This window comes from Gobius niger, assembly GCF_951799975.1.
Source record: "Gobius niger genome assembly, chromosome: 4".
NCBI classification, from domain to species: domain Eukaryota; kingdom Metazoa; phylum Chordata; class Actinopteri; order Gobiiformes; family Gobiidae; genus Gobius; species Gobius niger.
The window spans coordinates 42,421,755-42,710,112 of record NC_136855.1 but is presented as its reverse complement, the minus strand read 5'-3'; the positions used below and the strand labels follow the sequence as shown (position 1 = coordinate 42,710,112).

Genomic DNA, 288,358 nt, shown 5'->3' with positions numbered 1-288,358 from the left:
CCTGGTTTAGTCCTGGTTTAGCCCTGGTTTAGCCCTGGTTTAGTCCTGGTTTAGTCCTGGTTTAGTCCTGGTTTAGTCCTGGTTTAATCCTGGTTTAGTCCTGGTTTAGTCCTGGTTTAGCCTGGTTTAGTCCTGGTTTAGACCTGGTTTAGTCCTGGTTTAGCCCTGGTTTAGCCCTGGTTTAGTCCTGGTTTAGCCCTGGTTTAGTCCTGGTTTAGCCCTGGTTTAGTCCTGGTTTAGCCCTGGTTTAGTCCTGGTTTAGTCCTGGTTTAGACCTGGTTTAGTCCTGGTTTAGCCCTGGTTTAGCCCTGGTTTAGTCCTGGTTTAGCCCTGGTTTAGCCCTGGTTTAGCCCTGGTTTAGTCCTGGTTTAGCCCTGGTTTAGTCCTGGTTTAGTCCTGGTTTAGTCCTGGTTTAGTCCTGGTTTAGTCCTGGTTTAGCCCTGGTTTAGTCCAGGTTTAGTCCTGGTTTAGTCCTGGTTTAGCCCTGGTTTAGCCCTGGTTTAGCCCTGGTTTAGTCCTGGTTTAGTCCTGGTTTAGCCCTGGTTTAGTCCTGGTTTAGCCCTGGTTTAGTCCTGGTTTAGTCCTGGTTTAGCCCTGGTTTAGTCCTGGTTTAGTCCTGGTTTAGCCCTGGTTTAGTCCTGGTTTAGTCCTGGTTTAGTCCTGGTTTAGTCCTGGTTTAGTCCTGGTTTAGTCCTGGTTTAGCCCTGGTTTAGCCCTGGTTTAGTCCTGGTTTAGTCCTGGTTTAGTCCTGGTTTAGTCCTGGTTTAGTCCTGGTTTAGCCCTGGTTTAGTCCTGGTTTAGCCCTGGTTTAGTCCTGGTTTAGCCCTGGTTTAGTCCTGGTTTAGCCCTGGTTTAGTCCTGGTTTAGCCCTGGTTTAGTCCTGGTTTAGTCCTGGTTTAGCCCTGGTTTAGCCCTGGTTTAGTCCTGGTTTAGTCCTGGTTTAGTCCTGGTTTAGTCCTGGTTTAATCCTGGTTTAGTCCTGGTTTAGTCCTGGTTTAGCCCTGGTTTAGTCCTGGTTTAGACCTGGTTTAGTCCTGGTTTAGCCCTGGTTTAGCCCTGGTTTAGTCCTGGTTTAGCCCTGGTTTAGTCCTGGTTTAGCCCTGGTTTAGTCCTGGTTTAGCCCTGGTTTAGTCCTGGTTTAGTCCTGGTTTAGACCTGGTTTAGTCCTGGTTTAGCCCTGGTTTAGCCCTGGTTTAGTCCTGGTTTAGCCCTGGTTTAGCCCTGGTTTAGCCCTGGTTTAGTCCTGGTTTAGCCCTGGTTTAGTCCTGGTTTAGTCCTGGTTTAGTCCTGGTTTAGTCCTGGTTTAGTCCTGGTTTAGCCCTGGTTTAGTCCAGGTTTAGTCCTGGTTTAGTCCTGGTTTAGCCCTGGTTTAGTCCTGGTTTAGCCCTGGTTTAGTCCTGGTTTAGTCCTGGTTTAGTCCTGGTTTAGCCCTGGTTTAGTCCTGGTTTAGTCCTGGTTTAGTCCTGGTTTAGTCCTGGTTTAGTCCTGGTTTAGCCCTGGTTTAGCCCTGGTTTAGTCCTGGTTTAGTCCTGGTTTAGTCCTGGTTTAGTCCTGGTTTAGCCCTGGTTTAGTCCTGGTTTAGTCCTGGTTTAGACCTGGTTTAGTCCTGGTTTAGTCCTGGTTTAGTCCTGGTTTAGTCCTGGTTTAGCCCTGGTTTAGTCCTGGTTTAGCCCTGGTTTAGTCCTGGTTTAGTCCTGGTTTAGTCCTGGTTTAGTCCTGGTTTAGTCCTGGTTTAGACCTGGTTTAGTCCTGGTTTAGTCCTGGTTTAGTCCTGGTTTAGTCCTGGTTTAGCCCTGGTTTAGTCCTGGTTTAGCCCTGGTTTAGCCCTGGTTTAGTCCTGGTTTAGCCCTGGTTTAGTCCTGGTTTAGTCCTGGTTTAGCCCTGGTTTAGCCCTGGTTTAGCCCTGGTTTAGTCCTGGTTTAGTCCTGGTTTAGTCCTGGTTTAGCCCTGGTTTAGTCCTGGTTTAGCCCTGGTTTAGTCCTGGTTTAGTCCTGGTTTAGTCCTGGTTTAGCCCTGGTTTAGTCCTGGTTTAGCCCTGGTTTAGCCCTGGTTTAGTCCTGGTTTAGCCCTGGTTTAGTCCTGGTTTAGTCCTGGTTTAGCCCTGGTTTAGTCCTGGTTTAGACCTGGTTTAGTCCTGGTTTAGCCCTGGTTTAGCCCTGGTTTAGTCCTGGTTTAGCCCTGGTTTAGCCCTGGTTTAGCCCTGGTTTAGTCCTGGTTTAGCCCTGGTTTAGTCCTGGTTTAGTCCTGGTTTAGTCCTGGTTTAGCCCTGGTTTAGTCCTGGTTTAGCCCTGGTTTAGTCCTGGTTTAGTCCTGGTTTAGCCCTGGTTTAGTCCTGGTTTAGTCCTGGTTTAGCCCTGGTTTAGCCCTGGTTTAGTCCTGGTTTAGTCCTGGTTTAGTCCTGGTTTAGTCCTGGTTTAGTCCTGGTTTAGTCCTGGTTTAGTCCTGGTTTAGTCCTGGTTTAGCCCTGGTTTAGTCCTGGTTTAGTCCTGGTTTAGTCCTGGTTTAGCCCTGGTTTAGTCCTGGTTTAGTCCTGGTTTAGCCCTGGTTTAGCCCTGGTTTAGCCCTGGTTTAGTCCTGGTTTAGCCCTGGTTTAGCCCTGGTTTAGTCCTGGTTTAGCCCTGGTTTAGTCCTGGTTTAGTCCTGGTTTAGCCCTGGTTTAGCCCTGGTTTAGCCCTGGTTTAGTCCTGGTTTAGTCCTGGTTTAGTCCTGGTTTAGCCCTGGTTTAGTCCTGGTTTAGCCCTGGTTTAGTCCTGGTTTAGTCCTGGTTTAGTCCTGGTTTAGCCCTGGTTTAGTCCTGGTTTAGCCCTGGTTTAGCCCTGGTTTAGTCCTGGTTTAGCCCTGGTTTAGTCCTGGTTTAGTCCTGGTTTAGCCCTGGTTTAGTCCTGGTTTAGACCTGGTTTAGTCCTGGTTTAGCCCTGGTTTAGCCCTGGTTTAGTCCTGGTTTAGCCCTGGTTTAGCCCTGGTTTAGCCCTGGTTTAGTCCTGGTTTAGCCCTGGTTTAGTCCTGGTTTAGTCCTGGTTTAGTCCTGGTTTAGCCCTGGTTTAGCCCTGGTTTAGCCCTGGTTTAGTCCTGGTTTAGTCCTGGTTTAGCCCTGGTTTAGCCCTGGTTTAGTCCTGGTTTAGCCCTGGTTTAGCCCTGGTTTAGTCCTGGTTTAGTCCTGGTTTAGTCCTGGTTTAGTCCTGGTTTAGTCCTGGTTTAGTCCTGGTTTAGTCCTGGTTTAGTCCTGGTTTAGCCCTGGTTTAGTCCTGGTTTAGTCCTGGTTTAGTCCTGGTTTAGCCCTGGTTTAGTCCTGGTTTAGTCCTGGTTTAGCCCTGGTTTAGCCCTGGTTTAGCCCTGGTTTAGCCCTGGTTTAGTCCTGGTTTAGTCCTGGTTTAGCCCTGGTTTAGTCCTGGTTTAGCCCTGGTTTAGTCCTGGTTTAGTCCTGGTTTAGTCCTGGTTTAGTCCTGGTTTAGTCCTGGTTTAGCCCTGGTTTAGTCCTGGTTTAGCCCTGGTTTAGTCCTGGTTTAGCCCTGGTTTAGTCCTGGTTTAGCCCTGGTTTAGTCCTGGTTTAGTCCTGGTTTAGACCTGGTTTAGTCCTGGTTTAGCCCTGGTTTAGCCCTGGTTTAGTCCTGGTTTAGCCCTGGTTTAGCCCTGGTTTAGCCCTGGTTTAGTCCTGGTTTAGCCCTGGTTTAGTCCTGGTTTAGTCCTGGTTTAGTCCTGGTTTAGCCCTGGTTTAGTCCTGGTTTAGCCCTGGTTTAGTCCTGGTTTAGTCCTGGTTTAGCCCTGGTTTAGTCCTGGTTTAGTCCTGGTTTAGCCCTGGTTTAGCCCTGGTTTAGTCCTGGTTTAGTCCTGGTTTAGCCCTGGTTTAGTCCTGGTTTAGTCCTGGTTTAGTCCTGGTTTAGCCCTGGTTTAGTCCTGGTTTCGTCTTGGTTTAGTCCTGGTTTAGTCCTGGTTTAGTCCTGGTTTAGTCCTGGTTTAGTCCTGGTTTAGTCCTGGTTTAGTCCTGGTTTAGCCCTGGTTTAGCCCTGGTTTAGTCCTGGTTTAGTCCTGGTTTAGTCCTGGTTTAGTCCTGGTTTAGTCCTGGTTTAGCCCTGGTTTAGTCCTGGTTTAGCCCTGGTTTAGTCCTGGTTTAGTCCTGGTTTAGTCCTGGTTTAGTCCTGGTTTAGTCCTGGTTTAGCCCTGGTTTAGCCCTGGTTTAGCCCTGGTTTAGTCCTGGTTTAGCCCTGGTTTAGTCCTGGTTTAGTCCTGGTTTAGTCCTGGTTTAGCCCTGGTTTAGTCCTGGTTTAGCCCTGGTTTAGTCCTGGTTTAGTCCTGGTTTAGCCCTGGTTTAGTCCTGGTTTAGTCCTGGTTTAGCCCTGGTTTAGTCCTGGTTTAGTCCTGGTTTAGTCCTGGTTTAGTCCTGGTTTAGTCCTGGTTTAGTCCTGGTTTAGTCCTGGTTTAGCCCTGGTTTAGCCCTGGTTTAGTCCTGGTTTAGTCCTGGTTTAGTCCTGGTTTAGTCCTGGTTTAGTCCTGGTTTAGCCCTGGTTTAGTCCTGGTTTAGCCCTGGTTTAGTCCTGGTTTAGTCCTGGTTTAGTCCTGGTTTAGTCCTGGTTTAGTCCTGGTTTAGTCCTGGTTTAGTCCTGGTTTAGTCCTGGTTTAGCCCTGGTTTAGTCCTGGTTTAGCCCTGGTTTAGTCCTGGTTTAGTCCTGGTTTAGTCCTGGTTTAGTCCTGGTTTAGTCCTGGTTTAGCCCTGGTTTAGCCCTGGTTTAGTCCTGGTTTAGTCCTGGTTTAGCCCTGGTTTAGTCCTGGTTTAGTCCTGGTTTAGTCCTGGTTTAGTCCTGGTTTAGTCCTGGTTTAGTCCTGGTTTAGTCCTGGTTTAGTCCTGGTTTAGTCCTGGTTTAGTCCTGGTTTAGTCCTGGTTTAGCCCTGGTTTAGTCCTGGTTTAGTCCTGGTTTAGCCCTGGTTTAGTCCTGGTTTAGTCCTGGTTTAGTCCTGGTTTAGTCCTGGTTTAGTCCTGGTTTAGCCCTGGTTTAGTCCTGGTTTAGTCCTGGTTTAGTCCTGGTTTAGTCCTGGTTTAGTCCTGGTTTAGTCCTGGTTTAGCCCTGGTTTAGCCCTGGTTTAGTCCTGGTTTAGTCCTGGTTTAGCCCTGGTTTAGTCCTGGTTTAGTCCTGGTTTAGTCCTGGTTTAGTCCTGGTTTAGTCCTGGTTTAGTCCTGGTTTAGTCCTGGTTTAGTCCTGGTTTAGTCCTGGTTTAGTCCTGGTTTAGTCCTGGTTTAGCCCTGGTTTAGTCCTGGTTTAGTCCTGGTTTAGCCCTGGTTTAGTCCTGGTTTAGTCCTGGTTTAGTCCTGGTTTAGTCCTGGTTTAGTCCTGGTTTAGCCCTGGTTTAGTCCTGGTTTAGTCCTGGTTTAGTCCTGGTTTAGTCCTGGTTTAGTCCTGGTTTAGTCCTGGTTTAGTTTACATGTTTAACTGCACAACCTTATCAATTAAGGCGAGACACTGCAGGTGAACAGGGGAAAAACATAAATGTAGAGACGTCAATGTGAAACTTTTACTGAACATCACAGATATAAATATGAAAGAAAATGTGTTGCATTTATCCTGTCATTTTATGTTTTCACATAAAAATAAGGCATTTTGAGCATTAAAATGGCCAATATTTTGGGCAACGAAATCAAAATAATGAATTAATCCAGATAAAATGGTTTTATCTTATTGACATATTAGTGACTCAGATTTTTTCAGAGGGATTTTGGATATTTTGTTTAGTTTTTCAATAAACTAATCATCAGTGAAAAAATCTGTAAAAACTCAAATTCCGCCTGTTTTTTTGGTTTCAAAGTTGAATAAATCAGGCTAGGAATTAGATGTTAAAAAATCCCTCAGAAAAACCCTTCAGAATGTTGTTGTGTCTCAGCCTGTAAAGTGTGGAGTCTGTGGGAGCTTCTATAAGGGCTCAGGCTCTGCCCGAGTGCGGCTTCTCTCATTCAGAGAAAACCAGCCCTGAAGTTTTGTAGCGAGTGCGCATGCTCGGCCCGTTCTTCCACTTTTCCGCTCCAGCGTCTCGTAGGAGGAAAAACACCATATTTGGGTGAAAGCGTCATCACGGGGCCCCTTAGCAGGACACGTGGATGTCAAATCTGTCAATATTTATGAATGAAAACCCGCGGGAAAGACGGCCTTTCTACTTCCGGGTCGCCCCCACCTCGCAGACAAAACATCATCAAATAAACATCATCATTTTTATATCTGACATGAAAACTAAGATGTAAAGGGAGGAAAACAGATACAAATCTCCACTTCCACCACTGCGGGAAACATCAATACTTTCACCTGCCGGGTCTCGCCTTCATCTATTCCATCAGTAACCCCTATTTTTTTTTCAGGGATTTGATGAATCGATTTGCTGCAGTTTTTGGGGCTGTGTCTCTGCGGCCCTGTATCTGCAGCGCGCTCCGGTCTGCGGCCTCCTCCTCCTGCAGCCACAACACGGAAGCAGCAAATCCTCCCCGTGACCGCGCACACGGATGACCGCGCACACGCATGACCGCGCACACGCATGACCGCGCACACGGATGACCCACTGACGGTTCACTCACGACGGGACGGTTCACTCGGTGTGAGGAGGGAGGGTTAATCAGGCTTATCGACAGGGAGAGAGGGGGGAGAGAGGGGGGGAAGAGGTGGAGGAGGTGGAGGAGGAGAGAGGGGGGAGGCAGGGTTTGGGACAGGAGAGATGACCGCAGCAGTAAACACAGAGAGATGGAGAGAAGGGAGAGAGAGAGGAGGACGGAGAGGCAGAGGGAGGAGGAGGAAAGAGAAGGGAGACAGGGGAGGTGAGAGACAGAGAGAGAGAAGGGAGGCAGACAGAAGTGAAGGAGTGTGGGGGAAGCACAGTAGTGGAAAAGCGCAGGCAGACTCCACAAAGTTCTCACCAAGAAAAACGTTTCCTTCACACAAAGAAACTCCTCAGTGTCACGTGCGTGGACAAGCCCTAAGTGACCACAGCAGTCAGTCTTTAAACCTCTCCTAATGGAACCTCCCACAGGTGAGCACCATTAGCCTGATGGGTAAGTCCAAACAATACGTTTTAACATTACATAAAACAAGTAGTTTTATCCAAAATAAGGACAAGAGTTCAAATCAAAGGAATAAAGACATAGTACAAACCAAAATCATAAACAAAGAGGAAATCAGTTTAAAGTTTAGTCCAGTTTCCCCCCTGCACATGGTTCAGTCTGAGATTTCAAAATGGCCGACAAAGACCACGCCTTTGTTCCAAACATTCAGGTAAGTTTGTTTACTGACTCAATTCACAACAAATGAATGAATCCGGTGATTATTGTTCGCTGATGGATGTTGCAAATGAAACAAAGTGTCCAAGATAAACACTGGGACAAACTCACTTTGTCACGAGGAGAAATACAGTTTATGAGAGAAACAGGCGAGGAGGAGGAGGAGGAGGAGGAGGAGGAGGAGGAGGAGGAGGAGGAGGAGGAGGAGGAGGTGGAGGAGGTGGAGGAGGAGGAGGTGGAGGAGGAGGAGGAGGAGGAGGAGGAGGAGGAGGAGGAGGAGGAGGAGGAGGAGGAGGTGGAGGAGGAGGAGGAGGAGGAGGAGGAGGAGGAGGAGGAGGAGGAGGAGGAGGAGGAGGAGGAGGAGGAGGAGGAGGAAGAAGAGGAAGAGCAAGGTCCCCTTTTCTCTCCCTGAGCACTGACACTGGAAATGCTCGACTTGTTTGTTGACTGTTTCAGCCATGTTGTTGTTTGTGGAGGGTTTAGGTCAAAGTTTAAACATGTTTCTGTGGGAAATGTAAAAGTAAGTCTTGAAGACAAACCTGAGTGTGAGGGAGCGAGGTCCGTTTGGAAAGATGATCCACTGGCGCCCTCTAGTGGCTCTGTGGTGCATGTGTTCATGACCCCATGATGACTGTGCTTCTAGTGCCTGTGATCACGTGGGCAGCTCAGATTGCACTTGCCAGTATTTTGTTTAAAGTTGTGGAATATATATATTTTTTAACAGACTTGTTACATTTATCGCTGCTACAGACAATCAATTTGAAACTGATTAGTGTATTTTTTCACTGAAATAATTATTGTGTAATTATAAGTTAAAATGCCACTGTTTTTACATAGCCTGTCTGACCCCAGACTAAAATCACACGTGATATTTAGTCTGGGGACACCAGCTCATGTTCTCGTAGGAGAGGTGTGGTTTACGAATGTCTCTCCTGCGTCTGCACGAGGCCACAGCCAATCGTATCATTGTATGAGATGACATATTTCTTACCCGCTGTAAACTTTCGAGCTAAACTATTTAGAACATGGTCTAAAGCTTGATTGAAAAATACCATCGTGTCTGCTGCTGCTGTCATGTTGGATCCGTAAATAAACTTTTTTTTTAAATCCGTAAATAAACTACAAGCTTCCATATATGGAATAGCTCGTCATCGTATTGCCGTTCCTCCTCGTTCTGTGATTGGTTCCCAAATCCATGCAAACATTTCGGCCTATCTATCTATCTATCTATCTATCTATCTATCTATCTATCTATCTATCTACAGTGCCTCTCGAAAGTATTCATACACCTTGAACTTTTGCACATTTTGTCATGTTTACAGCCCTAAACATAAAGATTTAATTTTGATTTTTTTACTGAACGTTCACACACAAGTAACAGACGACTGTGAAGTGAAAGCAAAATGATAAATGATTCTGTTATTTTTCAAAAAAATAGAAAAGTGAAAAGTGGGGCTTGCATAAGTATCATACAGCATGAATGAATACTTTGTGGAACTTTTGCTGCAATAACAGCAAAAAGTCTTTTGGGTTTGAGTCTCCAAGATTTGCACATGTAGAGACTGACATTTTAGCCCATTCCTGTTTACAAAACAACTCAAGCTCTGTCAGATTAGGGTTAGGGTCTCTCTGTCTGTCTGTCTGTCTGTCTGTCTGTCTGTCTGTCTGTCTGTCTGTCTGTCTGTCTGTCTGTCTGTCTCTCTGTCTCTCTGTCTGTCTGTCTGTCTGTCTATCTATCTATCTATCACGATGCTGATAACGTTGGCCTATTGTGTCTGAATAAACTCTGAGATGAATGTGCTGTTTGCCTGCAGGTCAGGTTTCCTCCTGTAGGTGGAGCTGTTTGCCTGCAGGTCAGGTTTCCTCCTGTAGGTGGAGCTGTTTGCCTGCAGGTCAGGTTTCCTCCTGTAGGTGGAGCTCTTTGCCTGCAGGTCAGGTTTCCTCCTGTAGGTGGAGCTCTTTGCCTGCAGGTCAGGTTTCTTCCTGTAGGTGGAGCTCTTTGCCTGCAGGTCAGGTTTTCTCCTGTAGGTGGAGCTGTTTGCCTGCAGGTCAGGTTTCCTCCTGTAGGTGGAGCTGTTTGCCTGCAGGTCAGGGTTCCTCCTGTAGGTGGAGCTGTTTGCCTGCAGGTCAGGTTTCCTCCTGTAGATGGAGCTCTTTGCCTGCAGGTCAGGTTTTCTCCTGTAGGTGGAGCTGTTTGCCTGCAGGTCAGGTTTCCTCCTGTAGGTGGAGCTGTTTGCCTGCAGGTCAGGGTTCCTCCTGTAGGTGGAGCTGTTTGCCTGCAGGTCAGGTTTCCTCCTGTAGGTGGAGCTGTTTGCCTGCAGGTCAGGTTTCCTCCTGTAGATGGAGCTCTTTGCCTGCAGGTCAGGTTTCCTCCTGTAGGTGGAGCTGTTTGCCTGCAGGTCAGGTTTCCTCCTGTAGGTGGAGCTGTTTGCCTGCAGGTCAGGTTTCCTCCATATGGAACAGTTTGATGGGTCTGCTCCTTTGAACAGTAACAAGCAGGAGGTCAGGAAAGGAAACCATACAGGGCAGCAGCTCTCACATAGAATAAAGGAAGCGCGTGCACTGGACTATGGAGAGTTAGTTTGACAGACAAAATAAAAGTTGGTTTAATAATAATAATAATGATAAAAAGGTCTCCAGCTTCGCCCTGTCTCTCTGCTCCCTCTTCCTCCCTCAGTCCAGTGGAACATTTAATTCGCTGCGTCTCAGATTTCCCCCGGAGCTCGGAGCCGAGTTCCAACAGCCACAGACGGCTCCGAAAACCACTTCCTCCGAGGCGACGCTCAGCGGAACGAGAGGCGAGAGGCGGCGTTTTCACCTCCGAAAGGCCAACAAGGAAAGAGGAACCCTTTAAATTTAAATGTTAGATGTGATCCAAGTTCATTCCTAATATGTAGCATCCACATTCTTCTCAGGGACGAGTTTATCAGCACATTTCACTCCTGCAGGGTCACTTTTCAGGGTCAGGAAAAAGTCTGAAGGTTCATGAAATTGATTCAAATGTTATAATTAGATGCAGTGTTTTTCCCACAAATGTTTGAGTTTACAATATACTAAAGGACGACAACACATTTCCTTCCAGTTCCAGAGTCCCCAGGGCTGGACTGGCCAGCGGGAGCACCGGGGGTTTTCCCAGTGGGCCGACGGACAGACGGGCCTGACCTCTTATCAGGCCCGTATGGAACAAGAGATATAATCTATCGATGTGCTCCTCACTATGTGGGTCCAATTTCATATGTTTAAAGGGTTATCTGACGCTTTATACCCCTCAGTTGGTGCTTTCTTTAGTTATGGTTCTCAGATAATCTCTTATAGAATGAGCAGTGGGCCCCTCGGACATAACTACTCCTGCCCCTCACATCATATTTGCCATTATAAGTGAAATGAGTTTATTGTATCACTCTGCAGGACACACAGACCCGGGTCGGTAAATGTTATGTTTGTGCTATAGTTGAGTGATACTGTAAACAACTGGAGTCGGGATGTTTGGCAGTTCTTAGTTCCCTCGGGGTCTTATATTGTCCGCTTATTTCATTTGTTGTTTTTCTTTCTTACTCTCAAAAAGTGTTGATGACGATATGACTGATTTGCTTTGACTGAATCCGGGTAACAGTAGTTCTGACTGACCCCCTTCAGTGCGAGGATATGGAGGATATGGAAGTCTGCTTATGAACACACTTCCTCTAAATTGTGCAGAGTTCTGATGTGTTTCTCTCTGTCCTGCTGTCGTGCCTTTAAAGGCCATATGCCTGATTTTTGAACAGCAAATAATGAAAGAGGAAGACACAGGTTTTAAATGTTAGCTGTGGTTCAACTCATTCCTAACTTCTCTAACATATCTGTGGTTCATTTCATAACGTGCAGCGTCACTTTTCAGGGTCTCTTTCACAGAAATGCTACAAAACGAGCCCACAAGTTCCTGAGATTATTCTAAATCTAAATCATAATTAGAGGCACAGTGTATTTATAGCAAATGTCTGATTCTGTCGTCCCATTACTAGAACAAAATCAGTTGTATCACCTTTAAGCAGAGCCCGTCTGTGCCGGAGCTATGGAAGACTATAGGCACCTTAATTCAATTGTCTATTCATTTGTCAAATGGCTATGCATTATGTTATTTTAGTATACATTTTGTAATTGTATTTGGCAATATTCTATTCCAAAAGTTCTAATGGCAATTCAATATGTAAAGTGTCGATGCAATGTCTTTATATATTGCAAAATACAAGATTTTGAAATGAATAGCATATTGCCATGGGATTTTGGCAACTTTATTCATTGTTCTATTCATTCTTAAAATGGCATTTAGTTGGGAGTTGCATTTGGCAAAGTGGAATGTTATATCCTATTTTGACATGTAATTTTCTATTCCAAAAGTTCTAATGGCAATTCACTATGTAAAGTGCCGATGCCATGTCTTTATATATTGCAAAATACAAGTTTTTGAAATGAATAGCAAATTGCCATGGGATTTTGGTCTCTTTATTCATTTTGCAATGCAATTGAGAATTATGCATTTGACATTCTACAATGTGTAATGCAATTTACATTTGATAATGTATTATGTATTTTTAGTTGACTTTTGAGAATCATGCATTTGACATAAAAGAATACGTGGTGAAACAGCACCATCTTGTGGTTACAGCATTGCGGAATACAAAATGTCTCACGCACAGAAAGTCTCTTTATTCAATTTCCAATGCAATCCGCTCCTGGCCAATCAGAGAAGAGCTCGCCTCAGCAGCGCAGGCAGCGCAGCAGCCGTGAACCACAGCCAGGCACTGGGCACTGCAGGCTCAGGCTACGGTGACTTCTTGCTGGTGGAAATAATTGCAGTCATGGCAGATTTGATGCAACTGATCAGACTTCATGAAGATTCAGAGCTAATCCAACGTTTTGGTAAGCATTTGTCTTGTGGGTGAAAAAAATAAAGCTAGTCAGACTAGACTAGACTGCTAACAGGGTGCTAATGCTAAGCTATCCTGTAGCCTCGATTCGAGTGTTTATGACCATGGTTCCCAGTGTATGCGCGTTGTGCCATCACAAGCACTCTGGTAGCAACAGCGGACATTGTTGTGCACGGCGTCGGCCTCACACCAATGGTCCTTATCACTCCTGGGTCTGTCCTGTTTACACCCAGTTTTTACCTGATTCAGTGTGATAGATATAACTATGTCCTTTGGTTTTGTTTTGCACAACACCCAGGTGCACAAGTTCTCAAAAATAGTCAAGGAGCAACAAGTCTAGAGGTTTTAGAGTTAGCCTATGTTATTAAAAGTAATAAAGCCGTATAGGCATGAGACACTGATTCAATTAATATAGGGAGAACATTGCATGAATATCCATAGACACTTTGCAGCATTCTATCACGTTTTGATGGGTGTTATTATGTCAGGCAGCAAATAAAAGAGTCCTTAAACTTTGTGTAATTGCTGATTATGTGCCAAAAAGTCACTAAAAATTCATGAATATGGTGGAATGAGCTGTTTTGGATTTGACTGTTTATTTTTGCACAGATTGGTCCTTCACCCTATGTGGCAGACGAGTCTCAAAGGTATGATGGATCCACAGCCATCCATCCTTTCACAGCCCAAACTCCAGGACCAGATGCCCTCCTTCCAGCGCGGCGGTTTCTAGTGTTAAAAAAGACAGTGCAACATGGGTCTAAACGCTTTTAGGCAAAAGCATTGTGACTGTTCATTTTGTTGTTCACATGATAGACAGAGGGATCACGCTAAAGCAGAAAGACATTGTGGAAGCAATTTTTACATCTTGGGCCTACTTTATATATTGTGTAACTAATTTTCAGATGCCCATTGCAAAAAAAACATTGTGATTAAACTTGTATTGTCTAATCGTTACTTGTATAGTAAAAAAAGGAGTCTTTTTATTACAATCATTGTAGAAAACTACAGAATCTAGTTACAAATTCCATGTAAGAGTAGGCTACATTTGTTTGAATGTCTATTTTTTTTAAACAAATATTTGCCTTTCTTGGCCATTATTTAGTGTAGTAGATGTTACCTGAAAACTAAAAATATGACTCGCAAATTGTTTGCATGTTTGCAATCAGTTAATTAGTTAAAATAGATTCTTTTTTTTTTAACTATAAAAAATATATATACACTGCTCAAAAAAACTTAGGGCACACTCAAAAAACACATCCTAGATGTCAATCAATTTGATTTTTCGGATGAAAATCTTTATTCATAGTGTAGGGCAATGTGTTGAGAACAAAATAACATAAGAATGATAAATGGAAATCAAATTCTCAGCCCCTGGAGGTCTGGATCCAAAATTATAGTCAAAATCAAAGTGACAAATCAGGTCACTGGTTGATCCAGATTCTGTATAAATTCCTCCAAACGAGTCTGTATCATCCTCAGTCGTGTGTGTGGCCTCCACGTGCCTGAATGCACTCCCTACAACGCCTGGGCATGCTCCTGATGAGACCACGGATGTCCTCCTGAGGGATCTCCTCCCAGACCTGGATTAGAGCATCAGTCAGCTCCTGGACAGTCTGTGGTGCGACGTGGCGTTGATGGATGGACCGAGACATGATGTCCCAGATGTGCTCTATTGGATTTAAGTCTGGGGAACGGGCAGGCCAGTCCATAACATCAATACCTTCATCATGTGGATCCATCATACCTTTGAGACTCGTCTGCCACATAGGGTGAAGGACCAATCTGTGCAAAAATAAACAGTCAAATCCAAAACAGCTCATTCCACCATATTCATGAATTTTTAGTGACTTTTTGGCACATAATCAGCAATTACACAAAGTTTAAGGACTCTTTTATTTGCTGCCTGACATAATAACACCCATCAAAACGTGATAGAATGCTGCAAAGTGTCTATGGATATTCATGCAATGTTCTCCCTATATTAATTGAATCAGTGTCTCATGCCTATACGGCTTTATTACTTTTAATAACATAGGCTAACTCTAAAACCTCTAGACTTGTTGCTCCTTGACTATTTTTGAGAACTTGTGCACCTGGGTGTTGTGCAAAACAAAACCAAAGGACATAGTTATATCTATCACACTGAATCAGGTAAAAACTGGGTGTAAACAGGACAGACCCAGGAGTGATAAGGACCATTGGTGTGAGGCCGACGCCGTGCACAACAATGTCCGCTGTTGCTACCAGAGTGCTTGTGATGGCACAACGCGCATACACTGGGAACCATGGTCATAAACACTCGAATCGAGGCTACAGGATAGCTTAGCATTAGCACCCTGTTAGCAGTCTAGTCTAGTCTGACTAGCTTTATTTTTTTCACCCACAAGACAAATGCTTACCAAAACGTTGGATTAGCTCTGAATCTTCATGAAGTCTGATCAGTTGCATCAAATCTGCCATGACTGCAATTATTTCCACCAGCAAGAAGTCACCGTAGCCTGAGCCTGCAGTGCCCAGTGCCTGGCTGTGGTTCACGGCTGCTGCGCTGCCTGCGCTGCTGAGGCGAGCTCTTCTCTGATTGGCCAGGAGCGGATTGCATTGGAAATTGAATAAAGAGACTTTCTGTGCGTGAGACATTTTGTATTCCGCAATGCTGTAACCACAAGATGGTGCTGTTTCACCACGTATTCTTTTATGTCAAATGCATGATTCTCAAAAGTCAACTAAAAATACATAATACATTATCAAATGTAAATTGCATTACACATTGTAGAATGTCAAATGCATAATTCTCAATTGCATTGCAAAATGAATAAAGAGACCAAAATCCCATGGCAATTTGCTATTCATTTCAAAAACTTGTATTTTGCAATATATAAAGACATGGCATCGGCACTTTACATAGTGAATTGCCATTAGAACTTTTGGAATAGAAAATTACATGTCAAAATAGGATATAACATTCCACTTTGCCAAATGCAACTCCCAACTAAATGCCATTTTAAGAATGAATAGAACAATGAATAAAGTTGCCAAAATCCCATGGCAATATGCTATTCATTTCAAAATCTTGTATTTTGCAATATATAAAGACATTGCATCGACACTTTACATATTGAATTGCCATTAGAACTTTTGGAATAGAATATTGCCAAATACAATTACAAAATGTATACTAAAATAACATAATGCATAGCCATTTGACAAATGAATAGACAATTGAATTAAGGTGCCTATAGTCTTCCATACCGGAGCCACAGGTCTGACCGGTTTAGAAGCAGAAGTCACAGTCGCTCACTGCCTCGTCCACGACAGACTCAGGTCCGTGGGTCAGTCCTGGTCCTGGGCTCGAGGGAGACGGTGAGTACCAACTTATTAGTGACTTTCTCCATTTCATTAACTGAGACTCCTCACCGCTCTGTGAGGCCAGTCTACTGTCGATCCACGTACTGGTCGCCCCCGATGGAGACTTTTCATGTCCAAAACATGGCAATAACAACCATTACTTCATCAAATAATGTATACGTTTATTTCAACAGGACAATGTATTTCTTTACTTGGAGCCTTCGTGCTCAATAATACTTGCCACTTGTCTCGGTGGTTCATCTCCGGGATGTACCGTCTCCGCAACATCTCTGTGAGCTCACGAAGGGCTGCTCGTGGCCCCAGAGAGGAACATATTGTACATGCCCCACGTGTCGCCCTCAGTTGTTTCCTCCCGTGTTTGCTGCGTTAGTTGCAGAGCTGTTTACGCTAAGTTTACGCTGCCTCCAACATGCTATTGGCGTTTTTTACTTGAACAATTGTTTGAAACTCAATAATTACTTTGTCCAATAACCATTCATACTGTAACTCCGTATCCAACACACTTACTTTTTTGAAGTAATGGTCCCAACACTGTCATATCAGACGGTGAGTGGATGTTCACGTGTCCTGTTTGTGTCCTCAGATGGAACCTCTGTTCTCTCTCCTCTTTCTGCTGCTTCTGCCTCGTCCTTCATGGCTCTACTCTCTGCACAACTGCACCATAGACTCCACAGAGCCACGGAAAATATCCTGCAATTATCACAAGTTGTCCAGAATTCCATTAGACATTCCAAAATCTGCCATGTTTCTCGAAATACGATGGAACGACATTTCTTTAATAAGACAGAACGACTTCTCTGGCCTCTCTGAACTCCAGACGTTAAACCTGGGTCGTAATCGCATCTTTCACGTCGAGGATGCGGCGTTTTCATATTTATCGTCATTAACTGAGCTCTGTTTGAACGAGAACAGACTCAGAAACCTCACAGAGCACATGTTCACAGGGCTGTCCAACCTCAGGGCTCTGAATTTACGAGGAAACCGAATCAGATCTATGTCAGAGTCTGCGTTTGTTCCTTTGACGAGGCTGCAGGGCTTGTTTCTGTCGGGTAATGCCCTCGCCAGCATTAAAAGCATTACCAACATAGTTTCATTCCACAGGTCATTAAAGGCCTTGTCCCTGTCGGCAAACCCTCTCACTTCATTTGAATCAGAGCAGTTTTCATTTCCGTGGAACTTAACTAATGTGAACTTGAGAGGAATGACTCTCACCAGGTTTGCACTTCACTCTGACGTGTTTCCACATTTACAGAGACTTCGTTTATCGTATTTCTACACTGATCTTCAGTGGGACGTTTCAGATAAAGCTTTTCTCAGAGCTCTGAGGACTCTGGATTTGAGTTTCACTCATTTTAGTGATGAAACGTATCAGTTAATCTTCCAGAGCGCAGAGTTTCTGGAGAACCTTGATGTCACTGGTGTTGGTCATTTGGACAGAGGTCTGTTGGTCTGGGCCTGTGGGATCCAGACTTTACAAACATTCATTTTATCTTTAAACCATCTTTCAGTTATAAATGATTCCCTTTTCCTCCCGTGTTCTAATCTCACTGAGCTGGATCTTTCAGACAACTCCCTGCAGGGCTTGGCTCCCTCCTCTCTGCAGATGTTGACTCGTCTGTCGAGGCTGGACCTGGGGAATAACCTCCTGACCGAAGTCCCTCTGACCATCAGGAACATGTCGTCTCTCACGTCTCTGTCACTTAAACACAACAGCCTCAGTAAACTCAGCTGTTTGGACTTCTCTGGTCTGCACGTGTTAGTAGAACTAGACCTCGGCCACAACCAGCTGACTGAGCTGAGCAGCTGCGTGTTTCAGGGTCTCCACAGTCTACAGAAGCTTGATATACCACTCAATTCTATTGTCCGCTTTGATAAAAGTTTAGGCCCCAGTTTACCCAACCTGCTGGTCCTGAATGCAAACGCCAACAACATCAAAAAGCTTAAAAAGAGACAATTTAGAAACATGTCACGTCTGACAGAGCTGCTGCTGGAATCAGACAGAGGAACCTTGGTGGAGGAGGGAGGCTTTGATGGACTCATGAACCTGACCACCTTAAATTACTCTTTGCTTGCCTTGACTTCGTCTTCTGCAGATGCAGGACCTGCATCGAGCCTCAGGGGGCGCTCATTCCAGCAGAACTTCAATCTGCCGTCCCTGCAAACATTAAGCCTCCGTGTTTTTTATGATGTTTGTTTCATTTGGCCAAAAGGATTCCTCCGAGGTTTGGACGATTTAAAAGTGTTGTCTTTGCAGCTGAGTTTTTGCATGTTTTGGCCTCCGGATTCAGAAACCTTCAGCCATACGCCACATTTACTAGACCTGAGAATTGTGAAAAATGTGAACTGGATTCCAGCTCCACAAGTGTTTCAGCCGCTCACAGTCTTACAAACGCTGGATCTGTCTGAAAACCAGCTCAGATCTGTGGACTTTCTCTCTGAGGCCAATCTGACGCAGCTGCAGACGCTGATCCTACAGAACAACGATCTGTCGGTTATAAATGAGCGGGCGTTCGAGGCGCTCCCGTCACTGACACACCTGGACCTCTCCGGGAACCCGTTTGTCTGTAACTGCTCTAACGCTGACTTCATCGACTGGGTCATCAGGAACAGACAGGTGTACGTGAACGGGGCGTTTCAGTACAAGTGTGAGTCTCCTGAGGCACACCAGGGGGCGCTCCTGTTGGAGTTCTACATGCGCTCGTGCTGGGAGTCTGTGGGGTTCTTCTGCTTCATCTGCAGCTCCGCTCTGGTCCTGCTCATGCTCCTCCCCACCTTCCTCCATCACTTCCTGCGCTTCCACCTGCTGTACGGGTTCTACCTGCTGCGGGCCTTCCTGTACCACCGGCAGCAGAGGGGGCGGGGCTGTGCCGAGACCTACGACGCTTTTGTGTCCTACAGCGTCCACGACGAGGAGTGGGTTTACAGGGAGCTGCTGCCCGAGCTGGAGGAGCGGCAGGGCTGGAGGCTGTGTCTGCACCACCGAGACTTCGAGCCAGGTGACTACACAGCTCCGTTTATTATATGTCCAACAATACAGAGTCTCCCGAAATTAAGATAAGGGGTCTCTAAGCAGTCTACCATATTAGAGAAAAAGTTTCCCACATAGAATAACTGTGAATAAACACACTGTGGCAGGACCAATCAATGACTAAAGTTCCAGAAATTGCTGACATGGCCGAAAACACTACATAATAGAAGGGCCTAAAATTGGAGAAAGGTGTCCCACTTTAAGGCAAGACACTCAAGCATACGTCATACACAAGTAGTTTCAAAGTGCTTCAAATTACAAGAAAGCTTATCAAATAAATCCATAAACAAATGTTCAACAAACGAGCCAAAAGCTATATTCTTTCTTCTTCCAAATCTTTTAACATATTCATGTAGAACCAGGAAGTGCTCCTGGCTAGCTCGCCATGAATATAAACTGATGCAGTGATTTTAACTCACTGAGAATTCAGAGGGTCGTATATTCTACACGTTTCATAAAAGTCAAAATGGAGCGAGAGCCTGAATTGGGACTGTCTGAGGGCCAGTGGGAACGTGGCAGGCCCTGATTTAAGGCAAGACACGGCAGGTGAAAGTATTGATTTGAAGTGATTGAAGTGGAGATTTTTAGATAGTTTCCTCCCGTAACATCTTAGTTTTCATGTCAGAGTATAAAAATGACAAAACTTTACCCGTATGATGCCTATTTTATGATATTCTCCATTTATTATGTGGCTGACATTCAGAGCCAAAAAGCTGTATTCATTCCTCTTCCAAATCTGGTGTCAAAGAAAGGCCACACTTTCAACATTTTCTCCAAGTAGCAGTTATAGTTTTTCAAAGTGTGCATTTATATCCAGTAATCGCAGCCACATTTCAGATTTTAAAGGAACAGGCCACCGTTTCTACATACTGAGATATGTTCTTACCTCACTTTAGTCGAGTTAATATATCCCCGTCTGGTCTTTGTCCGTGCGCTCACACATACGCAGCCTCTCCCACATGTCACATAGCTCCAAAAAAGCTCACGATAGAAGCTACCAAGCTCTTCCACGTGTTCCCTATTTAAATAAAGTTACGTGAAGTGTTTTCATGCCAAGTATATTTACACAGAAATGTAGCATGTCGATTTTATAAGCAGATAAAAAGGGGGACTATATTGTGAGGCGTAATGATACGAGGAGTAAAACGTCCGCGCAGTAACTCCTATGATGCTTATTTTATCACATTTTTGTTTGTTTGTTTGTTTGTTAACTTTATTGTCCCCGTAGGGAAATGTGTCCTCTGCATTTAACCCATCCTTCGATGCCGCTGGGGCGACCCGTCAGGAGCAGTGGTCGACGGCAGTGCCGTGCCCGGAGACCCATCTCCATGATGTAGAGCCAGGCTGATGGTCAGAATCACCTGGCTGGAGGATTCACCTATTGTACATGTTTTTAGTGGTAGGGGAAACCGGAGTACCCGGAGGAAACCTACGCAGACACGGGGAGAACATGCAAACTCCACACAGAAAGGCCCCGTCCTTGGTGGGAGTCGAACCCGGGACCTTCTAGCTGTGAAGCGGAGGCGCTAACCGCTGCGCTACCGTGCCGCCCATTTTGTCCGCGAGCGAGGCGGAGGTAACCCGGAACTACGTCGCTTCACAAAGGTCTTTCCCTCAGGTATTCATTTACATCCACGTGTCCTGAAGGATCCCCGTAATGCACAAAATACCTTTTTTTTAATATGAAAACAGAAAATGACAGCAAACGCACATTACATTTTCTGTTTCATATTTATATCATTAATATCCTGCAAAGGTTTCAAATTGATATCTGTAAATGTATTATTTTTCCTTATTCACCCTCGGTGTCTTAACCCAGATCTGTGTATTGGTGACCTCTGATATTAAATGCACATGATGTTTACATTCTCAGTTTGCTCTTGGTCGTCTGTGTGTGATGTTCTTCAGGGAAAGCCATCCTGGAGAACATCGTGGAGGCCATCTACAGCAGCAGGAAGACTCTGTGTGTGATCAGCCACCAGTACCTGCTCAGCGAGTGGTGCTCCCGCGAGATCCAGATGGCCAGGTGCTGCTCCTCTTCACTCTCATGGTTCCTTCATGGTTCCTCTGGTTCCTCTTCACACACGGTTCCTCTGGTTATGGGTGAAGTTCATGTAACTCTTAAAAGGATACGGTTTCTCTGACCTGGTCCTCGTCTCTGGTGCAGTTGCCGACTGTTGGACGAGCAGAAGGACGTGTTGATCTTGTTGTTCCTGGAGGAGCTCTCGTCCAATCAGCTGAGCCCGTTCTTGAGGATGAGGAAGCAGCTGAGGAGCCGCACGTACCTGAGCTGGGGCGGGGCCCGGGGCCACAGGGGGCTGTTCTGGGAGCGGGTCCGCCACGCACTGCAGTCTGGGGCCCAGCTGCCCGCCGACGACCCACTGCCCACTGACAACTGACCCACTGCCCACTGACAACTGACCCACTGCCCACTGACAACTGACCCACTGACACCTGACGACTGACCCACTGCAGACGACCCACTGCCCACTGACAACTGACCCACTGACAACTGACCCACTGACGACTGACCCACTGACAACTGACACCTGACCCACTGACAACTGACAACTGACCCACTGCCCACTGACAACTGACCCACTGACAACTGACCCACTGCCCACTGACGACTGACCCACTGACAACTGACCCACTGCAGACGACCCACAGTCCACTCACAACTGACCCACTGACGCCTGACCCTTGGGCAAGACACTTCCCTGTCATTGCCTCCAGTGTCTGCACACTGGTGACTGAATGAGAGTGAATGAGTGCCTGGTTTCTTCATGTAAAGTGCTTTGAGTGCTGTAGGCGATTTTACAGGAAATATTAGCACTCTAATTTACATAAGATCTGACTCCATAAGATCAATTTAAACACATTTAAACAGTTCAGTTTAAAATATTAAAGTATCAAAAAGGTCTCGCCAGCGTGTTCGTTGATCCAAAGGTCCAATGAGAAATCACCAGAATTCAGTAGCTTTAGTCAAAGAAGATTTATTCCCTATAACAATTACAATTTCTTAACACAGGTTATCTGAATGCTAAAGTCCCGAACAATATACACGGTGCTTGAGCGGGACGTCCCAGGAAACGGCACCGTCTAACTGCGCTCTTACAAATATATATCAGAGAAAATGTGACGTTCACGAAGAGACAGGAGATGACTTGAGCTAAGGCCAAGGTCATCAGGCCTTTCTCTCAGTAGTTTTCCACTAGAAGTGTCTTCCTGATGCCTTATTTGGAGTTATTTTTGCCCACACTGGTGTGGGCACCTGGACGTCTCCATAGATATGAGCAAAAGAATGCAAGAGCGAGAAATGGGGTATTGTTGCAGCAATGTGCGTGTGAAAAGATTGGTTTTCAACTGAAACTTTAAAGCACATAGATTAAATTCATCAAAAACATTCAATAGCATTATAACATATAACATTAGCTAAAAAACATCAATTTCCCACAGTGCCTAAAGCAGGTGGAATGTCCTGATATACATGTTTTATTCACTGTGGCTTTTTAAACCTTCTCTCAGAAGACATTCTCCATTGCAGAACAGTTGTAAGATGTTGCCTTGTGAATGAAATGCACGGTATAAATAAAGTTGCCTTACCATTGACTGATTGATGTTTAAAATAAAATGTGTTTTGTCGGCCATTTTGCTTATTTTATTGAGTTGAGGTAACTTATCCGTCTTTGACTCTTCTTCACTCACTGCTTTAGACGAAGTAAAGCCGAGTCTGGCAGCTCCATTCGTCCTGTCAATCCAGCTTAGCATTTCTCCATCACACGTGCAGGTTTTCCCTCATTTGCAGCGTGTCTCTCCTGCCTGTGTGTTTTTGGGACAGACTGAGCCCTGACCTCACTCCCCTGTCAGACTCTCTGACACGAGCGCTGGTAAAACGCCTCTTAAAAGCAGCGGAGACGTCCAGCTCTGAGCTTTATCTTCCTGAAGTTCACTCTGGTGGGTCTCAGGGCTCTTTGTCCTGGTTTATGTCTGTTTTATAGCTTTTAACCTCTTAACCCCCACCTGAACTGAGCACGGTTTCTCCAGTTTGGCTGAGTCTCTGGGAGAGGCTGAGAGGTGAACTGTCCTGGCGACGGCGTGAGCGTGTGTGGCCCGTCGTCGTCTCTGATCCGGGGCTCTCACGCCGCTCACAGCAGCTCCGGCTCGTGCTTTCACAGCTCCCGTGGATCTGAAGACTTTAACCCGGCTTTATCAGAGGAATGTTCTTGAAGCGAGGCCAGGACTAGCGTAACGCCGGGAGTCAAAACACCTCCTGTCTGGGTCAGAAAGTCACTTTGCACGAGCTGCACCTTCTTTACACTTTTACATCAGACTCGTCCTCCTGGTTTAGACGGTGATCACAGCACCAGCCAATAGGGGGCAGTGTGTTTACAAGCCTTTGCTGCTTCTTCAGTTTGAGGGAGATGTTTTGTTGATATGTGTCACATTTAAAAACTTTACCCGCCTAAACTGAGCACATTGTCTCCAGCTCGGCTTTACCCAAGTCTAAAAGCTTCGAAAACGAGGATGAAAAAGCCACAAATAAGCAACAGAAAAGTGACTAAAAAGTGAAGGAAAAACGCGCAACAAGATCCTTCTAGTTCAGTTATGTAGGTCTTAGCTTTCAAATGAGGTGTTACTCTGGCTTATACCATGGTTTGGGTGCATTTGGGTGATATCACTTCGCTGTGGGCGTCGCCATAGCAACACATGACACAGCTGAATCAGATAAAGGCGTAATTAGTGACTGACAGGAACGTATGAGATGGATTTTGTGGTTTAATTTCAACGTTTTTGGCCAAAACAAAGCGTTTGATAAATGTTTGTAGAGGAGAGTGAGCAGCTAGGTTAGCTACTGTTAATAACACATGAGCTTTACATTTCTATTGAAAATGGTTAAGGCTATTCATCATTTTCAGGCGTAAAATGATCCAACACTTAAGCATATTAGGCTGGATTAGTAAAGTCAAACTTAAAAGTTTGAGTTGGGGGGGCCCAGGTGTGAGCGACTCCACCGCAGCTGTTTCCATAAACAGTTGAGCTGGTTGAGCTAGCTAGCTTTAGCTTCAGGTTAAACCTTGTAAAAGGTAAATAACTCCTGCCCACGAGTGCCGCATATCGGTGTTTCCTTCCAGGGAAAAGTGTTTCCGGGTTAGTCCTGTTGTGTTGTGATTCTGTGCTGATGTTGTGTCGTTGAGCCTGACTGAGATCCTCGTAATAGCTGCGGAGAATGACTCGCTCTGAGACCAGCCTTCAGTGACCGGCTAATAACCCACACAAAATAGTCCCGTAGTCTGGCACATTTAGTGACTTTAGTGAATGAAAGAAACATTTGTTATAAATGTAACGTTTGTGGACACATCACTCTGATCAGGGTCACTCTTCTCTGTGATTGGTCCATCCTTTATCCCAGATGATTCTGTCTCTAACCTCATGCTTGTGTTTGCTGTGTGAGCCTGCTCTCTCCTGGTTTCTGGTCTGCTGTGTGAGCCTGCTCTCTCCTGGTTCCTGGTCTGCTGTGTGAGCCTGCTCTCTCCTGGTTCCTGGTCTGCTGTGTGACCCCGCTCTCTCCTGGTTCCTGGTCTGCTGTGTGACCCTGCTCTCTCCTGGTTCCTCTGCTGTGTGACCCTGCTCTCTCCTGGTTCCTGGTCTGCTGTGTGACCCTGCTCTCTCCTGGTTCCTGGTCTGCTGTGTGACCCTGCTCTCTCCTGGTTCCTGGTCTGCTGTGTGACCCTGCTCTCTCCTGGTTCCTCTGCTGTGTGACCCTGCTCTCTCCTGGTTCCTGGTCTGCTGTGTGACCCTGCTCTCTCCTGGTTCCTGGTCTGCTGTGTGACCCTGCTCTCTCCTGGTTCCTCTGCTGTGTGACCCTGCTCTCTCCTGGTTCCTGGTCTGCTGTGTGACCCTGCTCTCTCCTGGTTCCTGGTCTGCTGCGTGACCCTGATCTCTCCTGGTTCCTCTGCTGTGTGACCCTGCTCTCTCCTGGTTCCTGGTCTGCTGTGTGACCCTGCTCTCTCCTGGTTCCTGGTCTGCTGTGTGACCCTGCTCTCTCCTGGTTCCTGGTCTGCTGTGTGACCCTGCTCTCTCCTGGTTCCTGGTCTGCTGTGTGACCCTGCTCTCTCCTGGTTCCTGGTCTGCTGTGTGAGCCTGCTCTCTCCTGGTTCCTGGTCTGTTGTGTGACCCTGCTCTCTCCTGGTTCCTGGTCTGCTGTGTGAGCCTGCTCTCTCCTGGTTCCTGGTCTGCTGTGTGACCCTGCTCTCTCCTGGTTCCTGGTCTGCTGTGTGACCCTGCTCTCTCCTGGTTCCTGGTCTGCTGTGTGACCCTGCTCTCTCCTGGTTCCTGGTCTGCTGTGTGACCCTGCTCTCTCCTGGTTCCTGGTCTGCTGTGTGAGCCCGTCCTCTCCTGGTTCCTGGTCTGCTGCCTTTCACTCCTCAGGACAAACACAGATGGGTCCCAGGTTGACCGACTCTGCATCATCAGCGTTTCCCAGGACATCACTGAGGGGAAAGTTGGGTAAAAACGCTTTAATTTGATGACAAAGAGAAGCTGAGTCTCTGTGATTGCGTTGCGTCTGTGGACGGTCTTTGATTAATCACATTAGAAACATGTGTGAGATCAACCACATGAAACACGGAGCATGAGCAGCAGGACAAACTGTGGACTTTGATTTGTTCATTTTTAACATCCATCATTTTAACGACAGCAGCTGTGCAGTCACTTCCAGACTTCGCAGAGTTTTGGGGCTTTGCATTTAACGTTCCCACCAAGTATTAGAGACTTTAGAAAGTTATCATTGCTGTTTTAATAGAGATGACTTTTAATTCCAATGGGCATCTAAAACACTGGAAACACAACATTTATCTGTTATGACATTTAAGACAACTGTCTTTGGTGGTTTAGGGCAGATGTGTAAGTTTGGCTCCTAATCGCTGAAATGAGGCCATATGTCAAAACTCCTGAAACGTCCCTTTAACCTTAGACTGACTCACTGAATCAAAGGACAAAACACCCGGTTCACTTTGGTGAGTGATTCAATTTAACTCGAGTCAAATGAATCGAACTTCACGTCAACAAAATAAAAACACTTTTAAATAGGTCTATCTGTTAGATTTCGTTCAGCTAAATCAATTTGATATCTCTAATTTTAGTTTTAATCTTACTGGCTGCTCTGTCTCCTCCTGTTCCTTAAAAGGGCAAAAAGGCGGGAATCCCTGCACTCACGGGGTGGGCTGAGCCTCCACAGGGCTCCAGGGCTTGATTGACAGGCTCTGGAGCCAGTCACTGCACTGAAAATGCTTCCAAACCAGCGCGGTTACAAATATTTCACCCCAGCGTGGTCACCTGGGTCAGAGCGATTTTTAGAAAAAGAAAAAGTCTTAAGCTTATTGGAGTCGCCCCTGGCCACCAGGGGGTGGTATTACACAATGCTTGATTTGTAAATTTGTATTTTCAGGAACACTTTTGGTCTGATGTGATGGATTCGGGGAACAGGCCTAAACACTCTAATTAAACACCATTATATCAGATCACATTTTTGCCAGATCCTCCTAGATATTTCCAGGATCCTTTAATCCTGAAAAACGGAAAATTGGGGGAATCAAATGAAGCACTGGTATTACAGCGACGTCAGCTCCCGCCATGAGGACCATAGAGAAGCACGTTCCTCGCCCACTGAGCTTCCACAGCATCAAAACCTGGTGTATTTTTGTCAGAACCTGCTTTAGATACTTCATTTTGTCGATACCAGACTCGTCTACCGTTATCCGGCCCACTGGTGCCTGCATGTAGAGTGTAAATGTGGGACGGGGGGAGCACAGTGGTTTACGGCTGTGACCTCGCATGTCATGTTTACACTGTCTGGACCATGTAAACAAATATAAAAGCTGGGTTTCCCCCCTCCCCTGGTGCTGGAGTGGTGCCTGCTCTTACAGTAAATCTCTGCACTGTAGGGGTCGGTAAAAAAGCCCCCGGTCCTGACTTGGTATTTCCACCTAAACATCCCGCTCTGGACACCAGCTGCTCGGCCCGGGCTCAGCCGCTGAAGCTTCTGACGTTTTTCTTTACGGTGAAGCACTTTTACGGCTGGGGTTTCAGCAGAAGGTTCATTATGGGCTTTTGTGGCGCGTCTGGAAATGTGGGGGGAATGTGGTGTGAACGGGGCCGAGGTATAACCCAGGATCGAGTGTCTGTATCGTAAAATCTAATCCCCGCCTGCTTCGTCTGTCACTGAGGGCGGCACGCTTCAGCTAACGGGACGGTTTATGGGCTTAAGCTAATTCACTGCAAATCATTTTAATTGGTGCGCTGGAATCAGACTGTTGGAGAGTTTGGTGATGCTCAGAAATATTCTTACATTTTCAATTTAGGAATTCTTCAACTTGACAGATAAAGTCTCCAGGTTTGCCTTCTGGACAAACTGTTTGGATCCAGTTCTCCGAGGGTAATGCACGTCTTCCTTTCTCACGCCTAAACCATTTTCTCTGCACTTGGCGTAGCATCCAGAGCCGTGCACACGACTACCGTAAATGCTCTAATAGAGGCCGGGGCCTTTATTTACTCAGGGACATCTGGGACCAGGCTTTTATTGGAACCAGGCCACAATTAGAGACAGGCCTTTATTTCTATTTGAGCAAAACGTACGACCAGGAAAACGAAGAAAAACGAGATTTGTGTCCATTTGCACCTAAAATATTCGGTTCATTTATTAATGAACATTTCAAACCCTCTCCCTTTTATTTTGTCGGGACAACAGGAAGTGTTTCGTTGCTGTTAGCGGAGCTTTGACATCAGTGTCACTGCAGGTTTCTGTTTCGTTTTTACCGGACCGGATTATTTGTTGTTATCTTGTGTAAAAGGCGAGTTTAGACGGAGCGTTTGTGTTTGTGATCGATCATGAGACTGACCCGAGAGAAGACGAGACGCTCGCGCTGATGGGAGGAGTTATTTTGAGGCGTGGGACTGACCTGCACACGGAGCAGCTGGACGTGCTTTGAAGACGCGATGGAGACTTTATTAAAACCCTGGAGGGTCACACAACATTTGCCCTGTTTCCAAATATGGTCACAGGAGGTTTGAAAAGTGGCTAAATCTGAGTCAAAGTTACGCTGGGATCAGCTCCTCCGCAGTGTCCCCCTCGGCCCGGGTTCAGTTTGTTACTTCCTGCACGTGAGTTTTCATTTACACCAGTATGAGACAAATTCCTAACATGGGGAATATTTCTACTGCTATAGTTTCTAATAAAAGCCCCGGCCTGTTTTAGAGACCGGCTTTAATTTGCCTCCGCCAGCCGCGAACCCGGCCTCTGTCGGAGACCCGGCCTCTGTCTGAGACCCGGCCTCTGTCTGAGACCCGGCCTCTGTCTGAGACCCGGCCTCTGTCTGAGACCCGGCCTCTGTTAGACCCGGCCCCTGTCGGAGACCCGGCCTCTGTCTGAGACCCGGCCTCTGTCTGAGACCCGGCCTCTGTCGGAGACCCGGCCTCTGTTAGACCCGGCCTCTGTCGGAGACCCGGCCTCTGTCCGGCCTCTGTTAGACCCGGCCCGTGTCGGAGACCCGGCCCCTGTCGGAGACCCGGCCCCTGTCGGAGACCCGGCCTCTGTTAGACCCGGCCCCTGTCGGAGACCCGGCCCCTGTCGGAGACCCGGCCCCTGTCAGAGACCCGGCCCCTGTCGGACCCGGCCTCTGTTAGACCCGGCCCCTGTCGGAGACCTGGCCGCTAATGGAATACAGGCCAGTATTAGAGAATTTACGGTATATCATTCTGGTTATGAATTCAACCAGAACTTCTTAGCCAACAGGAAACACCATGTCTGTTGGCAGCATTACTCTTAATTCTTGTATTTTATAAACCTAATTTGAAATAAAGAACCAGGGGAGCAACTGGAGGGACACGAGGCAGACCAGGAGAAACCGGGAGGGCCAGGAGAAGAAGCAGAAACTCCGATGATGACCCCAGAACAGGAGGAGCCCACCCTGGATGGAGAATAGTGTCCAGCGGCGGCTCCAGGACAGAAGGGGCCCACCTTGAACCAAGCTCCGTGTCCGGCAGTGGCTCACGCAACAGGAGCAGCGGATTGCCACCCTGGACGGAGGTACGTGTCCAGGCTCTGGAACAGGAGCAGGGTCAGGGGTCGGGTCCTCAGTACTGATGAGCAGTCCGCTGGGTCTTGCAGTGGTCAGTTCATTCTGTCATGGGTTGTGGTGGAAAGAGGAAAATAAAACCCAAAATGCTGCAACAAAACTGGCGAAGTTTAATAAATGACGAAAACCAAAATAACAAAATCCAGTGAAGACAAAACTCAAACAAACCGGGGCTGACGTAGACAATGAACTGACAAAGCACATGGGAAACACAAGGGTGTAAACACATGAGGAAACGGGGCACAGGTGTAACACATCAGGGCGGGGCAAGGACAAAACATGTCAAAATAAAACACAGGACGAGACCAGAGACTAGGAAACAAACTAAAAACAGAACACATGACAAAAAAACAAATTCTCACCATGTCCTCTGGCGGCTCCGTAGTTATGTTTTATCTTTCAGCAGAGAAACTATTGAGCCAGGCCTTAGTTTACCCACCTCTGCTCTAAAGGCTTCCAGAATATTGTTTTTCTTCTCGCGGCTTGTTTTCCTACACGTGCTCAGTGTTGAACTCCCCATGCCACGGAACATGTCTGTTTATTACAAGAATACGCTACAGTTAGCTGGTTAAAAAGAGTTTATTTGAACTGTTATTTTGGCTTGTTGTGCAGTATGTGAGGGAGGCTGCAGCTTTAGCGTGTGCACGGCCCACAAACCCCATTCAGACCCGACGCTGCTCCAACCCAAACAGCTGAAAAATACAAACACGCTTAAAGAAACTAAATCTGTTTTCTGCAGCGCCTGCTCTGCCAAGCCCTGTGTGAAAACAAACAGTTCTATCCTGGAACAGAAGCTGCCGGGGATTAGCACAACGTTAGCGTCACGCAGGACTTTACCACGAGTCGAAACGCCGCGCTTCATCCCGCTGTGAGTCGCAGTTAAGAGACACAGCACTTTTGTATCCTGTAACTGTTTGTCCTCACACTAAAGGGTCATTTATCGATGTAATCCAAGTAATTTCTGGGGATAATTTTTTTGTAATTGAAGCAGTTCTTATATTTGAAGAGTTTTGTGGCGCTAGGCTAGTGCAAGGCTAGCACATGTCTATGGTATCAGCTAGCCTGCATTAAAAACAGTGTGACCCGCTCCACAGAGCACCTGAGGCAAATCACTGATAACACCAGACTAACCATATACATGTCTGTGTCCATAGAATCATTTAAAATACCTTATATTTGAGCAGCATCAGCTTCGTGGTTGTATAAGCTACGCGGCGGCGGAGTGATCTGCCAGAAAATAGTCCCTCAAAATGCGATCATTCATGTGATGCAGGTCAGTTATATTCCAGACATGACTCTATGGACACAGACATGTATATGGTTAGTCTGGTGTTATCAGTGATTTGCCTCAGGTGCTCTGTGGAGCGGGTCACACTGTTTTTAATGCAGGCTAGCTGATACCATAGACATGCACTAGCCTTGCACTAGCCTAGCACCACGAAACTCTTCAAATAAAAGGACTGCATGACTTAAAAAATAATAATAATATCTCCAGAAATCAGCAACACTCTGGATAACGAGGAAATGAGGCCCTATGTCAAACATCCTAAAACATCCCTTTAAGAGCAGCAAGTTCTACGACGGATCCCCAGAAGATGGAGTGCACAGTGACTGAAGTGTTTTTATGCTTATTCTGTGGAGTAAAGTCGGCCCTTCATGTGCGGCTTTTGCATTGACTCGTTTGACATGAAGCGCGTGCGTTTGTTTGTGTGTTTGTGTTGATTGAGTCAGTTTGTGTTCGTGTTACACAGTGACAGGAGCATAGCTTAGTTTGAGGTTGAACTGGAGTGACCGTCTCATACACCGTGAAAAACCTTTGCTCTTCTACAGTCGGCTGTACGGACAGGCCCGACGCTGAGCTGGTCGACTTGCTTTTTGTGGAACCCGATTTGGCAACGAGCCCGGTGAGTCAGGGAGAGCACGGCGGAGCGAGACCTCGAGCCTGTAGGCGAGCGCTGCACCGAATGACCCGCGCCTCCGAGAACCATAGAACCGTAAAGTGCTCGTTCTGGTACACGCGCTGAGGAATGCATCTTATGGGAAAGGCCATATATTTTTATCACTTCACACTCATCTCTGCATATCCATCCACACAGTGAAAACACGTCTGCCAAACCTGACCTGTATCTTCTCAGAACAGTCTTCCAAAGTGACTTCAGTCTGAACAGCCCGGCCGAAGTTATCCGACCTCTCAGATGTGATTGTACGGCTCGGTTTATTATTGTAAGTAATTTCTTAACACTTACAGAGTAATAAAAACAATTTAAAGAGACCCATTTAAATCTCTTCTCATCTTTCTGTAGATTTTCCGCGGGCGCCTGTGGCCTCTGTCCGGCTCCGAGGACCGGCTCAGGAGGTCATTTGTCCCACAGGTCATTTGGCTTCAAAGTGTCTTGTAAGAAGAGACACGTCCCCGGTGACACTTCTGAGGACGGCCTGCAGGTGGCGCTGAAACATGTAACAACCTCTCTAACTCTAGTGTCTGATAACATGAACCCTAAAAGTGAAACCCCAGACCAGCCGCTGACCGAGCTGTCCCACAGCAGGTGTGACGTCAGAGCAGTGAGAGGACAGGTGATGCAGGAAAGGCCCTTTTTTATAGAGCGCCCCCTGTCTTACATGGGCTAAATGCAGGGACACCGACCCCACCTCACAACATCTGAATCAGCCACATGGACACGCTCTGGCTGATTTCATCCATGTTCAGGGACCTGCAGACAGTTCAGTCTAACAGTAACATATAAAGATCTATGAGATGTATACGGTCTCAGAATGAGGTGGGCAGTGGTTCTAAAGAGGGGGGTCAGGACATACTGGGGTCACATTGTTTTGAAATTGCCCAGATACTGTAATGGTTTATTATAGTGGCTTCAAACCAGTGAACTGCTTCAGGCCCTTTTTAAACCCAGTGATTCATAAAGAACAAACCCTCCATCATTGTGGATGAATGAATGAAACATTTGTTGTCGCTCCAGGGGAAGTTTGTTGAGATTAGATAAGAGGGATGAGTCAGGGCGCGACCACAACAAAGATGCGGCTCGATATTAGTGACGCGACGTTCATGACCGAGCGGCTCTTTTGAACGGCTCTTTAATCGTGAAAAGAGCAGGATCTTTTCCATTTTACCCAGAACGAACACAAGAATCAGCCTCAGCCTCTTTTTCTTAGTTTAGCCGCAAAATGTGATTCACAAACATGTTTTTTGAAGTGTAAATATCAGTCCCATTGTGATTGTTGATGATTTTATAAGAAAAAAAAAGAAAAAGAGCCGGTCCTTTGAACGACGGTGCGACTGGTTTGTGAGTGGATGTATTTATGGAGATCTCACGGCGGCTCCCGCTAAGTCCAAACCTCCACTCCGTGTTTCAATACATGGGTTAGTAAAACAAACTAAAATAAGCCCAAGGAGCATCCGTCTCTCAATAGCGTTGCTTAAACTCAAACTAAATCGACCAAAATGGTACAGAAATGGTGAAAGGAAACAAACCTTATTCTCGTGTTTGAAGTGATGGAGTCTGTGTGAGTAAAGCCGCTCACTTCACTACACTATACGTCTTACAGATGTTTGCACTGCTGCTCCTGCATGTTCTGGATGCTTCTGGAATAGAAGAAGAACCGCGTGGGGGGCCAGAGAGTCCCGCGGGGGGGTTTATATGCCGTATGTGCTGCAGTGACATACGTTGGTCTGAATTAGCGCCTGTGATTTCGCCGCGTTCCTGCTCCGTCCATCTTGTGGCTTTATTTTCCACATTAGTCTGGTTCCCATGTTGCTCCTGGCTCGGCTCGGCTGCTCCGGCTGTGCCAGGGCTCTGCCAAAGAGAGAGTGACTAACTTAAATACAACATTTACTGCTTTCACTCGCGCGCTGTGGTCTCGGATATGGGCCTTTTATTTCCTAATGATGATTCACACTTTCCTTATTGTGATGAAAATACTTGCTCTTGAATATTTCTTCCTTTTCGGGCAGTGGTTCTCGTTCCACCGCCGTGTGAGCAGCTTCTGTCAATAAACCACGGTCTGTCCATCGGACCGTGTTTTACCGCTTTGTCTGAGCACAGATGTCCAGCCTGCCCTGTGCCCGGGGTCAGAGGTCACCAACCTCCCAGTGTGAGTCGGAGTCAGGCCGCAAAGACATCAAAGCATTCGAAATGATGTCTTTAAAGTATTTATCTGAATGTGTTCTGGGTTCTGTTGGTGGCTCTGGTCTCCTGCTGCGAGCGCTGGGTTGACCACATTAAAGTGACGTAGATACGGACACCGACCATCAGCTCTTGCGTCCCGACCTGCACATCGGCTTCTCATCGACTGCCAGGGAAGCTGAACTTCCCTTAAAATTGCACTAAAAAAAATAATGTTAAATATTGTTTCTTATTAAAACTCTGCATGAATGTGCTCCATTTCACGAGAAGGTGACTTGTTCATCAGCTGTGCCAGTGTGGTCTTCAACATGAGCTCCCTGTCATTTAAGAGCTCCTTGAAGCTCTATGGGAAATCCCATTGAGGCTCGATTGGGAAATGCAGGCTCTGATTGGCTGAGATGCTCAAAGGAGGCATGTGTTGTTCACTCTAGTTGAATATCCAATCCACTTTATTTGTATGGCACATTTAACCAACAAAAATGTTTCCAAAGTGCTGCACATGAGATCCTAAAATAATGATTGGCTGTACCTGCCACGCCCTCCTTCACACAAAGGTCAGGAATCAAGTATTATCCAGCTTGATATGAATCCTAACACATATCAAGTAGGATGAAAAAAATCCTACTTGCTATGGTAAAGTAAATATAATCTTTATCCTTTAATTTCCTTTTGTTTCAGCGAGGGCAGTGGGACTCGCTGATGATGATGATGATGATGATGATGATGATTGGGGAATCAGATTCAGAACAAGCTCCTGACAGTCTATGAGACTTTTCCTGTTGTTTTTTCCCTGTGATACGAGGCAGAGCGACGGCCAGGGGACAGATATCTACCATGTGCAGGTCTGCAGAATCCCGTGTACCAGAGTAGAGTTTTAGAGGGTCTCCACGAGTGAAAAAAAAAGATCATGGGTTTCTGCAGTGCTATTTCATATAAGGCAAACAGAACAGGTCTTGTTCTGAGAAAGGAGGAGGGGGGGGGTGGAGTCTGCACCATCGAAGGAGCACAGAGGCTCAATAATATCACAAAATACATTGGACATTATCTTTGCCTCTCATGTCTGCGGGTGTTCGACGGTTTGGGTCATCGTGACCCCTTTCACAGATCAGCATCTGAGGCTGTGGTGACATCGTCATATCATAATCGAGTGGTTTTGTGTATAATACAGACACTTTCCCCTCACCTGCTGCTCAGGCTCAGGGATTTATCTTCATAAAAATAAAGTATGGATGTTTATTCACAGCACGTTGTTCAGTAGAACTGAAAAATGGCACTCATTGCCAACGTTAGCATTCGTAGCATGAAGCTAACGTAGCTTCCAGGTTGGCCGTTTAAGTGTTTATGGGCTGTTGCTCCTCTGTATGTCTCTGTATCTCTCTTTAGTAGAGTAATATATTCATAATTCAGCATGTGTGGAGAAAGATCTGTTTGTTCCTCTTTGTTTTCCCTCTGGCTGCTTCAAACATGACCATATCTGGTCTGTGTCTGTTCCTCGATATGGAGGAGGTCGACTTAACTCACCTGATTTAATCCTGGTCCTTGTTTAATCCAGGGTTTCCATAGAAAAGCACACATTTACACAGTTGTTAAAAACACTGGGGAAACCTGCGGTCTTAAACCCAGCACGGCCCCTGAGGCCCAACAAAGAGACAATAACAACGGTAATGCACTCCGTCCAGTCAGCAGATAGACCGTCCTAATGCGCACTAAAAGAACATCTGGAATCTTATCAACCATCTTGCTCATTTGGAGATTTAAAAGATGAAACTAATGGGGCCGGGAGTCGACGGATCGGATTTAGAGCCACTCAGTCTGACAGTGAACAGAGGAGTTCCAGATTCAAAGGGTTGAGAACGTTATTTGGAACGGTGAGTTCGGACAAGCCCTGACAAGGAGACGGAAACTTCCAAAGACATGTCCCGTTTGACTGAAGACTGTGAAGACTGTGAAGACTGTGAAGACTGCACGGGAAGAGGAGTTCAATCAGCCGCCACGGGTTCAGCAGTTTATCAAAAAGTATGTCTGTGTTTTTCGACCCTGATGATGAAGACTTCTGGAGTCTGTAATAAATGTCCCAGCGCCTCAGCTCCTCCAAGTCCCAACAACCACCTCAGTTATGAAGTTATGAAGATGACGTCTTGTACTTTATTGATCCAGTACTTGTACTGTACAGTACCTGTACTTTATTGATACGTTCTTCTTTCAGTCATTGTACTTTGAAAATACAGTACAATATCTAACAAGCCCTTTCTTTTCAAAGATAAACTTATGTAGTGCCTGTATAGATGGATTTCTGATGAGGAAATGGCTTCTGGACTCATCAGGAAAGATTATTTTCCTGCATTATTTTGTCTGTCACATTTGGAGCTAATGCTAATGATCTGTTTACCCCATAAAACTAAACATATGAACATGGACGACTTAAAGAGACATTTTTGGATCAAAATGGTGGAAGGGTAGATCGTTTTAAGTATCGATGCCGCCGCACATCTCTCACAATCAACAATCTTTGTAGCGCGTGACTCCGCCCTCTTTTCCTCCGCCCTCTTTTCCTCCGCCCTCTTTTCCTCCGCCCTGAGCTGAGGCCGCTGTCACACTGAGTAGATGAATGCAGTCCACCGGCCTCAGTGCACTTATGAGGAATAACCTGAAGAGCCTGGTTTATAGGACGTTAGACAAGTGAAACTCGGAAAATTAGAATATCGTTCAAAAGTTCATTCATTTCTGTAATTCAGCTTAGAGGAACAGGCCACTGTTTTTCCAGACTGAGATAAGTTCTGACCTGAGTTGATACAAAGCTGTCTGGTCTTTATGCACATGCGCTCAGTCACACAAAACTGTTTTTACACCTTACTATATTGTAAAGACGTAAAAACACCTTAGAAGCACTTCGACTTCACTGCGCGGAGAAAATCATTACATTTAATGTTGTGTATTTTTGTATTTAAATAAGGGGAAACGTGGAAGAGCTTGATTCGCTTCTAACTTCAAACCCCGTTTGGCCCCATAGAGGAGGAGAGGCTAAACGCAAACAACATGTTTGGTCTTTTTGGGTGAATGAGCGCACAAAGACCAGACAGGTTAAGGTTTACTTTAATAATCATCCATTTTCTTCCACTTTATCCGGGGCCAGGTCGCGGGGGCAGCAGTCTCAGCAGAGATGCCCAAATGTCCCTACGGGGATTAATAAAGTGGATCTTCCTGATCCACTTTATTAATCCCCGTAGGGACTTTTTTTTTCTCTGCATCCTCAATGATCCTGTAGGAGCAGTGAGCTCCAGCCTGGGCCGGCGCTCGGGACCCGTCTCCATGATGAGCCAGGCTAATGGTCAGAAACACCTGGAGAAGAAGATCAACCTCATCAACTCGTCTAAGCTCAGCTAAGAACATATCTCAGTATGGAAAACACTGGCCTGTTCCTTTAAAGTCTTAAATATATGATAAAGACACAGTGACAGATGTCAAGCCTTTATTTGTGATGATTTTGATCATTTTCAAAATGTTCTACTTTAATGAGTTTCACCTGTAAATGATTTAGTGCATCTGTTATTCATGAGTTACACACATGTGCATATGTTCCCATGTTAACAAAAGATCTGGTCTTTGTATCATTCAATACCAAAATGTCTCTTCTGTAAATCTCTTTGATTTAGTCTCTGTACAAATTACGCTCTTACACTAATCTTTTTTGTGCATGAAGTGACCTGTAACTAAGAGAAAGAAACATTCCTGTTAATTCCTTTGTCGTTTCGCTCCCTCACCCTCGTCGCCGACAGAAGCCCAAAGTTTCCGAGCCTGATGATGTAACGCACGCCTCGCAGATTGATGACTCCGCCGCAGAAGTCGGAGAACATTCAGGACTATTGAAAAGTTAATCCATGGGAATATACGGCGGATTAGAGAGGGGCTTTAAAGCACCACTTCTCTGTTTCCCCGAGACGTTTCCAGGCTGCTCCACACATGCTGTCATCGAGCTCCCACCGCAGGCCCACCACAGCATTAAGAGTGGAACAGAAACGCAGGGTTAGCATGTTAGCTCATCCTGCTCCAGACGTGAGGCAGTATTTAACAGCGACTGGATTCACAAACCTGACTTATTATTTTTATGTCTGAAAGTCCTTCCTATTGGTCAACACCACGCTCATGTTTTTGAATATTGTCTCCACTTTCAGAGACGAGAAGACATTACTCCATATGTGCTGACAGAGGAGACAGTGAACTTTGAAACTGTTCTTGTTTCTTGTGGATTCTTCCAGTAGTGACTGAAATATGTAATATATAATATATAATCATTAAAATATAACTATGATAATTATTAACAAATACTACTGAATATGACGTAGCAGACCCTTCAGCCAATCAGAGCGCAGGCTCAGCTGCCCAAACGCCCTCGAGCTGATTCACGTGTTTTCATTGGACAGAGCGCGTGTTCAAAAACTAAAAGCTAAACACAGCTGTGATGTTTTATATGTTTTATCCTTAAATGACGAAACTGAACGAGCTCAGTTTGATCAGGACATTTGGAGCTCGTTCGAACTCTGACAGAGGCCAGGACTTTGTGGAGAACAGCAGGACTGTGTGGAGAACAGCAGGACTGTGTGGAGAACAGCAGGACTTTGTGGAGAACAGCAGGACTGTGTGGAGAACAGCAGGACTGTGTGGAGAACAGCAGGACTTAGTGGAGAACAGCAGGACTTTGTGGAGAACAGCAGGACTTTGTGGAGAACAGCAGGACTTTGTGGAGAACAGCAGGACTTAGTGGAGAACAGCAGGACTGTGTGGAGAACAGCAGGACTGTGTGGAGAACAGCAGGACTTTGTGGAGAACAGCAGGACTTTGTGGAGAACAGCAGGACTTTGTGGAGAACAGCAGGACTTTGTGGAGAACAGCAGGACTTTGTGGAGAACAGCAGGACTTTGTGGAGAACAGCAGGACTTTGTGGAGAACAGCAGGACTTTGTGGAGAACAGCAGGACTTTGTGGAGAACAGCAGGACTGTGTGGAGAACAGCAGGACTTTGTGGAGAACAGCAGGACTTTGTGGAGAACAGCAGCGGAGCCGAGGCCAGACTTTACCGGGATGACGGGAGGTGTTTCCCGCGTCAGAGGCTCTGGAACCCAGCGAGGATCCGAGGCTCGCCGCGGTCACCGGACAACCGGACGTCCGGGAGACACGGAGTCTGAGACACGAGGACGTCTGAGGACAGAGATGGAAGTGACAGGAGAGTTTATGGAGCTGGAGACGCATCTGGAGGAGAAGACACAAACACATCAGTGGTAAGTTGTGCTTTGGTGTCGCTGTTGTTGTGAGTAAAATGGCGATCACCTATAGCCTCACATATAATATAATACATGATGAGAGCGGTGAACTGTAGCCGCTGCTGCGGTTGGGCAGGTGTGATGCGTAATAGTGCAGAGCCGCTTGGAGAGCCTTTGGCACAGCTGGATGTTCAGTTTCTCCACAGGTGTGGCAGGACTGAACATCTGGGGCTGTTTTACTTATTTCACGTGGGGCTGATTTTGCAAGTTTGTGATTTATTTCTTTGTGTTTGAGTTTCGGAATCGTCACCGCAAGTGGTAAAAAACATTACGTAAAGTAAATAAAGTTCTTTCTGAATCGGGTTAAATGTAATGGACATACCCTCAATGGGAGCTTGGGGGCGCTGTTTTAGCAAACGTCTCATATGGTCGTAATTCAGGAATAAGACAAACGACCACTTGTGTCGTATGGATTTGGAGGAGTTGTTGGGTTAGTCTGGTGTTATAAGTGAGGCTCTGTGGAGCCGGTCACACTGTTTTTAATGCAGGCTAGCTGATACCATAGACATGCACTAGCCTAGCACTAGCCTAGCACCACAAAACTCTTCAAATAAAAGAACTGCATGAATTACAAAAAATATCTTCAGAAATCAGCAACACTCTGGATAACGAGGAAATGAGGCCCTATGTCAAACATCCTGAAATATCCCTTTTAAACACTTGGACACCACAGTGAGTTAGACGTATTTACCAGCAGTAACGGAGCTGTTCCACGGCTTTTTTCTCCACTTTTTATACTGGTTTTAGTTTATGTTAGTCAATGGAAATGTGTGCTAACAGCTGCAAAGATGGCGGATCTCCATGGTAACTGTGGAATTTCCGGAACTCTATTGTGCTTAAATCTCACAGCGTATTGACTGGAGAGCTTACAGTCTACATGCCAGTGTGTTTCCTCATTTGAAAGCCAAGACCTTCTAGTTTCTAAAACTATGTGTAAGTGAAACACAACTTATGTGATATTTGCCGTTCCTAACGCTAATCTTAACCTCTTAACTCCCACCGGAACATGTTTTCTCCTGTTCTCCAAATCTGAAAGCTTCTTCAAAACAGAGGCAAAAACGAGAAGAAAATGAGGATGAAAACGCAACAAAAAAGCGCTAAAAAGTGACCCAAAAAAAGCGACAAAAATGACAAAAACTCAACATAAAGGTCACAAAAGAGCAACAAAAAGTGACAAAAATCTAGAAAAAAAGACAAAAATCCAGAAAAAAAGACAAAAAGACAAAAGTCCAGCAAAAAAAGACAAAAATCCAGCAAAAAAAAGACAAAAATCCAGCAAAAAAAAGACAAAAATCCAGAAAAAAAAGACAAAAATCCAGCAAAAAAAGACAAAAATCCAGCAAAAAAAGACAAAAATCCAGCAAAAAAAAGACAAAAATCCAGCAAAAAAAAGACAAAAATCCAGAAAAAAAAGACAAAAATCCAGCAAAAAAAAGACAAAAATCCAGAAAAAAAAGACAAAAATCCAGCAAAAAAAGACAAAAATCCAGCAAAAAAAGACAAAAATCCAGCAAAAAAAGACAAAAATCCAGCAAAAAAAGACAAAAATCCAGCAAAAAAAGACAAAAGTCCAGCAAAAAAGTGACAAAAATCCAGTAAAAAAAGACAAAAAAAGTCAGAAAAAGTGCAATAAAAAAGTGACAAAAACACATAAGGGAAATAAAAAGTGACGACAATGGCAAAGAGGAGAGAATGCATTTGGTTTTGGCGGGTGGTAAGAGGTTTATGGTAAAAGGTTAACTGTTGCCGTGCCGACCATAATATGGGAAACGAGTGAGTCAAATTCTTCTGAAACTTTACCTCTGTCTATGTCACTTCCTGTCAGCGTGTCTGTGTTTGCTCCAGCGCTCTGGTTTGCGGCGCCTTCGCCTTGGTGAGCTCCTCCCCCGGCGCGGCTCCTTGGTGAGCTCCTCCCCCGGCGCGGCTCCTTGGTGAGCTCCTCCCCCGGCGCGGCTCCTGTTCGCTGCTAAACCGCGGCGAGCTCGTCCCTCTCTGCCTGGGCCTCGCTGAGTCTGAGCGGAAAAAGAGACTCTGTCATAAAGAAACACATCAGCACCGGTGTTTGGATAAAGAACCGCACAGAAGCCGCTCACAGACATGTTTGTGCACGGCCCGTTCTCATGTGAAGGAGACGAGAGGGGGTTTCAACACCGCCTCATCACAACCACGAGTGAGAAGCTCTGCAGGAGAGTTCTGTCTGGATCAGGAGACGGTGGGAGTAAGTGATGCCTCTGATTGGCTCAGTTAAATGACTCTCGATAAACTGTCCCCCAGGTGGCCTTCGTAAGGGATGGTGAGGTAAGACAAGACACATAGAATAATTTTAACCATTTTGCATTTAAAATACCTTATCTTTGAGCAGCATCAGCTTCGTGGTTGTATAAGCTACGCGGCGGCGGAGTGATCTGCTAGAAAATAGTCCCTCAAAATGTGATCATTCATGTGATGCAGGTCAGTTATATTCCAAACATGACTCTATGGACACAGACATGTATATGGTTAGTCTGGTGTTATCAGTGATTTGCCTCAGGTGCTCTGTGGAGCGGGTCACACTGTTTTTAATGCAGGCTAGCTGATACCATAGACATGCACTAGCCTTGCACTAGCCTAGCGCCACGAAACTCTTCAAACATAAGAACTGCATGAATTACAAAAAAAATATCTCCAGAAATCAGCAACACTCTGGATAACGAGGACATGAAGCCCTATGTCAAACATCCTGAAACATCCCTTTAAGCTCGTGCATGACGGCACTTTGGACCTGAAGTAACTCCTTTCTGACAGAGCAGGATTTTAGAGGCAGTTGTGGTGAACAGGTCTGAGCTCATTCTACACATTAGGACATGGAGGAACATGTAGGGGGAGGAAAATACTAAGTTTTAACATTTTTAATATATATAGTCCCTTTAACCTGCCCCTAATCCTAACGATCAGAGCGTGCACCATGTTTCAGTTCTGAACGGCGCCCAGGGGCCCGTCAGGTGTCTGTGGAAACCATCAGGGCCGTCAACCCCCATCAGGGCCGTCAGCCCCATCAGGGCCGTCAGCTCCATCAGGGCCCTCAGCCCCCATCAGGGTCCAAATGGGATCCGCAGACTTATTCACAGAGAGTGTTTTAATTACACAGAGGAGACCGAACATGGACCTGCTGTGTTTTACAAACCTCATTCTGGCGGGAAACAGTTTCTCCGTCATCCGTCTGTGTTGTTTCAGATCACGTTGGTTTATGTTTGAAACTGTCTGAGTCAGTGATAAGTGAACTGTTTACAAAGAGTGCGTGGGCGTTGTAGTTTTTAAGAATCAGCTGTAGATGACGTCACTTCCTGGTTGTTCCCTCCGCAGGGTTAAGAAGGTTCAGATTGTGCTGATGCAAACGGAGCAGTTTAAAGGTTCCTCAGGGTCGACCTCGTGACTGGGCCTGGGCGTCGTTACATTTATTCTGATGCGGATACTTTAGTGATACTTGGTTTTCAACACAGATTCCTGAACGACACTTTTTTCGATACCTAAACTAAATTATTTGTCCTATGTAACCATGAAACAGATTAATAACGTTCATTTATTCCTTTTCCTTCCATTTCTTTTACATTTGAATCATTTGTTTGAGGTGAAACAACAAAGAAACTATTTAAAAACAGAAGGGCAGAAGAAATGTTCATGTTTTTTTTCTCAAAAAATGTCCAGATTTTTTTCCCTAAATTTCCCCCATTTCCCCGAATTTGTCCAAGTGTTTTCCCCCACAATTTTCTCAAAATGTTCCCCAATTTTTTTCCAATTTTTTCTTAATTTTTTCAGATTTTTTTCCCTAAATTTCCCCCAATTTTTCCAATTTTACCCCAGTTTGTCTACATGTTTTGTTTTTTTCCCCTTAATTTTCCTCCTTTTTTCTATTTCCTTCTTTTAAATTTTGACCAACAGCATCAAAACTTGAATATAAAGATTTGTATTTCTTTTCAGTTCCTGCTTTTGTACCCGGCCCCACTCGTACTTAACCTGAATAATGTTTGATCTGAGTCCGTCAGACTGCGGAGATCCTCCCATTGTAATGAATGTTTCAGCCCGACCGCGGCCCACATTAGGCCCACATGAAGCCCACATGAGGCCCACATGAGGCCCACATCAGGCCCACATCAGGCCCACATCAGGCCCACATGAGGCCCACATGAGGCCCACATCAGGCCCACATCAGGCCCACATCAGGCCCACATCAGGCCCACATGAGGCCCACATCAGGACCATATGAGGCCCACATCAGGCCCACATCAGGCCCACATCAGGCCCACATCAGGACCATATGAGGCCCACATCAGGACCATATGAGGCCCACATCAGGCCCACATCAGGACCATATGAGGCCCACATCAGGCCCACATCAGGACCATATGAGGCCCACATCAGGACCATATGAGGCCCACATCAGGCCCACATCAGGACCATATGAGGCCCACATCAGGCCCACATCAGGACCATATGAGGCCCACATCAGGACCATATGAGGCCCACATCAGGCCCACATCAGGACCATATGAGGCCCACATCAGGCCCACATCAGGCCCACATCAGGCCCACATCAGGCCCACATCAGGCCCACATCAGGACCATATGAGGCCCACATGAGGCCCACATCAGGACCATATGAGGCCCACATCAGGCCCACATGAGGCCCACATCAGGCCCACATCAGGACCATATGAGGCCCACATCAGGCCCACATCAGGCCCACATCAGGCCCACATCAGGCCCACATCAGGCCCACATCAGGCCCACATCAGGCCCACATGAGGCCCACATGAGGCCCACATCAGGCCCACATCAGGCCCACATCAGGCCCACATCAGGCCCACATGAGGCCCACATGAGGCCCACATCAGGCCCACATCAGGCCCACATCAGGCCCACATCAGGCCCACATGACGCCCACATGACGCCCACATCAGGCCCACATGACGCCCACATGAGGCCCACATCAGGCCCACATCAGGCCCACATGACGCCCACATCAGGACCATATGAGGCCCACATCAGGCCCACATGAGGCCCACATCAGGACCATATGAGGCCCACATCAGGACCATATGAGGCCCACATCAGGCCCACATCAGGCCCACATCAGGCCCACATCAGGCCCACATGAGGCCCACATGAGGCCCACATCAGGCCCACATCAGGCCCACATCAGGCCCACATGAGGCCCACATGAGGCCCACATCAGGCCCACATCAGGCCCACATCAGGCCCACATCAGGCCCACATGACGCCCACATGAGGCCCACATCAGGCCCACATCAGGCCCACATGACGCCCACATGAGGCCCACATCAGGCCCACATCAGGCCCACATGAGGCCCACATGACGCCCACATCAGGACCATATGAGGCCCACATCAGGCCCACATCAGGCCCACATCAGGCCCACATCAGGCCCACATCAGGACCATATGAGGCCCACATCAGGCCCACATCAGGACCATATGAGGCCCACATCAGGACCATATGAGGCCCACATCAGGCCCACATCAGGCCCACATCAGGCCCACATGAGGCCCACATGAGGCCCACATCAGGCCCACATCAGGACCATATGAGGCCCACATGAGGCCCACATCAGGCCCACATCAGGCCCACATCAGGCCCACATCAGGCCCACATGAGGCCCACATCAGGCCCACATCAGGCCCACATCAGGCCCACATGAGGCCCACATCAGACCCACATCAGGCCCACATCAGGCCCACATCAGGCCCACATGAGACCCACATCAGGCCCACATCAGGCCCACATGAGGCCCACATCAGGCCCACATCAGGACCATATGAGGCCCACATGAGGCCCACATCAGGCCCACATCAGGCCCACATCAGGCCCACATCAGGCCCACATCAGGCCCACATCAGGCCCACATGAGGCCCACATCAGGCCCACATCAGGCCCACATCAGGCCCACATCAGGACCATATGAGGCCCACATGAGGCCCACATCAGGCCCACATCAGGCCCACATCAGGCCCACATCAGGCCCACATCAGGCCCACATCAGGCCCACATCAGGCCCACATGAGGCCCACATCAGGCCCACATCAGGCCCACATCAGGCCCACATCAGGACCATATGAGGCCCACATGAGGCCCACATCAGGCCCACATCAGGCCCACATCAGGCCCACATCAGGCCCACATCAGGCCCACATGAGGCCCACATCAGGCCCACATCAGGCCCACATCAGGCCCACATGACGCCCACATGAGGCCCACATCAGGCCCACATCAGGCCCACATGAGGCCCACATGAGGCCCACATCAGGCCCACATCAGGCCCACATCAGGCCCACATCAGGACCACATCAGGCCCACATCAGGCCCACATCAGGCCCACATCAGGCCCACATCAGGCCCACATCAGGCCCACATGAGGACCACATCAGGCCCACATCAGGCCCACATCAGGCCCACATCAGGACCACATCAGGCCCACATCAGGCCCACATCAGGCCCACATGAGGCCCACATCAGGCCCACATCAGGCCCACATCAGGCCCACATCAGGCCCACATCAGGCCCACATGAGGCCCACATGAGGCCCACATCAGGCCCACATCAGGCCCACATCAGGCCCACATCAGGCCCACATCAGGCCCACATCAGGCCCACATCAGGCCCACATGAGGACCACATCAGGCCCACATCAGGCCCACATCAGGCCCACATCAGGACCACATCAGGCCCACATCAGGCCCACATCAGGCCCACATCAGGCCCACATCAGGCCCACATGACGCCCACATCAGGCCCACATCAGGCCCACATCAGGCCCACATCAGGCCCACATCAGGCCCACATCAGGCCCACATGAGGCCCACATCAGGCCCACATCAGGACCATATGAGGCCCACATCAGGCCCACATCAGGCCCACATGAGGCCCACATCAGGCCCACATCAGGCCCACATGAGGCCCACATCAGGCCCACATCAGGCCCACATGAGGCCCACATCAGGCCCACATCAGGCCCACATCAGGCCCACATCAGGCCCACATCAGGCCCACATCAGGCCCACATCAGGCCCACATCAGGCCCACATCAGGCCCACATCAGGCCCACATCAGGCCCACATCAGGCCCACATCAGGACCATATGAGGCCCACATGAGGCCCACATCAGGACCATATGAGGCCCACATCAGGCCCACATCAGGCCCACATCAGGCCCACATCAGGCCCACATCAGGCCCACATCAGGACCATATGAGGCCCACATGAGGACCACATGAGGCCCACATCAGGCCCACATCAGGCCCACATCAGGACCATATGAGGCCCACATCAGGACCACATGAGGCCCACATTAGGCCCACATCAGGCCCACATCAGGCCCACATCAGTCCCACATCAGGCCCACATCAGGCCCACATCAGGCCCACATCAGGCCCACATCAGGCCCACATCAGGCCCACATCAGGCCCACATCAGGCCCACATGAGGCCCACATCAGGCCCACATCAGGCCCACATCAGGCCCACATCAGGCCCACATCAGGTCTCCGTCCCCTGGTCTGTAATCAGGTGTTTTTCCTCCTCACACAGAGCTTCACAGACTGGGCCGTGTTTGCTTTCGTTACCAGAGCTTAAAAGCTTGTGAGGAGTTTGTTTAGCTCCTTCATCAGTGCGCTGCTGTTTTCACTCTTTCATGTCAGGAAATGAAGCCGAGCGCTGGCCCCGCGAACAGGCACAGAGCGTGTGCTGTCGGCGCTCCGGACAGGGGCGGGGCCTCGGGCTGCCGGGGGCGTGGCCAAAACGCTGGTCATAAAGACAGGCCATAGTCAGTGCTTCACAACTTTGTGACAGAGGCTTAAATCTCCTCAATCCCAGAGGTTTTTCCTAAGAACCGACAGTCAGAATCAGAACAACAAGTGAGTCTCGAGTCTCCAAAACCCCTGCAGGAGGAAGAGCCTTTAGCTCCAAGCTCCGGTTTTATGGAATCAACTCCCAGCTCACGTTAAAGAGACAGAGACAGTCTCTACGTTTAAGACCAGGCTCCACAGAAGTCAGCCCAGTGGACACATTGTAGCAAACATTTATGACGCCGCTCTTTGAAGAAAGTCGAGGTCGATCGATACAAAATCGGCCGATCTAACGCCTCGCTTTAATACCAGTCCTCTCTCAACTCCCGAAGCCTCAGGGGAACTGAGAAACATCAAGTTTGTTCAACACAGGTTTCACCAACTAAACCTCAGTCAATGTGAACACGCCTGGATTTAACAGTTATGCTAAAGCCAGTGGCTAATGCTAATGCTAATGCTAACGGCACCTCATCAAGGCTGGGACAGAAACTGTGAGTGGATCACGTATACAAAATACAAATACAAATACAGATAAAATCGTCCAATGCTGGAGTTGTTTCATGTTTTAAAGCACAGTTCAACACGGACACAGTTTACAGTTCGACATTTGAAAAAATCTGCCAAAAATATCGGCAGTGCATATCGGCACGAGCCTCAGAAAAACCCATATTGGTCAAAGATTACTTACACGTGACTTTATAATCACACAGACAAACAGCTACACACAATTGTTGGGAAGAAATTGCCATTAAATTTCATGCAATTATGATATTTTCCAATAGATTGAGATTTAATGCCAGTTTGAATCAAATGTAATATTTTTAAAGACATTGAAGGCCAGAGAGATAAAGGTAGCATAAATATGACTTTACTACAGGTTTAAATTGGAATAAGTTAATCAAATAAGCTGTGCATGAATGTCAAGAAGCATTTTGGATTGTTTATGTTTTTAAAAACTGTGCTCTTTTGGTTTGTTGCCTCAGCACTTTTGTTGAGCTGGAACATTTTCACCGCACTCATGTTTTTGCATTTCTACTCTTAATATTCTGTTCTGTCTACCCAAAAAGTGTGTTGAAATATTTTTCCCCTAAAATTTAACGAGTTCATGCAAATACATTTTTAGGAGTGACCATTGATGGAAAAATTGAATGGAAATCACATATAAGTTTATTAATAATTGGCTAATTGAAAACTGTACTCGATAAAAATCTCTTCTATTACTCTATAACTCCCTCATACTTCCTTACCTAAAGTATGGCCTGGAAATATGTGGAAACAATTATAAATCCAACACTCATCCTATTTTCCTACTCCAAAAAAAGGCAATAAGAAATATCACTAAAGCAGATTTCTGTCTTTGTAGAGCTGAGCCGACTGAAAACCTATGATCTTGTTGATCTAAACACATTAGTAATAGTTTACAAAGCACATAATGATCTTCTCCCTCCTCCAGGAGCTTTTTGAACACAGGAAAAGTCAGTATAACCTCCGAGGAACTGCTGTTTTCAAAAAAGCAAAAGCTAAAAAGAATAAAAAGAGTCAATGTGTTTCTGTGAGAGGAGTTAATCTGTGGAAGATCAGTTAAAACTGTCCCAAACAGTCAAAGCTTCAGAAAGTTGTTTAAAGCTATAAAATTCAAGAATATATAAGCTTAGGATGAATAAAGTAAGAAAAAATAAATAAATAATAATGACATGATTTAGTTTCAACTAAATTAACTTAAAAGAAATATATGTAACATATTTGTTGGAATATTGAAATTTATGTGACTATTTCCAGATACAGGATTATTTCTCTTCTGTTTAACACTTGATATTGTTCATTATTAATGTTTGTGTTTTGTTTTTCTCTGGTGAAGTCTGTAAACTGGGTTAGTTATAAGTTTTCACTTCAGTCTAAAACCTTTCGGTCGTGTTGTTCACAAAGAATTGGAAATGTTTTTACGTTTAAAGGAATGAACTGACCGAATAAACTACTACTACTACTAAAATAAAAAGAGGGTTAATGCTTTTGAATTCCCCGCAGTAAATGAGCCTTAGGAGGGACTCTGCTGTGGGACGTCCGGGACACTGAGCCCTGTCCTCCAGCTCCTCTTAGACTTATGATATAATCTTTCCTTTATCTGTAGTTTGTTCATCTCCTCCTCCACCTCCTCCTCCTCCTCCTCCTCCTCCTCCTCCTCCTCCTCCTCCTTCAGACGGCCGGACGTTCGTACCAGAAATTGGCATCGGCCTTCGAAAAACCCATGTCTATCGACCAAAACAATAACAAAATAAAACCATCGTCCTGGCTCAACCCATTAAATAGATTTGGTGGTGGAAAATAAAGGCCTGGATCCGGACTGTACCAGGACTTTAGCCTGGGGGGGTGCGGGGGGTGTTTGCTTCACTTCTGTCTAAGCTGAATAACAGGACGAGCACAAACACCAAAGTCTTCTCGTATCGAAAGCCAGTGAAGCAAAACATTCATAAACTCAAAGCAATCCAAGAAGCTCCTGAGGTCTGGACGCCGTCACGTCTTCCAGGAACATTAGCGAGCGTTGTTTTAACCAGAGCTCCCAGTCTCCCCTGTCGTCCCGCGAGACGAACGCTACATCCCGACGCAACCTACAATTAGCATTAGCCTCTGTGAATGAGGGCGGCGTGCCAGAGTGTGTGCTCGAGCCCGGGGGGGCGCGGAGAGAGAGCCTTTCTGCTTACAACGCTGACCAAAATTATGCTGGAAACCGAAGAGGAGCGAACGCAATGGGGCACAAAGAGGGTAAAGTGGTTCAGAGAGAAACCCACACAGAGCCCCAGTGTGAGCGAGGAGTGACCGGTCAGCACCGCCTCTGGAGCAGGAAGTGTTTCTTTACTGACGAGAACAAACAATAAGGGTTAGGGTTAGATCGTCTGCTCCGGAGGGACGGTCTGCTGTGAGTTTGTATAGATCTATGAGTTGGTTTGTCTAAAAGTACAAATAATCCTAATCCTTAAGGTTAACCCCTTAACTCCCACCTGAACCGAGCACATTTTCTCCAGTTTGGCTTTACCCCAATCCAAAAGCTTCTGGAAGAAAGGTGTGAAAATAGCAATAAAACAATGATGGAAATGTGACAAAATGATGGAAATGTGAAAAAGTGGCAAAAATGTCACAAAAATGTCACAAAAAATGGACAAAAAATGGATAAAAAATGGACCAAAAAATGTAAAAAATGTGAAAAAAAAATTGATTAAAAATTGACGAAAAATAGACGAAAAATGGACGAAAAAATGACAAAAATGTGACAAAAAATTACAAAAAATCGATTAAAAAAAATGTCAAAAATGTGACAAAAAATGATTAAAAATTGACGAAAAATTGACGAAAAAATGACAAAAATGTGATTAAAAAAAAATTACAAAAAAGTTACAAAAATGAGTTGAACACCCAACAAAAAAATGTTGGAAAAAAAAATGTGATGACGTGAGGAAAAAGATCCTCTGGGTTCAGGCGGGAGTTAAGAGGTTAACCATTTCCCTGGCCCTAACCTTCATTTGTGTCCTGATATCTCACGTTTTCACAGCAGACTGTCCCTCCGGAGCAGAACATCTAACACTCACCAACAATAAGTCACTCACGATCCAGAGCAGGTCAGCAGGACTAAAGCTGCGGACGCACGAGAGGAGCTTTAGCCCGGAAGTCGACCTCGTATCAGCCGAGACGTGTTCAGTAAAGTGAAAATAAGAATAATGGCCATGTTTGTGGGTAAAATGCACCGTGATGTTGGAGGATGCATTTGTTTGCCTCACAGCAAGAAGGTCTCGGGTTCGATTCCCACCAGGATGGGTTTCTTTCCGTTAAGCCGTACAATGAGAAGATTATTATCTTTACTTACCTTTGGATCGACTAACAGTGGTTTAGACGTATTAACCTCTTACCATCCGCTAAAACCAAATGCATTCTCTCCTCTTTGCCATTGTCGTCACTTTTTATTTCCCTTATGTGTTTTTGTCACTTTTTTATTACTTTTTTGCTGGATTTTTATCACTTTTTTGCTGGATTTTTATCACTTTTTTGCTGGATTTTTATCACTTTTTTGCTGGATTTTTATCACTTTTTTGTTGGATTTTGTCACTTTTTTGCTGGATTTTTGTCACTTTTTTGATGGATTTTTATCACTTTTTAGCTGGATTTTTGTCACTTTTTAGCTGGATTTTTGTCACTTTTTAGCTGGATTTTTGTCACTTTTTTGCTGGATTTTTTCACTTTTTTGCTGGATTTTTGTCTTTTTTTGCCGGATTTTTGTCACTTTTTTGCTGGATTTTTATCACTTTTTTGCTGGATTTTTATCACTTTTTTGTTGGATTTTGTCACTTTTTTGCTGGATTTTTGTCACTTTTTTGCTGGATTTTTATCACTTTTTAGCTGGATTTTTGTCACTTTTTAGCTGGATTTTTGTCACTTTTTAGCTGGATTTTTGTCACTTTTTTGCTGGATTTTTTCACTTTTTTGCTGGATTTTTGTCTTTTTTTGCCGGATTTTTGTTACTTTTTTGCTGGATTTTTGTCACTTTTTTGCTGGATTTTTGTCACTTTTCTGCTGGATTTTTGTCACTTTTTTGATGGATTTTTGTCACTTTTCTGCTGGATTTTTGTCTTTTTTTTGCTGGATTTTTGTCACTTTTTTGCTGGATTTTTGTCACTTTTTTGCTGGATTTTTGTCTTTTTTTTGCTGGATTTTTGTCACTTTTCTGCTGGATTTTTGTCACTTTTTAGCTGGATTTTTGTCACTTTTTTGCTGGATTTTTGTCACTTTTTTGCTGGATTTTTGTCTTTTTTTTGCTGGATTTTTGTCACTTTTCTGCTGGATTTTTGTCACTTTTTTGCTGGATTTTTTCACTTTTTTGCTGGATTTTTGTCTTTTTTTGCTGGATTTTTGTTACTTTTTTGCTGGATTTTTGTCACTTTTTTGCTGGATTTTTGTCACTTTTTTGCTGGATTTTTGTCACTTTTCTGCTGGATTTTTGTCACTTTTTTGATGGATTTTTGTCACTTTTCTGCTGGATTTTTGTCACTTTTTTGATGGATTTTTGTCACTTTTCTGCTGGATTTTTGTCTTTTTTTTGCTGGATTTTTGTCACTTTTTTGCTGGATTTTTGTCACTTTTTTGCTGGATTTTTATCACTTTTCTGCTGGATTTTTGTCACTTTTTTGCTGGATTTTTGTCACTTTTCTGCTGGATTTTTGTCACTTTTTTGATGGATTTTTGTCACTTTTCTGCTGGATTTTTGTCACTTTTTTGATGGATTTTTGTCACTTTTCTGCTGGATTTTTGTCTTTTTTTTGCTGGATTTTTGTCACTTTTTTGCTGGATTTTTGTCACTTTTTTGCTGGATTTTTGTCACTTTTTTGCTGGATTTTTGTCACTTTTTTGCTGGATTTTTGTCACTTTTTTGCTGGATTTTTGTCACTTTTTTGCTGGATTTTTGTCTTTTTTTGCTGGATTTTTATCACTTTTTTGCTGGATTTTTGTCACTTTTTTGATGGATTTTTGTCACTTTTTTGCTGGATTTTTATCACTTTTTTGCTGGATTTTTGTCACCTTTTTGTTGAGTTTTTGTCATTTTTGTCGCTTTTTTTGGTCACTTTTTAGCACTTCTTTGTCGTGTTTACATCCTCATTTTCTTTTTTTCTCTTTTATCGCTGTTCTGAAGAAGCTTTTAGATTTGGAGAACTTGGAGAACAGGAGTAAACATGTTCAGGTGGGAGTTAAGAGGTTAAAGCTGAAGAACCCATATCAGTCGACACAGGGTCCCAGTGTGAGGGAAGCCTGTATCAATAGTGCCTTTGGACGGCCCTCAGAAACACCAAAACACAACTGCAAGCAATTACCCCCCATCCCCACTCCCCCCTCCCCTGAGCGGCTGATACCTGCCGCACTCACGGCTCTGCAGGGGACAACAGAGCTCTGTGCACACGCCTCACACATGCCTCACACACGCCAAACACACGGGTTATTGTCGGGCCCGGTGCCTCACACTGATCTGTAAACGCCTCCCAGGTCAAGAGAGACCACAAATGTATTTTCATTAACAGGTATGATCGGTGTGTTCAGTATGAAACAGACACAGATACTTTCACACGTCACGAATGGAACAGAAATCATGAGGCTCCTGCACTGGCTTCAGTTTTACACGTTTGTTGTGGCTTTGTTCTGCTGATGTCCAAACTCTGAGATGTAGGGGGAGGATCGTCTGCAGGGGTTGAAAGTTGCCCGAGAAGGGATTTTATTTGGTCCGAGTGGGAGTGCTCAGGCTCAGCAATTGAGAATAACATTCAAAAACATCATAAAAGGTTGTTCCCATCATCAGTAGACTTACAAAGAGAGAGATTTATATCCTGGCAAGTTGCTTTATCTTAAAATTTGAGCTGTGTTTTCGGTCAAAGGAATTAATTATTACTATTATCAAGAAACTGTAAATCAAATTAGATACTGCAACTCCTACAATAATGGAGCACTCCTGGATGGAAGAGAACTTAAAGCACGGTGGAGCAGCAGTTAGTGCTCGTGCCTCAGAGCAAGAAGCTGGACGGGGCCTTTCTGTGTGGAGTTTGTTCTCTCCGTGTCTGTGTAGGTTTCCTCCGGGCGCTCCAGTTTCCATCCATCCATTTTCTTCCACTCTTACCGGGGCCGGGTCACGGAGGCCTGCCCAGACGTCCCGATCCACACACACCTCCTCCAGCTGACGGCGAGGCGACACCAGGACACAGAGGAACAGGGCCAGATCTTGTGGCGGCGCACGGAGGGGCGCAGGCTCTTGGTGAAGTATGTTCCGAGTGGCGGATGCACTATTCGCCTTCGCCACTTGTGAGGGGGCGTCACGAGAGGAGCTGACTGCACTGATGGGGCAAGGCAAGGCAAGTTTATTTGTAGAGCACAATTCATACACAAGGCAATTCAAAGTGCTTCACAGTTGCATAAATATAAGAAAACAAATAGAATCAATAAAAACATCAACATAAAATTAATCAATCACAGTAAAAGGCGAGAGTGCAGATAAAATACTTTCAGTCATATGCATCGGCAAAAAGAACTGTTTTCAGCCTGGATTTGAACATTGTCAGAGTTGAGGCCTGTCTCACATCCTCATGAAGACTGTTCCAGATTTTAGCTGCATGAAACTGAAACGCAGCCTCACTGTGTTTAGTCCTGACTCTGGGAACCACCAGGAGGCCCCTCCCTGAAGTTCTCAGGGCCCGAGATGGTTCATACGGCTCTAACATGTCAGAGATGTACTTTGTAAAGACTTGTAACAAGCAGAGCTGTTTTAAAGTCTATTCTCTGAGTGACAGGAAGCCAGTGCAGAGACCGGAGCACTGGACTAATATGGTCGTATTTCCTGGTTCTTGTCAGGACTCGAGCAGCAGCGTTCTGGATGTTCTGCAGCTCTGACAGCTCGTTTAGAGAGGCCAGTGAGCAGCCGTTACAGTCGTCTAACCTGCTGGAGACAAACACATGGATAAGTCTCTCCAAGTCTGGTTTTGACACTATTCCTCTGATCTTAATGTTTTTCAGATGGTAAAAAGCTGATGATGTTTTTGCTTTGATGTGGCTGTTTAAGTTCAGGTCTGAGTCCATGATCACTCCTAGATTTCTAACCTGATTTTTTGGTTTTAGAGAGAGAGACCTCTCTAAAACCAAAGAGAGGTGTCCCTCTCTTTTAGAGGGACACCTCTGACATTCATTTCCTCATGCCATCGTCTGCGTTTTGAGACACGAGATCAGGCTCAATGTCCCTCCAGCGTCCGAGGGAGGTGTTTCCTTCGCCGCCCTGCGAAGGAAACTCATTTCGGCCGCTTGTATTCGCGATCTCGTCCTTTTGGTCATGACCCAGATCTCATGACCATAGGTGAGGGTCACATGACCACAGGTGAGGATCACATGACCATAGGTGAGGGCGGGAGCGTAGACGGACTCAGCTCCCTCTTCACCACGACAGTCCGATACAGCGCCCACATCACTGCTGACGTCACTCCCTCCGTCCCTCACTCGAGAACTCCACCTCGAGACACTTGAACTCCTCCACTTGAGGCGAGGACCCCCCACTGACCTGGAGAGGGGAAGAACCATGACCTCGGATTTGGAGGTGATGCTTCACACGTGGCTGTAAACCGCCCCAGAGCAGCTGGAGGTCTTGGTTTGATGAAGCCAACAGAACAACATGATCAAAAACCAACACGCACTGGGAACAGGTCGGACTTACTGCCGGCAATGCCAACCGAGCTGGTGGTCATACAGGGAGCGGACAGTGCTGAGCAGAGGGCCCTGGTCTACAAGGCACTGAACAAATACAGTCCTTTCCTTCCTTTCCTTAAACAAACACATCTAAACTTCACTTCTGTCCACTCCTACAAACCTCCTGACATCCTTTAGATTCACCCTTTTCCTCTTGAAAGTCAGATGGTAATGTCATAAAGAGGAGGAGGGACCATGTTACATCAGAAACACACCTGGATTTGTCTTTCATTCATGTCAGAGTCATCTTTACACCTCCACCCTGAATCTGCATCAGTGTTACGTCTTCAAAAAACAAAAGCAAGACAAAGATCAAAATCTGTCTCTCTGCTTCACTCATGTCAAAGTGAGTGTCTGTTTTGTGACCGGAAACACTTTAAAGCCTCTGGGACCAAAGACTGCCCACACAAAGCAACAGCCAAAGGGAGTGTCCGCCCTGAGCTGAAGGACGGGTCGGGGGGAAGCACGTTTCGGACGGTTCCCACCAAAGCCCTCTCCTGTTTCCTGCCGCCGCTGACGGACTCAGAGGTACAGAGTCTCTCGCCTGCAGAGATGTAACTTTCCACACATCTCAGCCTGAAACCCAGCGAGATGAAACAGCCAGTCCAGAGTCAGAGTCCTCCAGGAGTTTTACATAACAAACCGCAGAATGTTGGAAGGGTTTGAGCATTGACGGCCAACAGCGCAGATCCAAGAGAGAGAGAGGAGCGTCTACGAGAGGAGCTGACTGTGCCGGCGACGATGAGGATGACTCAGGATGTGACTCTTCTGAGGGTTTTAACCTCCTGAACCGAGCACATTTTCAAAAACGAGGATGAAAGCACAACCAAAAAAGTGCCAAGGAGCAACAGAAATACAATTAGCAGGTTACTAAGGAACTGAAGCAAGATGGCGCCGCTGTGTTTGGCCTGTCACTTGCTACTCTGTCTTCTGTTGTTTGTTTTAGCTGTCGTTTCGCCGGCAATAGTTTATGATCGGACTACGCTGCTGGAATTGCGTTTTGCATCAAAAAGCCTCCTCAATGTCCAGTCTTTCAAACCACCACCGCCACTGTTCACATCAATTCCTCCGTTTCTGAGACGCCCTGCCTGTCTGCTACCAGGCAGTAAGCGCCGCAGAAGACGCGGTCGGAGGGGCGGGTTGCATGTCAGGCTGAGGACTCACCTGGATTCTCCGTCGTCGAGAAGTGGAGATCGATCGGACCTTGGCAGCGCTAGAAGAACGCGGGATTGTTACGGGTGGCTTAGGCTGGTTAGCCCCGACACCGGCCCTCCGTGTCCGTGCCCCCGCCGCGCAAAAACATCCACTCGGAGCTGCGTCCAAGGAAACCTCCGTCCAATTCCTCGCGTGACATCGCCGCCTGTCAGCACGACCACGTTCCGCATGGCTCTTTGTAACACCAGATCGCTCAATAACAAAACTTTTATCCTCAATAATGTCATCTCCTCTCACAATCTGGATTTGTTTTTCCTCACGGAAACCTGGCTCCCTCCAGGTGACGTCAGTGCCTTTTCGGAACTCCTCCCCTCTGGCTATAGTTACCTCAACGCCCCACGGCAAACGGGTAGGGGCGGGGGGATAGCCACCACATACAGACAGTCACTGAAGTGCCGCCAGCTGTCCACCAAAGTGTATTCCAGCTTTGAGTTACAAGCATTTGTGCTCTCACTCCCATGTCCTATTTTATGTGCAATCATTTACCGACCGCCTAAATTAAATAAGGACTTCTTAAATGATTTTTCAGAGTTTCTGTCAGAGTTTCTGCCAAAGTTTGACAACATCCTAATCTGTGGTGACTTTAACATCCATGTTTGTTGCCCCTCTGATAAATCTGCAAATGATTTCAAGGCACTTTTAGACTCACTAGATCTGACCCAGTCCATATCCTGCCCAACTCATAGGTTAGGTCACACTCTTGATCTCATCATCTCACGTGGGGTGACAGTGTCAACTTGTGAGGTCCTGGATTTTCCCGTATCTGACCACTCTCTCATACGGTTTGACATCCGTGCTGTTCCACCTGCACCCACATCCACTGCCCCCCAACGTCGGCGCATCATTACCTCATCAACAGTTAATGACTTTACTGCTGCCTTTACTGTCTCTGATCTTTGCTCTACTGCTGATTTGGCATCGCCTCCATGTCCTGACCTTTTCCTCTCCTCCTTTCACACCATTTGCTCCCAGATTATGGACTCTGTTGCGCCCTACAAGGCAATGGGTACCAAAGGCCCATCAGACCCCTGGCTCAATGATACAACTCGGGCTCTTAGGTGTCAGTGTAGACAGGCAGAGCGCAAATGGAAGAAGGATAGGCTGCAGGTGTCACTGGAGATGTTTAGAGACAGTCTTGCCACCTATCAGACAGCAGTGAAGGAAGCTAAAGGACAATACCTTTCCAATCTCATCAATAGCAATAGCCATCGCCCTGGAATCCTGTTCAGCACTATTAACTCTGTGATAAATCCGGTGTCTGTTGGTTTGACTGATGTATCTGAACAAACATGTAACGCATTCAAACAGTACTTTTTGGACAAGGTTTCGTCTGTTAGGCAATCCATCACACAAGCCCCCTCTGTTATCATGCCCTCCCAAGCGGTGCAATGTGTGCTGGTGAACTTTGAGGCAGTTACCCTTGTAGACCTCAAAAAAGCGGTCCATGAGTTGAAGGCCACCACCTGCCCTCTAGACACTGTTCCTACCAAAATTATGAAGGAGGCTATTGACATCGTGGGTCCCTGCCTTGTCTCCTTTATAAACAGTTGTCTCAGTTTGGGCACTGTTCCCACTGCTCTCAAACATGCCATTGTCAGACCGCTGCTCAAGAAGCCCAACCTTGATCCCTCCACACTGTCCAATTTCCGCCCAATATCTCATCTGCCGTTCCTGTCTAAGCTGATGGAGAAGCTTGTTGTCTCCCAGCTTCAGTCTCACCTCCAACTGCATGCAATAGCTGATAAGTTCCAGTCCGGCTTCAGGTCTAGGCATAGCACCGAATCAGCGTTACTGAGGGTCCACAATGACATCCTGGGAGCCCTGGACAGTAAAAGCTCTGTGGTTTTGGTGCTACTGGACCTGACACCGTGGATCATAACATCCTCATCTCCCGACTTCAACACACTGTCGGTCTGCAGGGCATGGCTCTCAGATGGTTTTCATCATATCTCACAAACAGAACTTTTTCCGTAATGCTCAATGACTGTTCCTCCTCAGCTGCTCCTCTGTCATCCGGTGTGCCCCAAGGATCCATTCTTGGCCCTATTCTGTTTTCCCTGTATATGCTGCCACTTGGTCAACTTATCTCTAAACACAACGTCCACTTTCATTTCTATGCAGACGACCTCCAGATCTACCTCCCTGTGACTTTGAGCAACAGTGCTGCATTGGACCCTCTCTACAACTGCCTTCACACCATCAAACAATGACTCTCCCAGAATCTCCTTCACCTGAATGAAGGAAAGACTGAGTACATCCTGTTCACCCCGGACTCACCTCACAGTTCCCCCAGTTTTGGTCCTCCTACACCTCAGTTTGCCCCCGCCATCCGCAACCTGGGTGTTATTTTTGACAGTGGCATGATCTTTGATAAACAGATAGGTGCAGTTGTGAAGGCGAGCTTTTACCAGCTAAGGCTAATTTGTAAGATCAAGTCTTTCTTGTTCCGAGCTGACCTGGAAAAGGCCATCCATGCCTTCATCAGCTCGAGGATAGACGACTGTAACGCCCTCTACACTGGACTGAACCAATCACTCCTCAATCGGCTTCAACTGGTACAAAACGCAGCAGCTCGTCTCCTCTCCAACACCTCCAGACGCTCACACATCACCCCAGTCCTCCGCTCTCTCCACTGGCTCCCGGTGGCGTTTAGGGTGGAGTTTAAGGTCCTGATGTTTGTTTTCAAGGCCATCAATGGTCTGGCCCCGGACGACCTCGCTGAATTAGTAACGGTCTACGAACCAGCCAGAACTCCTCCTCCTCTGATCACACCTCCCTGGTCACTCCCAAGTTCAAATACACAAAGTTTGGAGGCCGGTCATTTGCAGTGCAAGGCCCAAAGCTGTGGAACGCACTTCCGGTCCAGCTTCGAAACATCACAGAGCTGAGTGTTTTTAAATCACAGTTGAAGACACATTTTTTCAGGAAAGCCTTCGGATAGCCACCGTCTCGACTGCTGTTTTTATGTGTTTTTGTATTTATTGTTGTCTACGATGATTCTTGTTTTTATCCTGGAAAGCGCTCTGGGCACCTTCTGGTTGTTGTTGGGCGCTATACAAATAAAATTTGATTGATTGATTGATTGAATTAAAAAATGATGGAAAAGCAGAAAAACATAACAAAAATGTGACATAAATGTGGCTTTGTAGGTCTTAGTTTTCAAATGAGGACTATAGGCTGTAAACCTTTAGATTTGGGCAAAGCTGGAGAAAATGTGCTCGGCTCGAGAACTTTTTGACTCTGATCTGAGCCAGAGTAAAGACAGTGCGGAGTCATTTTCCAAGGATCCCCTTATATTTCTAATACAATCCCAACAGTTTCAGAGATTTTACATTAATGTTATGCTTTTAAGGCGAGACGCTGCAGGTGAACAGGGAAGTTCTCAGTAATTTTACGTTTTCATATAAAAATAACATTCCGTGCATCTCTACTGTTTGCAGACGAATCAGGACCTTCAGCTGCTCTGGGGCGGGGTGAGGATCAGCACCTCCGAGGCCATGGTTCTCCTTCCCCTCTCCAGGTCGGTGGGGAGTCCTTACCTCAAGTGGAGGAGTTCAAGTCTCTCAGGTCTTGTTCTCAGTGAGGGACGGATGGAGCGTGAGATGGACAGACGGATCGGTGCGGCGTCAGCAGTGATGCGGTCGCTGTATCGGTCTGTCGTGGTGAAGAGGGAGCTGAGTCTACCCCGCCCTCACCTATGGTCATGTGATCCTCACCTATGGTCATGTGATCCTCACCTATGGTCATGTGATCCTCACCTATGGTCATGTGATCCTCACCTATGGTCATGTGATCCTCACCTATGGTCATGTGATTTGGGTCATGACCGAAAGGACGAGATCGCGAATACAAGCGGCCGAAATGAGTTTCCTTCGCAGGGTGACTGGGGGTGAGGAGCTCAGTTGCCCGAGAGGAGCTCGGAGTAGAATCTGTTTCGGATACCTCCTGGTCGCCTCCCGCGGGAGGTGTTCCAGGCATGTCCTAGCGGGACAAGGCCTTGTGGAAGGCCCAGGACACGCTGGTGGGACTATATCTCCAAAGCTGGCCTGGTGTGGCCTCAGGTCCCCCCCAGAACATCTAGAGGAGGTGTGTGAGGATCGGGATGTTTGGGCCTCCGCGACCCGGCCCCGGATAAAGTGGAAGAAAATGGATGGATGGATTTTGTGCATAAAAATTGTCAAAATAGTCAATATTTTCAGCGACAAAATCTAACTAATGAGTTGACCCAGGTTTAAATTGTATTTTTTTTTTCAGATTTTGTATCTTGTTTAGTTTTTGAATCAGCAAATTAGAGAAACATAAGTGAAAAAATCTGTAAAAAAAATAAAATAAAATTTCTCCTTCAAAATCTTGTTAAGTCGAGACTGTAAAGTTTGGAGTCTGAGCGACTAAAGTGTCGATGTCGTTGCATGAGTGGAACAAAAACCTTATTTTGAGAAAAGCAGCCCTAAAGTTTTGTGACATGAAAACGTTTCTCTGCGGTGTTTCGTACGAGTGGCTCCTGGACCGGAAATGACTTCATCATGTTTGGATTATAGCGCCACCTTCAGGACACATGGATGTAAAACCTGTCAGTATGAATGAACGCGTGAGGGAAAAACGGCTTTGCTAAGTGATGTCGTTACTTCCGGGTCAGCAGCAAACCTGACCACGGCCTGAAGAATCACCTGTTTCCAAGTGTGGTCTCCCTTTTCCGCGCCTGTAAAGTTGTAGAATTCCACTCATGTCGCCGTCCAATGCCATAACCCGTTTATTAGCGTGAGCTCAGTGGTTTTGCCCGCTCACTTCTCGGGCCGCGCTCCAGGACACGTCACAACGAGGCCAAGTTCCACCGACGTTTCCAAGTTGGCGCCGCCGGCCGATAGTTAACCTTTGAAAAATGTAAATCCTCATAAATATGCAGGACTCCCTGACGGTCCATCAGGCAGGATCCGAGCCCGGAGGAAGTGAGGTCTAGTTTTCCAGTGTCAAAGCCGAGGCCGACGCTCACAGTCCAATCAGGACCGGCAATCAGCGAGGCTGCAGTTATTACTGTCTCTGCAGAGGGAACATCCTGAAGGAGTCGCCAGCCTTCTTTTACACTTACACTTTAATAAGGCTTCAGTGGAGTTCAGAGGAGCAACACAACTCAAGAAAATAACTATTAACTAAACTTAGAAATGTGGAACGCCTTAGTAGAACTACAGGGCCCTGCTCTTTAAAGTCTCATTATAATATGAAGAGTTCATTACAAAAACTGATAAGTGCCACTGAAAAAAACGTTTTCCCTCCTGGAGCCGCCACCTTCACGTGGTGGAGGGTTTGAGCCCGAATGATCCTGGAGCTCTGTTGTCGGGGGGTTCGTGCCCCTGTAGGGTCTCCCAGGGCAACCAGGTCCTCGGTGACGGGTCAGACAAAGAGCGGGTCAGAAGCTCCTTATGAGAGGTTTAATCGTGAGGCCGTCCTCCCGTGGACCCCCCACCTGCAGGAGGAGCCATAGGGGCTGGTGCCATGTGATTTGGGCAACAGCTCCAACATTAACGACCCGGCAACAGACAAGTGGAAGAAAATGGATGGATGGATGAAAAAAACATATTTCCCTTGACATAGCAGTCAAACCTAGCCTGGCCTCAGCCATCAGTAAACTCTGGTCAATGATCATTTCCCTACATGTTCGTCTGATCTCAGTGGCCGCGTTACATTGGTTGAATTTCCACCGACCGTTCAGCGAGTGGGGGAGGCGGGCGTGTCGGAATGATGGGGCGTAACCAGTTGCCTGACATTTCGAGAATCCTCCAATTCTCTTCTTTAAAGGGCCAAAGATGTAAAGTCCAGTCAGATGTTTGGGTGGTGACTCCAAGCACACAGGTGTAGTAGATCGCACAGTCACCAGGCAAAAGTGACCAAACTCTGATCAAATTCCAACAAACATTGACATCATCCAGGGATAAACAACATTTATACAACAGTTTCATTCATGTTCACAAGAGTCTCCTGTATGCAGACTCATCACCGTCCAAGATGAGCCCGATGAGGTCTGAGGATTAAACATCTGCAGCTTCAAAAAGTCACCACCTGTACGGCAACATGGCGGTAACAAACCTCCTTCTTGTCCACGCCAACTACTCTTCTGGAATTCAAGAAGAGGAAGGGAGAAGCGCTTCCTGGACATCCACAGAGTGTGATGAAAAACCACAGGTTCTTTGGAGCTGGGAAAGTAGTTCAAAAAACAGAAAAACAAGGCTCTCTCTGGTGAAAATGCCTTTATCTTTATGGCAGGTTTAAATGGACAAACAAAGCCCCAACACGTGTCAGCCCCAAAGGTCTTATTCACCTGTGACCTGTGCTTGCAGAACCTCAGAACTAACACCAGGTGGTAGTGAGAACACCCAGCCAGAGTACAACACAAATAACAACACTCTGTAGAAACTATTGTAGATAGATATACATCTGAAATCTTTAAAAACTCTACAATGACACAAATACAGTGTAATCAATGTCTTCATTAAGAGAGCAGAGTATAAATCCAATAGGTTTTATAGTGTCCGGTATATGATCTCTTCTATGTGCTTGAAGACTTGTTACTCTTCTGGAATTATTGGGCTTTTAAAGCAGCACTAAGTCACTTGTTTAGCTTAATAAATCCTCTCCGTCGTCCCTGTGGGGGTGATACAAGTGTTAAAGGGTCTTTCATCTCCCCCTGGTGTCTCTGGACAGAAAACCACAATTGCAGCCGACCCGGAGGCCCCAATACACACTAATAGAATCACGAAGAAGAAGCTAACAGGCTAACGGGCAAAGCTAACTGTGGGCTAGCACCATTTAAACAGTATTTACAGCCAAGTCTGAGTGAAAACAATGATCTCCATTGTGTAATTGGATGAACAATCTCCCTCTGTCCCTTTGTCTTTCCTGTCAGCGTAGGATTTACTCTCACGGACAATTAATGAGTAAAAAACACAACATGTACGACACCTGCAGTGCCGCTTACGGCCTCTAGGGGGAAGAGTTACTTAGTACTGCTTTAATGGGACAAAAATAAACTGCAATGCCATACTCTTTTGTTTAGAGTGTTTTTTCTTACTAGACAGAGGTGCAGATGTTAGAGCGGGACGTCTCATGATGGAAAAGTCTGTGGTTCGAGTCCCGCCTCCTGAAGGTGCACGCTGGTGTTGTGTCCTTGGGCAAGACACTTCACCCTCCTGGCCTCCAGTGTCTGTGTACACTGGTGTGTGAATGAGAGAGTGAATGGTTCCTTGGTGCTTTGAGTGCCTGATGTAGGTGGAAAAATGTGATATTAATCTTTCAAAAGTTGCAGAGTAAAAGTAGTAGCAGTAGCACTGCCTTTGATTCCTAAACCCTGGGCAGGAGCCAGCGAGGGTGAAGTGTGTGAGAGTTTTTCGGGGCCCTCCTCCTGCTCCCAGTCCCTCCTCCTGCGCTCACATAAGGCCATGCTTTCACTGCGCTCCGTCAGAGAGGGAACTTTAACTCTCCCTCCAGTGCCTGTCCCGTCAGAGAGAGGGAACTTTAACTCTGCCTGTCCCGTCAGAGAGGGAACTTTAACTCTCCTCTGTGCTCTGACTCCGGTGCCTGTCCCGTCAGAGAGGGAACTTTAACTCTCTGTCCCGTCAGAGAGGGAACTTTAACTCTCTGTCCCGTCTGAGAGAGGGAGCTTTAACTCTCTGTCCCGTCAGAGAGAGGGAACTTTAACTCTCTGTCCCGTCTGAGAGAGGGAGCTTTAAGTCTCTGCCCCGTCAGAGAGAGGGAGCTTCAACTCTCCTCTGCCTCCGGTGCCTGTCCCGTCAGAGAGAGGGAACTTTAACTCTCTGTCCCGTCAGAGAGAGGGAACTTTAACTCTCTGTCCCGTCAGAGAGAGGGAACTTTAACTCTCTGTCCCGTCAGAGAGAGGGAGCTTTACCTCTCTGTCCCGTCAGAGCTTTTGGACATACACACGGACGACACATGGAGTATCTGTACGTCTCGCTGCTGTGGATCTGCAGCCAGAGCCTCGGTGAGTCCAGGAACTTTCTTTATCACTTCTGGAACCTTTAAACCTCTGAGCACCATGACTTTGATGTAACCTGACTTTTCCATCGTATTGATTTATCCTCCATGGTAATGTGTAACTCTGCGTGGTCTGACATTAATATATGAACTTATCTAAGACATGCGCCTTTACAATAACATATATCACAATATGATGGATGACTGTGCGACTGCTCTTCCCGCCTCGGACGCCATCATCAGGATCCACTTATTGTTCCATAAATCACAGATAAATATCAGTGTAATTTAACACATTTTTCTAATGTAATACTTTATTTTTGTGATGTAAGATGGTGTTAGGGATAAGGTCTTCAAATACATTTATTGCAATATTTTCTTGGCTCAATATATCGAACTTCAAAGTCTGTAATCGGCTTATTCCCCCTGAACTGGAATTTTTACTTCACTCAACCTTTGACCTGTACTTTACTTTCACTTCTCTATATCTCTATATATCACAAAGATTTGAAAATGTTTGAAATGTTTGAAAAGATTTGTTATTATACAACAGCTACAGTGGAATTTATCCCCATCCTTTCGATGCTGCTGTGCCCGTCTCCAGATGTGGAGAGGCTGATGGTCAGAACACCTGGTGGATTCCGACCTTTTGTTGTCTCGTGACTGAGTCCTTCATTTCTGCACAAACAGCCAAAGTATTTAGAAAACTATCTATGAAGTCAGATTTATTATTATCTAGTTGTGTTAAAGAGACTAGATGAATGTTGGTCATGTTTATGTTCACTACTGCCACCTCAGGTCATACGTGTAACTGCAGCGTCTATATTCAGAGACTGACCAGGTCTGAACTTATTCTACACATTAGGACATTGTTGGAACATGTGGGGGATGAAAATACTTATTTTAACATGTTTAAACTCCGTATAGTCCCTTTAAAGATGAAGCATAAACACTGATATTGAAACCTTTCACTGTGAGTCAGTGCTTTATAGAGTTCAGCTGTTAGTCCTGAGCCGCATGTTGCCTCAGTCTCCTCTGAAACGGGGCAGCGCCTCCTGGGTTCGTCCCTGTTTCAGAGCGTGGTGTCCTGCACTGCCCTCAGTCTCCTCTGAAACGGGGCAGCGCCTCCTGGGTTCGTCCCTGTTTCAGAGCGTGGTGTCCTGCACTGCCCTCAGTCTCCTCTGAAACGGGGCAGCGCCTCCTGGGTTCGTCCCTGTTTCAGAGCGTGGTGTCCTGCACTGCCCTCAGTCTCCTCTGAAACGGAGCCTCCTGGGTTCGTCCCTGTTTCAGAGCGTGGTGTCCTGCACTGCCCTCAGTCTCCTCTGAAACGGGGCAGCGTCTCCTGGGTCTGTCCCTGTTTCAGAGCGTGGTGTCCTGCACTGCCTCAGTCTCCTCTGAAACGGCGCCTCCTGGGTTCGTCCTGTTTCAGAGCGTGGTGTCCTGCACTGCCCTCAGTCTCCTCTGAAACGGGGCAGCGCCTCCTGGGTTTGTCCCTGTTTCAGAGCGTGGTGTCCTGCACTGCCTCAGTCTCCTCTGAAACGGCGCCTCCTGGGTTCGTCCCTGTTTCAGAGCGTGGTGTCCTGCACTGCCCTCAGTCTCCTCTGAAACGGGGCAGCGTCTCCTGGGTCTGTCCCTGTTTCAGAGCGTGGTGTCCTGCACTGCCTCAGTCTCCTCTGAAACGGCGCCTCCTGGGTTCGTCCCTGTTTCAGAGCGTGGTGTCCTGCACTGCCTCAGTCTCCTCTGAAACGGGGCCTCCTGGGTTCGTCCCTGTTTCAGAGCGTGGTGTCCTGCACTGCCCTCAGTCTCCTCTGAAACGGCGCCTCCTGGGTTCGTCCCTGTTTCAGAGCGTGGTGTCCTGCACTGCCCTCAGTCTCCTCTGAAACGGCGCCTCCTGGGTTCGTCCCTGTTTCAGAGCGTGGTGTCCTGCACTGCCCTCAGTCTCCTCTGAAACGGAGCCTCCTGGGTTCGTCCCTGTTTCAGAGCGTGGTGTCCTGCACTGCCCTCAGTCTCCTCTGAAACGGAGCCTCCTGGGTTCGTCCTGTTTCAGAGCGTGGTGTCCTGCACTGCCCTCAGTCTCCTCTGAAACGGGGCAGCGTCTCCTGGGTTTGTCCCTGTGTCAGAGCGTGGTGTCCTGCACTGCCCTCAGTCTCCTCTGAAACGGCGCCTCCTGGGTTCGTCCCTGTTTCAGAGCGTGGTGTCCTGCACTGCCCTCAGTCTCCTCTGAAACGGAGCCTCCTGGGTTCGTCCCTGTTTCAGAGCGTGGTGTCCTGCACTGCCCTCAGTCTCCTCTGAAACGGAGCCTCCTGGGTTCGTCCTGTTTCAGAGCGTGGTGTCCTGCACTGCCCTCAGTCTCCTCTGAAACGGAGCCTCCTGGGTTTGTCCCTGTTTCAGAGCGTGGTGTCCTGCACTGCCTCAGTCTCCTCTGAAACGGGGCCTCCTGGGTTTGTCCCTGTTTCAGAGCGTGGTGTCCTGCACTGCCCTCAGTCTCCTCTGAAACGGGGCAGCGCCTCCTGGGTTTGTCCCTGTTTCAGAGCGTGGTGTCCTGCACTGCCCTCAGTCTCCTCTGAAACGGCGCCTCCTGGGTTCGTCCCTGTTTCAGAGCGTGGTGTCCTGCACTGCCTTCAGTCTCCTCTGAAACGGGGCCTCCTGGGTTTGTCCCTGTTTCAGAGCGTGGTGTCCTGCACTGATCAGCTCCACCTCCTTCGTCTTCCTCCTGCGCAGCTCCCTCCGCTCCACAACAGTTTCCACCATGTTCTGAAGAGCTCAGCAGTTCATCTGTTTGATTCTCCAGTAAACGGACATTAGTCAGAACACTATTGAATGAAGGCTTGTGTGGCTTAGCTGTGAGTCTTGCCCGAATACCTCCTCGTTTGTCCCTTCCTTGTTTCCTGTAGCTCCTCTTGTGACGCCTCCTGTGTCCTGCAGGGGAGGCTCTTGGTGCCTCTTCAGTGTCTCAGAAGAAGAAATGTCTTTAGCTCATAGACACAGACGCATCTCGTCATAGAAGGGGGCGTGGCCTCGCAGAGGGGGAACAGAATCTTTCACTTTTTAACCATTTTCTGGCAAAATCTAAACTTATTTATCACAAACAAATAAAGTCAAGTCAAAATCGGGCTCATATATATATTTTCTCACAGCAGATTGTTCTGTAGAAGCGAAAAAACAGCAGTCGTAGCTAGTGCTAGCTAGCAGTTAGCACTAGCACGATGCTAACTTGAAGCAACATGTTAGCATTCTTCATTATTTATGCAATTATGGGCTGTTGAACCACTTTGCTCCTCCCCACGTCTTTCTGTCTTTCTTTAGTAGAAACTTTATTCATAATTCAGCGTTTGTTAAAGTAGTTTTTCAATAATTAGAGAAAATTTAGATTTTTTCAAAATTGTTTTCCCCCTTAACTGTTTTCAAAAATGACCATATATGGGCGAGTCCAGAGATAGATACAGACGGCATCTCTGGAATCGCCCATATATGGTCATTTTTGAAAGACATGGGGAGGAGCAAAGTGGTTCAACAGCCCATAAATACATCAAAAAAAATGGAGAATGCTAACAGAACGCTTCATGTTAGCATCGGGCTAATGCTAAAGGTTAGCTAGCGCTAGCTAAAACTGCCGTTTTTTCACTTTTACTGAACAATCTGCTGTGAGAAAATATCCATATGGGCCCGATTTACACCTGACTTTATTTACATGTGATAAATAAGTTTATTTTCCACCAGAAAATGGCTAAAAAGAGGGAACAATTGTGTTTCCCAAAAGATTATATTTTCCCCCTCGGCGAAGCCACGCCCCCTTCTATGACGAGATGCGTCTGTATCTATATTCATATTTCAGCGTTTGTTAAAGTAGTTTTTGAATAACTAGACTTGTTTTCCCCCTTAACTGTTTTCAAACATGACCATATATGGGCGAGTCCAGAGGTGCCGTCTGTTTCTAAGAGCTGCTGTTTGTTTACTTTTAAAAAGCTGCTTCTTCAGAAGCATTATGGACTCTCTGCATTAAAAAATTGTGGAGCAGAAACAGAAATGCAGCTCACAGAAAAAGGAAAACACAGCTGTACCAAGAGAGGGGGGGGTTGCTGCTTGTTTACTTGTCACCATAAAGTGAATTATAATCAAAAACAGGTTATTTTTTTTTTTTACGATAATACTGAAATACTGTTGAGTTTCTTTTCGCTGGATGGACCTATTGTGCATGTTTTTGCTTGATGGGGGAGCCCGAAGCTTTCGGAGGAAACCCATCCAGACACGGGGAGGGAAACTCTGGCACAGGAATCGAACCCGGGACCTTTAACATATGGTTTACAGTTTCAGATATCGAGTTTTCTTTGGAAATGACAGATTTTGCCCATTTTTGTCTTAGTTTCGCTGATGAATTTGCTCGAAGCCAAAGCTTAAATCAGTTTTCACTCCGTGCAGCCGCTGCAGTCGTATTTCCTTCAGATATTTGCTCATTTGTCTGGAGTTTTGGAGTAAAGTGCAGTTTCTCGGGTTGTATTTTGCGAGCCCAGTCTGTGCGCGGTGTAAAGTTTCTGCTCCATCTTATTGCATACTCTGTAGTTAATAATAGCATTTTAATAGGTACTTTTAACTGGAAACTTCTTGTAAGGCTGCTGCAGTTAAAACGGCCGAGTCTGGAGATTTCATTACGGGATTCCAACTGAATATTGTGTCGTCTAATGGTCCGGAGACGGATTATTCTCAGCGTCTCCGTGAGGACATTTGTTTTCTGCATTTGACCCGGACTTCACAAAGAGGCGGAGGGTCAGACCAGTGTACATGTTTTAGGCACAGGGAGAACATGTAAAGAAAGCCCTGTGTGTGCTGGGATCTGAACCTGGGACCGTCCTGCTGCCGCTCTGCCACTGTCAGGAAACAGTTCATTTACTCAAGTGTGTTTTAGGATTTAGATGGCGGCTCAGTGGTTCGAATATTTCATCAAGCTTTTAGTCAATGTGTTGTTGTTTTTCTACCTAAAACTGGACTAAAACTGAAGTAAAAGTTGTTTATGAGACTAAAATGTCCAGATATTGCCGTCGACTAAAATATGACAAAATAAAAAGGAAAAAAAGAGAATAAAATCATCCAAAACTTCCACTGACGGTTAGAAAGAGCCTCAGATCATTTAAAGGATCTGTATCTGCTATTTTAGCCATTCCAAAGTAAAGTATAGGCATTTTTATGATATATAGTTCCTCTACCACTATGGAGCACTCATTTTTGTGATAAATATAAGTATTTTTTTATTTTATTTTATTTTAGAGGCAGTTGTGGCGAACTGGAGCGTGTAGGGGGAGGAAAATACATGATTTTAACATTTTTAAACCCTGTATAGTGCCATTAAAGCTCAGTGGCTGACCTCTGTAGGTTTTTTCAAACGAGGAATGGCCTGTTCACACAAACTTGTGCTTGTGTTCGTGTGCAGCTTTGAGGAGAACAAGTAGTGTTGTTTTAAAACATGAAGTGCCTCCTACTGACTGTTACTTAAAGTTTACTCCCTTATAATACTCAGCGTTTCATCGTAAAAATCTGCAGATGAATCCGTTACCAAAGTAACTGCTAGTGGCAGCCCTGTAAATGAATGATTGCTTTATGCAACATAAACGTAAACCATTTTAATAGACATTCTTTTTCATTCACGTTTGTGACCAGCTTTATTGAATCTTCTTTTATCTTGTTGAGCTAAAAGTAATAACCGTATCATGTATGAGAAGAGCTCTGGAAAAATGGAAAGACTAAACCAACAGTAACCAGGACGACACCAGAACTAAAGGAGGTCAAAACTAAACCGAGGCGGCTCCTGTCTCTCATGAATGAGCTTCTGACCCGGTGACATCATCCCCTCGACCTTCTGACCCGGTGACATCATCCCCTCGACCTTCTGACCCGGTGACATCATCCCCTGGACCTTCTGACCCGGTGACATCATCCCCTGGACCTTCTGACCCGGTGACATCATCCCCTCGACCTTCTGACCTGGTGACATCATCCCCTCGACCTTCTGACCCGGTGACATCATCCCCTCGACCTTCTGACCCGGTGACATCATCCCCTCGACCTTCTGACCCGGTGACATCATCCCCTCGACCTTCTGACCCGGTGACATCATCCCCTCGACCTTCTGACCCGGTGACATCATCCCCTGGACCTTCTGACCCGGTGACATCATCCCCTGGACCTTCTGACCTGGTGACATCATCCCCTCGACCTTCTGACCCGGTGACATCATCCCCTCGACCTTCTGACCTGGTGACATCATCCCCTCGACCTTCTGACCTGGTGACATCATCCCCTCGACCTTCTGACCCGGTGACATCATCCCCTCGACCTTCTTTCCCGGTGACATCATCCCCTCGACCTTCTGACCCGGTGACATCATCCCCTCGACCTTCTGACCCGGTGACATCATCCCCTCGACCTTCTGACCCGGTGACATCATCCCCTCGACCTTCTGACCCGGTGACATCATCCCCTCGACCTTCTGACCTGGTGACATCATCCCCTCGACCTTCTGACCCGGTGACATCATCCCCTCGACCTTCTGACCCGGGACTCGGTCGGCGACGGTGAAAACCCTGATTTCAGTGGCTCTGTTGAGAGACGCGTCGTCCCTGCGCTCTCATTGGTCCCCGGCTCTCGCTCTGTGAAACGAAAGCCGATCCGATCTGTTCCTACTGAAGCTCAGAAGTGCTGGAGCCGGTCCAAGCCTGCGGTCGGCGCCGGTGAGATGGTTTTAGCAGCTCCTCACACGGACGCGATGAGGGACAGAGCGAGAGAGCGAACGATACAAACCCAGAGAGGAGCATAAAGCCCGGAGAGAATACGGATCCAAACCCAGAGAGGAGCATAAAGCCCGGAGAGTGTATGATACAAACCCAGAGAGGACCGTAAAGCCCGGAGAGCGTACGATACAAACCCGGAGAGGAGCATAAAGCCCGGAGAGCGTACGATACAAACCCGGAGAGGACCATACAGCCCGGAGAGTGTACGATACAAACCCGGAGAGGACCGTAAAGCCCGGAGAGCGTACGATACAAACCCGGAGAGGACAGTAAAGCCCGGAGAGCGTACGATACAAACCTGGAGAGGACCGTAAAGCCCGGAGAGCGTACGATACAAACCTGGAGAGGACCGTAAAGCCCGGAGAGCGTACGATACAAACCTGGAGAGGACCGTAAAGCCCGGAGAGCGTACGATACAAACCCGGAGAGGACAGTAAAGCCCGGAGAGTGTACGATACAAACCCGGAGAGGACAGTAAAGCCCGGAGAGAGTACGATACAAACCCGGAGAGGACCGTAAAGCCCAGAGAGCGTACATATACAAACCTGGAGAGGAGCGTAAAGCCCGGAGAGCGTACGATACAAACCCAGAGAGGACCATAAAGCCCGGAGAGTGCACGATACAAACCCGGAGAGGAGAGTAAAGCCCGGAGAGCGTACGATCCAAACCCGGAGAGGACTGTAAAGCCCGGAGAGCGTACGATACAAACCCGGAGAGGAGCGTAAAGCCCGGAGAGCGTACGATACAAACCCGGAGAGGACAGTAAAGCCCGGAGAGTGTACGATACAAACCCGGAGAGGACCGTAAAGCCCGGAGAGCGTACGATACAAACCCGGAGAGGACAGTAAAGCCCGGAGAGCGTACGATACAAACCCGGAGAGGAGCGTAAAGCCCGGAGAGTGTACGATACAAACCCGGAGAGGACAGTAAAGCCCGGAGAGTGTACGATACAAACCCGGAGAGGACCGTACGATCCACACCCGGAGAGGACCGTAAAGCCCGGAGAGCGTATGATTCAAACCCGGAGAGGACCGTAAAGCCCGGAGAGTGTACGATACAAACCCGGAGAGGAGCGTAAAGCCCGGAGAGTGTACGATACAAACCCGGAGAGGACAGTAAAGCCCGGAGAGTGTACGATACAAACCCGGAGAGGACCGTACGATCCACACCCGGAGAGGACCGTAAAGCCCGGAGAGCGTACGATACAAACCCGGAGAGGAGCGTAAAGCCCGGAGAGCGTACGATACAAACCCGGAGAGGACAGTAAAGCCCGGAGAGCGTACGATACAAACCCGGAGAGGACCGTAAAGCCCGGAGAGCGTACGATACAAACCCAGAGAGGAGAGTAAAGCCCGGAGAGCGTATGATACAAACCCGGAGAGGACAGTAAAGCCCGGAGAGCGTACGATAAAAACCCGGAGAGGACAGTAAAGCGCGGAGAGGAGCGTAAAGCCCGGAGTAACGAGAGAAGCATTTGTTTTTCTTTTTTGTTTCTGGCTTCGGCCGCGTGGAGGAAGTTTGCACGAGTGAATCCGTCTTCGGTTTGTTCGTCGGTCGGCCTCGCATTCTGGAGAAGGGAGGAGAGGACGTGTCTTCTGTAAATATTTGGGCAGACTGTGGAATCTGAGTGAGCCGCGGCGATGATGCACACGTCGGCCTTGTCGATGCAAATGGAAGCAGATCCGAGAAAGCAGCTGGAAGAATGTGATTGGGATGTGAGTTTTGTAACGCCTCGGGTCAGAGGTCGTCTGCATGAGAGGAAGACTGAAACACGATTCTTCTTGCTTTACGTGTTATTTCCTTGTTTGTGTCCCAGGGAACGTGTGCGTTGTTGTCACGAAAATTTCAAACCCTCAACACTCAATACCAATTTCGATAGCACTGTGAAACAATACTATATTTGTTGTCTGCAATATTCAGAGCCAAATGCCTGGACTGTATGAGGCTCTAACCTACAATATAAACTACTCAAGGATTAGAAATGGACCATGATAAACACTGTCTGTGTCGCCTTCATGAACAAAGTGCCGGCAGAATTCAAAGCATCAATGTTTAAAATGCCTCCAAGTATATTCATGTGTCCAGTACAAACAGTAAACATCTAACTATTCATTTGGCTTTGATGGTAGAGCAGGTCGTCTCGTGATCGGAAGGTCGGGGTTCAAATCCCACCTCCTGAAAGTGCACACTGTCGTTGTGTCCTTGGGCAAGACACTTCACCCACATTGCCCCCAGTGTCTGCGTACACTGGTGTATGAATGAGAGCATGAATGGGTGAGTGGATCCTTGCTGTAAAGCGCTTTGAGTGACTAATGTAGGTGGAAAAGTGCTTAATAAGTTTAGACCATTTACCATCATTTCATTTTGTTGAGAATTTTAAGTGACAAACGTCTTAATACCCAATGCTAACTGATACATGTAAACAAATGGCAGCGACGAGGCTAGGAATGAAAACTAAACTAACAATAGCGACGCTCACCAGTTCTACAGTTTCTATCAAAACATCTGCTTCTTTCAACACGGTCCAGCAGCAGCAGCTGGATTCTACATGTCGGCCATGGATGGATTCAGCTTGAGAATTTTACCCAGAGTTTTAGCATCACTTGGCTCCTGCCAAACTCAAACGAAAATCTGTGCAATCACATTTTATTTGCGGTCATGTGTTGTTCGTGAGCAGCATGACTCGGATGGCGCACAGTCGAGCAAGAGCTTTTTCTAAAAACATCGACAGTGATTCATAAATGTAGAAAATAACAATGCGACAATAACACACACCCGACCTTCGCTGATTGGTTCACTCCACTTCCTGTTTACGTATGTTTGTTCTGCTCTGGAAATGTAACTGACAGGGCTGGGACAAAATATCGGATCGGACTTGGATCGCAATACTTTGTGCTGCAATACCAAGTATTGATACTTTATCAAGTATCGCAATACTTTCAATACTTGTGTTTGGAGGCATTTTTTTCACACACAGTTTTGTTTTCCAGTAACGGTGACACTGCATTGGATACTTTTGTGTTACTGCACTTTTCAATCTTAACACTTCAGTAAATGTCAAATGGCTTTTGGTTTATAACTTTAGACACATGACTTTTTACACAATTTACGGTAAACAGATCACTTTTAGCACTTTCTTATTTTGCGATATGTATCAGATCGGCCCCTGAGTATCGGGATCGTGGATCGTTCCAGCCCCAGTAACTGATGCCGACTCTGACTCTGACTCTGAGTCTGGATTATTCCAGGTCAGACCTCCCTGGAGTCGTCCTCTGCTAATCCATGTGTTTGTAGGTATGTGGTCGTCCACACTGACAAACCACAAGAGAACAGAGCAAACAGGTTATTATGTTCATGACTCTGATAAAGAGTTGTCTTGTTATTGTTCTTCAGTCTGATGGCAGAGGAATGGGTCTGTATGGACCGTAGCCTCCTGCCTGAGGGGAGAGGGGTGAACAGTCCGTGTCCAGGGTGAGAAGGGTCAGCAGTGATCCGACCCACACGCCCCGTGTCCTGGAGGTGAACAGGTCCTGGAGAGATAGAGCTCAGAGCCAATCAGCTTCTCAGCAGCTCAATGCGGAACCGCACGGTGACGGAGGAGGAGAGGATGGACCACACAGGGATGGAGGAGGAGAGGATGAACCACACGGGGATGGAGGAGGAGAGGATGGACCACACAGTGATGGAGGAGGAGAGGATGGAGGAGGAGAGGATGAACCACACGGTGATGGAGGAGAGGATGGACCACATGGGGATGGAGGAAGTGAGGATGGACTCGATGATGGCCGTGTAGAACTGCACCAGCATCTTCGTAGGCAGCTTAAGTTTCCTCAGCTGCCGCAGGAAGAACATCCTCTGCTGGGCCTTCTTGATGAGGGAGCTGATGGTCGGCTCCCATTTGAGCTTGTCCTGGGTGATGGTGAAGTCCACGATGGAGATGGGCATCGCCGTCCGAGATGAGCCCGATGTGGGTGATCATGGTGACTGGAGGCGCAGCAGTTTGTGCACAGACAGAAGACCCAGGGGGAAAGATCACTGTCAGATGTGTTGGTTCTCAGGACTAACTATCACTCGCCTCTTTTTCTTTTCCAAATGAAGTCCCGACTGTATGAGAAAACTGAAATCATAATTACACATTATTCAAAATCCCTCAGCCCTGACTCCGGGTTTGTTTTTGATGTGGAAACGGCGGATTCAGCTAAAAGAGTCCAAAAGTGCCTGAAGAGTCCACTGATCCTGTGCGTTTCCATGACTGTTGTGTTCTCTGGACGCCGCTCCACACTGGACGATACAGTTTGAGACATTCTGGCGTTTTGGCTCGGCCTCTCCAACGGCCAGCGTAAATACACGGCGAGGCTGAAACCACATGTTCCCAGGCGCAGGAGCCAGAAAGACTTTAACCTCCTGGAGGAAGAAAATATCCTACACTTCAGCGCGCCTGGCCGTTAATCTCTACGACACGGCTGCAGGAACTCCAGAGGTGACTCTCGCAGACGGGTTTATAGGCCGCGCTTTTACTGCGATCAGTGGGAGAGCGATGGGAGCGGAGCTTTACAGGCTCCTGAGAGCTGTGGACTGTTGACAGAGGCCGCTGTAAAGACCTGCACCCCATTTTCCCCTTTTCAAATACAGAGCAGGAGCTGGGATGGGCTCCAGAATCTAACGCTGACTTTCTTAACACGTTCCTCACATTTCTGGGAGTCTTCATTTCTGGGAGCCGTTCAAAAGACTGGCTCTTTTTAATATAACATTTTAATAAGATGACAAACGATATTTAACCTCTTAAAGGGATATTTCAGGATTTTTGACATTTCCTCGTTATCCAGAGTGTTGCTGATTTCTGGAGATATTTTTTTTGTAATTCACAATTCCACACCTGAGGCAAATCACTTATAACACCAGACTAACCATATACATGTGTGTGTCCATAGAGTCATTTTAACCATTTTACATTTAAAAGACTTTATATTTGAGCAGCAGCAGCTTCACATTCCTCAAAATGCGATCATTCACGTGATGCAGGTCAGTTATATTCCAAACATGATTCTATGGACACAGACATGTATATGGTTAGTCTGGGTCACACTGTTTTTAATGCAGGCTAGCTGATACCATAGAAATGCACTAGCCTTGCATTAGCCTAGCGCCACGAAACTCTTCAAATATAAGAACTACGTGAATTACAAAAAATATATTTCTCCAGAAATCAGCAACACTCTGGATAACGAGGAAATGAGGCCCTATGTCAAACATCCTGAAACATCCCTTTAAGTCACAACCTGAGCTGAGCACATTTTCTCCAGTTCCGCTTTAATCAAATCTAAAAGCTTCTTGACAAAAGGGTGAAGATATCGACAACAACGAGGGCGTCCACCCCTTGTTCCCACAACCGTCCACTGTGACGACACCTTTGGTAGGGTAGCTCCAGCTTTGGCCGAGTGAAATTTAAAGGTACTATATCGGGGGTAGGCAACATCAGGCCCGCGGGCCAAATCCGGCCCTCCAGCACAGAACCTCTGGCCCTCAAGATGATTTTGAGAAACATTATTAAGCAAATAAGAGCTCAAATTCCTTTTACAGTACTCTAAAAATGCAAGAAATAGTTCACCCCTCCTTTCACTGTATGTGGGAGTGGTCAATTATTTTGCTTTTTGTATTGTTTGGTCATATGGTCTAGTTTAGTTGATTGTTCTGATTGGTTTAGTGCTGTCAGCTCAGCGGGGGATCAGTGGTGACACCTGGGGGAGTTGGGCTGCAGCACTGGGATTGATTTAAAGGGGGGATCTTATGTTTCATTTGTTGTGTATTGTTTTTTAGGTTCCAGTAATCAAGTATATTGCTTTAATATGATTTGATTATTGTTTGTATAGTTTGTGATTGTTTATTGCTTATCTTTGTTTTGTTTTGGTTATGTTAAAGACCACTTGGCCCACCTCCCTTCCCTGTGAAGTGGTTGCTTCCAGGTGGGTGAGGTGGGGCACTCCTACTAATCCTGGAGGGGTAGATGGTCTGAGAGAGCAGTTTGCAGTGAGGCTGCACCAGGTTTTTTTTTTGTTCGTCTCCTTTGTTTCCTTTAGGTTAAGTCCTAGGCTTTTTGTTTTGCTTTATCGTTCATGTTTTTTTTGTAAATAAATCACTTTTTTGAGCACTATTTTGATGCCTCCTGGCCTGCCTTCACGGGACATCCGGTTACATCATTACAGTCCTACAGTATAACAGTGAATCTCAGCTGGTGGGTCAGAACCTAAAAATTGGGTCAGTGGGTCGCGAGTCTATGGGAAACTTTTTTTCAATATGTTCCATCTGAAACTGTATGGAATTTCAGATTTAAAGGCAAATCTACTGCTTGTTTAATTGTGGGAAAACACAATACTTTGTACGAGATATGACAATTTAAGGTTTTATTTGGGTCATTTGGGCCTGTCATCCGAGGGTAAGGTTGGGGCCCGACTTGGGAACCGCTGATGAAAAAAGTTCTTTACTTTAGGCCACAATGTTGAGGTTCGGCCCTTGGTGTTTTGGCGATGAAGAAAATCGACCTCCTCAATGCAAACTTGCCCTGTCCTATATCAGACAAAATCGACTTATTGGAGCTTTTAACCATGTTGTTTTGCTATTTCCTTATTAAAACACCCCCCCAGAGTGGTTTGTGTTCTCAGTAAACCTCCTGAAACGTCTGAAGAATAAACTCTCCTCCTCGTCTCTTCTGTAGATCCTAAATCCTTGAATCAGTTTCATTTTCACTCTTTACATTCCACTAAAGTTTACTGCACATGCGCCTCTACATCTTGTTCTATCGTCTGTGTTTCCGATGTGCCGATCGTGTCGAGGCTTCGAAGCGTGTGCTGAGTTCATCTAGAAGCACTTTTGTCCTAAAGTGCTATATAAATAAACTTTTATCGATTTGATTGATACATTTCTTGTCGACACGATGGCGTAGTGGAGCAAATAAAGCACCTCGATGCTTCGAACCATGTGTGATGCAATTGGCTGTGATGCTTCCTTACTTAAATTATGGCCTGGAAATAGGCAAGGCAAGTTTATTTGTAGAGCACAATTCATACACAAGGCAATTCAAAGTGCTTCACAGTTGCACAAATATAAGAAAAGAAAATATGGGGAAACAATTATGAATCCAATACTCATCCTATTTTCCTACTCCAAAAAAAGGCAATAAGAATTATCACTAAAGCAGATTTCTGTCTTTGTAGAGCTGAGCCGACTGAAAATCCATGATCTTGTTGATCTAAACACATTAGTAATAGTGCACAAAGCATATAATGATCTTCTCCCTCCTCCAGGAGCTTTTTGAACACAGGAAAAGTCAGTCTAACCTCCGAGGAACTGCTATTTTCAAAAAAGCAAAAACTAAAAAGAGGAGTTAATCTGTGGAACGACCTGGAAGATCAGTTAAAACTGTCCCAAACAGTCAAAACTTTCAAAAAGTTGTTTAAAGCTACTAAAATTCAAGAATATATAAGCTTAGGATGAATAAAGCAAGAAAAAAAAAGAAAAAATAATGATTACATGATTTAGTTTCAACTAAATGAACATAAAACAAATGTATATATACATATTTGTTGGAATATTGAAATTTATGTGACTAACTCCAGATACAGGATTATTTCTCTTCTGTTTGACTCTTGATATTGTTCATTATTAATGTTTTGTTTTTCTCTGGTGAAGTCTGTAAACTGGGTTAGGTTAATAAGTTTTCACTTCAGCCTAAACCCTTTCGGTCACGTTGTTCACAAAGAATTGGAAATGTATTTACGTTTAAAGGAATGAACTGACCGAATAAAACTACTACTACTACTACTTCAATGCTTCATGGGGCATCATCTTTCCATCACTAGTGTTAGCATCACAGCGCCTCACACAGGCTTGGAAAATGAATTGCGCCGTTTTCACGGACCTGAGTCGACCCATGTTTTCAGGAACTTTCTTTGTAAGCATGAAGCCAGCTTAGTAAATGTGTGCGTCCAACATTTACGGAGCTGCTTCATGCTTACAAAGAAAGTTCCTGAAAACATAAGTATTTTGTCTTCGTGTGGATATCGCCTAAAACAAAATATACTTACCTACTTACCAGTGTCCTTAATCTCTGTTACTGTAAATATAAGGTAGAGCTCGGATCACGATTTAGCATTCAGCATTGACTTCAGTGCAGAAAGCGTTCGTTTGGTTGTGGGGCTGATCCTTGTGTTGGTTCAGCGTAAGTTCTGGGTAAAGTTGACTGAAAGAGCTGCTCGACATAATAATAATAATAATACATTTTATTTGTAGAGCGCTTTTCAAGACACTCAAAGAAGCTTTACAGAAAACAAGAATAAAATCACACATACAATTAGCACATTAAAATAGAGGACAGTTATTCAATATTAAAAGCCTTTTTAAAGAGGTGAGTTTTGAGTTCTTTCTTGAAGGTAAGGAGGTCAGAACAGGCACGGACCAGTGAGTTCCAGAGTGCGGGGGCGGCGATGGAGAAGGCTCTGTCTCCCCAGGTTCGGCGCTTGGTCTTACAGGGGAGGGACAGGAGGTTGGAGGAGCGGAGGGAGCGAGATGGAGTGTGATGGTGGAGCAGGTCGGTGAGGTCTGGAGGGGCCACATTATGGAGGGCTTTGAAAGTGATGAGGAGGACCTGGAACTGTTGAGGGACGGGGAGCCAGTGGAGGTTCTGAAGGACAGGGGTGATGTGTTCACGGGAGCGAGTGTGCGTGAGGAGGCGGGCGGCGGAGTTCTGGATGTACTGGAGTTTATTGAGGGTTTTGGATGGTGAGCCGTAGAGGGCGCTGTTGCAGTAGTCGATTCTAGATGTAATGAAGGCATGAATCAGTGTTTCAGCGGCAGAGAAAGGGAGGGATGGGCGGAGTCGTGATGTGTTTTTAAGATGGAAGAAAGCAGTCAGGGTTATTTGCTTGACGTGGGGTTCGAAGGAAAGAGTGGGGTTGAGGAGAACACCGAGGTGAACATCACATCACTAGTTTATTAGCAGATTTGACAGTTTCAGGACAAGGACAACACAGTCAGTCTTTTGTTTTTGTTGTTCTATGCCCTTCGCCCTAAAATAAACCCGTAGTTCCTCAGGGCTCTTTCTCTCGGCCTCTCCTTGTTTTGGTCCTGGCTCTCGATTAATCGCTCGGTTGCGGAAGTCGCTCACAATTGTGTTTTACTTTTTCCTGCCTTTGAGGACACTCTGATGGAGCAAAGTGAGTGTCTGTCGGAGGCTCTTGGTGCTTTAAACAAGTCTCTGCAGCTGAACCTGGTTTACACAAAGCTGCACATGAACACATTTGAAAGCCAAGAACCTCCACAGTTCAGCCACTGAGCTTTAAACGACTGACTGGGGCTTTATCAGACACAGGAGCTGGGATTGAGGACGTTTCTCAAGCAAGCAGCTAAAGCCCGGAATGTGCCCGAAGTCCCAGAAGGCCGAGCAGTTTTGACGACACAATCACAGAGCTGCACATTCTGGTCTTGGCTTCGTAGACGTGTTTCCAAACTAAAGAAACACGAGGAAACAAGATGGAGTGTCTCAGGAACATCTCCTCAGACACGACTTTCAAACCGCAGCGTGAGATAACCCTGTACTTTGCAGAGGGAGTCGGTGGGGTCGGCTCCTGCAGATGTCCGGCCCAGTCTGGGTTTATTTGTGCGGGCGCTGGAGCCAGGCATCAGCGCGGCACGAGCAGCTGCCGATGAAGCTGCCGGGAAGACTTTGCAGCTCCGTGTGGAAAGTTGCAAAGCTCGCTCTGGTTTGGTGAACCTTCTCACTTTTCCCTCTGTGTGTCTTGGCCGAGGCCCATTTAAAATCTGCAGAGAAAGCAGAGGGCGACCAGAGGAGTGTGAGCGTTTGAAACATTGAAGGGAGTGTATGTACAGCAGGATGGGCTGGTTTAAAAGACTCACGAGGACACCGGCCTCAGTCTCACTGCTTTACTTTGAGCGAATACAGACCGGCCATAGCTCATGTGGAAGCTTTAATTAATGGAGGCCTGCCCGAGCTCTCATTAGGACTTGATTGAGGACAAGGGAAGGGATTTTCTTTGGGTTTGCTGCCATAGAATCTGATGAATGTAAATGTGAAACTGAACATTGTGGCTGTGTCTGCTTCACACTGTCTGTGGTGCCGCACTGTATATTAGTGCAGTGGTTCCCAACCCTATTGCAAGCCCGTTAAAAACCCTTCAGTGGCTCTCTGGTTCCCCCACCTCAAGAGGTGTAACAGTTTATTCAGAAAGCAATCACTTAAAGGGACTATAAGGAGTTTAAAAATGTTAAAATTAAGTATTTTCCTCCCCCTACATGTTCCTCCATGTCTTAATGTGTAGAATGAGCTCAGACCTGTTCACCAAACGGCTGCAGTGGCTCAGAAATACATGAAGACTCATTTTCAGACAGTCTTGTTCACTGATGAGGCCGTGTGACCCTGGATGGTCAGATGGATGGAGGAGTGGATGGTTGATGAACGGCCACCATGTCCCAACAAGGCTGTGACGTCAGTAAGGAGGGGGCGGAGTCAGAATCATGGGGAGAGAGCTGGTCGGCCCCTTTAGGATCCCTGAAGGTCTGAAAAATCATCTTTCATCGGCCGTAGGTTTGACTCCTCTGCTCTGGCGCTTGTTCTTTTATAAACATGACTCCAATCGCTTTGTTTAAACCTTTTGTGTTTGAATCACTCACCTGGATGACTGAGAAAAAACGACCAAATCCAAGTAAAAAAAAAGGAAACTGACTCGATTATTACGTTTGTTTATCTGAGAGGGGAGGTGTTCTATAACTATAAGACATGATCAGAACACACTCCGCCTCATTCATGGCAACCATCGCTGCTCAGTCCTTTTCAAGATGCATTGTGGGTAATTTTGAGTGCACTGCTTTCTTTCTCTCGTAATTGTGAATAAGCACGATCTCCGGGGTTGATTCACGACAAACCCTTCCTTTAAAGATCGATGAGATGATGAACTTAGTTGTGGTTTGGCGAATTCACTAAACTACAGACATTTGAGTCCAAGTGAAACGTCATTAAAGATAAAATCATTGTTGTTTCTCAGAGCTGGCTTGTTCCTCAGTCCCACATCTGCTCAATGACTTCGGAGGCTCTTTTTAAACTCCTGTCTGTTTCCAGTGGCTGTTGGTGTCCGCAGTCCCACAGGAGGATGTTTGGAGCCGGGATCAAAGCGGCGCTAAATATGTAAAGTATTCATAAAGCAGGAAGTGAGTGGTCCCAGAATGTGTCGATGTTCAGAAAGAGTCATGTTTATTTTAAAGGAAACGTCGGTAAGATGGATGTTATTGAGCTTTTAACCTCGTCATAATGTGGCCCACAGGGGGCAGCGAAGAGTCAGTCTGTCTGCGCTCAAACACAAAGACTGCACAGGGTTTATTAAGTGACTTGTAGCGATTGAAGAGGCAGCCACAGGTCTGACAGCCTGTCTCAGGGCAGCTACAAACATGCCTGGAGTTCAGCTTTGTATCTTTTGAGTAAATGGTCTAAACTTATAAAGCGCTTCTCTACCTCGGGAGGAACCTGGGTGAACGGAGGAACCTACATTCTGGATACTGAGGACTGGACGGTCTGTGATCTTGGCCCGTCTGCTGAGGGATCCTTCGGCCCTGGGTCTCTATAGCCTGTCCGTCCATGGGAGTGGATCTCTCCTTCTGTGGTTTCTCTTTTCTCCTGCCGGGTTTGTGAGTTTTTCCTCGCCGCGCTGGAGAGTCTAAGGACGGGGGACGCCCACGCCGCTCATCGCTGCCTCCTATTGGACATTATATTTGCCTGGATTCACCAGAACTTTTAATTGTCATATTTATTGCTCTGTTTTATTGCCTTAATGTTTGGTGCAGCTGTGAGGAGACTTCTGTTGTGATATTGGGCTAAACAAAACCATTACACTTAAACTTACCTTCACCAGGCCCAGAGCGCTTTACTCCGAGACACCAGTCACCCATTCACTCTCACATTCATACACCAGACACTGGAGGGTGAAGTGTCTTGCCCAAGGACACAACAACAGTGTGCACCTTCAGGATTCAAACCCCTGACCCACTCTTCCAACGCCGCCACTGTCGCCCATGAAATTCATGTGCAACAAAAAAGACAACATTAAAAACCGGAACAAAACCTAAAACATAATATTTATAAAGACACTTCAGAGTAAGTATGAGGAAGAGCAGAGTGCAGCTCATGCCCCTCCCTGTTCCTCCTCCTCTGAAGGTCGGAAGGACCTCCTCAGGCGCTCTGAGCTGCACCAAACCAAGGGCATATCTTTACCTTCCATGGTGGCACAGCAGTTAGTGCTCGTGCTTCACAGCTTTGACGGTCCTGGGTTCAATTCCCACCTGGACGGGGCCTTCTGTGGAGTTTGCATGTTCTCACCGTGTCTGCGTAGGTTTCCTCCCGTTCCCCCACCACTAAAAACATGTACAATACGTGAATCCTCCAGCCAGGTGATTCTGACCATCAGCCTGGCTCCTCTGGAGATCAGAGGCGTAGCAGGTGCCTGGGGGCCCCGAGCCAGCAGGGCTGTTGCCAGATCGTCGGCTCGGGAGGGACGATCTGCTGTGATTTTGTTTAGATCTATGAGCAGCAGTGACAAGGTGCAACGACAATGGGCTGTTGCAAACCCCCTGAGAGGGCCCCATGAGCCCAGCCCCGCCCTCACCTGCTTCTCAGAGAAGCTCCAACAGAATGTGAAGTTCTGCTTGAGGATAAAGAGGAGGAAGGAGAAGTAGTTGTGTCTGAAATGCTGTCTTGTCGCAGCCGTCATTGTTTGGCATCATCATCAACACTGACAGGAACTGACATAGACAGAGGCAAATATTTGTTTTGTAAGTGTTGCTGTGTCGACCATGTTATGTCAATGGGAGATTTTAGAACAACAAAATATAAAATCCAAGGCTCTCAGAGCTGCTTTCTCAGTCAGAGACGGAGACGGAGCACATGACTCTGGAAAATAGTAAAAACATTGAAAATTCCAGTCTCGCTGAATGTTTGCGGATTTTGGGCGGGTTTTCAGATATTTTTGGCCGGGTTTGGCTGAGACCGGGAACCCTGGGTTAGGGTTAGAAACTGTGATGCAAGTTTGTTTCACTCACACAGATCTTACGCTCATAAACTAGAAGGTCTTAGCTTTCAAATGTCAGTACACTCTGTGGTTTGGATGCAGATCAGGTTAACGTGTTTGTAAGTTTCATGACGACTCAGACTTGGGCACATCTGGACACATCTGGACACAGGCCTCGCTCTAAGTCATTCAGGAAATACCTTTGTGTCCGGAGTAACTGAAACGCCCAGAGGAAGATGTCCCGCTCACATGTGACAGGCGTGTTGATAGACTCGTTGATGCGGCTGTGGGTCCGTGTGAGTCCGTGTGAGTCCGTGTTCTGTGGCGTGTTTGGCTCTGACCACACAGAGCTGTGATTTACAGCTGCTGTTTACTGCTTTGTTTAGACTCTGATTAACGGCTAAATACTGACGGAGGAATGCAGACGTCCGGCATGTCTCAGCTTCACCAGAGCTGAGGGCAGATTCCACTGCTCTCTCATTAGGTCTAAATAATCATGTCTGATTTAAACGAGGCTCAGTAAGTAACACAAAGGTTATGGAACGATTCATCTGTAAAGCAACATCACAACATCTTAGTTTTCATGTCAGAGTGTTAAAGGGACTATACAGAGTTTAAAAATGTTAAAATTAAGTATTTTCCTCCCCCTACATGTTCCTCCATGTCCTAATGTGTAGAATGAGCTCAGACCTGTCAGAAAGGTGTTACTTCGGGTCTGAAGCGCCGTCATGCACGAGCTTAAAGGGATGTTTCAGGATGTTTGACATAGGGCCTCATGTCCTCGTTATCCAGAGTGTTGCTGATTTCTGAAGATATATTTTTTAGTAATTCATGCAGTTCTTATATTTGAAGAGTTTCGTGGCGCTAGGCTAATGCAAGGCTAGTGCATGTCTATGGTATCAGCTAGCCTGCGTTAAACACAGTGTGACCCGCTCCACAGAGCACCTGAGGCAAATCACTGATAACACCAGACTAACCATATACATGTCTGTGTCCATAGAGTCATGTTTGGAATATAACTGACCTGCATCACATGAATGATCGCATTCTGAGGGACTATTTTCTAGCAGATCACTCCGCCGCCGCGTAGCTTATACAACCACGAAGCTGATCGACACAGACATTTATATGGTTAGTCTGGTGTCTCCAGAAATCAGCAACACTCTGGATAACCAGGAAATGAGGCCCTATGTCAAACATCCTGAAACATCCCTTTAATATAGAAGCTGCAGTTACACGTATGACCTGAGGTGGCAGTAGTGAGTATAAAATTACTAACTTGCATCTAGTCCCTTTGAAGAAATACGTTTTGTCACAAGGAGCCAGAGATATCAGGAAGTGACTCGGACGTTTCGCTGCAAAAGCCGAGTTCCCACGATTATTCACGTGTCCCGCAAAGAAAATCAAAGGATATTTTCAGCTGGTATCAGACGATGTAAAGAAGAACATTATCGTGTGTGACTCGCATGTCTTTGTTTTTACTCGGGTGATGGTGTTACAAGGTCAGGTCAAAGGTCGAGCCGCACCATGAACGGCTTTGGCTGATTGATTTTCAGCTCCTTCAGAGTTTCCTCCCATGTTTCACAGCCGTCACTCAGACTTTTACTACTGTACTCACGCCACGACTTTTTTATGGATTGTTTTTTTCTTTTGTTCCAAGTTTTGAGCAATTTCTCTCATTAAACCAAAACATCCACAATAGGCTGGTGTGTTTGTCCCGCTGAAGGTGTCAGTTCTTCGGCGCGTTGTTATGGACAGGCTGGAGGGAGGGAAGTGGTCAGGTGAGGCCTCCTGACCGCCCTGGACCTGCTGGGTTTATTATCGTCTCCATGGCAACCTGTCATGCCCCTTTTCCCATTTTAACTTTCACCACCTCGACTCCGAGTTCACCCGAGGACGTCCCCGCAGTGTTTGGTTTGAGACGCCACAGTTTCCAGCCCTAACAATATCATGAAGGGTTTGTTGATACGGAACTCAACGGGATCTCAGGGAGTTTCTGTCCGTGTTGGAGTTTGGAAAGTAATGAAGTCTAAACAGGAGCAACATGGATTTAAGTTTACTTACTCCACATTTAGGATCTACTCTGTCCATAATATTATGCATCAAACATCAACATGGCGGCTCTGAGGGAACGTTTGGCTGCTTTTGGGTCAAAGTTTAGACTGAGGAGCTGCATCAGAGCGAACAGACAGAAGGAGAAAGGAAAAAGAACTGAATCCCAGACGATGAGATGAGGTCGTTGTAATGAAAGAAGAAACGTCTTCTCGTACAAAACCAACCTGATCCCAGCGCTCGCATCACGAAACAATAAAAAAAAGGCCTGTTGTCGTCATTCAGTCGTCCTCCAACTGTCATTTCTGCAAAAAGTCTGTATAAAAAACAAACGGTGCTTTTGAGACGGGTGTTGCGTAACACTAGTCCCCTATGCTTCTCTCCTGCTTGGCCCACCTGGTTCTCTGCAGGTCTGAGCTCCTCCTCAGCCCTGAGCTCCTCCTCAGCCCTGAGCTCCTCCTCAGCCCTGAGCTCCTCCTCAGCCCTGAGCTCCTCCTCAGCCCTGAGCTCCTCCTCAGGTCTGAGCTCCTCCTCAGGTGGTTCCAGAGGCGAGGGCCGTAATATTTAGGAATAACTAGGAGAGCCCTGAGGAGGAGCGAAGGGGCTGTGAAGGTTCATGAGGTAAAAGCAGTTCTGAAAGATAAGAAGGACCAAAAATCGATCCTGAAACACACGGGGCCAATGCAGCGATTCTCAAACCGGTGTAATGTGGTCCCGCCTCCTGGTCTTCGTCAGGTGTGATGTGGCCCCGCCTCCTGGTCTTTGTCAGGTGTGATGTGGCCCCGCCTCCTGGTCTTCGTCAGGTGTGATGTGGTCCCGCCTCCTGGTCTTCGTCAGGTGTAATGTGGTCCCGCCTCCTGGTCTTCGTCAGGTGTAATGTGGCCCCGCCTCCTGGTCTTCGTCAGGTGTAATGTGGTCCCGCCTCCTGGTCTTCGTCAGGTGTAATGTGGTCCCGCCTCCTGGTGTTCGTCAGGTGTAATGTAGTCCCGCCCCCTGGTCTTCGTCAGGTGTAATGTAGTCTCGCCTCCTGGTCTTCGTCAGGTGTAATGTGGTCCCGCCTCCTGGTGTTCGTCAGGTGTAATGTAGTCCCGCCCCCTGGTCTTCGTCAGGTGTAATGTAGTCTCGCCTCCTGGTCTTTGTCAGGTGTGATGTGGCCCCGCCTCCTGGTCTTTGTCAGGTGTAACGTGGTCCCGCCTCCTGGTCTTCATCAGGTGTAATGTAGTCCCGCCTCCTGGTCTTCATCAGGTGTAACGTGGTCCCGCCTCCTGGTCTTCATCAGGTGTAATGTGGCCCCGCCTCCTGGTCTTCGTCAGGGCATTACAGTAGTGGATACAAGTGGTGATAAAAGCCTGCATGAGCGTCTCCGTGTTAGAGAGAGAATGGGGCGACTCTGGCTATGTTCTTTAGATGTAAAAAACTATCTTTGTGATATTCTTAATGTGTGGAATAAACGCCAGCTCAGAGTCAAAGATCACACCAGGTTCTTCACCTGTGAGGGAGGATTCAGAGACAGTGACTGTAGTTTGGATAAAAGTCTCTCTCTTGATGATTAACATTTCAGTTTTGTCCTGGTTCAGCTGGAGAACGTTTTCTGCCGTCCAGGATTTGATCTAAAATGCAGTTAAAAAGTGCATCTATTGTCCTGGTGGGGAGTATTTTGGAAGTAGCCCACATGTTGTTTTAAGTTCTGCTGTCGGGCCGGCCTCTCCTCTCATGACATTTGGACGGTGAAAACCACAAGCATTCGTGCAGTCGTCGGTCCTGCAGACGAAGTGGACGAGTGAGCAGGACACTGTTGTTTGTAACATGGGGGAAGGGACTACATTGTTTTCTTGTTTCGGGGACTTTTCATGTAGCTCGGGGAGACCTGCATAAAATGGACATCTGGAAGCCTATGTGAAACCTGACTGTGAAACTTTTACTGAGAGAGAAAAACAAGACACTAAAGTATGTAATACATTTGGTAAAGAACTGTGTATTGGTCTGACCTCCCAGCCTTAGAATCTGTGTGGGGAAAATGTAACTTGGTTCCTTTGACTGTAAGTCAAGTGTGGCGTTGTCAATGAAGTTAAAACCAGCTAAACTCCCTTAGCTAACCCCATCTCGCTACATTTGCAATATGGCCACAGCTGCTTGAGACCTGTTTGTTTTCACCGAGACTTTCTGGAGACTCGCATTATCACCAGCGGCGACTCCAGTCTCCACCAACGAGCCTCCAAACTAGTCTCCAACTAGGTGAGAAAGGCCCTCAATGTTAAAGTGCATTTGACAGGTTTAAACGCTTTTGAAAACATGACTTATTTAGAAGGAGGTGTTGCATAATTATCATTTTACTGAAGCCGTACTTTTAATGAAGAAATGTTGGGCATAAAAGTCATTTTTATTTAAATGTTTTAGCTGCGGACAGGAAGTGACATAGACAGAGGTAAAGTTCCAGAGCAGTTGGACTCATTCATTTCCCATTGATATAAAATGGTCACTTCCTGTCAGTGCTGTGGTTTACCCTAAAGCCAGACTGGAATTTCTCAAGGACATTATGTGCAGTAATAAAATCATTAAGTTGGATAAAGACAAGTTTTTCTAAGATTGTGCTTATAAATGGTAAGTTGGATACTGGTCTGAAATTGTTAAAATCATGACAATCCAAATTGCTCTTCTTCAACAGGGGCCTCACCAACGCCCCTTTAAAGGCAGCAGGGACGACCCCCGTCTGAAGAGAGCAATGCATCATGTTTAAAAGCTCGTCTCTGTTTAAGCTACTGACAGGAAGTGACGTAAATATAGAGGTAAAGTTCATAGCAGTTTGACTCATTCATTTCCCATTGACATAACATGGTTGGCACGGCAACAGTTTAAAATTGTTTGCCTTCATCTATGTCACTTCCTGTCAGTGTCCAATAAGGAAGTGAAACGATAAACATCACAAAAATGGCCAAAGTAAAGAAAGCTGGGGACAATCTTCAGCAAAATCTTAAATATTATCGTGTTCACTATGTTTTTATCGGGAAAATTATTATCCTGTGTGTGTATAATATGTATATAGGTAGACATACATGTTCAGTTTGAGCTGATAGGATTACCACAGACTTAACATTAACATTAGTAACAGTAGTGCTAAATGACACATAAAGAAAGACCGAGGGGGGGGGGGTTGATGGGGGTTTAGTGGTTAAAAAAAAGTCCTTCATGCGTTTCCCTCTGATCGACTCAAACTGTGAGAAAACATGTGACCCTCAAAGAGAAATGTGCCGCTTCAGATCCCGCTGCTTTAATCACTTCGGTCTGCGCCGCATTAGAGACACATTCATCTTGTTTAGAGGGTCATTTACCAGAGCCGGGCGTGTTCTCCTGCACCTGTCGGGGAGCGTGGTGGCAGAGTGGTTAGCAGCAGGGCACCACCTGATGGAAGTCATCAGTGAAGGCTCTGGAGTGCTTTGGTTTGGAGTGCAGGGCTTTGCAAATGTGATGAAGAGAAAACTGTGTGTCTGAAACATAGACTGTAGAAAATAATGGACGTCTTCTGCTCACTCCTCCCCGTTTACCATAATGACCACGGCCGTGGGGCAATTCATGGCAGATTTACAGGCTCCCCCTCCCCAGCTCTGACGAAGCATGTTCCTAAAAAGGACATACGGGCGGGATTTTCACCGTAGACTCGGCCCTTTGTGTGACGTGTAGCTCGCGCTGCTCCAATGCTAACAGTCCGAGCCTCATTAAATACGAGATTTCAAAAAATCATATTACGAAAACCAGCCTGGTTTCATATATTGTTATTAACCCAGCGTGATCTCAGGAGGAAGATCAGCCGAGTCTAGCGTTGAAACAATTGAAACCAGGCTTTAAAGTAGTTTTTAACGTGTCTAAAGTCCAATGCTTTTCAATGGGGGCCTAGCGGCGATATGGAGGTACTGCAGCAACGGCGGAGCAATGGCGGCCCCCACGTTTGTGGTCAAAAAGCAGGGCAGCCAGCGGCCATTGGTCTGAAAGGGTTTCTCTGGTGAATAAAGTGCTGGGTCTACAAGAAAGTGCAAACAACAGAGTCCACACGGCACCTGAAGCTCCCAAACAAAGGTTAATCTACACACCTTTAGAGTGACGTTTCATCAGATAATCATCAGATAAATAAAAGTGTCCATCTGGATCTGGAGATTGTCGGGTCTAGGTTCAACATTATGGGACTGATTTATAAGTGTTTGTGTGATCAAAAATGATGCATACGTGAAAAGGCCACTTCAGATTTGAGCCACTGTCACAGCAGACAGTTTATAAAAATAAATCAGCCTTAAAGGGATGTTTCAGGATGTTTGACATAGGGCCTCATTTCCTCGTTATCCAGAGTGTTGCTGATTTCTGGAGATATATTTTTTTGTAATTCATGCAGTTCTTATATTTGAAGAGTTTCGTGGTGCTAGGCTAGTGCATGTCTATGGTATCAGCTAGCCTGCTTTAAAAACAGTGTGACCCGCTCCACAGAGCACCTGAGGCAGATCACTGATAACACCAGACTAACCATATACATGTCTGTGTTGATGGTTCAACTGCGACCAACACTTTCCAGCTTTCTTGTATCGCATCACAAGCCCACGAGTGCACGTCTACGTGGACGAGCACGAAGTTTCACATGCAATAATGTCGCGCTCGCTCGATTGGAAATGAAATGAGGAGCGACATCGCCTCCCGTTCGTCGAGCCCATATAAAATACAGGACTTAGCAAAGCTATCTTAAAGGCGCAGCAACAGTTAGCGGCTAACAGTTTAGCATCATGACAGAAGTTTACAAAAAGATGGTGAACTTAAACATGTGAGCGACCTGCTCTGACGCAGCTGAAATGTTTATGAATCCAGAATCTACAGGAGCCTCAGGTCTTTGTCCTCCTCATGATCACAAAGCAAAGCAGCACCGGAGGAGAGGCTGAGGCGTTCAAGGGTTGTGCGAAAAAAAGTGCTGCACTGTAAACTTAGTTCTAAATGGAATTATTATGTTCTACTAATAAGTCCATGGAGAATTGTTATGTATATATGGAATCCATATATTCCATAATATATTCACAATTATTTTCTAATGCACATAATTTAACAAAGTATATTTTAAATGTTGATTCAGATATTCCTCCCACTACATGATCCAGCCATGTCCTAATGTGTAGAATGAGCTCAGACCACAAAGGTGTTACTTCGGGTCTGAAATGTCGTCATGCACGAGCTTAATATAGAAGCTGCAGTTATACATGAGACCTGAGGTGGCAGTAGTGAGCATAAAATGACCAATTGGAGTAAACATTTTAACTACTAATGAACTGGACTCAAAAATCTTAAATATGATTGTGTAAACTATGTTTTATCAAAAATTGTATCTGTTGTGTCATTTGCACTTTAAGGTGTCCAACAGTGAGTCCTCAGTCTGTGGAGGAGGATCTGGACTTCAGGCTCATGAACATGGCTCGCTGTGTAGTGTAGTTTAGTAAATCTTCAAACACACTTAAATACCTTTGGGTGCAAGAAATGATCTTACAAAATAATTATTATTTTCATAAAATCCTCTCCTGTAGCGTTTCTCCATCTCTGAACATCGAGGACCTTGACCTTCTAATCACTAATCACGTCAAATGAGCCTCACTTGTTTCCGTGACATAATGATGATGATGATGAAGACGCACTAACCGCTCTCCTGCCGCTCCTCTCCCTCTTCCTTTGGGGAAAATCTCACCTCACCTTCTTCTTCTCCTTGGAAAACGCTGCTGTCACCGCTAATAAGCCGTAACGCGTAACTCCTGAACGTGCGGAGGGAAAACGCCGCCGTCGGTATTTTAATTGAAAGCAGGCGCCGGGTCGCGGCGCTCCTGAAGCCGCCGGGGGAGGAGCCAAAGCCAAGAGCTCGATTGGGAAAACACGTGGGCTTTGATCAGGTCTCGAGGCGGCCGTTTTCTGTCCCTAAACAACAGGCGAGGTTCTGCGTCGCTTTAGATTCATGTTCCCCGGAGAGGTGAGGGTGAAGCCCAGAGGTCAGAGGTCAGATGTGGGAACGTCCTCCATCTCCAGGTCTCACAGACTCAGTGAAGCTGAAGATCCAGAACCTAAACAAAGGATTATGAGACAGTTTAAACATAGATTTGTTCTTCTCTTCCAGGCCTCGACTGCTACAACATCGACACGAAGAACCCGCGGATCATCAAAGGCCCTAAACAGGCCCAGTTTGGATACACGGTCCAGCAGCACGTGGCGGCCGGCGGCGAGAAATGGTGAGTCTGAGGAACCGGCATGTGTGGAAGCTCCAGTGTCCCTCACCTTCTCCCCTTGGTCTGTGGACACTGGTGTATGAATGAGGGACCGGTTCTTCAGTAAAACGCTCTGGGCCTGATGAAGGTCCAAAAGCATCAAATAAGTTGAGACCATTTACCATTAGCTGCAAGAAAAGCTACGTTTGATCCAGAATGATCCAAATGATTTTTACATTTTCTATAGGGAAGGATCTTTCTTTCAAATTTCCTTCCCAAACAATCAATACAGTTTGAAAGTTTTGACATTAAATCTGTTTTTCCATAGCTTATGTTCATGTTATAGAATCTTTTTATACTGCTCTTCACGATGTAGAAGCTTCATTGACTTGAATGGGATTTTCCAACGTTCTCCCGGTCATTATTTTCTGATAGAGGACAAAAAATAATGACCGCTGCCAATGGTAACGGAGTTCGTGCTTGTAATAGAGTTCGGGAAATTCCACAGTTACCATGGAGATCCGCCATCTTTGCAGCGGCTAGCATTTCCATTGACTAACAGTGTAAAGAGTGGAAAGCCGTGGAACAGCTCCGTTACTGCTGAGTTACTGCTGGTAAATACATTTAACTCACTGGTGTCCAAGTGTTTTAATGTGAAGAATAACTCCAGTATTTTTCCATTAGTTTATAATTGCTGCTAATCCCATAATGCTCAGCGATATGACGTCACATTCCTCAACTCTATATAAGTCTTTCATATCAGTCCAGTATTATAGGACACTGTCTCTGTCCTCGTGAAGTTAACGAGAGTCCGACTTTCAACTTACCCAGAGACAGATACAGACGCCGTCTCTGGAGTCGCCCATATATGGTCATGTTTGAAAACAGTTAAGGGGGAAAACAATTGAGAAAAATCTAAACTTTCTTTAATTATTCAAAACTGCTTTAACAAACGCTGAATTATGAATATAATGTCACAAAGACATGGAGAGGAGCAAAGTGGTTCAACAGCCCATAAATACATGAATAACAGAGAATGCTAACATGAATGCTAACATCAGGCTACATGTCAGCATCGTGCAAATGCTAACACTAGTTAGCGCTTGCTATAACTGCGTTTTTTTGCTCCTACTGAGAATAAACATCCATATGGGCCGGTTTAGACTTGACTTTATTTGTATGTGATAAATAAGTTCATATTTCACCAGAAAACGGCTCAAAAGAAGGAAAATTGTTTTTCCCAAAAGGTTCTGTTTTCCCCCTCGGCCACGCCCCCTTCTCTGACGAGATGCCGTCTGTATCTATTCACCACCATTCCTCCAACTGCACCTTCAGCTACGTAGCTAGGTTAGCAATAAGTAGCTAGCCTTGCTGCTTCTAGCCTAGCCACACTGCCCGGAACCACAACAAGCACTGCCGAGCAACGCGCAAACTTTTGGGAACTATTTGCCGCAGAAGTCATTAAATAAACCTTTCAGCCTTTATAAAAGTGTACGAAGTTCATGTTGTGTGTGTTCAGTTGGCAAATGGACGTATAATCACCGGGATAATGTACAGAACGCTGGTCATTATCGGGAAAATAAGCACCTTCAGGGCGAAACCCGGGTTGTCGGTGCTTATTTTCCCAATAATGACCAGCGTTAATTATATTTTACCTATTTCAGTTTGAGGGAAAGTGCCAATGCCTTTGCTAAGTGCGACATCACGCACAATAATTAGCTACGTCCAAACAGCTGCGAGGTCCATAGGTAAACACAGCAACAAACGCAACTTCATCTGAATCTCCTGCTGAAAAACAACAGTTTTACACCTCGTTCGCACTCGAAAATCAGCCTTCATTGTGTACGGAAGTAATGAGTTGATTTACGAAGACTTACTTAAGAAAACCGAGAGTAAATGTAATATTTCTTTGTGATCAGATGTTTAGAACAGTCTAGTCGGCTCTACAGGAGGTTCAAATCAGCTAAATCCCATCACAGTGAATGAGGCTAAAGCTCCGTTGGACCCGGAAGTGGAGCGAGAAGCAGTTTTTGAAAGACAAACATGGCCGTATCTACCATTGAGGTCACCTAGGTCCGGACCTCGGTAAAATTTTAGCTTTTTATTTTTATTTTTATTTATTTTTTACACATTGAATCCTTTACTGCGCAAATTAATGTTGTAAACAGGGTTAAGGTTAGAGGGTTAAAGGGTTAGAGGGTTACAGGCGGAAGAGCCAGCGCATTCACCTTTGTAACTACCAGTGGTTTGACAGTGAGGGCGACGCAGAGGGGGCGGGGCCAGAGCGCAGAGTCTGATGTTCAGAATGAGCCAAAGCAAAACACTCAGCTTTACCCATTCACACCCACAGCCTCGTTTTGAAAACAATTAAAAACGGACATTTTCATTTAATATGTTAGTGTTTATTTAGGACAAGACCTTCTTATTGCCTCTCACTCAGGCGAGCAAAACTGTTTGGAAAACCTGCTTCACAGTAATAATGGATGAAATATATATTAAATAGATATTTTGTTTTGTGATATTCATCATGTCAAATTAGGGGGTTCGTGACTCGTGCACGGCTGCACCCACTGCCCTGGGGCAGACTGATGGAAGCGAGGCCAGTCTGCACCATCTGCATGTCCGACACCATCCACTCGCTCGCCACATTCACTCAGGCCTCCTGGTCCCAAACGGTGCAATAAAAAGCAATCTTTGAAAACAGCTTAAGGATGAGACAAAAGTGTTTTGATCACTTAAAATACAGGAAATTACATCGGAATCTTTAAAAAATTCCGGGGGGAGGAGCCCCAGACCCCCCTGTTTAAAGAATTAGAAAGAAAAAACCTCACTGTTTTTTACATCCTGGCTACGGCCCTGAAGACAAAAACAAAGTTTCCAAATGTTTCCACGCGATCGTTGGCTGGAGGTTTAGTCTCTCAGGTTGAATTTACGCCGAGGCTTCGTCTTCAACTCCAGGTTTGGCTGAAACTGACAAACGTTTCGCCTTCGTTCCTGTGTTTGATGGATTGTTTGCAAAGCTGAAGACGTTAAATCTCGTGTGTGTATCGTGAATAACAACTACAGAGGCGTCTTTCACCGGGAGAGTTTCTGACTGTCCACATTTCTGTGTCTGCACCTGCGAGCGTGAGGACACATGGATATGAGCTGCTGACAGGCCCAGCACACACAGTATCATCTGCTGCAGAGACAGTTCTGGCAGGTGTCTCTCTGCAGGAGACGCACCGTCAGGGAGTCTCTGTATCTGCTGCCTCCACATCTGGACCCTGAGGCTTCTGTGTGAGTTTGTTTGCTGATTCCTCCGGTGAAAAATGGTTCATTTATCCGGGTGGACTGTGGGTGGTCTTCAGATTGGAGAGGGCGATGATGTCACGCTTGCAGATGGTTTACTTTTTGATTACATGGTATTTTAACGATATCTAAAAGGAAATACCACAGTGACAGGCTCAAATCAAAACCAAGCAGATCAGAACTCCCAAAAAAGTCAGATATCAACCTTCTTTGTGTCAAATACTTGCTGCGATATGGAGTTTATGGAGCAAGAACAAACACAAACCAAAGAGTGCCCTGAAGCCCATATCCTGCTATAGATACAGACCGCCCATATATGGTCATATCTGAATCAGCCAGAGGGAAAACAAAGAAGGGAAAAACTGAACTTTCTCCTATTTCTCCTCCATAACTTTAACAAATGCTGAATTATGAGTATGCTAACAGGAAAGTACGCTAGCTTCATGGTACATATGCTAATGTTAGCTACGAGTGCCATTTTTCACTTCTACTTTTTACATAGAGACCTGATCAAACGTTTAAGACCAGATGAAAAGAAATACACGGTAAAAGGAACAGGCCGGTGTTCTTCCATACTGAGATATGTTCTTACCTGAGCTTAGACGAGTTGATCCGTACCTCTCTGGTCTTTGTGCATGACTGAGGGCACACACAAAGACCAGACAGGTACACATCAACTCGTCTAAGCTCAGGTAAGAACAGATCTCAGTGTGGAAGAACACCGGCCTGTTCCTTTAACAAGGCTCCAGGTAGAAGTTAGATGTGCAGCAAGAAGGAAAGTGAGTGAGACAAAAAACAAAACTGAGTAAAGCTTTTATTGAAAATAACATCCATCCATTTTCTTCCACTTGTCTGTTTCCGGGTGCAGGTGGTGGGTCCACAGGAGGACGGCCTCATGGTTCTAACCAGGCCTGTTGGTCTCTCATAAGGAGCTTCTGAACCTCTCTTTGTCTGACCCGTCACCTATAGGACCTGTTTGCCCTGGGAGACCCTACAGGGGCACGAAGCCCCGACTACAGAGCTCCAGGATCATTTGGGCTCAGACCCTCCCCCACGATAAGGTGGCGGCTCCAGGAGGGGTGAAAATAACAATGAAGCTGAAGTAGTTTAAGTTTAAGACCTCATGCCTTTAATCTGTGGAAACATGTGGATTCAGGTGTTCACACTGTCATGACTTAGTCCTGATGCAAAGGCTTTGTTTTGATCCTGATTTGGTTGTTGAGCTGCATAAGCCGAGGTGGGACGCAGTAAAACAGTCATTTCAAAACCCCAAAAATGTCACGAGCTCTGAGCCGGAGGATCTGATTGGCCGGAGGATCCTCGACCCAGATGAAGCCGGTTACTGGAGCGACTGCAGCCGTGTGAACGCAGGTGTGAACACTGGAAATGACACTGAATCCACGTGTTTCCACAGATTTGCTCTTTTAAAGGCAGGTGGACCTAAACTTCTCAGTTTATTTGTTATTTTCAATAAAAGCTTCACTCATTTTTTTGTCTCACTCACATTCCTTTTTGTCGCATTGAAGTTCCACTTAGAAACTTGTTAAAGGGGCTAGATGCAAGTTGGTCATTGTTATACTCACTACTGCCACCTCAGGTCATACATGTAACTGCAGCTTCTATATTAAAGGGATGTTTCAGGATGTTTGACACAGGGCCTGATTTCCTCGTTATCCAGAGTGTTGCTGATTTCTGGAGATATTTTTTTTTGTAATTCATGCAGTTCTTATGTTTGAAGAGTTTCGTGGCGCTAGGCTAGTGCAAGGCTAGTGCATGTCTATGGTATCAGCTAGCCTGCATTAAAAACAGTGTGACCCGCTCCACAGAGCACCTGAGGCAAATCACTGATAACACCAGACTGACCATATACATGTCTGTGTCCATAGAGTCATGTCTGGAATATAACTGACCTGCATCACATGAATGATCGCATTTTGAGGGACTATTTTCTAGCAGATCACTCCGCCGCTGCGTAGCTTATACAACCACGAAGCTGATCCACACAGACATTTATATGGTTAGTCTGGTGTCTCCAGAAATCAGCAACACTCTGGATAACCAGGAAATGAGGCCCTATGTCAAACATCCTGAAACATCCCTTTAAGCTCGTGCATGACGGCACTTCAGACCTGAAGTAACTCCTTTCTGACAGAGCAGGATTTTAGAGGCAGTTGTGGTGAACAGGTCTGAGCTCATTCTACACATTAGGACATGTAGGGGAGGAAAATACAACATTTTAACATTTTTAAGCTCCGTATAGTCCCTTTAAGTTCCATTTTTCATCTGGTCTTAACCCTTTGATCGGGACTGCATCTGTTTCTACTGTAAATGTGAATTGAGTAAATGTGACTGCGTGCGACACCTCCACACACGAGGCTGTTTCCACCTCCCCCCCCCTGGCCCCGCCCACCTCACTGTGCAGCTCCTGGTCATTATCGGAGCTGCTCTTGGTGGTTTCCCTCCACACAAAGGCCCACTGTGCTCGGGCTGATCCCACTGTGGTAGCGCTCTCTCCTTCTCCGTGTTTCTTCTGGCATGTTTTTCAGCCTGAAACCACAGGCCTAACACGGGCTCACTGATCCATACATCACAGAGACAACATGAAGTCCATGATCCATACATCACAGAGACAACATGAAGTCCATGATCCATACATCACAGAGACAACATGAAGTCCACGATCCATACATCACAGAGACAACATGAAGTCCATGATCCATACATCACAGAGACAACATGAAGTCCATGAACGCGGCCGAGTCTCCGGGCGGCCGGCTGAGAAGACGCTAAATCGCGCTGAAGAATTCCCTCCACTGAGACGGGTGTTTGTTGTTCGTGGGAATGAGGACGAGTGTTTTCGCTCACGGGAGGATCCGCAGTTTAATAGTTTTTCTATTGATAAGGCGCTGATGTCCACTGACCGCACGGAGCCGCAGTAAAGGAGGAAGTGTCCAGTGTTTGAGGGATCTGTCAGAAACATCTGCTCCATCCAAGATTATATTATTCTTTACTGTACAAACTAACCCGCTGATAGATACTTATTTGAAGTTTAGTCAAGGAAAACATGAACATACGATTTGTGTTTTTCTTCCCATAAAGATCGACCTCAATCAATCAAAGTCTTTCACAGAACGACGGCTTCCCTGGAGCTCGAGTTCGGCAGCAAATGTGAAGAACTTCCATAAACAGGAACAGCTGGGAGTTCAGCTTCCCCATGGCCTTGTGTATGAAACTGTTCTGCAGTCGACTGGACCTGGCCCGTAGACTCCGCAGTCTCCTCCCTGAAGGCGTTACCTTGAAGAGACGGTGTGATGGGTGTGTAGGGTCCCCTTTGCGGGTGAGACGGGTGGAGAACATGTCCTTAATAGAGGGGAGAGGGGCTCAGCAGATCTTCTCCACTGCTCTCACGATACGCTGGAGGCTCCTTCAGCAGGAGGCAGTGCTGGCCCCGTGCCTCACAGTGATGGTCAGGGTGCTCTCTATAGTCCCTCTGTAGAAGAACCACACAGTGATGGTCAGGATGCTCTCTATAGTCCCTCTGTAGAAGAACCACACAGTGATGGTCAGGTGCTCTCTATTGTCCCTCTGTAGAAGAACCACACAGTGATGGTCAGGTGCTCTCTATTGTCCCTCTGTAGAAGAACCGCACAGTGATGGAGCTGGGACTCTGGCTCTTCTTAACTTGTGGGGAAAGTAGAGCCGCTGATGACTTTTCTTGACCAGTGATGTGGTGTTCATGGTCCAGGAGAGCTTCTCTGTGATGTGCACCCCCAGGAGTGCTGGTCACCCTCTCCACTGCAGCAGCGTTGTTGATTCTCAGTCGTGGAAATATAGAAATGACCTTTATGAAAGCTCCTGGAACAGAAACCTCTCTCCTACACTGTGATGATGGTGAGAGTGCTGTAGATGAAGTCCTTCAGTTCTGTTGAGGTCAGAGCGGGGGTGAAGGGGCAGCAGGGGGAGGGCGTGTGGGAGAGGACAGTGTTTGTATATTTAAGTGTCTACAGTTTGCTTATGTCTGTGCATCTGTGTTTAGGTCGTGAAGAAGGAAGAATTCACTCAATCTATGTAAAATCTATTCTCGCGTTGTTTGGTCAAAGGTTTTATGTTTTATGTCGAACAGGAAACAAACAAACTCCTGACGATCAGCTCTACAGATAAACAGCTGCTTTTTAAGTTTGTATATTGTTTAATCTCTGCCTTTAGCTTTATACTGCAGTTTTAATTCACTATGAATATATGTTTTATAGGATCAGAGCACTTTAACTTTTGTGTGACCCAGTGGTTTCACTAGAGATCATTTCTTCGTGTCATTTTCACAGACAGGATCCACCATCATTATTTAATCTTTCATTTGATGCAATTTATATACACCTATTATTTATGTTGGGAAACCTGAGATCGCAGGATAAACTGAGCTAAACTAAACATGCAAACAGGTCCTCGGTGACGGGTCAGACAAAGAGAGACCAACAGAATCCTGAGGCCGTCCTTCTGTGGACCCATCGCCTGTACATGACTGTGCTTTATCAGGAGCGGGTCTCCAGTTAGTCTCCATGAAGATCCATCCATCCATTTTCTTCCACTGGTCCGTTTCCGGGTCGTGGGGGCTGTTGGAGCTGCACCAGCCCCTATGGCGCCTCCTGCAGGTGGTGGGTCCACAGAAGCCTGTTGATCTCTCATGAGGAGCTTCTGAACCGCTCTGTGTCTGACCCGTCACCTAGACCTGTTTGAACGAAGCCCCGACAACAGAGCCCCCAGGATCATTCGGGCTCAAACCCTCCACCACGTTAAGGTGGCGGCTCCAGGAGGGGTCTCCATGAAGAAGAATAGGACATGATAAGATAAGATAATCCTTTATTGATCTCACAAAGGAGAAATTCACTTGTTACAGTCGGCATTCAAGAAGATCCCTCAGAGTTACTAAAGTGCAGCTGATACAGAGATTATTGCACATGTTGCTTCACAGTCTTATTGCACAGTCTGACAGCAGAGGGGATGAAGGCTTTGCGGTAGCGCTCCGTCCTTGTCCTTGTTCACCATTCTTTGATTGACCCATGATTAACAGGACTTTCTGTGTTGAGCTGGGCACTGATGGCACCAGTATAGCCTGGTCCACGATGTTACACAGTGTGCCTTTAACGAGCGCTCAGCTCCGATGAGAGCCTGCATCATGTGTGTGTGTCCTCCAGGTTTCATCATCCAGTTCTTGTTTCCTTCTGCTGGTGTTTTATGTTGAACACACTGCAGCGTGAGACGTTTTGTTTGGTGAAATGTTCTGTGGCGTCTTGTGTAACGGCTTTACCCGGCGAGTCTCAGGGGAAACGGACGGAATTTACCACAAACCCAAACTTTCATGAATGATCAGAAACAGCAGCACTGGAGCAATGGGAGAGCTGTGCAGTGGCTCTATCGCCTCCGAGGCCGAGTCCTAGTGTCAAAAGATGGAGAATTATGGCACTGCTCAACTATTTTTACTGCACACACAACAAACATAATGCTTTAGAATTGACATTTCCTCACATTCCTCTGTTTGTTTGAAGGATTGTGAATCTTAAGAAATTAAATATAGATGTTTGTGGCATGAGAAATATAGAATCGGCCATTAAAATGACATTGCCTTACGTTTGATTTGGTTGTGATTTTATCGAAACCTTTGTGACTCCCGTCTGTGTGCGTGTGTGTGTGTGTGTGTGTGTGTGTGTGTGTGTGTGTGTGTGTGTGTGTGTGTGTGTGTGTGTGTGTGTGTGTGTGTGTGTGTCTGTGTGTGTGTCTGTGTGTGTGTCTGTGTGTCTGTGTGTCCCCGGGGGAGTGAGTCTGACGCTGTTCAGCTGGACACTGGAATGTGAAACACTTAGACGCTGATAAAGTCAGTCAGTGGGTCGAAAGAGTCGAGCCCAGTTCCCTCCGTTATCACCGTGTCCTTGGGAAAGACACCGATCTTTATCTCTTAATCCAAATCTGTTAAAGGTGTGATTCATCCTCCAGGCCTGTGTGAGGCGCTGTGACGCTCACACAGATAACAGGACGTAGAAGCGCATGTGCAGAATGTAAACAGTGAAATGAAACAGACTGAAGGATTTAGGATCTACAGAAGAGACGAGGAGGAGAGTTTATTCTTCTGTCAGTGACTTTTCCTGTCAGTCCAAACACACTGACTGACTCGTGTTTTTCTCCTCGTCGCCTGTGGCTTGTGGAGCAAAGAGGGGCGGAGTCAAACCATCACAGATCCATGAGGAAAACTCAGTATCAGGTCAGTAGATTCTGGATCACAGACTCTGGAGCTGTTCTGGGGGGGCGGGGGAGCTCAGTATAAATATTTGATCAGTCCCACGTATCATCATCCACATGAACCCGGAGAGTTCCAAACGAGTTCCCAGAGTGGAAACATCTGAAAACATCGTTGGCTGCGTCGTTACGGCGTCTCTGACATCACGTCTGTTTTCTGAAATCCACTGAGCTGAAGATGCCTTTACTGCACAACCTCTGCTTCACGGTGAGCCACAGGTGGGTCTGAAGAATAAAGTCTCCTCCTTGTCTCTTCTGTTGATCATATCCAAGAGATTTATCTCAAGGGACTTTCAGGTTAAATAAAGGTTAAATAAATAATAATAATAGTTTACTTTTTTTTAAATACAAAAAGGTCAGCGCTGCAGTGGGATCCAGTGTGTTATAAAGATCTGTAAAGCCGGGGCTCTACATGTACCGTGCGTGTCTTATTCTGATATTTTATAAAAAATAATACAAATCATAAAGGTTAATTTTCACAGTGTGTTGCTCTTGACTTTCCTGAGGTTTACAGTGCAGGCGCTCAGGCTGATAGACGTGTTGCAGAGTTTTCACAGACGTGAGTTCATCCATGTTTGGGCCGGGACTCTCCTGAAAAAGAGATTCTGAATCTCAGTGGGACTTTCCTGGTTAAATAAAGGTCAGAAAAATAAATAAATAATGAGCTGGCTCTGTGTTTACAGAGAAAGCTTCTAATGATGAGAAGATAAGATAAACCTTTATTGATCTCACAATGGAGAAATTCACTTGTTACAGTCGGCGTTCAAGAAGGTCACTCAGAGTTGTGCAAAACAGACAGGAAAAGTGCAACCAGTTAAATAGAATAAACACGAGGTTTCCCATCTACAACAAGCAGCAGAAATACAACAAAAGGTGAACAGCAACAATAAAAATAGGATAAAAAAAACAAAAAAAAAAACAGAACAGGTCATAAAAGTAAAATGTCGGGGTGTAAAGTTACAGTCCTAGTGCAGGATGTCAGTAAGTGACGGTGGTACAGGGAATAAAGTGCAGCTGATACAGAGATTATTGCACATGTTACTTCACAGTCTTATTGCACAGTCTGACAGCAGTGGGGATGAAGGGATGAGCGTTTTGTCTTCATTTGGATATAGCCACAGTCCCTCCAGCGTGTCCAGGTCTTCCCCGAGGCCTCCTCCCAACAGGACAGGCCTGGAACACGTCCCAAGGGAGAGCAGGAGGCATCGAGCCTCCTCAGCTGCTCCTCTCCATGTGAAGGAGCAGCAGCTCTTCTCCGAGCTCCTCCCGGGTGACTCCTCACCCCCAGACACTTCAGCTGCCTGTATCCGCCATCTTGTCCTTTCAGTCAGTTCCCAGATCTCATGACCAAAGGTGAGGGTAGGAACGAAGATCGACCGTTAAATCGAGAATGTTTTATCTGTCTGGAGTTGTATCGGTCCCTGCACCAGCTGAGATTATGACATCACTGACAGCCATGTTTCCGTCAGTCCGCCCCAGGGCAGAGATGCCTCGTCACCAGCACTGATCCGTCCTGAACAGTTTCTCCTGCAGAGCACAGCTGTCCCACCAGCCCTCAGCCCAACAAACACGTCACACAGACTCACAACATCTGGAGGGGTCAGAGCGAGGGGACGGCCACAGTCAGCGGCTCCCCCGGCCGGGACAGGAAAGACACCAACGGTCAGAGCGAGGGGACGGCCACAGTCTGCTGCTCCCCCGGCCGGGACAGGGAAAGATACGAAGTGTCAGAGCGAGGGGACGGCCACAGTCAGCGGCTCCCCCGGCCGGGACAGGGAAAGGTACGAAGTGTCAGAGCGAGGGGACGGCCACAGTCTGCTGCTCCCCCGGCCGGGACAGGGAAAGAAACTAAGTGTCAGAGCGAGGGGACGGCCACAGTCAGCTGCTCCCCCAGTCGGGACAGGGAAAGATCCGAAGTGTCAGAGCGAGGGGACGGACACAGTCTGCTGCTCCCCCGGCCGGGACAGGGAAAGATACGAAGTGTCAGAGCGAGGGGACGGCCACAGTCAGCTGCTCCCCCGGCCGGGACAGGGAAAGAAACGAAGTGTCAGAGCGAGGGGACGGCCACAGTCAGCTGCTCCCCCAGCCGGGACAGGGAAAGATACGAACGGTCAGAGCGAGGGGACGGCCACAGTCAGCTGCTCCCCCGGCCGGGACAGGAAAGACACCAACGGTCAGAGCGAGGGGACGGCCACAGTCAGCGGCTCCCCCAGTCAGGACAGGGGAAGATACGAAGTGTCAGAGCGAGGGGACGGCCACAGTCTGCTGCTCCCCCGGCCGGGACAGGGGAAGATCCGAAGTGTCAGAGCGAGGGGACGGCCACAGTCAGCTGCTCCCCCGGCCGGGACAGGGAAAGATACGAAGTGTCAGAGCGAGGGGACGGCCACAGTCTGCTGCTCCCCCGGCCGGGACAGGGAAAGATACGAAGTGTCAGAGCGAGGGGACGGCCACAGTCAGTGGCTCCCCCGGCCGGGACAGGGAAAGATACGAAGTGTCAGAGCGAGGGGACGGCCACAGTCTGCTGCTCCCCCAGCCGGGACAGGGGAAGATACGAACTGTCCCGGGATAAAGGCAGTCATTAGGAAATCAAATAGAAAACAGGTCATCGACACACCCTTTTCTACAAAGCTTGAGACCGGACACTTTGCTGATTGTTGGTGATGCTTTAAACGGCGACTAAACCGAATGTTTGAGAAGATTCTGATGGATTTGGAAGCTCGATAAGAATCTGTCGAGACCAAAAGTGGGAAAAATGTTCAGTGGGTTCAACATTTATCTCATAGAAACATCTGATTAACATAACAACTTATATATTTATTTAATATGATGAAACGAGAGCCTTCCTTCTGCGCCGCGGGTCTGAACTCTCTCAGCTCCGACTGAGCCACTTCCCAGCTGGGACCTGCTCCTGCACAATCACAATCAAGAGTCTGGTCCGGTCAGTCTGGGCCAGCGCTGACGGAGCCAGAACCGTCAGTGTTAGTCAGAGTTAGAAGTGAGACGACTTCGTGCACTCGAGGAGAGACGTCCAATAAGACAAGCTGCTAAAAGTGCCTCGGTTGGGTGTTCATAGATTCTCATGACAGGAAGGTAAAAGGTAACCTGGCTAACGCCAGACTGCTGTGAGCGCTCGAGTCATCTGGAACTGCACAGCAGCCTGGGGACCAGGGCCCAAATTTTCGCATGGATTTGGGAACCAATCACAGAGCGAGGGGGGACGGAAGACGATGACGAGCTATTCGATATACGGAAGCTTGTAGCTTATTTACGGATTAAAAAAATAATACGTTTATTTATGGATCAAACCTGACAGCAGCAGACGCAACGCTATAGATCGATCAAGTTTTAGGCCGTGTTCTAAACAGTTTACAGCGGGTACGTCATACGTCATCTCATACGATGATATGATTGGCTGTGGCCTCGTGCAGACGCGTGATAGACATTCGTAAAACACACCTCTCCTACGAGAACATGAATTGGTGTCCCCAGACTAAATATCACGTGTGATTTTAGTCTGGGGTTAGCCAGGCTAAAAGCCAGGGCAAAAGGTCTGATCACCAGACATTTTCTTCAAAGGTTTCAGTGACGCGCAGGTCGAGGTCAGGTCTTACGGTTTCAGGCGCGCCGGGTTCCTCAAATACACATCGGACTTCGAGTTAGAAAGTTTACATATTTTTTCTTACATTGTAGTAGCTACCCACCGACCCGTCCGTGTGTAATCACTACCCACCCGCAAACCCGAGGGTAAAATTCCAGGATGTAATATTCGCCCATATCTGCAAACGGATACCCGCGGGTACCCGACCCGGTGCAGGACTCTGCAACAGGCTCCTCGAGGCCCAAACACATTCCCAACGCAGATTCAGCCACTGAAATAAGTTTTCTTTTAATCCTGGTGTTTAGATAAAGAAACACTGATGTGTCTTTGTAAAAGTCCCAGAGCTGCTGTAGCTCCGGTTCATAATGAAGCTAAACCTCCATGACTTGTTTACATCTGAGGGGCCGACAGAACTTCAGCCCCGGTGGCTCAGCTACAACGTCACTGTTGGAGAAAGCTCCTGATTGGTCGACACTCACGGATTTCTCCAGAAAGTTCAATATTTCCCAACTCTAGTGTCGGCCTCGCTGGACGCTCTGGAGGCAAAAGCTCAGCACACACGGCGCACAGGAGGCGCACAGGAGGCGCACAGGAGGCGCACAGGAGGCGCACAGGAGGCGCACAGGAGGCGCACAGGAGGCGCACAGGAGGCGCACAGGAGGCGCACAGGAGGCGCACAGGAGGCGCACAGGAGGCGCACAGGAGGCGCGTGACTCGCTGCGGGACGTCTTGATGCTCCTGGAGGCGCGTCCTCCTTATATTTTAAATGTAAACCTGACGCTTGGCTGCGTTTGGTGTGAACGCACCTTTACGATGGCGATGTGAAAACAGGAGGCGACCTCCCTCTCTCCTGGTCCAGCTGAGTTTTTGCCTTTTTCTGCGAACTGCATTGTGGTTTCTGTGGACCCTTTTGTACGTTTTTGTTTTTTTTGTGGAGGATTTGTTTGTTTTGAGAGTCAAAATGGTCCTGAAGAAGCAGCTCTTTAAAGGTAAACAAAAGCTAACTCAGCTCAATCCATTTGAGACACTGAAGAGGCACCGAGAGCCCCCCCTGCAGATAAGGCGAGTCTCCTGGTAGTTTCGGTGAAAACGAACAGGCTTGATTTCAATGGAGTCTCTGCCTGGTCTCTGAGAGTCTACGCGGTCTCAATGTTGTCCTCAACCTGTGAGACGTTTCTGTGACGTCCCTGCGACGTCTCCGAGACCTGGTGGGATGTCCTTTAACTCTGCTTGTTTGTAAAGATCTGGACACACTTTCCACACCTTTGTCTTGAGCTCACTGTCAGTGCAGGTGGTGACTCAGGCCTCAGTCTGAGCACTCGCTGCTTCGTCCCTGGGGGGTTTGAGATGAAGCTCCAGTCTGTTTTAAACCCGCCGAGCTCTGAGCAGCACCGTCTCCTCCGCCGTTTGTTTTCCCTCAGCCGGAGACGAGGCCTGACCTTTGCCCTGCAGCGCCGTCACGAGGAGCTGTAACTACAAAGTCTGCAGGCGATTCAATTAGTGCGATCTGGATGTGTCTGCAGCAGGACCTCGAGGGCAGAGGGAGGTTTGTCTGTGCGTGGCCTGGTGTGAGATACAGCCGTTTATTTATTCAGTGCTTTTCTAAACTTTTCCTAAAGCAGAGACGCGTTACAGAGAAAGCAGCGATGGAGGTGGATCAGCTCGGTCCCACAGGGCAGGGAGTGTAAGGAATAATGAGAAGGACTTTGTGGACCAGTGGAGGTTTTGAATGTGTTCATGGGAGCAGGTGTGTGCGAGAAGGCGACAGAGTTTTGAAGTATTACAGTTTATTCAGAGTTTTTTTGTTTGTCATTGTTCAACTGTACAATGAAAGGTGCCGGGCCATTAGTCCGACGTCTCATTATTACGAAAATGTCCCATTGAGCGGACGTGCCATTAGTCCAACATCTCTTTAGTCAGAATAAAACAGGCCCATTGGTCCGACCCTTAAACAGCGGAGATTTGCTCCTGTCCCTGAAGAGCTATTCCACAGGACATTTACATTTCTCGGTTGTTCTCTCTCTTGCCACATGTACATACGTGTTTTGATAAATGTATAAAGGCCAACACACACCGGAGTGCGCACACTTCAGAGAACCGTGCAAGTCGAGGTCTTTTTAGCTTGGTGTTTTTTGGCCTCTATGATGGATCATGGATTCATCATCCGTATTTCATCAGTGGCGTCACATTTTCAAGAAAACTGTGAACTACAGGTACATTTACTTTTATACAAGTGTAGTAAGAACTCAACAGCTCTTACAGAGGCTCTTACAGAGGCTCTCACAGCAGGGCCGGGTTTAGAGGCGCTTCCCTCGGTCAGTCTGCGGTGTTCGGAGCGTGGCAGAGCTGCGTCTGTGGTAAATCGCTCGAGACTGACTTTTGATGACTTTGGCACAGTGGATTTGTCCCTGCACAGTATTTCAGCGGTGAGAGACTTAATCAGTCGTGTGTGTCAAAGTGCGGAAGGGCATCCCAGCGCTCGCTGTGCAGGGTCTGGATGAGGACAGTGTCGGGGTCACAGATACTTTCTGTCTGTTTATAGTGACTCTTGCAGCTCTACAACGTTATGTTTGGATTTGAACCGTTGTTTCATGTTTCTCGCGTGTGTTTTGGACCCACTAAAGTAGCGCTCTGTCTGTAAATGTATGTGCATTGTTATTGATAATGAGCCACATTCATGAGCCTATATCTTTTTAATGGCTGGTCATTCTTGTGAATGGCCAACATTTTACGACCCAGCCGGCCTAAGTGTCTATTTGTGTTGTCCACAACACAACACGATGGCATTGTGTTGTTTTGTATGAAAACCAGTGCCAGTACAATATAGTTTTTCAATTGCTTTTCACCAAGCCTGCATTTACATACAGTATAAACAAGTCACATGAAATGGGTCAATAATACAAGCCGTTTTCTTCATTCATGTAAAATCTATGTGAAATAAAAAGTCTCTGACTAATATTTATCCATAAATATTCCACAGTTTCTAGAGTTTGGTGGATCTTTAACAAAGAGATACAATATTCCTGGAGCTTAGTGACTTGTAGTCGCTGTAATCACTCATTCTGCTGAGGAGAGAGTAGTGACTGTGCTCGCAAAGACTTGGCTCGCAGAAAAGAGCCGTAAATCCAATCTCTAGTGAGTAAATCTTTAAGTGGCAAAAGCTTGATGTGACACATGTTTCATATATTTTTGGGGGATATTTTTCCTCCATATCCTTTGGAAAGACTGAATCGTATCAGAATTTGAAGCTCAAACAGTTGCTCACAGTAGCATTTTTCCACAGGTGCTGTTGTACTTTTGTTTGAGCAATTTTGGTCAATACATTTTCTTGGGTAGGATTATTTCAAAATAAAGTTACTCACTTATTGAGTAAATATTTCAGCTGCTCTAACCCCCTCTGTTGATTGAGGACATGTGCTTGGTCTTTGAAAGCAGGAGAGAGTGGATAAAAACCGTTGCCCATAGTGCCGTCCTGCCCTCACCGATGGCACGTCCTCAAACCCCAGACCTCTGCTCCGAGGGAACCATGACTTCAGCTCAGAGTCTTCCTTTTAGGGCCATTATCGTCCGGGTATTTGGACGTTTTACTCCTGAAACATGATGAGTTTAACCGCTCCTGCTTCAGCCCGGGACGTCCCGAGGTGCACTCCGAGTGTCACGTAACAATAAACCCGTTATTAAGGTAACCATATCCTGGCCTGAACCCCGGGAGCATCTCCCACGGCCAGAAAGATGGAAAACGCTGAAGTGCGGGATATTAATAGCTCTGAAAACATGAGCTCAGTCGGAGTCTGGCTTTCACAGACACAGACCTCCATGTGCTCCGTGTTGGCGATGGACTGATCCAGCGATATTTCCTCCTCGCCTCAGACGGGCAGTAAAAGACGTGTTCTCAGTCGGTCTAAAGAGATCAGGCTCAAATCTCACTACCCGATTCTTCACATTTATTTTTAGTCATTACGTTTGTCTTTTGGCTAAACCAGATCCGGACCTTGGACCCAAACCTTCGACTCTTTCCTTTTATTTTGCTCAAAACGGCCCAGGAATGAATGAGGATTTACGGCTCACGAAAGTCTCAAAGCCGTTTCCTGATGCCTTTTCTTAGAAGAGGAACTTACTTACCACGACTCTCATGATGGTTGTGTGAGAGAAGCAGATGACACAGCCAAAGCTTAATCACAAAATCGCAGGGGACGATTAACCACGTTTCTTCTAAAGCACTTTGAGGAGATCTTTGGTGAACAGAGAGATCATGGGCCCAGCCAATGATCATTTTTGTAATTCATCAATCTTCCTTTTAGTTGGGACTACATGGGAGCGCTTTATCAGTAGAAGAAACAACCAAAGGATTACTCAAAACTGTGTTAATGTAAAATTGGGTGAAGTCTCTGTTTCTGACCCATCCTTAATGCCGCTGGGGCGACCTGTGGGAGCAGTGGGCAGCTGTGTGGGCCGGTGCCTGGGGACCCATCTCCAGATGTGGAGCCAGGTTAATGAATTATACAGGGCTCTCCAAGAAGTGCCTCAGGAGGAACAAGCTGCTCTCCAGCCCAAAAAAACCCGGGTTACATTTCAACCTTACATTTCAAGCTGCGATGAGAAAGATTTATTGACATTTTTAGCAATCAGACCCCGGCAGTAGACTTCGATATATATGGATCAACCTCTTAACCCTCAGCTGAACCGACCACATTTTCTCCAGTTTGGCTTTACCCAAATCGAAAAGCTTCTTGAAAAAAGCATCAAAATAGAAGAAGAAGAAGAAGAAGAAGAAGAAGAAGAAGAAGAAGAAGAAGAAGGTGTGGCTTTGCACTGATAGGCCGAGGTGGAGATGTGAACCTCACAGACGTGATCATTGGCTGGAGGAAAGTGATGCTGAGATCAGTCTCCCAGGTGGAACTTCTACACACACTTGATGACTCACATGGACTCTCTGATGGTGTCTCTGATGGTGTCTCTGATGGTGTCTCTGACCCGTGAGCACACAGGAGGTCAGCCGGGGGAACCATCTGCTCCATCATGGTTTCAAATGACCGTCTGAAGGAGAAACAGTCATATCTTTGTTTTTAGAGCTGAAAAGGGCTAAAGATGGGCTGGAGAGAAAGTGCAGCTGCAGAGGACGTTAAATATGGCAAACATTATCACAATTTTCTGAACTTAGACATAACTTTTATACAAGCCTTAGCTCAAACTAAAATGTTTTCCTCTAGTGTCGCTTAACACACAAAAATGTTCAGTTGTCTCATCCAAACTCGATAACTGGAGCTGTTTCTGCCACAGACATGGCTATAAATGTGGATTATAAAGTCCCGTGACGAATTCATTGATTAAATATCGATGAATTGGCCAGCCCTAGGCGGGTAATGTCGCCGGAAGAAACTTTTCCGTTGAGAGATGCATTTTCAAGATCAAGATTCAACACTTTTTATTTGTCCCGAAGGGAATTTGTCTTGGACACAGAGGCTGTCACATAAAAAACAAATACAACGACATCATGACAGGGACATACCATCAACACAGGACATTACAAACAAACATTACAGGAGACCAACTGAAATGGGGAGGAATGAGTTCTTTTAGTTTCTCTTCTTGTTTTTAATATGGACTATTAATATTCTAATGGGATGGCGCAGCTCACATTGGGACTGCAGGACGTGGGAAGGATCTGAGATAATTTTCTTGCCTGTTTGATGATAATCTCAGAGCTGGTGCTGGCCCGTCCGGGGCCCTAAGCAAAAATCCACATGGGGGCCCTACAGTCCCATGGCTATTCGACGAAGAGCGAATCCACAGCTCCACTGTGCACTAGTGCAGGGAAGAAGGGGAACATAATTACCTCAATTCAGGCCCTGCCCCTCTGTGTGAGAACCACTAACCACTAAACCACTGTCAGGCTGGGATTTAGGACGACGACTGGTCTATTTCCCCCACTTTTTAAAATGGTAAATGGTCCCATTCTCTCACCTCTGGTCCCTGACCCACAGTTTGGGAACCGCTGATTTAAAACTAACTGAAACCTGCACCTGACGCTTATTTAATGCATCATTTTTCTATAGCGCTTTTCTGGACACTCAAAGACGCTTTACATTGCATTATTCATTCACTCCATACCCGGTGGTGGTAAGCTACTATTGTAGCCACAGCTGCCCTGGGTTAGACTGACGGAAGCGAGGCAACCAGTCTGCGCCATCGGCCCCTCCGACCACCACCACTCACTCACTCACTACATTCGCCAGGCTTCCTGGTGTTACCAAACGGTCTCCCATCCAAGCCCCGCCCAGGCCCTTCAGCTGAGCTTCAGGTCTGACGGGATCGGGCAGAGCAAAGGCGGTATTTCTGTCAGACCACTGAGAATTAGAATGTGAGTCGCTCAATTCATTTTAGTCAGTGCACATTCAGAGAACCAGAATTACTGTAAGTAACTGCGCCGTGTGGATTCAAATCCTCTTTTAGACAAAAAGGCCACAGACAACGGCTTTACTCTCGTCACCACTAGTCACCAAACCGATGTCCTGATTCTCCGCCAGAGACAATCAGAAGAGAGTTTAAATGAGTGTGAGGCCGATGCCCCGAGTCCGAGCAGAGAAAACATGGGAGACATGCAGGCGCTCAGGAGGTGAAGCGAGACCCGGGACACGGAGACATGCAGGCGCTCAGGAGGTAAGCGAGACCCGGGACAGGGAGACATGCAGGCGCTCAGGAGGTGAAGAGAGACCCGGGACAGAGACATGCAGGCGCTCAGGAGGTGAAGCGAGACCCGGGACACGGTCGAGCGGAGAAGCACTCGAGCCTTAGAAGTGACCGGGGGAGGCGGTCGGTCTCTGCTGCTCATCCACTCCGTTCTGGTGTTTTATGTGGCACAGTAGGAGGAGAGTGAGTGAGCGATGTCAGAGCCTGTCCCCGTAACAACAACCCTCGAATAATCAGTGAAACAACGCTGTAGTTTGACTGAGATGTGGGGCCTTCGCAGCTGCGGGGGCCCTACACACCTTGCGTAGTTTACGTATAGGAAAAAACGCCTCTGGATAATCTCCTCAAATACAGTGGGGCAAAAAAGTATTTAGTCAGCCACCAATTGTGCAAGTTCTCCCACTTAAAATACTGACAGAGGTCTGTAATTTTCATCATAGGTTCACTTCAACTGTGAGAGACAGAATGTGAAAAAACAATCCAGGAATTCACATTGTAGGATTTTTAAAGAATTTATTTGTAAATGATGGTGGAAAATAAGTATTTGGTCACTTCTCTGGCTCTCACAGACCTGTAACTTCTTCTTTAAGAAGCTCTTCTGTCCTCCACTCGTTACCTGTATTAATGGCACCTGTTTGAACTGGTGATCTGTATAAAAGACACCTGTCCACAGCCTCAGTCAGACTCCACTATGGCCAATTGGTGGCTGACTAAATACTGTTTTGCCCCACTGTATGTGCTGTAATGATAATGATGTTTTACTCCCATCACTTTTTATGCCGTGCTCACCAGCCTCGTCAATTATGATTTTATTTTGACTCTCAGATTACCAAACTTCGCAGACATGACACCTCTGATTACACTTTCAATAACAGCAGGATAAAAATACACATCATTTCCTGGCTACACTGCAAAAAGTGAATATCAAGCATTGGCTTAAATGACTTGAATTGAGGAAATGTTTCTTGTTTTGAGCGGTTTTCACTCATTTAGACACTTTTCCTGATCGGACCGAGTTTGCTTTGCTTGTTTGAGGACATTTCAGACCAGTTCTAGGGTAAATCTCGCTTGAAATAAGAAAGTAAAATTGCCAATGAGATGAGACCAATTTTCTTACCCCATTGGCAAAGAAAATGACCTGAAATAAGGACGAAATGTATCGAAACGAGTCAGAAACATCTCAGAACAAGTGAAATAATCCAGGACAAATGCCCAACAACTTCTTAACCAGTCAGAACAACTAAAATCTGGATTATTGTGCTCAAACTGAGATGTTTATACTGCTCTAGTTAGTTACTTTTTGCAGTGTACAGACTGAGTTTACATGGACACCCCCCATTCAAGCTCGTCACTGTTAGCTCAGTTATGCACAGAGTCAATTGTGTGAGTTAATGAATGAGTTCTGACGGAACATATTTCACTTTAATGGAAAGTTGCTTTTTGCCTGAGGAATGTTACAATAAACTGAGAACATGTCCTTGTTCATTGTCCAGGTCCTGTGTGTAGAATCTCTCTCTTGTCTCATCTATAAGTCGATGTTCCTTTGGGCACTTTTAACCATGTGATCGGGAGTAACCTCACGTGAGGGAGAGAAACCACAGGGCCATGTATGCAGCCCTGCGGGACGCCGGGAACGTGGCGATAAATAAACCGGCAACAGTCCCTCTCAGCTCAGGCTCAGATCTCTTATCACCGAGCTGCACTAGATCTACGCCTGCCTTTGAGGCCTCATGTTCTCCTCCAGTCGCTGCATAAAGCTGTCACGAAGCTGCGCCGACATTTACGAGACCGCTCTGACCCCACGCACTAACCCGCGGTGATGTCAGGCGCTGGACTCCGGCCGAGCGCGGCGGCGGCGGCGTCATGGAGGAGGAATCTGCAGCGTAAAACCCAACGCTGAAGTGTGCGATGCAGAGACGGCGTTCTGTAGCTCTGGGAACAGGAGCAGGATTTTAGTTTATTGGTAAAATGTTTGTTATTTAAATGTTCAGTGAGAGAGTTGAACTGTGAAGCTACTGTGTCGTGTCCAGGGCTGGGTACCGTTAAATGATCAAGTTTATACTCCATCTTTAGAGACGAAGGGCCCGATCTTGTGCATCAAAACGGAGACGATAGCGTGACATTTTGCGCTCAGTCGGAGCGCACTTTGTGATCTTGCCGCTCCAGACTTAGCGCATTTAAGTGGGTTGAGACAAACACATTTTCCTCCAACCAGATCGACTCCGCGTCCAGGAGAGTGGTTGTGGGAGTGGGGGGTGAACATGTGCTTTTGTTTTGTTTTGCTTTGCGTTCACGCCGAGCGCGGCCGATCCGCGCCACAGCGGACGCTGTAGCTCTTTTTCTCTGGAGACGTGAACATGGTTTAGCTCACGATGGGGTAAATAAAGTTTTTAGTTTGACCTGTGAGAGCCTAAGGCTTAAGAAAGAACGCAAGACAGCACAATGTAAACGAGGAAGTGAATGTCAGCCGTGTTTCCATCAGTGCAGTCGCCTCCTCTTGTGACGCCTCCTCACAGGTGGCGGAGGCGAATGACACATATAGCGCCGCCACTCGGAAAATAATTCGCCAAGAGCCTGCGCCGCCCCGTGCGCCGCCACAAGATCTGGCCCGAAGTGTTGATGAGACAGCATTAAAGGGTTCGGGTTAATGATCTAAATGTAAAAGAAAGAATAAATTACCATCATTGCTTTGTTTTCTGGTTATAGACGGCAAATATTTTAGTATAGGTCTGGGTATCGTCAACCAAGCATCATTAAAGGTGCAGCTTTATATGTGAAAAAATATAGTTCTGGTACATATTTGACTTTTCATTGTTAGTTAGCTTAAAGGGATGTTTCAGGATTTTTGACATAGGGCCTCATTTCCTAGTTATAGAATGGAATAGAAAAAACTTTATTGTCTACCATGCACAATGATGGCAGAAATGTGCCTTTGGCTTGTTCATACATTCTAATACATTTGCCCGGCAATGTACATGATAAAATCAGTTCATTATAAAATCAGTTCATTATAAAATCAGTTCATTATAAAATCAGTTCACTGCAGACACAGTAGCAGCAGGTTCACTTCATTAAGGAAAGGAAAAAGGAACAGACTTAATCCAGAGTGTTGCTGATTTCTGGAGATATATTTTTTGTAATTCATGCAGTTCTTATGTTTGAAGAGTTTTGTGGCGCTAGGCTAGTTCAAGGCTAGCGCATCTCTATGGTATCAGCTAGCCTGCATTAAAAACAGTGTGACCCGCTCCACAGAGCACCTGAGGCAAATCACTGATAACACCAGACTAACCATATACATGTCTGTGTCCATAGAGTAATTTTAACCATTTTGCATTTAAAATACCTTATATTTGAGCAGCATCAGCTTCGTGGTTGTATAAGCTGCGCGGCGGCGGAGTGATCTGCTAGAAAATAGTCCCTCAAAATCATTCATGTGATGCAGGTCAGTTATATTCCACACATGACTCTATGGACAGTTAGTCTGGTGTTATCAGTGATTTGCCTCAGGTGCTCTGTGGAGCGGGTCACACTGTTTTTAATGCAGGCTAGCTGATACCATAGACATGCACTAGCCTTGCACTAGCCTAGCCTAGCCTAGCAGGCTAGCAACACTCTGGATCACTGGGCCCTATTTCAAAAATCCTGAAATATCCCTTTAAGCGCCTTCTCTTTCCATCCCGGTGGCTCCTGTGATGGTTTTTGGAATGTATGTAACCATGGATACGGTTCAATCAGCAGTGAAAGTGTAATTGAACCTCCTGCAGGCCATCGGAAAGTAAAGTCAATCACCACCCGAGCATCTGCTGGGTCACTGAAAGGTCAAATACTTCATAATGTCAACTTTTTTTTTTTCTTTTTACATATAAAGTTGCATCGTGCAGCTTTAACCCTTTAAGTGAGTATTTTTGGTAATTTCCGCAAACTTTCCATACGGCCTCCCTGCTGCACATCAGTATAAGCTATAGAAGCATGTGGTCCTCACTCAGCCAATCAGAAGAGACCACCCTACATCACAGATCCCGCCTCTGTGGCATTCGACCAATCAGCAGAGACCTGTCACGCTCTCAACTTCCTGTTTCCTCTGAAGTCTGAAAAAGACCCAAGTCTGGCTAAACTCATGGTACTTTTCTGTACACATCTGTAAAACTAACCCTGGTGAGTCGATCAAACTCACTTTATTGGTGAATAATTGTGCTGAACTTTGTGCTTAGACCTACAGTTGATTAGTTTTGTCCATATTTGGACATTTGCCCCAAAACAGTGAAGCACAACTCGAGCTGCTCTGCTCTGAGCAATCTGAGGTTTCTGAAGATGCTTTTGTGTAGCATTGGGCAGTGATGTAGGTGAGACCATACTCTGCTCTGGACAACACACCAAAGCACAGTATTATGCTGAGTAAAGTCATCTTTCTGCAGGATAAACAGTTAGAGAGGACATCCTAAAGACACTGAGCATCCTTTGCGTTCAGAGTTTTGTTTTCTTCTGTCTGGTCGTAGGTTTTTAATGCCAATAAGCCTCACGAACTGTTTTAGGAAAGGCTTTGTTCCACTGGCCTTTCCTTGATGAACAAGTACACTGCAAAAAGTATTTAACTAGATCAGTATAAACATCTCAATTTGAGCATAATAATCCACATTTTAGTTGTTCTGACTGGTTAGGAAGTTGTTGGGCATTTGTCCCAGATTATTTCACTGGTTCTGAGATGTTTCTGACTCGTTTCGATACATTTCGTCCTCATTTCAGGTCATTTTCTTTGCCAATGCGGTAAGAAAATCGGTCTTATCTCATTGGCAATTTTACTTTCTTATTTCAAGCGAGATTTACCCTAGAACTGGTCTGAAATGTCCTCAAACAAGCAAAGCAAACTCGGTCCGATCAGGAAAAGTGTCTAAATGAGTGAAAACCGCTCAAAACAAGAAACATTTCCTCAATTCAACTCATTTAAGACAATGCTTGATATTCACTTTTTGCAGTGTAGTGGTTCAAATAAAGTAACCTGACCGACAGAAGCCAATGAGGAAATATTCAAAAGGCTTTCAGATAAGATAACGATCCTGAAATCTGCCACAGTGTGATATCTGTGTGTAGAAAGATAAATATGTGATATCTGTGTGTAGAAAGATAAATAAAACAGTGATGGTACAGTTTTCAGGGATGAAGTAGCTGATGAATCCGCTCGTGTGGATCACAAACATGTGATTGTGATGGAGAAAGCTCATGCGTGGCTCGGTTCTGTCGTTGCAGGTTGTTAGTGGGAGCTCCGTATGAGATGAACGGACCTTACCAGACTGGAGACGTCTACAAGTGCTCCCTGAACAAGAGGGTCAACGGGAACGGCTGCGCCAAACTCAACCTCGGTAAGATCAAGGCAAAGATGATATTTCAAAACAATTAAAGAAAAATGACTCATGTTTATGCTTTACTATATTGACTACTTTACTGCATAACTATTTGCACTATTTGCATGTGTGGTTCAACATGTTTGGAAAAAAGAAAGCTGAGACTGAGAACGATATCGCAATATTTTACTAAACCTTTTGGACACAGCAGAGGTGGGAGACTTAAGACTTACCCGACCAGTCCTCCAAAAAGACTTGACTGAGACTTGTGACTTGAGATTTAACTTGGACTCGGCCCCCTTGGCCAGTGACTCTCTATGACTTGCTGTAACATTTATTGATATTGATTTGAGCTAGCGCTTGCTACAACTGCTGTTTTTTCACTTCTACTGAACAATCTGCAGTGAGAAAATATCCATATGGACCTGATTTACACCTGAGTTGGATTCGCCCCCTTCTATGTCTGTCCGTCTGTAAATTGCTGGGTTGCAGGTTCTAGAATGTGATGATGTCACAGGACCCAGTCGGGGGGAGGAGCCAGTTTTTCCTATTAACTGCATACAAAAAGAAAATGTATGAACTACAAAAATGATCATTAATATCAGTCACTAGGTCAATGATCTCTCTGTACAAGACCAAAAAGTTCCTCATAAACAAAATCATTTACCTCTATATTATATTATGGGCCTTTAGAATGCAGTGATGTCGCCTGAAACCCAGCTATCAGCCTCATGCTTTTTCAGAGCACAGCCTGGAGCATTCAAAGTATATATTTCTAATGTTCCTGCTCTCTAAAGTCTAATATTGATTAGACTTTAAAGCACCTGCATGTTTTGAACACATTTGAATAATCCAACAGTGAAAATGAATCTTAATGCTGACGTTCCCGACTTGACGTGACTTTCCGGCTAAAGCAAGAGTTGTGGAGACGGTGGCGCAGAGAGTAGAGCGGGTCGTCTTGTGACCAGGGGGTCTGTGGTTTGAAGTCCGCAGGTGCACACTGTCATTGTGTCCTTAGGCAAGACACTTCACCCACCTCACCTCCAGTGTTTTGTACACGGGTGTATGAATGAGAGAGTGAATGGGTGACTGGGTCCTTTATGTAAAGCGCTTTGAGTGCCTGAAGCAGTTAAAAGGCACTAGATATATGTGACCATATAAGACTCCACTTGACCCTGTGACCAATTGACTTGGACTTGTTTTGAACTTGTATTTAGTGACTTGCTCCCACCTCTGCAAAACTGTATAGAATCCATTAACTTAAAACAGGAATCATGAGAAATTGCCTTGTATTAAAACAAAACTTGAAAACAAAGATATTAGGACTAAAACCAGGAGTTGTTTTGTTGCTGGCCCTGGTGGTCACAGATGTGTGCCAGCCGTGTGTGGGCGCCCTCATACCAGCCATTCCTCAGTTTGGGGGCTCCTCTGTGGTTTCTGTACCTTTGCACATGTGTTGTACTGTAAGTGCGTCAGCTCCAGCGCCCGACAGGCCACACGTGTCGCAGCCGGTACATCCATCTGTGCGGCTGCAGAGCCTTTAGCAGATGCTGGACGCTCGGTCTCAGCAGGATCGGACCATGTGTTTATGTATCATGTCAGAAATACTGTTTTTCCATCAAGGAAGGATATCTCTGACCAACGTCTCGGAGCGGAAAGACAAGATGAGGCTGGGGATGACTCTGGTGTCCAACCCCAAAGACAACAGCTTTGTGGTGAGCAGGACTTCAGCGCCTCATCACGGGAGTCCAGCACACGTGATCTGAAGTGTACACATGTGTTTCAGGCGTGTGGGCCCCTGTGGTCCTATGAGTGCGGCAGCTCCTACTACAGCACGGGAATATGCTCCAGAGTCAACGCCAGCTTCAAGTTCTCCAGAACCATCGCCCCGGCCTTTCAGAGTACGTCACACTCGCTTTCCTTTTTCAAATGTTTATTTTGAACCATTAAGACAAACTTAGCAGCACCGAGTGTGGGGTGAATGTAGAACTGTCCCATGTAAAGCTCTTTGTGACCTTTCCCTTCCTTTACATGAACATAATTTATCCATTTTGACACAACGTGAGAAAGTCTTTCCACCTAATATCTGGCCATTTTCCAAGACTCGGTGGATCAGACAGAGTTTCCTCCATAGACATGATTACCAATTGCTGGGTTGCAGGTTCTAGTATGTGATGATGTCATTGGACCCAGCAGGGGGAGGAGCCAGTTTTTCCTATTAACGTCATTACACTTTCACAAGTCATAGCTTAAAAGAAAATGTATGGATTAAAAAAATCCTCAAAGACAACATAATGTTTCCTCTATATAACAGTATAGTACAGAACGCTGTGATATCACCTGCAACCCAGCGATAGATCGTCATTCCTCACTCCTCCCCGTTTACCTCAATGACCACGTTCGAGGGGGAAATCATGGCGGATTTACAGACTCCTCCTCCCCAGCCCTGACGAAGCCTGTTCCTAAAAAGGGCATAAGGGCGGGATCATCTCTGTAGACTCGGTGCAGTTCGGCTCCAATGCGAACAGTCCGGCCCTCATTAGTGCGAGAATGTTCTCACGAAAACCAGCCTGGTTTCTTTAATTGTGACTAACCCAGCGTTTTCACAGGAGGAATATGTAGCTGTAGAAAGAAACCAGGCTTTAAAGTTATTTGTCTAAAGTGCAATGCATTCCAATGGGAGATTAGCGGCTACATGGAGGTGCTACAGCAATGGCGTAGTGTCGTCAGAAAGCAGAGCAGCCGGCGGCCATTGGTCTGGTCACAGCCTTTTTGCCAGAAACTGAAATTCTATAATATTCACTCACTATTGGCCTTACCTCACCTGAAAGCTGAATTCTTTGTGAGTTCACAAACACATGAGAATCCATCTTGAACCACTCCCACCTTCACTGCTTGGAACCAAACCAAAAGTGGTTATTGTTAGAGAATTAATAATGGTGTTGGAGAGGATGGATGAAGAATAGGCAGCAGTCTGGATGTCTTATACAGGAGAAGTTTGTTTACCATCAGTGCAGGACCCGAGGCCTGAACTCGAGTAGGGCTGAAACGAGTAAGCGACGACTAATCGATTATTGAAAGAGTCGACAACTATTTTAGTAATCGATTAATCGGTTTCTGGTTCACACAGACTAAAGTGGAGCAAAAATGACATAAAAAATGTAGTATTTTTGATGAAAACTTACTTCGATTTTATATTTAGGGTCTGTAGTGTTTTGTACATTGTAAATTTCATGAATAGAGCCTTCAAAAAACATTTCCCTTTAGTTTAGTCCATCAGCACATCCTCCAACAGCACCACTTAAGCTAGAATGTGATAAATAATCGTTAGTTGCAGCCCTAAACTCGAGACATTACGCTCGTCCCACCATTCAAGTCTGTCTCTGCTTCCACAGAAAAGGGATCTCAGAGCGTCAGAGTCTGAGCTCCACAGTCAAGGCTCTGACAGAGATAATTCGACTGCACAGCTGACCCAGTGTGATACATAGTGATTTAATGTTTTCCTCTAACAGTTATGGCCAAACAAAAACACGAGGTGCTGCTCCTCAGAACAGAAACAAGCCATTTTTCAAACTGAATATTGAATGGATTTGTGGAGAGCTTGATCCAAAAGTGCGTCTTCTCCTGAACGATTGAAGCTGGAGCGAGACTGATACTGGCCTAATGTTACAGTGTGTGATTGAGATGTTATGGACATGATGTTCACCAAAGCGGATAAGAAAGAACGTCTCCAGTAGACTTTTAATAGGTGTTAAAATGTCATAACATGGTGAGAGAGAACATCCGTGAAGCTGCTCCAGAAAAGCATCAGTGTCACAACAGAACAGGAGCTTCATGTCACATTTACTGCACAACATCTGAAGGAACAATCGCAGGGTTTAGTCTCGTGGAATAAACTTGAAATATAATAAACATTAGGAGCTGAACCGGAAAGGCTTGAGCTCACTCAGGCTCGGGCTGCTGGACTCTTTAGCTCAGAAGACACTGAGGAGATACAGGGTTCAGGGCGAAGAGCAGGGAGAGACATTCAGCAAATGTTCAGAGTTGGGCCTTGAAACCATGAGTATCGATTCTAAATGTTATAGTTTGTAGATTCTCCTCATGTTCTGTGTCAGCTCTTTTTGGCTCACGTTTATAAATCAGTGTATTTGGACGTGGATTAGTAACAAATACTTTCCAATGTAAACAGGAGACGTGCTCTGTTCATTCTGTTAGCGAGAGTTTAGAAAGGAGACGTCACATACAAAATCAACTTTCCTCAAACTTTCAACCATGTGTAGCTTCGTTCCCTCTATTAAAACCTTGTTGTTATTGACTTGAATCCCTGCTCACTGCGTTGGCCTTTTATCAAGTGATAAAAGAGTGATTGTATTGATTTGAGGTTCACGCCAGTTAAAGCTACACTATGCAACTGTTCATGTAATAAAAAGTTGACATCAGTGCGTGTTTGACCTCTCAGTGACCCAGCGGCTGTGTGGGGGATTAGCTTAATCCCGGTGGCTCCTAAGATGCTTCAGGGTCGATTTTATTTCAGGTTTTTTTGGGTTTCGGTTGGTTTTCTGAATGGAATGTATATGTAACCATGGATACGGTTCAATCAGCAGCGAAAACCTGAAAAACAATTGATCCTGTCGCGTCCCACAGGCGCTATGCTAACCCTAACCCAAGCATCGGACGGGTCACTTAAAGGCCAGATAGGTCCAAACTCATTAATATATCTGTTGCATCTCCATTCTTGACAGGGATGAGTTTCTGCTCTCATTTCACAATATGCAGGGTCTTTTTTCAGGGTCATCTTGATATAAAAGGAAAACCAGGCCTGTAGGTTCATGAAACTGATACAAATGCTTTATAATTAGATACACAGTGTTTGCCCACAACTGTCTGAGCTTAGAATAAACTAAAGGAGGACAAAAGTCATTTTATTCCATAACTAGAAACAAATGCAGGTATTGCTCCTTTAAAGGAACAGGCCACTGTTTTTACAGACTGAGATATGTTCTTACCTGAGCTGAGACGAGTTCATTAGGACCTGTCTGGTCTTCACGCGTGTCCTCAGTCACGTAAACACAGCACAGACGGCGTTATTTAGCCTCTATAGCTCCAAACCAGGTGAAGACAGAAGCTACCGAGCTCTTCAAGTTTTCACTATTTAAATATGGTTACATGAAGAGTTACTCGATACTTCGGCGTCCGCGCAGTAAAGTGAAGATTACTGCGCAAATTTCGAACTACTCCTGGTATTATTACGCCTTACAATATAGTTCCCTTTTTATCCGCTTAGAAAATCCATTGTTTGATTTTGTGTATTATACTTTATCGTGTAACTCTTCACGTAACCATATTTAAATAGTGAAAACGTGGAGGAGCTCGGTAGCTTCTATCTTCACCTGGTTTGAAGCTATAGAGGAGAGAGGGAGAGGCTAAATGCTAACGCCGTCTGTGCTGTGTTAATGTGACTGAGGTACACATGAACTCGTCTCAGCTCAGGTAAGAACATATCTCAGTGTGGAAAAACAGTGGCCTATTCCTTTAATGCCCGACTTGTAATACAATATTCAATATGTAAGAGACATTTGGCCCCAAATGGTTTAAAATGACGAATTTGTTTAAGATTTTGTCGGTTTAATTTCTCTGTATTAGAAACCCTTTTAGCGTGTCTTTTTTAAATGGACACCCAGCTCCCTAACATTCGAGACAGTTTGTAATTCTTCGCCTCTTTGCTGCTGACGCTCCGATCTGTGTTTCCTGGATGTTGTTGCGTCATTGATGAAACACGAAACTTGCCTGTTCTTCACGGTGCCATAGATTTGCTTGCCTGAAATTGAAAGCCTGTTTTCTTGGTTTTACTATTGTGTCATTCCCAATACTGCCAGCAGAGGGCAGGATCTCCCAAACCCTGTCCAGCCCTGTCTCACTTCTTACTGTCTTTCCTTCATTTCAGCTGTAAAATAAATCATAAATATAGCTATTACTGCTGCTGCTGCTGCTGCTGCTGCTGCTGCGCTTCGCCCTGTAACCAAAGTGTTTTTTGTTTTTTGTTTTGCCGTGGCAGAATGTAATCGATCTCCTGCAGCATCTGCTTTTCCCGGACACAGAGCAAACCCCGCTGACTTGTGCCTAACCGCTTTGCAGGATGTGAAACCTTCATGGACATCGTGATCGTTCTGGATGGGTCCAACTCCATCTACCCCTGGACTGAGGTGCAAGCTTTTCTCATCAACATTCTGCAGAAGTTCTACATCGGACCCGGGCAGATTCAGGTGAGTGCGAACAACAACAACAACAACCATCAGCGAAACAAAACTAGCTTCAGTTACGCATCTTTTTACTGATACCGGGACTTAAGGCGAGACACTTTAGGTGAAAGTATTGATGTTTCCCGCAGTGGTGGAAGTGGAGATTTGTATCTGTTTTCCTCCCTTTACATCTTAGTTTTCATGTCAGATATAAAAATGATGATGTTTATTTGATGATGTTTTGTCTGCGAGGTGGGGGCGACCCGGAAGTAGAAAGGCCGTCTTTCCCGCGGGTTTTCATTCCTAAATATTGACAGATTTGACATCCACGTGTCCTGCTAAGGGGCCCCGTGATGACGCTTTCACCCAAATATGGTGTTTTTCCTCCTACGAGACGCTGGAGCGGAAAAGTGGAAGAACGGGCCGAGCATGAGCACTCGCTACAAAACTTCAGGGCTGGTTTTCTCTGAATGAGAGAAGCCGCACTCGGGCAGAGCCTGAGCCCTTATAGAAGCTCCCACAGACTCCACACTTTACAGGCTGAGACACAACAACATTCTGAAGGTTTTTTGTCACATTTTTGTCACATTTTTGTCATTTTTTCGTCAAAATTTTGTCATTTTTTTGTCATTTTTTTGTCATTTTTTTGTCAATTTTTTGTCATTTTTTTGTCACATTTTTGTCATTTTTTGTCGTTTTTTTTTGTCATTTTTTTGTCATTTTTTTGTCATTTTTTGCCATTTTTTGCCATTTTTTGTCATTTTTTTTGTCATTTTTTGTCATTTTTTTTGTCATTTTTTTGTCATTTTTTTGTCATTTTTTGTCATTTTTTTTTGTCATTTTTTTGTCATTTTTTTGTCATTTTTTTGTCATTTTTTGTCATTTTTTTGTCATTTTTTTGATTTATTCAGCTTTGAAACCAAAAAAACAGGCGGAATTTGAGTTTTTACAGATTTTTTCACTGATGATTAGTTTATTGAAAAACTAAACAAAATATCCAAAATCCCTCTGAAAAAGTTACTAATATGTCAATAAAATAAAACCATTTAATCTGGATTAATTCATTATTTTGATTTCGCTGCCCAAAATATAGGCAATTTTAATGCTCAAAATGCCTTATTTTTATGTGAAAACTTAAAATGACAGAAAAAATGCAACACATTTTTTTCTCATATTTATTCATGTTCAGCAAAAGCTTCACATTGACATCTCTACATTTATGTTTTTTCCCTTTTCACCTGCAGTGTCTCGCCTTAAGCGATACATGGGCAGATTCTCAAAACCAATATGTGATACCAAGCTTCCAAAACTGTTTCAGCATAAACCATCGTACACTATAAACATGTGAATATCGCTGTAGCACCTGCGTTAAACATGGCTCATGTCATCACCTGCCCTAATACAACACAGGCCACACACTGTCCCATGTATGACATCACACACATGCATCACATGACACCTGAGACTGTGGTTCTCAACCTGGGGGTCGCGAGACAGATTTGGGGGGTGGCCAGATCACGTGGATAAAAACCCTACATTTGTATTATTATTATGTTATTGTAGCATGAAGTGCATGTGCTGTTTTACCAGAGTGCCATCATTTGTTCTACATTTGAATGATATGGGCGAATGTCCCTGTTTGTCCCACAGTGCGACTCGGGCGGGGTCACGATCCCGATCAACTTTTATAATGGGGGTCGCGGCTCCAAAAGGTTGAGAACCACTGACCTAAGAGATGAGCTCCACCTCCTCATCCGAGTCATTCTCTTCTGCAGCGTTTCTGATGTAGATGATGCTCGTAGTTTGACGTCCCTCCATTCTTCACTGATGCTGGATCAGCTCGTTAAGGACTGCAGTGATCAGTGGCTGGATTTGGTTTTATCAGATTTACTTTGGAGAACACACACTCACATGAGGACAGGTCAGACGTCTTTATGTCTCGCTGACCAATCAGATGCCGCGGCTGCAGCCGAGGCAGGAGGATAATGCGATGGTGGAACTGTGAAACTGATCCAGGGTCAGTCTCTCCTTCTGGCAGCCGATGTTACCCCTACATGAATACACAGCAAAAGCAAAGCTCTTCTGAGAGGGGACAGAGCATTTAACCGGACTTTATCTGGCGCTTTGAAATGATCACACATTTAGGACTTCTTTGATTTATTGATCGTACATCGTACAGGGGTCAAAGTCATCATACAAGTACGAGAGTCCCTGAATTCCTGATAAACGGTTTTGGCGACACGATTCCGAGAGCAGATTCATCCATGATGATGTTACCGGGCAGCGCGGTCGATAAGGATCGAGTCACGGCCCGACGAGGCCTTTCTGTGGAGTTTGCACGTTCTCCCCGTGTCTGCGTAGGTTTCCTCCGGGTACTCCAGTTTCCCTTGTCACTAAAAACATGTACAATAGGACAGGATGAACGAGAGTGTGTTTGAGAGTTCTGTTTCCATGCATGGGTCCTATGTACGTTCATTAACATGCACTGACCTGACCAAACAAACTAATCTATCAGTCATTATTAGACCTGTGGCTTTTCTTTTAGTAACTTCAGTAACTTCAGTAACTTTAGTAACTTTAGTAACTATAGTAACTATAGTAACTATAGTAACTTTAGTAACTATAGTAACTATAGTAACTATAGTAACTTTAGTAACTATAGTAACTATAGTAACTTTAGTAACTTTAGTAACTATAGTAACTTTAGTAACTATAGTAACTATAGTAACTATAGTAACTATAGTAACTATAGTAACTTTAGTAACTTTAGTAACTTTAGTAACTTTAGTAACTTTAGTAACTTTAGTAACTTTAGTAACTTTAGTAACTATAGTAACTTTAGTAACTTTAGTAACTTTAGTAACTTTAGTAACTATAGTAACTATAGTAACTATAGTAACTTTAGTAACTATAGTAACTTTAGTAACTTTAGTAACTTTAGTAACTTTAGTAACTTTAGTAACTTTAGTAACTTTAGTAACTTTAGTAACTATAGTAACTATAGTAACTATAGTAACTATAGTAACTTTAGTAACTTTAGTAACTATAGTAACTATAGTAACTATAGTAACTATAGTAACTTTAGTAACTATAGTAACTTTAGTAACTTTAGTAACTTTAGTAACTTTAGTAACTTTAGTAACTATAGTAACTATAGTAACTATAGTAACTATAGTAACTATAGTAACTTTAGTAACTTTAGTAACTATAGTAACTATAGTAACTTTAGTAACTTTAGTAACTATAGTAACTATAGTAACTTTAGTAACTTTAGTAACTTTAGTAACTTTAGTAACTATAGTAACTATAGTAACTTTGGTAACTATAGTAACTTTAGTAACTTTAGTAACTATAGTAACTATAGTAACTATAGTAACTTTAGTAACTTTAGTAACTTTAGTAACTTTAGTAACTTTAGTAACTTTAGTAGCTTTAGTAACTTCAGTAACTATAGTAACTTTAGTAACTTTAGTAACTTTAGTAACTTTAGTAGCTTTAGTAACTTCAGTAACTTCAGTAACTTTAGTAACTTTAGTAACTTTAGTAACTTTAGTAACTTTAGTAACTTTAGTAGCTTTAGTAACTTTAGTAACTTTAGTAACTTTAGTAACTTTAGTAACTTTAGTAACTTTAGTAACTTTAGTAGCTTTAGTAACTTTAGTAGCTTTAGTAACTTCAGTAACTATAGTAACTTTAGTAACTTTAGTAACTTTAGTAACTTTAGTAGCTTTAGTAACTTTAGTAACTTTAGTAACTTTAGTAACTTTAGTAACTTTAGTAACTTTAGTAGCTTTAGTAACTTTAGTAGCTTTAGTAACTTTAGTAACTTTAGTAACTTTAGTAACTTTAGTAACTTTAGTAACTTTAGTAACTTTAGTAGCTTTAGTAACTTTAGTAACTTTAGTAACTTTAGTAGCTTTAGTAACTTTAGTAGCTTTAGTAACTTTAGTAACTTTAGTAACTTTAGTAACTTTAGTAACTTTAGTAACTTTAGTAACTTTAGTAACTTTAGTAGCTTTAGTAACTTTAGTAACTTTAGTAACTTTAGTAACTTTAGTAACTTTAGTAACTTTAGTAACTTTAGTAGCTTTAGTAACTTTAGTAGCTTTAGTAACTTTAGTAACTTTAGTAACTTTAGTAACTTTAGTAACTTTAGTAACTTTAGTAACTTTAGTAGCTTTAGTAACTTTAGTAACTTTAGTAACTTTAGTAACTATCCGCAACTATCCGCTCTGTGTTTGGTCACTGAGGCTTTGGAGGAAATCGAGACTCTGTAGATCTTTGACAAAGCGTTTTCCTTTTCTTCCGTTAAAAAGTGTTAAAAGGTTCTCGTTCCCGGGCAGGTCGGGGTGGTCCAGTACGGAGAGAAGGTGGTCCACGAGTTCCAGCTGAATGACTTCAAATCTGTGGAGGAAGTGGTGAAGCGGGCGCGGAGCATCGACCAGCGCGGCGGCGAGGAGACCAACACCGCCCTGGGCATCAACGTGGCGCGGTCAGACTCCACACACCAAACCCCTCTCTGTTTTCTACTGATCTCCTCAAGCTTTGACGAGGACAGAGCGACTTTCGAAGCTCCTGAAAGAAGACTCGTGTGTGTCTTCTTTAACGCCTGCTGTGGTTCTTACAGTTCAGAAGCCTTCAAACATGGCGGCCGGCGCGGGGCCAAGAAGGTGATGATCGTGATCACGGACGGAGAGTCGCACGACAGCGCCGACCTGCAGCAGGCCATCGAGGACAGCGAGAGGGAGGGCATCACGCGCTACGCCATCGCCGTGAGTCTGACCCCGTCTGCACCTCCACACATCCAGGTGTAGGTTCTCCTGACCGCCCCGTCTGCCCTCAGGTGCTGGGCTACTACAACCGCAGAGGCATTAACCCCGAGGCCTTCCTCAGCGAGATCAAGCACATCGCCAGCGACCCGGACGACAAGCACTTCTTCAACGTGACGGACGAGGCGGCGCTCAAGGACATCGTGGACGCCCTGGGAGAGCGAATCTTCAGCCTGGAAGGTCGGGCGACATCGAGGCCGTGGGAACCCAGGGTGCTGAGGGGGCTGCAGCACCCCCTGTTGGATAGTTTGGGAACAGCAGGCAATATTAACCCCTTAACTCCCACCAGAACCGAGCACATTTTCTCCAGTTTGGCTTTGCCCCAATCCAAAAGCTCCTGGAAAAAAGATGAGAAAGTAGCAACAAAACTGGGACGAAAACAATGATGGAAATGTGACAAAAAAGTGAGAAAAGTTTGACACAAAAGTGATGAAAAATTGATGAAAAAGAGGCAAAAATGTCACAAGAAATTGACAAAAATGTGACAAAAAAATAACAAAAATGTGACAAAAATGTGACAAAAATGTGACAAAAAAATAACAAAAATGTGACAAAAATGTGACAAAAAAATAACAAAAATGTGACAAAAAAATAACAAAAATGTGACAAAAAAATGACAAAAATGTGACAAAAATGTGACAAAAAAATGACAAAAATGTGACAAAAATGTGACAAAAATATGACAAAAATGTGACAAAAATATGACAAAAATGTGACAAAAATGTGACAAAAATGTGACAAAAATGTGACAAAAATGTGACAAAAAAATGACAAAAATGTGACAAAAATGTGACAAAAATGTGACAAAAAAATGACAAAAATGTGACAAAAATGTGACAAAAAAAATGACAAAAATGTGACAAAAATGTGACAAAAATGTGACAAAAATGTGACAAAAAATGACAAATATTTGATAAAAAATTTACGAAAAAATTACAAAAATGTGACAAAAAATGGACGAAAAAATGTGACAAAAAATGACAAAAAAGTTACAAAAATGAGTTGAATACCCAACAACAAAAATATGGAAAAACAATCTAATGACGTGAGGAAAAAGATCCTCTCGGTTCAGGCGGGAGTTAAGAGGTTAATAAATAGGAAATTCGTGCAGAAAAAGCGTTTTGGGAGTAAATTTTGTCCCTCAGCGCCCCCTAGCTAAAATATCTCCCCACGGCTCTGCCTCACATTATTGTTCTTAGGATTTAGTTCAAAAGTTATTTATCGGTTCATCAAAGTTCCTTCGAGCTACAGTTACTGAAATGTGCTTAAATTGTGTCTGTGTATTTTATCATGAGTATTTAAGGTACAGGGCTTCTCAGAGGGGAACTATTGTACATGTTTTAGTGGTAAGGGAAACTGGAGTACCCGGAGGAAACATATGCAGACACAGGGAGAACATGCTAACTCCACAGAAAGGTTAAATCATAAAGTTCACGTCCGCTTTTCGTCACAAAAGCTTCTTCTGTAAGTCTTCTTAAAGGGATGTTTCAGGATGTTTGACATAGGGCCTCATGTCCTCGTTATCCAGAGTGTTGCTGATTTATGGAGATATTTTTTTGTGTCTTATATTTGAAGAGGCTTCGTGGTTGTATAAGCTACGCGGCGGCGGAGTGATCTGCTAGAAAATAGTCCCTCAAAACATGATTCTACGGACACAGACATGTATATGGTTAGTCTGGTGTTATCAGTGATTTGCCTCAGGTGCTCTGTGGAGCGGGTCACACTGTTTTTAATGCAGGCTAGCTGATACCATAGACATGCACTAGCCTTGCACTAGCCTAGCGCCACGAAACTCTTCAAACATAAGAACTGCATGAATTACAAAAGGAAATATCTCCAGAAATCAGCAACACTCTGGACAATTAGGAAATGAGGCCCTAAGTCAAACATCCTGAAACATCCCTTTAAGTCTCTTAAAAAAAATGTGTAATTTAGTTTTAGTCCAAGTTTATTACTTTTACTAAAATTATGAACCAATATTTTCCGCGTCTCAGAGCAATAAGCCTAATGTTATTTGTCTATTATGGGACAATGTCAGCAGGCCCGGGTTGAACTGATGAGTCCGGCCTTACAGAGTCTCAGACAAACCAAGAAGGCCTGTGGTAGATTTACTGCTTTAATCTCACATTGTTCCCTTTCTAACAGTCATTTCAGCTCTCAAATTGCCTTCCAAACAAACAAAGTGAAATCAATGTAAAGGGCCTTTGCTAGTGGCATCTGTGTTTTGTCTTTCCAAATTCTGCAGACGCCCCGAGAGAGAGTCGTTAACCCGAGTGACCCGTGAGGGCATCTGGGTTAACTGCCCTCAGGAGCTTTAATGGGACTGTCTTCACTGACGTCCACTGCTGATGCTCTGATCTCATACATATCGTCTACAAGATACAATATTAAAATGGTTGTTTGGAAAATACAAAACTTTACAATATCGAGTTTATCAAGAAAAGGGAAAAAATAACGGAAAAAGTTTTTTAAAAAAAGTCATTATTTTATTTCTGTCCTTTTTTCGGCCGTTCAGGATATTTATCTTCCTGAGCGACAAAGTGATGTAGATGAAGACGTTTATAGCCCGTGTCTTCATCTACATCTGTTTTGTTCCTGAGGTGGTTCTCCTCGTGCAAACTGTGTCCATTACACATTTGTTCTGATCCTTTCGGCACTAAATTTGCCTCCACTCCAAATAATTCTTAGGTGTTTTTATTTGGCAGCCGTTGTTTCAGCTTCACTTGAACGGCTTCACTTCCTTTTGGTGCTTTTGAGGAATGTGTTCATGAGGTTTGTTTGGCTGTAAATCCAATCCACTTTATTTATACAGCACATTTTATAAACAAGTGTTTCCAAAGCGCTGCACATAAAATCGGCAATATAGGAATAAAAAACAAATAAATATAATAAAATCAAGTGAAACCAAACTATACATTCAGCTAAAACGATAAAATAGTTTAAAACATAAATAACATGCAATAATAAAAGAAAATTAAAACAATAAAAGAAAGTCAAAGACACAGAGACACAACTCACGCGGTGTTAAAAGCCCGAGAATAAAAGTGGGTTTTAAGACGAGATTTAAAACTCTCCAGGGTGGGGGCCGTTCGGACGTGGGGGGGCAGAGCGTTCCACAGCTTAGAACGCTCTGCCCCCTCTGGTTCTATGGTTCGTCTTGGGAACCACGAGCTGGAGCCCTCAGACCTCAGAGCGCTGGGGAGTAAATGTGGATCTGTGAGGTACTGAGGGGCCGGTCCATTCAAAGCTTTAAAAACAAACAATAAAACCTTAAAATCAATTCTAAAATTAACAGGAAGCCAGTGCAAAGAAGCAAGAATTGGTGAAATGTGTTCGTATTTTTTGGTTCCTGTTAAAAGCCGCGGAGTTCTGGACTAACTGCAGGCGGTGAAGAGCGTTTTGGCTGATCCCTGTGTAGAGGCATCTCAGTCGTCCAGGCGAGTGGAGATAAAAGCACGACTTATTCAAAGTGTTTCAAACTTAAAAAAGGTTTCACTTTGGCTAAAAGACGAAGGTGATAAAAACTCGATTTAACAACGGCGCCGATCTGTTTATTTATGTAAATACTGTTTAAGTGGCCCTAGCCCGCAGTTAGCTTTGCCGATCAGCCTGTTAGCTTCTTTTGCGTGATTCCATTAGTGTGTTTTGGTAACTCCGACCCGGTGCAGAAAAGTTACCATTGTGGTTTTCTGGACAGACACCGGGGAAGGTGAAAGACCCAGTTTGTGGGTGATGTAACGAACATCCACTAAAACTAAGCTAGTGCTGGATCAAAATGACACTAGTGACGAAAAAGATTAAAGATCCGCGCACCTGTTAGCTCCCGGCGTTTTAATGTAGCTCGCAACGTTTCAGGCACCGAGCCCTTCAGACAGTGATGACAGGAGATGAAAGACCCCCCAATACTTGTATTACCCCCAGAGGGACAAAGGGAAGGATTTATTAAAGGGGGATATTATGCTAAATGTACTTTTTCCAGCTCTCCATCCTGTTATTCTGTCACTCCCTCATTAAAAACATGGCTGAAGTGTCGCCTTGGCACATTCACGTATTTCTGAGTCATCTGTAAAAACTCTGATGGCGGCCATTTTAGGGACAGGTTTGCCTGAGTCCTCCTAGGAACGCCCCCACCTCCTGGAGACGCCTCCGAGCTTTGGTCACCAGCCGAGTAACCAACCACTGCTCCTCAGCAGAACCCCCTCCCCACTGATGCCACAGACAGCGTGTGGAGGGGGCGTGTCTAAAGGCTCAGAGGTTCTTAAAGAGACAGAGGCCTATTTCAAGACATTCACTACAGCCATTTTGAGAGAGACATTTTATACAAGGCAGTTATTCTAATTTACTGCATTTACAGACCAGCAGAAGGTTTGTCATCATTGTAGTGAGATATAGACTGGTGCTATGGGACTCACAAAAGCAGATTACCCCCTCTTTAAAGCAGAACACGCCCTCTTTAAAGCAGAACACCCCCTCTTTAAAGCAGAACACGCCCTCTTTAAAGCAGAACACGCCCTCTTTAAAGCAGAACACCCCCTCTTTAAAGCAGAACACCCCCTCTTTAAAGCAGAACACCCCCTCTTTAAAGCAGAACACCCCCTCTTTAAAGCAGAACACCCCCTCTTTAAAGCAGAACACCCCCTCTTTAAAGCAGAACACCCCCTCTTTAAAGCAGAACACCCCCTCTTTAAGGTTAACATGTTGCTTAGTAAAGTCCTTGGAGGTATTTATACATAATCTGTCGCTCGTGTTTCTAAGGAAATGGGAAATGGTTAAAAACAAAAGGTTTAATATGCTCCACTACATCCCACAACCCAAACTTAAATACTGTTGTTCGTGGCTGGAAAAGCCTTTGTTCGTTGCCATCATCTTGTGTCAGTAATATTTGTTTCCAGGGGAAGTTGAGCTAAATGACCCTCTGAAGTGAGACTGAGTTTCTCCTGCTCCCTGGTCTCTGTGTGACTGAGACGCCTCTCTGTTGACACAGGCACCAGTAAGAACGGCACGGCGTTTGGACTCCAGATGTCCCAGGCCGGCTTCTCCGCACACAACGTGGAGGTGAGTGCGTCTGACTCCGCCTCCTCCTCTCTGTCAAAGGAACACTTCACATCTTGTCTCCATTTCTGACGCGTCCCGATTCCCCCCCGTCCCGTCCCTCCCCCGTCCCAGGATATCCATCACGGGCCGCCCCCCCGAGGCCCCAGTGTGTGGCCTCCTGTAGCTCACGGTGATTTAGCAGAGGGGACGTTTTCCACACGTGCTGTTATAGGAAACCACACTGTTTACGACGGGGAAGAATCTGAGGAAGAATCACATTTCTTTTAATTCTATTTACTGTATATTGTAGATTGTCACAGAAGGCGCTCATTTATGAATAAAGTCACTATTGGAATTATGCTTTAAAGGGGCTAGATGCAAGTTGGTCATTTCATACTCACTACTGCCACCTCGGGTCTTATGTGTAACTGCAGCTTCTATATTAAGCTCGTGCATGACGGCATTTCAGACCCGAAGTCACACCTTTCTGACAGAGCAGGATTTCAGAGGCAGTCGTGGTGAACAGGTCTGGGCTCATTCTACACATTAGGACATGGAGGAAAATACTTAGCTTTAACATGTTTAAACTCCGTATAGTCCCTTTAAGGCGAGACGCTGCAGGTGGATATTTGAAACTGCCATTTTATGTTTTCATATAAAAAGGCATTTTGTGATAAAAATGCCCAAAATTTCCGATATTTTTGAAATCTTAATAACGGACAGACCCAGATTTCAATGTATGGTTTTATTTTGTAACAACGTTTTTTTCAGAGTTTTTCAGAGTGGATTCTGGATCTTGTTTGTTTTATGAATAAACCAAATAAACCATAAGTGAAAAAATCGGTAAAAATGTTTTTTGGGCTCAAAGCTGAAGAAATCAGGCTGGGAATTAAATAAGTAAAGCTGCCTTAAGTGACGTCTTTTTAAAATGTCATCAGTCAATCAGTCGTGAACTCTGCTCCACCCCTCCCCCCCCTCACCTGGCTCTCCCCCCCTCACCCCCCCCCCCCTCACCTGGCCCTCCCCCCCCCTCACCCCTCACCCCCTCACCAACATAATTCCATTAAGAACTAAGTTTACAGTGCAGTACATTTTTCCCCGCAGCCCTTGAACACCTCAGCCTCTGCTCTGGTGCTGCTTTGCTTTGTGTGGGGAAAAGAGGAAAAAGAGGCTCCTGTAGATATTGGATTAATGAACAAATACGCCGCGCAGTAATAACTGCAGAAGTGTTTTGGTGTGATGACATTACTGCACGGACGTCAAAGTGCTCCTAAGGTCTTATTACAGGGGTTACAACAGGGGGAGGCAAGTGTTCTGGGCGGAGGGGCCGATTTTCTTTATTGTAAACAGACCGAGGGCCGAAGCCTCTGATTATTCGCCCAAAGCAAAGCACAACACTGGAAAAATGACCATCTTAAATTCGATAAATGACTTAAAATTGCTTGAATGAAAGTTCTTCTATGTTGAATTTGAATCCGTTTGAACTAATCTAAGATACAAACGCTACAGCGCCGATGGAACAAGAATAAAACCCACTTGAAATCAGACAAATAATTGTTTTTCACTTGAAATGACACAAAATTATCTGATTTAAGAGAATAACAACTACTAGAGGTTTTATCTCGTCTAAAACCAGACCAAATCTACTCAAACCTTAGATTTAATCTGTTCATTCAAGTAGATTTATGTCATTTCTTCCTTAAAACGATTATTCTTTTTCCAGTGCACTTCCTTCAAATGCCAGTGTTGTACATAATGTATGACCTAACTGGGTGTATTCACAGTATTTCTACCTTATTTTCTCCCATTTAACTCTAATACTGTTAAAAGTACTCCCTGATGTGTGTAATAATGTTTCTCAAAATCCTCTCGAGGGCCAGAGGTGCTGTGCTGGAGGGCCGGATTTGGCCCCCGTGCCTGACGTTGCCCACCCCTGCCTGTTTATCCGCTCAGAAAATCCACATGTTTAATTCTGTGTGACGAGACTTGCTTGGTCGCTTCTAACTTCACTTCCACATAGAGGAGAGGAGGGTAAATGTCGCCAGGCTCAGGTCAGAGCATATATCTCAGTGTCCTGTCCCTTTAAGCTGATTGGGCGAGGGCCCTTTAAGGTGAGGTAAGGCCTGTCCCTTTAAGCTGATTGGGCGAGGGCCCTTAAAGGTGAGGTAAGGCCTGTCCCTTTAAGCTGATTGGGCGAGGGCCCTTTAAGGTGAGGTAAGGCCTGTCCCTTTAAGCTGATTGGGCGAGGGCCCTTAAAGGTGAGGTAAGGCCTGTCCCTTTAAGCTGATTGGGCGAGGGCCCTTTAAGGTGAGGTAAGGCCTGTCCCTTTAAGCTGATTGGGCGAGGGCCCTTTAAGGTGAGGTAAGGCCTGTCCCTTTAAGCTGATTGGGCGCGGGCCCTTTAAGGTGAGGCGAGGTAAGGCCTGTCCCTTTAAGCTGATTGGTCGAGGGCCCTTTAAGGTGAGGCGAGGTAAGGCCTGTCCCTTTAAGCTGATTGGTCGAGGGCCCTTTAAGGTGAGGTAAGGCCTGTCCCTTTAAGCTGATTGGTCGAGGGCCCTTTAAGGTGAGGTAAGGCCTGTCCCTTTAAGCTGATTGGTCGAGGGCCCTTTAAGGTGAGGCGAGGTAAGGCCTGTCCCTTTAAGCTGATTGGTCGAGGGCCCTTTAAGGTGAGGTAAGGCCTGTCCCTTTAAGCTGATTGGGCGAGGGCCCTTTAAGGTGAGGTAAGGCCTGTCCCTTTAAGCTGATTGGGCGAGGGCCCTTTAAGGTGAGGTAAGGCCTGTCCCTTTAAGCTGATTGGTCGAGGGCCCTTTAAGGTGAGGTGAGGTAAGGCCTGTCCCTTTAAGCTGATTGGGCGAGGGCCCTTTAAGGTGAGGTGAGGTAAGGCCTGTCCCTTTAAGCTGATTGGTCGAGGGCCCTTTAAGGTGAGGTAAGGCCTGTCCCTTTAAGCTGATTGGGCGCGGGCCCTTTAAGGTGAGGTGAGGTAAGGCCTGTCCCTTTAAGCTGATTGGTCGAGGGCCCTTAAAGGTGAGGTGAGGTAAGGCCTGTCCTCGGCTCTACCTGAGGCTCATCCCTCCAGGCTCAAACCTGATGATCCATGTCAGTTTCCAGCCGCCCCCTCGCCGTGCGCTCCGTGTGGAACCATAAATAAACAGTCCCATTTATCATAAAGGATAAACGTAGCGGCGGTAAACGCTGTGGAAACGCTGTATTCCTCCAGTGCGTCGAGGAGGAGGAGGGGAGAGAGGAAAGAATGTGGGATCTCTGAGAAGAAAAACAGCCTCCAGAGCCCAGATGGTTTTGGATGTCAGATGTGGTCACGCTGAGGCCTGCTTATGTCATATAGGAACCAGACGTCGCATGAGTCTGCGTTTACGGAGGAGCTTCACACTGCGCTGCTGGCCCGGGCCAAACCAGAACTCGCCCGGGCCAAAAACAAAAAAAAAGTTTAATACATGATCCCGGTTTGTAAGTTCATAACTCAGTGGTGCGGCGATGGCGAGCGGGAGGAGCCTCAGCGCGGAGGTGGAGACGCTGAACGGTCATGGCGAGTTTGAGAACGCGACGGGGGGGAAATTTAAATCCACGTCCGTTTTCTTGAAATGAGTCGTTTATGAGGTCATGTTGAGGGTGTTTTCGGGGTTTGGTTCGTTACCGCGGCGACCGGCTTTGACCAGAGACCGCGGAGGCCGTTCAGCCGCTGTCAGGGAGTCATGTGGTGCTCAGTCTTCTGCTAAAGTCGACCGATGACACTGAGGAACCAGAGGAACCAGGGAGAAGTCAGCTGAGATACAGTAGGGGAGGTGCACCTATACTGGACCCCCTAAGGACATACTCGTACATCCCCTTTCTAATGAAGTGCATCAAAAGCATTTGTGCCTCAGAGTTACAATGAGTCCTCTATGCAAACAAGATCTGAATTCAAAAAGTATTTTTTTGAAAGTGGTCCAATTTGGGGACACGGTGACCTTTGTTGGACCAGGTCGATCCCAGTGTTGGACCACATGTAAAACTGTGGATAATTTTGGCCTAAGCAAATACAAATTGGATTAAATACTTGGTACTAACTCACAGCACACAGTAATCTATGTATTTATACATTCATGTTATTATAGCCCTGAAATGTGTGCAGATGTTTTAATCATGTTAATGTGTGGAGAGAGTCCATTGCATTACAGTGGACCGAACTGTCCAGTATGAGGACACATGGGGGGGTCCAGTATGAGGACACATGGGGGGGTCCAGTATGAGGACACATGGGGGGGTCCAGTATGAGGACACATGGGGGGGTCCAGTATGAGGACACATGGGGGGGTCCAGTATGAGGACACATGGGGGGGTCCAGTATGAGGACACATGGGGGGGTCCAGTATGAGGACACATGGGGGGGTCCAGTATGAGGACACATGGGGGGGTCCAGTATGAGGACACATGGGGGGGTCCAGTATGAGGACACATGGGGGGGTCCAGTATGAGGACACATGGGGGGGTCCCACTTGAGTTCTTGGATGTTTATCAAGGTCAAGTCAAGGTCACGGCTGCCCAAAGTGCTTCACAACACAAACAGATGATAAAAACTATGAATACAAATACAAACAAGGCATAATAAACTTTACGTCAAAATCAATTAAACAAAAATACAATGGAGAAAGTTTAACATATTGAAAGGCCTGTGTAAAGAGGTGGGTCTTAAGGGAGGACTTAAAACTGCTTAGAGTCGGGGCCAAACGGATGCTGAGGGGCAGAGCGTTCCACAGTCGGGGCAGCAGCAGAAAAAGCTCCGTCTCCTCTGGTTTTCATGTGCGTTTTGGGCACATCCAGAAGGAGCAGGTCAGCTGAGCGAAGTGCTCTGGACGGGGCATGGACAGAGAGCAGCTCAGACAGATACAGAGGTGCCATTTAAACATTTGAAAACAATTAAAAGAATCTTAAAATGTATTCTGTGACAGACAGGAAGCCAGTGCAGACGGGCGAGCACAGGTGTGATGTGCTCACGTCGCCTGGTGCCGGTCAGGAAGCGGGCCGCTGCGTTTTGGACCATTTGTAGCCTCGTAATGGACGCTTTGTCCAAACCACAGTATAGAGCATTACAGTAATCTAGACGAGTGGTAATGAGCGCATGTACTGCTTTTTCAAGTTCGTTTAGAGGAATGTAGGATTTAACTTTACTTAAGAGGCGCATCTGAAAAAAGCTAGTTTGGATAACTGAACTAATTTGCTTGTGTAGTTTATGTTTGCAACCGTGTACATATGACTCATCATTCCTCGTTGTATTCGTTACTTATATGTCAAACATCCCGCACAGGCCGTCCGAGCCAGATCTCCTAAAGTTTGCGGTCACTCCTCACTCCCAAAGATGATCTAAAATGACAAAGAAATGTGTGGAAAGAGTTTTTTTGTCACCATTTGCTCATGTTGATAATTCCCGCCGTCATCACCTCAGTAACATCACGTCGCTCGTCATTTTGATCGCACATTGATGTACTAACTGTTTACGGAAGGGAGAACGAGTGGTGGTCCTATTTCGGGACCGGTCCAATATAGGTCCATCTCTCCTACTGCAGAGCTGAGTTAGAGGGTGAGCAAAGCTGGGTGACTCTCGAGCAGGTCTGGATCTGGAGCTGATAACCTGCTCTGGACCAGGTGCTTTGATTTTCAGCTTAACTGAGCTCTTCCGTGACTCCTGTTTCACACCAACCTCTCTCAGAGAAACCCACAGTTTATCCAGAAGCTCCATGTGTGGGTTTGTCGACCCGGGTCAGAGGAGCAGATCCAGGACATGATCAGCTTCATATTAAAGCCCTCGATTTCTGGGCTTTGGCGGCTCCTTCTCCAAACAGACCTTTGCTCATTCCTGTTTGTTTGTCTCCAAAATGCACGAGACAAAGGTCAGTTTTAGGATAATCAGGCACAGAAGCTCATGAAACGCACGTCTGTCCAACTCTTAAAGGAACAGGTTCTTCCACACTGAGATCTGTTCTTACCTGAGCTTAGACGAGTTGATCCGTACCTGTCTGGTCTTTGTGCCTGTGGAAGAGCGTGGTCGCTTCCATCTTCACTCCGTTTGGAGCTAAAGGAATATGTTGGGAGAGGCCAAATGCCAACAACATCTTTGGTCGTTTTGCGTGACTGAGCGCACACACAAAGACCAGACAGGTACACATCAACTCGTCTACGCTCAGGTAAGAACATGTCTCAGTCTGGAGAAACGGTGGCCTGTTCCTTTAACCTCTTACCCCCCGCCTGAACCAAATGCATTCTGTCCTCTGTGGCCATTATACAGGCCTGTGTAGCACCTCATTTGAAAGCTAAGACCCGCAAAACTGATCTTTTTCCTCGTGTGTTGTTGTGTTGTGTCACCTTTTTTTATGTTTTTTATTTTTTTGTCACTTTTTTGTGGAATTTTTGTCATTTTTTGTTGAATTTTTGTCATTTTTTTGTTGATTTTTTGTCACTTTTTTGTTGAATTTTTGTCATTTTTTTGCTGAATTTTTGTCACTTTTTTGTTGAATTTTTGTCATTTTTTGTTGAATTTTTGTCATTTTTTTGTTGATTTTTTGTCTTTTTTTGTTGAATTTTTGTCATTTTTTTGTTGAATTTTTGTCATTTTTTTGCTGAATTTTTGTCATTTTTTTGTCTTTTTTTGTTGAATTTTTGTCATTTTTTGTTGAATTTTTGTCTTTTTGTTGTTGAATTTTTGTCATTTTTTTGCTGAATTTTTGTCACTTTTTTGTTGAATTTTTGTCACTTTTTTGTTGAATTTTTGTCATTTTTTTGTTGATTTTTTGTCTTTTTTTGTTGAATTTTTGTCATTTTTATGCTGAATTTTTGTCATTTTTTTGCTGAATTTTTGTCATTTTTTTGTGGAATTTTTGTCATTTTTTTGTTAATTTTTTGTCTTTTTTTGTTGAATTTTTGTCATTTTTTTGTTGATTTTTTGTCTTTTTTTGTTGAATTTTTGTCATTTTTTGTTGAATTTTTGTCATTTTTTGTTGAATTTTTGTCTTTTTTTTGTTGAATTTTTGTCATTTTTTTGCTGAATTTTTGTCACTTTTTTGTTGAATTTTTGTCTTTTTTTGTTGAATTTTTGTCACTTTTTTGTTGAATTTTTGTCACTTTTTTGTTGAGTTTTTGTCTCTTTTTTGTTGCGTTTACATCCTTGTTTTCTTCTCATTTTTGTGGCTGTTTCGCTGCTTTTTTCCTCAAGAAGCTTTTTGATTCGGGTAAAGCCAAACTGGATGAAATGGGATCCGTTCAGGTGGGAGTTAAGAGGTTAAGCCTGGGCTTCGATCATCATCCATTGGGTTTGTATTGCAGACTGAGGAGAGCAAAGAGAGAAGTCAAATGAATTCCAACTTGGGCCATTCCTCCTTTGCTCCGCCCGATCCCGTCAGGAAGGGAACGTTTGGGAAACACCAGTGGGTGAACGTAGTGAGTGGGTGGTGGTGGTGATGGTGCAGACTGGCTGCTGCTGCTTCAGTCTACCCCAGGGCAGCTGTGGCTCCAATAGTATCTTACCACCACCAAGTCTGGAGTGAATGAATAAAAGTGCCATATAAAACCAATGCATTGTTGTTACACCTTCTGTTAAATGGCTTCTACATAATGATCTTAAACAAAGCTCTAAATCCCACGACCTGAAGAGCTGCAGGTTTACCCGTGTTCTTCACCGTCTCCTGCCCTGAACCCCCCCTGAAGAACCCCCTGTGGCTTCTGTTCTGCAGGACGGGATCGTGGTGGGCGCGGTCGGAGCGTACGACTGGAACGGGGCGGTGCTGAAGGAAACGCGACAGGGGAAGCTCATCCCGCCCAAAGAGTCCTACGCACAGGAGTTCCCCGAGGAGCTGAAGAACCACGGGGCCTACCTGGGTGAGTGAGAGCGGGACACTTTAAAGGCCTTTTACCAGACTCTTCCATCGAGGACTTGTGAAGTTCAGATAGTCGTGGCCCAAACTCATTCTGCACCGTAAACAAATGCACTTTTTAGCATCACAAACCTGCACTGGGGAAAACGGACTCGACCGTGATTAAACCTTAGTTTGAAAATGGGGAAAGATCAGATAAAGGGCCTTTCATCATTGAAAACCCGGCAGCACTCGCTGGTTCTCGGGCCAGGACACAGTTGGAAAGTCTGGATCTCCTCATCAGACTTCAACAACTAAAGTGGTGGAAAATAATTAAGTCAGAAGTAAAGCACATGTGAAAAGTGCAGAGTGAGGTGCTTTTATTCTGCTTAAAGGAACTCTCTCACCGGCCGGGAGACCAGAGTGGATCCTCATGAGGCGAGGCTGGTTCAGAGCTGGTTAGAGAACAGCCCAATGCTTCAATAACACATTTATCTATTTCTTTATTGAAGAAGATTCCAGGACCACCGTACATCACACTGTAAAAGTACCCGACTAAAAACAAGGAAAAAAATCTTAAAACAAGAGATTTTGTCTTGTTTTAAGGAAAAAATTCTGCCAATGGGGTCAGAATTTTTTTCTTGCTAAGAATTTCTAGAATATTTTTCTCATCATAAAACAAGAAAGAAACACTAAATTTAAGCAAATAAAGCTAGAATTAAGCAAAATGTCCTCTGAAAATGGAATAATTTAAGGAAAACTTTCTTATTTAGTGAAAAATTGTTGGTATTTTATTTAAATGTTGATTTAAGTAAAATCTTCTAAATTACTCACATTTTTGAGCAAAATGTTGTTAATAAATACTAATATTTAAGGAAAGTATTGCCCGGAGACCCGTCTCCATGATGTGGAGCCAGGCTGATGGTCAGAATCACCTGCTGGAGGATTCACCTGTTGTACATGTTTTTAGTGGTAGACACGGGGAGAACATGCTCCACACAGAAAGGCCCCGTCCTGGTGGGAATCGAACCCGGGACCTTCGAGCTGTGAAGCTGAGGCTCTAACCGCTGTGCCACCGAGCCCCCACTTTAAAGAATGGAATGTTTTATCTCTCTGTGAGAAGCAGTTCTTACTTTAAGAGCTGTTGATCTGAGTTTTTATTAAAAAAAGAAAAAATATTCTTTGTCTAAAACTGAAGAAGATTCAAAAAGTTTTTCTTTCTTGTTACAAGAAAAATCATCATGTTTTTAGCAAATTTATCTGAACAAGAAATGGCCAGATTTTATTTCCTAAAATCAGATTTTTTTTCTCAAGAAAACTTTGCTCCACAAAACATTATTACTTTTTAGGGAAAAAATAAGAACTTATTATATTATATTATTTAAAGAAAGACATTTTTTACTTGCTTAGAATCCACTTTTTGCAGGGTAATTAACTAGATCAGTATAAACATCTCAGTTTGAGCACAATAATCCACATTGTAGCTGTTCTGACTGGTTAAGAAGTTGTTGTGCATTTGTCCCAGATTATTTCACTTGTTCTGAGATGTTTCTGACTCGTTTCGATACATTTCGTCCTTATTTCAGGTCATTTTCTTTGCCAATGGGGAAAGAAAATTGGTCTTTTCTCATTGGCAATTTTACTTTCTTATTTCAAGCGAGATTTACCCTAGAACTGGTCTGAAATGTCCTCAAACAAGCAAAGTAAACTCGGTCCGATCAGGAAAAGTGTCTGTATGAGTGAAAACCGCTCAAAACAAGAAACATTTCCTCAATTCAACTCATTTAAGCCAATGCTTGATATTCACTTGTTTCATGTCACACATCCTTCAGGTTCTTTCTCTGTCTTCAGGCTACACTGTGACCTCTGTGGTGTCGGCGAAAAACGGCCGCCTGCTCGTGGCCGGAGCTCCGCGGTTCAACCACACGGGCAAAGTCATCGTCTTCACCCTGAAGAACACGGGGAACACGGTGGAGCTCAGCATCCTGCACGCGCTCAAAGGACAGCAGGTACAGCACAGTGAAGGTCCTTCACACGGCGCAGGTCTTCAGTTTTAAACCTGTGTTCCAGATCGGCTCTTACTACGGCAGTGAGATCGCGCCGCTGGACATGGACGGAGACGGAGTGACCGATAACCTGCTGGTGGCGGCGCCCATGTTCTTCAGCGGAGGCCTGGAGAAAGGAAAGGTCTACATCTACAGAGTCACCGAGCAGGTAACGTCAGCCCCGCCTCTTTTATACGGGTCAGGCCAGGGAGGGAGGAGTCTGAGGGGGCGTGGTGTTAGTCTGAGGGGGCGTGGTGTTAGTCTGAGGGGGCGTGGTGTTAGCCTGAGGGGGCGTGGTGTTAGTCTGAGGGGGCGTGGTGTTAGTCTGAGGGGCGTGGTGTTAGTCTGAGGGGCGTGGTGTTAGTCTGAGGGGGCGTGGTGTTAGTCTGAGGGGGCGTGGTGTTAGTCTGAGGGGGCGTGGTGTTAGTGTGAGGGGGCGTGGTGTTAGTCTGAGGGGGCGTGGTGTTAGTCTGAGGGGGCGTGGTGTTAGTCTGAGGGGGCGTGGTGTTAGTGTGAGGGGGCGTGGTGTTAGTCTGAGGGGGCGTGGTGTTAGTCTGAGGGGGCGTGGTGTTAGTCTGAGGGGGCGTGGTGTTAGTCTGAGGGGGCGTGGTGTTAGTCTGAGAGGGCGTGGTGTTAGTCTGAGGGGGCGTGGTGTTAGTCTGAGGGGGCGTGGTGTTAGTCTGAGGGGGCGTGGTGTTAGTCTGAGGGGGCGTGGTGTTAGTCTGAGGGGGCGTGGTGTTAGTCTGAGGGGGCGTGGTGTTAGTCTGAGGGGGCGTGGTGTTAGTCTGAGGGGGCGTGGTGTTAGTCTGAGGGGGCGTGGTGTTAGTCTGAGGGGGCGTGGTGTTAGTCTGAGGGGGCGTGGTGTTAGTCTGAGGGGGCGTGGTGTTAGTCTGAGGGGCGTGGTGTTAGTCTGAGGGGGCGTGGTGTTAGTCTGAGGGGGCGTGGTGTTAGTCTGAGGGGCGTGGTGTTAGTCTGAGGGCGTGGTGTTAGTCTGAGGGGCGTGGTGTTAGTCTGAGGGGCGTGGTGTTAGTCTGAGGGGGCGTGGTGTTAGTCTGAGGGGGCGTGGTGTTAGTCTGAGGGGCGTGGTGTTAGTCTGAGGGGGCGTGGTGTTAGTCTGAGAGGGCGTGGTGTTAGTCTGAGGGGGCGTGGTGTTAGTCTGAGGGGGCGTGGTGTCAGTCTGAGGGGGCGTGGTGTCAGTCTGAGGGGGCGTGGTGTTAGTCTGAAGGGGCGTGGTGTTAGTCTGAGGGGGCGTGGTGTTAGTCTGAGGGGCGTGGTGTTAGTCTGAGGGGGCGTGGTTAGTCTGAGGGGCGTGGTGTTAGTCTGAGGGGGCGTGGTGTTAGTCTGAGGGGGTGTGGTGTTAGTCTGAGGGGGCGTGGTGTTAGTCTGAGGGGCGTGGTGTTAGTCTGAGGGGGCGTGGTGTTAGTCTGAGGGGGCGTGGTGTTAGTCTGAGGGGGCGTGGTGTTAGTCTGAGGGGGCGTGGTGTTAGTCTGAGGGGGCGTGGTGTTAGTCTGAGGGGGCGTGGTGTTAGTGTGAGAGGGCGTGGTGTTAGTCTGAGGGGGCGTGGTGTTAGTCTGAGGGGGCGTGGTGTTAGTCTGAGGGGGCGTGGTGTTAGTCTGAGGGGGCGTGGTGTTAGTCTGAGAGGGCGTGGTGTTAGTCTGAGGGGGCGTGGTGTTAGTCTGAGGGGGCGTGGTGTTAGTCTGAAGGGGCGTGGTGTTAGTCTGAGGGGGCGTGGTGTTAGTCTGAGGGGCGTGGTGTTAGTCTGAGGGGGCGTGGTTAGTCTGAGGGGCGTGGTGTTAGTCTGAGGGGGCGTGGTTAGTCTGAGGGGCGTGGTGTTAGTCTGAGGGGGCGTGGTGTTAGTCTGAGGGGGCGTGGTGTTAGTCTGAGGGGGCGTGGTGTTAGTCTGAGGGGGCGTGGTGTTAGTCTGAGGGGGCGTGGTGTTAGTCTGAGGGGGCGTGGTGTTAGTCTGAGGGGGCGTGGTGTTAGTCTGAGGGGGTGTGGTGTTAGTCTGAGGGGGCGTGGTGTTAGTCTGAGGGGGCGTGGTGTTAGTCTGAGGGGGCGTGGTGTCAGTCTGAGGGGGCGTGGTGTTAGTCTGAGGGGGCGTGGTTAAAATCGGTCCAAGGACGACTGAGAAACATCCTGTTAAAGTCTTAAATCCAGAACCAGGCTGTTTAAATGCACACGCCATAAAAAGAGATCGAGAACATGCGGTTTTTTTTATCGAAAACTGAGATATTTAGGCATTTGCCTCTTCACAGAACGTTAGTGTCCGTCCAGAGAGGAGAGAGGAGTTAATCAGAAAGGAGAGTTTCATAAAACCTCCGTTATCTCCGTTTGAAGAAAAAAAAATCTGTGATTTTGATCAAAATTAGCCTCTGTTTAGCTTAAATTAGAGGCATGTAGAAATAAACAGTTTTCACCTACAGAGAGCTTAGAGTCTCGTCTTTCAAACGAGCCACAGCATGTGTCCAAAGCTATTACATAGAATACACTGTGGTCCTACAAATACCATGAAAAATAGGCTGGATCGTTGGCACTCCACAGCTAATCCCCAAAACAGCGCGGCCTCAGTTGCCCTCCACACCGTATACTCCAATTTGTGTCCCACCATGAAAGAAACGTGGACACTCCAGTATTTAAAGCTAACCCTAAATGTATCTGAAAGTGTTTGAAGCTACAGTGGGACTGACTCCTGACCCAGAGCAGCTACTATTTCCATCTCCACAGTGACAGGTGTGCACAGTGACGGAGCAGTTAAAATGGCGGTTACATGAACTAATCACCGGCACCTGTTTAAACTCCAGTCTCTCCTGGTCATTTCAAACCCTTTCTCCTCACACCTCCACTGGCTCCTCTGGTTCCTCTCTGACACGACTGAGAACCTTCAGGGATGCAGTTCCCACAGCTCGGCGTCTGCCCGGCTCATTGGAATCACAAATGTGTGTTTTCACTGCATTTAAACAGACGTGGAAAGAGATTTTAGAAAGAGGCCAAACCGCGAGGCAGGTGCAGACACCAGGACAAGTGTGAGGCTTTAAGCACCAGTCGGATGATTAGACTCAGGAAAGAGGCACTTTTCAAACACCGGGTTTGATTGGACTTTTGCAGAGATCGGACTTTGGCAGAAACTGTTGCTGACGGTTCTGTTTCCATGTTCCATTAACGCTTTTTCACAAAAATGAAAAAGCGCCTCAAGCGAGTGGATAGACTTTTTGTGTATATTACGGGTTTTAAATGTGAAATTAGGGGCGGAGTCTCGGGGAGATTGACTCCACCCCTAATGTCTGTACTCCAGCTCATTGCTGGGGTACAGAGGGATGGGAGTAAAGTGGGGAAATGTGCATCACGTGGTTACATGTGTGTGGGCGACGGTGGCGCAGGTGGTAGAGCGGGTCGTCTCATGGTCGTGGGATGGTGGGTTCAAATCCCAGCTCCCGCAAAGGCACACTTTTGTTGTGTCCTTGGGCAAGACACTTCACCCTCCTTGCCTACATTGGTGTTTGCATGAGAGAGTGAATGGGTGACCGGTTCCTTAAGATATGGTTTAAAGAGGGTGGATCCTCCAGTGTCCTGCACACACTGACCCGCTTCATTCACTCAGAACTCTTTCCCATTCGGTGCTTTATTCTGCCACCAAAAATAAAAAATATCTGGCTCAAGAACGACCCCCGAGTTAAAGGGATGTTTCAGGATTTGATTTTTGGCCTCATTTCCTCGTTATCCAGAGTGTTGCTAATTTCTGGAGATATTTTTTTTTTGGTAATTCACGCAGTTCTTATATTTGAAGAGTTTCGTGGTGCTAGGCTAGTGCATTTCTATGGTATCAGCTAGCCTGCATTAAAGACAGTGTGACTATCTCCAGAAATCAGCAACACTCTGGATAACGAGGACATGAGGCCCTGTGTCAAACATCCTGAAACATCCCTTTAAAGCCTCTACTGCACTGCCCCGACGACCCGAGGGGGGCGCTGTGTCTGTGCTACACATTTCTACAAAAAAAGTCTGTTTTATTCCTCTACACCAGGGTCTCCAACCTTTAGGAATTACTTTTACACAATGTGAACATCAGAGAGCTACCTATGTTCAGAAACACTTGACAAACTTAAACCTAAACCTTAAACCTAAACTTTACTATATTGAACCAACTGTTCACAGATTGTGTTCAGAACAAACAGAAAATGCATCTGAAATGTGAGTTATCGAACGTGTAGAGCTGTAGAAAGTCTTTGGCGAGAGACCTGCTCTACACCAGCCATTCCGAGGTGTGGGGCATCGCGGCTCTGATCTAACCTGCCCTGTTGTCTTTTAGTTTGTATCACCTTGAGAATTTATTTTATGTTGAAAATTCTTCCAAAAAAATTCTTTATTGGAACATTTTATTGGAATATTGCTAATTCAAAGTAACATGTGCACAGTTAGAGACTCCTGCAGTTTGGTTTCTTTATATTGGAGTCTATACAACATTAATCACCAGGAATGCTATGAATAAAAACTTAAAAATTATGTGACTTCTTCAAAATGCACAATAAAGTCCATTGATGGAAATAAATAAATCATTTCACCCCCTTTAAGTGATGAGATGACTCTAATCCAGCATCTGAAGCTCTGGAACATCATTAGTGTGAATTAAAGCCACATTTGAGCCTCTCCTTCCCCTCGTGACCCGAACGCTTCCCCATCTGCTTCCAGTTAAACAGCAGCCCCGACACCGGCTCTCGTCAGGCTCTCGTCAGGCTCTCGTCAGGTCGCCCGCGTCCTAAATCAACTCCTGCTCATTTGTCCAAGTGGAAAAACATCTGAGCTCGCGTTACGTCCCACCAGCTGAAATGATATCACAGGAACCCGAGACGCCAAGTGGAGCAATGACACGCACGACTGCCGGAGCTCCAGTCAGAGCCCCAGCCGGAGCTCCAGAGCCTCAGACAGAGCCCCAGCCAGAGCCCCAGAGCCTCAGACAGAGCCCCAGAGCCCCAGAGCTCCAGCCAGAGCCCCAGCCAGAGCTCCAGTCAGAGCCCCAGCCAGAGCTCCAGTCAGAGCTCCAGCCAGAGCTCCAGTCAGAGCCCCAGCCAGAGCTCCAGTCAGAGCTCCAGTCAGAGCCCCAGAGCCCCAGCTAGAGCCCCAGCCAGAGCCCCAGCCAGAGCTCCAGCAAGAGCCCCAGTCAGAGCCCCAGCCAGAGCCCCAGAGCCCCAGCTAGAGCCCCAGCCAGAGCCCCAGAGCTCCAGTCAGAGCCCCAGTCAGAGCCCCAGCCAGAGCCCCAGAGCCCCAGCTAGAGCCCCAGCCAGAGCCCCAGAGCCTCAGAGCCTCAGCCGGAGCCCCAGCCAGAGCCTCAGCCAGAGCCCCAGCCAGAGCTCCAGCAAGAGCCCCAGTCAGAGCCCCAGAGCCCCAGCCAGAGCTCCAGCCAGAGCTCCAGCCAGAGCTCCAGCCAGAGCCTCAGCCAGAGCCCCAGCCAGAGCCCCAGCCAGAGCTCCAGCCAGAGCTCCAGCCAGAGCCTCAGCCAGAGCCCCAGCCAGAGCCCCAGAGCTCCAGTCAGAGCCCCAGAGCCCCAGCCAGAGCTCCAGAGCTCCAGCCAGAGCCCCAGCCAGAGCCCCAGCCAGAGCTCCAGAGCTCCAGCCAGAGCCCCAGCCAGAGCCCCAGCCAGAGCTCCAGAGCCCCAGTCAGAGCCCCAGCCAGAGCTCCAGAGCTCCAGCCAGAGCTCCAGCCAGAGCCCCAGCCAGAGCTCCAGCCAGAGCCCCAGTCAGAGCCCCAGAGCCCCAGAGCTCCAGAGCCCCAGTCAGAGCCCCAGCCAGAGCCCCAGTCAGAGCTCGAGCCAGAGCCCCAGCCAGAGCCCCAGCCAGAGCCCCAGAGCCCCAGTCAGAGCCCCAGAGCTCCAGCCAGAGCTCCAGTCAGAGCTCCAGCCAGAGCTCCAGCCAGAGCCCCAGTCAGAGCTCCAGAGCCCCAGCTGGAGATCCAGAGCTCCAGCCGGCTCCGACACTCCAGAGCCCACAGTTTTCCACTTCTCAGCGTGTGGCCGTTTTCTGTCCGAACTCTGAGCTGCTAAGAATAGAAGTGCCTTTACCGGAGTTTAGTGCCCGTTCTCCATTCGGGAGTTCTTCGAGTGCAGAGCGGCAGCATTAGTGGATTATCTACAGAGAAGCCAAGTCATGTCAGTTTTCTGTTTGGACCCGTCAGATTAAAGATGAGAAGTTTCCTGTAAATAACATGGAGGATTTTCAGAAAACCAACAGATTGTGATGTTTTCCATGTGCTCATTAAGACATCGCTCTGCAGGCCGTCCAGAAAACACAAACACACATCTGTAGTTCAGTCACATCAGGAGACCAGAGGTGCCAGTCACGAGTTTCTGTTTCAGTAATGAGTTTCTAACACATCACTTTTCCCAGATCAGTAAAGTGATATTTCAGGATTTTTCAAATAGGGCCTCATTTCCTTGTTATCCAGAGTGTTTATATACAATTTTTTTAATTCATGCAGTCCTTATATTTGAAGAGTTTAGTGGTGCTAAGCTAGTGCTAGGCTAGTGCTAGGCTAGTGCATGTCTATGGTAACTAGTAGCCTGCATTAAAAGCCTCTTCTAAATCAGTAGTAATGCGGCCGCAGGTAAACAAACTACTGTAGATCCGGTGACCGAGCAGATCACTACAGCTACAACCAGGAGCTGATGCAGCTCAAATATAAATACTTTTATATGCAAAATGGTTATATTTCAAACATTATTCAGTCACACAGACATTTATATGGTTAGTCTGGTGTTATAAGGTGCTCTGTGCTCGGGTCACACTGTTTTAATGCAGGCTACTAGTTACCATAGACATGCACTAGCCTAGCACTAGCATAGCACCACTAAGCTCTTCACATGTGTTTGAAATCACCGACAGTGAAACCAAAGTAAACAAAGTCTTTTCCTCCAGAGTCGTTTCATCCTGGAGGGCTCCCTGGAGATCCACAACGGGGGTCAGAACGCTCGCTTCGGCTCCTCCCTGGCCCCCGTGCCCGACCTGAACGGGGACGGCTTCAACGACCTGGTGGTGGGCGCGCCTTTAGAGGACGACCACAAGGGGGCGGTGTACGTGTTCTTCAGCCAACACAACAGGATCCTGCGCAAATACAAGCAGGTGACACTCAGCAGAATAAAAGGGGGCAGGGAGAGACATTCAGCACGTTGATGGAATCAAGACTGAACGTCAGGGGCTGGGGACCATTTAAAGACAAGAGTTTGGTATTTAAAAAAAGTTAAGGTACTACTTATGTCGACACAATGTGATTCCAAAAACTGTTGTCAAAGTCTTTAACTTTAGTGTCGATGCCTGAGGCTCTGGGACAAACAGTGTCTTTGTTCTTCCAGCTCAAATTAATTATAAAATGAAATAAATAGTCAACATTCTTCCTGTTTTATGAGCCATGTGGTGAGTTTAGAGGATGAAGATCCTCTTTAACCACATGGCTCTCTCGTCTCGTCTCAAAAGGAGACTTTGCTGTGGCCGCTGTTAGTGCTGAACCGTTTTTGTCGATTCCACTACTTTAACGACACCTGCATCATCCAGGACGTCCTAAAAGAACTCAGGCCGCAGCAGCGTCACCTGTGACTGCATATTCTGAGCAGAAAAAGAGAGAAAGGACATGATTCCCTCTGAGCTGCAGAGACAAATCCACATCAGGCCCGTTTCTTTCAGTTTTCTGAACAGAAGCTGCGCTTTTTGATGACAAAGCAAAAGTATTTCACACGTCAAAGATCTTTACACAGAGTGAGCGCTCACTTATCCACAAACAATCTTTAAATCCCCTCACGCTGCCTCTGTGGGTCTGTCCCTGAAGGTAAAGACGTCTGTCCCTGAAGGTAAAGACGTCTGTCCCTGAAGGTAAAGACGTCTGTCCCTGAAGGTAAAGACGTCTGTCCCTAAAGGTAAAGACGTCTGTCCCTGAAGGTAAAGACGTCTGTCCCTAAAGGTAAAGACGTCTGTCCCTGAAGGTAAAGACGTCTGTCCCTAAAGGTAAAGACGTCTGTCCCTGAAGGTAAAGACGTCTGTCCCTGAAGGTAAAGACGTCTGTCCCTGAAGGTAAAGACGTCTGTCCCTAAAGGTAAAGACGTCTGTCCCTAAAGGTAAAGACGTCTGTCCCTGAAGGTAAAGACGTCTGTCCCTAAAGGTAAAGACGTCTGTCCCTGAAGGTAAAGACGTCTGTACCTGAAGGTAAAGACGTCTGTCCCTGAAGGTAAAGACGTCTGTCCCTAAAGGTAAAGACGTCTGTCCCTGAGGTAAAGACGTCTGTCCCTGAAGGTAAAGACGTCTGTCCCTGAAGGTAAAGACGTCTGTCCCTAAAGGTAAAGACGTCTGTCCCTGAAGGTAAAGACGTCTGTCCCTAAAGGTAAAGACGTCTGTCCCTGAAGGTAAAGACGTCTGTCCCTGAAGGTAAAGACGTCTGTCCCTAAAGGTAAAGACGTCTGTCCCTGAAGGTACAGACGTCTGTCCCTGAAGGTAAAGACGTCTGTCCCTGAGGTAAAAAAGTCTTTCCCTGAAGGTAAAGACGTCTTTACCTTCAGGGACAGACGTCTGTCCCTGAAGGTAAAGACGTCTGTCCCTAAAGGTAAAGACGTCTGTCCCTGAAGGTAAAGACGTCTGTCCCTGAAGGTAAAGACGTCTGTCCCTAAAGGTAAAGACGTCTGTCCCTGAAGGTAAAGACGTCTGTCCCTAAAGGTAAAGACGTCTGTCCCTGAAGGTAAAGACGTCTGTCCCTGAAGGTAAAGACGTCTGTCCCTGAGGTAAAAAAGTCTTTCCCTGAAGGTACAGACGTCTGTCCCTGAAGGTACAGACGTCTGTCCCTGAAGGTAAAGACGTCTGTCCCTGAGGTAAAAAAGTCTTTCCCTGAAGGTACAGACGTCTGTCCCTGAGGTAAAGACGTCTGTACCTGAAGGTAAAGACGTCTGTCCCTGAAGGTAAAGACGTCTGTCCCTGAGGTAAAAAAGTCTGTCCCTGAAGGTAAAGACGTCTGTCTCTGAAGGTAAAGACGTCTGTCCCTGAAGGTAAAGACGTCTGTCCCTAAAGGTAAAGACGTCTGTCCCTGAAGGTAAAGACGTCTGTCCCTGAAGGTAAAGACGTCTGTCCCTGAGGTAAAAAAGTCTGTCCCTGAAGGTAAAGACGTCTGTCCCTGAAGGTAAAGACGTCCGTCCCTAAAGGTAAAGACGTCTGTCCCTGAAGGTAAAGACGTCTGTCCCTGAGGTAAAAAAGTCTGTCCCTGAAGGTAAAGACGTCTGTCCCTGAAGGTAAAGACGTCTGTCCCTGAAGGTAAAGACTTCTGTCCCTGAAGGTAAAGACGTCTGTCCCTGAAGGTAAAGACGTCCGTCCCTAAAGGTAAAGACGTCCGTCCCTGAAGGTAAAGACGTCTGTCCCTAAAGGTAAAGACGTCTGTCCCTAAAGGTAAAGACGTCTGTCCCTGAAGGTAAAGACGTCTGTCCCTGAAGGTAAAGACGTCTGTCCCTGAAGGTAAAGACGTCTGTCCCTGAAGGTAAAGACGTCTGTCCCTGAGGTAAAAAAGTCTGTCCCTGAAGGTAAAGACGTCTGTACCTGAAGGTAAAGACGTCTGTCCCTAAAGGTAAAGACGTCTGTCCCTGAAGGTAAAGACGTCCGTCCCTGAAGGTAAAGACGTCTGTCCCTGAAGGTAAAGACGTCTGTCCCTGAAGGTAAAGACGTCTGTCCCTGAAGGTAAAGACGTCTGTACCTGAAGGTAAAGACGTCTGTCCCTAAAGGTAAAGACGTCTGTCCCTGAAGGTAAAGACGTCTGTCCCTGAAGGTAAAGACGTCTGTCCCTGAGGTAAAAAAGTCTGTCCCTGAAGGTAAAGACGTCTGTCCCTGAGGTAAAAAAGTCTGTCCCTGAAGGTAAAGACGTCCGTCCCTGAAGGTAAAGACGTCTGTCCCTGAAGGTAAAGACGTCTGTACCTGAAGGTAAAGACGTCTGTCCCTGAAGGTAAAGACGTCTGTCCCTAAAGGTAAAGACGTCTGTCCCTAAAGGTAAAGACGTCTGTCCCTGAAGGTAAAGACGTCTGTCCCTGAAGGTAAAGACGTCTGTCCCTGAAGGTAAAGACGTCTGTCCCTGAAGGTAAAGACGTCTGTCCCTAAAGGTAAAGACGTCTGTCCCTGAAGGTAAAAAAGTCTGTCCCTGAAGGTAAAGACGTCTGTCCCTAAAGGTAAAGACGTCTGTCCCTAAAGGTAAAAAAGTCTGTCCCTGAAGGTAAAGACGTCTGTCCCTGAAGGTAAAGACGTCTGTCCCTGAAGGTAAAGACGTCTGTCCCTGAAGGTAAAGACGTCTGTCCCTGAAGGTAAAGACGTCTGTCCCTGAAGGTAAAGACGTCTGTCCCTAAAGGTAAAGACTTCTGTCCCTGAAGGTAAAGACGTCTGTCCCTGAAGGTAAAGACGTCTGTCCCTGAAGGTAAAGACGTCTGTCCCTGAAGGTAAAGACGTCTGTCCCTGAAGGTAAAGACGTCTGTCCCTGAAGGTAAAGACGTCTGTCCCTAAAGGTAAAGACGTCTGTACCTGAAGGTAAAGACGTCTGTCCCTGAAGGTAAAGACGTCTGTCCCTGAAGGTAAAGACGTCTGTCCCTGAAGGTACAGACGTCTGTCCCTGAAGGTACAGACGTCTGTCCCTGAAGGTAAAGACGTCTGTCCCTGAAGGTAAAGACGTCTGTCCCTGAGGTAAAAAAGTCTGTCCCTGAAGGTACAGACGTCTGTCCCTAAAGGTAAAGACGTCTGTCCCTGAGGTAAAGACGTCCGTCCCTGAAGGTAAAGACGTCTGTCCCTGAAGGTAAAGACGTCTGTCCCTGAAGGTAAAGACGTCTGTCCCTGAAGGTAAAGACGTCTGTACCTGAAGGTAAAGACGTCTGTCCCTGAAGGTAAAGACGTCTGTCCCTGAAGGTAAAGACGTCTGTACCTGAAGGTAAAGACGTCTGTCCCTAAAGGTAAAGACGTCTGTCCCTGAGGTAAAGACGTCCGTCCCTGAAGGTAAAGACGTCTGTCCCTGAAGGTAAAGACGTCTGTCCCTGAAGGTAAAGACGTCTGTCCCTGAAGGTAAAGACGTCTGTCCCTGAAGGTACAGACGTCTGTCCCTGAAGGTAAAGACGTCTGTCCCTGAAGGTAAAGACGTCTGTCCCTGAGGTAAAAAAGTCTGTCCCTGAAGGTAAAGACGTCTGTCCCTAAAGGTAAAGACGTCTGTCCCTGAGGTAAAGACGTCCGTCCCTGAAGGTAAAGACGTCTGTCCCTGAAGGTAAAGACGTCTGTCCCTGAAGGTAAAGACGTCTGTCCCTGAAGGTAAAGACGTCTGTACCTGAAGGTAAAGACGTCTGTCCCTGAAGGTAAAGACGTCTGTCCCTGAAGGTAAAAAAGTCTGTCCCTGAAGGTAAAGACGTCTGTCCCTGAAGGTAAAGACGTCTGTCCCTGAAGGTAAAGACTTCTGTCCCTGAAGGTAAAGACGTCTGTCCCTGAAGGTACAGACGTCTGTCCCTGAAGGTAAAGACGTCTGTCCCTGAAGGTAAAGACGTCTGTCCCTAAAGGTAAAGACGTTTGTCCCTAAAGGTAAAGACGTCTGTCCCTAAAGGTAAAGACGTCTGTCCCTAAAGGTAAAGACTTCTGTCCCTGAAGGTAAAGACGTCTGTCCCTGAAGGTACAGACGTCTGTCCCTGAAGGTAAAGACGTCCGTCCCTGAAGGTAAAGACGTCCGTCCCTGAAGGTAAAGACGTCCGTCCCTGAAGGTAAAGACGTCTGTCCCTGAAGGTAAAGACGTCTGTACCTGAAGGTAAAGACGTCTGTCCCTGAAGGTAAAGACGTCTGTCCCTGAAGGTAAAGACGTCTGTCCCTGAAGGTAAAGACGTCTGTCCCTGAAGGTAAAGACGTCTGTCCCTGAAGGTAAAGACGTCTGTCCCTGAAGGTAAAGACGTCTGTCCCTGAGGTAAAAAAGTCTGTCCCTGAAGGTAAAGACGTCTGTCCCTGAGGTAAAAAAGTCTGTCCCTGAAGGTAAAGACGTCTGTCCCTGAAGGTAAAGACGTCTGTCCCTAAAGGTAAAGACGTCTGTCCCTGAAGGTAAAGACGTCTGTCCCTGAAGGTAAAGACGTCTGTCCCTGAAGGTAAAGACGTCCGTCCCTGAAGGTAAAGACGTCTGTCCCTGAAGGTAAAGACGTCTGTCCCTGAAGGTAAAGACGTCTGTCCCTGAAGGTAAAGACGTCTGTCCCTGAAGGTAAAGACGTCTGTCCCTGAAGGTAAAGACGTCTGTCCCTGAAGGTAAAGACGTCTGTCCCTGAAGGTAAAGACGTCTGTCCCTGAGGTAAAAAAGTCTGTCCCTGAAGGTAAAGACGTCTGTCCCTGAGGTAAAAAAGTCTGTCCCTGAAGGTAAAGACGTCTGTCCCTGAAGGTAAAGACGTCTGTCCCTAAAGGTAAAGACGTCTGTCCCTGAAGGTAAAGACGTCTGTCCCTGAAGGTAAAGACGTCTGTCCCTGAAGGTAAAGACGTCCGTCCCTGAAGGTAAAGACGTCTGTCCCTGAAGGTAAAGACGTCTGTCCCTGAAGGTAAAGACGTCTGTCCCTGAGGTAAAGACGTCTGTCCCTAAAGGTAAAGACTTCTGTCCCTGAAGGTAAAGACGTCTGTCCCTGAGGTAAAAAAGTCTGTCCCTGAAGGTAAAGACGTCTGTCCCTGAAGGTAAAGACGTCTGTCCCTAAAGGTAAAGACGTCTGTCCCTGAAGGTAAAGACGTCTGTCCCTGAAGGTAAAGACGTCTGTCCCTGAAGGTAAAGACGTCCGTCCCTGAAGGTAAAGACGTCTGTCCCTGAAGGTAAAGACGTCTGTCCCTGAGGTAAAGACGTCTGTCCCTGAAGGTAAAGACGTCTGTCCCTGAAGGTAAAGACGTCTGTCCCTGAAGGTAAAGACGTCTGTCCCTGAAGGTACAGACGTCTGTCCCTGAAGGTAAAGACGTCTGTCCCTGAAGGTAAAGACGTCCGTCCCTGAAGGTAAAGACGTCCGTCCCTGAAGGTAAAGACGTCTGTCCCTGAAGGTAAAGACGTCTGTACCTGAAGGTAAAGACGTCTGTCCCTGAAGGTAAAGACGTCTGTCCCTGAAGGTAAAGACGTCTGTCCCTAAAGGTAAAGACGTCTGTCCCTGAAGGTAAAGACGTCTGTCCCTGAAGGTAAAGACGTCTGTCCCTAAAGGTAAAGACGTCTGTCCCTGAAGGTAAAGACGTCCGTCCCTGAAGGTACAGACGTCTGTCCCTGAAGGTAAAGACGTCTGTCCCTAAAGGTAAAGACGTCTGTCCCTGAAGGTAAAGACGTCTGTCCCTGAAGGTAAAGACGTCTGTCCCTAAAGGTACAGACGTCTGTCCCTAAAGGTAAAGACGTCTGTCCCTGAAGGTAAAGACGTCTGTCCCTAAAGGTAAAGACGTCTGTCCCTGAAGGTAAAGACGTCCGTCCCTGAAGGTACAGACGTCTGTCCCTGAAGGTAAAGACGTCTGTCCCTGAAGGTAAAGACGTCTGTCCCTAAAGGTAAAGACGTCTGTCCCTGAAGGTAAAGACGTCTGTCCCTGAAGGTAAAGACTTCTGTCCCTAAAGGTAAAGACGTCTGTCCCTAAAGGTAAAGACGTCTGTCCCTGAAGGTAAAGACGTCTGTCCCTGAAGGTAAAGACGTCTGTCCCTGAAGGTAAAGACGTCTGTCCCTGAAGGTAAAGACGTCTGTCCCTAAAGGTAAAGACGTCTGTCCCTGAAGGTAAAGACGTCTGTCCCTGAAGGTAAAGACGTCTGTCCCTAAAGGTAAAGACGTCTGTCCCTGAAGGTAAAGACGTCCGTCCCTGAAGGTACAGACGTCTGTCCCTGAAGGTAAAGACGTCTGTCCCTAAAGGTAAAGACGTCTGTCCCTGAAGGTAAAGACGTCTGTCCCTGAAGGTAAAGACGTCTGTCCCTAAAGGTACAGACGTCTGTCCCTAAAGGTAAAGACGTCTGTCCCTGAAGGTAAAGACGTCTGTCCCTAAAGGTAAAGACGTCTGTCCCTAAAGGTAAAGACGTCTGTCCCTGAAGGTAAAGACGTCTGTCCCTGAAGGTAAAGACGTCCGTCCCTGAAGGTAAAGACGTCCGTCCCTAAAGGTAAAGACGTCTGTCCCTGAAGGTAAAGACGTCCGTCCCTGAAGGTAAAGACGTCTGTCCCTAAAGGTAAAGACGTCTGTCCCTGAAGGTAAAGACGTCCGTCCCTGAAGGTAAAGACGTCCGTCCCTGAAGGTAAAGACGTCTGTCCCTAAAGGTACAGACGTCTGTCCCTAAAGGTAAAGACGTCTGTCCCTGAAGGTAAAGACGTCTGTCCCTGAAGGTAAAGACGTCTGTCCCTAAAGGTAAAGACGTCTGTCCCTGAAGGTAAAGACGTCTGTCCCTAAAGGTAAAGACGTCTGTCCCTGAAGGTAAAGACGTCCGTCCCTAAAGGTAAAGACGTCCGTCCCTGAAGGTAAAGACGTCTGTCCCTAAAGGTACAGACGTCTGTCCCTGAAGGTAAAGACGTCTGTCCCTGAAGGTAAAGACGTCTGTCCCTGAAGGTAAAGACGTCTGTCCCTAAAGGTACAGACGTCTGTCCCTGAAGGTAAAGACGTCTGTCCCTGAAGGTAAAGACGTCTGTCCCTAAAGGTAAAGACGTCTGTCCCTGAAGGTAAAGACGTCTGTCCCTAAAGGTACAGACGTCTGTCCCTGAAGGTAAAGACGTCTGTCCCTGAAGGTAAAGACGTCTGTCCCTAAAGGTAAAGACGTCTGTCCCTGAAGGTAAAGACGTCCGTCCCTGAAGGTACAGACGTCTGTCCCTGAAGGTAAAGACGTCTGTCCCTGAAGGTAAAGACGTCTGTCCCTAAAGGTAAAGACGTCTGTCCCTGAAGGTAAAGACGTCTGTCCTGTTGTCACTGCTCTGTTATGCTTTGTCTGAAAGCTCAGTCCTGATTTAGTCTAATAACTACATAAGTCTTAGTCAGGTATAGCTTTGTGTCGCTTTAAGAACATCTGCGTTTGTGCTAAAGCAGCTCATCTTCTCTCGCTCATGGTGATTTGTTTAGACTCACTGCGAGTCATATATTGACGTCTGGAGAGAAAAAGAACCGAAACTTGGCATGAAAGAATTGTAGTTTTTGCTACTGCAACCGAGTAGGTTCTGTTTAACGGTCCCCAGCCCTAAACAGTGTCCGGCCCTGAATGTCCCTGTGCTTCCACGCTGGCCTCACTTAAAGGAGGCTGAGGGATAGAGTGGCCGAACACAGGAACCACATTATATATGTTCATCAGAGTAAAGATTCCACTCTAAAAGTGTGAGGAATTCAAGTCACTTTAAAGGCCAGGGGTGGAGATAAAATCCTTCGATCGGGCAAAGAGAATCTGACTGAATCTGAGGCCTGAATGAAGATCTGGACCTCTCTTGCTATTTATGATGTTGTTTTTCATGTTATTTGTCCTGACCGTATCTTTTACATTGACCTGCCTCTTTCCCTGAGCCCCGTCTGTCTGCTGGATCCCAGTGTCCCCCTGTTATAAAGCTGTTTGTAGACACAGCAGTAGGAACAGCAGAGGCACCTCAGCTCAGCCCCGTGTTCTTGTGTCCAGAGGATCCCCCTGTTATAAAGCTGTTTTAGACACAGCAGTAGGAACAGCAGCTCAGCCCCGTGTGTTTGTGTCCAGAGGATCCCCCTGTTATAAAAGCTGTTTGTAGACACAGCAGTAGGAACAGCAGAAGCTCCTCAGCTCAGCCCCGTGTGTTTGTGTCCAGAGGATCCCCCTGTTATAAAAGCTGTTTGTAGACACAGCAGTAGGAACAGCAGAAGCTCCTCAGCTCAGCCCCGTGTTCTTGTGTCCAGAGGATCCCCCTGTTATAAAAGCTGTTTGTAGACACAGCAGTAGGAACAGCAGCTCAGCCCCGTGTGTTTGTGTCCAGAGGATCCCCCTGTTATAAAAGCTGTTTGTAGACACAGCAGTAGGAACAGCAGAAGCTCCTCAGCTCAGCCCCGTGTTCTTGTGTCCAGAGGATCGCCGCCGCTGACCTGGGCTCCGGGCTGCAGTACTTCGGCCGCAGTGTCCACGGCGCCATGGACATGAACGGGGACGGTCTGGTGGACCTGGCAGTGGGGTCTCTGGGGGCGGCCGTCCTACTGTGGTAATGTCATTTTAGATTTAATACAAGGCAGACGTTCACTCTGCCGCCCTCTGCTGGCCACTGCGCTCGTGTATGAAGAGGACCAGTGGAGGGAAAGGTGATCTCAAATGCTAAAGACAGAGCCGTGGGAGGATGTTTTAGTTAGGGGGCGCTGAGGGACAAAATTTACCCCCAAAATACTTTCTCTGTGCATAAATCCTATTTATTAACCTCTTAACTCCCGCCTGAACCGAGAGCATTTTCTCCAGTTCAGCTTTACCCAAATCCTGTAGGCCAGTGTGAAAGACCTACAAAACTAAACTGATCTTTTTCCTCACGGCAGATTTTTTTTCATCACTTTTTTGTTGGGCAGTCGACTCATTTTTGTCACATTTTCGGGACTTTTTTGTCTCTTATTTGTCACTTTTTTTTATTTTTTTTGGTCAAATTTTCTCACTTTTTTGTCAATTTTTTGTCAATTTTTGTCATTTTTTGTAAATGTTTTGTCACTTTTGTCACATTTTCATCCTTGTTTTCGTCTCAGTTTTGTCGCTATTTTCACGCCTTTTTTCCAGAAGCTTTTGGATTGAGGTAAAGCTGGAGAAAATGTGCTCGGTTCAGGTGGGAGTTAAGGGGTTAATATTGCCTGCAGTTCACAAACTATCCCCCAGGGGGGGGCTGCAGCGCCCTCAGCACCCTGGGTTCCCACGGCCTTGGTTAAATATACATGCTGCTGCCAAACCAAACCGCTTTTAATTGATAGTCTCATTTATCTATAAGTTACTAAATTAAACAGCATGTGACAGGTTTGAATCCTTTTGTAATTATGACTTAATTAAATGGATGATATCAGTTATTGAAGCAGCAATTTTAATGAAGAAATGTTAATGACGTAGATAGAGGGAAATAGAATTCTGTCTCACTCATTTCTAATTGATATACTGTACATACATCTTTGTATTTGCCCGGATATGGCCAGGTTTGAAGCAGCCAGAGGGAAAACAAAGAAGAGAAAATAAAACATGACTTTAACAAATGCTGAATTATGAAAGTGTTTTTTTTACTAAATAAAGAGACAGACACGGAGAGGATGGAGACGAGGCCGGGTAAAAGTGCACAAAGGAAAGGTTTATTTACAAAAAGGAAAGATTAAACATAGGTGAACAGAATATAAAGCTAACATAAGAAAGGTTAACAAAGGAACGTGCGAGATGACACGATGAGCCCATGGAGAGCCAGGAGGAGCGACCCCCCCACTCCTGAAGTGGAGCAATGACATCACTTAAAGAGGGGGTGTTCTGCTTTAAAGAGGGGGTGTTCTGCTTTTGTCAGTCCCACAGCACCAGTCTATATCTCACTACAATGATGACAAACCTTCTGTTGGTCTGTAAATGCAGTAAATTAGAATAACTGCCTTGTATAAAATGTCTCTCTCAAAATGGCTGTAGTGAATGTCTTGAAATAGGCCTCTGTCTCTTTAAGAACCTCTGAGCCTTTAGACACGCCCCCTCCACACGCTGTCTGTGGCATCAGTGGGGAGGGGGTTCTGCTGAGGAGCAGTGGTTGGTTACTCGGCTGGTGACCAAAGCTCGGAGGCGTCTCCAGGAGGTGGGGGCGTTCCTAGGAGGACTCAGGCAAACCTATCCCTAAAATGGCCGCCATCAGCCAAAAATTAAACAAAAATGTGACAAAAATTAAACAAAAATGTGACAAAAATTCAACAAAAATGTGACAAAAAATCAACTAAAAAGTGACAAAAATTCAACAAAAAAATGACAAAAATTCAACAAAAAAAATGACAAAAATTCAACAAAAATGTGACAAAAACCTATCCCTAAAATGGCCGCCATCAGAGTTTTTACAGATTACTCAGAAATACGTGAATGTGCCAAGGCAACACTTCAGCCATGTTTTTAATGAGGGAGTGACAGAATAACATGATGGAAAGCTTGAAAACGTCCATTTTGCAGAATACCCCCCCTTTAACAAACTATAACATGGTTGGCACGGCAACAGTTTAAAATAATTTACCTCTATCTATGTCACTTCCTTTCAGTGTCCAATAAGGATCAAACTGTCTGAAACTGGGAAAATCTTGAGTGTAATTGTGTTAACTTTGTCGTGTCTATTGTGTCATTTGCACTTAAACAAAACTAAATCAACGCTCCTCTAAACCTGTGCTTCTTCACATTCCTTTTGTCCTCTTTTTGTGTTGGAAAGAGAAGATTTGTGTAATTATTACTACTTCATTAACGCCAAATCTGACAAAATTATTCAAATAATCCACACATTAAGATCTGTCTATATCAGTAATTATGCCGTGGTCTGGGTGAATACTGGATTCTGATTGGCTGGAGGGTGTCTGTTAAAAAGTGATAATGTTCACCTAGCCCGTTCTGTATCACTCCACTGCAGCTGTTTCCATAGTAACGATAAACAACTGAGCTGGAACTAGGTTAGTGCTAGATCGTATGCTCCGGAGGGACAGTCTGCTGAGAAAACGTGAGATATCATGACACAAATTAAGGTTCGGGCCAGGGAAATGGTTCACCTCTTAACTCCCGCCTGAACCGAGAGGATCTTTTTCCTCACGTCATCAGATTTTTTTTCCAACATTTTTTTGTTGGGCGTTCAACTCATTTTTGTAACTTTTGTAATTTTTTTTATCACATTTTTTGGTTATTTTTTTGTCAATTTCTTGTGACATTTTTGCCACTTTTTCATAAATTTTTCGTCACTTTTTTGTCTATGTTTTCTCACTTTTTAGTCACATTTCCATCATTGTTTTATTGCTATTTTCACAGCTTTTCCCCAGAAGCTTTTGGATTGGGGTAAAGCCAAACTGGAGAAAATGTGCTCGGTTCAGGTGGGAGTTAAGGGGTTAACTTTAAGGATTAGGGTTAGGATTAGGATTATTTGTATTTTTAGACAAACCAACTCATAGATCTATACAAACTCACAGCAGACCGTCCCTCCGGAGCAGACGATCTAGCACTAACCCTGGAACTACTTTCAGGTAAAACTGATTGAAAAGTGAAATAACTCTCCTTCCCCGTGTCCATAATTAGAATAACAGACATGGACATCGGTGAGTGCATTATCCCCATGTGACCTCCGCCCGGACAGTAAACCCGGCGCTGTCCTTCCTGTCCGCTCTCTCTTCCTAAAAATGAGCAGGTTCCACTAACATTGGCGACAGGAAGTAGGAGGAGGTCACGTGGTGAAACTGCATAAGCCCATGAGTTCCTGTTCTCTACAGCGTCCCCTCTTACATAGCCCCGTAGAGCAGTCGTCTGTCCGTGGCTGACTCTGCTGTGGTGTCTGTGCTGCCTTCAGTCCCGTATAGCAGTCGTCTGTCCGTGGGTGACTCTGCTGTGGTGTCTGTGCTGCCTTCAGTCCCGTAGAGCAGTCGTCTGTCCGTGGCTGACTCTGCTGTGGTGTCTGTGCTGCCTTCAGGTCCCAGAGCGTGGTCCGGATCCACGCCGCCGTCAGCTTCGAGCCCAGTAAGGTCAACGTGTTTGTGAAGGACTGCCACAGGGGCGGGAAGGAGGTGACCTGCATGTCCGCCATCGTGTGCCTCAACGTGACCGCTCGCACGCCCGTCCCGCCCGAGCAGGAGATCGGTGAGCGCCCCCTGGAGGTTACACTGTACCAGCTGCTTACACACAGAGGTCTTAGTCTCTAACGCTGTTCCTAACACTTCTAACAAAGACACGGTGTCATGGATGTTGGGAGTAAATGCGTGACTTGCTTGTTTCGCAGTGAAGCGTGTCCTTTCATGATGATTAGTGGTGATTCCTATTTCATCCACCGAGCGGCGCTGTGATAAAAAAATGACTCCATTCGTTGTGTAGTGCACTTCCTGTTTCGAACACGATGGAGACTTTCCTGTTCTGGTTTGTGCCGCCCTGTGAGGCGACTCCTGTTGTGACAAAACCACTGACTTATGGAGACGTCGGGGCGAGTGATTTTGAAGTTGTTCTGAAGCAGGAAGGAGCTCTTGACTGAAAAATAACTGCTGTTTTAGTTCTAACTAGTCCCTCTTTGTTACTGCCATGTCCTCTGGATCTTTAACTATAGCTACACCCACGATCTATACCTGGATCTCCCCAGTATTAAGCACATATCGAGCCCATACAGTATGTCCGAATACAGGACGATTATTTGTGCCAGTGACAATGCTTATTCCACATTAGCCCCGTTAGCCCCGTTAGCCCCGTTAGCTTGTTGCAATCGCCTACAGCTCATTGTTGATGAAAAGTCCACAATAAACCACAGTGTGGCTCAGTGTGAGATCATCTCAAAGGCTGCTTTATGTAGTTACCACTTTATTGACATTATTAGTGCATAACATTTACTAACTGGATCTATATGTGCTATCTGCTAAGTAGCTAGTTAGCTCTGGTTAGCAGCACAGTGAGGACGGTTTCTGCCAGACAAATACATCAGATTAAGAGAACAGCTGCTACAAAAAGCTGCTGGTGCCTCTGGAGTCTCCTGAACATGAAGGTGTCGGCTCCTCCAGAGGCTGCAGTTCTGCTTAAACCTTCTATCCGGGCCTCCCCTAAACTGTTCATTGAAGCTGATGAACAGAAACGGCTCTGTTTTCAGTCTGTAACTCACAGCTCTTCTCTGTAGCTGCTTCCTGTCCACTCCTCTGTGAGCAGCAGTGACTTCTCTGTAACTGCTTCCTGTTCCCTCCTCTGTGAGCAGCAGTGACTTCTCTGTAACTGCTTCCTGTTCCCTCCTCTGTGAGCAGCAGTGACTTCTCTGTAACTGCTTCCTGTCTGGTCCTGCCTCCTCTGTGAGCAGCAGTGACTTCTCTGTAACTGCTTCCTGTTCCCTCCTGCCTCCTCTGTGAGCAGCAGTGACTTCTCTGTAGCTGCTTCCTGTCCACTCCTCTGTGAGCAGCAGTGACTTCTCTGTAGCTGCTTCCTGTTCGCTCCTCTGTGAGCAGCAGTGACTTCTCTGTAACTGCTTCCTGTTCGCTCCTGCCTCCTCTGTGAGCAGCAGTGACTTCTCTGTAACTGCTTCCTGTCTCCTGCCTCCTCTGTGAGCTGCAGTGACTTCTCTGTAACTGCTTCCTGTCTGGTCCTGCCTCCTCTGTGAGCTGCAGTGACTTCTCTGTAACTGCTTCCTGTCTGGTCCTGCCTCCTCTGTGAGCTGCAGTGACTTCTCTGTAACTGCTTCCTGTTCGCTCCTGCCTCCTCTGTGAGCAGCAGTGACTTCTCTGTAACTGCTTCCTGTCTCCTGCCTCCTCTGTGAGCAGCAGTGACTTCTCTGTAGCTGCTTCCTGTCCACTCCTCTGTGAGCAGCAGTGACTTCTCTGTAACTGCTTCCTGTCTCCTGCCTCCTCTGTGAGCAGCAGTGACTTCTCTGTAGCTGCTTCCTGTCCACTCCTCTGTGAGCAGCAGTGACTTCTCTGTAGCTGCTTCCTGTCTCCTGCCTCCTCTGTGAGCAGCAGTGACTTCTCTGTAACTGCTTCCTGTCCACTCCTCTGTGAGCAGCAGTGACTTCTCTGTAACTGCTTCCTGTTCCCTCCTGCCTCCTCTGTGAGCAGCAGTGACTTCTCTGTAACTGCTTCCTGTTCCCTCCTGCCTCCTCTGTGAGCAGCAGTGACTTCTCTGTAACTGCTTCCTGTTCCCTCCTGCCTCCTCTGTGAGCAGCAGTGACTTCTCTGTAACTGCTTCCTGTCCGCTCCTGCCTCCTCTGTGAGCAGCAGTGACTTCTCTGTAACTGCTTCCTGTTCCCTCCTGCCTCCTCTGTGAGCAGCAGTGACTTCTCTGTAGCTGCTTCCTGTCCGCTCCTGCCTCCTCTGTGAGCAGCAGTGACTTCTCTGTAACTGCTTCCTGTTCCCTCCTGCCTCCTCTGTGAGCAGCAGTGACTTCTCTGTAGCTGCTTCCTGTCCGCTCCTGCCTCCTCTGTGAGCAGCAGTGACTTCTCTGTAACTGCTTCCTGTTCCCTCCTGCCTCCTCTGTGAGCAGCAGTGACTTCTCTGTAGCTGCTTCCTGTTCACTCCTGCCTCCTCTGTGAGCAGCAGTGACTTCTCTGTAACTGCTTCCTGTCTCCTGCCTCCTCTGTGAGCAGCAGTGACTTCTCTGTAACTGCTTCCTGTTCCCTCCTGCCTCCTCTGTGAGCAGCAGTGACTTCTCTGTAACTGCTTCCTGTTCCCTCCTGCCTCCTCTGTGAGCAGCAGTGACTTCTCTGTAACTGCTTCCTGTCTCCTGCCTCCTCTGTGAGCAGCAGTGACTTCTCTGTAACTGCTTCCTGTTCCCTCCTGCCTCCTCTGTGAGCAGCAGTGACTTCTCTGTAACTGCTTCCTGTTCCCTCCTGCCTCCTCTGTGAGCAGCAGTGACTTCTCTGTAACTGCTTCCTGTCTCCTGCCTCCTCTGTGAGCAGCAGTGACTTCTCTGTAGCTGCTTCCTGTTCACTCCTGCCTCCTCTGTGAGCAGCAGTGACTTCTCTGTAACTGCTTCCTGTCTCCTGCCTCCTCTGTGAGCAGCAGTGACTTCTCTGTAACTGCTTCCTGTCCCCTCCTCTGTGAGCAGCAGTGACTTCTCTGTAGCTGCTTCCTGTCTCCTGCCTCCTCTGTGAGCAGCAGTGACTTCTCTGTAACTGCTTCCTGTCTCCTGCCTCCTCTGTGAGCAGCAGTGACTTCTCTGTAGCTGCTTCCTGTTCACTCCTCTGTGAGCAGCAGTGACTTCTCTGTAGCTGCTTCCTGTCTGGTCCTGCCTCCTCTGTGAGCAGCAGTGACTTCTCTGTAGCTGCTTCCTGTCTCCTGCCTCCTCTGTGAGCAGCAGTGACTGTGTGTGGGTTCGGTGGCGTCAAAGACAGAACGGCCCGTGAGATTCTGAGCTCATTGTTGTTCCTCTGCCAAAGTGCTGCTGTTTTGGAGCGTTCTCTGCACTGCACAAACACACAGAGGAATTCATCTCCATTCACAAGGCTGGGCTTCATTCTGTTTCCACACCAGTACCTGTACTAAAATATCTACCATATACAACCATTAAACAGAACAATAATGTGAATGTATTTATTTTCCCAATTTTCCCAAAAATGTTCATTTTCATTTTTTTTCCCGAATTTTTTTCCAATTTTTTTCCGCTTTCCCCCCATTTGTTACCAAGTTTTGCCCAATTTTCCCCACTTTTTATTTGTCCCAATATCTTTTAGCCCCACACCCTCCATTTTCATTGAAGTCTGAACATTTTTACAGATGTTTGTACTAAAAAGCGCGTGATCATCTCATCTCAGAGGCTGCTTTATATAGTTACCCCTTTTTTGACGTTATTAGTGCATAATATTTACTCACTGGATCTATATGTGCTAGCTGCTAAGTAGCTAGTTAGCTCCAGATGAGCGGCTGGCAGCACAGTGAGGACGGTTTCTGCCAGACAAACCCATCAGATTAAGAGAACATCCATCCACCATTAAACAGAACAATAATGTGAATTTGTTTATTTTCCCAATTCTCCCCAAAAATGGCCACGTTTTTCTCAATTTTACCCCAATTTTCTTTTTTTTTTTCTTTTTTTTTCCAAATTTTTTCCGCTTTCCCCCCATTTTTTCTTCTTACAATTTTTCCTCCATTTCTTTGTCGACTTTTCCCCCATTTTTTCCCAATTTTCCCCACTTTTTATTTGTCTCAATTTCTTTTCTCACCCCCTCCATTTTCATTGAAGTCGGAAATTTCAATTTTTACAGATGTTTCTACTAAAAAATGGCTTATTTCTCTTTGTAAAAAAAATGCATAAAATGACAATAAATCTTGCCGTACATTTTTCCTCATGTTTATGCCGAAGTTTCAAATATCTCCACATTTCTTCACCTGCAGCGCCTCACGTTTCGCTGAACTCTCCCTCGTCGAGCCGTGACCCGACGACCCCGGCGTCCCGGTCTGGTCTCCTCCGACTCCCTCCGGGTTAGTTTCGTCGGCCTGGTGTCGTGTCTGGACGCTAACGCGGGGCAGATGTGCTGCTGTTTGCAGATGTGCTGCTGTTTGCAGATGTGCTGCTGTTTGCAGAGCTCTGCGGTTTGTGGCTGAGGAGGAAACTGTTTCATGTTTGATTTGGACTCATCTCATTGGAGCTGCATCTGTGTACACGATTCAGAGCGTTTACAGAAGGATGACACCGCTGCAGCTGTGCGAGGCCTGCAGGATGTGAGAGGAGTCGTTTGGACTGGGGACTGTCGACAGGAAACACGGGATGAAAACAGGAAGTGATGCGATTCGGATCAGTTATGTCTCTGACCTTTCACTCACAAAGAAATACTACAATAAATCAACTTCCCTCTGTAGGTTTGGAGAATGAAAACGCAACAAAAAAACGTCCTGGCAAAGCAACAAAAACATGAAGTTCGGATCACTTTTGTAGCTCTTAGCTTTCAAATGAGGCATCACACTGTTGCTCTCCAGTCTCGTGGGTTTTAGATTTGGGTAAGGCCAAACTGGAGAAAATGTGCTGGGTTCAGGTGGGGGGTAAGAGGTTCATATATATTGAGCCCTTAATGCTGATTTTGTGACTTGAAATGCACAGCTTTTGTACATTTGTTAAACATTGTTTAGACATAAGGACGAATGCCACAAATGTGTTTATTTAAAGGAACAGAACACCGTTTTTACACACTGAGAGATGTGTGCTAACCTGTTGATGAGGACCTGTCTGGTCTCCTGTGGAAGAGCTTCTAACTTCATGTTCCTCCATGTCCTAATGTGTAGACTGAGCTCAGACCTGCTCACCACGACTGCCTCTCTTGTTTGGAAAAAATTGGACATTATTTTTGCAGTTATAGATACATTTTGGATTTTTTTTTTGACTGAGATTTGGGCCCTTGCGGCTGTGGGGCCCCTACACAACTTGCATAGTCTCAGCTCTGGAGCGGCAGACTGGAGCTAAAGGAGCGAGAAGGTCCGGGTTCGATTCCCACTGGGGACGGGGCCTTTCTGTGTGATGTTTGCATGTTCTCCTCATGTCCAGGTGCTCCGGTTTCCCCTACCACTAAAAACATGTACAATAGGCCAGGATGAATGAGTGTGGGAGAGTGCGCATGGGGAACAACGGATGGAAATGACCGAAATGAGCTTTACAACCCGGTGTGGCGTGTTCATTAACATGCACCACAATAAACCCGTTTTAGAGCAGGAGGTCTGGCCTGTCTCCAGGAGGTGAAGCATCTCTGAGAGAGGCTGGGATCCACTGCTGACTGCACAGAGGGTTATATGGCTGTAGATGTGGATCATAAACAATGAGGAATCTCTCCCAGGCCCCGGCGAAGCACATGGCTCCACAAAGCTACAAGTAGTGAAAACTATGGTTGCAATGAGAAAACCACAGTGGCCACAATAACCTTCAGACATCAGAATAATGTGTGTAAAGCCTGGTAACCCTGCAGACCTCAACAAACAGGCCCTGGAGTATTCCTTCAGCTGCAGTGTGACTCTCAGACGCTATTGTGGATCGTGTTTACCATCTGAGTCTTTCTCGGTGCTTAGAAAGTTTCCAGAAAAGCCTGATTATGAATACTCGATATCCCCCGAGCACTGGGAGACATTGTGTGGCATGGTGTGTGTTGGTCTGGGGGGGCCCACCTCGCTGTGGCCCCTCTGCTCTCCGGACATGTGTTGGAATGTACAGTGCGGACGGCCGAAGCCTGTTCCCTGAAACACGGGGCTCTGGATGGAAACGTAAACCGCGTGGCCGGGAGTGAGTCACGTTGCGACCGCAGCGTGTGGAATCCTGCAGCCTGGATATCGTTTGCTCGTTCATTACGCGCGTGGAGCGAGGCTGACGCTGCGGTGGACCGGGCTGCTTCCACGCTGAGGTCACTCGCCAGAGCGCTCGCCGCGGCCAGGCTGAGCTGAGGAAACCGGGGAACCGGACTGTCGTGTTTCAGAGTCTGTTGGTTTGGTCAGCGTTAAGAGCAGGGTCGGACAGTTGGTGAAGCGTTTCATTTCGTTTACTTCTTTTTTAAATTTTCCTTGAGAGGAGCGTATTTGCCAATGGAATCTAAGAAGAAGAAGAAGAAGAAGAAGATCTTTATTTATATAGTGCCTTTTACAGACATATAGTCACAAAGCGCTTTACATGAGACAGTTGTACATTCACTCCATACTCAGTGGTGGAAAGCTACGTTTGTATCTTCAGTTTCCCCTGGGGGAGACTGTCAGAGGCGCTTTCGCAACTACACACGTCTGCGCCAACGGACCCTCTGACACCACCATACATTCCCTCACACACTTCATTCATCCAGGCCTATTGTACATGTTTTTAGTGGTAGGGGAAACCGGAGTACCCGGAGGAAACCTACGCAGACACGGGGAGAACATGCAAACTCCACACAGAAAGGCGCCGGGTATCACACAAACGTGACCATATAAGTGGGTTAAGAAGTGCTTGAATTTTAAGTGTTTGGAAAATCTTGACTTAAGCTTAAGATCGACCAGTCTGATGAGGCCACTGACCTTTGAGTTCTTTGTAAGGAGCTCTCCACATGAGGAGAAGAGCCTCAGGGAGCCGTCGATAGAGCTTCATGTGCTCTGGAGAAGACGATGCTGTGGAAATCATGAGTGCATTGTGTTCAAGTGCTGTCAAGTCTTAGCAAAGTGAAATGTTTGTTCATGTATTTGATAGGGACAAGCGTGAAGTACAATGAACAAGTACCACACTACAACATTTATAGCCGAGGCTAATTTGCCAAGTCCGTACCGAGAAGGACTTTTAAAACACAATACAATTGGCAAATACAGTCATGGGCTCGACACACGGGAGGCGACTGGCAAAACCCTCCGATGTCAAAACCAACACACGGGATGTGACAAAACTGCAGCGGCTAACGGAAGCAGCTAACGGAAGCGGCTAACGGAAGCGGCTAACGGAAGCGGCTAACGGAAGTGGCTAACAGAAGCGGCTAACGGAAGCGGCTAACGGAAGCGGCTAACGGAAGCGACTCACATCACGCTGCGTTCATGCACAGATCACAATTATATACTGATTCATTGAGTGATGAAATTGAACAGTATTTTAGCTACATGCTGTGGAGATGAAGGATCATAATAATCATTGATGACTGTTTTAAACCGGAAAGCACTGAATTTCATGACGCCCTGGCTGTTCGTCAGCTCAGAGTGTGTTCGTCGCCATCTTGGAAGTAGCTCTTTCCTGAAAAACACCTGATACAGAGCAGCGTTGATTAAAAGTCTGCAATAAACCACAGATGTGTGAAGCCCGGCTCAGTGTGTGATCGTCATAAAGCTGCTCTGTATAGTTAAGGCTTCATTGACGTTATTAGTGCATAATACTTGTTTTCACAGGAGAAAACCGGAACTCGAGTCGAGCTAACTGAGCTAACAAGCTATGGTTTTCTCCCGGAGCTAATTGTAAATAAAGTGAGCAATAACTACAACATCAGCCCAGCTCAGTGTGTGATCATTGTTAAACAGTTCTTTATGTAGATGTGGTTTCTTGACTTTATTTGTGCATATTTCTCGTTTTCACGTGAGGACCGGAGATTTAGCTCGTAGCATTAGCTTTCTCCTGTGCTAATGCTACAACAGGCTCCTCGAGGCCCAAACACAGATTCAGCCTCTGAAATAAGTTTTCTTTTAATCCTGGTGTTTAGATAAAGAAACACTGATGTGTCTTTGTAAAAGTCCCAGAGCTGCTGTAGCTCCGGTTCATGATGAAGCTAAACCTCTGTGACTTGTTTACATCTGTGGGGCCGACAGAACATCTGCCCCGGTGGCTCAGATACAACGTCACTGTTGGAGAAAGCTCCTGATTGGACGCCCTGGAAGCGCGTCAAAAACTCACCAAAGCTTCAAAACACGCCGCACAGAAGGCACATGAAACGCTGCGGGATATTTTGCCGCTCCCTGGGGCGCGTCCTCCAGGTATTTTCAATGAAAACCTGAGGCTTTGGAGGCGTCGGCCGTGTTTGGTGTGGAAGCAGCCTTACTCTCTCAGATTGTTGACTGGTTGCACTGCCAGGCACGTCTATGTGGACGAGCGTGAAGTTTCAAACGCATGAATGTGGCCTGTCGCGTAGCGGGAAGAGCTAGTTCATGCTAGTTTGATCGGTAATGAATTGAAGAGGAGCAACATCGCCTCCAGTGTGTCGAGCCCATTACGAAGATAATGCTTTTGAACGCAATCTCTTTTTTAAAAAACACTTTAGTTCATTTTCCAAATCCCCCAGATCGACATGTTGTTTCAGCTGACTGTCCAAAGTCATTTTTCTAAGCGGTTCTTTCACATCTCCATCAGTGGCTCCTTGTGGGATGGAGCCTCAGAGAACATCAGGGTTTGGCTGTGCAAACATTTATACATAAAAAAACCAACAATGCACAGCAACGAGTAAATCCACATGAGAAAAGTCGTCACAAACTGCTGACCTATCACTTTCAGATGTTGCTACAAGTGCAGATGATCGGAGGGAGGAGTTAGCAAACAGTTCAACACAATGTTACATAAATATAAAAATGGGAAGACTTCATTTTAACTGTGAGGTGCAGACGTGTATGTCGCGCATTGGACTTTCTTCTGCCCTCTCATCTATTTAACTTCTTCTCTCTTCAGGCATTAAGTACAACGTGTCGATCCTGGAGCGTCGGTTCAACCCTCGGGCCGTACTGGATCACCCTCACCAGGCCCTGCCCCAGAACCTGAGCCTCCTGCCCGGAGTGGACTTCTGCCAGCACGTGTACTTCCACGTCATGGTAAGAGTCACCTCGTATTACATCAGATCAATCAGTCACAGAGAGTTTACGTGAGCTTTTGAGAAGGAAACGAGTGCTGGATCACACTGAAACAAAACTCTCCGTTCTGTCCTCCAGGAGACCACAGACTACGCCAGGCCCATCGTGTTCGCCGTGCAGGTGGGACTGCAGAACCCTGAAGAGGCTCCGGTCCTGGATGACGCCTGGCCCACTGTGACTCGCACTGAGGTAGAAGGAAAATGTATCTTTATCTCATTTTAACTAGGTCCTAGGCTGCATTAGTGCAAACAACAAACAAAAGTAACAAGTTCTATTAAAAAAACTCTCCATAAACTCCAACTGGTCCAAATCATCACACACACACCCTCCATAAACCACATCACACCTGTCCTTCAACAGCTCCACTGGCTCCTCATCACCGCATCCAATATAAAGTCCTGCTCCTCACGTTCAAACTCCTCGTGGTGTTCTTGACTCCGCGTTGTGCATTATAAGCGTTTATTATACAGCTCTTCACAACGTAAGTAGAAGCTCCGTTGATTTGAATGGGATTTCCCAACGTTCTACCGGTCATTATTTCCTGATAAAGTTCCTCTGAGTTGGTGTTTTCATATCACTCCACACGTACGTAGCAGCGACACTATCTGTCCCGTCACTGAGAGAGAAGTCGGGGAATCGTGAGTCTGACTTTCAACTTACCCAGAGATTCACCACCTCCTCCAACTGCGCCTTCAGCTAAGTAGCTAGGCTAGCTGCTAGCCGTGCTGCTTCTAGCCTAGCCAAACGTTGCCGAGCAACGCGCAAACTTTTGGGAACTATTTGTCGCGGAAGTCATTAAATAAACCTTTCGACCTTCATAACAGTGTACGAAGTTTATGTTGTGTGTGTTCAGTTGCAAATGGCCGAATAATAAGCGGATAATGTATAGAACGCTGGTCATTATCGGGAAAATAAGCACCTTCAGGGTGAAACAAGACCGGTTCGCCCTGAAGGTGCTTATTTTCCCGATAATGACCAGCGTTCTATACATTATCCCTTACCTAATGCACGGCTCCTCGTTGTTTAATCCTTACTTATTTTTATTTCTCGACTATGTTGTTTTATGCTTTTTCTGTACATTTTGTAAGAAACTCGTGGGAGCAGGGGTGGAAGTGGGTGGGGCGGGGGGTTCTGATGGGGTTTCCCACCCTTTTCCCGGTGAAGATGCTACTGTTCCCTCATGGTGTGGTCTGTGTGTGTTTGTTACTGTTCCCTCATGGTGTGGTCTGTGCATGTTTCTGCATCAGTGTCTGGTGTGTTTGAGCCACTGCCTGAACATGTTCCTGTTGCTGCAGCTTCCCTTCTGGAACGGCTGTGACGAGGACGACTGTATCCCAGACCTGGCTCTGCAGAGCATGATGGACCTGATGACGCCAAAGTAGGTACAAACGAGTATTACAAGTGACTGAAGGGTTTTTACTATATTTATTTTACAGTATTTTCTCAGTATTTTACAAAGTCCTGCCCAAAATATTTTATTGTGACGAAACTAACTCTGGTTTAATCTGTAATTCCTGGATTTTATTGCGTTATAAACAGAAGCCACAATCTCCACAATTCCAATACATGCCTACTTTTGTTGTTATGGCGGCCATTTTGAATACCGAAATAGAATTATGCAGTACTACAACATGAAACAATATCTCTACTCTATCTCTACTACTATGTTCTCGTAATCATTGCTCAAGAAGAAAACAGTTAAAACACGGCCCCAGAGACGCACGTTTATGTGAAGAAACCAGTGAGTGTTTAAGATGTTAGCATGCTACCGGTTAGCATTTAGCTTCAACAGCTCAGCTCTGAGAAAGACCTGAACCACACTCCAAACGTGGCTACAGCATGTGACGGGGTCGGAGCTGGTGCTGCAGTATTTCCTCAGTGTTCATAGACACATGTGTTGCTATCCGGTAGCATGCTAACGTCTGGAGCAGCTTAAATACTGACTCAGACAAACAGTAAATGTTTGCCGTTCCCCAGGCAGTTCTGCGCTCAGCCCGTCCCGTCCCAGGGCGAGTTCTGCGGGCGCCGCGGCGAGGCCGGGACGGAGCGCAGTCTGCGGGTGGTGGAGGCTCGCAGGGGCCGGACGGTGCTGGACGTCCGGCTGGAGAACCGGGGGGAGAACGCCTACGGGGCCCGAGTCAACATCAGCTACACGGGGAACCTGCGCCTCAGCAGTGTGACCCTCAAGGTACACAACAACACACACTAACACACACAACAACAACAACACAACAACAACACAACAACACACTAACACACAACCGGGGGGAGAACGCCTACGGAGCCCGAGTCAACATCAGCTACACGGGGAACCTGCGCCTCAGCAGTGTGACCCTCAAGGTACACAACACACTAACACACACAACAACACACACAACAACACACACAACAACAACACTAACACAACAACACAACAACACAACCGGGGGGAGAACGCCTACGGGGCCTGAATCAACATCAGCTACACGGGGAACCTGCGCCTCAGCAGTGTGACACTCAAGGTACACAACAACACACACTAACACAACAACACAAACATAACAACAACCTGCACCTCACCAGCCTCATGCTGAAGGTACGCCCCCCTCTGGCTGGTTTGATCATGACCATATAAGGGCAGGTCCAGGTAAAGATGATAATACGAGTGTAACGCTTAATTAATATGTAATAAGGTTAGGACTTGTATTGCAACGGACGGAATATGACTGAACAGAAAAACCAGGTTCGTTATAGGAGCTTGGGGGAAATGATGAACACGATGCACAGAAATAAGATTTGAAGTGACGTATATTCAAGCAAAAGAAAAATAGTAACACACAGTAACAAATAACTATAAATAAGGCCGTGTTTAAAGTGCACAACAACGACAATAAGGGGAAAAAAATATCCAAAAAACCCTTATGACCTTTGGTCAAATAGTCTGGTTTTAGGTCTTGTTTTTAGAGATCAGTTCATACGTTTTTCTTCCAAAACGCAATATTTAGTTTGGTTTACGATCCTTTAATCCAAAACGCAAAATTCAGAGTACCGATCCTTGTCCAAGAAAGTTCAGAGTTCAAAAAGGAAAAAATAATAATCCAACAAAAAGTGTCCAGCGGAGGCAACAGAAGAGGAATGATAAGTTCCTACCAGTGTCGGTTCGTTTCAGCTCGCCACCTCTAGCAGAGGAATTCCTGGGGCAGGCGCTCAGAACAAAAAACCTGACCGTCGACTTTCGAGATGTGTTTCTTACGGTTTACGAAGATTTGGGACGGTTCTTTTGGTGGTTTGTATCATGCAGCAGTGCGTAGTCAGTCACAGCGGGAGCAGTGGGGCTGACTCGGAAGTGATGGCCGTCAGGCACTTTTATGATAAAGTGCCTGACGCAGCCCTCCGCTTGTGGCGGAGGGCTGCGGTTACATCATGGCATTAGGAGACGTGGGTTACACGAGTGTTGTATTTCACAAATGTGAACATTCTCCTTATGACCTGCTTGGATCAGACTCTGCGTTTATGGAGCTGTAGAATAAACCGTATTCGTCATGAGTTTAGTGATTGATTTTGATATTGGGCGACACGGTGGCACAGCGGTTAGCGCTCGTGCTTCACAGCTAGAAGGTCACGGGTTTGATTCCCACCTGAACAGGGCCTTTCTGTGGAGTTTGCATGTTCTCCCCGTGTCTGCGTAGGTTTCCCCCGGGTACTCCGGTTTCCCCTACCACTAAAAACATGCACAATAGGCCACGATGAATGATGTGAGTGAATGTATGGTGGGGTCGAAGGGTTCGAAGGGTTCGTTCTCCCGTTCTTAGAGTAATGTTCCTCTTATTGATCAGATCTTTTGTCTCCTCCACCTCGGACCAGAGGGATAGAGTAAAACAATAAGGACCCTTTAAGTTTTCCCAAACAAAGCTTCAGTAAATAACTTATATTTTTTGTGTAACCAGGACAACTCTGACGTGAAGATCGAGTGTGGCGGTGAGGACAAGCTTCGCCCGGAGAGAATCTGCAACATCAGCGGCCCGTTCATGAGAGCGAAGTCGAAGGTAAGACCACAAGGCTCTGGAAAATACCCGTCAGGAGCAGAGACCGGCCCGCGCTCCGGTGGCTTTCACAGTCCTGCGCTGCTGCGTCACGATGCCTGTAATACTTACTGTCAGGAGGAATTCATCTAAAGCAGATGCGCTCGCCGTTCTTTCCGACTGCAGCGACGCGTTTGAATCAGAGCTTTCCAAATCAGATCGAAAGAGGAGCGCGGTGGTTTCATTTCCCCACAACTGTGGCAGCGCACGGAGGCCGAGGAAACAGGATCCGACTGGAGGTGACCACGAGAGAGAAACATCCACTTCTCCAACGCTTTACCAGGTTTAGTTCAGATTTATTGTCAGTTCTACCACATGTATTGCAGGTGACATCACAGCGTTCTAAAGGCCGATAATTTTAAATAGAGGAAACATTATTTTGTTTTTGAGGACGTGTTTGGTCTTGTACAGAGAGACCATGGACCCAGTGACTGATATTAATGATCATTTTTGTAATTCATACATTTTCTTTTTAGCTACGACGAGTGTAATGCTGTTAATAGGAAAAACTGGCTCACGTTAGAACCTGCAATCCATAAGTTAAGGGGGAAAACAATTTGGAGAAAAGTCTAAACTTTCTCTAATTATTCAAAAACGACTTTAACAAATGCTGAATTATGAATATAATGTTCTACTAAATAAAGATACAAAGACATGGAGAGGAGCAAAGTGGTTCAACAGCCCATAAATACATGAATAACGGAGATGTTAGCATCGTGCTAAAGCTAACGGCTAGCTAGCACTAGCTGCCAATGCCGTTTTTTTGCTTCTACTGAACAATCTGCTGTGAATAAACATCCATATGGCCCCGGTTTACACTTAACTTTATTAGTATGTGATAAATAAGTTCATATTTCGCCATTTTCTGGCGAAATATGAACTTTTGAAAATCTGTGTTTCCCAGAAGATTCTATTTTCCCCCTCGGTGAAGCCACGCCCCCTTCTCTTTTTTTTTAAACTTTTTTGACAAAACAAAAAACACAACAACCTGTCGCCACATAAGTGGATATATACAAAGCATAAAATAAATAAATAAATAAAAGACAAAATAAAATGAAATACTTAAATGAAGTAAAAAAGATAAGAGACAAAAAACAAAAAGAGAGATAACAGTGTTAAAGTCGACTCAATTCCCTTCATAGATCTAGATCATAAACATGCAGGTAAATGAGGATTAAGGCAAACGGGTGATGAGTGTATTTATATGTAAAACACAGACTTTCACAGCAGCAGACTGAGTGGGCAGTACTGAACATCCAGATGGTAGAGCTGCCACTGAACTCGGCTGGAACAAGGTGGTCTTCAAACACAGGTGGAATATTTCTATAGTAAATTTATCATTTAAGATTGCACTTTTACATGAGCATTTCTCTTAGGTAGCATTATTTGGTAAGATATTGTTTTTGTAAATGAGCCATTCTTTAATGCTCGGCATCTCGGTGCTTTTCCAGTTCATTAAGATGAGTCTTAGAATTGATACAATACCTCGTTGGTCTCACAATAAAGTTACCCTGGGTGATCTTGAATAGTTTGGAGACGTAGAGCCACGCCCCCTTCTATTATCATTAGCACAGCATTTGTTAAAGTAGTTTTTGAATCATTAGAGAAAGTTTAGATTTTTCTCCATATTGTTTTCCCCTTCTCTGTTTTCAAACATGACCATATATGGCGATGCCGTGTGTATACAGTACAACATGATTGTTTAAGCGTCTTTCCGAGCTAAAGTTCCCTATTGAAAGTTTCAAAGCAGTTTATCAGGACTTTTCCGCCCCTTTGCCACCGTAGCTGCAGTTCGTTTCTCTCTGTAAAGAAACAGCCTTCAGTTCCATTAATCCCCGTTTATTCCCATGAGAAATGACCGGTGTTGAAAATGCTGAAACCCTAATATGACTTAATTTTAGGGCTGCAACTAACGATTATTTTGTAATCGATTAATCTAACGACTATTTTTACGATTAATCGATTAATCACTTGGCTGTGAATTGTGTTGGAAAATTTTATTTTTTCAATTTTTTTCATCACATAGCGCTAAAGTGGCACAGCTTGAGGACATATTGATGGAGTAAGATTAAAGTGAGTGTTTGTTTTCGGCTAATTCTGCTTCTGATTGGACGAGACACAGACAGATATTCAAGAAATTTACAGTGTACAAAGCACTACAGACCCTAACTATAAAAACAAAGTAGGTTTTCATCAAAAAATACTACATTTTCATGTAATTTTTGCTCTATTTGAGTCTGTGTACCAGAAAACGATTAATTGATTACTAAAATAGTTGTCGACTATTTCAATAATCGATTAGTCGTCGATTAATCGATTAGTTGTTTCAGCCCTACTTAATTTCATTTCTAACCCAGTGCGAGATCACACTCGCCATCGCTCCTGTTTTTGAAGAATCGCTCAAATGCAATGAAGCCCACAAAAAAGAAAATACAAATTACAAATGTTTTCCGTAATGGCGACCCCTTAATCCACGTTAAGCGTTTCCCGCACACTCGTGACCCCGGTAAACTTTCCATCTCGCTTTGTTCCGGTGCCGCGACGCCACAGAAATGTCCGACTTCATCCTCATTATTTACAGCGGTATTCGCTCCACTTTAACATGGCATCGAAAGGTTCTGGGAAAGTCATCCGTCCGTAGTTTTACAATAGTTTTTTCTGCAGACCAACAATGCACAGTTTAATAAATAAAAGTCGGTGGTTTAGGTGGAATAATCCTCTCAGTCTGAGGATTTGTGTGGAGCGTTTTCTTCAAGGCCCTGAATGTGGTTTTAATACAGTGGCTAATGGCGGTGTTTTCATGACCTTTGTGAGCGAGCAAAGCCGAGTGGAACCGTCAGTAAAAGCCCGTCTTTGATGTCAGATGTTGGTTTTGTGACGGCAGATAAAAAGTGTGGGGCGGGTTTAATGCAGGGAGCTTTAAGAGGACAGTGATTCAAACGCTGTGTTATCAGGAGGCATTAGGTCATTCACGTGGTTATTTTTAGGGCAAACAAGAGAGAGGACAGAGAGAGTTCAGCTTCCCCATGGCCTTGTGTATGAATCTGTCAGTATTCACTCACTCCATACTCGGTGGTGGTGAAGCTACGATTGTGGCCGCGACCACCACCACTCACTGCTGCCCTGTGCATGTTGTAGTGCAGGGGGAGGCAGGTTTTCTTGGCGAAGGGACGATTTTCTTTGTTGTAAACAGACCGAGGGCCGAAACCGCTGATTATTCGCCCAAAGTAAAGATAAATGACTTAAAATTGCTTGAATGACAGTTCTTCGATGTTGAATTTCAGTCGGTTTGAACTAATCCAAGATACAAACAGTTCAAAATTCAGCTGCGAGACTTCTGACCAGGACAAACAGGAGAGCCCACATCACACCTGTGTTGAAGTCCTTGCACTGGCTCCTGTTGAACATCGGGTTCAGTTTAAACTCTTGGTGCTGACCTTTCGAGCTCTACACGGTCAGGCTCCCACTTATATTGCGGACCTACTTAAACCCTATAGTACGTCTCGGAACCTGAGGTCCTTTGGGCAGAACCTGAGGTCCTCTGGGCAGAACCTGAGGTCCTCTGGGCAGAACCTGTTGATGGTTCCACGAACACACTTTAAAACCCGGGGAGGCCGCTCCTTCAAAGCCGTAGCGCCCCGACTTTGGAATAAACTTCCTCTTGACTTGCGCTCACTGGAGTCAGCAGCTGCTTTCAAAAAGCACCTAAAAACCATCTGTTTGAGAAAGCATTTGAGTCCGGCTGATGCAATACTGACACCACTTGTTTCATGATTACTGAATTTTGAATTATTGCAATGAACATGCTGTTTTATAATTATGTTTTAACACTGTGAAGCGCTTTGTGACTCTGTGTCTGTGAAAGGTGCTATACAAATAAAGTTTACTTACTTACTTACAAACGCTAGCGCCAACGGAACACGAATAAAACCCACTTAAAATCAGACAAATATAATTGTTTTTCACCGTTGCCCATCGCTCATTATACGAGATTATCTGGATTATATGACTTAATAAAGCGCCATCAGAGGGGTATAAAAGGCGTCACATCCCTCTAGTGGAGGAGTTGTGTAATTGCATCTATGTAAAGATAGATACTCCAATGGCTTTTCCCGCTAATTGTGGGCCGGTGTTAAGGTATAAAGGGCCTTATCTCGGTCTGACTGGCCCAACCGGCCCAAAAGTACGTCGGCCCACCGGGAAAACTCCCGAATCTCCCGATGGCCCGTCCAGCCCTGGGTGCAGTGGTCTCGAGGACCCTCCAGGATTAATTGCTGGGAAGGTTTTCTCTGCTAATGGAGCTTCTCACCAGAAAACCTACAAAACAACTGATCCTGGAGCGTTGTAGAGATCACTGTGATGGAGAGTAAAGGTGCCCTGCTGACCACTCATACAGCTGCTGGGTCACTACAAGGTCAAACACACAGATATCAACTTTTTTCATGCTGATGCCCTCCAGAAAGCTCCAGGGTGAATTGTTTCTTAGGGTTTCTGATAGGTTTCCACTGCTGATGGGCAGAAACTCCGCGGACGTCAGTCATTTAGGTCCCGAGGTCATCCTAATCCCGTGCGAATCGGGCTTTAGACGTTTATACATCTGTAACCGCTCCGTGCTTCTTACACTCCCGATGCTCCTCTGATGTTTGCTTGACCCGGTCGTGGTGCAGAAGCTGGAGAAGTCTGGTCAGCGTTACGTCAAAAGGACAACACGCGGAACATTAAAGCGTCCTCGTAACTGAAGCTTCCACAGAGCGGAGAAGAATGTCCGGGAAACGGGCCATCTCACACGTGTGTCAGAGATGTTCCTTCACTCAAACATGTCATGAACTCAGCGTGTCGTTCTGAAGGACTGCGGGAGCGACGCCAAGGGGAACGAGCTTCATCATAAAAACTGTCAGCGTTGAACAAAGTAACTTCCCACAACAGGCCCACGGCTTCTGAGACGAAACCCTGAGGCTGAGTTAGTCCTGGATCAGCTCCACAGTCCCGCCTCCTCTCCACAGGAGGCGGGACTGTGAGTCATATAATCCAGATGACTGGGGGGACTGTGGAGAGGAGTCCCGCCTCCTCTCCACAGTCCCGCCTCCTCTCCACAGTCCCGCCTCCTCTCCACAGTCCCGCCTCTTCTCCACAGTCCCGCCTCCTCTCCACAGTCCCGCCTCCTCTCCACAGTCCCGCCTCTTCTCCACAGTCCCGCCTCCTCTCCACAGTCCCGCCTCCTCTCCACAGTCCCGCCTCTTCTCCACAGTCCCGCCTCCTCTCCACAGTCCCGCCTCCTCTCCACAGCCCCGCCTCCTCTCCACAGTCCCGCCTCCTCTCCACAGTCCCGCGTCCTCTCCACAGTCCCGCCTCCTCTCCACAGTCCCGCCTCCTCTCCACAGTCCCGCCTCCTCTCCACAGTCCCGCCTCCTCTCCACAGCCCCGCCTCCTCTCCACAGTCCCGCCTCCTCTCCACAGTCCCGCCTCCTCTCCACAGTCCCGCCTCCTCTCCGCAGCCCCGCCTCCTCTCCACAGTCCCGCCTCCTCTCCACAGTCCCGCCTCCTCTCCACAGTCCCTCTCCACAGTCCCGCCTCCTCTCCACAGTCCCGCCTCCTCTCCACAGTCCCGCCTGCTCTCCACAGTCCCGCCTCCTCTCCACAGTCCCGCCTCCTCTCCACAGTCCCGCCTCTTCTCCACAGTCCCGCCTCTTCTCCACAGTCTTCTCCACAGTCCCGCCTCCTCTCCACAGTCTTCTCCACAGTCCCGCCTCCTCTCCACAGTCCCGCCTCCTCTCCACAGTCCCGCCTCCTCTCCACAGTCCCGCCTTCTCTCCACAGTCCCGCCTCCTCTCCACAGTCACGCCTCCCCTCCACAGTCCCGCCTCCTCTCCACAGTCCCGCCTCCTCTCCACAGTCCCGCCTCCTCTCCACAGCCCCGCCTCCTCTCCACAGCCCCGCCTCCTCTCCGCAGCCCCGCCTCCTCTCCGCAGTCCCGCCTCCTCTCCACAATCCCGCCTCCTCTCCACAGTCCCGCCTCCTCTTCACAGTCCCGCCTCCTCTCCACAGTCCCGCCTGCTCTCCACAGTCCCGCCTGCTCTCCACAGTCCCGCCTCCTCTCCACAGTCCCGCCTCCTCTCCACAGCCCCGCCTCCTCTCCACAGTCCCGCCTCCTCTCCACAGTCCCGCCTGCTCTCCACAGTCCCGCCTCCTCTCCACAGTCCCGCCTCCTCTCCACAGTCCCGCCTCCTCTCCACAGTCCCGCCTCCTCTCCACAGTCCCGCCTCCTCTCCACAGTCCCGCCTCCTCTCCACAGTCCCGCCTCTTCTCCACAGTCCCGCCTCCTCTCCACAGTCCCGCCCTCCTCTCCACAGTCCCGCCCTCCTCTCCACAGTCCCGCCTCCTCTCCACAGTCCCGCCTCCTCTCCACAGTCCCGCCTCCTCTCCACAGTCCCGCCTCCTCTCCACAGTCCCGCCTCCTCTCCACAGTCCCGCCTCCTCTCCACAGTCCCGCCTCCTCTCCACAGTCCCGCCCTCCTCTCCACAGTCCCGCCTCCTCTCCACAGTCCCGCCTCCTCTCCACAGTCCCGCCTCCTCTCCACAGTCCCGCCTCCTCTCCACAGTCCCGCCTCCTCTCCACAGTCCCGCCTCTTCTCCACAGTCCCGCCTCCTCTCCACAGTCCCGCCTCCTCTCCACAGTCCCGCCTCTTCTCCACAGTCCCGCCTCCTCTCCACAGTCCCGCCTCCTCTCCACAGTCCCGCCTCTTCTCCACAGTCCCGCCTCCTCTCCACAGTCCCGCCTCCTCTCCACAGCCCCGCCTCCTCTCCACAGTCCCGCCTCCTCTCCACAGTCCCGCGTCCTCTCCACAGTCCCGCCTCCTCTCCACAGTCCCGCCTCCTCTCCACAGTCCCGCCTCCTCTCCACAGTCCCGCCTCCTCTCCACAGCCCCGCCTCCTCTCCACAGTCCCGCCTCCTCTCCACAGTCCCGCCTCCTCTCCACAGTCCCGCCTCCTCTCCGCAGCCCCGCCTCCTCTCCACAGTCCCGCCTCCTCTCCACAGTCCCGCCTCCTCTCCACAGTCCCTCTCCACAGTCCCGCCTCCTCTCCACAGTCCCGCCTCCTCTCCACAGTCCCGTCTGCTCTCCACAGTCCCGCCTCCTCTCCACAGTCCCGCCTCCTCTCCACAGTCCCGCCTCTTCTCCACAGTCCCGCCTCTTCTCCACAGTCTTCTCCACAGTCCCGCCTCCTCTCCACAGTCTTCTCCACAGTCCCGCCTCCTCTCCACAGTCCCGCCTCCTCTCCACAGTCCCGCCTCCTCTCCACAGTCCCGCCTTCTCTCCACAGTCCCGCCTCCTCTCCACAGTCACGCCTCCCCTCCACAGTCCCGCCTCCTCTCCACAGTCCCGCCTCCTCTCCACAGTCCCGCCTCCTCTCCACAGCCCCGCCTCCTCTCCACAGCCCCGCCTCCTCTCCGCAGCCCCGCCTCCTCTCCGCAGTCCCGCCTCCTCTCCACAATCCCGCCTCCTCTCCACAGTCCCGCCTCCTCTTCACAGTCCCGCCTCCTCTCCACAGTCCCGCCTGCTCTCCACAGTCCCGCCTGCTCTCCACAGTCCCGCCTCCTCTCCACAGTCCCGCCTCCTCTCCACAGCCCCGCCTCCTCTCCACAGTCCCGCCTCCTCTCCACAGTCCCGCCTGCTCTCCACAGTCCCGCCTCCTCTCCACAGTCCCGCCTCCTCTCCACAGTCCCGCCTCCTCTCCACAGTCCCGCCTCCTCTCCACAGTCCCGCCTCCTCTCCACAGTCCCGCCTCCTCTCCACAGTCCCGCCTCTTCTCCACAGTCCCGCCTCCTCTCCACAGTCCCGCCCTCCTCTCCACAGTCCCGCCCTCCTCTCCACAGTCCCGCCTCCTCTCCACAGTCCCGCCTCCTCTCCACAGTCCCGCCTCCTCTCCACAGTCCCGCCTCCTCTCCACAGTCCCGCCTCCTCTCCACAGTCCCGCCTCCTCTCCACAGTCCCGCCTCCTCTCCACAGTCCCGCCCTCCTCTCCACAGTCCCGCCTCCTCTCCACAGTCCCGCCTCCTCTCCACAGTCCCGCCTCCTCTCCACAGTCCCGCCTCCTCTCCACAGTCCCGCCTCCTCTCCACAGTCCCGCCCTCCTCTCCACAGTCCCGCCCTCCTCTCCACAGTCCCGCCTCCTCTCCACAGTCCCGCCTCCTCTCCACAGTCCCGCCTCCTCTCCACAGTCCCGCCTCCTCTCCACAGCCCCGCCTCCACTCCACAGTCCCGCCTCCTCTCCACAGTCCCGCCTCCTCTCCACAGTCCCGCCTCCTCTCCACAGCCCCGCCTCCTCTCCACAGTCCCGCCTCCTCTCCACAGTCCCGCCTCCTCTCCACAGTCCCGCCTCCTCTCCACAGTCCCGCCCTCCTCTCCACAGTCCCGCCTCCTCTCCACAGTCCCGCCTCTTCTCCACAGTCCCGCCTCCTCTCCACAGTCCCGCCTCCTCTCCACATTCCCGCCTCCTCTCCACAGTCCCGCCCTCCTCTCCACAGTCCCGCCCTCCTCTCCACAGTCCCGCCTCCTCTCCACAGTCCCGCCTCCTCTCCACAGTCCCGCCTCCTCTCCACAGTCCCGCCTCCTCTCCACAGTCCCGCCTCCTCTCCACAGTCCCGCCTCCATCTAGTTTAACTGCGAGCCTTCGTCCTAGAACTACATTACCCAGGATGCCCGGGAGTCCCATGATCGACTACGAGGCTTTTGATTGGTGGAGCTTCACGTGTTTATTTATTGTAATGTAGAAAACATATTATAAACAATGTGTTCAAACATAATGCAGGCAGAGAGTGGACGTTTTATCCAGATCTAACACTGAGAGGAAGAAAAACGTCACAAAAATGTCCCAACGATCCAATTAAACGAACCACCATCATTTTTATTCCATCAGCAGATTCAGATTGTTTCACAGTGAAATAATCTAGAACTTTTGTCTGCAAAGTAACAGAAACTGGCCGTGTTTGCTGAAAACCTGGTTGCCTTGACCAGCGGGCGCGATGTCGCAAAGGCTTCTGGGATACGGAGTTTCTATAGTCAGGAAGTGAATGATGTCACAGCCTTTACCTTTGCCTTTTCTCCAACATCAAGTCTTCTTTTTGGATTCAAATCAAACATTTTATGGTCATGATTTGCTACATCGCGGATTAGCTTTAGCGCTGACGTTAAACTGTTAATATTTGAATGTTTGGAAAATCGACGGTCGTGGAGACGGGGATTCTTTGCTTCCGGACCGGAGCAGCAGGACTGCAAGGGGCGGGACTGTGGAGCTCTATTAGGGCTGCAAATGTGATATGCAAATGAGTTTAAAACTGCTGCTCTTAATCCCGCCCCCGTGTGATGACGGATCAATGACAGTCCACAATTAATAATTATTACTGTCATTAGAAATAATTTCCAATGACATCACGCTTAATTCCGGCGGCCATTTTGAATACCGAAGTAGAATTATGGTTAGTGCGAGATGTTCTGCTCCGGAGGGACAGTCTGCTGTGAAAACGTGAGATGTCATGACACAAATGAAGGTTAGGGCCAGAGAAATGGTTAACCTCTTAACTCCCGCCTGAACCCAGAGGATCTTTTTCCTCACGTCATCACATTTTTTTCCCAACATTTTTTCTTGGGTGTTCAACTCATTTTTGTCATTTTTTGGTCACATTTTGTCACATTATTGTAATTTTTTCGTCCATTTTTTGTCCCATTTTTGTCACTTTTTTGTCACATTTTTGTCATTTCTTTTAATCAATTTTTTGTCATTTTTTGTCACATTTTTGTCATTTTTTTAATCAATTTTTTGTCATTTTTTTTGTCAATTATTTATCAATTTCTTGTGACATTTTTGCCACTTTTTCATCAATTTTTCGTCACTTTTTTGTCACATTTCCATCATTGTTTTCGTCTCAGTTTTGTTGCTATTTTCCAGAAGCTTTTGGATTGGGGTAAAGCCAAACTGGAGAAACTGTGCTCGGTTCAGGCGGGAGTTAAGGAGTTAACCTTAAGGATTATGGTAAGGATTAGGATTATTTGTATTTTTAGACAAACCAACTCATAGATCTATACAAAATTACAGCAGACCGTCCCTCCGGAGCAGACGATCTAGCACTAACCTAGAATTATGCAGTAGTATTGTGGCCATTCCGCCTTTGCTCTGCCTCATCCCGTCACACAGCTCAGCAGGGAGGGGCCTGGTCAGGACATGGAGACCGTTTGGGAACATAGAGGTGGGTGGTGGCCGGAGGGGCCGATGGCGCAGACTGGTCGCCTCGCTTCTGTCAGTCTACCCGAGGACAGCTGTGGCTTTAATAGTTGCTTGCAATGTAAAGCGTCTTTGAGTGTCCAGAAAAGCGCTTTATAAAACAATATTATTACTACAACATGTAACAATATCTCCGACTGTGGCATTGTTATGTTCTCGTGATCATTGCTCATGAAGAGTAAAAACACGGCCCCAGAGACGCACATGTATGTGATTTAACCAGTAAATGTAGCACAGATGTAGCAGCTCTGTCTGTGGAGCTACAGCAGGATTTACTGCTTCACTCTGAAGACTAAATGAACACATCAAAGAGGAACTGAAAACCTTTCTCTGTGATTTTTTTAGTATAAAATGTTTTTTGTGCTTATTTATCAGGATCTCCATTGGTTAGTGTTAGATGTTCTGCTCCGGAGGGACAGTCTGCTGTGAAAACGTGAGATATCATGACACAAATGAAGGTTAGGGCCAGGGAAATGGTTAACCTCTTAACTCCCGCCTGAACCCAGAGGATCTTTTTCCTCACGTCATCAGATTTTTTTTCCAACATTTTTTTGTTGGGTTTTCAACTCATTTTTGTTACTTTTTTGTCATTTTTTATCACATTTTTGTCATTTTTTTGTCACTTTTTTGTCACTTTTTTGTCACATTTTTGTCATTTTTTCATCATTTTTTTGTCACATTTTTGTCACATTTTGTCACATTTTTGTCATTTTTTTGTCAATTTTTAATCCATTTTTTGTCACATTTTGTCACATTTTTGTCATTTTTTTGTCAATTTTTAATCAAATTTTTGTCACATTTTGTCACATTTTTTCATCAATTTTTAATCAATTTTTTGTCACATTTTTGTCACATTTTTGTCACATTTTTGTCATTTTTTCATCAACTTTTAACCTTAAAGATTAGGGTTAGGATTAGGATTATTTGTATTTTTAGACAAACCAACTCATAGATCTATACAAAATCACAGCAGACCGTCCCTCCGGAGCAGACGATCTAGCACTAACCATCTCCATTAGCCGTAAGCTGCTGTTATTCTTCCTGGGGTTAGTAGAAATCACTCACTGCCTTTTCTTTACATGTCAAAGAACCATTAAGGTTTCAGTCGTGCTTGGATTGGCCCTGGTTTAGTTCTCTAGTTCTTCTCCCTCCTTTAACGAGTTTGAAGTGTAAACATGTGAACACTTTATCTGAATATATATTGTGTGCAGTATATGTTGGAAATGCCTGGTGCTAACCGCTGTGCCACCGCTCTGCCGTGGTCTGTGGTCGTGTATCCCTGACCTCAGCCCCAGAAGAGCTCGGCCTCCCCTGCAGAGGCGACGAAGACGGATGTGTTTGTGAAGAAGCTGGTGTCCGACTGGCTTCTTCATGTAACATTCTGATCACTCTTGTTCCTACGGGGCCTGAGACAGTCGTGAAAGCCTGAATGAAGCTTGATGGGGCCGTGGTGAGGCTCCAAAAGCAGCATCGACACAGAAGCTTTTGTATCCACGTGTCTGGAATGTGGAGATGGTGTTTTCCTCCCGTGCTCTGAGTTCTGCTGAGGGATTTCACTGTAAACATGTCCAGTCTGTTCGTCTGAGCCTCCCTCCCTCATGTGTGTGATTCTCTCGGATGTTTCTCTTCTCCTGTAGGTGTTATTCCGGTTGGAGTTTGAGCTGAGCCGCTCCGTCGTGTTGGACCATCTGCGGATCCTCCTGGAGGCCAGCAGGTGAGCTCCACGTTCAGCCTCGGGATGAAGGAATATTCTGATCCTGAGTTACTTTTATGTAACAGAAATGGCAGAGTTCATTTCTCTTCAGTGGCAAAAGTAAACATGCGCCTGTGGTGGAGTTTTGGATGTTTCTTTGATTCTTCGTGACTGTGTTCACCTACATGTTTGCAGTCTGTGTTCAACATGGCGAGCAACTGGTGGGAGATCCCTGAACTCTGCACTAAAGATACAAAAAAATCATGCACCATATGTTCTATGTGTATAATGCACTAGTGTCATGTGAAGAATAAACTTTAAAGGAGACGAATCACGCAAAGTCAGCTTTTATCATACAGATGTTTCCTCATCAGAAACACACAGTTTGAGTCATGTTGCTCACTGTTGAAGCTCCGACCTGTATCTCCTGGACTTTAATGCATCATAGACGGAAAAACTGCTTATCCTGCACATTTGTAAAGCCCAGAATCACCAGACTGGTCTCTTCAAGTGAGTTAGTCATGGCTCCATGTGGAACTGTGTACGGAGCAGATTCTTAAGGAACGCCCACAAACGGCTAAATCTAACCAGAGTGTCTCAGCACAGCCGATGGAGAGTCATGTGATCAGTGGATCCACATCTCCACAGGACAGGACGTCAGTGGATCCACATCTCCACAGGACAGGACGTCAGTGGATCCACATCTCCCCAGGACAGGACGTCAGTGGATCTACACCTCCACAGGACAGGACGTCAGTGGATCCACATCTCCCCAGGACAGGACGTCAGTGGATCCACACCTCCACAGGACAGGACGTCAGTGGATCCACACCTCCACAGGACAGGACGTCAGTGGATCCACACCTCCACAGGACAGGACGTCAGTGGATCCACACCTCCACAGGACAGGACGTCAGTGGATCCACACCTCCACAGGACAGGACGTCAGTGGATCCACATCTCCACAGGACAGGACGTCAGTGGATCCACCTCTCCACAGGACAGGACGTCAGTGGATCCACATCTCCACAGGACAGGACGTCAGTGGATCCACCTCTCCACAGGACAGGACGTCAGTGGATCCACCTCTCCACAGGACAGGACGTCAGTGGATCCACATCTCCACAGGACAGGACGTCAGTGGATCCACATCTCCACAGGACAGGACGTCAGTGGATCCACATCTCCACAGGACAGGACGTCAGTGGATCCGCACCTCCACAAGACAGGACGTCAGTGGATCCACATCTCCACAGGACAGGACGTCAGTGGATCCACACCTCCACAGGACAGGACGTCAGTGGATCCACATCTCCACAGGACAGGACGTCAGTGGATCCACATCTCCACAGGACAGGACGTCAGTGGATCCACATCTCCACAAGACAGGACGTCAGTGGATCCACATCTCCACAGGACAGGACGTCAGTGGATCCACGTCAGCTCCACAGGACAGGACGTCAGTGGATCCACTTCTCCACAGGACAGGACGTCAGTGGATCCACGTCAGCTCCACAGGACAGGACGTCAGTGGATCCACTTCTCCACAGGACAGGACGTCAGTGGATCCACATCTCCACAGGACAGGACGTCAGTGGATCCACATCTCCACAGGACAGGACGTCAGTGGATCCACATCTCCACAGGACAGGACGTCAGTGGATCCACATCTCCACAGGACAGGACGTCAGTGGATCCACATCTCCACAGGACAGGACGTCAGTGGATCCACATCTCCACAGGACAGGACGTCAGTGGATCCACATCTCCACAGGACAGGACGTCAGCTCCACATCTCCACAGGACAGGACGTCAGTGGATCCACATCTCCACAGGACAGGACGTCAGTGGATCCACACCTCCACAGGACAGGACGTCAGTGGATCCACACCTCCACAGGACAGGACGTCAGCTCCACATCTCCACAGGACAGGACGTCAGTGGATCCACACCTCCACAGGACAGGACGTCAGTGGATCCACACCTCCACAGGACAGGACGTCAGTGGATCCACACCTCCACAGGACAGGACGTCAGCTCCACATCTCCACAGGACAGGACGTCAGTGGATCCACATCTCCACAGGACAGGACGTCAGTGGATCCACACCTCCACAGGACAGGACGTCAGCTCCACATCTCCACAGGACAGGACGTCAGCTCCACACCTCCACAGGACAGGACGTCAGCTCCACATCTCCACAGGACAGGACGTCAGTGGATCCACATCTCCACAGGACAGGACGTCAGTGGATCCACACCTCCACAGGACAGGACGTCAGCTCCACACCTCCACAGGACAGGACGTCAGTGGATCCACACCTCCACAGGACAGGACGTCAGTGGATCCACATCTCCACAGGACAGGACGTCAGTGGATCCACACCTCCACAGGACAGGACGTCAGTGGATCCACATCTCCACAGGACAGGACGTCAGTGGATCCACACCTCCACAGGACAGGACGTCAGTGGATCCACATCTCCACAGGACAGGACGTCAGCTCCACATCTCCACAGGACAGGACGTCAGTGGATCCACATCTCCACAGGACAGGACGTCAGTGGATCCACACCTCCACAGGACAGGACGTCAGTGGATCCACACCTCCACAGGACAGGACGTCAGCTCCACATCTCCACAGGACAGGACGTCAGTGGATCCACACCTCCACAGGACAGGACGTCAGTGGATCCACACCTCCACAGGACAGGACGTCAGTGGATCCACACCTCCACAGGACAGGACGTCAGCTCCACATCTCCACAGGACAGGACGTCAGTGGATCCACATCTCCACAGGACAGGACGTCAGTGGATCCACATCTCCACAGGACAGGACGTCAGTGGATCCACATCTCCACAGGACAGGACGTCAGTGGATCCACACCTCCACAGGACAGGACGTCAGCTCCACATCTCCACAGGACAGGACGTCAGCTCCACACCTCCACAGGACAGGACGTCAGCTCCACATCTCCACAGGACAGGACGTCAGTGGATCCACACCTCCACAGGACAGGACGTCAGTGGATCCACATCTCCACAGGACAGGACGTCAGTGGATCCACACCTCCACAGGACAGGACGTCAGCTCCACATCTCCACAGGACAGGACGTCAGTGGATCCACATCTCCACAGGACAGGACGTCAGTGGATCCACACCTCCACAGGACAGGACGTCAGCTCCACATCTCCACAGGACAGGACGTCAGTGGATCCACACCTCCACAGGACAGGACGTCAGTGGATCCACATCTCCACAGGACAGGACGTCAGTGGATCCACACCTCCACAGGACAGGACGTCAGTGGATCCACATCTCCACAGGACAGGACGTCAGCTCCACATTTTTCCCCACAACAATGATTTTGATGAATCTTTAGTGAACTCCACTATCCTTAACATTAGGTTTAGGGTGAGTTTGGATTAGTTCCAGCTCATGACTTAGCGTCCTGTGGAGGTGTGGAGCTCCACTGAGACGTGCCCCTCCATCGGCTGCATCCAGAACCTTCTCAAATCCAAAGGCAAACATCTCCACAACTACTCTAACAAATGCTGTCGAATGGAAGTGTTTTCTATCCATTTAAGACACAGAGAAACGGAGAGGAATAAACAACCCCAAATCTGTGCATCAATACCAGAAAATGCAAACCATAATGCTAACATTAGCCGAATGCTACATGCTAGCAACTAGGGCTGGGTACCATAAAAAAAAAAAATCAGATACTGGTGCTTTAAAGACATTGATTTTCGCTACCGACACCTGAACCTAAAATATTTGTCATCTAGAACCAGAACAATACAGGACATGTCCACTCTGACACGTCTGTTATCTTTTCCACAGTGACGGAGAGGACGTTTCCACAGCTGATAATTTCAACGACATTTACTACTTTCTACAATACGAGGCTGATCTGCTCTTCACCAGGTTCGGAGGTTTTGCATTTGCTAAAGTTGTGCTCTGTGTCGATATCTTTCCTAATGTTTTGCTTCACTTCAGGCATTCCAGCCCCACTCGCTACGAGATCAAGTCTGAGCTGTCGCTGGAGGAGCCCGGAGTCATCGGCCCCCCCTTCAACCTGACCTTCCAGGTAACACTCTGTCCTGCTGAGCAAAGTCACCTCCTGTGGGGCTGTGACGGCTGTGGAGGCGGCACAATCAAGAGACTGTGTGTGACGGGAACATGAATTATGAGCCCAATAAAGGACGCACAGGAGAAGCAGGAGTGATTTCAGCCTCCAATGACAGAACTCGACCGTATCTCTTCACTTTTCATTTCTCTGTCATCACAGCAGCACAAACAGCCCCACGCTTTATAACACCAACATTTCACATGAATCACCTTTTCCAGTTTCATTTCAGCCACAGAGTTTAGTGGCTCTCACTGTGTTTGGACGATGCAGCTGCTTCTGTCACGAGGCTGATGTTCACCCAAGTTTAAATAAACCTTTACATAATATTATTAAAGCTGCTGGGAAAACATCCTGCTTCTCTGTGTCACTGAAGACACGTATCCGCTGAACTGGGCCGACAGTGATCACATGACACAGTCGACCAATCAGGACACGCACGTGCTCACAAACAGAAGCCTGTCTTTGCTGATCTGGGGTCAGTTTTTCTCCTCAAAGTTCAGTCTTAAAATCACGTAGTTTGTGCTCAGCCTGCAGTCACAGCTTATAAAAAACTACAAGTTATTTTATATATATTATACAGCGTTAATCGTGCGATTTAACAAAATCTGATCAAACTGATCATATTTAATATGCGCTAATAACCCAGTCTTTTTGACAACATTATTGAAACATTATGTTGGATGTAAATACGTGACACGGGAAACGTCTGTTCACTGAGGAGCAGTTTCTGTCTCAGATCTAACGGCTTTTGTGCTGCAGATCCAGAACCTGGGCTTCCTGCCGGTCCGAGACCTCCAGCTCAACATCGACATCCCAGAGATGACGAGGAACGGCAACCAGCTCCTGCAGATCAGTGACTTCAGCATCGACCAGGTGCCTCCTCCTCGTCACCAACATGAGCTTGTTTATTGTCTTGTATTGTCAGGTCCTGCTCCTTCAGCAGGACCTGAATGGCCACGAGTTTCCACTTCCCTGAGACTCACTTAACTTGGGAATTTACAAATCCACTTAGAGAGAGACGTTTGTAAAAGATATATCTATGTTTATGAATCAGCTACAGGTATTTGTTTTTATTACAAAAATCAAGATCGATCTATGAGTAAGAAAGTCGTGATTCACTTTGTCGCCATATTGTCCCAACATGATCCTCATTAACATGGTCTTGATTTATATTCTTAAATGTGACGGCCGTGTATAAATGTGCACGTTCTGAGCTGAATCTGTATCTGAAGCTCCGCCTTGTTGCCCCGCAGAGAGACGGCACGTACTGCCTCCCCCCACAGCACGTGGCCCAGAGCCGCTCCGCCCCCGAGGACCTGTCCCGGCTCACCCGCCTGGTAACCACACCCTGTTCTCCACCGTGACCTCTGTTCTCCTTCCTCCACCGTGACCTCTGTTCTCCTTCCTCCACCGTGACCTCTGTTCTCCTTCCTCCACCGTGACCTCTGTTCTCCTTCCTCCACCGTGACCTCTGTTCTCCTTCCTCCACCGTGACCTCTGTTCTTCCTCCACCGTGACCTCTGTTCTCCTTCCTCCACTGTGACCTCTGTTCTCCTTCCTCCACCGTGACCTCTGTCCTCCTTCCTCCACCGTGACCTCTGTCCTCCTTCCTCCACTGTGACCTCTGTTCTCCTTCCTCCACCGTGACCTCTGTTCTCCTTCCTCCTCCGTGACCTCTGTTCTCCTTCCTCCACCGTGACCTCTGTTCTCCTTCCTCCTCCGTGACCTCTGTTCTCCTTCCTCCACTGTGACCTCTGTTCTCCACCGTGACCTCTGTTCTCCTTCCTCCACCGTGACCTCTGTTCTCCTTCCTCCACCGTGACCTCTGTTCTCCTTCCTCCACCGTGACCTCTGTTCTCCTTCCTCCACCGTGACCTCTGTTCTCCTTCCTCCACCGTGACCTCTGTTCTCCTTCCTCCACCGTGACCTCTGTTCTCCTTCCTCCACCGTGACCTCTGTTCTCCTTCCTCCACCGTGACCTCTGTTCTCCTTCCTCCTCCGTGACCTCTGTTCTCCTTCCTCCACCGTGACCTCTGTTCTCCTTCCTCCACCGTGACCTCTGTTCTCCTTCCTCCACCGTGACCTCTGTTCTCCACCGTGACCTCTGTTCTCCTTCCTCCACCGTGACCTCTGTTCTCCTTCCTCCACCGTGACCTCTGTTCTCCATCGTGACCTCTGTTCTCCACCGTGACCTCTGTTCTCCTTCTTCCACCGTGACCTCTGTTCTCCTTCCTCCACCGTGACCTCTGTTCTCCTTCCTCCACCGTGACCTCTGTTCTCCTTCCTCCACCGTGACCTCTGTTCTCCACCGTGACCTCTGTTCTCCTTCCTCCACCGTGACCTCTGTTCTCCTTCCTCCACCGTGACCTCTGTCCTCCTTCCTCCACCGTGACCTCTGTCCTCCTTCCTCCACCGTGACCTCTGTTCTCCTTCCTCCACCGTGACCTCTGTTCTCCACCGTGACCCCTGTTCTCCTTCCTCCACCGTGACCTCTGTTCTCCTTCCTCCACCGTGACCTCTGTTCTCCACCGTGACCCCTGTTCTCCTTCCTCCACCGTGACCTCTGTTCTCCACCGTGACCTCTGTCCTCCTTCCTCCACCGTGACCCCTGTTCTCCTTCCTCCACCGTGACCCCTGTTCTCCTTCCTCCACCGTGACCTCTGTTCTCCACCGTGACCTCTGTCCTCCTTCCTCCACTGTGACCTCTGTTCTCCTTCCTCCACCGTGACCTCTGTCCTCCTTCCTCCACCGTGACCTCTGTCCTCCTTCCTCCACCGTGACCTCTGTTCTCCTTCCTCCACCGTGACCTCAGTTCTCCTTCCTCCACCGTGACCTCTGTTCTCCTTCCTCCACCGTGACCTCTGTTCTCCTTCCTCCACCGTGACCTCTGTTCTCCTTCCTCCACCGTGACCTCAGTTCTCCTTCCTCCACCGTGACCTCTGTTCTCCTTCCTCCACCATGACCTCAGTTCTCCTTCCTCCACCGTGACCTCTGTTCTCCTTCCTCCACCGTGACCTCTGTTCTCCTTCCTCCACCGTGACCTCAGTTCTCCTTCCTCCACCGTGACCCCTGTTCTCCACCGTGACCCCTGTTCTCCTTCCTCCACCGTGACCTCTGTTCTCCTTCCTCCACCGTGACCTCTGTTCTCCTTCCTCCACCGTGACCTCTGTTCTCCTTCCTCCACCGTGACCTCTGTTCTCCTTCCTCCACCGTGACCTCTGTTCTCCTTCCTCCACCGTGACCTCTGTTCTCCTTCCTCCACCGTGACCTCTGTTCTCCTTCCTCCACCGTGACCTCTGTTCTCCACCGTGACCTCTGTTCTCCTTCCTCCTCCGTGACCTCTGTTCTCCTTCCTCCTCCGTGACCTCTGTTCTCCTTCCTCCACCGTGACCTCTGTTCTCCTTCCTCCACCGTGACCTCTGTTCTCCTTCCTCCACCGTGACCTCTGTTCTTCTTCCTCCACCGTGACCTCTGTTCTCCTTCCTCCACCGTGACCTCTGTTCTCCTTCCTCCACCGTGACCTCTGTTCTCCTTCCTCCACCGTGACCTCTGTTCTCCACCGTGACCTCTGTTCTCCTTCTTCCACCGTGACCTCTGTTCTCCTTCCTCCTCCGTGACCTCTGTTCTCCTTCCTCCTCCGTGACCTCTGTCCTCCTTCCTCCACCGTGACCTCTGTTCTCCTTCCTCCACCGTGACCCCTGTTCTCCTTCCTCCACCGTGACCTCTGTTCTCCTTCCTCCTCCGTGACCTCTGTTCTCCTTCCTCCACCGTGACCTCTGTTCTCCTTCCTCCACCGTGACCTCTGTTCTCCTTCCTCCACCGTGACCTCTGTTCTTCCTCCACCGTGACCTCTGTTCTCCTTCCTCCACCGTGACCTCTGTTCTCCTTCCTCCACCGTGACCTCTGTTCTTCCTCCACCGTGACCTCTGTTCTCCTTCCTCCACCGTGACCTCAGTTCTCCTTCCTCCACCGTGACCCCTGTTCTCCACCGTGACCCCTGTTCTCCACCGTGACCTCTGTTCTCCTTCCTCCACCGTGACCTCTGTTCTCCTTCCTCCACCGTGACCTCTGTTCTCCACCGTGACCTCTGTTCTCCTGGTAGAACCGCTCCAACACTCTGACCGTGCCCATCCAGTGCTCGGTGAACGTGGCGCCGCACGGAGCCGTGTCAGTGCGGATCAGCGGAGCCCTGAGGATCCACACGCTCCACGCGGTGAGTACGGGTCTGCTCCTGCAGGGGGCGGGGTTCTCCTCACAGGTTAGGGTGGGGGGCGGGGTTCTCCTCTCGGGTTAGGGTGGGGGGCGGGGTTCTCCTCACAGGTTAGGGTGGGGGGCGGGGTTCTCCTCTCGGGTTAGGGTGGGGGGCGGGGTTCTCCTCTCGGGTTAGGGTGGGGGGCGGGGTTCTCCTCTCGGGTTAGGGTGGGGGGCGGGGTTCTCCTCTCGGGTTAGGGTGGGGGGCGGGGTTCTCCTCTCGGGTTAGGGTGGGGGGCGGGGTTCTCCTCTCGGGTTAGGGTGGGGGGCGGGGTTCTCCTCTCGGGTTAGGGTGGGGGGCCGGGTTCTCCTCTCGGGTTAGGGTGGGGGGCGGGGTTCTCCTCTCGGGTTAGGGTGGGGGGCGGGGTTCTCCTCTCGGGTTAGGGTGGGGGGCGGGGTTCTCCTCTCGGGTTAGGGTGGGGGGCGGGGTTCTCCTCTCGGGTTAGGGTGGGGGGCGGGGTTCTCCTCTCGGGTTAGGGTGGGGGGCGGGGTTCTCCTCTCGGGTTAGTGTGGGCGGAGTCTGTGTGCGCTGTGACACTTCAGGCTTTCCTGTTCCACGTTTTGGAAAGACTCGGAGCTTCAGAGCAGCTTCATTCTGTTTCAACACTGACCTCTTGTGGACAAACTTTATTATTGCGACTTCTCATGAACGTGAGGGAAGCACCAACTCGATCAGATCAATGTGAGCAACAGTTTCCAACAGGCGTGAGGCGTTTGTGTTCAACCTCTCACCTGAACCAAGGCCACTTTCTCCACTTCAGCTTTACCCAAATCTAAAGTGCTAAACAGTGCAATGCCTCATTTGAAAGCTAAGACCTACAAAAGGGATCATAAGGGTTCAGTGTTAATTACGTCGACTAAAATATTTAGTCTTAATTTTAGTCAAAGTGATATTTTTGTGACTAAAATTGGACTAAAACTAAATTGAAAGTTTCTCATGAGACTAAAACTATGACTTGTCTGAAGAAGGGCTAAGGCCCGAAACGTCGCTAAACTTGGTGAGCATTAAATAAGTTTGGGAGCGACTAAGTTGTGCGAATCTTTTATTGTTTTTGTGACGTTTTTCACTTCTCGATCCTGCACACTTGTTCAGAACTGTGGATGTGCCTTTACCCACAACCACTAAAACTGTGACTCAAATGTCCAGATGTTTTAGTCAAAGTGATATTTTTGTGACTAAAATTGGACTAAAACTAAATGAAAAGTTTCTCATGAGACTAAAACTGTGACTAAAATGTCCAGATATTTGAGTCTAAACTAAAATCAGACTAAATAAAACTGAAAAGGAGAGACTAAAATCATCCAAACTTGTATTGAGCGTCTGAAAGAGCCTCAGATCATGTTTAAAGGATCAGCTCTGAGCTTTGTTCATGTGGAGCAGAAACATGAAGCAGAGGAACAACATTAAACATGATTAGAATCAATATTATCAATGCAAAGTCCACTAGATTAGTCTTAAATTTAGTCGACTAAAACTAGACTAAAATTTAAACGATTTTTTTGACTAAATGGTAAATGGTCTCAACGTATAAAGCGCTTTTCCACCGATATTAGTCACTCAAAGCGCTTTACAGCCAGGCTCCACTCACCCATTCATGCTCTCATTCATACACCAGTGTACGCAGACACTGGGGGCAATGTGGGGGAAGTGTCTTGCCCAAGGACACAACGACAGTGTGCACTTTCAGGAGGTGGGATTCGAACCCCCGACCTTCCGATCATGAGACGACCCGCTCTACCATCTGCGCCACCGTCGCCCCAAAGACTAAAACTAAACTAAAATATATTGTCAAAATGAGCACTGTAAAGGTTGTGTCACATTTTTGTCATGCTTTTGTCAGGTTTTTTTTTTCGTTTCCAGCTTTTTCATTGTGTTTTCGTTTGTTTTTGTTGTTTATTTGGTTGGGACGGTGCATGTTCATAAACAAGCCACACTTTTTGTTGTGTTTCCGTCTTTTCTGTTACATTGACATTGTTATTTTCGTCGCAATTTTGATGCTTTTTATTTGAACCTTTTCCAGGCGCTCGTCGTATAATTAGAATATCATAAAAAAGTGCATTCACTTCTGTTATTCAACTTAAACTGTGAATCTAATGTATGATACTCATTACAAGCAAAGTCACACATGTCGCCTTTATCTATTTTCATTTTGATAATTATGTCTCGCAGCTGGTACAAACTCCAAATTAAAAACCTCATAAAAATAGACTGTGAACCATAATCATCAAAATTATACCAAACAAAGGCTTAACATCTGTCACTTTGAGTCTATATCATGTATTAGCTTCACATTTTAAGCTGAATTACAGAAATAAATGCACTTCTCATGATATTTTAACACCATTTGGGTGAAGCCAAACTGGAGAAAAGGTGCTGGGTTCAGGTGGGGGTTAAGAGGTTAAAGCAGTGCTAAGTAACTCTTCCCTCTAGAGGCCATAAGCGCAACTGCAGGTGTTGTAGCAAGTTACGATTTTTAACTTATTAATTGTCTTGGAGAGAAAATACTTCACTGACAGGAAAGACAAAGGGACAGAGAGTTACTGTTCATCTAATTATACAATGGAAATATTTGTTTTTTTCACTCAAACTTGGCTGTAAATACTGTTTAAAGTGGAGCTAGCTCACAGTTAGCTTTGCCCGTTAGCCTGTTAGCTTCTTCTTCTTGATTACATTAGTGTGTATTGGTGCTCCGGACCGGTGGCAGTCAAGTTGCAAACATGGTTTTCTGGCCAGAGACACCAGGGGGCGATGAAAGACCCTCCACTCATCCCATAAACACTTGTATCACCCCCACAGGGATACGGGGAGGATTATTAAAGTGAACACGTTACTTAGTGCTGCTTTAAACATTAGATTCCTGTTTGAATCATCAGATCAATCACAGGCCAATGATCAGAGTCATTATTTTGTGATGTCGTTCTGTTCCTCGGGCTCCAGGGGGCGGGGCCGACTCAGTCACCTGTCGTTCTGTTCCTCGGGCTCCAGGGGGCGGGGCCGACTCAGTCACCTGTCGCTCTGTTCCTCGGGCTCCAGGGGGCGGGGCCGACTCAGTCACCTGTCGCTCTGCTGCTCCGACATCAACACGGGATCGTTTCAGAGTCAGAGATCATTTAACTGAAGTGTTTTTATTTGTGTTTTCGGGTGAAATGTGACTGAACACTGACTCTCCGTCTGCAGCTGAAGTTTAAGATCGTGGAGGTGGTGAGCAGCGCCTCGGTGGAGCTGCCCTCGTCCAGCCCCATGTTCCTCCAGGAGGAGCGTCCCGTCAGACACGTGAGTCCCACAGCAGCACCTCCTGCAACAGCACCTCCTGCTTCATCCACAACATCACCTCCTGCTTCATCCACAACATCACCTCCTGCTTCATCCACAACATCACCTCCTGCTTCATCCACAACATCACCTCCTGCTTCATCCACAACATCACCTCCTGCTTCATCTACAACATCACCTCCTGCTTCATCCACAACATCACCTCCTACAGCAACACCTCCTGCAACAACACCTCCTGCTTCATCCACAACATCACCTCCTGCTTCATCCACAACATCACCTCCTGCTTCATCCACAACATCACCTCCTGCTTCATCACCTCCTGCTTCATCTACAACATCACCTCCTGCTTCATCTACAACATCACCTCCTGCTTCATCCACAACATCACCTCCTGCTTCATCCACAACATCACCTCCTGCTTCATCCACAACATCACCTCCTGCTTCATCCACAACATCACCTCCTGCTTCATCTACAACATCACCTCCTGCTTCATCCACAACATCACCTCCTGCTTCATCCACAACATCACCTCCTGCTTCATCTATAACATCACCTCCTGCTTCATCTACAACATCACCTCCTGCTTCATCCACAACATCACCTCCTGCTTCATCTACAACATCACCTCCTGCTTCATCCATAACATCACCTCCTGCTTCATCTACAACATCACCTCCTGCTTCATCTACAACATCACCTCCTGCTTCATCCACAACATCACCTCCTGCTTCATCTACAACATCACCTCCTGCTTCATCCATAACATCACCTCCTGCTTCATCTACAACATCACCTCCTGCTTCATCCACAACATCACCTCCTGCTTCATCCACAACATCACCTCCTGCTTCATCTATAACATCACCTCCTGCTTCATCTACAACATCACCTCCTGCTTCATCCACAACATCACCTCCTGCTTCATCTACAACATCACCTCCTGCTTCATCCACAACATCACCTCCTGCTTCATCCATAACATCACCTCCTGCTTCATCCACAACATCACCTCCTGCTTCATCTACAACATCACCTCCTGCTTCATCTACAACATCACCTCCTGCTTCATCCACAACATCACCTCCTGCTTCATCCACAACATCACCTCCTGCTTCATCCACAACATCACCTCCTGCTTCATCTACAACATCACCTCCTGCTTCATCCACAACATCACCTCCTGCTTCATCCACAACATGACCTCCTGCTTCATCTACAACATCACCTCCTGCTTCATCCACAACATCACCTCCTGCTTCATCTACAACATCACCTCCTGCTTCATCTACAACATCACCTCCTGCTTCATCCACAACATCACCTCCTGCTTCATCCACAACATGACCTCCTGCTTCATCTACAACATCACCTCCTGCTTCATCCACAACATGACCTCCTGCTTCATCCACAACATCACCTCCTGCTTCATCCACAACATCACCTCCTGCTTCATCTACAACATCACCTCCTGCTTCATCTACAACATCACCTCCTGCTTCATCAACATCACCTCCTCCTGCTTCATCAACATCACCTCCTCCTGCTTCATCCACAACATCACCTCCTGCTTCATCTACAACATCACCTCCTGCTTCATCTACAACATCACCTCCTGCTTCATCAACATCACCTCCTCCTGCTTCATCTATAACATCACCTCCTGCTTCATCCACAACATCACCTCCTGCTTCATCAACATCACCTCCTCCTGCTTCATCTACAACATCACCTCCTACAACATCACCTCCTGCTTCATCTACAACATCACCTCCTACAACATCACCTCCTGCTTCATCTACAACATCACCTCCTGCTTCATCCATAACATCACCTCCTGCTTCATCCACAACATCACCTCCTGCTTCATCTACAACATCACCTCCTGCTTCATCCATAACATCACCTCCTGCTTCATCCACAACATCACCTCCTGCTTCATCTACAACATCACCTCCTGCTTCATCAACATCACCTCCTCCTGCTTCATCTACAACATCACCTCCTGCTTCATCCATAACATCACCTCCTGCTTCATCTACAACATCACCTCCTGCTTCATCTACAACATCACCTCCTGCTTCATCAACATCACCTCCTCCTGCTTCATCTACAACATCACCTCCTGCTTCATCTACAACATTACCTCCTGCTTCATCAACATCACCTCCTGCTTCATCTACAACATCACCTCCTGCTTCATCCACAACATCACCTCCTGCTTCATCTACAACATCACCTCCTGCTTCATCCACAACATCACCTCCTGCTTCATCTACAACATCACCTCCTGCTTCATCCACAACATCACCTCCTGCTTCATCCACAACATCACCTCCTGCTTCATCTACAACATCACCTCCTGCTTCATCCATAACATCACCTCCTGCTTCATCCACAACATCACCTCCTGCTTCATCCATAACATCACCTCCTGCTTCATCTACAACATCACCTCCTGCTTCATCTACAACATCACCTCCTGCTTCATCTACAACATCACCTCCTGCTTCATCCATAACATCACCTCCTGCTTCATCCACAACATCACCTCCTGCTTCATCTACAACATCACCTCCTGCTTCATCCATAACATCACCTCCTGCTTCATCTACAACATCACCTCCTGCTTCATCCATAACATCACCTCCTGCTTCATCTACAACATCACCTCCTGCTTCATCTATAACATCACCTCCTGCTTCATCTACAACATCACCTCCTGCTTCATCTATAACATCACCTCCTGCTTCATCTACAACATCACCTCCTGCTTCATCTATAACATCACCTCCTGCTTCATCTACAACATCACCTCCTGCTTCATCTACAACATCACCTCCTGCTTCATCTACAACATCACCTCCTGCTTCATCTATAACATCACCTCCTGCTTCATCCACAACATCACCTCCTGCTTCATCTATAACATCACCTCCTGCTTCATCTACAACATCACCTCCTGCAACATCACCTCCTGCTTCATCCACAACATCACCTCCTGCTTCATCTATAACATCACCTCCTGCTTCATCTATAACATCACCTCCTGCTTCATCCATAACATCACCTCCTGCTTCATCCACAACATCACCTCCTGCTTCATCTACAACATCACCTCCTGCTTCATCCATAACATCACCTCCTGCTTCATCCACAACATCACCTCCTGCTTCATCTACAACATCACCTCCTGCTTCATCTACAACATCACCTCCTGCTTCATCTATAACATCACCTCCTGCTTCATCCATAACATCACCTCCTGCTTCATCTACAACATCACCTCCTGCAACATCACCTCCTGCTTCATCTATAACATCACCTCCTGCTTCATCCATAACATCACCTCCTGCTTCATCCACAACATCACCTCCTGCTTCATCTACAACATCACCTCCTGCTTCATCCATAACATCACCTCCTGCTTCATCTATAACATCACCTCCTGCTTCATCCATAACATCACCTCCTGCTTCATCCACAACATCACCTCCTGCTTCATCAACAACATCACCTCCTGCTTCATCCACAACATCACCTCCTGCTTCATCCACAACATCACCTCCTGCTTCATCTATAACATCACCTCCTGCTTCATCCACAACATCACCTCCTGCTTCATCCACAACATCACCTCCTGCTTCATCCACAACATCACCTCCTGCTTCATCCACAACATCACCTCCTGCTTCATCTATAACATCACCTCCTGCTTCATCCACAACATCACCTCCTGCTTCATCCACAACATCACCTCCTGCTTCATCCACAACATCACCTCCTGCTTCATCCACAACATCACCTCCTGCTTCATCCACAACATCACCTCCTGCTTCATCCATAACATCACCTCCTGCTTCATCCATAACATCACCTCCTGCTTCATCCACAACATCACCTCCTGCTTCATCAACAACATCACCTCCTGCTTCATCCACAACATCACCTCCTGCTTCATCCACAACATCACCTCCTGCTTCATCTATAACATCACCTCCTGCTTCATCCACAACATCACCTCCTGCTTCATCTACAACATCACCTCCTGCTTCATCTACAACATCACCTCCTGCTTCATCTACAACATCACCTCCTGCTTCATCCACAACATCACCTCCTGCTTCATCCACAACATCACCTCCTGCTTCATCCACAACATCACCTCCTGCTTCATCTACAACATCACCTCCTGCAACATCACCTCCTGCTTCATCTATAACATCACCTCCTGCTTCATCTACAACATCACCTCCTGCTTCATCTACAACATCACCTCCTGCTTCATCTACAACATCACCTCCTGCTTCATCTACAACATCACCTCCTGCTTCATCTACAACATCACCTCCTGCTTCATCTATAACATCACCTCCTGCTTCATCCACAACATCACCTCCTGCTTCATCCACAACATCACCTCCTGCTTCATCTACAACATCACCTCCTGCTTCATCTACAACATCACCTCCTGCTTCATCCACAACATCACCTCCTGCTTCATCCACAACATCACCTCCTGCAACATCACCTCCTGCTTCATCTATAACATCACCTCCTGCTTCATCTACAACATCACCTCCTGCAACATCACCTCCTGCTTCATCTATAACATCACCTCCTGCAACATCACCTCCTGCTTCATCTACAACATCACCTCCTGCTTCATCTATAACATCACCTCCTGCTTCATCTACAACATCACCTCCTGCAACATCACCTCCTGCTTCATCTATAACATCACCTCCTGCTTCATCCACAACATCACCTCCTGCAACATCACCTCCTGCTTCATCTACAACATCACCTCCTGCTTCATCCACAACATCTCCTCCTGCTTCATCCACAACATCACCTCCTGCTTCATCCACAACATCACCTCCTGCAACATCACCTCCTGCTTCATCCACAACATCACCTCCTGCAACATCACCTCCTGCTTCATCCACAACATCACCTCCTGCTTCATCCACAACATCACCTCCTGCTTCATCCACAACATCACCTCCTGCTTCATCCACAACATCACCTCCTGCTTCATCCACAACATCACCTCCTACAACATCACCTCCTGCAACATCACCTCCTGCAACATCACCTCCTGCTTCATCTACAACATCACCTCCTGCTTCATCCACAACATCACCTCCTGCTTCATCTATAACATCACCTCCTGCTTCATCTACAACATCACCTCCTGCTTCATCCACATCACCTCCTGCTTCATCCACAACATCACCTCCTGCTTCATCCACAACATCACCTCCTGCTTCATCCACAACATCACCTCCTGCTTCATCCACATCACCTCCTGCTTCATCCACAACATCACCTCCTGCTTCATCCATAACATCACCTCCTGCTTCATCACCTCCTGCTTCATCCACAACATCACCTCCTGCTTCATCCACAACATCACCTCCTGCAACATCACCTCCTGCTTCATCACCTCCTGCTTCATCTACAACATCACCTCCTGCTTCATCTATAACATCACCTCCTGCTTCATCTACAACATCACCTCCTGCTTCATCTACAACATCACCTCCTGCTTCATCTATAACATCACCTCCTGCTTCATCTATAACATCACCTCCTGCTTCATCTATAACATCACCTCCTGCTTCATCCATAACATCACCTCCTGCTTCATCTACAACATCACCTCCTGCTTCATCCACAACATCACCTCCTGCTTCATCCACAACATCACCTCCTGCTTCATCCATAACATCACCTCCTGCAACATCACCTCCTGCTTCATCACCTCCTGCTTCATCTACAACATCACCTCCTGCTTCATCTATAACATCACCTCCTGCTTCATCTACAACATCACCTCCTGCTTCATCTACAACATCACCTCCTGCTTCATCCATAACATCACCTCCTGCAACATCACCTCCTGCTTCATCACCTCCTGCTTCATCTACAACATCACCTCCTGCTTCATCTATAACATCACCTCCTGCTTCATCTACAACATCACCTCCTGCTTCATCCACAACATCACCTCCTGCTTCATCCACAACATCACCTCCTGCTTCATCCATAACATCACCTCCTGCAACATCACCTCCTGCTTCATCACCTCCTGCTTCATCTACAACATCACCTCCTGCTTCATCTATAACATCACCTCCTGCTTCATCTACAACATCACCTCCTGCTTCATCTATAACATCACCTCCTGCTTCATCTACAACATCACCTCCTGCTTCATCTATAACATCACCTCCTGCTTCATCTACAACATCACCTCCTGCTTCATCCACAACATCACCTCCTGCTTCATCTACAACATCACCTCCTGCTTCATCCACAACATCACCTCCTGCTTCATCCACAACATCACCTCCTGCTTCATCCACATCACCTCCTGCTTCATCCACAACATCACCTCCTGCTTCATCCATAACATCACCTCCTGCTTCATCACCTCCTGCTTCATCCACAACATCACCTCCTGCTTCATCCACAACATCACCTCCTGCAACATCACCTCCTGCTTCATCACCTCCTGCTTCATCTACAACATCACCTCCTGCTTCATCTATAACATCACCTCCTGCTTCATCTACAACATCACCTCCTGCTTCATCTACAACATCACCTCCTGCTTCATCTATAACATCACCTCCTGCTTCATCTATAACATCACCTCCTGCTTCATCTATAACATCACCTCCTGCTTCATCCATAACATCACCTCCTGCTTCATCTACAACATCACCTCCTGCTTCATCCACAACATCACCTCCTGCTTCATCCACAACATCACCTCCTGCTTCATCCATAACATCACCTCCTGCAACATCACCTCCTGCTTCATCACCTCCTGCTTCATCTACAACATCACCTCCTGCTTCATCTATAACATCACCTCCTGCTTCATCTACAACATCACCTCCTGCTTCATCTACAACATCACCTCCTGCTTCATCTATAACATCACCTCCTGCTTCATCCACAACATCACCTCCTGCTTCATCTACAACATCACCTCCTGCTTCATCCACAACATCACCTCCTGCTTCATCTATAACATCACCTCCTGCTTCATCTATAACATCACCTCCTGCTTCATCCACAACATCACCTCCTGCTTCATCCACAACATCACCTCCTGCTTCATCCACATCACCTCCTGCTTCATCCATAACATCACCTCCTGCTTCATCTACAACATCACCTCCTGCTTCATCCACAACATCACCTCCTGCTTCATCCACAACATCACCTCCTGCTTCATCTACAACATCACCTCCTGCTTCATCTACAACATCACCTCCTGCTTCATCCACAACATCACCTCCTGCTTCATCCACAACATCACCTCCTGCTTCATCCACAACATCACCTCCTGCTTCATCTACAACATCACCTCCTGCTTCATCAACAACATCACCTCCTGCTTCATCTACAACATCACCTCCTGCTACATCTATAACATCACCTCCTGCTTCATCTACAACATCACCTCCTGCTTCATCCATAACATCACCTCCTGCTTCATCTACAACATCACCTCCTGCTTCATCTACAACATCACCTCCTGCTTCATCCACAACATCACCTCCTGCTTCATCTACAACATCACCTCCTGCTTCATCAACAACATCACCTCCTGCTTCATCTACAACATCACCTCCTGCTACATCTATAACATCACCTCCTGCTTCATCTACAACATCACCTCCTGCTTCATCCACAACATCACCTCCTGCTTCATCCACAACATCACCTCCTGCTTCATCTACAACATCACCTCCTGCTACATCTATAACATCACCTCCTGCTTCATCTACAACATCACCTCCTGCTTCATCCATAACATCACCTCCTGCTTCATCTACAACATCACCTCCTGCTTCATCTATAACATCACCTCCTGCTTCATCCACAACATCACCTCCTGCTTCATCTACAACATCACCTCCTGCAACATCACCTCCTGCTTCATCTACAACATCACCTCCTGCTTCATCTACAACATAACCTCCTGCAACATCTCCTCCTGCTTCATCCACAACATCTCCTCCTGCTTCATCCATAACATCTCCTCCTGCTTCATCCACAACATCTCCTCCTGCTTCATCTACAACATCTCCTCCTGCTTCATCTACAACATCACCTCCTGCTTCATCCATAACATCACCTCCTGCTTCATCTACAACATCACCTCCTGCTTCATCTACAACATCACCTCCTGCTTCATCTACAACATCACCTCCTGCTTCATCTACAACATCACCTCCTGCTTCATCCATAACATCACCTCCTGCTTCATCCACAACATCACCTCCTGCTTCATCCACAACATCACCTCCTGCTTCATCTACAACATCACCTCCTGCTTCATCCACAACATCACCTCCTGCTTCATCTATAACATCACCTCCTGCTTCATCTATAACATCACCTCCTGCTTCATCCACAACATCACCTCCTGCTTCATCCATAACATCACCTCCTACAACATCACCTCCTGCTTCATCCACAACATCACCTCCTGCTTCATCTACAACATCACCTCCTGCTTCATCCACAACATCACCTCCTGCTTCATCTATAACATCACCTCCTGCTTCATCCACAACATCACCTCCTGCTTCATCCATAACATCACCTCCTGCTTCATCCACAACATCACCTCCTGCTTCATCCACAACATCACCTCCTGCTTCATCCACAACATCACCTCCTGCTTCATCCACAACATCACCTCCTACAACATCACCTCCTGCTTCATCTATAACATCACCTCCTGCTTCATCCACAACATCACCTCCTGCTTCATCCACAACATCACCTCCTGCTTCATCCACAACATCACCTCCTGCTTCATCTATAACATCACCTCCTGCTTCATCCACAACATCACCTCCTGCTTCATCCATAACATCACCTCCTGCTTCATCTACAACATCACCTCCTGCTTCATCCATAACATCACCTCCTGCTTCATCCACAACATCACCTCCTGCTTCATCCACAACATCACCTCCTGCTTCATCTACAACATCACCTCCTGCTTCATCCATAACATCACCTCCTGCTTCATCCACAACATCACCTCCTGCTTCATCCACAACATCACCTCCTGCTTCATCTACAACATCACCTCCTGCTTCATCCATAACATCACCTCCTGCTTCATCCACAACATCACCTCCTGCTTCATCCACAACATCACCTCCTGCTTCATCTACAACATCACCTCCTGCTTCATCCACAACATCACCTCCTGCTTCATCTACAACATCACCTCCTGCTTCATCCACAACATCACCTCCTGCTTCATCCATAACATCACCTCCTGCTTCATCCACAACATCACCTCCTGCTTCATCTACAACATCACCTCCTGCTTCATCCATAACATCACCTCCTGCTTCATCCACAACATCACCTCCTGCTTCATCCATAACATCACCTCCTGCTTCATCCACAACATCACCTCCTGCTTCATCCATAACATCACCTCCTGCTTCATCTACAACATCACCTCCTGCTTCATCCACAACATCACCTCCTGCTTCATCTACAACATCACCTCCTGCTTCATCCATAACATCACCTCCTGCTTCATCCACAACATCACCTCCTGCTTCATCCATAACATCACCTCCTGCTTCATCTACAACATCACCTCCTGCTTCATCCACAACATCACCTCCTGCTTCATCTACAACATCACCTCCTGCTTCATCCACAACATCACCTCCTGCTTCATCTACAACATCACCTCCTGCTTCATCCACAACATCACCTCCTGCTTCATCTACAACATCACCTCCTGCTTCATCCACAACATGACCTCCTGCTTCATCCACAACATCACCTCCTGCTTCATCTACAACATCACCTCCTGCTTCATCTACAACATCACCTCCTGCTTCATCTACAACATCACCTCCTGCTTCATCTACAACATCACCTCCTGCTTCATCTACAACATCACCTCCTGCTTCATCTACAACATCACCTCCTGCTTCATCCATAACATGACCTCCTGCTTCATCTACAACATCACCTCCTGCTTCATCCACAACATCACCTCCTGCTTCATCTACAACATCACCTCCTGCTTCATCCACAACATGACCTCCTGCTTCATCCACAACATCACCTCCTGCTTCATCCACAACATCACCTCCTGCTTCATCTACAACATCACCTCCTGCTTCATCTACAACATCACCTCCTGCTTCATCCACAACATGACCTCCTGCTTCATCTACAACATCACCTCCTGCTTCATCCACAACATCACCTCCTGCTTCATCTACAACATCACCTCCTGCTTCATCCATAACATCACCTCCTGCTTCATCCACAACATCACCTCCTGCTTCATCCACAACATCACCTCCTGCTTCATCCACAACATCACCTCCTGCTTCATCTACAACATCACCTCCTGCTTCATCTACAACATCACCTCCTGCTTCATCTACAACATCACCTCCTGCTTCATCTACAACATCACCTCCTGCTTCATCCATAACATCACCTCCTGCTTCATCTACAACATCACCTCCTGCTTCATCCACAACATCACCTCCTGCTTCATCTACAACATCACCTCCTGCTTCATCTACAACATCACCTCCTGCTTCATCCATAACATCACCTCCTGCTTCATCTACAACATCACCTCCTGCTTCATCTACAACATCACCTCCTGCTTCATCTACAACATCACCTCCTGCTTCATCTACAACATCACCTCCTGCTTCATCTACAACATCACCTCCTGCTTCATCTACAACATCACCTCCTGCTTCATCCATAACATCACCTCCTGCTTCATCTACAACATCACCTCCTGCTTCATCTACAACATCACCTCCTGCTTCATCTACAACATCACCTCCTGCTTCATCCACAACATCACCTCCTACAACATCACCTCCTGCTTCATCTACAACATCACCTCCTGCTTCATCTACAACATCACCTCCTGCTTCATCTACAACATCACCTCCTGCTTCATCTACAACATCACCTCCTGCTTCATCCACAACATCACCTCCTACAACATCACCTCCTGCTTCATCCACAACATCACCTCCTACAACATCACCTCCTGCTTCATCTACAACATCACCTCCTGCTTCATCTACAACATCACCTCCTGCTTCATCTACAACATCACCTCCTGCTTCATCCATAACATCACCTCCTGCTTCATCTACAACATCACCTCCTGCTTCATCTACAACATCACCTCCTGCTTCATCTACAACATCACCTCCTGCTTCATCTACAACATCACCTCCTGCTTCATCTACAACATCACCTCCTGCTTCATCCACAACATCACCTCCTACAACATCACCTCCTGCTTCATCTACAACATCACCTCCTGCTTCATCTACAACATCACCTCCTGCTTCATCCACAACATCACCTCCTGCTTCATCTACAACATCACCTCCTGCTTCATCTACAACATCACCTCCTGCTTCATCCACAACATCACCTCCTACAACATCACCTCCTGCTTCATCCACAACATCACCTCCTACAACATCACCTCCTGCTTCATCTACAACATCACCTCCTGCTTCATCTACAACATCACCTCCTGCTTCATCCACAACATCACCTCCTGCTTCATCTACAACATCACCTCCTACAACATCACCTCCTGCTTCATCTACAACATCACCTCCTACAACATCACCTCCTGCTTCATCTACAACATCACCTCCTGCAACATCACCTCCTGCTTCATCTACAACATCACCTCCTACAACATCACCTCCTGCTTCATCTACAACATCACCTCCTGCTTCATCTACAACATCACCTCCTGCTTCATCCACAACATCACCTCCTGCTTCATCCACAACATCACCTCCTGCTTCATCCACAACATCACCTCCTGCTTCATCTACAACATCACCTCCTGCTTCATCCACAACATCACCTCCTGCTTCATCCACAACATCACCTCCTGCAACATCACCTCCTGCTTCATCCACAACATCACCTCCTGCTTCATCCACAACATCACCTCCTACAACATCACCTCCTGCTTCATCTACAACATCACCTCCTGCTTCATCCACAACATCACCTCCTACAACATCACCTCCTGCTTCATCTACAACATCACCTCCTGCTTCATCCACAACATCACCTCCTGCTTCATCCACAACATCACCTCCTGCTTCATCCACAACATCACCTCCTACAACATCACCTCCTGCTTCATTAGTACCAGCAGAGATCAGTCACTTACAACATTGTTTGTAGTTAAAGGGACTATACAGAGTTTATACATGATGTTTTTTCCTCCCCTACATGTTCCTCCTCCTACATGTTCCTCCTCCTACATGTTCCTCCATGTCCTAATGTTAGAATGAGCTCAGACCTGTGGAACTGCCTCTGAAATCCTGCTCTGTCACTCAGAAAGTTGTTCATTCGGGTCTGAAGTGCCGTCATGCACAAGCTTAATATAGAAGCTGCAGTTACACATAAGACCTGAGGTGGCAGTAGTGAGTATAAAATGACGAACTTGCATCTAGCCCCTTTAAAAAAAAGACCAAAAAGTGTTTGTAATGTTGATGTGCTCCAGTGGTTCTCAAACTGTGGCCCACATGAGAGCCCTTGGACTGGCTTTGTGTGAAGTCAAACGTATCTGACCGAGATACGGGTCAGATACGTTTGACTTCACGGATTTAGTCTGTGAAATAAATATTTTAAATGCATAAATATTTATGTATTTACCCATAAATATCCCACTGTCTCATGAGTCTTTATAGTGCACTCACCAGGCCCATAATATTATCTATTAACATTTTAAAACACATGGCACAAGAGGGGCCGATGGCACAGACTACGCAAGGGGCAGCTGTGGCTGTAACAGCAGCTTACCACCACAGTATGGAGTATAATAATAATGACGTAATATAATAGTAATGTAGAATATAATAAATAATGATGACAGAGCAGCTGCAGTAACACAGGCTTTTAAGTGTAAGCCGTGATTATTATTACATCGTCCCTTAAACTAAATACTCTCATTCTTAGAAATAGAGCCAGAAACAAACATGTACACTAGCTTAAAAATGTGCAATGTTGCTTTTAGTCACGGTTGTTTTTTCATTTAACCTTTTAAGGCTGATTTTGGAACAATTCGATGGAAAAAAAAAGGAATTGCTTATGATTATGTGTCAATATAACCTTACTCTCTGTGTTGACCCCAGTCCTGACCCCAGTCCTGAGCCCAGTCCTGACCCCAGTCCTGTGTTTGCTGGGATCAAACTGGGCTCTCATGTATTGTCCTTATTTCTGATATACCCAGACTTCACTGTGAGGGAGCGAGTGTGGAGCTCAGGGACCCAAAGGAGCAGCAGCAGCGGCTCTGTGCTCTCTGCTGCCCTCTGCTGGCCTCCACCTGCAGTTACAGGGAGGAACAAGCTCCGTTTCTCACATGTCTGAGGAAAATATAATATAAATAAGCGTTTTCTTTTGCCCCATTTTAACAGTTCGTCCCATGAAAATGTGATTAATGAAAAGACCTTCTAATACGACTGACTTCATTTTTACATGAAGCTGCTTTACGCTTCAGCTCATGATCATATGTTTTGCACTTCCTGGAACAAAGCAGAAATGTCTCATTATTTTATGGGTAAATGAGTTGATCTGCGGAGGCTGTGAGTCAAACAAACTCGGGGCGAAGGAAGAAACACGGGTGATTCAAGGAAGTTCATTTGTCTTCTATTGGGGTATCATTTTATTGGGAAGTGATCGTGAATGTTTACCCTCCTAGACCAGCTGAACTCTCTCCCCTCCCTCTGCTGCAGTAACTGTGGTAACTCGAGCCGCTCAGAGACATTTTTGTTTACACAGTACTAAGGTTTGAGAGGAACATCATGTCATTTCTCTGTGTTTTCCGACCTCAGCTTACCTTGATCTGCCCAAAACACTAGAATAAAATAAAGGCCGGATGTTTTCTCTCTCCCGCAGATCGTCCTGGAGATCCGAAAGGCGGGCGATTACCGGATTCCCACCTGGGTGATCGTGGGCAGCACCCTGGGCGGGCTGCTGCTGTTAGCCCTGCTCAGCCTGGCTCTGTGGAAGGTAATACTTCTGAAAACCTGCTCTTCTTCTTCTCCTTCTTAGGGAGGATTCCGGCGGTTTGCCACCAAATGTTAGGGCACTACCGCCACCTACTGTTCCAAGGATGGGTCAAACGGCAAGCTCACACTCTAACACCCCCCCCCCCCCCCCACAGTCTAACAGGCTGTAGCCCCAACAACGGAGGGGAAAAAAAAAACTAAGAATACCTAGATGTCCCTTTAAATCCTCTCAAATAGCCACTACTGCCCCTCCACACTAAAACAAGTGAATATCAAGCATTGGCTTAAATCAGTGGTTCTCAACCTTTTGGAGCCCCATTATAACTGGGTTAGGGGTTTGTGACCCCCTACCCGGGTCATACTGTGAGAAATAGGATCTTTAGCCTACATATTTCTTCAAAACCAAACTACGAACAAATAATGGCACTCTGGTAAAATAGCAAATACATGCTACAATAACACATTACATGATATGCTAGTGAAAACATGTATATTTTATCTAAATGATCTGGCGACCCCCCATATTTGTCTCACGATCCCCTAACCCCTGGCTTACATGAGTTGTTTTGAGGAAATGTGTCTTGTTTTGAGCGGTTTTCACTCATTTAGACACTTTTCCTGATGGGACCGAGTTTGCTTTGCTTGTTTGAGGACATTTCACACCAGTTCTAGGGTAAATCTCACTTGAAATAAGAAAGTAAAATTCCCAATGAGATAAGACCAATTTTCTTTCCCCATTGGCAAAGAAAATGACCTGAAATAAGGACGAAATGTATCAAAACGAGTCAAACATCTCAGAACAAGTGAAATAATCTGGGACAAATGCCCAACAACTTCTTAACCAGTCAGAACAGCTAAAGTTTGGATTATTGTGCTCAAACTGAGATGTTTATACTGATCTAGTTAGATACTTTTTGCAGTGCATGCCACCCTCATCCAGCTCACTCCTCAAGTGAACCTCCCTGACTCCCAGCTCCTTAAGCCTCTGCTTCATAACTTCCCGACACTCACTGCACCCCCTGCACTGCAACAGAGCTCCACGGACTCCTCCTCCTCCTGACACGCCTCACACACCTGTCGCATGCTTCCCTATTAGGGCTTTTCCACCAAGGTGCTGGTTCTGGGCTGGTTCTGGTGCCGGGTTGGTTCCAGACTGACTTGGTTTCCCACCAAAATGAGAGCTGTGCCTGTTGTCATAGCAACGCTTTGGGAAGTCAACATCAAACATGGATAGTAGCATCTCACTACAGCCACTTCTGGTTATAAAATACAGACAAATAAGTTTATGTTTCAGTCACAGCAGCCGTTAACATTTTGATTTCTTCTTTCTGACTCTTGTTTTAGCTGAAGAGCATAAAGCAAAGCAACAGTTTCCTCCACAGAGACTGTTTCTCCAGGAAGTTCTAAGCACAAACTAACTAATACTGATTGGTTGTTGGAGGACAGAGCCACGCCCCCAGCCGCTGACATCACTGCTGCTCCTTTCTTTTAATTGGTTCCCGACCGGCACCAGATTTTGGAACCAAGAGCCAGCGTTTTTTCAGTGGAAAACGAAAGAACCGGTTCTGAAACTGGAACTGGCCCAGAACCAGCACCGGCCTGGTGGAAAAGGGCTTTATGAGATGCAGCGTCTTGTTCACAGCACTATGTCCAAGTCTGAGTCATAACAATGTCCTCTCGTCTATGTCCCCCCTCCTGCTTTCTACTGCCTCTCACCTCTTCCTTTATCAGATACACTTCCTGTGGTCCCTGTGGTCCCTGTGGTCCCTGCCTCCCACCGTCTTTGCCTGTGTCCACACCACACTCTTCGCCTCGCCCTCGCCCTTCACTCTCATCTCTACACTGTGCTTACTCAGCGCGCCCTTAGCCAGCCTATACCCTCTCATTCTGGAAACCTTTTAACCATGTATATATTGCTGTTTGTCATCAAAAACAAAGTGGCAGAACACTGGAGGGGCTCTCTCCGTACTTTTTATTTCGATTATCCAAACCTGACCATTGTTTCTGCTCTAATAAGCTTTATCAGCCTATTTTAATCAACACAATCCTCTTTGTTTCATCGTGTGTTGTCAATGCCCTCGGTCCTGCAGCGGCTCATGTACTGCAAAAAGTATCTAACTAGATCAGTATAAACATCTCAATTTGAGCACAATAATCCAAACTTTAGCTGTTTTGACTGGCTAAGAAGTTGTTGGGCATTTGTCCTGGATTATTTCACTTGTTCTGAGATGTTTCTGACTCGTTTCGATACATTTCGTCCTTATTTCAGGTCATTTTCTTTGCCAATGGGGAAAGAACATTGGTCTTATCTCAGTGGCAATTTTACTTTCTTATTTCAAGCCAGATTTACCCTAGAACTGGTCTGAAATGTCCTCAAACAAGCAAAGCAAACTTGGTCCGATCAGGAAAAGTGTCTGAATGAGTGAAAACCGCTCAAAACAAGAAACATTTCCTCAATTCAACTCATTTAAGCCAATGCTTGATATTCACTTTTTGTAGTGTGAGAGGAAGTGCAAAACGCTCTTTGTTTCTTGTCACCGCGGCCTCATAATCAGGGACTAATGAGGTGAACAAGACGACAGTTTCTCATGATCTAAAAATAAACCTTTGTCGGACGCGAGCGCTGCTTTACCGCGGCTCACCTCCACATCCCCGAAGTACTTTAGTCACAATGTTTCTCATAAAGCAAAGCGAAACATGCGCTCAGACGTTCTCAGTGGTCCATGTCCTGTTCCTGAGCCCTCGTTTCCATCCACAGCCCAGTGAAGAAGAGAGGGAAGTGAAGGAAAGTCTGAAAGTCTGTGTTTGTGCTTTTTTCATTTTCACTTGTTGTTCGCCTTCATGGTTGTGTCCGATCTGAAAGCAGCATTGTCATAGTCAGGGCGTTTTCAATGCAGCTAAACTCAGGCCCTGTCCACATGAAGTCGAGCTGAGGACCAAACACAGATATTTCATCAGTATCGTCCAGACGAGCCGGCGTTTTGGGCGTCTGTAAACCAGCATTTTCCAAACCAGGTCCCAGAGGAAAGATCTGAAAAGTCCGTTTACGTGGCTCCGTTGTTACGACGTCTCGATGACATCACAGCTCCAGAGTCTGTGATCCAGAATCTGCTGACCTGATAGTAGGTGTGTTTAAGATGAAGTGGCCTCGCCTCGATTCCAGACGAGACCTGGCGGTGGCGTCAGAGGGCGGAGAAAGGCGCCTCTAATCAAGGCAGACACATCTCAGCCCCGAGAACAGGAAGGAGCCTCAGGTCACGCAGCGTCTCAGCCCCGAGAACAGGGAGGAGCCTCAGGTCACACAGCGTCTCAGGCCGAGAACAGGGAGGAGCCTCAGGTCACGCAGCGTCTCAGGCCGAGAACAGGGAGGAGCCTCAGGTCACGCAGCGTCTCAGGCCGAGAACAGGGAGGAGCCTCAGGTCACGCAGCGTCTCAGCCCCGAGAACAGGGAGGAGCCTCAGGTCACGCAGCGTCTCAGCCCCGAGAACAGGGAGGAGCCTCAGATCACGCAGCGTCTCAGCCCCGAGAACAGGGAGGAGCCTCAGATCACGCAGCGTCTCAGGCCGAGAACAGGGAGGAGCCTCAGATCACGCAGCGTCTCAGCCCCGAGAACAGGGAGGAGCCTCAGGTCACGCAGCGTCTCAGCCCCGAGAACAGGGAGGAGCCTCAGATCACGCAGCGTCTCAGGCCGAGAACAGGGAGGAGCCTCAGGTCACGCAGCGTCTCAGGCCGAGAACAGGGAGGAGCCTCAGGTCACGCAGCGTCTCAGGCCGAGAACAGGGAGGAGCCTCAGCCCGAGAACAGGGAGGAGCCTCAGCCCGAGAACAGGGAGGAGCCTCAGGTCACGCAGCGTCTGAGCCTCGAGAACAGGGAGGAGCCTCAGATCACGCAGCGTCTCAGCCCGAGAACAGGGAGGAGCCTCAGATCACGCAGCGTCTCAGGCCGAGAACAGGGAGGAGCCTCAGGTCACGCAGCGTCTCAGCCCGAGAACAGGGAGGAGCCTCAGGTCACGCAGCGTCTCAGGCTGAGAACAGGGAGGAGCCTCAGATCACAGGGAGGAGCCTCAGGTCACGCAGCGTCTGAGCCTCGAGAACAGGGAGGAGCCTCAGATCACAGAGAGGAGCCTCAGGTCACGCAGCGTCTCAGGCCCGAGAACAGGGAGGAGCCTCAGATCACAGAGAGGAGCCTCAGGTCACGCAGCGTCTCAGGCCCGAGAACAGGGAGGAGCCTCAGGTCACGCAGCGTCTCAGACCGAGAACAGGGAGGAGCCTCAGGTCACGCAGCGTCTCAGGCCGAGAACAGGGAGGAGCCTCAGGTCACGCAGCGTCTCAGGCCGAGAACAGGGAGGAGCCTCAGGTCACGCAGCGTCTCAGCCCCGAGAACAGGGAGGAGCCTCAGGTCACGCAGCGTCTGAGGCCGAGAACAGGGAGGAGCCTCAGGTCACGCAGCGTCTCAGGCCGAGAACAGGGAGGAGCCTCAGATCACGCAGCGTCTCAGGCCCGAGAACAGGGAGGAGCCTCAGGTCACGCAGCGTCTCAGGCCCGAGAACAGGGAGGAGCCTCAGGTCACGCAGCGTCTCAGACCGAGAACAGAGAGGAGCCTCAGGTCACGCAGCGTCTCAGACCGAGAACAGGGAGGAGCCTCAGGTCACGCAGAGTCTCAGGCCGAGAACAGAGAGGAGCCTCAGGTCACGCAGAGTCTCAGGCCGAGAACAGGGAGGAGCCTCAGCCCGAGAACAGAGAGGAGCCTCAGGTCACGCAGCGTCTCAGGCCGAGAACAGGGAGGAGCCTCAGCCCGAGAACAGGGAGGAGCCTCAGCCCGAGAACAGGGAGGAGCCTCAGGTCACGCAGCGTCTCAGGCCCGAGAACAGGGAGGAGCCTCAGATCACGCAGCGTCTCAGGCCGAGAACAGGGAGGAGCCTCAGATCACGCAGCGTCTCAGGCCGAGAACAGGGAGGAGCCTCAGATCACGCAGCGTCTCAGCCCGAGAACAGGGAGGAGCCTCAGGTCACGCAGCGTCTGAGCCTCGAGAACAGGGAGGAGCCTCAGGTCACGCAGCGTCTCAGGCCCGAGAACAGGGAGGAGCCTCAGGTCACGCAGCGTCTGAGCCTCGAGAACAGGGAGGAGCCTCAGCCCGAGAACAGGGAGGAGCCTCAGGTCACGCAGCGTCTCAGGCCCGAGAACAGGGAGGAGCCTCAGGTCACGCAGAGTCTCAGGCCCGAGAACAGGGAGGAGCCTCAGGTCACGCAGCGTCTCAGACCGAGAACAGGGAGGAGCCTCAGGTCACGCAGAGTCTCAGGCCGAGAACAGGGAGGAGCCTCAGGTCACGCAGCGTCTCAGGCCGAGAACAGGGAGGAGCCTCAGATCACGCAGCGTCTCAGGCCCGAGAACAGGGAGGAGCCTCAGGTCACGCAGCGTCTCAGGCCCGAGAACAGAGAGGAGCCTCAGATCACGCAGCGTCTCAGGCCCGAGAACAGGGAGGAGCCTCAGGTCACGCAGCGTCTCAGGCCGAGAACAGAGAGGAGCCTCAGGTCACGCAGCGTCTCAGGCCCGAGAACAGGGAGGAGCCTCAGGTCACGCAGCGTCTCAGACCGAGAACAGAGAGGAGCCTCAGGTCACGCAGAGTCTCAGGCCGAGAACAGAGAGGAGCCTCAGGTCACGCAGAGTCTCAGGCCGAGAACAGGGAGGAGCCTCAGCCCGAGAACAGAGAGGAGCCTCAGGTCACGCAGCGTCTCAGGCCGAGAACAGGGAGGAGCCTCAGCCCGAGAACAGGGAGGAGCCTCAGCCCGAGAACAGGGAGGAGCCTCAGGTCACGCAGCGTCTCAGGCCCGAGAACAGGGAGGAGCCTCAGGTCACGCAGCGTCTCAGGCCGAGAACAGGGAGGAGCCTCAGCCCGAGAACAGGGAGGAGCCTCAGGTCACGCAGCGTCTCAGCCCGAGAACAGGGAGGAGCCTCAGGTCACGCAGAGTCTCAGGCCGAGAACAGAGAGGAGCCTCAGGTCACGCAGCGTCTCAGGCCGAGAACAGGGAGGAGCCTCAGGTCACGCAGAGTCTCAGGCCGAGAACAGGGAGGAGCCTCAGGTCACGCAGCGTCTCAGGCCCGAGAACAGGGAGGAGCCTCAGATCACGCAGCGTCTCAGGCCCGAGAACAGGGAGGAGCCTCAGGTCACGCAGCGTCTCAGGCCGAGAACAGGGAGGAGCCTCAGGTCACGCAGCGTCTCAGGCCGAGAACAGGGAGGAGCCTCAGGTCACGCAGCGTCTCAGGCCGAGAACAGGGAGGAGCCTCAGGTCACGCAGCGTCTCAGGCCGAGAACAGGGAGGAGCCTCAGGTCACGCAGCGTCTCAGCCCGAGAACAGGGAGGAGCCTCAGGTCACGCAGCGTCTGAGGCCGAGAACAGGGAGGAGCCTCAGGTCACGCCGCGTCTCAGCCCGAGAACAGGGAGGAGCCTCAGGTCACGCAGCGTCTCAGGCCGAGAACAGGGAGGAGCCTCAGGTCACGCAGCGTCTGAGGCCGAGAACAGGGAGGAGCCTCAGGTCACGCAGCGTCTCAGGCCGAGAACAGGGAGGAGCCTCAGGTCACGCAGCGTCTCAGGCCGAGAACAGGGAGGAGCCTCAGGTCACGCAGCGTCTCAGGCCCGAGAACAGGGAGGAGCCTCAGGTCACGCAGCGTCTCAGGCCGAGAACAGGGAGGAGCCTCAGGTCACGCAGCGTCTCAGCCCCGAGAACAGGGAGGAGCCTCAGGTCACGCAGCGTCTCAGGCCGAGAACAGGGAGGAGCCTCAGGTCACGCAGCGTCTCAGGCCGAGAACAGGGAGGAGCCTCAGGTCACGCAGAGTCTCAGGCCGAGAACAGGGAGGAGCCTCAGGTCACGCAGCGTCTCAGGCCCGAGAACAGGGAGGAGCCTCAGGTCACGCAGCGTCTCAGGCCGAGAACAGGGAGGAGCCTCAGGTCACGCAGCGTCTCAGGCCGAGAACAGAGAGGAGCCTCAGGTCACGCAGCGTCTCAGGCCGAGAACAGGGAGGAGCCTCAGGTCACGCAGAGTCTCAGGCCGAGAACAGGGAGGAGCCTCAGGTCACGCAGCGTCTCAGCCCCGAGAACAGGGAGGAGCCTCAGGTCACGCAGCGTCTCAGGCCGAGAACAGGGAGGAGCCTCAGGTCACGCAGCGTCTCAGCCCGAGAACAGGGAGGAGCCTCAGGTCACGCAGAGTCTCAGCCCCGAGAACAGGGAGGAGCCTCAGGTCACGCAGCGTCTCAGCCCCGAGAACAGGGAGGAGCCTCAGATCACGCAGCGTCTCAGCCCCGAGAACAGGGAGGAGCCTCAGATCACGCAGCGTCTCAGCCCCGAGAACAGGGAGGAGCCTCAGGTCACGCAGCGTCTCAGGCCGAGAACAGGGAGGAGCCTCAGGTCACGCAGCGTCTCAGGCCCGAGAACAGGGAGGAGCCTCAGGTCACGCAGCGTCTCAGGCCGAGAACAGGGAGGAGCCTCAGGTCACGCAGCGTCTCAGCCCCGAGAACAGGGAGGAGCCTCAGGTCACGCAGCGTCTCAGGCCGAGAACAGGGAGGAGCCTCAGGTCACGCAGCGTCTCAGGCCGAGAACAGGGAGGAGCCTCAGGTCACGCAGAGTCTCAGGCCGAGAACAGGGAGGAGCCTCAGGTCACGCAGCGTCTCAGGCCCGAGAACAGGGAGGAGCCTCAGGTCACGCAGCGTCTCAGGCCGAGAACAGGGAGGAGCCTCAGGTCACGCAGCGTCTCAGGCCGAGAACAGAGAGGAGCCTCAGGTCACGCAGCGTCTCAGGCCGAGAACAGGGAGGAGCCTCAGGTCACGCAGAGTCTCAGGCCGAGAACAGGGAGGAGCCTCAGGTCACGCAGCGTCTCAGCCCCGAGAACAGGGAGGAGCCTCAGGTCACGCAGCGTCTCAGGCCGAGAACAGGGAGGAGCCTCAGGTCACGCAGCGTCTCAGCCCGAGAACAGGGAGGAGCCTCAGGTCACGCAGAGTCTCAGCCCCGAGAACAGGGAGGAGCCTCAGGTCACGCAGCGTCTCAGCCCCGAGAACAGGGAGGAGCCTCAGATCACGCAGCGTCTCAGCCCCGAGAACAGGGAGGAGCCTCAGGTCACGCAGCGTCTGAGGCCGAGAACAGGGAGGAGCCTCAGGTCACGCAGAGTCTCAGGCCGAGAACAGGGAGGAGCCTCAGGTCACGCAGCGTCTGAGGCCGAGAACAGGGAGGAGCCTCAGATCACGCAGCGTCTCAGCCCCGAGAACAGGGAGGAGCCTCAGATCACGCAGCGTCTGAGGCCGAGAACAGGGAGGAGCCTCAGGTCACGCAGCGTCTGAGGCCGAGAACAGGGAGGAGCCTCAGGTCACGCAGAGTCTCAGGCCGAGAACAGGGAGGAGCCTCAGGTCACGCAGCGTCTCACGTTTGTTAGAAAGAGTTTGGGAATAAAACTATTGTTAAAGTTTGTGACACATTTGTGCTTCTCCCAAACACCAGACAGACCCATCACTACAGCTACAATGACAGACTCTCCTCTTACAGTTTAGGATTAGAATAATAAACTTATGCTTATTTAAAATGTGGGCCATATGTGGAACACACGGCACTTTCTGTCAAATATGAAGCATTTCTGCAGATTTAAGTAGATCTCTTTAAGTAGGAGCGTCAGGGCAACACGTCTCCGATCTAAACACAACTCATATCCAATCATCTGTCAGTCTCTGTCAGCGTACGTGTTTACAGCACTTCATTTCCCACAATCCCTTTGGCTTTTGTAGTTCAGCCGAGCGAGGCGGAGAAAAGCAACTTCGCTCGCCGCCCCAAGGCGCTCCAGCCGCCTCGGTCTCACGAGAATACGGCACTGTCGCACAGGTGGCGTCAGAGCGAGGGGCGGCCATCTTGGACACGAATCTGACCGGCCCGCACCGCTCGCCTGCAGCGCCTGCAGCGCCTGCACCGCCTCGCTCATCTTAAACACACCTGATGAGTTTTCCTCATGGATCTGTGATGGTTTGACTCCGCCCCTCTTTGCTCCACTGCCTCCACAAGCCACAGGTAGAAAAACACGAGTCAGTCTGTGTGTTTGGACTGACAGTAAAAGTCACGGACAGAAGAATAAACTTTTTTCTTTTTCTTTTCTTTTTTTTTTGTAGGGACAGTGCAAGTTAATGAACAAGCCACACCGGATTGTAGCCTTAGGCTAATTTTCATCCGTCGTCCCCCATGCGCACTCTCAAACACACTCACATTCATCCTGGCCTATTGTACATGTTTTTTTTTAGTGTTAGGGGAAACCGGAGTACCCGGAGGAAACCTACGCAGACACGGGGAGAACATGCAAACTCCACACAGAAAGGCCCCGTCCCTGGTGGGAATCGAACCCTGGACCTTCTAGCTGTGAAGCGAGAGCACTAACCGCTGTGCTACTGTGCCGCCCTCCTCCTTGTCTCTTCTGTAGATCCTAAATCCTTCAGTTTCATTTTCCCTGTCTACATTCTGCACATGCGCCTCTACATCCTGTTATTATCTGTGTCAGCGTCACAGCGCCTCACACAGGCCTGGAGGATGAACTGCTCCGTTTTCACAGACCGGAGTCGACCCATGTGGACGCTCACGTTTACTGAGCTGCTTCATCCTCAGAGAAAGTTTCTGAAAACATAAGCGTTTTGTCTTCGTGATATCGCCTAAACCTGATCCGAACAGAAAGATGGAACATGAACTTTGAACATTGTCCTGAACTTTAGAAAGTCCGGACGGAGGACGACTTATTCAGAGCATCGTCTGAACATAGAGATTGATTACATGGTGTTGGGTCACGTGTCTGAAGTAATGAGCCCACGTCCTGTAATCCATGTAGAGGCTTGTAGAGACACGTTCAAAGTGTCTTCATGCGTTTATGAAGCTGAGATATGCCGCCGCACGGTTTATATTAATAACTGTCATTCTTCAGTGTAAAGCAGTGATTAAGGAGCTCACGTGTCTCTGCAGAGTCTGTCACATCTGCATCTATCACCCACAGGGAAGTGACAAGATCATGGGTTTGTTTAGATGTGGAGGCGGAAAATATATCCTTCATTTATAATATCCAGTTTATCTCCAATGTCAAGAAATGTGGGGATTGTGTGGAGAGAAAAAAAAGGGAGAAAAGGGGAAGAACTCGACAGGAAAATGTCTTAAAGTATCTGCATCCTGCCATTTTAGCCATCCCAAAGTAAAGTACAGGCCTTTATATGATATATTCTATCTCTACCACTATGGAGCACTATTATTTGTGAGGAATGTAAGTATTTTCCAGGGGTATTTTGCAAACCCAGATTCAGTTAGCTCCGCCCCCTCTCTCTAATCCGCCCATGCATTGTCTCTCCACTCTGGTCCATCAGGTGTTTACATTATGAGACTCGCGTTGGTATAAAAGTGAATCCACTTTGGTGAAGCTTCACAAACATCAGAGACACAGAAAAACATTTTGGTGAAAGTCGCCGAATCCCGGAGAGAAATTCCACCCCCTGGCGAGCGGCCTCGTCTTTAGGAAGTGCTTTTCTCCCTGACTTTATCGTTAGAAAACAGCTGTGTTGATACAGTTGTACATCCAGTCCTCTAGAGGGCGTTAGGTTTTGGGTGATTTAGTTCCAGCCCATCGGTGACATCACAGATTCCAGCACACAAAAGTAAACAATATCAATGCTGTTGAGTCGTGCCCATTTTTATCCCTTTGAGCGGCAACATTAGTGTTGTTGATTAATGTGATGTTTAGAACAGGTAGAGTTCATTATTGGTAAAGGTTGTTTCATTTTAAAGACCAGTCTAAGAGATGTGTCCTGTAAGTTCCTAGAGCTACTCAGCAAACTCAAATCTTTGAATACACTTTTTGTGCATTTTATCTTTGTGTTTTAGTCACTGATACAGGTGTGTGTTTGTGTCTTTTTCAGTTTCACACTTTTTTGCAAATTAAATCCTGTCCAAAACGACCCGTGCCTGTTCCTTGGACGAGGTCGTGCAGGATAGACTTTAGCTGGCTGTGAGTCACAGTGGGTGCAACAGCACAACAGGCGTGTCCAGAGTAGGTTAGAAAGAGCTCCTCCTTCACAGCTGTGCAAACATCTGTTCAGACGCTCACGTTTGTTTTCTCTTTCTAACAGAAATAATGAAAAGGCTGTTTTATAAATTAAAATCAGGCTGTGAGACGTCACATTACAGACGTCAGGCACAACTCAGTGGTTCACCAGCAGAGGGCGGAGTCAGAGAGCAGGAGGGCGGAGTCAGAGAGCAGGAGGGCGGAGTCAGAGAGCAGGAGGGCGGAGTCAGAGAGGGCGGAGTCAGAGAGCAGGAGGGCGGAGTCAGAGAGCAGGAGGGCGGAGTCAGAGAGCAGGATTCAGAAAGATCTGTGTGTATGAAGTCACAAACCACTCTGGGAAATAGCAAAACAACATGGATAAAAGCTCCAAAAAGTCGATTATGCATCAGAAGAATAGAAAGGAAGGGGAAAGTACGGGGGGAAATTAGTCAAACTAAATACGGGGGGAAAGTAAGAAAAACTATAAAAGAATGGGGCAAATTGGGAAAAATATGGGGGAAAGATGAAAAAAATTGGAGTAAATCTGGAAAAAAAATTGAAAAATCTGGGGGAAGTTCCGGGAACAGACGAGGGAAATGGGTGAAACAAAATTGGGAAAAAACAAGGGACGAATATTGTTTTACATTTAAAGAATGGGGGAAAGTGGTGGGAAAAGAATGGAGGAAATATGGGGCAAATCTTTAGAAAATGGGGCCTTTTTGTCACATGTTGTAGGTGTGTCCGAATGTCCAGAGAGAAAAAAGTAGTGCACTCGAAATTTCCCACAATGCATCTGGAAAAGTAGTGAGCATCGATGGTAACTAAACGGGTCAATATTTCCCACAATGCACTGGGAGAGTGTGAGAAGAGCCTGACAGAGACAGGTCTGTGAACTAAACACGACTGAAGTAAATCAGCTGTTTCAGTCGAGTGTTTGTGTTTCTCATGAATGAACGACCAAAATATAAACGGTTACGCTGAAAAGATGCTAACGCTAGCTGCTAACCTTTAGCTTGAGCTGTTAAATGACCAATAGCTTCATGCTAACGTTAGCTGCTAACCTTTAGCTTGAGCTGTTAAATGACCGATAGCTTCATGCTAACGTTAGCTGCTAACCTTTAGCTGGAGCTGTTAAATGACCGACAGCTTCATGCTAACGTTAGCTGCTAACCTTTAGCTGGAGCTGTTAAATGACCGACAGCTTCATGCTAACGTTAGCTGCTAACCTTTAGCTTGCGCTGTTAAATGACCGACAGCTTCATGCTAACGTTAGCTGCTAACCTTTAGCTTGCGCTGTTAAATGACCGACAGCTTCATGCTAACGTTAGCTGCTAACCTTTAGCTTGCGCTGTTAAATGACCGACAGCTTCATGCTAACGTTAGCTGCTAACCTTTAGCTTGCGCTGTTAAATGACCGACAGCTTCATGCTAACGTTAGCTGCTAACCTTTAGCTGGAGCTGTTAAATGACCGACAGCTTCATGCTAACGTTAGCTGCTAACCTTTAGCTTGAGCTGTTAAATGACCGACAGCTTCCTCTCGAATAATCCAAGCCATTCACGTAAAATCCATGTGAAGTAAAAGTGTATCTGACTCGTATTTATCATAAATATTCCACTGTCTCATGAGTCTGGTTGGTTTTTATCGCAGAAATACTTTATTCCCGGAGTTTAGAGACTTTTATCAGATGTAGTCGCTCAATCTGCTGGTGTTCGGACACCGGGCTCTGACCGACTCTCGGCGTCTCTGAGCTCACGCTGGGGTGACTCTTTTTTTTTTTGTCTTCCTTTTTTGGTGACGATAGTAACGCCTGTAAAAGTGTCAAAACAGTCGTTCTTTTTCTTGCAGCGCGGAGAAAGTCGTGGCTTGTGTCCGAATCGCCACAGAATCAGTGACTCTACAGTGCGGCCTGTGTAGTGAATGAGGGGTTAGGGACTAGTGTGGACATTCAGACACAGCCTGACATATCATTTTGCCAACACGCCCTGGACAAAAGGTCATGAGTTTGTGCTCCTGCTCGTCCACTCGCTCTGAAAGTGACCCACTCTGTCCCCCTCTGTCCCGCTCTGAAAGTGACCCACTCTGTCCCCCTCTGTCCCGCTCTGAAAGTGACCCACTCTGTCCCCCTCTGTCCCGCTCTGAAAGTGACCCGCTCTGTCCTTCTCTGTCCCGCTCTGTCCTTCTCTGTCCCGCTCTGTCCCGCTCTGTCCCGCTCTGTCCCGCTCTGAAAGTGACCCGCTCTGTCCCGCTCTGTCCCGCTCTGAAAGTGACCCGCTCTGTCCCGCTCTGAAAGTGACCCGCTCTGTCCCGCTCTGAAAGTGACCCGCTCTGTCCCGCTCTGTCCTTCTCTGTCCCGCTCTGTCCCGCTCTGTCCCGCTCTGTCCCGCTCTGAAAGTGACCCGCTCTGTCCCGCTCTGAAAGTGACCCGCTCTGTCCCGCTCTGAAAGTGACCCGCTCTGTCCCGCTCTGAAAGTGACCCGCTCTCTACTGCTCTGTCCCGCAGCTCGGCTTCTTCCGGAGGCAGAAGCGGCGAGAGGAGGACGACCCCGCCCCCAAAGAGGAGCGGTAACAGCAGCTGAGGCCCGTCGCGGAGCTGCGCACAGGGACCACTCTCAGGGACCGCTGCACTCACCCGCGGCGGCAGGACGGCGGGACCACGGCGGGACCACGGCGGGACCTCCGACCCTCCGCCCCCTTCAGCCCGGCCGTGGGACTGCTCCGGGTTTGGACAGACTTTTGTGGGCAGAGACCGGCTCCGTGAAGCTCGTATTTATTAGACTCTGGATGGAAAAGCTCCTGGTGTATAAGGACGTTACTGTTTATCTGATGAATATTAATTTATGAAGAGCGTAAAGCGAGGAGAGAGGGAGATGTTTGACCTGCCGGGGCTCCACACGTTACCTCAGGGATCTCCAACCCGAGAGCCCGAGGAGGAACCGGAAACTGCTCCACTTTCCACTTCAAACTTCAACAAAAACACTGATTCTGGGGGAAATGTGGAAAAGCTTTGGGAGCTTCTGGTTGGAGATCCCTGTGTTTCCTGTTGTGAACCTCAGCATTAAAACCAAGGTCATGTTTAAGGTTTTGGAGGAAAAACAACACGAATCCAAACCCTGGAGATGATGCTCTGAGGAGGATTTGGCCAAAACAATGACTTGGCAAATGGAAATCGTTCTGTTGTGTTTCATGTTGTCTTTTTTTATATCGCGGGCGTTTCAGGCCCAGATTCAGCTCCACGTCTGTACAGCTTTGGACCTGAACAACGGTCTTCTCAGAACTTCTTCCAAATGTTCCGATCTAACTGATGAAGGAAGGTTTGGCACTCCAGAGTTTCTTTCACTTAAAGGGACAGGCCGTCGTTTTTCCATACTGAGATCTGTTCTTACCTGAGCTTAGACGAGTTCATATGTACCTGTCTGGTCTTCACGCGTGTCCCCAGTCACAGCACAGACGGCGTTAGCATTTAGCCTCTATAGCTCCAAACCAGGTGAAGACAGAAGCTACCGAGCTCTTCAAGTTCTCCCTATTTAAACATGGTTACGTGAAGTGCTGCACCCGAAGTGGATAAAAAGGGAACTATATTGTGAGGCGTAATAATACCAGGAGTAGTTCCACATCCGCGCAGTAAAGTGAAGATATTACTGTGCGGATGTGGAAGGAGGAGAGGCTAAATGCTAACGCCGAGGACACGCGTGAAGACCAGACAGGTCCACATGAACTCGTCTAAGCTCAGGTAAGAACAGATCTCAGTATGGAAACACGGTGGCCTGTTCCTTTAAGTGAAACATTCCTCCCTGGTCAGTCAGTGCAGTTACACATGTGTTTCTTTCCTTTGAGTTTATTGGAACAACACAAAAAAACAGCTAATGTCACATAATTTCATATCACATTTTTTCATAAAAAGGGCCCAACAAAATGATTGGCTCCTTGAAGAACCTCTATCACCCTTGGAGACGAGACAAGTCTCCAGGTCGTCTCTGAAAACGACCAGGTTTCTCTCAAAAGACTCGACTCTTTTAGACTCTTCTTCATATCCGATTGCAGGGACGTTGCAGGGACGTCACAGAAACGTCCCACAGGTGGAGGACGACAAACACAACAGCTTCGCAGAGACCTCTCGGAGACCATGAGAGACTCTGCTGGATCAAACCCTGTGGAGACTCGTCTTGGAGACCTCTCTGTTCAGCAGCAACTCGAGTCTTAAACTAGTCTCCAGGCAGGTGGGACTGGCCCTCTCTAGGCGCTGCATCTCTCTGAGGTGAGGACCATCACTTAACATGGGATTTCCATCTGGGTTCATTTCTGCCACTTCAGAACTTGCCATGGCGTCCCAGAAGGTTCTGATAATCTTCAGATTTCATGATTCTATCTTGGTCTCATCTGTCCACCAGGGGGACGATGTGTCTCTGTCTCTTTATGTCTCTGTCAGCGGTGTGGTCCTCCTGGACCTCCTGCCAGAGCCTTTTATCTCATTCAGACGGGCGCACCGTGAGCCTGCGGGACAGCTGGAGTTTAGTTAAAGGAGTTTGGAGGCTGATTATCCATCATTTATCCATCATCCGGCCAATCCTGCGTTTCAACCTTTCATTGTTTCAAAGGAAATGAACAGATTTATACCAAAACATGTGTAATTGCACTCATTTAATGGTGAAACATCTGGGCTGCCAACACTTTGGTCCATGACTGTGGATGATACAAACTCACTAAATGAAAGGTAAAAGTGAAAATGCTTTAATATGTGTCAAATAGACCAGTGTTTTTCAACCTTTGTTGAGCCAAGGCACATTTTCTTCATTGAAATAATCACGAGGCACCACCAGCATAAAATGTTCTCATCAAAGTGTCTTGAATAGGAACACCGTATAGTCTCACAATGCCTCAATACATCACTAAATCTCATGTCTCAAAGAAATTAACTGATATGGAAGAGTATAATATGGTTCCTCTGCCGATCACCAGACAGCACAGACACTCGAAGACGGTACATTATTTGTGGATAATAAGGCATTTGTTTAAAAAAAAAAAAAACAACGAGGTGAGATTGGATAATTTCCCAAGGCACAGCAGACAATATCTCACGGCGCACGAGTGCCACGGCACAGTGGTTGAAAAACACTGAAATAGACAGACAGAGCTCAGGATTGTGTCAAACCCGCTCAGACGTCTGGGATCAGGATCAGGTTCCACCATAATAAACCCATGGAGAGTTCCTGATGTAAAATACTGGAGTCACTGATGTTGGACTGTACCGGGAGACCTTTCTTTTTTACAATGCTGAAAAGTGTCACCGCTCGAGAACCCCTGACCTCTCACGACAGGTTTTCACTTTCAGTCCTGATCTTCTGTTCTTACATCAGAACTAAAGGTATTTTCTGTAAACGGGACAGTCCTGGACGTTCAGTCTGGGGAGGGAGAACGTCCTGCTCCTCCTCTGCACACGGAGAGTTAGAACATGTGATGCACTTGAGTTTCATTCAGCCTTTCTCCCGAGTCCCATTGTGACTGTGAGAAGAGGAACCCCCCCCACACCCCCCCCAGCAGCAGGTGTGTGACGGACAGTTAATCCCACGTCGGGGGACTGAGGGATTATGTGGATTATGTCTGGGACGGTGAGGAGGCTCCATCGCACACCTGTAAGTCACGCTTCGTATTTGTACAAGAGAAACGACCACACGGTTTATAATAAAATCAAACAAATATGAGCTCAGCTGTCGGAGTCATTTTCTCTACATTTTTTCAAAAGCTCATGTCTATGAATTACAAGTGATAATGGTTTTAAGTCCTCAGGCAGGGGTCATGTAGGAGTGGAACCATAGAAATAAAGAGAAGCGTCATTCGATCCTCACGCAGGTCTGGCAGACTTTCCAGATTCCACTCGCCGATGTTCCCTTTAGCCGTTAGCATTAGCCACCAAACAATGCAGATGTTTTCCGCTGTTGTCAACCCATCGACCACATTTAGGCAGAGGTGTAGCCTGCCATAAGGCCCTGCCGTAAGGCCCTGCCTGGGCCCCCGACAGTCAAGGGCCCCATGGAGCAACCCAAAGCCTGCAGTAAACGCTTGATACACACAGTCTCCCTATTGATTTTGGTGATGCAGTTACATCATCTCTCCACCACCGCTTCATGGCGCTGTTCCTCCCTCATGTAAACTTCTAATGAGCAGTGACAGACTTTTACTCACGGCTCCACCAGGTTCTGTTTCTAAAGTGAAACCAGTTTATCGTAACTCCCTTCATGACCTAAAGAACCTCAGCCTCTGTTCTGAGGGAAACGTATGCAGAGAACTGCATTATGGGAGTTGTCAGGTGACCCGCTCCTCCCCCAGTGCGCAGTACACAGAGCGGCCACCAGAGGGCCCCCGACTGCTACGCCACTGCAGTTAGGGGAGGCCAAAGCCAAGTTAGAAATGATGGATGGATAGATAGATAGATAGATAGATAGATAGATAGATAGATAGATAGATAGATAGATAGATAGATAGATAGATAGATAGATAGATAGATAGATAGATAGATAGATAGATAATGAATTTAAAAAATAACATATTGTCTTGAAAATACACTAAGACGCCATAAGAAGCAAAGCAGGTTTGTACATTTATTTATTTATTTTATTTGTTTAAGAAAACACCGAATAAGAACAGAAATGTTTAGTGTCGATTGTGAAACGACTGCAGATGAAGCGTCAGCCTTAGTGCGCCCCCTGGTGGCTGTGGGGCCTCATGTTACCCATGTCGTCAGATTTGGATTAAAAGTCAAACTGAAAAAAGGAAACTTTGGTAAATGGTCTCAACTTATAAAGCGCTTTTCCACCGACATTAGGCTCTCAAAGCGCTTTACAGCCAGGATCCACTCACACATTCACACACCAGTGTACGCAGACACTGGGGGCAATGTGGGGGAAGTGTCTTGCCCAAGGACACAACGACAGTGTGCACTTTCAGGAGGAGGGAATCGAACCCCTGACCTTCCGATCATGAGACGACCCGCTCCACCATCTGCGCCACCGTCGCCCTTTACGACCATTAGGATTCATATATTAGTATTATTTACAATTACTTCTTTTAGAACATCTTTTTTACAGAGAAAGAAGAATGTTTCCCACATACAGAAGTCCGTGTGTTTCACCTGTGGTTCAGTCAGTGACGTCTTTGGAGCTTTTGTTCTAAATAAGACTTCAGATAAAACACTGGCAGTCACTGTAGAAACAGGAGGAAACGCCTCCAAATGTAAAACAGTAAAAGTGTTTTGTACAAACTCATCTCAGATCTCCAGGTCAGAATCACCTGAGAATTCGAATTGGCCTATTGTGCATGTTTTGGGTGAATGAGGAAATGAGAAGCTGAGTCTTTCACTCGTTACTTTCCACAAAGCCTCGCGATGACGTCCGGGAGCTCCGTTCATCTGTGTCTTATTTTAACCAGTTTATTCTCGCGGATCATCTTTATGAAACATCATGACCTGCGGGTCTTCATGTGTGTCCATGTCCCTCACAGCAGCCTGGACATTAAATAAATAAATACATAAATAAAGTCCTCTTTCTCTTTCAACATGTGGAGGAATCAAACATGGGACACAGTTCTGGAACTTGGCGTCAAATGTACCAAAGTGTTTTGTCCATAATGACGCGCAGAGGGAGGAGGCTCTTTATACAGCTCAAAGATCATGACTCCTCTGCACCTCCTCTGAGCCTCCTGCGCCTCCTGTACCTCCTGCACCTCCTGTACCTCCTGCGCCTCCTCTGCGCCTCCTGTACCTCCTGTACCTCCTCTGAGCCTCCGCTCATGCTGGCACTTGATCAGAGCCCGGAGTCCCTCTGCCCACTCAGAGCCCTGGCAGGTGCAGTGAACACACAGACATTCCTCAGAATCCTCAGCGCGCAGAGCGGTCAGTTCCTCGCGGGGATGACGTCAGCTCCTCGCGGGGATGACGTCAGTCCCTCGCGGGGGGAGACAGGGGAGCGCATCGTGCTCTTGGACGCGGACAGTCCTTTTCGGTCAATGATGGACAGAGTGTAGTCCGTGTGGTCCAGCGCGCGCGGCCCCACGCCGTGCGTATCGCCGTGCGTAAAAGAGCGCGTGGCACAGCCTTTGTGGGAGCTGTGCGCGGGGACCTTCCAGAGCGCCCCGCTCAACATCTGGCGGATCTCCGGCCTCATGAGGCAGTACAGCACCGGGTTCAGGCAGCTGTTCGTGTGCGCGAGGCACACGGTCACGGGGAACACGTACGTGTGCACGAGGTAGTAGGACCTGTCCCAGCGGACAGCGTTGAACTTGACCAGGACCCCCCACAGAGTGATGGCGTGGTTGGGCATCCAGCAGCAGAAGAAGGACAGCACCACGACGGCCACAGAGCGGGTGACGCGCGAGCGGCGCCGCGGGTTCGCCGTGCGCATGCTGCGGTGGCGCACGAAGCGCAGCAGCAGCACGTAGTGCGCGGACACGATGAGCATCGGCAGCACGAAGGCCACGAGGATCTTCTGGATGTGATACAGCGCGAGCCAGTCGTAGCCCTCAGGAAAGCGCAGCAGACACAGCTTCTCCCCCGCCACCACCGTCACCGTGGAGAACACGGCTGTGGGAGCCGTGGCGACGCTCGCGGCCGCCCACAGCACCGCGCACACCCAGCGCACGCCGCGCGAGCGCCTGCCGGATCTCTTCTTCAGCGCTGAAGACACGGACTGGTACCGGGTCACGCTCATGGCCGTGAGGAAGAACACACTGGCGTACATGTTCATGACGGTGACGGACAGGATGATCTTACACATGGCGTCTCCAAACGGCCAGCTGAAGTCCAGCGCGGTGTCCACGGCCCAGAACGGCAGCGTCAGCACGAACTGGAAGTCCGTCACGGCTAAGTTCAGGATGAACGTGTTGATGCTGGACTTCTTCCGTCCCTGGCGGAGCTTCATGAGGAAGAAGACCAGGAGGTTTCCCACCAGCCCCACGGCGCACACCAGGCTGTAGACCACGGAGATGAGGATGCGCAGGATGGAGCTGCCGTCTGCGCTCATGTCCATGTCCGTGGAGCTGTTCCAGAGCGCGCTCTGGTTGTGCCACCCCTCCATGTCCTCGCGCTGCTGCACGCGCACTCAACAGCAGGACGCACGAGCCCAGTGGTGCCGTCTGTGCAGAAGAGAGAGAGACGCTCCTCGCGCCTCAGCATCTGCAGAAAGAGCGTCTGACTGACGCCTGACTGACGCCTTTATAACTATGACAGCACTGAGCTGCTCTCGGATTGGTCAGTCCCGCCACGAGCCACAGCAGCGCAGATGGCACGTGCACAGCCTGATCATATACAGTGGGGAAAAAAGTATTTGGCCAAAATCCAATACAATATCTATGTGAAACTGACCAAATACTTCCCCCCACTGTAAGTGAGAACCGTCTGTTGTTTTCATGCCGCGCGCTGTGCGTAAAAGCGCACGGAGGAGAGTGTCAGGTGCTGTAGGCCCTGAGGGTATTGGACAGACTTGGCCATAACATGTTTGACCCTCAGTCTTAACCTCTTAACCCCCGCCTGAACCGAGTGAATTTTCTCCAGTTTGGCTTTACTTGAATCTAAAAGCTTCTTGAAAAAACTAGCAACATAAAAATGAGATGAAAACGCAACAAAAAAGCAATCAAAGAGTAAAGTTACAAATAAAAGCAATGAAAAGAAATGTCAAAAAAGCGTTTATAAAACCCGTTTAAATGTGTTTTGTAGGTCTTAGCTTTCAAATGAGGCGCTACACTGGCCTCTAGGCTGTGACCTTTTAGATTTAGGTTCAGCTGAACTAGGGGCGGGGGTTCAGAGCTGTCAAGTTCATTTTAACCCCTTAACTCCCGCCTGAACCGAGGACATTTTCTCCAGTTTGGCTTTACCCCAATCCAAAAGCTCCTGGAAAAAAGCTGTGAAAATAGCGACAAAACTGAGACGAAAACAAGGATGGAAATGTGGCAAAAATTTCACAAAAATGTCACAAGAAATTGACAAAAAATTGACAAAAAACGACAAAAAAAATGACAAAAAGTTACAAAAATGAGTTGAGACCCAACAAAAGATGATGGTAAAAAAATGTGATGACCTGAGGAAAAAGATCCTTTCGGTTCAGGCGGGAGTTAAGAGGTAAGACTCGTCTCCACCGTTGTTGCTGATCAGTCAGTACCTGTCCGTGTCCAGCAGGGGGGGACAGAAGTCTGGTGAAGCCGCCGCTGGGCTGGAACCATTGAAATGTGTTGTATCGATGGCTGTAAAGTGCGACGCCACGTGGGAGCGCGGTCAGGTGGAGCCGAGAGTGTCTTTTCCCCGCACTGTGGACACCAGAGACTCCCTGTGCTCCGGAGCGACAGAGGTCACTGTGAAACAACACCGACCGGGGCTGGTGGTCACACTTTCAGAGGTCACTGTGAAACAACACCGACCGGGGCTGGTGGTCACACTTTCAGAGGTCACTGTGAAACAACACCGACCGGGGCTGGTGGTCACACTTTCAGAGGTCACTGTGAAACAACACCGACCGGGGCTGGTGGTCACACTTTCAGAGGTCACTGTGAAACAACACCGACCGGGGCTGGTGGTCACACTTTCAGAGGTCACTGTGAAACAACACCGACCGGGGCTGGTGGTCACACTTTCAGAGGTCACTGTGAAACAACCGGGGCTGGTGGTCACACTTTCAGAGGTCACTGTGAAACAACCGGGGCTGGTGGTCACACTTTTAGAGGTCACTGTGAAACAACACTGACCGGGGCTGGTGGTCACGCTTTTAGAGGTCACTGTGAAATAACACCAACCGGGGCTGGTGGTCACGCTTTTAGAGGTCACTGTGAAATAACACCGACCGGGGCTGGTGGTCACACTTTCAGAGGTCACTGTGGAACAACACCGACCGGGGCTGGTGGTCACACTTTCAGAGGTCACTGTGAAACAACACCGACCGGGGCTGGTGGTCACACTTTCAGAGGTCACTGTGAAACAACACCGACCGGGGCTGGTGGTCACGCTTTTAGAGGTCACTTTGAAACAACACCGACCGGGGCTGGTGGTCACACTTTCAGAGGTCACTGTGAAACAACCGGGGCTGGTGGTCACACTTTTAGAGGTCACTGTGAAACAACACCGACCGGGGCTGGTGGTCACACTTTCAGAGGTCACTGTGAAACAACACCGACCGGGGCTGGTGGTCACACTTTCAGAGGTCACTGTGAAACAACACCGACCGGGGCTGGTTTGTCTCTTTTACCATCTGAGAAACTCCCGTCTTAAAGCAGCACTATGTAACTTGTTTACCTTAATACATCCTTAATAAACCCGTAGTACAAGTGTTAATGGGATGATTGGGGGGGGGTCTTCCATCTCTCCCTGGTGTCTCTGGTCAGAAAAACACACTTGCAACTTCCCTGCACCGGGTCGGAGGCACAATACACACTAATGGAATCACGAAGAAGAAGCTAACAGGCTAAGGGGCAAAGCTAACTGTGGGCTAGCGCCACTTTAAACAGTATTTACAGCCAAGTTTGAGTGAAAACAATGATCTGTAAAAAAAAATCTGTAAATGTTACAGTAAAAAACTGGCAGCTGTGGATCCTTGTTATTGAATTCACAGCTAAGCACTAGCTAAGTCTCATTTGTTTTCATTACAGTTTACTGCTGTCCATTTAACACCCAATTCTTGTGTTCACGGTAAAAACATTTAAAATACATAAAAATCTGTATTGTAGAAAAAATAAATCTGTAAATTTTACGGTAAAAAACTGGCGACCACAGCTGCCAGTTTTTTACCGAAAAAAAATACAGGACAATTGTCATTAAAATTACAGTTGAAAATAATTCCAGCTGTTTTTTCACGGTTTATTACTGTCAATTGATCACTAATTTCTTGTGCAATTTACGGTAAAAACTTTTAAAATACATAAAAATCTGTATTTACTATCCCTCTGTCCCTTTGTCTTCTCTGTCAGCGAAGTATATATATATAGTACATGCTACGACACCTGCAGTGGCGCTCATGGCCTCTAGGGGCAGGAGTTACTTAGTGCTGCTTTAACTTTGTGCATTTTCTTCAGTTTCTGCTTCACCCAGGACAGAGTAACACCTCATTTGAAAGCTAAGACCTACAAAACTCATCTAAATAGATCTTCGCTTTTATACATTTTTTCTCATCACTTTTTGTCACTTTGTCGCTATTTTGACGCATTTTTGTGAAGCTTTTTCCAAGACGTTTTTAGATTTGTGTAAAGCTGAACTGGAGAGACTGTGCTCGGTTCCGGGGGTTTGTGTGTGATCTCACAGACGGTCACTTTGATTCTCTCTGCACTGGCCGTAGTTTGGACTTTTCAGGCTCCCCTTTATGTGTCTGACCCGCTGCTCCGGGCGCACCCTTGGGTCCTGGTTTGACCCGCTTTAGAACCAGAGGAGACTTGTCTGTGGAATGACCGACTTTCTGACCAAAAGTTTGAGCCTGAAATCTCGATTATCGGCCAGTTCAAAGCGTTCGGGTAAAAATGACCTGGTTTCAGTGTGAGCGGAGGCGTCGCTGCAGCAGAATCAGGACGGTGACCTTTGAACCCCGGCCTTCACCCCGTTAACAGTTTCTCCAATGTGTTGCTCTCACATTCTAAAGAGCCCATAGTTTAACCTCTTAACCCCCGCCTGAACCGAGAGGATCATTTTCAACTCATTTTGGAACTTTTTTGTCATTTTTTGTCATTTTTTGTCATTTTTTTTGTCATTTTTTAGTCATTTTTTGTCATTTTTTGGTCATTTTTTCAGTAATTTTTTGGGTATTTTTTTAGTAATTTCTTTTTTGTCATTTTTTGTCATTTTTTTAGTAATTTTTTTGTCACTTTTTGTCATTTTTTTGTCACTTTTTTGTCACTTTTTGGTCACATTTCCATCATTGTTTTCGTCTCAGTTTTCTCACCTTTTTTCCAGAGGCTTTTGGATTGGGGTAAAGCCAAACTGGAGACACTGTGCTCGGTTCAGGCGGGAGTTAAGGGGTTAAAATGGAGGGACTGAAAATCCTATGGCGGTAACTATGGTAACTGGCAAATTGCAGATTTGTTTGTCTCAGTTTTTGGTTCATATCTCAGTCGTTATTGGGAGAATCCACATGAAACAGAAACTGTATCTGAGTTCACAGTCTCCTCTGTCCTCACGTGTGAACTAACTGGGACAATATTCAAAAACACAAGCGTGATGTTGCTCAGATGAAAAGCTACAAAAACGGTAACTCTACTATAGATACAGACGGCATCTCTGGAATCACCCATATATGGTCATGTTTGAAAACAGTTAAGGGGGAAACAATTTTGAAAAAATGTATATTTTCTCTAATTTTTCAAAAACGACTGTAACAAATGCTGAATTATGAAAATAGTTTCTACTAAATAAAGATACAAAGACATGGGGAGGAGCAAAGTGGTTCAACAGCCCATAAATACATGAATACATGAATAACGGAGAATGCTAACTTGATGCTACATGTTAGCATCGGGCTAATGCTAGGGGTTAGCTAGTGCTTGCTACAACTGCTGTTTTTTCACTTCTACTGAACAATCTGCTGTGAGAAAATATCCACATGGGCCTGATTTACACTGGACTTTATTTATGTGATAAATAAGTTGATATTCCACCAGAAAACGACTAAAAGAGGGAAAAATGTGTTTCCCAAAAGATTCTATTTTCCCCCTCTGCGAAGCCACGCCCCCTTCTATGACGAGATGCGTCTGTATCTATGGAGTTGTATTGGCCCCGCCCTCCACCTGACATTATGACATCATCACATTCTAAATCGTGAATGCCGCCTGTTCAGCTTTACCCAAATCTAAAGGTTTACAGTCGGGCAGGTATAACGCCTCATTTGGAAGCAACAGATCTTTTTCCTCGTCCAGTTGCCAAGTTTCTTTCTCCTCTTTTTGTGCTGTTCAGAAGAGGTTAAAGGTGCATTATGCAACTTTTTGTGCGGGAAAAATAAAAAGTAAATGTGTGTGTGTTTGTCCTTGTAGTGACTCAGCGGGTGTATGAATGGTCCGACTCCGCACGGCGCCTTTACCTTCCATCGCCCTGGTCTCGAGGACGCTCAGTGTAGCATCCAGTCAATGTACGAAGGCCAGAACTGGTGGTGAAATGACTTTTATTTTCCGTCCTTGTCGTCATCAACCAACGTAAGAGCTGAATAAGACAAATCAATACCATGCGTTAACGTTACAGCTCGTTACATTAGCTCCTTTCCCATTAGCATTTACAAAAATAACCATTAACATTTAAAATATTCCTACAAATGTACAAACCTTGTTCCCGAATGACTGAAGCTAAACCTTGTCATTTGAATCGCCTTTTTTCCGTAGTTTTTTCCGTTTTTAACCGTGAACCTTTTTCCGACTTTTTCTTTCGTCTTTTTCTCCGTGCAATCTAACTTCCGTTATTACGCTTCCGGTTTCTATAGTTACCAAAATAAATAAAACCTCGATACAATAGATACAGTGAAAATAATGCAAAGGTACTTAGTTGGTCTTTACGCTCAGGATCAGCTGTTTGGAAGGTTTTCACGGCGGACCAAAAAACTCTCACCAAAAAACTACAAAACGATTGATCCTGGAGCGTCTCAGAGACCAGGGTGATGGAAAGTAAAGGCGCCATGCGGACCACTCATACACCCGCTGGGTCACAAGGTCAAATACATACATCTTTAACCTCTTAACCTGTTAACCCCCACCTGAACGGAACAAAAAAAGCAGCAAAAAGATCTGTTTTGTAGGTCGTATCTTTCAAATGAGGCGCTACACTGGCCTGTAGGCTGTAAACCTTTAGATTCGGGTAAAGCTTTCGGGTAAAAATGACCTGGTTTCAGTGTGAGCGGAGGCGTCGCTGCAGCAGAATCAGGACGGTGACCTTTGAACCCCCGGCCTTAACCCAGTTAACAGTTTCTCCAATGTGTTGCTCTCACATTCTAAAGAGCCCATAGTTTATCCTCTTAACTCCCGCCTGAACCGAGAGGATCTTTTTCAACTCATTTTGGAACTTTTTTGTCATTTTTTGTCACATTTATGTCATTTTTTAGTCATTTTTTTGTCATTTTTTGGTCCAATTTTTATCACATTTTTCATCACTTTTTTGTCACATTTCCATCATTGTTTTCGTCTCAGTTCTGTCACTATTTTCTCACCTTTTCTCCAGAAGCTTTTGGATTGGGGTAAAGCCAAACTGTAGAAACTGTGCTCGGTTCAGGCGGGAGTTAAGGCGTTAAAATGGAGGGACTGAAAATTCTATGGCGGTAACTATGGAAACTGGCAAATTGCAGATTTGTTTGTCTTAGTTTTTGGTTCATATCTGTAGGCTGTAAACCTTTAGATTTGGGTAAAGCTGAATAGGTGGCGTTCACGATTTAGAATGTGATGACGTCATAATGTCAGGTGGAGCAGGTGGAGGGCGGGGCCAAAACAACTCTATGGTCCTTTATAACTTTTCACTTACAGACTCTGATGTGCTTTGTGGTTTTTACCCTGTGGCTCTGAACGAAAAGAATTGTATGTGATAAATCTTTTGATTATTTTTGCAAAATTTCATTTTCATAAATGTAAATGGTAAAAATCCCCTTTTTAAACTCTACTTGCTCGAAATGATGCAACATAAAGAATCAACACGTTCCTCTTCAAACCCCAAAGCGATTCAGACTCTGATGCTTTAACCTTTTCATTTTTGTCATTTTTGTGTCTTTTTTTTATTTTATTTTTATTTTTTGTTTAACCTCTGGCATAAATGTTTATAAAATTAATATAACTGTTCAATAAAAAAAAAAAAAAATGAAAAATGAAAAAAAAAAATACAACTCTATGGGAGAAATACAGTTTTTTTTGTGAGAAATCTTCAAAATGAAAATGAATAAATGATTTTCCTCAGTATTTGTGAATCTTTTGTTTTTCAGTTTTATTTTATTTCTACTAAAGAAAGACTAAAGTGACTGAACTGATGTTGGAGGAAGAGCGGTTCCAGAACTCCCCCAGGTCTGTCACGGAGCCGCCGCCCCCGCGCACACGGCCCCAAACAGAAGTCCGGCCTCGGGTTACACACACTGGAACCGCGGACCTTACGTAACCCCCGCGCGGGGACGAACCCGAAAGACCTCGCGCTGCTGGATCCGGGACCGAGCACTCGTTTCGGCTGCGTTTCCCCTTTAAGTCGCCCCCTGGAAGATGTCCCATTGTCTTAAGTCCTCCCATCGGAGGGGCTGGGCCGAGCGCGCTTCACACACACAAACCAAAGTCCGGGGCCGCTGATGGAGGACGGAGGAGAAGCTCCGAACCAGGGCGCGATGACCTGTCCCCTGCCCCCCCGGGCGTCGTCTCCAGGACTTTTGTGAGGAAAAGTTTCTCCAGGCTCCGCGCGCGCCGCCGCCTGCATGGAGTTCAGATAAGCGGCACCGCAGGCGCTTTGTTCCGCAGCTGTTCGCGCTTTCGCAGCCTCTGGATTTGGCACAATGGACTGTTTTACGCACGGGACGCTCCGGGCGCGCCTGCTCGTCCGCGCCTTCCTCGTGGTGGTTTTGGGGACGTGCACGGCGCAGGATCCAGGTTAGTGCAGCTCTTTTCTCTTCTCTGAGGGGCAGACTCTGCAGACCAGCTGTGGCTCGTGTTTACAGAGCGAGCCTCCACACAGCAATTACAGGCCCGGCCTCCCCCCCACAGGCACAGCATCCTTCCTGCCCAGTGCCCACAACAACAACAGTGAAGGGGCCGCGCGCTGACGCTGACCCTTGACCCGAGCGCAGGTCAGGGAGACGGTTCTTTATGAAACAGGCTTAAAGGCTCAGTAGCTGACGTGTTCTTTGTGTGGGGTCAGGGTGGCATTCATGTTGCTCCATAGAAGTCTCCAGCCAAGTCAAAGCAGAGTTTACATTTACTTATAGTATGTGAGTATCTGAATGAATGAAGGCGGCTTATATAAACCGCAGCCATTTACAGGCCGACACTGAGGTCTCTGTCACTGCAGAGATGAAAAGTCTCTCAGAGCTCATCCGGGTCTGACACCAGGGTTTGAGGAGGACAGTGTTTCCGGTTGTAGAAGAGCTTTAGGAAATGGACTCGTGTTTGGATCCACATGTGCAGTATTACAATAAGATATGGTTTTATTTATTGTGAAGCGGTTCTTGCCCTCTAACCAATTCGAAACAGCAGACCCTGTCCTTGTAACCAGTCTCCTGGACGACTGTATTTCACTTTATTTGGGCCTGAGCCAGAGCTCAGTCAGCGCCTCCAGATGGTACAAATGCAGCTGCTGGACGGCTCTCAGGAGCATCACATGACCACATCGCTCCTGTGTTTGCATCTCTTCACTGGCTGTTGTTTTTAGAAGAGATTTTAAAATCCTCTGGTTTGTTTTTAAATGGATTCGCTCCACCTTATTTGTCAGAGTTGATATCTTTGCACGGTCCTGTCAGAGCTCTGAGGTTCGCTGAACAACGTCTTCTGGACCATCCCAGGTCTGAGGAGCAGAGGGACAGCTGTGGAATCCTCTCTTTAGACGTTAGAACTGCCACATCTTTGGAGAGTTTCAAGTGTTCGCTGAAGACTCACTTTGTTGCTCTGGCCTTCGGCACGAGCTGAGCTGAACAGTGTCTCGTGTTGATATTATTTTCTATTTAGTTTAAAGGAACAGGCCACCGTTTTTACACACTGAGACATGTTCTTACCTCACTTTAGCCGGGTTAATATATCCCCGTCTGGTCTTTGTCCGTGCGCTCACACATACGCAGCCTCTCCCACATGTCACATAGCTCCAAAAAAGCTCACGATAGAAGCTACCAAGCTCTTCCACGTGTTCCCTATTTAAATAAAGTTACGTGAAGTGTTTTCATGTGAAGTATATTTACACAGAAATGTAACATGTCGATTTTATAAGCAGATAAAAAGGGGAACTATATTGTGAGGCGTAATGATACAGGAGCAGTAACTCCTAAAGACTTCCCCGCTCACTTCCGTCAGTAGAAGCTGCGTGACTTGTAGAGCAGCAGAGAACAGTTGAAGAAGCCTGGATAACTTGTGAACGATGCCTTTTTCGTGCATCGTGCCGGGCTGTGATAACAAGCAGAAAGTATATAGTGTAGTAATGTTTCACAGATTTCCAACTCACCCCGGACGACGACACAGGACTCAGGAGCTCCACCATGAGGTAGGAATGCGAGAGCACTTTCCCAAAATATATTTTCTGCTTGTTGTAAAAGGCTCTGTACAAGTCACGCAGCTTCTACTGACGGAAGTGAGCGGGGAAGTCTTTAGGAGTTACTGCTCCTGTATCATTACGCCTCACAATATAGTTCCCCTTTTTATCTGCTTATAAAATCGACATGTTACATTTCTGTGTAAATATACTTCGCATGAAAACACTTCACGTAACTTTATTTAAATGGGGAACACGTGGAAGAGCTTGGTAGCTTCTATCGTGAGCTTTTTCGGAGCTATGTGACATGTGGGAGAGGCTGCGTATGTGTGAGCGCACGGACAAAGACCAGACGGGGATATATTAACTCCACTAAGGTTAGGTAAGAACATATCTCAGTATGTAAAAACGGTGGCCTGTTCCTTTAAATGTTGATGGTTTTATTGAATGAACCTGTACAGCGCTCTGGGGCAGTGCCTGCTGTTTGTAAATGTGCTTTATAAATACATTTAACCTTGTATAGTCTGCGCCACCTGTCAGTCTGTAGAGATTCTTCTGTAGTTTAGGTTTGTCTCAGACACAGGCCCCGCCCACTCCTCCAACAGCACTGATCAGCATTGACCACATTGTGATGAAACTAAATCATTGTAGAAAACGTTGCTGTTTGAAAGAGCATGAAGCGGAAATTCCGTTTGGGAAAGTTGTGTTGTGTTCGATCCTCGTGTGTCAGCCTCATCTTTATTAATCCTTCGCCCGTGAGGAAAGGTTTGGAGCTTCTGTCCGGCGTGGCCGTGCAGGCTCTCGAGCGGAGGCGGAAACACTGCAGGCGCTGCTCTGGGAGGCTGTTCGTGGATCTGAGAAGATTCATGAAGGTGAAGAACTGTCAGATTGTGATGAAATGTCATGTGATTGCACGATAGCCTATAGGGCTGTCAGGATGATTACTACATCCACATATCGATATAGGAACGATTTTGGGCTCGATATTTATCGTCTGCACATTCATTAGCATTTCCCCCATATTTTTTCTTTGTAAAACTTTGATTTCTGATTGAGTCACATTATATTTCATGTATTCATGGTATTTTAGGATTATGATGATGGACTTTCAGAACAAAAGTTTACTGTTGACCGTGTAGTATCGTTAGAGTCAATAATAATATAATATCGTTTATCTATACTTTCCTGCCTCAATATATCGAAGTTCAAATGTGTTATCGTGACCGGTCGACCGACGTCCGATAGAAACAGAAACTGGACTTAACTGGTTTTGATGAGTGAGTTTCACACATTTACAGAGCCTCTCGTAAGTATTCATACACCTTGAACTTTTGCACATTTTGTCATATTTACAGCCCTAAACATAAAGATTTTATTTTGATTTTTTTACTGAACGTTCACACACAAGTAACCGACAACTGTGAAGTGAAAGCAAAATGATACATGATTCTGTTATTTTTCAAAAAATAGAAAAGCGAGTAGTGAAGTGAAGCTGTAGTTTAGACAAAATGGAACATCCAACCACACAAAAGCTTTTAGGCAGGATCTACTGAGGAAAAACTCAACATTGAGGCACAAACGCTGTTTTAAAGGGGGGATATTCTGCAAAATGGCCTTTTTCAAGCTTCACATCCTGTTATTCTGTCACTCCCTCATTAAAAACATGGCTGAAGTGTTGCCTTGGCACATTCACGTATTTCTGAGTAATCTGTAAAAACTCTGATGGCGGCCATTTTAGGGATAGGTTTGCCTGAGTCCTCCTAGGAACGCCCCCACCTCCTGGAGACGCCTCCGAGCTTTGGTCACCAGCCGAGTAACCAACCACTGCTCCTCAGCAGAACCCCCTCCCCACTGATGCCACAGACAGCGTGTGGAGGGGGCGTGTCTAAAGGCTCAGAGGTTCTTAAAGAGACAGAGGCCTATTTCAAGACATTCACTACAGCCATTTTGAGAGAGACGTTTAACCCCTTAACTCCCACCTGAACCGAGCACATTTTCTCCAGTTTGGCTTTACCCCAATCCAAACAAAACAAAAGTGAGACGAAAACAATGATGGAAATGTGACAAAAAAGTGAAGAAAAATTGATGAAAAAATGACAAAAATGTGATAAAAAATGAAGAAAAAAATGAAAAAAATGTGACAAAAAATTACAAAAAATGTATTAAAAAAATGACGAAAAAATGAAAAAAATGTGAAAAAAATGAGAAAAAATGACACAAAATTTATTTCAAAAAATGACCAAAAAATGTAAAAATAAATAAAAATAAAAAAATGACGAAAAAGTCACAAAAATGAGTTGAATACCCAACAAAAAAAATGATGGAAACAAAATCTGATGACGTGAGGAAAAAGATCCTCTCGGTTCAGGCGGGAGTTAAGAGGTTAAAGAGACAGAGGCCGATTTCAAGACATTCACTACAGCCATTTTGAGAGAGACATTTTATACAAGGCAGTTATTCTAATTTACTTTACTGTTAGACCAACAGAAGGTTTCAACAAAGCCTCGTTTCAATAATAATCACATCGAGCGGCATTTACAGTAAAACGTATAAATACTTTGTTTGTTTGGACAAATCAAACGCTCCGATCCGATTTACTCCCATTGATTTGTCAAAGCTTCGGTGACGAGAAATTCAATCTTTTAATGAATCCGTGTCCACAGAGACGACGACCAAAGGAGCGCCTGGTTTGTTAGCGGATTAGCATCTCCAAACAAACGCCCGTGTTTGGAGATGGAGTCGTTTCTTAATCGCGTGTTTGCGTCTCTTCGAGCGGCGTAAACAGGAATATTCCTCCACACGTCCGGGATTAAACATGAAACAGTCGTCCTGAACCACAGCTGTGTCACACCAGTAAATACTTCTGCTGCGGCGTCTCCGTCTGGGAGCTCTTATCAACACGCCCGTAATAAAGACCAGTCGCACGTTTGGCTCCAGAAACACACGCAGGAATTTCAAAATGTGCAGAAGTTCAGATTTAGTTTCTCGCCTTTGTTTGGTCTTGATTTACCAAAACTATTGAGCTGAATATGAGCCACACCAGCACAATGATCAAGATACAGACGGCGTCTCTGGAGTCGCCCATATATGGTCATGTTTGAAAACAGTGAAGGGGGAAAACAAAGACGAGAAACATCTAAACTTTCTCTAATTATTCAAAAACTACTTTAACCCTTTCTTGTCTAGGGCCCTTTACCCCAAATGCTCTACATGTGTTTATCTGGGTTTAACTCGGCCTCTACAAGGGGCACATGGCTAATCTTGGTACTAAAATAAACTTTATCCTTGGGACTTTTTGTTTCAGGGAAAAAATAATTTAAAAAAAATGACAGTTTGTGAGTAAAAAATAGTTTTAAACAGAAAAATCAAAATTCCGCCTGAATGAAAAACACATGTTTATTAAAGCCAAGATTCTAAAACTTCAAGACATGATCACTTTTAAAACTGCTCAATTCATGTACAAAGCTAAAAATAAGCAACAACCTCTAAAAACTCAGCAGTCGATTTCTGAAAGAGAAGGAGAATATAATTTAAGGGGCTTGGATCACTTTAAACCTGCCCATGCCCGGACATCCAGAACAAGTGTGTCCGTTTGTGGTCCTAAAATATGGAATAAATGACACGTAGACCTTAAACGATGTCCAAATATCAGACAGAAAATATCCATTCTTTGTATTGATATTTAAACTAAGTAAGTACTGGAAGAAAATCTCTGACTTTTCATGTTCAGCTGTTGCAAACCTGATGTTGATGGTATAGTTTTCACACTGTATATGACAACTTGATTCACAGAGCTCAAATTACTGTTTTAAGGAAGCCTAAAAAGTAAATAGGAAAAGAGACTGACAGTGCTTAAAAGGGGCGGGACTAAATAAGTGTTTACTTCCCCCACTCCTTTTCGGACTAATCTCAAAGGTGCAAAAGGTGAAACAAAATTGTTTGTACTAAGATGTAAATGTATTGAGCTGCACGTCTGAAACTGAGCTCACAACGGCCACGATCACGGCAGGTTGTATTTTGAGGTCGTACGAGTTTGTGTTTTTATGTTTTGTTTATGGTCCAAATAAAGATTATTCATTCATTCATTCATTCATGTTTGCGCCTAAAAATGCTCTTTCTCTGTCTGTGCTGAAGCAAATAAGAACAGAAATGGAAATAATCAATATAGTGTGTGCTCCCTGTGGTCAGCAAAACACCAGCAGGTCAAAACACTAAAGCTATACATGCTTTATTAAAAAAAGTCATAGGGACATATCGGGTCACAACATTGTATTCCCAATAACATGACACAACAGCATTTATTTGTCTCTGACCAAAATATGTACAACGAATTATGACAAACTGACCTATTGTGGCTGTTTGAGGATCTGTTGATTTGAAACTGGAGGGGATGAGTTTGTTGCTGAGAGTCTGAACACGAGAGGTGAAAAACATGACTGACAGTATTTGTATGCGAAGGTTATGGTCCTGGAAATGCAGACACAAGGGGGCGGAGCCAAATATGGCTCTTTAGAACTTAAGGGGTTAACAAACGCTGAATTATGAATATAGTTTCTACTAAATAAAGATACAAAGACATGGGGAGGAGCAAAGTGGTTCAACAGCCCATAAACACATGAATAACGGAGAATGCTAACGTGATGCTACATGTTAGCGTCATGCTACATGCTAATGCAAAGCGCTAGCAACGACTGCCATTTTTTCACTTTGGTTCAACAGCCCATAAACACATGAATAACGGAGAATGCTAACGTGATGCTACATGTTAGCGTCATGCTACATGCTAATGCAAAGCGCTAGCAACGACTGCCATTTTTTCACTTCTGCTGAACAATCTGCTGTGAATAAACATCCACATGGGCCGGATGTAGACTTGACTTTGTTTATGTGATGGAAAAAGCAGTGAAAAAAAAATGTGTTTCCCAAAAGATTCTGTTTTCCCCCTGTATGAAGCCACGCCCCCTTCTATGGGTGGAGTGGCTGAAGGACAACGAGATCATGGACCCGGCCGAGGACAGGAACTTCTACATCACCGTGGACACAACCTGATCATCAAGCAGGCGCGTCTGTCCCACACGGCCAACTACACCTGTGTGGCCAAGAACATCAGGGCCAAGCGCAAGAGCTCCACCGCCGTGGTCATCGTCTACGGATTTCCCGTCAACCAGTGCTCCTCCTGTGACCAAAACAGGGAAGATGGCGGCCGCGACACAACCATCTTTCACCAAAGAAAAAAAAGAGTGGTGCCACTGAATGGTGCTGCTGCCGGATGCTCTCTCATCGAATGCAATTTCTCCATCTGTGAGATCAATAAAGTACCATCTTATCTTATCTTATCTTATCTTATCTTATCTTATCTTATCTTATGACACGATGTCATGGGAAGAAGGGGCCGATGGTGCAGACTGGTTGCCTCGCTTCCGTCAGTCTACCCCAGGGCAGCTGTGGCGACAATAGCAGCTCACCACCACCGAGTATGGAGTGCATGAATGATGTAAAGCGTCTTTGAGTGTCCAGAAAAGCGCTTTATAAAACCAATGCATTATCCATCCATCCATCTTCTTCCACTTGTCCCTTTGCACCAGCCTCTATGGCGCCCTCTGCAGGTGGTGGGTCCACAGAAGGACGACCTCATGGTTCAAACCGGGCCTGTTGGTCTCTCATAAGGAGCTTCTGACCCGCTCTTTGTCTGACCCGTCACCTATAGGACCTGTTTGCCCTGGGAGACCCTACAGGGGCACGACGCCCCGACACAGAGCTCCAGGATCACTCAGACTCAGACCCTCCACCACGATAAGGCGGCGGCTCCAGGAGGGATCAATGCATTATTATTATTATTTTAATGTTGGCCTGTTTTTCCTCCTAACATAACGATTCAAACGCCTAATGCCACAGTTCAAACAAACACTGTGTCACATGATGCTGTATCTGCTGCTCCATTGGCCGACAGAGATAAAGAGCTCCTCATTAATCATTAATTCCAACAAGTCTTCATCTTTGTAATAAAACGCCTCATTTATACATAATTATAAAGACAATGTGAAGTTTTCTAAAAGTAACAGAATACATCACAAAAAAGGCAAGTATTCAGTCACTAAATATAGATCTGGTATAATGTAACCGAGCGCTTCCAGAAACACCGGTGGCAGTGTTATCGTATGTGAAAGGTTCTCAGGTCACGGTCAGGACACACAGTTCATCCCAACACTCTTCACACACTCCTCTTTAAACACATGATGATGATGATGATGAGGAGCTAATGAGAAGCATCGCCTGCGCTGTATTTAGAGCCAAAAGCACTTTCTACACACTTTATCTAAGGACGTTTCTCTAGTGTCACTGCTTAAGGTATTGTTTATGATCAAGAGTGGAGCGGGGCCTTAACAACCATCACCACTGGAAATACAGGACTTTTCTTCATGCGCAGGTAAATATTCCAAGAGAACGGTGTCCTGCTACTACAAGCAGGAAAACCGAGCCAGAAAGTGTTTGAATCAGCTGAGCCGACACGTCCCAGCGACACCGCACGTCTGAGGAAACCGTGAGGTACGAAGTAACACACAGGTCTGGACAGAAGAACATGGAAGCACCAATAGCAGAAGACCTAATGAACCTCACTGGACGATTTTACTGTAACCGCGATCGGCTGATTATGCCGATAAAAGGCCGATATCCGAGATCGAGACTTCCCTTTTTGCTTTGGAAAGAGCTCCGTCAGAACCTTAAAAAGACCCACAGATCAGCAGCGGTGCCTTCAGGGCCAGTAGAGCCTTCTCCGCTCTAATGAAGTACATTAAACTTGTCATGGATTTATATTTATGTACAGTTGAGTTATATATATATATCGGTGTAATTTCCTGTACTCATAAAGTGCCTTGAACGCCTCTGGTGAGCTGCTCCGCCTCTGGTGAGCTGCTCCGCCTCTGGTGAGCTGCTCCGCCTCTGGTGAGCTGCTCCGCCTCTGGTGAGCTGCTCCGCCTCAGGTGAGCTGCTCCGCCTCTGGTGAGCTGCTCCGCCTCTGGTGAGCTGCTCCGCCTCAGGTGAGCTGCTCCGCCTCAGGTGAGCTGCTCCGCCTCAGGGCCTGCTCCACAGTTTGAGACGCCCCTGTGTTGTCAGGCCACGCTCAGCCTGACTGACAGAATTATCAGCCAATCAGAGTTCGATGTACATTGAGACTCCTCCCCCAGGGCCGTCAGCAGCTCAGAAGCTTCCCCTGTGTCAGGGGTGGGAAAGTTTGCTCGGTGGAGCCGGTTTTCTTCAAGGGCCGGACCCTCCACCTAAAGCCACTGACGTAAAGCATCACTTTCTACACATGCCAGTGTTGTACATCATACTGGAAAAATGTCCATCGTCCATCATTAAAATCACTTGAATGAAGGGTTTTTTTAATGTTAAATTTGCGTTGAACTAATCTAAGATCAGATGAAAACACTAATGCCAATAGAACAAATAGAAATCCCACTGGAAATCAAACAAATTAACTTTTACTGTAAAAAATATTCATTTTTCACTTGAAATTATACAAAATAATCTGAATCAAGAAAAATCTTGTGCTTGTTCCATCAGCAAGAATAGGTTTGATCTGTTTTAAGGCCAGACCAAATCCACTAATCTCTTAATTCAAGTAGATTTAAGTCATTTCTTAGTGTTCTTCGAGTATTCTTTTAGGATTATGGCCTAAAGGGCGCTCTGCTAAGACATTTTAAGGAATTGACAGTATTTTCCACATTTCTGGAGTACTTTAACAGGCATTCGAGCTCTGATTTGGGTCATGGTATTTCTCAAAATCATCTGGAGGGCCAGAGTTTGATGATGGAGGGCCGATTTTGGCCCCCGGGCCTGATGTTGCCTATCCCTGCCCTATGTTTTGTTCTCCTGGGAAAACCGCTAATGTAGCCGTGCATGAGCAAGACGTCCCAGCCAATCAGAAGAGACCCCGATAAACCGATCTTCCTCTAAGAAATGTCCGAGCGAGGCGAAATGAAGTGGATTTCCTGAGATGGACACGGATATTTGCTGCATCCATATCAGTTGAGTTTATTTGTGTTTGAGTGAGTGAACCCTGACCTGAGCCACAAGTTTGTACAAATCAGATCATATTTTATACATTATACGTTGCAGACTTTTGCTTTTGGAACCATAAGAAACGTCTGTGTTTTTGTTTTGGAATGTGCTGATGTGGCAGAGGCCTTTAAAGGGATACTTCAGGGCCTCATTTCCTCGTTATCCAGAGTGTTGCTGATTTCTGGAGATATTTGTTTTTGTAATTCATGCAGTTCTTATGTTTAAAGAGTTTCGTGGCGCTAGGCTAGTGCAAGGCTAGTGCATGTCTATGGTATCAGCTAGCCTGCATTAAACACAGTGTGACCCGCTCCACAGAGCACCTGAGGCAAATCACTGATAACACCAGACTAACCATATACATGTTTTGAGGGACTGTTTTCTAGCAGATCACTCCGCCGCCGCGTAGCTTATACCAGCGGTTCCCAACGTGTTTTGTCTTTCGTACCCCATGGCCTTTCACTGGTCAACCGTGCACCCCCTACCTCAAGGGTGTTGCAGTTTATTTAGAAAGTAGTTACTTAAAAGTGGTGTTTGTAAGAAAAAGGACAATGTCTCAGTCAAATTAAACCAAAAATTCTCCCAAAGCAGCACATTTTACTGACAAATATAGCTTTTCCTATAAAAATGATGTTACATTTTCCCCTTTTTTCAATCTGAAATAGTTCCGAGCACCCCCTGCTAGGTCCCCGTACCCCTGGTTGGGAAACACTGGCTTATACAACCACGAAGCTGCTGCTGCTCAAGTATAAGGTGTTTTAAATGCAAAATGGATAAATGATTCTATGGACACAGACATAGGGCTGTGCGATTAATCGAAATTTGATTCCGATTTCGATTACAACAGTAAACAATTACAAAATTAGCATAATCGCAAAAAATAGATTATAATTTATTTTTTCAATTTTTCAAAAAAAATTTTTTTCAATTTTTTTTTTTTTTTTCAATTTTTAATTTTGGGATTTTTGTCACTTTTTTGATGGATTTTTGTCTTTTTTAAATGGATTTTTGTCACTTTTTTGATGGATTTTTGTCACTTTTTTGATGGATTTTTGTCATTTTTTTTGCTGGATTTTTGTCTTTTTTAAATGGATTTTTGTCACTTTTTTGATGGATTTTTGTCATTTTTTTGATGGATTTTTGTCACTTTTTTATGGATTTTTGTCACTTTTTTGATGGATTTTTGTCACTTTTTTGATGGATTTTTGTCTTTTTTTAATGGATTTTTGTCACTTTTTTGATGGATTTTTGTCACTTTTTTGATGGATTTTTGTCACTTTTTTAATGGATTTTTGTCTTTTTTTTGATGGATTTTTGTCTTTTTTTTAATGGATTTTTGTCTTTTTTTTGATGGATTTTTGTCTTTTTTTTGATGGATTTTTGTCACTTTTTTGATGGATTTTTTTAAAGGCAACAAATAATCGTTTGAATAATCGTGATTTCAATTATGACAAAATTAATCGTGATTATTATTTTTTCAATAATCGAGCAGCCCTACACAGACATGTATATGGTTAGTCTGGTGTTATCAGTGATTTGCCTCAGGTGCTCTGTGGAGCGGCTCACACTGTTTTTTAATGCAGGCTAGCTGATACCATAGACATGCACTAGCCTTGCATTAGCCTAGCGCCACGAAACTCTTCAAACATAAGAACTGCATGAATTCCAGAATGTCCATAAATCAGCAACACTCTGGATAACGAGGAAATGAGGCCCTATGTCAAACATCCTGAAACATCCCTTTAAGTCAAATGCAGAGAAGGAATATAAACTCCGACACCTTCGAGTTAACGGGTGCTTTGAGTAGAAGTGAAAGCCTGAAGGATACGCGAGACAAAATACCGGTGCTGAATTGAAAGATTTCCTGTGAGAAGCGAGGGCGAGAGGTAATATCTGCAAATGTTCTCAGGTTTCTCCGTTTTCGCCTCAGAACAATCCCAAGGCCGGGGCAGTTTGAAAAGCCTGAATAAAGTGTGATATACAATCGAAGCTTTTCAATTATTGGCTTACACAACTCGGGAAGTACGAGCTCGGCTTAACACGTCCACGATATAAACGGCACATTCATCATGTTGAGAGCGTTCTGAGCCGCTGTCATTGAAACAGCGTGGCCTCAGTCAGAAGTCCTCAGGGTTATCGTACACTTCACTCTGACGGCTCATTCTTCTTTTTAGACGTCATGTGTCTTTATGAATGTGCTTCTTTTCTTCATTCATCGCTGCTTCACGTACAGGGCCTATGGATTAGATAACGGAGCGTGAATGGAAAGAACTTTTACATTGAGAAGCTTCTCCTTGAAACTTCTGCAGTCGATTATTGACCTGAGGGGAATGTGTTGCATAAAACTCGAAAGGGGGATGAAAACTTTAGAAATAAAAGGCCCCTATCAAAATGCCTGATACTGATTCATGAGCAGCTTCAGTGTCCACGAAACAGATGAAGTCCTCCAGGAAGCTGTGACATTTCTTTATATGTTACAATCTATTACACCATGGTCTGGGTGATACTGGACTCTGATTGGCCGGTGCATTATTTTGGTGTAACCGCACACGTAGTCCGGTAGTTAAATCACTGGGATGTCACTCCGCTGTGGCGTCGCCATAGCAACGCCTGACACAGCTGAGTCAGATAAAGGCGTAATCAGTGACTGACAGGAACGTATGAGATGGATTTAGTGTTTGCTAAATGTTTGTAGAGGAGAGTGAGCAGCTCGGTTAGCTACTGTTAATAACATATGAGCTTTACATTTCTATTGGAAACGGTTAAGGCTATTCATCATTTTCAGGCGTACATAAAATGATCCTGCATTGAAGCATCTTTGTCTGGATTAGTAAAGTCAAACATAAAAGTTTGAGTTGGGGGGGCCCAGGTGTGAGCGACTCCACCGCAGCTGTTTCCATAAACAGTTGAGCTGGTTGAGCTAGCTAGCTTTAGCTTCAGGTTAAACCTTGTAAAAGGTAAATAACTGGTGCCCACGAGTGCCGCATATCGGTGTTTCCTTCCAGGGAAAAGTGTTTCCGGGTTAGTCCTGTTGTGTTGTGATTCTGTGCTGATGTTGTGTCGTTGAGCCTGACTGAGATCCTCGTAATAGCTGCGGAGAATGACTCGCTCTGAGACCAGCCTTCAGTGACCGGCTAATAACCCACACAAAATAGTCCCGTAGTCTGGCAGATTTAGTGACTTTAGTCAATGAAAAACACATTTATTATAAATGTTAGGTTTGTGGGACCCTGGTATAATAGAATAGAATAGAATAGATAGAATAGAATAGAAAAACTTTATTGTCCATCATGCACAAAGATGGCAGATTAAACAAGCGGATTAAACAACGAGGAGCCGCGTTAGACGTTATAATGCAGGAGGAACAACACTGTGTCGGGCGTTAGAACCGGCTAACGCGACTCCGAGCTGTCTAATCCTTACATAATATACATTTCAAATTTACAAAACAAATCAGAGATTCAGTTTTTCTATTTTTGACTAAAAAAAGACAAACATCTGAAATTCATTATTTGACCAAGTCTTGACTAAAACTTTACACATTTGGCCTGAGGGGGCAGTATTGAGTATAAAATGGCTAACTTACATCTAGCCTCTTTAAACAAGTCAAAGCTTGTATTTTTTAACCTCTTAACCTCTTCCTAAACCGAGCACATTTTGTCCAGTTTTCTCCAGATGTTCTTGAATGGAGCCGACAGCCCATAGGCCAGGGACACACCTCATTTGAAAGCTAAGACCTATGAATTTGATCAAAGATTTTTCCTTGCATTGTTGCAGCTTTGTCGTCTTTTGTTACACGTTTGGTGTTTGGGTTTTGTTGCGTTTTCATCACACTTTTTTTCAAGAAGCTTTTAGATCTGGGTAAAGCCGAAAAGGGGAAAATGTTCCGGTGGGAGTTAAGAGGTTAAAGTGAAATTTAAGTGCTTGAACAAGGCACACAAGCCAGCACCCCAGAGCCGTGGTGCATTATGGGTGATTTTGGCTACACTGATGTATCCTCGGGATCCTTTATGGGACTGGACATTAGCCTCGAGCTAAATCCGGCATATTTACAGCAGAGTCTGTGGGACAAAGTGGGTTTTTCCCATTGTGTGTGTTTGTGGTTTTGCTTCGTTTGTTTCGTTTGCAATAAACACCAAAAACAATAACCTCAGATTCATGTATAAGTTAATAATTATATCACATTGTCCATTTAACACTTTGTTTATTCATTCACTCGGTATACACATTTCCCTGAACCACCGGGTGGGAAGAAGGGAAGGGGCGTGGTCTGTGTCGGCCATTTTAAAAACTTCAGGCTGAACCATGTGGAAGGGGGGAAACTAGTTCAATCTTTGTTTTCAGTTTGTGTTTGATTTTTGGCGTGTATTGTCTTTATTCATTTGAGTTGTAAAGTGAGTTGTAAAGAGTTATGTAAAATGTTAGTTTACCAGCAGAACTTTTGTTTGGACGTTACCCATAAAGGAATGGTACAAAAGGTATAAAACCTGACTGCTGTGGTCACTGGGGGCCATTTTGTATGTGACATGTGCGTCACTGAGAAGTTCTGTTGGTCTTGCAAAATAAATGTCTGGTGAGAACTCTACCTTTGTTAAGTCTGGCTGCCCATGTGACCTGCCCATGTGACCTGCCCATGTGACCTGCCCATGTGACCTGCCCATGTGACCTGCCCATGTGACCCCTCGTGGCGGCTTCCTCACAGTCTGTTATAATATGCACTGTCCCATTCAAACACACCCTTGGTATATTAGCCACATGCTAAAGCAAAGGGAGGACACAGGCCTCTGAACACTGGAACTGTGAGTGATGATGTAAATGCCTGACCACGCCCACTTTGGACCAAGGCAATGCAAGGTACCTTTGGGAAACAGATTCACTTCCTTCTATAGAGTTCGGAAATGTGATGTCATATCGCTGAGCATGATGGGATTAGCAGCTAAACTAATGGAGATTTTAAAAGATTTTAAAATGTGCAGTTATTGTTAAAACACCTGGACACCGCAGTGAGTTCGATGTGTTCACCAGCTGTAACTCCGCAGCTCACGGGGCTGTTAGTCAATGGAAATGCATGCTAACCGCTGCAAAGATGGCGGATCTCCATGGTAACTGTGGAATTTCCCAAACTCTCTTGACTGGAGTTTATTATGTTTTGAACTGACAGTGAGTTTGCTACAGATCTAATATTATGGCTGAGTGTTTTTCTTCATCAGTCTGTACTTTGTCATCATAACAGCATCGTGATCAAATTGAAATCACCAGTTTGTATTTCTAAAAAATCGTGATATTCTATTTTTACCATGTCCGCCCCCCCAGTGATGGTCTGTAGACTGGTCAGTATAGACCACAATGCACTGGGAGAAGGAGAACAGACAGCAACAGGTCTTTGAACTCGACCCAACACGAGCGAGTGAAAACAGCTGTTTCATTCACAGCCGTGGGAACAGATTTTGGGTCGGGGGGGGGCTGGGGGGGGGGGGGCGTTTCGTGCTTGTTTCCTATTGATCAGTATTGCCTGCAGTGCAAACCCTCCCCCACCTGCTGGGGTTTGGGACGGGCTCAGAGAAAGTCCACGTCCAAACGTCAGCAGAACTAAAGTCTCTACACTCACATGTTACAAACCTCTGACCCCGCCTTCACTGAGCGGGTTTTACCCAAATCTAAAAGCTTCTCCACTGGAGCTCACAGCCATGCTAACCAGAGACAATGTGCTCGGTCCCGCTGGAAGTTAACCTCTTAACTCCCGCCTGAATTGAGGATCTTTTTCCTCACGTCATCACATTTCCATCATTTTTTTCGTCTGATTTTTGTCTATATTTTTGTTTTGTTTTTTTTGTGATTTTTGTGAAATTTTTGCCACTTTTTCATCAATTTTTCGTCCCTTTTTTGTCAAACTTTTCTCACGCCAGTTAAGGGGTTAAGAGAGTAAAAAGTGTAAAAAAGAGAGAGGAGGAGGAAACTTCTGGTTGACACCTGTGGGGTCACCTGCGTCCGTCCTCAGACAGACTCCGCCCACTTTACTAGATATCGACAACAGATAAAACATTTGGCCGTTATTCATTAAAATCATAGGAAATCCCTCGTCATCTGAAAGAAACTCGTTTTAATAAAGTCCATTGTCCTCATTTATTCCGTTGTTATTAGGGCTGGTTCTGGTACATTTTTTCTAAACCAGTTCCTGAATGATACTAAAACATTTCTCGTGTGCCATAAAACAGATGAATAATGTTCATTTATTACATTTCTCTGTTTCATTTCTTTTCTTTAACACCTCAGAGGCTCAGCTGAAGGGCCTGGTCAGGACTTGGATCGGAGACCGTTTAGAAACACCAGGAAGTCTGGGGTGAATGTAGTGAGTGAGTGGTCGTGGTCGGAGGGGCCGATGGCACAGCATCGCTTCCATCAGTCTACCCCAGGGCAGCTGTGGCTACAATAGCAGCTTCCCACCACCGAGTCTGGAGTGAATGAATCACACAATGTAAAGCGTCTTTGAGTGTCCAGAAAATACCTGGTCGCCTCCCGCGGGAGGTGTTCCAGGCATGTCCTAGTGGGACAAGGCCTCGTGGACCCAGGACACGCTGGAGGAGGTGTGGCCTCGGGGTCAGAACAGCTGGAGGAGGTGTGGCCTCGGGGTCAGAACAGCTGGAGGAGGTGTGGCCTCGGGGTCAGAACAGCTGGAGGAGGTGTGGCCTCGGGGTCAGAACAGCTGGAGGAGGTGTGGCCTCGGGGTCAGAACAGCTGGAGGAGGTGTGGCCTCGGGGTCAGAACAGCTGGAGGAGGTGTGGCCTCGGGGTCAGAACAGCTGGAGGAGGTGTGGCCTCGGGGTCAGAACAGCTGGAGGAGGTGTGGCCTCGGGGTCAGAACAGCTGGAGGAGGTGTGGCCTCGGGGTCAGAACAGCTGGAGGAGGTGTGGCCTCGGGGTCAGAACAGCTGGAGGAGGTGTGGCCTCGGGGTCAGAACAGCTGGAGGAGGTGTGTGTGGATCGGGAAGTCTGGGCGTCTCTGCTGAGACGCTGCCCCCGCGACCCGGCCCCGGATAAAGCGGAAGAAAATGGATGGATGGAACTACAAAACAACTCTTACCAAGTTTTTTTTCCTATTTTTTATTCACTTGTTTTTGTAAATTTTTCCATATTTTTTTTTATTTTGTCCCCAAATTGTTTCACATTTTTCAATATGTTTAAAATGTAAGAATGTCCCTGAATATTTGTATTTATTTTTTCCCAATTTTTTCCCTACATTTTCTCAAATGTTTCCTTAAATATTCCCAAAATTACCCACATTTTTTCAATTTTTTCTAAATTTTTCCCGTTTTTTCAGTTTCTTCCAGTTTCAGATGCTTCATTGGCGGCTGTATGAACCTGCTGTCACTTAAAGCTCTCTCTGGTTTGTGCAATTTACTGTTAAATAAAGATAAAGAAAAAATATATATAAAGATTCTATATTGCTTTTCGGTTCCTGCTTTCGATGCTTTTATTTTTTCAATACAAGTCATACCTTAAAGGGACTATACGGAGTTTCAACAATGTCCTAATGAGCCCAGATCTGTTCACCACAACTGCCTCTAAAAACCTGCACTGTCACTCAGAAAGGTGTTATGCACGAGCTTAATACAGAAGCTGCAGTTACACGTATGACCTGAGGTGGCAGTAGTGAGTATAAAATGGCCACCTTGCATCGAGCCCCTTTAAACAGGCTGATATTTCTGATCCGATGTTTGTTCTCGTAGTGCTTTGTCTCTCCTCATCGTACGTCACTGGTGAAACTTATTCCTCTTGTAAATTTCCGCTGCCTCCTCATTCCCACCCTCTGTCTTCCCACAGAACGGCCCCCGCTCGCCCCCCCTCACTACGAAGTGGTCTACCCCAGCCGCGTGGACGCCAGAGGTCACTTCCTGTCCCACTTCCTGTCCCACCGCGCCCCCAGAGTGCAGCGCCGGGCCGCCCCGGACGAGGACCCGCGGGGGGGGGGGGACGGCGTCTTCTATCACGTGAGGCACAGCGGACACAGCCTGCGCTTCCACCTGACCCTGAACCCCCACCTGCTGGCCCCCGGAGCCCTGAGCGAGCGGCGGCACGGGGCCCTCAGGGGGGCCACGCTCCGGCCGCCCGCCGCCGCTCACTGCCACTTCCTGGGAGACGTGTGGGAGGACGAGGCGGTCAGGGGGAGGGCGGCCATCAGCACCTGCACCGGCCTGGTGAGTGGGAACGGAAAACCCCCCCCATAGCAAACACAAAGGGGTGAAGGGGGCGACGCATACACGAGCAGCAACCGCCCTCTCTCTTGGCACAGCAGCGGTTTTGGCGTTTGTAGTTTCTGCTCCGCGTAGTTTCACTGGAGGCGAGTTTGTGTCGGCCATGAAGGAAAACAAACGGCAGCTCATGAGGCTGAAGACACTTGTTATTCTGAAACACTGACCTGCAGGAAACAAAAAAGGGACTATACGAGGAGGTATCTGGGCAAGACTCACAGCTAAGTCACGTAAGCCTCTCTCCCAGACCGGGGCAAACTCACGACTTGTAGGGCATGAATTCAGTGTAGAAAAGTCTCTCGCCCATTCCTTTGCAGAGTTATGGTTTTATTGACAAAATGCTCACTCCAGCCACTAGAGGGCCGCTGAAATATTAACATTAAAGGAGAGTTCCATACGTGTCCAGCAGAGGGCTACAGTCCTATAATAATAATGATGATAATAATATATTTTTTTCTTTTTCTTCTTTTTTTTCTTCTTTTTCTTTTTCTTCTTTTTCTCTTTCTTCTTCTTCTCTTCTTCTTCTTCTTCTCTTTCTTCTTCTTCTCTTTCTTCTTTTTCTCTTTCTTCTTCTTCTCTTTCTTCTTCTTCTCTTTCTTCTTCTCTTCTTCTTCTTCTTCTCTTTCTTCTTCTCCTCTTTCTTCTTCTTCTCTTTCTTCTTCTTCTCTTTCTTCTTCTCTTTCTTCTTCTTCTCTTTCTTCTTCTCTTTCTTCTTCTCTTTCTTCTTTTTCTCTTTCTTCTTCTTCTCTTTCTTCTTTTTCTCTTTCTTCTTCTCTTTCTTCTTCTCTTTCTTCTTCTCTTTCTTCTTCTTCTCTTTCTTTTTCTCTTTCTTCTTCTCTTTCTTCTTTTTCTCTTTCTTCTTCTCTTTCTTCTTCTTCTCTTTCTTCTTCTCTTTCTTCTTCTCTTTCTTCTTCTCTTTCTTCTTCTTCTCTTTCTTCTTCTCTTTCTTCTTCTCTTTCTTCTTTTTCTCTTTCTTCTTCTCTTTCTTCTTCTCTTTCTTCTTCTTTTTCTCTTTCTTCTTCTCTTTCTTCTTCTCTTTCTTCTTCTCTTTCTTCTTCTTCTCTTTCTTCTTCTCTTTCTTCTTCTTCTCTTTCTTCTTCTCTTTCTTCTTCTCTTTCTTCTTCTTCTCTTTCTTCTTCTCTTTCTTCTTCTCTTTCTTCTTCTCTTTCTTCTTCTTCTCTTTCTTCTTCTCTTTCTTCTTCTCTTTCTTCTTTTTCTCTTTCTTCTTCTCTTTCTTCTTCTCTTTCTTCTTCTTCTCTTTCTTCTTCTCTTTCTTCTTTTTCTCTTTCTTCTTCTTCTCTTTCTTCTTCTCTTTCTTCTTCTCTTTCTTCTTCTTCTCTTTCTTCTTCTCTTTCTTCTTCTTCTCTTTCTTCTTCTTCTCTTTCTTCTTCTTCTCTTTCTTCTTCTCTTTCTTCTTCTCTTTCTTCTTCTCTTTCTTCTTCTTCTCTTTCTTCTTCTCTTTCTTCTTCTCTTTCTTCTTCTCTTTCTACTTCTCTTTCTTCTTCTTCTCTTTCTCCTTTTTCTCTTCTTCTCTTTTGTCTTCTCTTTTCTCTTCTTCTCTTTCTTCTTCTCTTTCTTCTTCTCTTTCTTCTTTTTCTCTTTCTTCTTCTCTTTCTTCTTCTCCTCTTTCTTCTTTTTCTCTTTCTTCTTCTTCTCTTTCTTCTTCTTCTCTTTCTTCTTCTCTTCTTCTTCTCTTCTTCTTCTTCTTCTCTTTCTTCTTCTCCTCTTTCTTCTTTTTCTCTTTCTTCTTCTTCTCTTTCTTCTTCTTCTCTTTCTTCTTCTCTTTCTTCTTCTTCTCTTTCTTCTTTTTCTCTTTCTTCTTCTCTTTCTTCTTCTCTTTCTTCTTCTCTTTCTTCTTCTCTTTCTTCTTCTTCTCTTTCTTCTTCTCTTTCTTCTTCTTCTCTTTCTTCTTTTTCTCTTTCTTCTTCTCTTTCTTCTTCTCTTTCTTCTTCTTCTCTTTCTTCTTCTCTTTCTTCTTCTTCTCTTTCTTCTTCTTCTCTTTCTTCTTCTTCTCTTTCTTCTTCTCTTTCTTCTTCTCTTTCTTCTTCTCTTTCTTCTTCTTCTCTTTCTTCTTCTCTTTCTTCTTCTTCTCTTTCTTCTTCTCTTTCTTCTTCTTCTCTTTCGTCTTCTTCTCTTTCTTCTTCTCTTTCTTCTTCTTCTCTTTCTTCTTCTCTTTCTTCTTTTTCTCTTTCTTCTTCTCTTTCTTCTTCTCCTCTTTCTTCTTTTTCTCTTTCTTCTTCTTCTCTTTCTTCTTCTTCTCTTTCTTCTTCTCTTCTTCTTCTCTTCTTCTTCTTCTTCTCTTTCTTCTTCTCCTCTTTCTTCTTTTTCTCTTTCTTCTTCTTCTCTTTCTTCTTCTTCTCTTTCTTCTTTTTCTCTTTCTTCTTCTTCTCTTTCTTCTTCTCTTTCTTCTTTTTCTCTTCTTCTCTTTTGTCTTCTCTTTTGTCTTCTTCTCTTTCTTCTTCTCTTTCTTCTTCTCTTTCTTCTTTTTCTCTTTCTTCTTCTCTTTCTTCTTCTCCTCTTTCTTCTTTTTCTCTTTCTTCTTCTTCTCTTTCTTCTTCTTCTCTTTCTTCTTCTCTTCTTCTTCTCTTCTTCTTCTTCTTCTCTTTCTTCTTCTCCTCTTTCTTCTTTTTCTCTTTCTTCTTCTTCTCTTTCTTCTTCTCTTTCTTCTTCTCTTTCTTCTTCTCTTTCTTCTTTTTCTCTTTCTTCTTCTCTTTCTTCTTCTCTTTCTTCTTCTCTTTCTTCTTCTCTTTCTTCTTCTTCTCTTTCTTCTTCTTCTCTTTCTTCTTCTCTTTCTTCTTCTTCTCTTTCTTCTTCTCTTTCTTCTTCTTCTCTTTCTTCTTCTCTTTCTTCTTCTTCTCTTTCTTCTTCTCTTTCTTCTTCTTCTCTTTCTTCTTCTTCTCTTTCTTCTTCTCTTTCTTCTTCTTCTCTTTCTTCTTCTCTTTCTTCTTTTTCTCTTTCTTCTTCTCTTTCTTCTTCTCCTCTTTCTTCTTCTTCTCTTTCTTCTTCTCTTTCTTCTTCTCTTTCTTCTTCTCTTTCTTCTTCTTCTCTTTCTTCTTCTCTTTCTTCTTCTCTTTCTTCTTCTCTTTCTACTTCTCTTTCTTCTTCTTCTCTTTCTCCTTTTTCTCTTCTTCTCTTTTGTCTTCTCTTTTCTCTTCTTCTCTTTCTTCTTCTCTTTCTTCTTCTCTTTCTTCTTTTTCTCTTTCTTCTTCTCTTTCTTCTTCTCCTCTTTCTTCTTTTTCTCTTTCTTCTTCTTCTCTTTCTTCTTCTTCTCTTTCTTCTTCTCTTCTTCTTCTCTTCTTCTTCTTCTTCTCTTTCTTCTTCTCCTCTTTCTTCTTTTTCTCTTTCTTCTTCTTCTCTTTCTTCTTCTTCTCTTTCTTCTTCTCTTTCTTCTTCTTCTCTTTCTTCTTTTTCTCTTTCTTCTTCTCTTTCTTCTTCTCTTTCTTCTTCTCTTTCTTCTTCTCTTTCTTCTTCTTCTCTTTCTTCTTCTCTTTCTTCTTCTTCTCTTTCTTCTTTTTCTCTTTCTTCTTCTCTTTCTTCTTCTCTTTCTTCTTCTTCTCTTTCTTCTTCTCTTTCTTCTTCTTCTCTTTCTTCTTCTTCTCTTTCTTCTTCTTCTCTTTCTTCTTCTCTTTCTTCTTCTTCTCTTTCTTCTTCTCTTTCTTCTTCTTCTCTTTCTTCTTCTCTTTCTTCTTCTCTTTCTTCTTCTCTTTCTTCTTCTTCTCTTTCTTCTTCTCTTTCTTCTTCTCTTTCTTCTTCTTCTCTTTCTTCTTCTCTTTCTTCTTTTTCTCTTCTTCTCTTTTGTCTTCTCTTTTCTCTTCTTCTCTTTCTTCTTCTCTTTCTTCTTTTTCTCTTTCTTCTTTTTCTCTTTCTTCTTCTTCTCTTTCTTCTTCTTCTCTTTCTTCTTCTCTTCTTCTTCTCTTCTTCTTCTTCTTCTCTTTCTTCTTCTCCTCTTTCTTCTTTTTCTCTTTCTTCTTCTTCTCTTTCTTCTTCTTCTCTTTCTTCTTCTCTTTCTTCTTCTTCTCTTTCTTCTTTTTCTCTTTCTTCTTCTCTTTCTTCTTCTCTTTCTTCTTCTCTTTCTTCTTCTCTTTCTTCTTCTTCTCTTTCTTCTTCTCTTTCTTCTTCTTCTCTTTCTTCTTCTCTTTCTTCTTCTTCTCTTTCTTCTTCTCTTTCTTCTTCTTCTCTTTCTTCTTCTTCTCTTTCTTCTTCTCTTTCTTCTTCTTCTCTTTCTTCTTCTCTTTCTTCTTTTTCTCTTTCTTCTTCTCTTTCTTCTTCTCCTCTTTCTTCTTTTTCTCTTTCTTCTTCTTCTCTTTCTTCTTCTTCTCTTTCTTCTTCTCCTCTTTCTTCTTTTTCTCTTTCTTCTTCTTCTCTTTCTTCTTCTTCTCTTTCTTCTTCTCCTCTTTCTTCTTTTTCTCTTTCTTCTTCTTCTCTTTCTTCTTCTTCTCTTTCTTCTTCTCTTCTTCTTCTCTTCTTCTTCTTCTTCTCTTTCTTCTTCTCCTCTTTCTTCTTTTTCTCTTTCTTCTTCTTCTCTTTCTTCTTCTTCTCTTTCTTCTTCTCTTTCTTCTTCTTCTCTTTCTTCTTTTTCTCTTTCTTCTTCTCTTTCTTCTTCTCTTTCTTCTTCTCTTTCTTCTTCTCTTTCTTCTTCTTCTCTTTCTTCTTCTCTTTCTTCTTCTTCTCTTTCTTCTTCTCTTTCTTCTTCTTCTCTTTCTTCTTCTCTTTCTTCTTCTTCTCTTTCTTCTTCTTCTCTTTCTTCTTCTCTTTCTTCTTCTTCTCTTTCTTCTTCTCTTTCTTCTTCTTCTCTTTCTTCTTCTCTTTCTTCTTTTTCTCTTTCTTCTTCTCTTTCTTCTTCTCCTCTTTCTTCTTTTTCTCTTTCTTCTTCTTCTCTTTCTTCTTCTTCTCTTTCTTCTTCTCTTTCTTCTTCTTCTCTTTCTTCTTTTTCTCTTTCTTCTTCTTCTCTTTCTTCTTCTTCTCTTTCTTCTTCTCTTTCTTCTTCTCTTTCTTCTTCTCTTTCTTCTTCTTCTCTTTCTTCTTCTCTTTCTTCTTCTTCTCTTTCTTCTTCTCTTTCTTCTTCTTCTCTTTCTTCTTCTCTTTCTTCTTCTTCTCTTTCTTCTTCTCTTTCTTCTTCTTCTCTTTCTTCTTCTCTTTCTTCTTCTCTTTCTTCTTCTCTTTCTTCTTCTCTTTCTTCTTCTCTTTCTTCTTCTTCTCTTTCTTCTTCTCTTTCTTCTTCTTCTCTTTCTTCTTCTCTTTCTTCTTCTTCTCTTTCTTCTTCTCTTTCTTCTTCTTCTCTTTCTTCTTCTCTTTCTTCTTCTCTTTCTTCTTCTTCTCTTTCTTCTTCTCTTTCTTCTTCTCTTTCTTCTTCTCTTTCTTCTTCTCTTTCTTCTTCTCTTTCTTCTTCTTCTCTTTCTTCTTCTCTTTCTTCTTCTCTTTCTTCTTCTCTTTCTTCTTCTCTTTCTTCTTCTTCTCTTTCTTCTTCTTCTCTTTCTTCTTCTCTTTCTTCTTCTCTTTCTTCTTCTCTTTCTTCTTCTTCTCTTTCTTCTTCTCTTTCTTCTTCTCTTTCTTCTTCTTCTCTTTCTTCTTCTTCTCTTTCTTCTTCTCTTTCTTCTTCTTCTCTTTCTTCTTCTCTTTCTTCTTCTCTTTCTTCTTCTCTTTCTTCTTCTCTTTCTTCTTCTTCTCTTTCTTCTTCTCTTTCTTCTTCTTCTCTTTCTTCTTCTTCTCTTTCTTCTTCTCTTTCTTCTTCTCTTTCTTCTTCTCTTTCTTCTTCTCTTTCTTCTTCTTCTCTTTCTTCTTCTTCTCTTTCTTCTTCTCTTTCTTCTTCTCTTTCTTCTTCTCTTTCTTCTTCTTCTCTTTCTTCTTCTCTTTTGTCTTCTCTTTTCTCTTCTTCTCTTTCTTCTTCTCTTTCTTCTTCTCTTTCTTCTTTTTCTCTTTCTTATTATTTTCCCAGTCAGAATATATGATCATTTAGGAGCTTGTGTTAATGGACCCCGTCCCCCCCCCAGGGAAACTTACTTGTTTCTATCACTTCATTTCCCAGAGACTCTGTTTGAAGGAAGCACAGAGGAGCTTCCAGTGCGATGGTAGAAGTTAACGAGAAGAGTGAGAAGAAGAAGAATCTAAATAACGAAGCTCCCACATGCTCGTCCTCGGCTTGTTCTGGCGGAATAAACTCCAGTATCAGATATTCATACTAATGTACAAGAGGATGAAGTTGCAGAATAAGTTTGAGTTATTGTTGGTGCGGCTCTTCTGATGTGCCCCCCCCCCCCCCCCCCCCCCCCCCCCCGGGGCTAATTGGACATGTTTGGGTTTGTTCCCCGCCTTAAACACACAATAATAAACTGTGCACATGTGAAAGTGGGAAACGAGAACTTTGTAAATCAACAGCGCAGGCGGTGCTGGTTACACAACGTCAATAAAACGTGTGTGTGCAAGGCTGAGCGGGAGACTGAGGGAGGAGGCGGGGCCAGGGAGGGGAGGGAGGGAGGGAGGGAGGGAGGGAGGGAGGGATGTTTCAAAAGAAAACATCAGTAATAGTCCAGGGTTACAACAGCTGATAATGGAGCCGCCATCTTGGACTCTCTCTCGACTAAAGTAATGAATGTAAAAAGGGCACGAGTCGTCTCTCCATACAAAGTCTATGCTACAACCTCACCTTACTTCAATATAGAGCCTGGCTTCTCTGTTCAGACTCGTTTCTAAGATCAGGCTCAGATCGGTCGTGGCGTTTGGTGATTCACGGCCACAGCCTCTGGTTTTGAACTCTGGCTGGTGTGAGATGTTTCATTTGCCGACGGTTATGGTTTATTTCACGAGTTCTTGCCGCAGTCGTACGTTTGCCTGGAACGCAGCAGGACTTCACAGATCGGAACTGGGTCTCGGAACTTCAAAGCCCACAGTTTTTGTTTGTTTTTAAACTTGATCAACTTTTTTAGACCAACACTAATATACCGGGAGCCAGACCCGCTCCTCAGGCACATTTTTACTGCCTTTTCCAAACCAGTATCTTTCAATAGAGTTTATCCTGGGTCATTACCAGAGGGGACCCCCATTGCAACTCGGCCCCGTCCGGCTGTGGGACCCCAAAAACCACATTAACGGGACAGGCTTCAAACGGAACTTTGTGATTCTCTCCAAAGTAGTGCTGTGGTCACATACAGAGTCCCAGATGAATGACATTTAGAACAAAGGAAGCTGACATGATGAGGAACAAAGCTCACAACCTCACATTCACGACCCCGCTTTACCATCTGAGCCACTGTCGAGGGTAGAAATGAGATTAATTTTTAAAAACAGTCCACAGTTACTGAGGTGTTATCAAACATGAATGATATCACATGTATTTTTGTTATATCGTTAAACCACACCAACCTTTTATCAGCCGAGGGCGATTTCAAGAGCATTAAGTTGTTTGAGAGTCACCAGTTTAAAAACGAATCCTAAAGACTTAGACGTTCTGTTTACTTATAGGACATTGACCCCATATTATAGCAAAATAGTTTTGTTTTAACCTCGTATTGAGTCACAAGAACAGAAACAACTGTATTTGTTTCAAGAAACACCTTAAAAAAAGTACTTTCGTTGGTGACCCCTGTGTTAAACCATTGTGTATCTTATTTAGAGATGACACTGGCAACATATTCGGTACTGATTGTCAAAGATATTTTGAAAAATAGAAATAACTAATAAAGTTCCCAACAGTTTGTCACAAACGTCCAAAGTCCCCAAAGTTAGTGAAACTTGTTGTTGCATCAAGGCCTGATTTTAACCCTACCCCCCTTTGAAAAGCCCTAAAACTCATAAATTGAAAAAGATATGCAGCTCAAATTGTATTCACAGAATATTTAGTACATCAACATCAACTGTGCAGAGTTTGAAGCAAATCCAAAAAGGTTCAGTTGAACTGTTGTCCTAAAAGCTGTAACTTCACCATGGAATGTTCTCACAGGCCTGTATGAGGATCCACAGCTCTGAGAGGGAACGTGGACACATGTTCTGTTATATCTGCTGATCCGTCTGAGCTCCTGAGCTCATCTTAATGTGAAGCTAATGAGTTGGGGCAGTTTTCTATTTACATTTGAAAAGGTAAAAATAAACAAAAAAGACAATAATGCACTCATTTGTGAAGTGCTTTTCTCTATATGACATTTTTTTTCCATTTTTGTAGATATATAGTTGAATATATGGAAAAAGAAAAAAGCTAAAACCCAAAACTGTCATATTCCTTCATTCCTCATCATGTCAGCTTTCTTTGTTCTAAATGTCATTCATCTGTGACTCTGTGTGTGACCACAGCACCACTTTGGAGAGAATCACAAAGTTCCGTCTGAAGCCTGTCCCGTTAAAGTGGTTTTTTGGGTCCCACAGCCGAACGGGGCTGAGCTGCGATGGGGGTTCTCCTCTGGTAATGACCCAGGATAGGCTCTATTGAAAGATACTAGTTTGGAAAAGGCAGTAAAAATGTGCCTGACTAGCAGGTCTGGCTCCCGGTCTATAATGATGTGGGTGAAACTCTGAGAAATAAAATGTGTTTTTTTCAGACGGGGATGTTTAAGCTGTCCGAGGAGGAGTTTTTCATCGAGCCCCTGCAGCAGCCTGACCAGGACACGCCCACAGCCCAGGCTCATGCCATCTACAAACGCCCTGCCCCGCCCGCCGCCGGCGCCCGGGACTGCTCAGGGAGACACAACCGGACCTGTGGGAGCAGAGGTACGACATCTCTTTAACCTCTTCTGTTGTCCTCTGATGAAGAACAGAGCAGGGTTCCTCTCATGCCGGTGTGTTTCCTCCTCCAGTGGATCATCTGGAGCGAGTGGAGCGGCAGAGGGAGCGCTGGGAGCAGAGGCAGGACAGGACACGGCGCCTCCGTCAGCGCTCGGTCAGCAGAGAGCGCTGGGTGGAGACTCTGGTGGTGGCGGATCAGAAGATGGTGGAGCACCACGGGAGCACGGCCGTGGAGGGCTACGTCCTGGCCGTCATGAACATCGTAAGTCCAACAGCAGAGATCACGGGTCACAGTCAGGGCCGGTCCTGGTTTAGGAGATCTGTGAGATCACGGGTCACAGTCAGGGCCGGTCCTGGTCCTGGTTTAGGAGATCTGTGAGATCACGGGTCACAGTCAGGGCCGGTCCTGGTCCTGGTTTAGGAGATCTGTGAGATCACGGGTCACAGTCAGGGCCGGTCCTAGATCACGGGTCACAGTCAGGGCCGGTCCTAGTCCTGGTTTAGGAGATCTGTGAGGTCACGGGTCACAGTCAGGGCCGAGTCCTAGTCCTGGTTTAGGAGATCTGTGAGGTCACGGGTCACAGTCAGGGCCGGTCCTGGTTTAGGAGATCTGTGAGATCACGGGTCACAGTCAGGGCCAGTCCTGGTTTAGGAGATCTGTGAGATCACGGGTCACAGTCAGGGCCGGTCCTTGTTTAGGAGATCTGTGAGATCACGGGTCACAGTCAGGGCCGGTCCTGGTTTAGGAGATCTGTGAGATCACGGGTCACAGTCAGGGCCGGTCCTAGTCCTGGTTTAGGAGATCTGTGAGATCACGGGTCACAGTCAGGGCCAGTCCTAGTCCTGGTTTAGGAGATCTGTGAGATCACGGGTCACAGTCAGGGCCGGTCCTAGTCCTGGTTTAGGAGATCTGTGAGATCACGGGTCACAGTCAGGGCCGGTCCTGGTCCTGGTTTAGGAGATCTGTGAGATCACGGGTCACAGTCAGGGCCAGTCCTAGTCCTGGTTTAGGAGATCTGTGAGATCACGGGTCACAGTCAGGGCCAGTCCTAGTCCTGGTTTAGGAGATCTGTGAGATCACGGGTCACAGTCAGGGCCGGTCCTGGTTTAGGAGATCTGTGAGATCACGGGTCACAGTCAGGGCCGGTCCTGGTTTAGGAGATCTGTGAGATCATGGGTCACAGTCAGGGCCGGTCCTGGTTTAGGAGATCTGTGAGATCACGGGTCACAGTCAGGGCCGGTCCTGGTTTAGGAGATCTGTGAGATCACGGGTCACAGTCAGGGCCAGTCCTGGTTTAGGAGATCTGTGAGATCACGGGTCACAGTCAGGGCCGGTCCTGGTTTAGGAGATCTGTGAGATCACGGGTCACAGTCAGGGCCGGTCCTGGTTTAGGAGATCTGTGAGATCACGGGTCACAGTCAGGGCCGGTCCTGGTTTAGGAGATCTGTGAGATCACGGGTCACAGTCAGGGCCAGTCCTGGTTTAGGAGATCTGTGAGATCACGGGTCACAGTCAAGGCTAGTCCTGGTTTAGGAGATCTGTGAGATCACGGGTCACAGTCAAGGCTAGTCCTGGTTTAGGAGATCTGTGAGATCACGGGTCACAGTCACAGTCAGGGCCGGTCCTGGTTTAGGAGATCTGTGAGATCACGGGTCACAGTCAAGGCTAGTCCTGGTTTAGGAGATCTGTGAGATCACGGGTCACAGTCAGGGCCGGTCCTAGTTCTGGTTTAGGAGATCTGTGAGATCACGGGTCACAGTCAGGGCCGGTCCTGGTTTAGGAGATCTGTGAGATCACGGGTCACAGTCAGGGCCGGTCCGAGTTCTGGTTTAGGAGATCTGTGAGATCACGGGTCACAGTCAGGGCCGGTCCTAGTTCTGGTTTAGGAGATCTGTGAGATCACGGGTCACAGTCAGGGCAGGTCCTAGTCCTGGTTTAGGAGATCTGTGAGGGTCGGTTCAATCTTTCATCGACCCTGAGGGAAACTGTGGAAGTCTGTCGTTCCCATTCACAGAAGAAACAAGGCTTCAGTCTGAAGGAGCTCATAAAAGTGCTCAGAGGGCTGAAGACGAATGCTCAGGACATTTCCAGCTCTCCTCTCCTGCTGCCATTGGTGCGAGGGACAAAAGAATTCTTCAGTCTCCCAGAGAGAGCAGACTGATCCTCTGGCAGGAGGAGAGCGGGTCCAGGGGGGGGGGGCTCTGATTGGCACCCTGAGCGAGTCCTCGTCTCCACCTCCTTCAGTCCAGGCCCAGAGCCGCCTTTAAGACCCGGCTCAGCCTCTTGGCACTGCAGTAATGTTTATTTGTTATTGATAAGAGAAGACACAGGTGTTAAAGTAGAATTGTATGCAGGTTATAGAAACACACATAATAATGAGCCTGAATGGGCCTCTTTCATCAACATCTTCTTCAGAAACTTCTTGAGATCTGTCCTTACGAAGGCGGTGTCAGGAACCTGCGCCAGATTCACCACATGTTCTTCAGTAGGAACATGTTTCGCACGTGTGTCTGAGTTTCGTGAATCCCCCGTGCATGTGAGGACTGATTAGCAAATGTCACCGCCTCTGATTCTCCATATACGGACAACAAAGTGCTGCTCGCAAAAGGCACGAATCCAAATCCAACAAAACCGTGCGCGCTCAAGCACCGTCCGAAACCTACGGGCGAATTAGCTCTCATTACAAAATGTTTAAATAGATAAAACCTGCACATCACGGACGGGTTTTCCTTTTCTGGAGCTTTGTTGTCAGGGCTTCGTGTCCCTGTAGGGTCTGTAGGTGACGGGTCAGACAAAGAGCGGTTCAGAAGCTCTTTATGAGAGACCAACAGGCCCGGTTAGAACGGAGGCCGTCCTTCTGTGGACCCACCACCTGCAGGAGGCGCCATAGGGGCTGGTGCAGTGTGGTTTGGACAGCTCCAACAGCCCCCACGACCCGGCAACGGAAAAGTGGAAGAAGATGGATGGATGGAAAGAGAGGGATGGATGGATGGATGGATGGATGGCATCTGTAATGTATGATGAGGATATTTACATTCTGATATTAATTAATACATGATTTAATATGTACAAATATATATATGACTCAGAATGTTGGCTTCCATCACGAGCAGGTCGTGAACAGAACTGTAAGAGTCCTCCAGAGTGTTCTTCGGATTAGAACGTTTTCAGCTAAGAACAAGTTTTGTGAATGCCAAAAATCTTCCTGAGACGGCCTTAAGAACGTGCTGAGAACGTTCGTGATTGAAATGTCTACTTGTGTTTCTAGTATAACTTTCAAGGTTCCTTCATTCAGACACTAGGATTAGAGATGTTGAAACCTTTGTCTTCACATGTTTGTCGCCATCAGCAGGCCGTCCATGCAACGCAGTTTAAGAAATCCCATGCAAATCATGTAATAAATCATACATGGGTAAAACAGGGCGAGCTTTCCACATAAGAAGAAAGGACCATCAAACTGAAGGAGAAAAAGGGGACGGGACGACTCGTGAACAATCAAAAGATGGTGTACACTGTAGAGGACCGGGGCCGACACTGTTCCCTGTGGTGACCCCGTGCTGCTCAGGAAACACAGCTCTGCAGACCCCATGATTATTGATGGTTAAAATGATTATTAATTCTTGAGTTTCTATTTTTTTATTTGTAAATTGACATGTGTTGCAGCGTTTTTGTGACCTTGAGGTTCTCGTTAATCCTGCCTCCTCATTCCTACATGTTTTCTCTTGTATGACCTCGCTGCATGTATGTATGTATGTATCGCAAATAATAACCACCACAAACATTATATCATTGTTTAGGGCTGCTCGATTATTGAAAAAATAATAATCACAATTATTTTTGTCATAATTGAAATCACGATTATTCAAACGATTATTTGTTGCCTTTAAAAAAATCCATCAAAAAAGTGAAAAAAATCCATTAAAAAAAGTGACAAAAATCCAGCAAAAAAAGACAAAAATCCATCAAAAAAGTGACAAAAATCCCAAAATTAAAAATTGAAAAAAAAAATTGAAAAAATTAAAATAAATAAAAAAAAAAAAATTTGAAAAATTGAAAAATAAAATTATAATCGATTTTTTGCGATTATGCTAATTTTGTAATCGTTTACTGTTGTAATCGAAATCGGAATCGAATTTCAATTAATTGCACAGCCCTATCATTGTTACAAAAGAATCCCGCTCACAGTCATTGTGTTGGAACAATGGCTTCTGCTTGTGTTCGAGGTTCCTCAGTCAGACGACACCCTGACACTGAACAAAGAGCCTTGAGCTCGTATGGTCTCAGTGTTTCTTGACGTCAGTATTCCAGGAGAAATGTTTGCGTTTGAAGCGAGCGTGAAGCTCAGAGGAAGCCCCACATCCTTTCATCGTCCTGCCACCTCCAGCTGCGAACTCGAGACCCTTCAGCGGCTCCGTTTTGTTCTGACATTCTTGCACAGCAGCGGCAGAGAAAACGACCTCCTGCTTTTGTCATCTGCTCCATTGTCTCATCACTGGCGGACGCTCCGTAACTCCTGCAGGACCAACTTTGACATGTGAAGCTCTCGCGCCACAGATGTATCCACGGAAACAGACTCCGTTTACAAAGTCGTCCACCAGAGAACTGCAGTAACTCAGAAAGGCTGCAGCCGGGATCGTCACACACAGAGAAGACAATACTCCACATGTTCACTCAATGAGAGAGAAGCTTTTTGGCAAGAAATCTCCAAACCCAACATTCTTTGGAAGTGGTTGGATTCACAAACCTGCCACATTCATCTCACATGTCCTTTCATACTTCTGAATATTGTCTCCACCTTTTGACGAGACTGTCATGTGACCTTAGTTCAGATGTGACTGTCATGTGACCTTAGTTCAGATGTGACTGTCATGTGACCTTAGTTCAGATGTGAGACGCTGGACTGTGGATGAGACATTACAGATATTAACCATAAACCAAGTGGAAAATTGAGCGTTTTAGTTGCTACAATACAACAGGTGACGTCACAACTTTCTGAAGAGCCATAGTTTCAAACTGAGGCCGAGCAGCTGAAGGTTCCACACTGGTCACCACGGTAAATTCTAGTCTTAGTTTATTGCGAATTCCTCTGTAATTTCTGGGTCGTCTCACATGGAACAAAAACTGTCACAAAGTTCAAAGTCACCTCTTCAGCTTATATGAAATATGGTCTAAGTATTTCCTCATAAAGGCGTCCAAAGGTGGAGATGATATTGAAAAACATGAGCGTGATGTTGGTCAGTAGAATCAGAATAATGTGACAGGTTTATGAATCCAGTCAAATGATGATCAAGGAAAACATTTGGGAATAAAAGATCTGCACAACTTTGTAGCTCCCAAGCTTTTAATGCTCCCCGAGTAGTGACGTTTCTTCAGACGATTAAAACAGCTCAAACACACCTGTGTATATGTACAAAGCTTCATTACAGGGGTCATGTGTCATTGTCACATGACGCGAGACGTGTCACATGATATGAATCCACAAAGAGACATTACATAAAATGTTGCCACGTACAGGAACCAGAGGACAGTGGAGACCGATGAGTGTAGGCTTTTCTTTACAAGGCAAGTGACCACAGGATAGAAGAACATTGTAAAAACGTATATATATACACACACAAATGTACAGAATTTACATATTTGTTTTTACATATTTACATCAGAGTTCCCCCGGGGTAGATGAACATGAACACTGTGGTGATACAGACACTGGAGTCAGAGAAAAGGTCTGAGATCAAACTCTTCATTCATGCCTTTGGGACTCATAGTGTCCAACAGGCCTCCCTTTGTAATAGCTGCTTGTTAATGTCGCCGCCTCTGTTTAACGTGTTCTATGCCCACATACCTGAGTGTGCTGAAAGTGTGTTGCTCCAGGGCTCCGAGAATGACTCTAGTTTTGAGGGTCTTACGGTCTTGCCAATGTGAAAGCCCTCACGGACACTCGAGCAACAATTTATTCTCTGATTATTTCTCCGTCCTTGATCCTGCACATTTACTCAGACCTGTGGATGTGCCGGTCTTTACCCACGACCAGGGAAACATTTGGGCATTTTCTCTTTAAAAAAAACTGTCTCTCTCCCATAGAGTTGAAGTGGAATTCTATAACATGAAGCTTTTCTCAAAGCAAAGTGTTTCAGTCAGACGAGAAGAGAAACACCTTCGTCAAACGTCTAGAACAGAAGTGGGCAAACTACAGCCCGTGGGCCAGACGCGGCCCACTTAGCCCTTCAATCCAGGCCTCAAAGCAATAATAATAATAAAGCATCAGTTTTATATAGCGCTTTTCTGGACACTCGAAGGCGCTTCATGTTGCATTATTCATTCACTCCATACACGGTGGTGCTACAATTGTAGCCACAGCTGCCCTGGGGTATACTGACGGAAGTGTGCCATCGGTCCCTCCCACCACCAACCACTCACTCACTTCATTCACCCAGACCTGCTGGTGTTTCGGTCTCCGATCCAAGCAGCGACCAGGCCCTTCCTGCTGAGCGTCCCAGGTCTGACCAGGCCCTTCCTGCTGAGCGTCCCAGGTCTGACCAGGCCCTTCCTGCTGAGTGTCCCAGGTCTGACCAGGCCCTTCCTGCCGAGCGTCCCAGGTCTGACCAGGCCCTTCCTGCCGAGCGTCCCAGGTCTGACCAGGCCCTTCCTGCTGAGCGTCCCAGGTCTGACCAGGCCCTTCCTGCTGAGCGTCCCAGGTCTGACCAGGCCCTTCCTGCTGAGCGTCCCAGGTCTGACCAGGCCCTTCCTGCTGAGCGTCCCAGGTCTGACCAGGCCCTTCCTGCTGAGCGTCCGAGGTCTGACCAGGCCTTTCCTGCTGAGCGTCCGAGGTCTGACCAGGCCCTTCCTGCTGAGCGTCCCAGGTCTGACCAGGCCCTTCCTGCTGAGCGTCCCAGGTCTGACCAGGCCCTTCCTGCTGAGCGTCCCAGGTCTGACCAGGCCCTTCCTGCTGAGCGTCCCAGGTCTGACCAGGCCCTTCCTGCTGAGCGTCCCAGGTCTGACCAGGCCCTTCCTGCTGAGCGTCCCAGGTCTGACCAGCCCCTTCCTGCTGAGCGTCCCAGGTCTGACCAGGCCCTTCCTGCTGAGCGTCCCAGGTCTGACCAGGCCGAGCAAACCATGACCCGAAACACATGACCTTATAAGGGCGACAAACGCCAGTGTTTTCATCGACGTAAAGAAGGAGAAAGCAAAACTGCTGCTGTTTAGTTGCTCTTAATGTGTTCGGCTCAGTGCTGGTTTGTCCCATTGATTCGAGGCCTGCGGCGTGACGGACCTGGCTTCATAGTAACGGTTGCTAGGATGTCTGATTGGACAATTACCGTTTGGGGGCGGGGCTCGGCGAAAGGTCAATTATAATTGTTTGAAACAACCAAATTCTCTACTGGTCCGGCCCTCGTGGAAAGTTGCCCATGTCTGGTCTGATGCTTCTACTCGGCTGAAGCTCCTGCAGAAACTGTGAGGCAGATGTTTCTAAAGTCACAGGTTGTTTGTTCATTGAGCCAGTTAGTGACGGCGTTTTACAGATACTAAAAAACAACTATGTTCTCTGCACACAGACCTCACTCTCCTGAAGCAGATGTTCTCTGCACACAGACCTCACTCTCCTGAAGCAGATGTTCTCTACACACTCAGACCTCACTCTCCTGAAGCAGATGTTCTCTACACACAGACCTCACTCTCCTGAAGCAGATGTTCTCTACACACACAGACCTCACTCTCCTGAAGCAGATGTTCTCTGCACACACAGACCTCACTCTCCTGAAGCAGATGTTCTCTACACACACAGACCTCACTCTCCTGAAGCAGATGTTCTCTACACACTCAGACCTCACTCTCCTGAAGCAGATGTTCTCTACACACTCAGACCTCACTCTCCTGAAGCAGATGTTCTCTACACACAGACCTCACTCTCCTGAAGCAGATGTTCTCTGCACACAGACCTCACTCTCCTGAAGCAGATGTTCTCTGCACACAGACCTCACTCTCCTGAAGCAGATGTTCTCTACACACAGACCTCACTCTCCTGAAGCAGATGTTCTCTACACACACAGACCTCACTCTCCTGAAGCAGATGTTCTCTACACACAGACCTCACTCTCCTGAAGCAGATGTTCTCTACACACAGACCTCACTCTCCTGAAGCAGATGTTCTCTGCACACAGACCTCACTCTCCTGAAGCAGATGTTCTCTGCACACAGACCTCACTCTCCTGAAGCAGATGTTCTCTGCACACAGACCTCATTCTCCTGAAGCAACAGCTGCTCTGTTGGATTTCACGTTTCCCTTTTGTCACAGACGTGATCTTATCCAAGCTCCTCTTTCTGTGTTTGATGTTTCATATGAACACATTGATTTGTACCTTATTGATCCAGAGCTTTTGTTAAAGTAGATGAAACCGTGATGATAAATAATGTTGTTTTGTTGATCTGTGTGTTCCAGGTGTCCGGGCTCTTCAGCGACGCCAGTATTGGAAACGCCGTGAACATCGTGGTGGTGCGGCTCATCCTCCTGGAGCAGGAGGAGGTAGGTTTCATGTTTCCAAGCATGACGGTCACTGTGGGCTGTGTCCGACTGCAGCGTGAATCCAGGGGCGGAGCACAGGGGGGCCCCACCGGTCCGGCCTCTCAATTGTCTCCTTCACCTCTTACCCCCCGCCTTAAAGGGACTATAGGGAGTTTAAACATGTTAAAATGATGTATTTTCCTCCCCCTACATGTTCCTCCATGTCCTCATGTGTATAATGAGCTCAGACCTGTTCACCACAACTGCTTCTAAAAAAGCTGTGAAAATAGCAACAAAACTGAGACGAAAAAAAATGATGGAAATGTGACAAAAACGTGAGAAAACATTGACAAAAATGTGACAAAAACGTGAGAAAACATTGACAAAAAAGTGGCAAAAATGTCACAAGAAATTGACAAAAATGTGACAAAATGTGATAAAAAAAAATTGACAAAAAAAATGACACAAAAGTTACAAAAATGAGTCGAACACCCAACAAAAAAATTATGGAAAAAAAAATTTGATGACGTGAGGAAAAAGATCCTCTCGGTTCAGGCGGGAGTTGTGTCTACGTTTTTTAAAGGTGTTATTAAGGGTTAATCAAACCAGTGTGAATATAGTGAAATACTCCTACTGTTTGACCAGGGAACAGCGTTAGAACATGGTTTAAAGCGTTAGAACATGGTTTAAAGCGTTGGAACATGGTTTAAAGTGTTGGAACATGGTTTAAAGCTCAAAGAGGTGGATTCTGTCTGACATGTGGTCTTTAAGTTGGTGAGGAGAGTTGGAACACCAGAACAAAGCCACCTGGACTCAGAGAAAAGAAATAATCGCTGTAAGTGGCTAACACTCCAGGCCACCACCAAAGAAAAGACGCTGATGGATCTGTGAGCGTGGAGGAGCCGCACAGGGAGAGTCGACACAAAGACCAGCTCGTGTCTCACCATCGACCGCTCGACCTCAGAGCTTTCACAGCAGGAGCTCCTGTTCCAGCCATAAAACCACCTGTGATGAAAACGAGCGCTTGTGTTTTACTCCAACGAAAGTTACACAGTGTCCGAAATCAAAGTGTATTTGTATAGCACCTTACAACAACACAAGGAAGACCAACGTGCTTCACAGAGAAGATAAAACAATATTTAAAAAAATCAATCAATCAATAAAACAAGTGCGGTCTAAGTCTTAAAAGCTGGTTTGAAAAGATGTGTCTTCAATCTAGACTTAAAGAGGGACGGCTCAGTGAGAACACGCAGACTGAGAACACGCAGACTGAGAACACGCAGACTGAGAACACGCAGACTGAGAACACGCAGACTGAGAACACGCAGACTGAGAACACGCAGACTGAGAACACGCAGACTGAGAACACGCAGACTGAGAACACGCAGACTGAGAACACGCAGACTGAGAACACGCAGACTGAGAACACGCAGACTGAGAACACGCAGACTGAGAACACGCAGACTGAGAACACGCAGACTGAGAACACGCAGACTGAGAACACGCAGACTGAGAACACGCAGACTGAGAACACGCAGACTGAGAACACGCAGACTGAGGGGCAGGTGTTCCACAAAGGAACCATCACCCACTGTTTGTCCCGGGACCTGGGCACGTCCAGAACCATCTGCTCAGAGACCGGAGACTCTGCTGGGGCCATGTACGGTCACCAACTCTTTTTTTTCTTCTTTTTTTTTTACTTTATTGTGTGGTTTTACATTTCAGATGTGTACATTTTTACATTTCTGTTATTACACACAATATTTAGTCTTTTTTTTTTTTTTTTTTCCTCCCCTTGTGTAGCAAATAAAATCAACAAACAAAAGGAGCTGCTACATACCTGATGCGCCGTGACAGTGGTTCGAGTTCATACATTATAGCTAGAAAAGAAAGAAAAATAAATAAATAAAAAAATAAAATAAAAAAAAATAAAAAAAAAATAATAAAATAAAAATAATAATAAATAAATAAATAAAATAAAAAAAGAATACAAAAATACAAAAATAAAAAAAAATAAAAAAGTAATAATAATTCCTTGTTTTATACTACATCAAAGCTGCCATGTATTTGGAAAAAATGGAAAGGGACTCCCCATCATGGGATTCTGATTCTTAAAATGTGTATATTCTAATATATACTATATATACACACCTATATACACATTTTTATTATCATTATTATTTTTTTATTATTATTATTTATTCATTTATTTTATCTTACTATATGAATCTGTCTTGGTTGAAGAGAGACCACGGTCACCAACTCAGTCAGATGTAACGGAGCGAGACCATGGAGGGCTTTAAAAACAAACATTAACATCTTGAAATCAATCCGAAAACGGAGCGGGAGGCGAGGACGGGAGTGATGTGGCTGAGTCTGGAGGAACCGGTGAGAAGACGAGCTGCTGCTTCTGCACTGACTGTAACCGGTGGAGTGACGAGTGTGGGAGGCCAGAGTAGAGAGCGTTTTGTGTTGCTTTTCTTTGTGAACATGTTTTCTGTGGTGTTTTTTTGTGCAGGAGGAGCTGAAGATCACGCACCACGCGGACAACAGCCTGAACAGCTTCTGTAAGTGGCAGAAAGGCCTGAACATGAAGGGAGACGAGCACCCGCTGCACCACGACGTGGCCGTGCTGCTCACCAGGTCCGAGACTCCAACACTTTAACGTGGGAGGTTAGGTTAAACCCAGAGAGAGCAGAGATTTAGAGGAGGCTTATTAGAGAGAAGAAATGACCTGTATAGAATATAGAATAGACTTTTAAGATTATGTATTTTCCCCCTGCTTTCACTGTGACTCACGATCTCCATCATGCACCAGCTTAAAGGAACAGAGATATGTTCTTACCTGGGCTGGGACGAGTTGTACCTGTCTGGTCTTTGTGCGTGCCCTCAGTCACACAAAACAACCCAAAGATGTTGTTAGCATTTGGCTAGGGCTGCTCGATTATTGAAAAAATAATAATCACGATTATTTTTGTCATAATTGAAATCACGATTATTCAAACGATTATTTGTTGCCTTTAAAAAAATCCATCAAAAAAGTGACAAAAATCCAGCAAAAAAGTGACAAAAATCCATTAAAAAAAGACAAAAATCCATCAAAAAAGTGACAAAAATCCATACAAAAAGTGACAAAAATCCATAAAAAAGTGACAAAAATCCAGCAAAAAAAGTGACAAAAATCCATCAAAAAAGTGATAAAAATCCATCAAAAAAGTGACAAAAATCCATCAAAAAAAGTGATAAAAATCCATCAAAAAAAGTGACAAAAATCCATAAAAAAAAGACAAAAATCCAGCAGAAAAAAGACAAAAATCCAGCAGAAAAAGTGACAAAAATACATTAAAAAACTGACAAAAATCCATCAAAAAAGTGACAAAAATCCATCAAAAAAGTGACAAAAATCCCCAAATTAAAAATTGAAAAAAAAAATTATAATCGTTTTTTTGCGATTATGCTAATTTTGTAATCGTTTACTGTTGTAATCGAAATCGGAATCGAATTTCGATTAATTGCACAGCCCTACATTTGGCCTCTCTCAGTGTGTTCCTATGGCTCCAAACGGAGGTGAAGTTAGAAGTGACCAGGCTCTCCCACGGGCTCAAAGACCAGACGGGTACGGATCAACTCGTCTAAGCTCAGGTCTCAGTATCTCAGGCTGGGAGAGCGGGGGCCTGTTCCTTTAAAAAGATGATTACAACAATGTCCCCGTACCCCTGGTTGGGAAACACTGGCTTGTACAACCACGAAGCTGATGCTGCTCAAGTATAAGGTGTTTTAAATGATTCTATGGACACAGACATGTATATGGTTAGTCTGGTGTTATCAGTGATTCGCCTCAGGTGCTCTGTGGAGCGGGTCACACTGTTTTTAATGCAGGCTAGCTGATACCATAGACATGCACTAGCCTCGCACTAGCCTAGCGCCACGAAACTCTTCGAAGACGAGGATGAAAAAGGCAACAAAAATGTGTCAACAGAAAGTGATGACAAAGCAATAAAAAGCCACAAAAACATGGCAAAAACAATGCGGCTGAAAAGCTACATTCAGTTTTGTCGGCCTTAGCTTTCAAATGAGGCGATTCGCTGTTGCTCTGCAGTGGAGAAGTTTTGACGCCGTTGTTCATCAAAAACTCAAAGGAAAAAAAAGAAAGAAAGACCAAAAAAAATGGGGTAAATTTGGGAAAATATGGAAAAAATGACAAAGTGAATAATTAGGGTTAATGAGCCCCGGTGAAAAGGCGGCGTCACGATTTAGGATGTGATGATGTCATAATGTCAGATGGTGGGCGGGGCCAATACAGCTCTATAGACACAGACGCGTCTCGTCATAGAAGGGGGCGTGGCTTCGCCGAGGGGGAAAATAGAATCTTTTTTCCTTCTTTTTAGCCATTTTCTGGTGGAATATGAACTTATTTATCACATGAATAAAGTCAAGTGTAAATCAGGCCCATATGGATATTTTCTCACAGCAGATTGTTCAGTAGAAGTGAAAAAACGGCAGTTGTAGCAAGCACTAGCTAACCCCTAGCATTAGCCCGATGCTAACATGTAGCATCATGTTAGCATTCTCCGTTATTCATGTATTTTTGGGCTTTTGAACCACTTTGCTCCTCCCCATGTCTTTGTATCTTTATTTAGTATAAACTATATTCATAATTCAGCATTTGTTACAGTAGTTTTTAAAAAATTAGATAAAGTTTAGATTTTTTCAAAATTGTTTTCCCCCTTAACTGTTTTCAAACATGACCATATATGGGCGACTCCAGAGATGCGTCTGTATCTATGGGAAAAATGCAGTTTTTGGAAGAAATCACCAGTTTGTTTCATAGATACAGACGCATCTCTGGAGTCGCCCATATATGGTCATTTTTTAAAACAGTTCAGGGGGAAACAAATTGGAAAAAATGTATATTTTCTCTAATTATTAAAAAACTACTGTAACAAACGCTGAATTATGAATATAGTTTCTACTAAATAAAGATACAAAGACATGGGGAGGAGCAAAGTGGTTCAAAAGCCCAAAAATACATGAATAACAGAGAATGCTAACATGATGCTACATGTTAGCATCGGGCTAATGCTAACGGTTAGCTAGCGCTTGCTACAACTGCCGTTTTTTCACTTCTACTGAACAATCTGCTGTGAGAAAATATCCATATGGGCCCGATTTACACTTGACTTTATTTATGTGATAAATAAGTTCATATTCCACCAGAAAATGTCTAAAAAGAGGGAAAATTGTGTTTCTCTAAAGATTCTATTTTCCCCCTCGGCGAAGCCACGCCCCCTTCTATGACGAGATGCGTCTGTGTCTATGTGGATTCCTCCAGTAATGACTGAGATGTGAGATATAAAGACATACGTTTAGTCAGTGACCACAGTGACCACAGTGACCACAGTTACCATAGTTACCGTCAGCTGCTCCACCTCCATGTTAAACTCTGGGCTCTTCAGAATGTTGTGATTGCTGTTCTCGTGCCCTCTCAGGAAGGACATCTGTGCGTCGGCGAACTCCCCCTGTGAGACCCTGGGCCTGTCCCACGTGGCCGGGATGTGCCAGTCCCACCGCAGCTGCAGCATCAGTGAGGACACCGGGCTGCCCCTGGCCTTCACCGTGGCTCACGAGCTGGGACACAAGTACGACCGTGTCTGCGTCTGTGTCTGCGTCTGCGTCTGCGTCTGCGTCTGCGTCTGTGTCTGTGTCTGTGTCTGTGTCTGTGTCTGCCCCTGGCCTTCACCGTGGCTCACGAGCTGGGACACAAGTACGACCGCCTCCTGTGTCTGCGTCTGCGTCTGCGTCTGCGTCTGCGTCTGTGTCTCTGTCCCTGTCTGTGTCTGCCCCTGGCCTTCACCGTGGCTCACGAGCTGGGACACAAGTACGACCGTGTCCGTGTCCGTGTCCGTCTCCGTCTCTGTCTCCGTGTCTGTGCCGCTTCACAACAAACACAGATCTGCACCATAAAGGCTCTGTACAAGACAACAAAACAACAACAAAAGAGTTCTTCATTTCCAAAACCCAGTCCACGCCTGTTCAGTGCTGAGCTGCTCGAGCGTAAACCCGAGAGCTCGGACACAAACATAAAGTGTTTCCCAGGATTTGAAGCTATTTTGGTTCTGTTTGTGGGCGTATCCGGGCTCTGTGGTCGGAAATGTAGTGTTTTAGATTAATAATAATGATAATAATAGGTCCATGAAGGCAAAAACAATGTTCACAAACGGGGCATCACTTCCTTTGCTCTGGAGCAGATCAGGCATCTTTATTAAAACAGCGTTAGAGCTGCTGACCATGGGAGTGAACACACGGAGTTATTTATTTATTTTATTGTTATTATGAAACTAGACTCTCTAATCCACCTTATCTGTGGTTTTGTAGCTCTGTGATGAACAAAAGTGAAATAAATAACCATCAAAAACTTGTGAAAAGTCACGATCTGGACGTTTCATATATTGTGGCGTTTGTTGTTTTTACAGATTTTTTCACTGATGATTAGTTTATTGAAAAACTGAACAAAATATCCAAAATCCCTCTGAAAAAAATCTTAGTCACTAATATGTCAATAAAATAAAACCATAACATTTAATCTGGATCAATTCATTAGTTTGATTTCGTTGCCCAAAACACATTTTTTCTCACATTTATATCTGTGATGTTCAAGCTTCACATTGACGTTTCTACATTTATTTATTTTCCCTGTTCACCTGCAGTGTCTCGCCTTAAACACCTTATATTAGTATTGATGCACTTTTATAGAAAACTCTGTTCTGTAGAGACACACACACACGGCTAACATTGACCTTGTTATTGTGCACACGGAGAGAACATTCATGAACGAGAACATACATGAACGAGAACATACATGAACGAGAACATACATGAACGAGAACATACATGAACGAGAACATACATGAACGAGAACAGGCTGAACATGATCCGTGTGCTGTACAGGCTGTGAGTGGGTTTATTCAACACGTGAACAAAAGAACACGATATGAAGTGCGTGTGATTCGTGATTGTGTTGTCCCTGATTGTGTTGTCCCTGCTCTTTGTCCTGATTGTGTTGTCCTTGCTCTTTGTCCTGATTGTGTTGTCCTTGCTCTTTGTCCTGATTGTGTTGTCCTTGCTCTTTGTCCTGATTGTGTTGTCCCTGCTCTTTGTCCTGATTGTGTTGTCCCTGCTCTTTGTCCTGATTGTGTTGTCCCTGCTCTTTGTCCTGATTGTGTTGTCCTGATTGTGTTGTCCTTGCTCTTTGTCCTGATTGTGTTGTCCCTGCTCTTTGTCCTGATTGTGTTGTCCCTGCTCTTTGTCCTGATTGTGTTGTCCCTGCTCTTTGTCCTGACTGTGTTGTCCCTGCTCCTGGTCCTGATTGTGTTGTCCTGATTGTGTTGTCCCTGCTCCTGGTCCTGATTGTGTTGTCCCTGCTCTTTGTCCTGATTGTGTTGTCCCTGCTCTTTGTCCTGACTGTGTTGTCCCTGCTCCTGGTCCTGATTGTGTTGTCCCTGCTCCTGGTCCTGATTGTGTTGTCCCTGCTCCTGGTCCTGATTGTGTTGTCCCTGCTCTTTGTCCTGATTGTGTTGTCCCTGCTCTTTGTCCTGACTGTGTTGTCCCTGCTCTTTGTCCTGATTGTGTTGTCCCTGCTCTTTGTCCTGACTGTGTTGTCCCTGCTCCTGGTCCTGATTGTGTTGTCCTGATTGTGTTGTCCCTGCTCCTGGTCCTGATTGTGTTGTCCCTGCTCTTTGTCCTGATTGTGTTGTCCCTGCTCTTTGTCCTGACTGTGTTGTCCCTGCTCCTGGTCCTGATTGTGTTGTCCCTGCTCTTTGTCCTGATTGTGTTGTCCCTGCTCTTTGTCTTGATTGTGTTGTCCCTGCTCCTGGTCCTGATTGTGTTGTCCCTGCTCTTTGTCCTGATTGTGTTGTCCCTGCTCTTTGTCCTGATTGTGTTGTCCCTGCTCTTTGTCCTGACTGTGTTGTCCCTGCTCCTGGTCCTGATTGTGTTGTCCTGATTGTGTTGTCCCTGCTCCTGGTCCTGATTGTGTTGTCCCTGCTCTTTGTCCTGATTGTGTTGTCCCTGCTCTTTGTCCTGACTGTGTTGTCCCTGCTCCTGGTCCTGATTGTGTTGTCCCTGCTCCTGGTCCTGATTGTGTTGTCCCTGCTCCTGGTCCTGATTGTGTTGTCCCTGCTCTTTGTCCTGATTGTGTTGTCCCTGCTCTTTGTCCTGACTGTGTTGTCCCTGCTCCTGGTCCTGATTGTGTTGTCCTGATTGTGTTGTCCCTGCTCCTGGTCCTGATTGTGTTGTCCCTGCTCTTTGTCCTGATTGTGTTGTCCCTGCTCTTTGTCCTGATTGTGTTGTCCCTGCTCTTTGTCCTGATTGTGTTGTCCCTGCTCCTGGTCCTGATTGTGTTGTCCCTGCTCTTTGTCCTGATTGTGTTGTCCCTGCTCTTTGTCCTGATTGTGTTGTCCCTGCTCTTTGTCCTGATTGTGTTGTCCCTGCTCTTTGTCCTGACTGTGTTGTCCCTGCTCCTGGTCCTGATTGTGTTGTCCCTGCTCTTTGTCCTGATTGTGTTGTCCCTGCTCTTTGTCTTGATTGTGTTGTCCCTGCTCCTGGTCCTGATTGTGTTGTCCCTGCTCTTTGTCCTGATTGTGTTGTCCCTGCTCTTTGTCTTGATTGTGTTGTCCCTGCTCCTGGTCCTGATTGTGTTGTCCCTGCTCTTTGTCCTGATTGTGTTGTCCCTGCTCTTTGTCCTGATTGTGTTGTCCCTGCTCTTTGTCCTGATTGTGTTGTCCCTGCTCTTTGTCCTGACTGTGTTGTCCCTGCTCCTGGTCCTGATTGTGTTGTCCCTGCTCTTTGTCTTGATTGTGTTGTCCCTGCTCCTGGTCCTGATTGTGTTGTCCCTGCTCTTTGTCCTGATTGTGTTGTCCCTGCTCTTTGTCCTGATTGTGTTGTCCCTGCTCTTTGTCTTGATTGTGTTGTGTTGTGGATTTTCTTACTTAATAAAGCTTAAGAGAAGTTTGTCTAGTCAACATGTGAAGTTTATTACACATGCGGAGATTGTACGCACAGGAGGATCTGTGCGTAAATCTGCGGAGCAAAGTTTCGTAGCTGGTTTTATACACATACATGAAAGGGCGGTTCAACAACAAAAACATGGTGATACATTTGGAGATGTAATGAAATCAGGCTGGCTGAAGGGAGAGTGAGATCCTTTGTCATGCTTTATAGGACGGGCCATGCTGGCCTATTGTCTTTTAGGTGCGAAACGACCATGCCCAGGATCTTTTGTGAGATGGAGATGGCCCGTCTGGGGTACAGGAAGGAACCGGTCTGGTCACATAGCAGGGGGCCAGGCCCGCATGGCGTTAACTTAGTTACCTGGCTTAACTTTAACCAAAGTTGTCACAACACTCCTCTCTCTTGATGATTACAAAACCCAGTTTTGTATAAATCACATTCAGTTAAGCATCAGAGACATTGAAATCACACCACCTTCAAACTTGTGTTCGGGAGAAACATTGCTGTCATTAGAGTCGAATTTAAGCATGACATTTAGACACAAAGTAAAACAGGAGTCGTTGATGGGCAAATGTGCCGTCACCCAAACCTCCTATTTAGGGTAAAGACTCTTCAATAAGGGACAAGTCCAGAAGAGAAGAAACACATTTGTCAATAAAAGGAACACATTATAGCTGCAAACATTGTGTCACCGTAAACCTTCAGCCAAAGGCAAAATTAGCAAGAGAGCTTTAGAATGTTTGACGCCTGCAACCAGGCGGTATTATGTTAACGCAAGCCACGTCGTGAGTCACAGAGTTTTGAATAAAATGATGAATCCGGACAGCAAGAAGGGTGCTGCCAGTGTGGCCAGCATAATAGTGCAAGAGTCGATGCCAGCCTTATCCGTCCGAGGCATGCTATGCGGGGGTTGTGCAGTCTTTCCTGTGCAAGGCAAATGTTCACGGCTTGTGCTCTCTCTGAGCGTGTGCAGAGCATCAGTGGTCCTGGCGAGGTCTGGTGTTTCTGGGGCGACGAGACTCTCTTTGGGGCCTTCCCCACACTCGTTTGGGCCGAGTCTCGGGGGTCAGAGATATGGCCTTGGGCAGGAGAGTGGGACACGTGGGAGTCGGGGCGTTGTGTTCTTCTCGGGGGTGTCTCTCGAAGACGCCGACACGAGCAGTGAGGCTCTCTGGTTGTTGTTGTTGTTGTTGTTGGCCGGTTCCAGCGTCGGAGGTCGCACAACAGCCCACCCCTTCAGCGTCGGGAGCCGCGGTTGTGCCTGCTCCGTCCCCACCATCGGTGTCAGCGTTCTGGGGTCGTCTGTGGCAGCACCACCTAGCAGTGGTTGGCGTGGATCCATGTCGTCCCCTCGGCGCTTCCCTCCTGCGAGGTTCTCCGTGGTCACTTTGTGCCCATGGGCCTTGGCCATGGGCCTCCATTCATTCTGTGAGGCAGATCTTGTTTCACAACAGTTTACTTTCTGACAGCATTAAAATATCTTCTTATTCAACCAACACCCAATATCCCCCCTTTTGACACGTATTATGTGTCAGAGCGTTTGTCTGCAGCCGGTCTCCACCTGTACATGTCTGCTACAGAACAACAGGTGGTTAGTTTCAGGTTTGTTAGTGGTTATTATATACGAGGCTCAGCCTGCTGGAAGAAAATATTTTTGTTATCATGTTCATATTACAGGTCATATCTACGCCTGTAATCAGTGCCAGAGATGCACGACAACAAACAGACAGACACACGCACACAGCAAACGACAAAGACACAAAACACAACACAGAAGTAGCTTGCGCAGAAAGTCGTCAGGTCAGGTAAAAAAAATCAAGTTTTGTGTGATGAGGCCTTCATCATGTTTTTTCAACCCACGGAATCTGTTGGAAAATTTCTATTTCCTTTGGGCTGGATTTTCACATTGTTTACACAGAATTTGGTGAGCGCTCTTATTTTGAAAGCCTGATTGTCTTTCTTGTAGGGATGCATTCATGTACTTCATCATGGGGAACTTAAGAAAAAAAAGGAAAAACAGAAAGAAAACAACCCCAAAGTACACAAAAGGGTAAACTCAAAAGCATCAGAAGTTAGCTGATGTCTTAACAACAACAACAAAAAGAAGACGAAGACCCAAGTTACTGACGTGACATAAGTTTTGCACAAAGAAAGTGTGAAACCACATTATACAATACGTTGTTTTGTTTTTAAGATGATCAGTCCCTGACTGTGTTGTCCCTGCTCTGTCTGTCCCTCAGCTTCGGGATCCAGCACGACGGCAGTGGGAACGAGTGTGAGCCGGTGGGGAAGCGTCCGTTCGTCATGTCTCCTCAGCTGCTTTACGGCACCGCCCTCCCCCGGTGGTCGTCCTGCAGCCGCCAGTACATCACACGCTTCCTCGAGTGAGTGCGGATCATTTCACACATGGCATGTTTACTGACGGTGCAGCCGCCAGTACATCACACGCTTCCTCGAGTGAGTGCGGATCATTTCACACATGGCATGTTTATTGACAGTGTATGTGACGGGTAAATAGATTAATAAAGATATCGATCTACCCGCTGTAAACCCTCGAGCTAAACTATTCAGAACATCTAAAGCTAGGGCTGTGTTCGATTACGATTTCGATTACAACAGTAAACGATTACAAAATTAGCATTAGCATTTTTATTTTTTTTTCTATTTTTTTATTTTTTCAATTTTTTTCATATTTTTTTCTTTTTCTAATTTTTAGATTTTTGTCACTTTTTTGCTGGATTTGTGTCATTTTTCTGATGGATTTTTGTCATTTTTTTAATGGATTTTTGTCTTTTTTTGATGGATTTTTGTCACTTTTTTGATGGATTTTTGTCTTTTTTTGATGGATTTTTGTCTTTTTTTGATGGATTTTTGTCACTTTTTTGATGGATTTTTGTCTTTTTTTGATGGATTTTTGTCATTTTTTTGATGGATTTTTGTCTTTTTTTGATGGATTTTTGTCACTTTTTTGATGGATTTTTGTCTTTTTTTTGATGGATTTTTGTCATTTTTTGATGGATTTTTTGATGGATTTTTGTCACTTTTTTGATGGATTTTTGTCACTTTTTTGCTGGATTTTTGTCATTTTTTTGCTGGATTTTTGTCACTTTTTTGCTGGATTTTTGTCATTTTTTTAATGGATTTTTGTCTTTTTTTGATGGATTTTTTTAAAGGCAACAAATAATCGTTTGAATAATCGTGATTTCAATTATGACAAAAATAATCGCGATCATTATTTTTTCAATAATCGA

At 46.5% G+C, this 288,358-nt stretch overlaps 3 protein-coding genes across 3 annotated transcripts in view; 2 read left to right on the top strand and 1 right to left on the bottom strand.

Moving 5' to 3' along the window:
- The first annotated feature begins 63,357 nt into the window (after positions 1 to 63,357).
- Positions 63,358 to 227,067, top strand: itga11a (integrin, alpha 11a). The gene is made up of 30 exons (XM_079554675.1): positions 63,358 to 63,440; positions 91,462 to 91,573; positions 116,661 to 116,773; positions 118,379 to 118,470; positions 118,542 to 118,656; positions 122,891 to 123,018; positions 127,338 to 127,486; positions 127,622 to 127,766; positions 127,838 to 128,003; positions 132,808 to 132,878; positions 140,578 to 140,722; positions 142,549 to 142,706; positions 142,768 to 142,911; positions 149,648 to 149,851; positions 158,744 to 158,874; positions 162,310 to 162,476; positions 171,429 to 171,568; positions 171,686 to 171,796; positions 172,903 to 172,985; positions 173,585 to 173,795; positions 175,534 to 175,632; positions 187,584 to 187,660; positions 191,486 to 191,569; positions 191,642 to 191,732; positions 192,534 to 192,647; positions 193,028 to 193,111; positions 195,877 to 195,987; positions 199,204 to 199,299; positions 213,286 to 213,399; positions 226,942 to 227,067. The coding sequence occupies exons 1-30, from the start codon at positions 63,392 to 63,394 to the stop codon at positions 227,005 to 227,007; spliced, it is 3,570 nt and encodes a 1,189-aa protein (XP_079410801.1). The 5' UTR covers positions 63,358 to 63,391; the 3' UTR covers positions 227,008 to 227,067.
- A 5,260-nt stretch (positions 227,068 to 232,327) lies between these two features.
- LOC306961694 (relaxin-3 receptor 1-like) lies at positions 232,328 to 233,456 on the bottom strand (the record flags this gene model as incomplete). Its single annotated transcript, XM_079554539.1, has 1 exon — positions 232,328 to 233,456. The coding sequence occupies exon 1, from the start codon at positions 233,450 to 233,452 to the stop codon at positions 232,328 to 232,330; it is 1,125 nt and encodes a 374-aa protein (XP_079410665.1). The 5' UTR covers positions 233,453 to 233,456.
- A 7,442-nt stretch (positions 233,457 to 240,898) lies between these two features.
- The window catches only part of adamts7 (a disintegrin-like and metallopeptidase (reprolysin type) with thrombospondin type 1 motif, 7), a gene marked incomplete at both ends in the record, with an annotated part of 128,729 nt that continues 81,269 nt past the window's right edge, over positions 240,899 to 288,358 (top strand). Inside the window, 8 exons of the mRNA XM_079554538.1 lie at positions 240,899 to 240,992; positions 258,458 to 258,831; positions 267,414 to 267,582; positions 267,669 to 267,859; positions 276,036 to 276,119; positions 278,617 to 278,741; positions 281,588 to 281,737; positions 287,348 to 287,491. Coding sequence (XP_079410664.1) covers positions 240,899 to 240,992; positions 258,458 to 258,831; positions 267,414 to 267,582; positions 267,669 to 267,859; positions 276,036 to 276,119; positions 278,617 to 278,741; positions 281,588 to 281,737; positions 287,348 to 287,491 — 1,331 coding nt within the window. The remainder of the gene's footprint in view (positions 240,993 to 258,457; positions 258,832 to 267,413; positions 267,583 to 267,668; positions 267,860 to 276,035; positions 276,120 to 278,616; positions 278,742 to 281,587; positions 281,738 to 287,347; positions 287,492 to 288,358) is intronic.

Coding starts and splice junctions, on each gene's coding strand:
- itga11a (XM_079554675.1), top strand. CDS start 63,392: ATGGAGTATCTGTACGTCTCGCTGCTGTGGATCTGCAGCCAGAGCCTC. Junction 187,661..191,485: donor ATCCTCCTGGAGGCCAGCAG/GTGAGCTCCACG, acceptor TCTTTTCCACAG/TGACGGAGAGGACGTTTCCA. Junction 191,570..191,641: donor GCTGATCTGCTCTTCACCAG/GTTCGGAGGTTT, acceptor GCTTCACTTCAG/GCATTCCAGCCCCACTCGCT.